The 285422-nt window shown below is 40.5% G+C and overlaps 19 protein-coding genes across 25 annotated transcripts; 7 read left to right on the plus strand and 12 right to left on the minus strand.

Annotated features, from left to right (window-relative positions):
- Nucleotides 1–3101: 3101 nt before the first annotated feature.
- Nucleotides 3102–17877, plus strand: scarb2a (scavenger receptor class B, member 2a). 2 transcript variants are annotated; one of them, XM_073466968.1, is made up of 13 exons: nt 3102–3603; nt 8279–8436; nt 8616–8763; nt 9041–9235; nt 10076–10167; nt 10899–11018; nt 11417–11595; nt 13192–13310; nt 14162–14235; nt 14363–14414; nt 14499–14651; nt 15839–15886; nt 16225–17876. In XM_073466968.1, the coding sequence occupies exons 1-13, from the start codon at nt 3481–3483 to the stop codon at nt 16354–16356; spliced, it is 1593 nt and encodes a 530-aa protein (XP_073323069.1). In that variant the 5' UTR covers nt 3102–3480; the 3' UTR covers nt 16357–17876. The 2 variants fall into 2 exon arrangements, with proteins under 2 accessions (XP_073323069.1, XP_073323068.1); XM_073466967.1 differs by lacking the exon at nt 15839–15886 and having other exon boundaries at nt 3154–3603; nt 16225–17877.
- Nucleotides 17878–26127: 8250 nt separating this feature from the next.
- Nucleotides 26128–27246, minus strand: LOC140995642 (zinc finger BED domain-containing protein 5-like). The gene has a single exon (XM_073465721.1). It carries the CDS (start codon nt 27244–27246, stop codon nt 26128–26130), a length of 1119 nt encoding a protein of 372 aa, XP_073321822.1.
- A 1746-nt stretch (nt 27247–28992) lies between these two features.
- ppef2a (protein phosphatase with EF-hand domain 2a) lies at nt 28993–43111 on the minus strand. The gene is made up of 18 exons (XM_073465307.1): nt 43049–43111; nt 42828–42887; nt 42668–42676; nt 41508–41635; nt 41354–41408; nt 41085–41260; nt 40397–40511; nt 40118–40164; nt 39308–39474; nt 39156–39192; nt 37827–37976; nt 36273–36605; nt 34696–34881; nt 34448–34590; nt 33548–33654; nt 32785–32951; nt 32579–32666; nt 28993–31279 (listed from the first exon to the last, which is right to left on the minus strand). Exons 1-18 carry the CDS (start codon nt 43050–43052, stop codon nt 31026–31028), a joined length of 2226 nt encoding a protein of 741 aa, XP_073321408.1. The 5' UTR covers nt 43053–43111; the 3' UTR covers nt 28993–31025.
- A 3918-nt stretch (nt 43112–47029) lies between these two features.
- Nucleotides 47030–49627, plus strand: LOC140995410 (flavin reductase (NADPH)-like). Its single transcript, XM_073465400.1, has 4 exons — nt 47030–47513; nt 47885–48086; nt 48209–48373; nt 48680–49627. Exons 1-4 carry the CDS (start codon nt 47379–47381, stop codon nt 48835–48837), a joined length of 660 nt encoding a protein of 219 aa, XP_073321501.1. The 5' UTR covers nt 47030–47378; the 3' UTR covers nt 48838–49627.
- A 2456-nt stretch (nt 49628–52083) lies between these two features.
- Nucleotides 52084–58620, plus strand: LOC140996157 (long-chain-fatty-acid--CoA ligase ACSBG2-like). The gene is made up of 12 exons (XM_073466443.1): nt 52084–52278; nt 53444–53532; nt 54187–54307; nt 54420–54500; nt 54681–54830; nt 55342–55509; nt 55600–55781; nt 56280–56513; nt 57201–57418; nt 57506–57645; nt 57733–57976; nt 58298–58620. The coding sequence occupies exons 1-12, from the start codon at nt 52099–52101 to the stop codon at nt 58381–58383; spliced, it is 1893 nt and encodes a 630-aa protein (XP_073322544.1). The 5' UTR covers nt 52084–52098; the 3' UTR covers nt 58384–58620.
- A 2780-nt stretch (nt 58621–61400) lies between these two features.
- Nucleotides 61401–72945, minus strand: LOC140996016 (long-chain-fatty-acid--CoA ligase ACSBG2-like). Of its 3 annotated transcripts, none has more exons than XM_073466218.1 (15): nt 72674–72945; nt 69439–69513; nt 69069–69280; nt 66937–67220; nt 66449–66537; nt 65546–65666; nt 65362–65442; nt 65032–65181; nt 64277–64444; nt 64010–64191; nt 63555–63788; nt 63112–63329; nt 62885–63024; nt 62556–62799; nt 61401–62247 (listed from the first exon to the last, which is right to left on the minus strand). In XM_073466218.1, exons 2-15 carry the CDS (start codon nt 69501–69503, stop codon nt 62162–62164), a joined length of 2274 nt encoding a protein of 757 aa, XP_073322319.1. In that variant the 5' UTR covers nt 69504–69513; nt 72674–72945; the 3' UTR covers nt 61401–62161. The 3 variants fall into 3 exon arrangements, with proteins under 3 accessions (XP_073322319.1, XP_073322321.1, XP_073322320.1); XM_073466220.1 differs by lacking the exon at nt 72674–72945 and adding an exon at nt 71080–71123; XM_073466219.1 differs by lacking the exon at nt 72674–72945 and adding an exon at nt 70902–70972.
- A 1202-nt stretch (nt 72946–74147) lies between these two features.
- hint2 (histidine triad nucleotide binding protein 2) lies at nt 74148–75547 on the minus strand. The gene is made up of 5 exons (XM_073466221.1): nt 75395–75547; nt 75016–75153; nt 74754–74858; nt 74544–74616; nt 74148–74449 (listed from the first exon to the last, which is right to left on the minus strand). Exons 1-5 carry the CDS (start codon nt 75479–75481, stop codon nt 74358–74360), a joined length of 495 nt encoding a protein of 164 aa, XP_073322322.1. The 5' UTR covers nt 75482–75547; the 3' UTR covers nt 74148–74357.
- A 535-nt stretch (nt 75548–76082) lies between these two features.
- Nucleotides 76083–79273, plus strand: mrps30 (mitochondrial ribosomal protein S30). The gene is made up of 5 exons (XM_073466279.1): nt 76083–76731; nt 77266–77411; nt 77745–77850; nt 78279–78455; nt 78707–79273. Exons 1-5 carry the CDS (start codon nt 76125–76127, stop codon nt 78964–78966), a joined length of 1296 nt encoding a protein of 431 aa, XP_073322380.1. The 5' UTR covers nt 76083–76124; the 3' UTR covers nt 78967–79273.
- A 462-nt stretch (nt 79274–79735) lies between these two features.
- emb (embigin) lies at nt 79736–86404 on the minus strand. 2 transcript variants are annotated; one of them, XM_073466514.1, is made up of 9 exons: nt 86264–86404; nt 84285–84362; nt 83983–84166; nt 83064–83146; nt 82759–82895; nt 81257–81418; nt 80718–80835; nt 80595–80625; nt 79736–80500 (listed from the first exon to the last, which is right to left on the minus strand). In XM_073466514.1, the coding sequence occupies exons 1-9, from the start codon at nt 86331–86333 to the stop codon at nt 80440–80442; spliced, it is 924 nt and encodes a 307-aa protein (XP_073322615.1). In that variant the 5' UTR covers nt 86334–86404; the 3' UTR covers nt 79736–80439. The 2 variants fall into 2 exon arrangements, with proteins under 2 accessions (XP_073322615.1, XP_073322616.1); XM_073466515.1 differs by having other exon boundaries at nt 81257–81412; nt 86264–86370.
- A 2299-nt stretch (nt 86405–88703) lies between these two features.
- On the minus strand, nt 88704–99531 carry malt1 (MALT paracaspase 1). Its single transcript, XM_073466470.1, has 17 exons — nt 99374–99531; nt 98066–98232; nt 97728–97849; nt 95960–96107; nt 95530–95708; nt 94989–95085; nt 94832–94879; nt 94039–94062; nt 93892–93942; nt 93056–93259; nt 92751–92928; nt 92179–92250; nt 91966–92093; nt 91155–91304; nt 90229–90386; nt 89903–90028; nt 88704–89628 (listed from the first exon to the last, which is right to left on the minus strand). Exons 1-17 carry the CDS (start codon nt 99520–99522, stop codon nt 89137–89139), a joined length of 2493 nt encoding a protein of 830 aa, XP_073322571.1. The 5' UTR covers nt 99523–99531; the 3' UTR covers nt 88704–89136.
- A 2747-nt stretch (nt 99532–102278) lies between these two features.
- Nucleotides 102279–110684, plus strand: prlrb (prolactin receptor b). The gene is made up of 9 exons (XM_073466019.1): nt 102279–102359; nt 103708–103796; nt 104908–105040; nt 105643–105812; nt 107218–107381; nt 107885–108026; nt 108112–108208; nt 108306–108375; nt 109072–110684. Exons 2-9 carry the CDS (start codon nt 103718–103720, stop codon nt 109846–109848), a joined length of 1632 nt encoding a protein of 543 aa, XP_073322120.1. The 5' UTR covers nt 102279–102359; nt 103708–103717; the 3' UTR covers nt 109849–110684.
- Nucleotides 110685–110971: 287 nt separating this feature from the next.
- secisbp2 (SECIS binding protein 2) lies at nt 110972–118991 on the minus strand. Its single transcript, XM_073466017.1, has 18 exons — nt 118762–118991; nt 118155–118282; nt 117260–117428; nt 117103–117178; nt 116789–116982; nt 116614–116698; nt 116434–116528; nt 116026–116166; nt 115833–115922; nt 115590–115691; nt 115361–115493; nt 115080–115246; nt 114857–114977; nt 114548–114725; nt 114231–114451; nt 113898–114052; nt 113578–113773; nt 110972–113419 (listed from the first exon to the last, which is right to left on the minus strand). Exons 1-18 carry the CDS (start codon nt 118768–118770, stop codon nt 113292–113294), a joined length of 2388 nt encoding a protein of 795 aa, XP_073322118.1. The 5' UTR covers nt 118771–118991; the 3' UTR covers nt 110972–113291.
- A 302-nt stretch (nt 118992–119293) lies between these two features.
- mfsd10 (major facilitator superfamily domain containing 10) lies at nt 119294–124944 on the minus strand. The gene is made up of 13 exons (XM_073466338.1): nt 124844–124944; nt 123625–123809; nt 123014–123110; nt 122808–122911; nt 122478–122636; nt 122166–122357; nt 121045–121147; nt 120817–120928; nt 120606–120714; nt 120415–120505; nt 120168–120215; nt 119984–120073; nt 119294–119835 (listed from the first exon to the last, which is right to left on the minus strand). Exons 2-13 carry the CDS (start codon nt 123775–123777, stop codon nt 119732–119734), a joined length of 1362 nt encoding a protein of 453 aa, XP_073322439.1. The 5' UTR covers nt 123778–123809; nt 124844–124944; the 3' UTR covers nt 119294–119731.
- Nucleotides 124945–125998: 1054 nt separating this feature from the next.
- Nucleotides 125999–139780, minus strand: LOC140996092 (zinc finger protein 462-like). 2 transcript variants are annotated; one of them, XM_073466336.1, is made up of 12 exons: nt 139721–139780; nt 138996–139154; nt 138542–138605; nt 133305–138448; nt 132923–133212; nt 132438–132556; nt 131538–131672; nt 131175–131415; nt 130273–130415; nt 129960–130183; nt 128008–129247; nt 125999–126853 (listed from the first exon to the last, which is right to left on the minus strand). In XM_073466336.1, the coding sequence occupies exons 3-12, from the start codon at nt 138549–138551 to the stop codon at nt 126732–126734; spliced, it is 7668 nt and encodes a 2555-aa protein (XP_073322437.1). In that variant the 5' UTR covers nt 138552–138605; nt 138996–139154; nt 139721–139780; the 3' UTR covers nt 125999–126731. The 2 variants fall into 2 exon arrangements, with proteins under 2 accessions (XP_073322437.1, XP_073322438.1); XM_073466337.1 differs by lacking the exon at nt 139721–139780 and adding an exon at nt 139611–139651.
- Nucleotides 139781–139843: 63 nt separating this feature from the next.
- coq2 (coenzyme Q2 4-hydroxybenzoate polyprenyltransferase) lies at nt 139844–145833 on the plus strand. The gene is made up of 8 exons (XM_073466500.1): nt 139844–139920; nt 140320–140698; nt 141598–141764; nt 142150–142271; nt 143801–143886; nt 143996–144129; nt 145178–145366; nt 145530–145833. Exons 2-8 carry the CDS (start codon nt 140374–140376, stop codon nt 145683–145685), a joined length of 1179 nt encoding a protein of 392 aa, XP_073322601.1. The 5' UTR covers nt 139844–139920; nt 140320–140373; the 3' UTR covers nt 145686–145833.
- Nucleotides 145834–146973: 1140 nt separating this feature from the next.
- mboat4 (membrane bound O-acyltransferase domain containing 4) lies at nt 146974–148749 on the minus strand. The gene is made up of 2 exons (XM_073467160.1): nt 148520–148749; nt 146974–148016 (listed from the first exon to the last, which is right to left on the minus strand). The coding sequence occupies exons 1-2, from the start codon at nt 148696–148698 to the stop codon at nt 147065–147067; spliced, it is 1131 nt and encodes a 376-aa protein (XP_073323261.1). The 5' UTR covers nt 148699–148749; the 3' UTR covers nt 146974–147064.
- Nucleotides 148750–152192: 3443 nt separating this feature from the next.
- On the plus strand, nt 152193–167281 carry gldc (glycine dehydrogenase (decarboxylating)). The gene is made up of 24 exons (XM_073465705.1): nt 152193–152592; nt 152721–152799; nt 156409–156544; nt 156906–157070; nt 157258–157335; nt 157464–157611; nt 157809–158005; nt 158253–158349; nt 158477–158582; nt 158927–159066; nt 159468–159548; nt 159633–159730; nt 160183–160309; nt 160414–160556; nt 161193–161268; nt 163277–163402; nt 163580–163729; nt 164245–164357; nt 164765–164903; nt 165046–165157; nt 165263–165358; nt 165554–165726; nt 165836–165916; nt 166352–167281. Exons 1-24 carry the CDS (start codon nt 152305–152307, stop codon nt 166490–166492), a joined length of 3090 nt encoding a protein of 1029 aa, XP_073321806.1. The 5' UTR covers nt 152193–152304; the 3' UTR covers nt 166493–167281.
- A 1557-nt stretch (nt 167282–168838) lies between these two features.
- Nucleotides 168839–173631, minus strand: LOC140996362 (monocarboxylate transporter 12). 2 transcript variants are annotated; one of them, XM_073466744.1, is made up of 5 exons: nt 173329–173631; nt 172127–172366; nt 171897–172040; nt 170951–171733; nt 168839–169960 (listed from the first exon to the last, which is right to left on the minus strand). In XM_073466744.1, exons 2-5 carry the CDS (start codon nt 172326–172328, stop codon nt 169779–169781), a joined length of 1311 nt encoding a protein of 436 aa, XP_073322845.1. In that variant the 5' UTR covers nt 172329–172366; nt 173329–173631; the 3' UTR covers nt 168839–169778. The 2 variants fall into 2 exon arrangements, with proteins under 2 accessions (XP_073322845.1, XP_073322846.1); XM_073466745.1 differs by lacking the exon at nt 173329–173631 and having other exon boundaries at nt 172127–172389.
- A 1315-nt stretch (nt 173632–174946) lies between these two features.
- On the minus strand, nt 174947–194803 carry jak2b (Janus kinase 2b). Its single transcript, XM_073466060.1, has 24 exons — nt 194326–194803; nt 192016–192246; nt 191232–191355; nt 191004–191121; nt 188391–188536; nt 187590–187881; nt 187358–187477; nt 186563–186720; nt 185921–186032; nt 185011–185197; nt 184331–184455; nt 184086–184220; nt 183275–183362; nt 181800–181927; nt 181433–181571; nt 180994–181145; nt 179988–180138; nt 179430–179566; nt 178744–178933; nt 178281–178405; nt 178024–178196; nt 177661–177778; nt 176428–176541; nt 174947–175838 (listed from the first exon to the last, which is right to left on the minus strand). Exons 2-24 carry the CDS (start codon nt 192239–192241, stop codon nt 175731–175733), a joined length of 3366 nt encoding a protein of 1121 aa, XP_073322161.1. The 5' UTR covers nt 192242–192246; nt 194326–194803; the 3' UTR covers nt 174947–175730.
- Nucleotides 194804–285422: the final 90619 nt, after the last annotated feature.

A 285422-nucleotide genomic window follows, 5' to 3' on the forward strand; every position in this document is an offset into this window, starting at 1 on the left:
GCTGCATTACTTGACTGTTATCCTTCCCCCCTGATGATTTTCTTTAACATTTTTTACTTCTCTTGTTTGAACAGATGCCGCCCCCCTCCTACAGCCCCCCATCCTCTGGGACTGCAATGAGACTTAGCACAATGCGGTAACACTCAATTACATTAATGTTAAGAGTCCAGCCCAGGCAGTTCCTTCCAGCAAGCAGCCTCAAACAATATGATGTATATCCCTTCCTGAGGACAATTTGTAGTCTTTTGTCCTACTTTATTCATGAATGGGTTATGAAAGAGGCGACTGCATGACCGTACTAACCTTTCAGTCCATCCATTACTGCACAGAATGTATTTTAAAGCAGGACGTATGCTAGCATGTCTGCCACCCAGAGACCAAACAAATCCCAGTCAATGAGCCGGGTGAATCACTGGTTCAGCCAACCTTCTCGTCTCATTAGGTGACCTGGTATCTGAACTGGCATCTTGTCCACTAGAATTCTGGGTAAACGCATGCTCTTCAGATAAGCAGCATGGTGTTTTCTGTAAATAAGGACAGCGGTGTCCCGTTTCAGCCTCACACCCTGGTTGGATGCTTCAAGTGCCACATTCAAAAGGTATCATAGAAGCCTGGAAAAATGTCACCTTTGACCTTTGGTGACATTGAAATGCGATCGTATTTCGACCCAAATTCTGGAGGCGCATTCATGAGCTTCCTTTAAAAATGTGAAACATTAACTTCAGCATGAATTAGACTGCACCAGTTGACATTCAAGTTATTTCTTCACTGCTTCTTCAACTGTTACAAGCCCGTTGGTGCAGCACTAGTTTTTGATCCCATTCAGACATTCATTACCAATGACCGTGTTTCTGTGTGAATTACTATTCATGTTTTGAGCCTTATCCTGTATTTTGAATCATATTTGGGATACGGTGTTTACATGCAACAAGAAACACCTGGTTATTCATCTCCCTGTTTACATGATCACAACAGTATTGAGGTTTCTGATCGTGTGCTTGCAGGTGTGTCTCGATTTCTTACCATCTCATCCACTGTTACCAGGAGACATGCCACAGTAACCCTGGTTTTCTACCGCGACGCACTCATATCACTGCACTAGTGTTCCTGCTGCTGCTCGGACCGAATCATAGTGAAAAAAATGAACACAGCTAAATTTGATCAAAAATCAATGTTCACTGGCCCAAACCTCTGAGAACAGTGTCCGACTATAGCAGCCAAATGCTGCATAGCTGCAATTGGCTGCTATATCTGTTTGCTGTGCTGAAACAAATTGATTTTTTTTAGTGTAGCTGCAAAGTTAATGTCACTGAATTTACACCATCTCTGTAACCACTGAAGTATTAGATTGTAACACGTGTGCATGGCAGCATGACTCAGAGTCCATGTTCAAACTTTGTATGTGCATATGATTGCTGCACATGGACAGATTATTAATGGGTATGGGTACAGATATATAAAAGGCCCCAAGTCTATCCTAGATAGGAAATAAATAGCCTTGGTTGTTATTCATTAATAGTTTAAATCAGCCAATTTGTTTGATCAGGGCGGTGCGGGTGTGGTTTGATCAGATTTGATCGCCCAGGGCAAAATTAGCAAACATCCCCACAATTCATCACATTTTCTCTTTAAACGTTCCCTTACACAGCCGACAAGAAGGCCTGAATGACATCACCTTTCTCCAACCAGTGGCAAAAGCTCGGACAAAACACAACATACAGAAAATCTTGTATAATCTAACCAAAACGATGAAGATTTTCTGTTAGTAAGGCGGTACTGCTCATCCGAAAAAGCTGAGAAAACAGGTCGTCAGGGCCTTTGATGAAATGTGACTGTGGTGTCAGTGTGCTGTCCAGCTGTAATATGAAAGAAGACATAAACAAAAGCAGATGTAATTGGCAGATACTCAACAATAAAAGTTCACGACGGAAAAAAAGGACAATCAGGCGATCCCATTTTTAACTGAGGTCTCACTTTCCAACAAGACTCTCGTCTGCAGAGTAGGATTCATCCACTGATTTAAATCTCTCTCAACACCTTGTCTCAAGGTTAAATGCAATGTTGTGAGAGGACTCTGGACGCTCCTGTGTATATAACTTATGTTTGTCAATATTTAGCGGTCGTGTGCCTGGTGATGACCATAATGCAGACCATTTATCATCCACTTTTTTCTCTGTTATTCCACTGAAGCATCTTCTTGTGGTTCGAGCGGGTTCCGCTGCAGCCTCTCAGCATCCACTTTCTGTCGGTGCACAGCATCACGCCGCCGGTTCCTCCTTTATAGGAGCCCCGCCCCGAAATCAGTCGATCAAATTCAACATCGCACTCACCAGTGTCTGACCAATCAGAGCGCCGAGGGGGTGGTCTTGAGATGGTGGTCCGGGAGGCCAGTAGCCAATGAGCGTGCCGTGTGGCCGGACAAAGAGCTCGCGTCAATGATCGTTGGTTGCCTGAATGGCACATTATTCATGTCCACGCTGAGCTTATTTAAGGAGACGCGAAGTGGTGAGATCGCGGCATCCCTTATAAAACGTGGCGGATGTCCTCCTCCTTCACATGTCCCGTGCGGTGGAGTGAGAGATGCAGACGATGTGAAAGTTTAAAATGTAACGTGAGAAAAATGAATCTCCCTTGAACACGAGCATCCACACGGCCCCGGTAAGCTCATTAGAGAGCTGCTGCAAACTACAACCCCCAAGCGCGTCCGTGTCGATGAGCACACTCCTGGCGCTTCATTCATAATCCTGACATGTTGAGTTACAAGCTCGAACAAGCCAGGAAGTTCAAAATACGATCACAACCCCAGGCCAGCATCAGTGTCAAACTCAAAATGAAGCACTTAAAGGTCATAAAAATTACAAATAAATGTGCGTAAAGGCGCGTAAAAATGGGAATTAGCGTAAAATATTTAGTTTTAGGTTTATAATAATAATAATAATTATGTTTGAAACGGTGACATCAGCCATCAGCCGTGTAAGCAAAGCTCCATAGATGCTTTTCCACTCGCTTTTACACACACCCACCGCCCATGCAGCCTCCCCAAAACGACGCTTTTCGCCTGACCGACTTCATTAATGCGTAGAGGAAGGGGAGGAGGTGGACAGCTCTTCTTCTACGACCCGATGTGCTGAGAGCTGCTGTTTCACTTCACCACCGCCTCCGAGCAGCGCAGTCCTTCCCTCTCCTCTGGTGTATCCCGTGTGTTTTGGACGAGAAGGTGCCAACATTTCATTTTTTTTATATATATATATAGATACTCGGTTTGTGTTTTCTATTTTTCTTGTTGTACCCGGAGAGAGAGCACTCCAGGGCGGCGAAGAGAGAAGTTTCAACCCGCAGCGGATCCTCCGGAGGTTTCACGACCCAACACACCTTCGCTATCAAGAGATCGTTTTGTGTGTGTGTGTGAGGGGACTTATCATCGACTTCAGTGAAGTTTTATCAAACACCGAGAGGACAACACATCCGCCATCCGGCACCATGACTCGGAGGTCCTGTGCCATTTACGCCACCGGTATCGTGTGCGCTCACCTCCTGATAGTGGGGATCGCCCTGGTCGTGGCTCAAGTCTTCCAAACAATGATTCACAGCCGGCTAAAAAAAGTGAGTTGAGTCATCCTCCTGTTAAATCTCTCCTTCTCCTGTCACATTTCTCTCCCATCTGTCACACACGAGGGGTTTAAACGTTTCATCTGCAGCGGCCGGTCATCCGCATTCAGCATCATTTCACCGGTAGCACGCGCAAGAGGGTCACAGGATCACCCGGCGTTGTTTTGTGTTATAATGTCTCATTCTGACCCATTTGTTTCATGTTCTGCCCCACATCCTGCACCCTCCAGCTCCAGCGGAGCTTTTCCACCCCTCCACGAATCCGCATGATCCGAGGATCGGGCAGCGTGTCAGTCCCGTTACACGGTTGTGCAGCTTGCATTGGGACTCACGAGTAACACCAGCGTGTGTGTTTTAACATTACACACAGGGCTGAGCAACGCTTCGCTGCATTGTAGGTAGAAACCCCCTGCAACTCCCCTAAGGGGAATAATGATTGTGTGACTTTATCATGACCGTGCCTCATTTCATCGTGTGTTTTTACTCCTTTGACACACCTTTTAACATTCCTTTACGGATGTGCAGCATTTCATATGAATCAGACAGTCATCACATGACTCAGTCAGGCTCTTGGTGAATTGAAAAATGGGATAAAGGCATGATATGTGATTTGTCCTGGCTCATACTGTAGGATTTTGATAAGCAGCACTGTGCGCATGACCTGGTGACACATTTTCTGTTGGTGCAGGCTTAATATATTGACTTCTTGATGGTTGGGTGTACAGAGACGGGTGGGCAGTAGTAGTAATAGTAGAAATCTTAGCCAGTGAGTGACATGGTGGGCAGGGGGGAGGTGGTCAGGTCTTGAGGAATGGGGGAAGGGAGCCTGGGTGAGTGGACAAGAGTCCCCTGACTTCCAGTGATGGAGCTGTGGCAAGTTTTTCATGATGGTGTGACAGCCATCCACCTTTGTGGCGTTCAAGCATCCAAGTTGTGTAAACGAGACTGACGCATTCTTCTGTTTGTTAAAAGATAAATGCTGGTTTAAAAGCTGTTTCGAGAGCTAAACGGCTGGGAATTTAAGGTGGAAGTCCTGTTAATGCAGATGTAGGCTATGAACAGGAATTCCCCCAGAACCCCGCTGATGCCCTTATATTAAATTGTAACACTGGTCTGTTTTGGGTCTTTGCTGCTTCACAAATCAATAAAGGCTGTCTTGAGATGAGTTCTGCATGAGTAACATAACCAATACCCTTCACTTAACTTTTTTTTGTATTGTTTTATGAAATACAGTCAAGTTAAAGGGGCACTATGTAGTTTTGGAGAAGAAATTCAAACTCAAAATTTTGATATTTATAAATATTAATCAGGTGTTAATACAAATACAAATGATACAAGCTGTTCTCAGAGGAAAATAAGGTCCCCAGAACACTGTTTGAAGCTAGAAAGGTGGCAGGGTCCGCCACATAGCAACAAAGTAAAACCGTTTGAAATTGTGTTGTCCTTTTTAAGGTTAGTTTTTGTTTATTCAGCTTATTCAGGCATAAAAACAAAGAGTTCATTCATTTAGTTTGTTTACGTATTTTTTTTTTTAAAAAGGTCAATGAAGATCTTTCTCTTCTGATTAAACGTTCTTCCCCAAAACTCCATAGTGCACCTTTTTAAACATTTATTTCTGACCTTAAATTAAAAATGCTCACAAAAATGACCACGACTTATGAAAAGTGGTTTGATCAGTGGACTTCTGCAGTGGCGCATGTGTATTTCTGACGACTCGTGGGCCATTAGTGTTGAAATTACAAGTGTCTGCTTGTTACTGTATTTTAGGGTCTGATGGGGTGGCAACCTGATGGGGTGTGGTTGGGGGGGGTGGGTAGCAGCTGACACCCTATCCCACCCTGCAGCCCCGCTTAAATACCTCACATTCCTCTTACCGGCATGAATCACTGTGTTGGATGCTGTGTGCTACTACTTTTAAAAACCTCTCTTTTTCTTCTTCTTCTTCTTAACCAAGTCTGCTCCCTCCCTCTACTTAAGAAGAGGAAAAAGCCAGGAAAATCTCAACACGCTATTTTACCAAGTCGGGGACTGGCAAACAGCTCCCTCACTGACACGGTTTCCCCCCCCTGGAGTTAAATTTAGGTCTGACTCTCATTTGTCTCTCATTCCCAATCCCAGCAGCATCCCAGGGGATCCAAATTAAAAGAGTCAGTCAAAGTTCATCAACGGGGGGACATAATTCTGATGTGGCTGGCGATTACATGAAATGACAGCATAGCTAATCCTCTTTGGCCACAGTCTTCCCATTGAATTAGGCGGGTACAGACATGCTGAATCGACTCCAAAAATCTACCTAATCTGATGTCCGACCGTGGCTGTGTTATAATGATGTAGCCTAGTTGTTTTGGGACAAGTCGAAAGATTCCTCCAGGACACAGACTCTTTATGTCTGCTGAGCTGGGTGTGGAGGGAGGCAAGCGTATAAGCCATGCAAGGAATTTGACAGACTTCTTTGCCTGGAGGGCATGATTTTTGCCTGTGAGCGACGTCGTAGTGCCTTGTTGTTGTTCCTGCCTCGGCCTATCCGAAGTCGTCGTGCTCAGACAAGGAAGCTTAGAAGAAAAACACCCACTCGTGCAACTCCTCCCAGCCCTGTTCGGGAGAGGAGACTTTTCAAGGTAGTTTGACTGATTGAGCTTAAAGAAGTCAAGAACAAGGTCATGCTGGTAAAACTCAGTGTGTACTGGCTCAAAATGTGCCAGTGACGCACAGGAGGAGGCAGCTGATAAACTTCTCTGGTTTTAATTATTTTATATCCTTAAATTGTTTTCCATACGCTGTTCCAAGCAGGATCTTGTCACGCCACACCTAACTGAGCGTCGCCTGAAGTTGTTTAACTAAGGCCCGGTTTAAACTGCCTTTTGTGTTTAGTTTGAGTCTTTCAAACTCATTCAACCTGCATTTTGGTTACACTGACAAACCTCTCCACTTTGTCCCTCACTTGTTTTTTTCCGTGCTAGTTGAGGGTTTTTCTGGCAGATAAATGATGACAGCATGATGGTCATATAACTTCGACGAAGGCCTTTTGAAAGACCTTTGCTCAAGGTTGGCAAACACAGAGATGTAGGCCACAGTCAAACCGTCAAACGCCACAGGAGAAAGGCCAGACGGGGCAGAAGCCTGTTTCAAAAGTGACAGAGTTTGCATTTTGCTTTCACAAATTAGGTCAGTACTGTTGGTTTGGGGTGATACTGGGTCATTATAGTCATACGCTTTCACTGCATCACCTATTTTCACTTCACTTCTTAATTAAGTTAGAAAAAGATCGAGACTCAGGAGGATCTCAATGCTTAAATACCTCAAGTTCATTTTAAGTGTGTCTTCTCCGATCCTGTAGACAATTTTTGAATCTGAGTAGCTGTGACGTCGACTGATTATTATAGATTGGGCGATGCAGCATTTGTAATTCTCGATTAGAAGAACTAAAAAGAAGACGCATAAAGGCCACTATATGCTCATGAAGACGAGAGCAACCCTTACTAGAGCTGCAACAATTGTATTGTACAATTGTAAGTGTATTTGTAAACAGGTTTTGGACGGGGTTTTTTTTTTGTATTTTTTGGCATTTTACAGACAAAACCATAAAAGACTACTGGAGAAAATAGTCAGCAGAGTAACTGAAAATGAAATTATCTTTATTTGCAGCCCTAACCACCCAGTTAATCCTTTTTTCCTTGGCTGCAGAATGTTTGAGTCTTACGTTTCCTCTCAGTTAGTTGATCCAGCTCACCTTTTTTTTATGAGGGCTATCAAAGCGGTATTTTAGTCAACTCCTCTTTAGATCTAACATGCAGCAAAATGCAACAAACCCAGGAAAACAATTCTATAGAGCAAAACACATTTGAAGTTGTAACCCAAACAGGAAGTGCCAGCCACACCCTAAGCTGTATTTTCTCAACGGCAATGTAAAGACGATGTAAAGCCTCTCTCAAGTGCACCTCGCTCTACTCAGGGGAAAGAGGGTTTTCAGGAACTCGACATGACAAACACACAAGTCATTTCTCCTTTCGAAACTTCAAAAATATCTTCCAAGAAAAGGAAAAAGTGAGCTTATTTTTCCTGAGTCACACCACACTGGTTGTTGTCTTATACAGTTAATAGTCTGTGTAAAGGTTACTGTTGCCCATGCTCAGACATGTGCGATCAGGCTTATGTCACACACTTTTTTTTCCCTCCACATGATCACTTTCAACACATCTGTGAAATCACAGCCATCCTCTACTCTTCATGGTTGCTATAGCTTGCATGGTTTGAATACAAAAACTCACCTGACATCCTGCATGGAGTTGGATCGCTTATGCTGCAGCGATGCTATAGTGTCTTTATTACTGCAACACATTTCTGGGTTGTGTGGGCTGACGATAGCCCACAGTCAGATTCTTGCCTAGGCTTGCTGAGGTCAGGGACAGGGTGCAGAAGATTTTCTGCCTGTCCTGATGCTTTTTTCAGCCATGACAGATTTTTCTCTGCCTCCCTCTGGGTTTCGAGGTCTTGGCCCGGCACCAGCTTCTCGCAGAAAAGTGCCTTGTGTGCTCTCAGAAGGCACTCATTCATAACAAGAGCTTTGAGTGGAAGAGCTCACATTTGGCACTTTTGAGGTATAAATTACAAGAGCTTTTTCTGCCATTTTTCCTCAATCTGATTTTGTATTTTCTTGTTTTGTCGATAGGAAATTACTTTGACAGAGAAGAGCCAAGTGTTCGAGGGATGGAAGAATCCACCTCCACCTGTTTATATGGAGTATTACTTCTTCAATGTGACCAATCCAGAGGTGTTCCTGGCAGGCGGGAAGGCAGCTGTTAAACAGATCGGACCCTATACTTACAGGTAGGTTAACAAGTAGTGATGGGGAAAGGAAACTGGCTATTATTTAAGTCATGTTTGTTAAAGTCCTCTTTAAGGAAGGCTATCTCGCATCTTGTCCATCTGGAAACACTTTGTTAGTGCAGTGTGAAATCAAAACAAAAGACATCTGGACCGACTGACCAATGTCCTTTCCACACCAGGGAATACAGGCCACGGGAAAACGTGACTTTCTTGGAGAACGGCACCAAGATTTACGCCCTGAACCCCAAAACCTTTGTGTTTGTGCCCGAGAAGTCAGCCGGTGACCCTGAGGTTGACATCATCAGGACTGTCAACATCCCATTTGTGGTAAGACATGGTGTCTGGACAGGATAAATGTGTGTTATTATGACCTGCAGCTGCTAGTTTAGGGAGTCATTTGATTGGCATGTGTGTTGTTTTTTGCTCAGGCCATTGTCCTCTTCGTTTTGTTGTGACATTTTGATATCCTGAACATACAGTCTTTGGTCACATGAGGCCAAGACAAACAAGCCATCATGTATTGCAAACGTGAATTGAATTGTGTCTTTCGCCATTGTCTGTTTTTTTTTTTTTTTATTTGACTCGCATTGTCTTTCGTCCTCAGGCGGTGATGGACGAGCTGAACTCCTACTCCTTTTTCCTGCGAACTGTAGTTTCCATGTACATGAACTCCCTGGGCATCGAGGTGTTCATGACCAAAACCGTCCACGAGGTTCTGTGGGGCTTCAAAGACCCTCTTCTCTCAAAGATCCACAACTTGAAACCCGAAGTGGACGAACATTTCGGGCTGATGTGGAAGGTAAGCATGATGGTGTTCATGATGACTCAAGCTTGTTGATATTATAGGGCAAATACCTTAAGAAAGCTCTTGCGTTTTGGTTGTTAGGGGTTACTAACACGACAGAGTGGAAACGTCCGTGGTTGCGTATCATAAGAGAAGTGAGACTGGCCGTGTGCTGATTGAAGATGCTTGTACTTCCTGTTTATACAGCAACGTAGGCATCTTGGTGACAACACCAGACTTGTGATGATGAGTGCAGCATTTTAAGTCACTGAAATAGAGCTATTAGTCGATTAATTGATCAGCTGATGAAAGGGAAATAAGCTCTTGGGGAACTATTTTAAGAAATTAAGTCAAAAAATCCATTTGGAGTAAGGTGCTTTTCATTGGTCTAGTACATATCTATGTGTAATATATATGATTTGGATGGTTAATGGGACAAAAACAAGCAATTTGAAGACATATGAATGTAGGAAGTAAAAGTAGAAAATAGGCTGGTTCCACTAGGTAATGATATTCTACAGACAAAGTCATAATGTGATTATTCTACACAATAATTGGCAGATTTATCAACAATGAAACTGCTTGTTAGTTGCAGTCGTGAAAAATAAAGAATGCTCTCTAAAATATACATTTTCAATCATCTATTACTGCCTTATGGTGTAGGAGTCTGGTTAGAAAACGACAAGGGGCATGCCAATGACCGACACAAAGCAGTATTTCTTTCACAATTCCCATGGTCCTTTGTTAACAAACATAAACACTGTTTCTGACTCAGTGCCTCCCCGCAGTATCCTCAACAGTCGTCCGTTCACAGCAGCTTTGTCTGAACCTCTTGTCTTGTCTTGTTTTCCACAGAAAAATGGCACCCATGAAGGAGAGTTTGTGTTCCACACCGGCGAGGAGAACTACTTGGATTTTGGCAAGATCGACACGTGGAACGGTCTGAGGTAAGGACCGATCTTTTCCTCGATGACAGGAAACATTTCTCAGCACATGGTTTCCACTTCCATAGTTATGTCATGAGTATCATATGGGATCATATTTACCTTGTTACACAACCTGTATTGTAAAGTCCAGAGGAGAAAGCCTTTGGTCCCTAGTTTGAGGGAGAACGCGATTGCAAAATGAATGTTTGGATATCCAAAGTGACTTTGTACTTTGAGTGTAGCCAGCATGTGTATTTCAGGAGTGGAAGAAGTATTCAGATCCCTTTACTTAAATTAAAGTACCAAAAGTGGAAAAAAGAGTTTAAACTACCCGTCAAGCCCCTTCAAAACTGACTGATGATTAATTTGGTACAAAATAAGAAAAAATAATTTCTTCTGCACAAAATTGCATTTATATTTTCGGACTTTGAGGCTAAAAGGGATTCATTTATCTAATATTTGTTGAATAAAGAAGAAATCACGCTTTGGAACTGCTAACTAGAGCTGTGGCGATTAGTCAATTAATTAGTTCATTTAAAATGGTAATAAATAAAATAATAATTAAATTGAATTAACAGCTACTCCTGTTTTAATCTTTAACAATGTGTATTTTATGAACTGGATGTCTTTCTTCATGGTGAAACAGGAATTAGTAGCTGTAGATGACAAATAAATGTAGTGGAGTAGAAGTATAAAACAGCATAAAATGAAAATAACCACTAATACGACCTTTTATTTTTCTTAATCAACAGGGAAATGTCGTGGTGGTCTTCCAATCAGAGCAACATGATCAACGGTACGGACGGAGCCGTCTTCCACCCTCTGATAAACAGGAACGAGCTGCTCTACATCTTCGCTGCTGATCTCTGCAGGTATGCATGTGTTGCTTATGTGGCTTTAAATGTTTACAGTCAAAGCATCCCGGCAGGGCGGGGTCGAGAACTTCCAGTGACTCGTTAGCTTGTCAGGAAATTACAGCTGAGTCGTACACAATATGCTTACAAATCCGCTGATAAGGAGATTGTAGTTCTTACAACTTCTGATAAGGCTTCTGATAAAGTTAAAACACACGTGGGATTGTCAAAGAGTGTGACCTGGACATACTTGGGAGGCTTTAAGCAATGATTATACAGGAAGTGATGTCACCGGTTTACTTTTATAGTTCTGATTGCCTGTGATTTTCTTCCTCTTGATAGCTCTGTGTTGACAGCTTCTTAACAATAGATAGTTCTGACTTTAATCAGGCTCTCTGCTTGTTTTCTTTCCTTAGGTCTATCCATCTGGCCTATGTGAAAGACGTGGAGGTCAAAGGCATCCAGGCGTACCGCTTCGCACCTCCCAGTGACGTCCTCATGAGCCCCAAAGACAACCCCACTAACGCGGGCTTCTGTGTGCCAGCTGGAGACTGTCTCGGCACCGGGGTGCTTAAAGTCAGCGTTTGTCGAGAAGGTAAGCAAATGCCCCATTTCCCTATCTTCTGTTGCCACAGAGTCTGACCCACTTCCTTTTGATGGCCCCAAACCAGCCCCGTGGCACAGTCCCAACCCCCCCCCTTCCTCTTTTTTTTTTTACCCCCCAAAAATGTCCTTTCACTCAGCGACCGTGTCCCCTGCCTGGTATCTGACATTCCCTCTGTTTGAGCTCGCTGGATTTTACTCAATACACGGTTCAATGATTAACTGTGCTGACTGTGTGTGGAGGCTATTGAAGTATTTTATGGTGCTCATTGAGTGGAGTGTGATTGCTCTGATAAGGTGATCGTCAATGGAATACAGGATCAGATTTGCTACCGTTTCTCTGCTGTTTGTTTATGTTAATACTTTTCTTTTTTACTTTTGTTCCAACATATGCGTCTTAGTGGAAGAAAACACTTCTTAACCAATATGTGTCTTAATCAGTGTTAGGAAAGGTTGGTGCTTATTGAACTCTTTCCTTGCTAAAACCTCATTGGCTGTCTACATCAGCTCCTCTGATTCACATGAGGCAAACACGCCTGATTGGACAGATTTATGTGATGCTAGTTGGAGAGCCAATCAAGAGCAAGCTCCGTTGTCATGTGCCAAGTGGTGTCATTCTGAAACAGCCTGTGTGGGTGAAACCACAAAAAAAAAAAAAATCATTCAGACATCGTCACAGCTCCATAATTTTTGGCCATAAACATCATATGAAGTAATTTAGTGCAGAACACAAAATGAAATCTTGGTTATAACCTGCTTCCAGTATTTTTAGTTTCAGTATGACTAGATGTGGCGTCTTTTAGGTCACAAAATAATAAATATGTAAAGGTTTCAGCATTTCTCCCCCAGCATTAAATATTACTGGCAGCCTGAAGAAGTATTTGAAACAGAATTATAAATATAACTTAAGGAAAGTATAATTGATTTGATGAATTAATTAATAAAATATAAAAAACTACAAATAATTAAAAAAGAAAGAGGGGGCATGTGGTTAAAAAATTAAAGAGTAGTACAGCCTAGTTGCAGCTCTAATGTTAAAGGCATTGCAGAAAGCATTGTGAATGTGTTTATGCTGATCTTGCTGTTGCTGCTGCTGAGGAGGAATTTCATGTTTTTATTTGATTGTACATTGACCGAAGGAGTATGCTATTTGAAAATCTGTTAACCGACCCTGAAAGTATAGGTTCCTTCCTACCATGTGTCCTTCGTAATCAACATTCATGTTATTTAAATTGGACCTTGTTGAAGTGAACCTCTTTGAATTTGTGGAGTGAATTTCAAAGAGAAAAGAAGAAGTTATGTAAATATACATACATATAGCTTTTTAGGAATGATCTAAGGACAGGTAAGGACAGGCTGTTATAGGCACTACAGGAGCGCTCTTGACTGTGTGAGCTAATCATTACAGCACAACCTGAAACACACACTTTATGCTATCTGCTGCATTATCAGCAATACCAGATAGTTTTTTTAATTTTTTTTTTATCTTATCTCACGTTTCCTCTTTCACCTTTTCTCAGCCGTTGTTGTTTAAACGGAGTCATCTCAGGATGCAAACACTCACTGACTCATGTGTTTGTCCTTCAAGGTGCTCCCATCGTCGTGTCTTTCCCCCACTTTTATCAAGCGGACCCGAAGTACATCAACGCGGTTGAGGGGCTCAGCCCAAACAAGGAGGAGCACGAGACGTACCTGGACCTGCAGCCGGTACGATTCATATTTATTATCGCAACTGATTACAGTCATGTGAAAGGAGTCTGTGTTCAACCTTGAGCCGTTGGTTTATGATATTTATGACCATTTTTATCTTGATTAGAATGGTTGTTTTGACTCACAGTAATGGCTCCTCTTGTTTTTTTTGCACTGACGGTTCTTCTGCATTATTTTGGTCAGATAGCGTCATTAAAGAGAAAAGGCTTCGGGAAATATTTATTTTAACATTAGTGCTGCTTAACGTAATTGCTATTATAGTTTTTTTTCTTTTTTCGAATACTTAATTGCAAAAGTGCATACCTTAGTTCTTCACCTGCTTACATTTGATTATTTTCTCAGTTCTAGCATTTTTAAAGTATTCATTTTTTTACTGGGGAAAAAAGCAGAAAAAGGCTAAAACAGTAGGGAAAAGAAAACCGATAAGAAGGAGAAAAAAAACACAAAAAAAAGCCATCACATTGAATGACTGTACATATTAAACAATCACCTGGGAAACTGTTACTTCTCAAGGCTGAATTTTATGAAATGGATAAAGAGATGATAGAAAAAACAAGTGAAATGTTGAACTTTAATAGTCTTAAAACACAACAGATAAAAGAAGGAAAAAAGGAAAATGAAACCACAGAAACAAAACCAAAAACATAAATACTTGTATGTAATTTAGTACACAATAAGTAAAGACAGCAATATGGATATAGAATATGGCGTGAGAGGGAAAAAGACATATTTTTATTGAGCAGTATGGCTGACGTGCAGATAACAGTGATCAGTTAACTGCAGGAAAGCTAAAAAGTTTCTAATCTGCAGTTCACTGAAACCTCTGTTTTCTTTTTTGTTTTATTTAGACCACAGGTGTTCCCATTCGTGCCTGCAAGAGAGCTCAGCTCAATATCATCCTGAAGAGAATCCCAGGCTTCCCGTAAGCGGAACTTTGTTGATCTCTGACCCACTTCGCTGTTGTAACACTCTGCCCCAATTTCGGCCACATGTTGAGCCAGATGTCCTCCCTGACCTCCGTGTCTCCTCTCTCTCTTTCTCCCCTGCAGCAAAACCAAATTCATCAACGAGACCATTTTCCCCATCATGTTCGTCAATGAGGTGAGCGTTTCCTTCAGTTCAGTCCGAGACACACCTGTTCTCATAAGTGAAACACAAATCAATAATCGTCTCTCTCGACTATAGACGGCGACTATTGACGATGATTCGGCGTCCCAGATGAGGACGATGCTCCTGATTGTGACTCTTGCATCAAACTTCCCTCTGCTCATCGTGGGCATGGGTATCATCCTGCTGTTGGTGCTTGTCGTCTTGTTCTGCCGAAATCGCCAGAAGAAGGTATGAGCTGCCCCTGTTGTTGTGGACTAGAGTGTAGTATTAATCCACAGTTACCCTGGTTTGACAAGTGTGTGCTACCCACTGACATTAGCTCACAGAGTAAATGAGAACTAGACTCATATATAATAATATACCACAATATATGCTGTAGCGTTTTTAAGAGTTTTACTGTTTTTCTTTGCATGGTTAAAAGTTTCCTGAGCTGCTGCAGGTTTTTAACCCCAAGCTACATGCATGTTAACTAACACACTGCATGATCCCTGCGCAGCAAAGTCAGCATGAGCAGTTTCCCACAATTCTGGATCAAATACTGTTTTTTTAATTTTTTTTGTCTTGCTGAATGTTTTCTAACAGTCGATGCATCTTTGATGTGTCGACGAATCCTTGTATCCCGGAAGGAAGCGTCTTAGTTTCCCTTCTGCTCAGTGTAGCTGTGAACTAGAGTAGCACTATAGATTAGCAAAGTGCGTTGAACTAGAATAGTCCTGTGAGTGAATGTATGTATGCACAGTGCATGTTCAGCTCTTATCTCTAGCAGTGCAGGATTGTTGATCTGAACCCTGGCCTCACCGCCCTCAGATTACAGATTAAGGATTATCGTAGTTCAGGTTATTCATTGCGGAGAGTGGCCTGCAAAATGAAAAAGGAATAGTTTGATATTTTGAGAAGTATTTGCGTTTTTTTCCTGAGCGTTAGATGAGAAGATTGACACCACTCATGTGTTTGTATGTTAAATATGAAGCTACAGCAAGTTTAGTTGACTGGAGCCTGTGGGGATTAGCTAGTTTAGTTCTGCCAGCAACAGAAGTGAATGAATTTACACTTTTTGTACAGATTAAATAAACAAAATTCAACATGCTAAATTAGTGAGCTTTAGAGGTGCTGATATTTGAACTCAGAGCTAGGCTAGCGGTTTCCTCTGGTTTCCAGTCTTTATGCTTTGCTAAGATAAGATAAGATAACTGACTGTAGCTTCATACTAAGTTTACAGAACTGAGAGTGTTATTGTTCTTCCCGTCCAACTCTCGGATAGAAAGCAGATAAAAGTATATTTCCTTAACATGCAAGTTTATCTTAGAATTGAGAAAATGTTAAAACATGCTTAATTGCAATGTGAAGAAATGTTGTATTAACCATGTTCTAATTTTAATTTTCTGTAACCCCCCTTTTTTCCTTTTCTGTTTTAGAACGAAGTAAAACGTATTGATTTTACTGAAGCTTTTCATTCTTTTACTGTAAGTCTTAATTTTTGCCTTGTTTGCTATTCTCCTTTTTAATTTATTATCATTTATCATCATTTCTGATTATCATTTTTAATTATCTTCATGGGACATGATATTCCTTCATAAGTTCTCACCTCACGGTGTAATGTTTCTTTATTTTTAAGTTAATGTTTTGTGTGGTGGTTGTTTTCATAACTGGTGCATATTTAGATTGATGTGGTTCACTGCAGACATTTCAGTCAAAACATTTAATCCCATTTTATTGTCTGTTAAGTATAAAACAACATTCTGATGTCTCGCCACTTCAGTGGTTTGTACTAACATCTCTCCTCCTGACTCTTCCCGCTCAGACGGCGAAAGATGACACAGCCTACACACAGGTCAGCGACAAACCCGATGAGCCGTCGGAACCGCAAGCCAACCAGCCAATGAGGAACGGCTCCTACATTGCCATGTCTCCAGTGGAGGCCCAGAAGTGTTGATTGAGGATCCCCTCCCCAAGTGTGGCGCTCAGGAAGGGGGGGGCTAAGGGAGCAGCACATGGGTGTTACATTACCACGGGTGGGGGTTTACGTACAGAATGGGCTCATTTTCACTTATTTTGGGGGGTTGGGGAGGATGGGGAAAGGTGTGGGACACGAGCCCTGGTAAAAGTTTAGTCAACAAAGACATTGCTCCTCTCACTGAGCCCTCTTATGACTGTCTATCCTCCTCTACTCTACCTGCTGAGCATGGCCCTCACTGCCTGCCGTACTGCAACACAAACTCCCACACTCTATTCCCCATTTCCGTCCCGGTTGGCCCGAAAGATGAAGGGACACTGAATGGGCTCGGCCGGGACAAGCCTTTTTTTCCGTAATTCTACTGAGGGAACACGGTAGCATAGGTGTCGCCGCCGTACGCGGATGCATGACGTTCGGAGCCGACTCTGCCGACTAATATGGCTTAAAGAGAGTCTTTAGTATTCACCTGAACAACAGTGGGTGTTGTCACCGTCGTATTCTTGCTCTTTCCTCTCCGTCAGTGTTGCGTGAGGAGAAAATTTCAAGCCAACAAGTTTAAAAAAGCCCCATAATCCATAGGACAAAACTCTCTGAGCTCCTGGACCCAGAGGATAAAATGGTTTTGCTAACAAAACTGAACTCAGCATATCCTTTTTAGTAAAGACAAAAAATAAGAAAAAACAGACTGAGCCAAACTATTTATAGCATTTTTGCCTTTTTTCCTAAGATGAATTAGTGCACCTACACACCTACAGACCGCACTTCCAGTATCAGTTAGTGAACATGTGTGTGCACCTTTATCTGACACTTCAGTGTCCTGTTTTGATGGACAATGGGCAACTATTTTTCTTGATGCGGGCACAGTGTAGTGTGACACCTGGAATACTTGTGATTTTGACCTTCCCCTCTTCGTTTTAGTCACCATTACCTTTTTTTTTTTTTTTCCCCAGAACACTAGTAAAGAAAAATATCCAGAGACCTCAGCTACATTTCCAGGTCATCATTAGTTGAGGTGATGACTCTTTAGCTGTGAAGTTGTTAGGAATGCAGTCAGTAGCTTGATAAAGTTGCACCTTTTTTAGGCTTCATCACGCATTCAAAACAAAATGAAAGAAAAAAAAATAACACCAACAATACTTACAAGGGAGACTTGAACCTGCTTTCTGCCTTACAACGGTTCAGTGTGTTCTTTATGTTCATACATTGTTCAAATAAGCTGGAAATCTCTTTTTGTCGTTATTGTACATATTTAAAGGGGAAATGTTGAGATACCTCTGACCAAAATCCAGCAAAGCAGTCCTCCTAGGTGTGCTGAAAGACACTAACTTTGCTCTGGTGTCGACCGCTCCTGCACGTCTACACTGTTACCTATTAGAGAAAGCACAATTTGGATTGCTAAAACCAGTCCTCACACAAGGCTACCAGGTTTTTTTGTCCTGTTATTATTATATATATTTACAGCTGATCTGTTAAAGACACTGACAAGTGCCGTGAATATTTGAATAAAAAAAAAAAAAAAAGTGGAATCATTGGGTTTTGAGGGAGCCCTGTGCGCCACTCACTCGCCGCTGTGCAGTCATTCAGTTTTGCCAAGGAGCTGTAGGCATTCAGGCAAAATCGCAGCACACAGCACTTGAATCACTGTTTGTCTTATGTTCTGTGTGGTGTTTTCATTTCTGTCCGCCACACTTGTCACGTCACATGTAAAAAAAACCCAGTGGTAGTCGCTAACGGGATGTGAATTTAAGGCCATAACACTGTCAACGTGGAAAATTCCCTGCACTTTGCCTGGAAATTGTGCCCTGTGTATTGTCATTGTTTTTTTTCTTTTCTTGTCCTGTTCATTTCAATGCAGGTGGTCCAAACGTTCAGAACATTTCAATGGTTTGTCCTCACTAGTATTGGTTTATTATGAAGGATGTTGTTGTGAAGGGACAACAGACATCCACGTCTCTGTGTTACTTGCTTTTCAGCACATGGAGTGTCTTCTTTTGATATACTTTTGTATTTGTTATTGCTGCTAAAAAAATGCCATAACCTATGGACTTGTACTTGTATATGTGGTATTTACCATATTGTGCTCATTTCAGGTTGGCCCACAGAGGCTCTTCTCTGTGCCGCCAAACCTTTTGTGACGCCTGAGCACAAGATACAAAGCCCAAAGCTTGCTGCCATTTACTGGAATTAGCAGTTACAGTTATCACTAGCAACACTTTTGTAAAGTTATCACATTTAACCACTCTATTAGCTGACGATCTGACCATATCGCATGTACCATAGGGGTTTTATTATAGGATTAGTAACAGTTCGCTGGAGGTGCACAAAAAGGGCGAGCCGCTTCAGCACCATCTAAGATTGGTGTCGGAAGTCTGATACTGGGGTTAATATCACTGTGGTGGAGAGTAAAGTAGTCCTTTTTTTTAAAAGTTAAATCAATTCACTAAAGGCCTTTTTACTACCACCTACATGCAAGCAACCATCGTCTCATGCAAACTCCATCCACCTTAAAAGAAAATCTTGACTTGAACTTGATAGACCTTAATCCCAAGTGTCGTAAGTGTGTCAGTTCAAACACACACCTGAGCCGTCATTCCTCCACCATCTGACTTCTACTACACTGACCTTTGAGTCCAATCATTCAAGCCCATTGGCTCGTCCCTGCTTGACCAAAGATAACCTACATAGATCTGCCCCAGCGCCGTGTTTACTCTCCTGTGCGATAACGGCCGTGCCGAAAAACCACCGCCTACCTTTTTTTTCTTTTTCTTTTTTTCTTTTTTTTAAGCGTGCCACCACTTACTTACAAGTATTTGCAGCAATGTTGTGTGAGCATGAACGGATGCGTGTATGCGCCTTTTTTACATCAAGGCGAACTAAAAGAAAAAAAAAATAAGAAAAAATTCACATGTTTGATGGGTATTGCTCTTTTGTCAAGTGCAAGAGCAAACGGAAGTAATCAATGCTCTTTGCGAGCAGATCTCAGTATTATGTAAAACAAAGCAATACATAACTGTATGAAATAAATTGTGGATGTTTTGTAAGGGGCCACACTATATTTATGTATCTTTTTTTTTTATTTTTTTTTTTTAGTTTCACTTGTGTAGAAGTATTTCCTTTTTTTTTCTGTAGTGTGATTTAGTCATTTTGTTTTTAAAAAAGTTCAGCACATTTCATTTGGGATCATTTCAACGTTTTTCACACTGAAAATACAAAAAAAAAGTGTAGAAGATGGACCAGTATGCCACACTGGGAGCTGCCAGAACCCTGTAAAGTGTCTGTAAAGAGTGTTCATGAGTGGTTTAAGATTGTTTGTGTTGGACGAGTATGAGATCGTGTGTGAGTAAATTTGTGTTTGTGGAGCCAATGCACCATTTCTGTCAAACTGGAGTGATTTTTACTGGAAGGCTGATTATCTTGATGACTGAGTAAAATAAAGCATTGATGCTGTGTAACCTATCTAGATGAATGAAGCCCTCCTTCAGGGATGAGCACTAGTGCCATACCATCCTTTTATTATTTTTTCCCCATTAATTTGCTGAAGTCACTAACAGACATTTCCTCTTGAGATATACTAATTTGTTTTGCTGCTGAAAATGACAATCCTGCTTGTCATGTTAGGTGCAAAATGAATTCAAAGTAATATCTATTTTTAGTTTTGATAATTTACACTGCACAGATGTTTCTAAAGTGCTTTTGTAAACATTTCTAGTGTATTTGCAAAAAAATAAAAGTTGCAGTCAAGTGCAAAGTTCAACGCGGTCGTCTTCTGTCTTTTGTATAAACTGTCAGAAAAATAAAAATAAATCAGTTTGTGGGAACAAAACTGATAATCTTACATTGTCAGCATATTTTGGTGTGAATTATAAGAAACTACACGTTTAACATTTTTAAATACTACTAATTATTTAACTTTGATAACCATCTATCTGAGTTGACGGTTTTATGCGGTGGTCTGTGTGTTAATTTAATGGATTAAACAAACGAGATATAACTTGTTCATTAGTTCACTTCAGAGGTGGTTGTAGTTGAGCAGGAAGGCTAGCTGTTTCCCAGTGTTTCCAGTGTTTATGCTAAGCTAAGCTAATCAACTGCTCCCAGTCATTCCCTTACAAACGTCAGAGTGATATTTGTCTTCTCAACTAACTCTGAAAGACTTCAAAATGTCCCATACTTTGTTATTCAGTTGCTTAAAAAAAATATTTTCATTATGGCCTTTCCTTACTGCCATACACGCGGAACAAGTTACCCATCTATTCATATTTTCTGCTCGACTAAGCATTTAGTAGAGGGTGAAACATTGAATAACTTAGTTTTTCTGTGAATAGCTGGAGGAAAGTGACTGAATACATTTACTCAGGGGTGGAAGTAACTACAGCTACTCAAATTACTGTAATTAAGTCCTTTTTTTCGGTACTTGTACTTTTAAGAAGATTTTTACAGGTCTTTAATTTTACTCGTACTTAAGTATGCATAACACCATGTAATCTACTCAGGTACTTTTAAAGTCACGATTGAGTTATGAGTACAGTTTGACATACGGACAGAAAACACAAACTCTGCAGCAGGCACAGGTTTGGAGAGGCGAGCACGACCAGAACAGAGCAGGAGGAGAACTAATACTCTGAGTAGTGTTTGAGAGGAATAGTTTGTACTTTTACAGGCATTGAAGTATTACTTCAATGCCTGTAGTTTTACTTGTAACTGAGCGATATTTCAGGAATGTAACTGTACTTGTACAGAGTACAGTACTCTTTCCACCGCTGCATTTAAACAAGTACTGTATGTGAGTACAAAACTGTAAAAAGTATTTTTAATTGTATCTAATTTCATACTTCTACTACTCCATTACAATTAGAAGGAAAATATTGTAGTTTTTGATTTTTTATATTTCTAAATAAATAAATAAAATAAAATACATTGTTAAACATTAAACCATGTGATTCCACAAATGTTTTGGCTCTTCAGCAGTGTTTGATTGGCCCTTGGGTTTTAAACATTTTCAACAAAAAGAGGTACAATTATATATGTTTTTGCTCATGAAAATTTTAAAAAATGAATGTAAATTTGTTTAATCTTTTTTTTTTTTTTTTTTTTTTTACCAAATTAAGATATATATAAAAATAAGTCGGTCACTGAGGCTATATTTACTTTTAATTCTAACACTTTAAGTACATTTAGCTATTAAAACTCATTAACTTTTACTTTTAATGATCTGAATCCTTCCTCGAACACTAGATTGAACCCGGTTGGTTTTCGGTGAAGAAATAGCTGAATAACTATGACCAAGCATTCAGTAACAGGCCTTGCTGCTCGGCCACAGTTGCTTGATTAAGCAGAGTTCCTGTAAAGAACTGCACAAACACGCAAAGATTAAAGAACAAGGACTTTTTTATCGCAGGACTCGCTTTTTTGCATAAACATTCAATAAATTCAAGGTAGCCAAAAAAGCTCTGACTCTTCCCTCGCTTTTTAGAAACACTTGACTGTTTTTATTGCATCACCCACGTGTCAAACCTGCAGCTGAATGGCAACAAGCTCAGGCAGGTTTTCCAGGAGCAGAGCAGGTCACACGTGTCTGTCATTCATCTCAAGCTGTAAAAGAGATAAATCCACAAATCCTCAAGGGCTTTAAATGTGTACGCAGCAGCAGCCTTCAGTGCATTATTCTAACTTGTGGCCTCGGGACAGCTACAGTCTCCCTGTCTGAACTCTTCTGAGAACTTGCATCATGTATCTCTGCCCTTGAGACGAACATTTCAGGGAACACAGACATCAACAAGTGCGCAGTCTCTGCTTCAGCTTGCATTAAGTGCTTATTATTCACTTTACATATTCGCTCAGACACAGAAAAAAAGGACGGAATAAACTTTAATACAGACTATTTACATTTGAAGTGAGTTTATTGCATCTTGATAATGTGTTTTTTGCATTGAAAACCTGTTATGTGAATAATTTACAGAGGGTTTCAAACTACTTAGTGCAGTGTAGTAAGTGTTGTGTTGGATTTGACTGTATATTAAGTTCAATCTAAAGGCCCTAAAGTAAGCGGATAGAGGACATTTTGTACTGTAAGTGTAAACTTTTGCCTTCTAGTTCAATTCTTGACCCCTTTTTGTATGACAACAGCAGTAAGTAACAAGCAGTCGAACCAAAGTGATGTTTCCTTTACACGCTATTTCTCTTAAATAGTTATCATCTGTGTTTTCAACATAAAACAAAAAAAGGGTTAGGATACATGCAGATGTAAAAAATACCAAGAAAACCCTGCGGCACTCTCTTTTAAACTATTAAAATGCCTTTATTGCCCCGGCACGGTCATGTTAGACCTCCAATACAACTGGGCATCATGCCTTCTGCAGGGAGTCCCTTGTTCTTTCAGGGCTTCCTGACGAAGGTTTGATGCCAAAATGCGTCAGAGTTTGTTTTTTTTAAGGTTGAACATGTCCGTGATGTGACAATAACAACATTTTAAGTGTTCAAGAGAGAGTTGTTTGGAGTTTTTCTTGGTATTTTTGTCTCATGACCTACTGGGAAGATCCTGACCACCAAGCTAGGAATCACTGCTTCATTAATAGGCTGCATTTGTATATGAAGCTGAAACGAGAAAATGTTTTGCATTTTTTTACAATTTCTGCCAAAAAACAATTGATCAGCTATGAAAATCATTGCAGATTATGAGTCTGTCGATCAATTACTTGTTTAATTTCTATATTCGATGCTGTCACATAGCGAGAAACAGCTGATTTCAAGCCAAACTTTGAAGCTTCAACCCTAAAGGCCTTTCGACTACACTCAAGTTAACGAGTTCCCCTTCTGCCTTTACCTCTCACCTGATTGGTGGTAACTCCTTTTAAAGTTTAAGCAGTTTCTTAATGATTTCTCCGGGCATGTACTGGAAAGAGCTATGTTGTTTGGTTTGGATTATAGCCAGAAACTGTGGACAGAGCAGTCAGTCATTTCTAATTTCTTGTGTAAACTAGTCTTCTAGTGACACGCAAGCTGGGAAATTTGTTTACAGGCAAACATATAAGTCAACATCGAAGCTTCCATTAATGAATTATTATTTTTATGTTATATTTGGGTGTAAATTGAACAGTTCTTTCAAGTAAATCCCTCTGGAAACCAACAACTGCTTCTAGAGTCAGCACAATAAACTAAATCATACAAGTGTTATAACTCAGAACTTGTTATACCAAAATATGTAGTTAATTATTGGAAACTTTGTAGGAAATCATTTATAAGTCACAGACCAGTAAAATAAACCTTTACCAACTGGGGCTGAAGATTGTATCATGATGAAAACGCTCAATTTCTGTACCTTTTTCATTCTTTGTCATATTTTGATCATGAAATAATTGATTATTTCAAGATTGAAATGTATATATATAATTTTTATATAAATAGCGTTCCCTTGCACGTCCCTTGCTTAAAGGTGCTATATGTAAGTTTACTCGCCAAGAGCTGTTTCCACCAACGTCACTCATCCGTCATGTCTTTCTTTGCTGATGGCAGTGGTTTCTTGCCCTCGAGGACTGAGGACAGACTGGAGGCAGCAGTAACTCATTATTGGCTCTGTTGAGGTACAAAGTCATCATGACACAGGACGGGTCAGGGCTAGCTGGTTAGCACACTAACTTCAGTACACAGACATCTTTGACGTGACGTCAGTGCTTCTTTACATTTTGCTCCTTTAAGTAAAATTAGCAGGTTCACGTGACAAAAATAAACATAAACACACCCCAGCTCCACAAATCATAATATCTACACGTGTGTGATTAATTATTCACTGTCAGACCTACAGTATGTAGCTTTTTAATGTTACTTGAAAGTGCAGTTTGTCCTTCAGTCGATGACTAATCTGTCGCCCCGAGAGCTTTGAGACGCTCCAGCTCATTAGGGCTGAGCTCCAGCAGCTTTACAACTGTAAGACCACCTGCAGACAGTGAACAATAGATGCCCCATCCTCCACTGCACTGGAAAAAATAGGTCTAACTGCCTCCTTCTTTTGTCCCGCTTATCACCAGCGTGAGTTTCTGTGTTGGGGGTGGTGGATGTGAGAAGCAGCAGAGGGCAGGCGGCGGCACGTCGGTCTCCACCTTTGGGGAGACACACACTGGGTCTGTTTTCACATGTTCTGAGTGTTGATGAGAAACACTCTGACGTTACGGGACATAATGTCAGAGTGTTTCACTTGTTTTGCTTTTTTTTGCTGAGAGTGACATGAGAAGATTCTTACCACCGTCATGTCATGACAGTTAAAAGTGAAGCAACAGCCAGGAGGCAAACACGGGGGAAAGAGCTAGCATGGATCTGTCTAAAGATAACAAAATGAAAGCCAACAGCCAGCAGTGTTGTGAGAAGCATTTTACTTTGAAGTACCTATACTACAATGTAAAAATACTCTGTTAAAAGTAAAAGTATTAGAAGTAAAATCATATGATTAAAATCATTTTATTGTTGTATTGTTGCATTAATGTGTAAATCACTTTAAAGCCGATAAAGATACATCATAAAGGTACTGCTGCTGTTTAATCTATGATAATATATCATCATTTATTAGTTGATCTATATTGTGCAAAGCAACTAAACTTATCAAATAATTGTATTGGAGTATAGAGTACAATATTGGCTTCAAACATGTAGTGGAGTAAAAGTACAAAGTAGCGTAAAATGGAAATAATCAAGTGAAGTACAGGTGTCTCAAAATTATACAGTAGCTGAGTAAATGTACTTAGTTACATTCTACCACATTTACTTAAGTACTGTGCTTAAGAACATGAGCATTCCTGTTTTATGCTATTTCATCATTTTACTCCCCCACATTTAACAGGAACATATTGTACTTTTTACTCTATTACATTACAGAGAAGTAAAATGTGATTTACACATGAATGCATCAGTAATAATAATAATCCAATAACACTCATATCGATATCTTTCTAAATAACTACGTTAAATCCTTTAAGTATAGTTTTCAATGCCAGATGGTCACCTGTAATGGAGTAGTTCCAGTGTGGTATTGCTACTTTTCTTAAGTAAATAATCTGAACACTTCTTCCCACACAATTATTTGGCTTATTCGCTTTTTTTTGTCAACAGTTGAGACTAGAAACACTTCGATTTTTACTGTTCTCATGTCTGTTTGTTGAAAAAGAAGCTACAGCCAGGAGACAATTAGCTTAGCTTAACATCGAGACTGGAAACAGGGGGAAACAGCTAGCCTGGTCTGTCCGAGACCAACAAAATCTGCCTCCCAGCCTGTCTAAAGCTCACTAATTAACATGTCTTGTTTAATCTGAACAAATGCTAAATGCATTTTTAATGAAGGACTATAACTTGTAACAGAGTATTTTTACAGAGTGGTTTACTTTGATTTGAATACCTCCTCTTCCACTGAATAAAAGTCCACAAGTCAAGATACTAGAGTAGTTGACTCTCGGGTGAACTGCCATAAACTGCAGTTTGTAATAAGTGTCAAACCTCAACCTCTTTTTTTTTTAAAAAATAAAAGTGAACTGCCATAAACTGCAGATTGTAATAAGTGTAACAGTTTTCAAGCACCTTAACTGTGTGATTATGTTCAGTGTAACAGGTTTCTTTTTTTATATATTTAACATTTAATGCATATTTGAAAAAATTGCCTCTGCAAAAAATGGGTTTTAAAACATGACCAACTCCCTGAGAGGAAAACAAAAACAAAAACCCAAAGGTTTGTTGTGCAAAAATGGCACCTTTAATCCTCGCATCTTTTCAGTGACTGATGTGGGCCTGCTTCATGCTGCAGATCTTGTCAAATCTGGGTTGCAATTTTGAGATTGCCACTCTGAGTTCATTCTCAACGTCCAGCTTTGATCTGTACTTGGTTTTGATGGAGGCCACAGCAGAAAACCCTATCTCGCATAGGTAGGATGTGGCAAAAGGAAGGAGTATGGCCAGGGCTCTCTTGCCAAAAAGTGGGTACTCTTTCTCCACTCCAATCCAAAATGCAGCCAGTGTCTTTGACTGAAACTGCAGTCTCATTGTTGAGTCAGAGGTGACATCAATGAACTGTTCCTCCTCTGATGTGCTTAAGTCGGCAGGTGGTGATGCACTGAAGGGATCACGGATCCAATCATATTTTTTTGGATCCTGCATCAGGAAATATCTCTGGAAATGTTTCTGAAGGGCAGAGATGTGTGCTTCCATGCATGGGATCACTGTGTTCTGCAGCTTGTTGTCTTCAATGAATGATTTCAGGTTCTCAAATGAGTCCACACGTCCAACCTTCCCTCGCTGCAGCCACATCTCAAGTTTTCTGATGAATGATGTGATTTTATCTGCCAGATGTGGGAGGTGTGTATTTGTGCCCTGCAACTGTAAATTCACTTCGTTGAGTTTCAGAAACATGTCACTGAGGTATGCAAGTTTCTTGACGAACTTGTTACAGTGAAAGTTGTGGGCAAGATCGCTGCCCTCTTCCTTCAAAAAGATGCGGATTTCATCTCCCTGTTTCCCAGCCATAGCCTGCGCCCCGTCTGTGCAGATCCCCACACAGTCCTCCCATTTCAGATTGGCCTCTTTCAAGTAAGTGTCAATGATTTTAAAGAGTTCTTCTGCTGTGGCTCTGCCAGGAATTTGTTTGCAGAAAAGCAATTCCTCCCTCATGTCATCTCCATCTATGAATCTGACATAAGTTATCAATAAACAGTCTTTGTTACTGTCAGTGGCTTCATCCATCTGCAGGGAAAAGCGGCCGTCTCGCACCTTATCATTAAGCTGCTCCTCGATGTCCTTTGACATGTCATAAATGCGCCTGCCGATGGTGTTGTTGGACAGAGGAATAGCCCTTAGTTTGCTGGCTGTAGAGTCATCAAACATAATTGAAACCATGTCCATAGCACAGGGAAGTATTAATTCCTCCGCTATTGTGTGCGGCTTTTTACACTGTGCCACTCGGTAGGCAACTTTATATGAGGCACGGATGCAGCTTTAGTAAAGAGAGACTGTTGAGCACGGCAGTTTACGAGTTTTTGTCTGAAAAAGTCAACTGGCTTGTCTTTGTGCTCTGGATGATTTGTCTCCAAGTGGCGTCTTAGCTTGTTCGGCTTCAAGCTGTCACAAGCTAGCACTTTAAGACAGACAACACACTGCGGTCTCTCCTCATTACCCACCGTTGTACAGGTGAAGCCAAAGGCAAGATATGTGTCGTCATATTTTCTTGTCTTTGCCTTGGAAGGAAATTGCTTTGGAAGCACATCTGGTGATGCTTCATCCTCTGCTTTGCGTTTACGTGGGAGCTGCGTCAAAAATGTGTCCATGTTATGCTAGCAGTGTTATTTAGCCTACTGTATTTATATTTTCATTCATTCGTTTTTCCCGCGCCCCCCCTGCAATTGCTCTGCGCCCCCCCTAGGGGGCGCGCCCCCCACTTTGGGAACCACTGAGGTAAACGATGACTGTGTGCAAACTTTGCGCAATGCTTTTTTTAATCCAACTGCGTTTAAACTGCAGGCAGCTCTGGACACGTTTTAATTCCCACCCACATGAAAGATTATCATTTGAAAGGAAAACTGATGTCCCCATCACAGATGCTTATAAGGAGACAATGCAATAAAATCCACAGGAATTTCCACAGCTGTTGCTGCAGCTCAGATTCAGGGTGTTGTGCGTTTAAGAAATCCCAGTTTGCTTTATTGCATTCATCCTTAACGCCTGGTACTCTTAGCCAACCTGAATGGCTAACTAATATCCTTTAAAATCAGAGTGTACTTATTTGTTAAACAGTCATCACTGATCGGTTGTACAAGCTGCTATCACACTAATGCTCAGTAATGCCAACACTGAGTTTGACTAAATGGTCTTTTTCGCCCTCTGCTGGTGATTCTGAAAAACTGACCTGGAAGGATAATAACCACATAACATTGTTAATTAGGTATAATAAGGTGATTTAATTAAATTAAATATGTTAAAAAACTTTTGTATATTCCACTAAATTATTTCTGAGGGAAATTAATTAAAATGTTATTTGACTTTGAATTAAGAAAATATTTTGGACCAAATGTGGAATATTTTGTTAAATATTACAGCTTTTAATTACTTTTTTGACTGTGACTTTTTTGTGTCAATTAATCAATTTGTTGCAAGTCAGAAAAATATTCTATTAATATATTATACAAATGTTCAGTTGTTCCAGCTTCTCAAATAAGAGAGGATTTCATGCTTTTCTTTGTCATAAAAGACGGCAGACACGTATCTAGTTTCAAGATCTGATTACTGAGTTATTTGAACTTTTATTTATTATTTACTTTTAATCGCTGAAGAGAAATTGATAGGAAATATTGTGTAATATTGGTGTTTTAAGGTAAATTCTCTATGTTCCCACTACTGGAGATTGTCTAAAGGCCTTCTGGGAACTTACATATGTAAATTATATTTTTCCCTAATATACGACTGTTTGATCCGTTCCTGTTCTTCAAATTGTAAATGTTAAACATTCCTTACCCAAGACACAAACAAATGCTACTAAATTGACTTTGAAATGTATTTACAGTAAATGTTTTACAAGTTCAAGATGCTCAAAAAAACATACAATAATATTTACATTTACAAACAACAAAATTTTACACATGTGCACACTGATTTTTTCATGTCTCGTTTAGTTCATTTGGGGTTCAACAGTGTTAAACAATGTGGGAGCTTAACTTATATATATATATTAAAAGAATAGTTTAACATTTTGGTTAAAATTTGCTTTCTTGTCAATAGACAAGAAAGAATGATCCCACTGTCATGTTTATAAATATGAAACTACAGCTAGGAGACAGTTAGCTTAGCTTAGCTTAGCATAAAGACCTTGCTCCACAAATTAAAATAACAACAGCTGGACAACAACCAACATCTTTAAAACTACAGACATAACATGTTAATTACTGAGTGTTAGTGCTGGTTGTCGGATTTTGTTACCGGCCAGGCTAGCTGTTTCCCCCTGTTTCCAGTCTTTGTGCTAAGCTAAGCTAACTCCAGCCTAACATTGCACAGACAAACACATAAAGCGAATAAGGATATTTTCCCAAAATATCATACTCTAGCTTGAAAATAGAGTGAATGTTCTGGGCAACAATTTCTAGGTAGACACATCGAAAAAGTCAAAAGTGTAACAGCTTGAGTTCTCTTGTTCTGGACGAGGTGAGGGATCGTATCCCACCAGAGATGAGGAGGGACTTCAGTACGATCTTCAGTCTCTAGAAGTTGAAACACCTAAGGCACCAGCAACATTCAATAGCAAATACGTGCAACTGAGCTGCACAATTATTCATTGTCGTATTATATATTTAAATGTTTTGATCAGTTTCTGGTATCTATCAAGTATTTAGGAGGAAAAGTAGGTATTCACACATCACATAAATAAAAGGATAAAAGGCTACTGGAAGTCATCATTGATAAACAGATAAACGCCTGCACACTGGCTCACAAAGAGCTTTAAAATACAGCTGGCCACAGAAGATGTAGTAGTGGCAGAATACCTTGCTAAATACAGCAACAGAGAGCAAGAAGAGGAGGGTCAGTTTTACTTCTTCACACTTCAAACTCTGAACTTTTCTTGTAATTTAAGATTTTGTCTTATTTATGTTTAAAGTTTTGATATAATGACGTATTGTCAGCAACTATGAATATCAATTAGTAATTCTTTCAAGAAGAAAAATGATGTATTCACTGTTTTCTGTGACGATTTGCTGATTTATTCTGTTTTGTATCACTGTTGGGTTTTGGACCTTTGGTCGAACAAGAAATTTTGAAGGGGCCTTAGGAATGTGTGATGAGCGTTTTCCCCAATTTTCCAACATTTTATGTGAGATAACTGTAATATTAGCAATTAATTTATCATTTGAAAACTAATGTCCATCTATATTAATGATCAGTTGATCATTTAAATCATTATTAAGTCCCAAAATCCAAACATTCTCTTGTTTAAGGCGCTTAAATGTGAACATTTGCGCTTTTTTTCCTGTCTTAACATTATAGTGAATTGAATATTCTTTGTCATCACAAATCCTGTCAGCCTATCAATATACCTGTGTGTGGTAACCATTTTTAAAATTCGACTGGGATCAAAACATCGTCTATTCAAAAACATGTGGAATCAGTGTGCAGGTGTTACTCTTTTTATCTTTAGTCTTTCACATATGTCAAAACATGTTGCGTTGTAAAAATAATGATGTATTGATATACAAAGGTCCTCATAATAAATGTGATCACAGTATCTAATATTATTTTTTTAATAATCATGCAGCTGAAACATGAAGCCTTTTCGTTTCTGTGTTTCTGGACCGTTTGTTCAAGTGGTTTCCAACTATTCTCACATAATAAAATAAAATCTGGTTATATATATATAAATCTGGTTCATGCAGTTGCATTTCACCCACGCTTCCTCAGTGGATAAAACAGCTTCAAAATGTAAAATGAGCATTCGCTGTCAAATACCCTGAACTCTAACCTCTTCCTAATCCCCTGTGATCCAGGCGGCTGTTGCTCAGCAGCCTCCTACGTCTTAACGTGCGTCATTAAAGCAGCTTGCGTTGGCTGTATCTCCCCGCCCTCCCCTCTGCTGCCTGTCTGCCTGGCGAGGAGTCTGAGTGGAGGTTGCTCTCTGTTTTCTTTGCTCTCTGAGCTCAAATGTTGGGGTCTCCCTCCAGCTTGGTGAGGTCGGTGGCTGTGCCCATGAACATGCTGCGTCCTCGCTCCAGACGGCTCTTCTTGTCTGTGAGGCGGAAGGCCTCCATGAACTCGTCGATGTCGATGCTGCCGTCCTGGTTGCTGTCGATGGTGACGGCCAGGTCGGAGATGGCCTCGTCCGTGATCTCCATCTTTAGGTAGACGCTCAGCAGCTTCCAGGTCTGCCGGAAGTCCTCTATGGTGATGAAGCCTGGGGGAGGTGAAAGGTTAAAGATGCAGGGTAGAAAATAAGAGATTAAAGACGCAGTAATAGTGCGGGGCCAAAAATAATAAAAAACGTAGAAACAGGCAGACACTGATTCAGGAAAAAGTATGTGTGACTCTGTTGAGAGGTGGGGGTGGGGATGAGGTGGAGGGACCAGTAGATCAGTGGGTTAATCCCCGTCTTAACTGGAAGGATTCAGATGGCAGAAGCATGCTGAGGCCTCTTTAGCACGCCACAGGTGGACTAACAGAGGCTGAACTCTGTAGACGTCTCTATCTGCACACATTTACACCTCCACTGCATCACGCTGTCTCTGGTTGGACTGTCTCTGTGAGTTACTACGGTAACATTTAATTCAAGATGTTTTATTAAAGCGACACAATAATGATGTAGTGTTGAACTTCCACTAAGTTGGGCAACTTGTAAGTGTCTGAATAAAAAAAAGAATCGTGAAACTGAAGCAGCAGAGATCAAGAGTAGTCCCTTGTATTGGCCAAGCGCCAAAAAGCTCCTACAATTCCCAAAATGCATCTTGATATTGTAGGGTATTTCATTCATCAGAGAATTAATTAATCAATCTGCAGCTGTTTTAAAAAATCAACTGATCATCAAAGTTATTTTTAAGGCAACAGATGCCAAACATCCTGCGGTTACAGAAAAAAACTGTCATCTTACGCTGTAATGAACAATCGCTCACTGTTTTCTGATACTTTGTAGACCAAATGATTGATTCATTAGTTAATTAAAGATGAATCTATAAAAGAAACTGACTGGCAGCAGTGCTTCTCCAGAGCCACAGAAGACATGATACAATTGTTTTCACACTCTGAAGTGCCTTTTTATTCTTCAAGACATCGAATTAATCTTTTTCCTTTGTTTCTTTCTTTTCTACACAATTTTTATGATCTTACTGGAGCTGTATTTGTCTCCTCTTTTTCTATGCATTCATGTGTATTTCCTTTGGATGATTCGTTCTTGATTTGACGTCCACAGTGTGTCCAACTTCTGTCATGATACTGTTTTTAAAGTGAAAAATAAACAAAACTTTAACACTAAACATGGACTTTTTCCCTGTATGATTATTAAATGTTCATGCAAAATGTTGAGTCTTAAAAAATGAATATTGATTTCTGAGGCACTGGTGAAAAAACCTGATATTTGTTGACATTTCTTTACCTGATGTCATGCCACACAGAGGGACATATACGCTGTCCATTAAAACGTGAAAGAAACCAGTGGTCTGTGATTACAGAACTTGTTTCAGGGGTGAATAAATTGTTTTACCTGAATTATCTGTGTCTACGATTCTGAAGATGGTCTCTAAGGTGGAGCGATGGCGATACAAAGTCTCAAGTAGACTCTGGTCGATGTGCTGCAAGAGGAAAAACGATGAAAACCAAGTGAGAAAAGCCCAGATAGAGAGCATTTATTTGTGCATCTCCTTAAATTGATTCTAAATGTGATAATAAAACATGTATGTGTGTCCTTACATCCGTGTTGGGTCCGTGAATGGCGAGCTCGGTGAACCACTCATAGTAGTTGACCATGCCGTCGCTGGTCTTGGAGGTGACCAGCTGATAGCGCAGCATCCTCCAGGGCACGCCGAGGTGCATCACGTTCTCCACCGCAGTCGCCCAGTCGTTCAGAGACACAACACCTGATTGAGGTGGAGATTTTACCAGTTATCTGATTTGTATTGTAACATTAGATTTTAGACCAATTCTCCTCCACTGCTTCCATATAGGCCAGTCACGTGAATAAATGATGACAAAAATCAACTCCATAAGTATCCAAGCACGTCCCATAGCACATAAGAAGCCAACATTTGTATTTGGTATTTATATTCAAATGATCGTTAATTGTATCATGTAACTAGTTTCTCCTACAAGCAAAAATGTAAATACATCAGTATGAAATAAAACAAAAGGACCTGATTGACAGAAAAATAATATACTTCCTTATTTACTTGTTATGACCTTAAGAAACAAAGATGTTGGCTGAATAATAAGTAATTTAGTTCCAGCTGAAGTTTCTGAGAAACTGGACTTCTTCTTTTTATCAGCCCTTGTGTTTTGTTTTTGAATGGCGATTAAATGTTCCACACAAACAAAAAACTATGAGCTCACATTTCTCCCTAGCCAGACATTGTCCTCTGAGAACCACAAGGGGAAGAACATGATAGATCCGTCATAAAAATTGAGGAACACCTGATCCGTCGTGGACTGAATGGTTCGTGAAAGTGACACTACACACCTTTGTTCTCGCTGTCGTACTTTTTGAAGGCACAGAGGAGGTCAGATTTGTGCACAAACAGCTGCTCCCGCAGGACTTTGAGGGCTGAGCGCTCTGTTCGCCCAACACTGCAGACAAGATTACAACAAACAGAACAGATAATAAACAGAATTAAAGGCAGAACAGTGAAGGAAACTGTTGTTTTACAACAGTTTGACCTGAAAAGGCAAAACTGTGATAACCTTCCTATTAAACAGAAAACATCTAAGAGCTTTTGACGAATCCAGTAAAAGTTGCAAAGGTAGAAAAATAATTCTGTATTCTTTATCTATGTAATATTTATGTACCTTTAATAGAGTAGCTATGTTGCGTGCATAATTGATCAATCGAAGAAGAAAGAGTTTTCTTTAGAATACATTTTTGGGATGTAGTCACATTTGCTTTTTTACGGCGAGTTACACGAGACGTCTGATTCAACTCTCATGTCTGTACGTTAGATATTACGCTATGGACAGCAGACGATTAGCTTAGCTTGGCATGAAGGCTCTGTCTAAAGGTAAACAAAACAGGTAATCAAACAAGATCAATGTGTTAAATAATGAGATTTAAAGATGCCGATAGGTGACTTTTGTTACCTTGCTGGCTAGCTGTTTTTCACTGTTTCCAGTCTTTATGTTCAGCTAAGCAATGCTAAGTGGCTATTTTCTGTTGCCCTACACTTAACTGACTTATATAAATATCAATCTTCTCATCTGTCTTTGTAAAAGAGAGATCACATTTATCAAAATGTCTGAATACAGTCTCTAGTCACAGTTACAGTCTCTCAGTCTGCTTTCACTGTTTTCGAGCTTTTTATAGAACTAAACTGTTTGCAGCCCTGAATGATTCATATTGTTGTATATTTTCTGGTAGTTTTTGTACCTTTGTCTCACGGTGAGCTCTCTGATCATGCTGCTTGCCTGGTACTGAACCACATAAGGCACAAGGTCTGGACCCAGCCTCACGTAGGCCCCCCTGTTGCTTCCAACATCATAGTAATTGGAGGCAGAGAACAGAGTGAGGACCTAAGCGAAAGGAAAGAAAATATTTATGTGTCAGTGCATTTTTAGCGGAAGCACTGACCTGAGAAATTATTAGAGCCTCTGTGGGTCATCGGTGTCTCAGCTCACCTTACGGTTGTGGCAAAACTCATAACCCTCCTGTTTACACTCATGGGAGCGGATGATGAGCTGCAGGTTGTGTTTGGTCAGGAAGTCCTCGGTGATGTCGGGGCCCCAGTAGCAGCCTCCGCCCCGCACCTCGTTGGGTGTGCAGCCGTCCTGGGTCATCGGATCGCTCCACAGCAGGTCCAGGATCTGGAGGAGGTCAGGAGTGACAAGAGGGAGAGATTTAACTTTGAAATGAAAAACAGAGCATACAGTATAAGGGGGAAAAACTTGGGAACAGCAGTTGGCAAAACAATCTCATCACAAGATCCATTAGTAGCTGTTCTGGAGATCAGACTGTCTTCTTGATAAGGAGAAAACTACTGTTTCCAGGTCAAGAATACACTTTAAATCTCAACTTTTAAACATGGACAAGAAATCCTTATAGTGCTTGGTTGGAAACTGGAAAAACATCTACAATTTCATGACAACTGGAAGAACTGTTGAATGGATTAACATTAAATTTGGTACAGACATTCATGGTGCCAAGCGGATAAATCCGACTGAATTTAATGATCTCCTCAATTCACCTGTAGAGTCACCACGAGGTTCACGTTTGTGACTTTGAGTGAAATGTATTAACTGCTGCTGGCCGTATAAAATTATGTTTTTTAATTTTGTGAGATATTTTAAGTGTTTTCTCAGGATCTGCTGTTACTTCAGTTTACTGTGGGTTAATGCATACAAACACCTGAAGTAGTACCTTGAGTTGTTTACAGAGATTGACCTGGATCTGAACCACCAACAAGTACCTGTGCCAAAGGAGCTCATTGCCTTCTACAGAGTTTAAGTCGGTGACGGCCAGTTTGAAAAGCAGATTTAACTCACAGCAGAGAGATTACTGACGTGGTGGATTACAGCATGTTACGGCCCACGCAGGCAACAATCCTCAGAGCGTTGATCACTGATTGAGCGTTTATCAGGCTGTGACTCAGGATTGATTTAGTCCACTGGAACACAGCTGAGGCACAAAGGCCATAAAGGGCAATGAACTCTTCTCAAATTAACTTCGTTTCCACATGACAACGTCACCAATTAAACATCTCATGTGAGACGCTTTAAGACATCAACAAAGAACAAACTTGCTCACAGAGCGCTTTTATTCCTAAATGGGATGTTAAAAAGCGTACTTATTTTTAATACAGGACATCGAACTGCATTCCATTGAGTTAGGCCTATCTAAAAAATAAGAGCATTTTAATGATTTATATTTATGAAAAACTGTGAGAGATTTAAAGGTGATCAATCTGTGACAGCAGGGCTGAATTTCTTTAAAAGCAGGGCAAAAAGAAGACATGTTTTTCTCCATGGTAATCTGACATTAATGTATGTGTATTTTTGTGTGTGTGTCTTGAGAACAAGGTAATAATGTAAGATAATGTAGAGAGATATGATAATGTGTTTCTCTTCTAGTTTTGCCTCTCTTCATAATTATATTATCTTTTTAGTATGTATACTTATTTACTACTATTTACTATTTATGTAAGACAAATGAAATGGCATAGAAATCTGTTCACATCTGTTCAGTATTCATTAATCACCTGTTTCCACTCGTCCGCAGCATTTTCGCTCTTGATAGAATCAGTGGACACAGCCGGAGAAATGTCTTTTTCTGATCTTGAGTTAAACAAGGACTGTCTCCTCCTGTTCATCTCCATCTCGTCCAACTCGCTCCCTTTGAGCCGGTCGGAGAAGTCCTGCAGTGAGCGGTTCTGGAAGCTCTCGCGTGTTCCGAGGGGTTTGGGATACATGAGGGAGACGCGACGCTGGAGGATCTTGTTGGTGGACCACACGTCCTCATCCAGATCCGAGTCAATGGACATCCCCGCTGAGCTTTGGTGTCTCTTCTTTGGAGGCCTCAGTGCTGAAACATACTGGGAATAACAGAGAAGAGCAGATAATTGATAGTGTTGCAGGCTCTGTACGAATGACACTTGACTCTACTGCCCCTCTAAAAAAGAAAACAAAACACAAGAGATTAACGCTGTGGTGCAACCCCCAAACTCATATATTAAAGCTGACATCCTCCGTAATGCCAGAGCAGCGTATTATTGATAGAGGAAAATAAGAACAACCGCAAGGTTTCTTTTCAGTACTGTAGCCAGGCTGACAGAGTCATACCTCTATTGATCCTTGTATTCCTGTAACACACAGCAGTAATGATTTTAAGGGCTCCTTTAATGATACAATTCTACTTATTAGAGACATCTGCTAGTCTTGTTAGATCTTAATGCAGCTTTTGACACTATTGACCATCATATCCTATTACAAAGACTGGAACATTTAATTGGTATTAAAGGAATTGTACTGAGTTACTCACGGAGCTCCACAAGGTTCTGTACTCGAATCAATACTATTCACTTCATATATGCTTCCTTTAGGGACTATCCTTAGAAAACACTTAATTAATTAGTGATTGTTATGCAGATGATACACAATTATACTTATCCATTAAGCCAGATAACACTAACCAGTAAGCTAAACTTCAGGCATGTATTAAGGGCATAAAAACCTGGATGACCTTCAATTTTCTTCTTCTAAACTCAAACAAAACAGAAGTTATTGTGCTGGGCCTGAAACATCTTACAGACAAATTATCTAATGATATAGCTACTTTTGATGACATTACTCTGGCCTCTAGCACCTCAGTAAGGAATCTGGGAGTTATTTTTGACCAGGCACCTGCATATCATAAAGATCTAAGAGTACCACCCACTCAAACACTGCGCTCTCAGGATGCAGGGTTACTTGTGGTTCCTCTAAAAGTAGAATGGGAGGCAGAGCATTCAGCCATCAAGCTCCTCTCCTGTGGAAACATCTTCCAGCGTTGGTTCGGGAGGCAGACCGCCTCTCTATGTTTAAGAGTAGGCTTAAAACTTTCCTTTTGATAAAGGGTCTGGCTCTTTGCTATGCTGCCATAGGTTTATACTGCCGGGGGATTTCCCATGATGCACTGAGCTCCTCTCTCTCTCTCTCTCTTTCCCCCAACCCAACCGGTTGAGGCAGATGACCGCCCACCATGGTTGTAGTTTTGTCCGTGTTTGATCGAGTATCTCTCAAAGAGTTTATCACAGCCACACATGTTGTCTCCTCACATTGTGTCTGTCCAGTCTGGCGAGAAGGCTGAGATCGGTGACATCGGAGATCCCTCCATGAAGTACCAGCACCTTCTGGTCGATCACCGTTGCTAACGGCAACCAACTGAAAATCTTCTGCAGCAGCTTCAGGATCCGTTTGCCGTGCATCTGAGGAGAACCACAATCAGGAAATGACTTTCTTCAACCGGCTCTTCTCTTGTTCTGTTTTCTGTGAAGGCGTAAGTTTTGTAATTTTGTAAATTTGTACATTTTTAGTTTTTATTCATATTTTTAGACTGATTTTATTCATTACTTTATTTTTAAATTTTTATTTTTTGAATTCCCTCACTAAATGTGAGCACTGACTTTACTGAAAACAGCATTTCCTGCCAGTTTAAGGATGACATGGGGAACATTTGTAACCATTTACTGATAAAATTAACTTTTTCTGCCATCCTAGACAAAACCAGTATATCATCTGGGTTTTTATTTAATTTATTTGATTTGTCTTTTATTCTTTCATACTTGCCATGTAACAATGAAGCTTTTCTTTCTCGCTCATGACCAAAATCCTTCCTTTTTGTTTGTTTTTTCAATTTTTCTTTAGCCTTCTGTTTTATAACTATTTAAAATCTCAAATTGCACATGGCGCACCACTTTTTCGAGTACATAAAGGGTAAAAAAGGGAAAATGAAATTACAACATCAACTCAGAATCTGAAACCACAACCAGAAGTTCGAGTAGTATTAATTGATGATAATAAAGTGGGACAAGTACTAGTCCAAGTCCCACATCCAAACTGGAGTTTTTAAATCACATTCAAGGAAAACTATTATACAGAAAATAACATTTTCTGAAACTCTAAAAAGTGAACTCTGTAAAACTGAAAGTTGAAATTCCTTTTTTTATTGCTTTCTATAGATCTGAGGATACATTTTGTTTTAAAGGGCTATTTTTTTTTTCATTTCTTGATGCTGTAAGTTGCTTTTATTTGACAGTAATGGCTTGTTTTTCCAGGATAAAGATGTTGTTCCAAAGTGTGAGTTTGATGCCTTTTTCAGACAAATTAGCATCTTTCCTTTGTGGGTCTTTGGACCACCTCAACCTCCCTGACGTATCAGAAGCCAACAGAGTAAGATGTCCTGCAGGCCTCTGGTTTAATGACCTCAAATCCTCTTAGCTGCAAGGAGGAGTGACCAGTGTTGTATTGGTCTGTATCACGCTTTACTAGGAATGTGAAGGGCAAGGTGACTGAAACTGTTTTGGTTTGCTACCAAATATAGTCAGGATTAGGACACGTTTTGGCAGAGATTTGATAAGCAGGGAATTTACATGATTTAAACCTACCTTGTATTTACTCAACACCTCCTTTGTGAAGCCGTACCTACAGGGAAACACAAGATAACAGAAATTGAGGTTTTTGAGTATACCTGGTGAATTTGGACAACAAGGACATGTGATTTCGGGCTTCACTGTCCAACAATTAGATTTAGTTTCACCTCAGGTTGACTATATGGTCTTCGTGGTTTCCTCTGTTGAGGTAGATGTCACTGGGATAGACGAGCAGGAATGAAAACAGGATCAGGAGGATCTCAATGGAGTCTTTGCCTCTGTCTACAAAGTCTCCGTTAAACAAATAGGGCTTCTCCAGGGAGGGCATGCCATTCTGAAAAGTAAACAGCAGCAAAATAAAGGGCCATTCTGTAATCTAAATATAAACAAAGGGTCGTTAACAGCACAAGCAGTGAAAACAGATCCTGTTTCACTCACTAATTGATGCAGCTACACATCTTTGTTTTAACCAAAACTAAAGTATAGAAGGCAAACTATTGGTTGATTTATCAATTAGTTGATCATCTGATTAGTCCACCAGCAACCATTTTGATAATCAGCTAATTATTGAATTTGTTTACACAAGAAAAAAGTCAAATATTCCCTAATTTTCGTGTCTCAACTGTAAGACTGTAAGACTTTCACATCATTTAAAATTGAATATCTTTTTAAATTTTTGAACTGGTCAGACAAAACAAGACATGTGAAGACCTCACCTTGGTGTTTTTCAATTATTTTTTACATTTTGTTGACTAAGCAATCAATTAATCACAATAAACAATGATCAGCAGATTAATGATCACAACAATTATTACTTTCAGCACTTGATTTTCTTTGGGGCCCCATTACTATTATTGTACTAGTATTACTATTTTGATTAAAATCAGATTATGTCTATCTGATGACACTACAAACTACCAGTTGTGGTTATTTCAGCAATTGTGAAATTTGAAGATTTTAGAGGATGAGGTCCAGACCTTGTAGAAAATCAGCAGCAGATCTTCTAGTTGCCCGTGCAAATCACCTGTAATAACGAGGATACATGTAAATTAACTAACACAGTTAATTGGCAACAAAAAACAGAAAGAAACTGTGTACATGTCTGTGCTTAAACCTTTGCAACAGAGAGTCCCTGGTTGCTGTGTATTATCTATGATGTTATTATTAGTTATTAATACCATCGCTGATTTCTCTAGTCTTTTGTCCAATCACCTCTCAACTGTCTCTTTAGAAAAAACAAGTTTCTTTCAGCTCACCACAAATTGTGATTTCTTTGCTTTGGCAGGTGGAGATGCGGTTGATATTTGGAAACATCCGGAGCTGTTTCCACGTCTCGAGGAGGAGCTGGAGGACGTAGCGTGAGTGCAGCTGCTACTGGGAGAGAGACTTGTTAGCAAGAAGGTTTTAGGCACAAACACAGAAACAGATGGTCATTCTGCAATGTTTGGTAACTGCTGTGATACTGTGATTTGTGCAGATATGCTTTTTGCCCTTATTTTCTTGCACAGAACTTGAAAAAACTAAACTTTTTTTGAAGTGTTGCTATTCAATATACTTGCATAACCTTGTTGAGTAGACTCAAGTCAGACTCCTTTTTAAGTTAATAAGCGATTATAATGGTCACGATCGTGCAGATAAGTAGGAATAATGTCTCTTGCAGGTAAAACATACAGTATACTGTACATTATATTTTATAGAGACAGCATAACTCTGCAAATAGCAGCCCTGTCAATTACAGGATTGATTTCAATGCTTACCTTTACATTTAAGAACTTCTCTGCCTATACTCCAACTCTTAGTCTGTTAGATCTACAGAACAGGTGTTTTACCTATTCCATAATAAAGGCTATAATAAAAATTCTTAGAATAAACATTTGTTTTTCTAAGAATTTGCAGTGACGGGCTTTGAAGAGACAAGACTGTAAAGCAGAGGTGTACACCTACTTTCTTGTTCCTGAAGGCCTCCACCAGCCCGACTGCCTGCTCCACCGTCAGAGGGAAGGTGAGGTGAGGTCCTGAGTAAATCTCCGGCACCTCAATGTTCTTGTAGCAGAAGTACCTCTCCCACTCTGCATCCCGACAAACCTCGTTCTCTCGAAAGATGTGCGAGATCAGATTTCCTGGAGGGGAAATCAAGACGACAGTTCAAACTCGGATATTTAGTTTTACAGAAAGAAAATACAGTTTGTCAGTCAAGAAGTCAGATATCTTACTTTCATTGCTTGATGGTGTGAAGTTGTCCATGAGGTAGCCGAGGAAATTATAAAGCTGCACAGGGAGGAGACGCAACAGATGAGCTTTTACATTTATTTTTTCTCCACAGCAAACATGCAGAAGTATACTGGATCGTCTCTGATAATTCCTCACCTTTATCTGAGCCTGTTCTCCAGAGTATTCGATGGACTGGAAGATGTGCCAGGTGTATCTCCGTCTCATCTCTGTACGGGCCACATACTGACGGTACCATTGTTGAATCAGTACAGCAGCTCTTATAGCTGAAACACGAGAGAGCAGAGGACAGGTGATCAGAAAATATCTCACTGCAGAGAGGACGTGCAGTGACGGAAAGTAACATTACAGAAAGAACGCTAGCCAATTTTAAGATACTTTGCTTGATGTAGTATTTCCATTTTCTGCTACTTTATAAAACATTGTATTTTTTACTCCACTATATTAGTTTAACACATTTAGTTACTAGCTACTGTAAAGATTCAGATTAATAGTATAAAATATTATCAAGAAATAAATTATGATGTATTGCTGTAGGTTAAGATCAGACTATATAAAGTAATTCAAATTAGCTTCACCTGCTGCAACATTAAAGTGATGTACACATGACTACATCAATAATACGGTTAAATATATATTATTCTGAATGGTCCATTCTGCATGATGAGTACTTTTATTTTTGTTACTTTAAGTATATTTTAAGGCTAATACTAGGTACAAAAATGTTTTGAATACATGACTTCAACATGTAACTGAACTACACTGTGGTGCTGCTACTTTTACTTCTAAAGTCTGAGTACATTTTCCACCAGTGGACACTCTAACGTACAGTAGAGGTGTAATTATTCTGTATTATTGTTTACAGACTTTGATGATGAAATGATCATATCATGCAAGTTATTCAAAATCTTGTAAGTATAACATTACTGAAAGTACACTCAACTACAATTTTAACTTTCCTCCGACATAGAAAGTCCAAAACCTTGTCTGATCGTAAAAATGTCAGAATCTGCACAATCATGATCTGACCAATTTTGGAAACCTTTGTTTTGTTTGCACACTTTGTTCTTATCATTTCAACGTATTTTGAATTCTATGCCCTGCACAACTACTACAAGAGACATTTCTCCCTCCCGCGTGTGACGGTATGTGGCTGAGGTAGATTTTTATGTCCAGTTTGTTTACTTCACTGGATTTGTCCTCCTCCTGCCCTGACCGAGGTTTGTGAGGTTTGAGCTTACATTCAACATCTAACAACACAACGACACAACAAACGAGGCAAGACAGATGTGGCTTACTTGTGACGGCTGCATGCAGCAGAGCAAAAAAAGAACCACAGATAGATTAAATTCAACACATATAATAGGGAGATTATAACTATAACGTAGGTACGCAAGAAGAGAAGCGTCAAACAGGTTAAGAGAAATAAACAGTTTCTGTCTAGATGATCGTTGTTACCTTTTCCGGAGTGTTTGTGAAAGTGGTCAGACTTTGTGACGCCACATCCCATGACTGTTCCTGTTCAAAGCACCAAACAATCATCACATCAGCTTAAAGCGATTCCAATATTTAAAAAAAAAAAAGACACTACATATAAAACATGAGAATGTATTTAACTGTATTGTTGATGAACTCCAAACTGTTGCAAACTTTCTGGAGTCACAAATCTGACTATTCACCCATTTTCAGGCTGAGATTCGGGTTCACAATTCTCCGCACACATTTTAAATAGCTCCACAACAGTCCCGGCCTGTAAGAAAACCGCCTTCATTCACAGAGAGAAAAGTTGCTTTGGTAGCAGCAGCAGCAGCAGCCGGAGAGCTGAAGCTGCAGGACGTTCAACTTTGTGCCCTTTTAATCTCATTATCCGCTGGTTCGCTCCCTAACCTCTATGATTGGCCTCAATCCTGCAACAGAGGACTGTTTTGGTCTGAATTCTACGAAGGCTTACATTAAAGAATCTAAAATCTAACTCAGGGAAATATTTTACCTGAAATTGTTTTGATGAAATGGAAAAATTGAGTCATGGAAACACTTTTAAATATCCTTCTGTTAAATTCAGTTAAACAATGATGCCTGAACTGTTTACAAGTTTAAAACCCAATAAAAGGCTGGGTGTTTACATCTGAACATGTTAGATTTCATAAAATTGAGTTTGCACATAACTTCCTTGTTTTGTTGTTCCTTCCTGTTTAGCTGGTTTTTTCCTACTGAAAGCAGCAGATGGGTGGCTTTCGTCACCTTTAAGTATATTCAGCAGCAGGCTAAAGTGATCCAATTAGGGTTTTCTGATCAAAATCTTGCTTATTATTACACAGAACTGTACTACAAGGCAAAACTGACATTTTAAATCAACTAAAAAAAGACTTGAAACTGTTATTTCAACCAGGTCTGGATCATGAAGACGCCACAGACCACGACTGAGACATAAATTTCTTTTTGTAAGAGCTCGTTTCAGGTGTTACACAACCTTTTTAACCGGTGCACGAATAGAAAAAAGCTCCTCTACTAACACATCTTTTAATCAGCAGTTAACTTACGTGGTCACCTCCTTTATCTAGTCACCAGTTCCCAAGTCCTATCGGCTCTCAGTTTCAATGAATAGTTAAACAGCATTTGCTCTGTTTCATCCTCCACCAGTCCAGGATCAGGTCAAGAATTGAAGGGTGTCCATCAGACAACTCACTATAGGTGGTTGAATGGCAGCAAGACTCAATAACTCACCACAGAGGCTTCATGTATGGAGCAATCCACACTGTTCAGCTCCCTCGGTTTAGTCTTTAGTTCCTCAGTGTGATCACATAATGAAGGCCCCGAGCCACAAGTGGATTACTTGAGCTAATGACTTCTTTATGCGGCTAGACTGGTCTTTATATAGCAAGATGGAAAAGTGCAGAGGTAAACATAGGTTGCAAGATGGAGGCCGGCATCTGTTTTTGGACTGGTTTTTGGAAGGGTTTTTGACTACACGTGCTGTTTTTGGAGTACAGGATTATGTGTGCGTGAGATGGTCAGGTGTCTTTGTACTGGACTCAATCGCATCATCCAACAGGAAGTTGTGACTTGTCTCTTATTCAATCTTACCTAAGGATGAGGGCACCTCCATGTTTCATTGCAGCAGTGTGTTATAATCGCTGTTCTCAGTACAGATCTGCTCATGTCAGGCTGAAAAAAAGCACAGCACCTCCACAAAAAAAGCGATACTGCCCTATGTCATTCGAGTATCATATTTATGATTGTCTATTATTTTTTTCCCCCTTGCATATTTTTTCCCAATGTAAACCAAATAAAACGTAGAATCAATCACCAAAAGTGATTAATTTAACTTTTGCTAGATCCCAGACTTAATAAAAACAATAGATCTGTATTTGAAACACATAATTTACCCAGAACTTTGATAAGTTGTTGTGCAAAGGTATTGTATAAGTCATCAGTGCTTATGAATTTCTAGATTTCTTTTAAATTAATTGCAAATGAATGAAAAATGCACATCAAAACATACCAATATCCAAAGTTTTGCCTTTATATTTGCATTTTATCTGACAAAACACAGAAATTAATATGAACTTGATATGAAACTTGGAAAAGCAAGCAAACATGACTATTGACAGGGTTTTTGATATTTTTCAAATGCTAGTTATCAAATTTTCACTTGTAATAATGCTAATTTCCTGACATCTGACAAAGCTAATAGATTAGCTACATTAGCTAGCTTAGCTGGGTACTAACTTCATATTAAATTGTACAGTTTGGGATGTCGTTCATCAGTAGAAAGTGTCACGTAATCTTTCATGACTAAAACATACATTTAATCTTTGTGAAATATATTAAACTCATACCTTTGTGAAAAGCGTTGATTTACAAACACATCTGAACGCTGCCGCTCTTGAACGCCTCGCTTGAGGAAAAGGCGAAGGTGAGTTAGCTAACGCTCATGTTGGTTTGTTATTCAGCGTCAGCTTGCGACCTCTTTAAGCTCTTACCCGCGTTAAAAAAAGCCAAACTGTACTTAATGATTAGGAGAAATGTGGCAAAAAGTATGTTGCTCCGCTTGTTGGATAATATTTTACATTTATGAAAGGGGGCGCATCGTTATTCAAGTCAGATCCGAGGCTGAATGTGTGGCAGCGTCTGTTTATTAGTTAAAAAGTGATGCCAAACAAATCCAATTCATGAAGTTACACTGTTCAAATGTGTCGAAACAGTTGTGGAGATGCTGATTTAACTAAACAGTAATGAATGAGGCTGTAGTTTGTGTAAGCTACACTATAACTTGACATAAGCACTAGTAGTAATGTGAGTGTTTGTAATTGACACACTTTCTAAACACATTGACCTTTGATTTAGTTGTTAGTCCCTGTAAATACAATTGATGTTTGAGTTTTTTGGCAGTGAGGCTGTCAGTTTGTCAGCACTGAGATCACAGATTGAGATTAACAGTATGATGTGAGCCACAGCAGCCTTACATTCACAGGAATGACCTGCTGTGCTCTGATTCATTTTCCATGCCGGTGGTTTACACATGTCTGAGTTTTCCTTATCTGAAGACTGTTATTTAATAATGGGATGAGCTTTCATAATCTAGGACAGATGTCAGACAGGCTGTTTTCAGAGAATTCATAAGCCAGTATCAGTTTGATTTTGATTGCATGACTCCGTTTGACTTCCAAGCGTCATTTGCAGCCAGATGACATGAAAGCAAACCACCAGATTCGTTTGAGGGATTGTACAGGACAGGCCTCTGGAAAACAGCAATAATCAAAACAGCAATAAAACACAAAATTAGACTTATTGTTGACCACACTGAAGGTCATATAACGTGTTTTCATCGCCTTTTTTTCTGGGAATTGCTGCATTTAAAGTGCGAGAGCAAAAGAAAAGCATCAGGTTGTTGTATATTACAGATTTAACCTTTGACCTATGGTTAGTTTAAAAGTCATGTAACGTTTCCTTAGTGTCTCAGTCTGAGTTTACAACCACATATCATTTTGAGTAATTGTGGTTGACGAGACAAGAGTATTAAATTGAAGTTATTAAACATTTTATACTGTATCAAAATCATTTAACTCCAATTGAATTGTTGATTTTATAACAGATTGACTCTTAACAGAATCAAATCACATGTTTATTTGTTGTCTATTTTTGAGTTTTAAGACAGTGGATTTAAGATCTAGGTTATTAAAAAGATGTAACATGTCTTCTTTCTACACCAAGGGCATGCAGTGTGCTTTACATAAGACATAAAAAGGCAATAACACATAAATTGAATTTTATTCAAAATAAAAGATAAAAATCGATTCAGTTGTCAGCTACTGTATCAACTACCAAGAAAAACATTCTCATATTGTTTTTCTAACCAAATCATTTGAGATTCATTCAACAGTATCTGCTTAGTATCTGTAGAGAGCATCTGATCAACAGGCTCGTCATCGTCCACTGCAGCAGTAATAATCCATTAATTTCAACAAAGACATGCAGTGTTTTTTCTTCCTGCCTCCTCAAATGAAAGTTTTCTGGGACAATCTTGAGAGGTTTTTCTCACAGGAAATCAGCATTTAAAAGCATTTTGATAGGCACCAAAAAATCAAGTTTTAACAAGTTTTTAATCTTGTGTAAGGTTTTTACACATATTAGAAGAAGTGTCAATCATTTTGAGACTGATAGCAGGTTTCAAATTATTGATTGGTGCCAAAGATTGTTTTCATTGTTCATGATTTACCTCTTTAGATGAGGGTTTCTTTTGGATCAGTGACTAATGTATATACAAAGATTCAGTGTATCATATACATCATCTGTATGTATCATCTACATTTTAAACACAAAATCTGTCACATGACAAACCTACATTTCTTATAGAGGGCCTCTTTATTGCACTGTAACAATCATTATTTACACTTGAACTTTCGAAACAGGGAGGGAACTTCCCGGCAGTAAGTTAGAGAGATCAGAGCACTCAACACTTCGTCTGTTAAGCAGCGTTGGTTGAGCTCTGTGTGTCGGAGGCTGAGGATGAAGATCGCCGTGCTGGGAGCCACTGGGCAGACCGGACAGTATCTGGTCAACCAGGCGCTGCAGCAGGGTCACACAGTCACTGCCATCGTCAGGAACCCGGGAAAACTCACCGTGCATCATGGCAATCTCAAGGTAAAGGGACACTGAGTCAGTCGTATTGTGCTGCTGCTTTCTGCATGTTGGGTTCAAAGTTCAGTCAGCGTGAAGTCACATGATAAGTGTTTTATTGTGACCAAAAGGGTTGTTTACACATACAAATCTTGTAGGTTCAACATCTGGGCGTGAAAGTGTGCACACAGCAGTGCAGATAACAATGTGGACCTAACTGCAACGCTGCAAAGATATATTGCATTAATCCGCAGCTGAAAATGGTTTCAAACAAAGGCACTGTTTATTCAAGGTTGAGTAACTTTTGATCATGCACTGATCTTTATCTGTGTTAACAAAAGTAAAAGGAGCTAAAATTCACACATTATTCATGTTTCCCTGTCGGCTGCTTCCAGGTGGTGGAGGCTGATATTTTCTCAGTAGACGCTCTGAAGACTCATTTCAAAGGACAGGATGTGATCATGTCGTGCCTCGGCTTCCCGGCCTCCATCTTCTCGGTGGTGACGGGCTACACGATGTCCATGAATGTTATGATCAGCGCCATGCGGCAGGCCCGAGTCAACAGGATCATCACCATGACCTCCTGGTACACTGAACGTAAGGACAGCACACACTACACTGACTTAAAAGATTTTAATCAGAATGAAAAGTACTATCCATGCATGCTGGGTGAAATCTGAGAGAATTGCGATTTCACTGTTTATCTCTTTTGTTGCTAGCCAACTCTGGGACGAAGTCATCTTATCTGATCCGGTTCCTCCTGCTGCCGATGATCCGAAGCGTCCTCACCAACATGCACGAGATGGAGCAGTTTCTTCTGAGGGTTGAGGACATCAACTGGACTGTGGTTCGCCCTCCTGGTCTCAAGAACCTGCCGGCCTCAGGTAACAGCAGACAAGCAGCGGCCAACAAGGGGCAGAAGCAAACCTATAAACAGACTCAAGAACATTATATAACCAGCAAACAGCTCATTCATTCATTCTGTCTTGAAGTGTTGATGTGTGAAGCCTTTCTGCCTCAAAGTTCAAGCGTATCAGCTTCGTGTTAATGAATGAATGGACCTCATTTTTTTGTAAATGCTTCTTCCTGTAGGGCATGTTCTCTGCCTTTCACTCCCTGAAGGAACAGATGAAAATGCTCTGGTTGTAATGCCTCTCATGCGCAGTTTTTCACTTTTGCGTCCTCTACAGCTCAAGAGTTTCTGACCCATGAGGGATACTTTGTGCCCGACAGCAGTGGTAACCCTGTGGGCAGCACAGTGGCGAGAGGAGACGTGGCTCGCTTCATGCTCTCTCTTCTCAACAGCAACGCCTGGATCAAGGGGGGAGTCGCCATCACTACCAAATGAGAAAGAAGAAGCCAATGATCAATTCACCAAAAGTACAGAATATATTTACTCACCAATCTTGAGTGGTATTTAGCCGTGCAGAAGTCCTCCACTTTACTCTTCTTATTAATCTTGTTTACAGCAGCAGCAGGACACTGTTTTCAGTGAAATAACAGATACATTAAGCTATGATAGATATGTTTTATTATTATTTATTTTTTTCTAATGTCTGAGGAAGAACAACAGAAAATACATAAATGGATCTCTTTAACCCAGTGCAAATAAAGCCCAAACTATCTTCATGGTTAGATATCACTGGTGCCAAGTCGCAAAAAGTGCTATGTTTTAATATGGGTGAACAAAATTAACAAAAAAAAATTAACAAAATGTCCTGTCTTGTTCCTGCCTTCACTACTACTGGATATAATGGCATAGCTACCATACAGCCTACTCTGTCTGATGAATGTCTTTTTAATTAACCATGTTTAACATGTTCTTGTTTTTATATGTTTAAAGAGCTTCATCAACAAGTGTACCATTTAATTATGTTGGTTTTACTATATACTCATAAGGCGAGTACAATTACACATCTTAGTTAATGACTTCAGCCACATGAGAGCAGTGTTGTGCCATATCTGACTGCAGTAAGAGGAAGTCAGCTGGAGTTACACATTTGCTTGTTACTCTAACGTTACTAGTTAATAAATCAGAATGAAAGAAGTTCCTTTTTTTGCACCATGTTTTCATGTGAGCACTTTATATTCAGCACTGTGTCAGTTCTGTAAAATAACCATACAGTAATGAAACTGAAGTAGAGTCATTTGTTCTGGACGTGCAGAATATATATATTTTTTTCATCGTTTTTAGGAAAGCACCCAACAAGTCAGACGATTTGGGGTTTTAGACTTTTTGGAAATCCCAGTTCAACAATCCCCTTGACTTCTGATTAATGTTTACATTTCTGTTGCACTGATGTGTAAAATGTTTTAGTGTTAAGTTTCAGACTACACTCAAAGCTCAGATTTAAATACAGGTTGTTTGACATCATCTGTCAGAGGTAATTAGGGTGTTGTCAGCAGTGCAACATAGAAATGATATGTTAGAAAAATGCCATTCATTGGAGTTTATTGCAAAAAGTGCCCTCTTGTTAACATTTCATACATAAACTAAAAAGGAAATTACTTTGCTATTCATGGCAAAGTGTGAGGAATATCAACTGTGGTTAACTGTTTTCCAGACACTAGAGACAGTGAGGGGATTGCACTAAACAGGATTACTCAGTCAGGTAAAGTCTCTTTTTTTTAACATGCTGCTTTACTGGGTCGTAATGAATGTGCAGCCATTAGCCCCACCCTGTGAAACCAGGTCTAATAGTAAAACAATGCGGGAGAAGATGATGTTAGGTCTCATTATCTCGAGCTGAACTGGGACATTTTTGAGTGAAATGCCATTGAAGGTCACCTGAAATGATGCTCTAAAATGACAAGAAGCACAACAAGTTGTCCAAGAATACAACCTGATATGTTAGTGTGCATAAAGGGCATTTTCGAGATGTTTCCTACACAATTTATGGTAAAGAAACAGAACGACATCACAAAAAATATGCCACGATTTCCAGCAAACAAATCAGAAATCAAAATAAAGAGCTTCCTGTGACCACGATACACTGCAATTACATGATGGTTGATGTAGTTTGCATGTTTTCTACATGTATGGTTTAAACTTGATCTTTTGGGTACTCTGGATTTCAGTAATTAAAGGGTTAAAATAAAGCCTATGGGATACTTTTTAAAAAAAAAACACTTCAAACTGTAGTGATTAAAACACACTTGTATCCTTGTGGTTTGTGACAATACATCACATTGTGTAGTTCTCTTGTATTTTATGTGCCAATCGTGGCTTCTTTTCATCATCAGTCGCTTCAGTGGTGATAACGACATTGCTACAGTCAAACAAAAGGGTTGGATGGTGAGAGTAAGAGTTACCTATCATGACTCTTCCTTTTGACGTTAAAACTGGAGCAAGGGTTCACGACAATAACTTTTTCATCTTCTGTCAAATGAAATCAGCTCTTAATCAAGGTCAAGTTGCTACCAGACATAACTTGTGACTGTGCCACATGCCAGACAACATTCCAGTGACAACATGACCAGTTGAAACTCTCGCTCTGATACATTTTTAAAGTTATAATGGACCAAATATTATCAGTAAGTAAGTTTACATGAACAAAATATCCAGTTTTTTGCCCTTGTTCCAAAAAAGACAATGTTTATACTAAGCTGGTTACATGGCTAATGAAAATGAAAAATCCACTAATATTTCTGTAAACCTAAATGTTAAATGCTAAACCTGTTAAATCTAAATCTAAATGTTATAACTAAATGTTAAATCTAAGTGTTAAATGCTAAACTTAAATGCAAATTCTGAATCTAAATGTTAAAGGTTAAACCTAAAGTAAATATAAATATAGATGTTATATCTAAATCTTAAATGTTAAACCTAAATATTGAATCTTAATGGCACATTGCTTGGTTAAACTTAGCTTATATGTAAAGTCACACTTCCAGTCAGCAGCAAAATACAGCCTGATGAATAGGTCCAGCTCTGAATAAAACATCTAAATCAGAGCCTTTCAGTTTAGTATCTGGTGAAAAGCACCAAAGCCAGAAAAACTGGAAACAAACTAAAGTAACCGAAGAATCAGTATCAGTCTCTAGTTTTGGTGAGATTCAGAAACAGGACAGAGTGATGGCAGGAATAGAAAATAACATTAAGTACAAAACAAAAAGAATAAAAGCAAATAACTGGGAGGAAATCAGGGCCTTTGTGTTGTTTATGTGCTGTGTGTTCTTTCGTGCTCTTAATCTAGTAACTCAGATCTATTGTACTGTATTGAAAGCATGTTACTCCCTCTAACCAAACCTGATTGGCTGGTAGGCATGGACATTCCTCAGCTTTCTGTAAGTCTCAGGTATCAAGATTGCCTTCCTTGTTTACTGCACAACCTGGAAATCCTGTTGTTCCAACTGCAGGTGTAATAAACTCACCTGGGTAATCCAGAGATGTCTTCAGTCCTCTCATACATCTGACTCTTCTGCTGTGTCTTGGTGTGGTGCAGTGTCTTCTGGATTTGACTAGTCAGTAATGGCAGGCAAACGCTGCTGCCCCTGTGGTTCCAGTACAGAAGAGCCCAAGCCAGTTCTCCTGTCTACTGCAGCACCAACTCTGGCCCCAGCTGACCAGCTATGGAGCACCAGCAGAGACAAGGCAGTCAGGCTGAGGATGGAGGGCTCAGGCCCGGCCTCAGAAACTCCGATGACCATCCATCAGATGTTCCTGGAGACGGTGCAAAAGTATGAAGACTTTCCAGCCATGGCTTACAAGGAAGAGGGCCGGTGGGTGACCGTGACATGGAGGCGATACTATGATCAGTGCCGGGCAGCTGCTAAAAGTTTCCTCAAGGTTTGTTTGTGTGCAATTTATGATTTGTTTTTATATGTAGAAAAATATACTATAACTGCAGTGCGATCAGGATATATTAAGCAGTGACACATTATTTGTTTGTATGTTGGCTCTTTATTGCAGCACATTGGATTTTGAATAATACATTAACTGTGAGATTAAACCACTTTTAGCTTTAAGGCGGTTGACAATGTAGGAATTGTAGCCTTTTTTGTGCAGACTAATACTGAAGGCAATGTCAAGTGATTTATGCAACATTTCAATCTAATATATTAATATTCTGGGTTTTTTTTTCATTATGTGTGTCAATTAAACAGTGATATGAGAATATTTTCGCCTTTTAATTACATATTACAAGGTGAAAAGGACGACCCCAAAACATTTATTTTAAGTAATAGGTTTTTAAATACATATCATTTTATATTATCAACGTATTATGAAATCATATAATCATATACATGCAATATATTGACATGTATCCTCAAATATATGCAGACTCCCTCCATATCTTAAAATGCATTTTTAATATATTACATTACATTTTTCAGTATATGTTGTATTATGCTTGTTCTGTATACACCTAAACTTTAAAAGCAGATAGGTTACAAGTTACCATAAGGTGATTATTTATAATAATCTGACCCACAGACATGAGCAGGTATTTGGTATCTTTCCTGGTAATGCTCTCCCAGACTTTTACTGCAACCATCTTCACTTCTTGCTTATTTCAGTCTGGTCTTAAGCAAATAGCAGCAAAGCTTAAAGTCAGAAATGTAAAGTCATAGTCACTGTTTCATTTAAATCCAGTGTTTAAAGAGGCAAAACAATGAAAAATGTCTGCACTGTGTGTAATATTCTACATTTACAGAGTGAACTACAGCAATGAACTACTTTATACTCCAGCATGAACAAACGACACAAAACCTTCAATTCCTGGCACCTGTTTTGTAAACAGTGAATTTACTCCCTCTCTCTGGTGTGAGAACGGGCTGCTGAAAACTAACACTTGGGTGTGTGAAATAGACAGCTTGTGTTACCTCTCCTGTTTCATGGACATGTTCGTGACTTTTTAAATGTAGGTCAAGAGTAATAGAGGCTCTGTGCCATTAAAAATACATGTTCTTTATAAAAAAAAAAAAAACCCACACAACTTGGTTTCTTGTAGTTGGGGCTGGAGCGTTACCATGGTGTGGGGATTCTGGGATTCAACTCCCCCGAGTGGTTCATCGCAGACATCGGCAGCATCCTCGCCGGGTAAGATCACATTTACAGATCTTCCACTCGAGATGCCTCAGCATTGTTTCACCAGACGCTGCACATTTATCTCTGTCCATGTTTATCTCAAAGTCCATCTATGTGTCTCTGCCCACATGTGTTTGTGTTGTACAAGTTTAAAGTCTCAGGAAACATAATGCAGATGTTAGGCTCACCATATCTGCAGTTTTTTTTGAAAACTATGGACACAGCAAAAAGTATTGTCTATATATTCAGTCACTGTTCTTGGATAGATGAGTGACACTGACCCTGCGTTGGTTATGCACCTATTCAAAGATTTTAAAATACCTTAAAATACCATAAAAAAAAGCATGCTCTATGTGACATGCAATAAATGAAATGTCAAACACCCTGTATTTAAATGTTTGAATCATTAATGCAGAAACTGTGTGCTCTCTCCTCTGGTTGTTGATGTTCATTACATTTTATATGTGTTGCTTTAGGTAGGTTGACTGACGCCATTTCGGTTGTTTCTAGGATAGACGAATAATTACTTAAAACACAGATTTTATTCTTTTCTGCTCAGTCCAAAGAAATTCTCTCTAAAAATAATAATAATGTGTATTCATGAACCAGTTTGTGATACAAACTGTAGGCAAATGAGCATCCTCCTGTATCTGATTTGTGCCGCAGTGGTCTAGGAACTGGAATTTACACGACCAACTCTCCTGAAGCTTGTCAGTATGTGGCCGCCAACTGTGAGGCCAACATCTTGGTTGTGGAGAACCAGAAACAGCTCGACAAAATCCTGCAGGTCAGGAGCTTCATTACATCACCAGCCCTCAGTGTGCCTCTAATAACTGTTTACAAAGATAGACAAAAGATCTGTCCTCACATGATTTCAGTGAATTTGTCGTTCCCAACAGATTAAAGATCATCTACCTCATCTGAAAGCCATTGTCCAGTATAAAGGGGAGCTGCAGAAGAAAGAACCGTTCCTGTATACAGTACGTTCACTCAGCAAACGTATTGATTACATAAATCACATCTGATAGTTTACTGTATGTGATGCCTACACTGCTATCCCTTTCAATGCAAAATTATCTTTCCTACTTGTGGTGTAAGAATTGCAATCAGATAAATGTGTCTGAACTTAAATGTTAAACATAATGTGTGTGTTTCTGTAGTGGGCAGAGTTCATGAAGCTGGGAGAGGACGTGCCTGAGGAGCGGCTGGATACAATGATTGACAGTCTTCGGGCCAACGAGTGCTGTTCTCTCATCTATACCTCTGGAACCACTGGCAACCCCAAAGGAGTCATGCTGAGCCATGACAATGTGAGTTATCGACACAAGGGTTTTCCCTTTTTTATATTTTATATCCCTATGGATATATTTCTGATTAATTGTTGAGTTTTTAAACAATGTGAATAATAACTTCCCAGAGTCTAAGATGACATCTTCAAATGTCTTGTTAAGATATTCAATTTACAATGATATGTGATGAAGAAAAGCAACAAATCCTCTCATTTCAGAAGCTGGGAACAGAGAATATTTGCCATTTTTTCACTAGTTTTGCTTCAAAAATGTATCGATTATCAAGCTGAAGTTATGGCTTCCTCTGCACTGCTTGTAAAGACACAGCTGAATCCTACTACAATTGGACTATTGGCTCATGAAATATGAAAGTTTTACAAGATCTGGCAACATTTTCAGCTCTATTTTCAAAATGTCATTGACATTGATGCTGATGTGTGTGTGTGAGTCTGTGTGAGCAGTTTGTTTGCTGATTTGTGTTGTGAGAGCTCGAGACATTTTTTAATAAAAAAAAAAAAAAACATTTTTACAGGTGACATGGACAGTCCGCATGGCTCTAGCTGTTGTAAATCTTAAACCTGCTGAGGAGGTGGTAGTCAGTTACCTGCCGCTCAGCCACGCAGCAGCCCAGATGTTTGACATGTGGATGTGTATTTGTTATGCTGTGACGACCTACTTTGCAGAGCCGGATGCCCTCAAGGTAAGGATACGTTTGTTGAATAAACATGGAATTAATATTGAAAGTTTTTCCACTTTTCACCATAATTCTCATTCATCTTTATCTTTACAGGGCTCTTTAGGAACCACACTGAAGGAGGCACGTCCAACTTGTTTCCTGGGGGTTCCTCGCGTTTGGGAGAAGATGCAGGAGAAGATGAGAGCTGTTGGTATGAAGGCACCCCCAACGAGGAAGAGAGTGGCGGACTGGGCCAAGTCTGTCGGCCTGCAGTACAACTACAGCGTCATGAACAAGTGAGACAATAACCATTTCCAGGCTAATAACTGCTCTGTTGAAGAGCCAAATTGACACTACCTTTGTTAAATAGTGAGGATGAAGACTGAGCTGTGTGTTTATGGAGCTCACTGAACTGTCACTGCAAGATCTCTAATGAGGAGACTGTCCAGACTAAGTGTAGCAGGCTGGGGCCGACATGGATTAATACATTTCTGGTATGAGGATGTTTATTCAGAAGAGACAGGATCTGTTTAACCATGTCCAAATCTTTTCTCGTAATAATGAGATCATGAGCCAGTGAGTCATAATTATAAGAAACAGCCTCCAGTCATGGTACATTTTCCTGGAAAAAAATAAAACAGTTGAGATTTTTTATTCAGGACCAAAGTGGTGCACAAACAGACAGACGCTGCCATGATCAATTTGGTCCCAGTTCTTAATTACTAACGAATCTTCACCTCCAAATGATAACCTGTGGCCTTGGTATAAATCTGACTGCTTCTTTTGTGTTACAGGGAGAATCGGGTGCCATGGGGCTTCACGGTTGCTAATAATCTGGTCTTTAAGAAGGTGCGTGCTGCGTTGGGCTTAGACCGCTGCAAGATCTGCTTCACAGGCGCTGCCCCCATCACCAAAGAAACTCTGGAGTACTTCATGAGCCTGAACATCCCTGTGATGGAGCTATATGGCATGAGCGAAAGCTCCGGTCCACACAGCATCTCCTCTAACGAAGAATACCGCATCACAAGGTCAGCAGGAAAACCTTATGGGAGAGTCACCATTAATTAAAATGTAGTGCTGATATGGATGTTTCTACAAGATGCTACAGCAACCTGTTGGTAATTTTCCCTTCAGTGAAAATTTCACTTAAAAAGGAAACTACACAGGTTTGAAACATTTCTGTCAACAAGTGGTGTTACTTGAAGGTGTTATTGATAACATTCACTCACTAAATATGGCAGACCATCTCCCCCCTACCATTGCATTCATGTTACAACACCACATTTGTTCAAATCATCTGCCCCCTCAAGTGGTTGCCAGTTTGTTGCACTCGCTAATGCTGCTAACGCCAGCTAACCGAAATCACTCACTACCCACTATGTAGTGGAATATACAGTGAGTTTGCCATTTTGTAGTGCCATCCGAATGTATCCTTGGAATTAATATACCCTATATAGTTGACACAAAATATTATTAGAATTAGAAATGTAATTCCTTCTGCATTTTAATCAATCAATATTGTACTTGTCCTGAGGGGTTGCTAGCAGACATTGATTTGTTAAGTATTTTTAACTGAAAATGTTTTGAAGTGTTTAGTGACATTATGTTATCTCATTTCTAAGTAGGAATGCAGCTGTAGTGCAACTTTCTGACAGCATCAGGTCACATGAGGTCTAACCGTTATCATGTTGTTGACTTATGACTGGTCTTTCCAGCTGTGGGAAGGTGATGCCAGGTTGCAAGACAAAACTGGACAACCCAGATAAAGACGGGAATGGAGAGATATGTTTCTGGGGTCGACACGTCTTCATGGGCTACCTGAACATGCCTGATAAAACAGCAGAGGCTCTTGACCAGGATGGCTGGCTGCACTCTGGAGATCTGGGTAAACACGACGAGCGCGACTTCCTGTACATCACAGGAAGGATCAAGGGTAAGATGCAAAAAGGCTTCTGTGTATGTTCTGAAATGTTCTGTCAAAAACTACAGAGGTCATTAAGTTTTTGACTTTTTTACACAGAGCTGATCATCACCGCCGGTGGAGAGAACATCCCTCCTGTGCCCATCGAGGATGCACTGAAGGCCGAGGTGCCCATCATCAGCAACGTCATGCTGCTCGGAGACAAGCTCAAGTTCCTCTCCATGCTGCTCACTCTCAAAGTAACAGGACCTCCATTCCTGCAGACACCCACAGCTACTAAACAAATAAAACAAACACATTAATGACCCTTCTCTCTGCTTCCTCAGTGTGTCGTGGACGACAACGGCGAGCCCACAGACGAGCTGAGCCCCGAGGCTTTGGACTTCTGCCAGCGGCACGGTGTCACCACGACCAAAGTGTCAGAGATCATAGCCAATAAGGAGCCAGCTATCTACACGGCCATTCAGGAGGGCTTGGAGCGCGTGAACGCCAGAGCAACGTCCAACGCCCAGAAGGTCCAGAAGTGGATCATACTGGAGCGAGACTTCTCTATCGGTGGAGGAGAACTGGGTGAGTCGCTGAGTTTGTTTTATGACTCTTCCTTTTGGCATTAAAACTGGAGCAAAGGTCAAATCAGGATACTATTATGAAGGAATGGGGAAGGTTTCACTACAGCTACTCTTAAACTTACTGTCATGTTTAATCAGCAGTCAATCAAGGTCGTGTTGTGAACACTGTGCAACACACCAGACAACATTCCAGTGACGTCTGAACAAAAGCGATTTCAAACCTTCCGTGGTTCAAATCTTGCAGGTGTTGCTCAGTAGAAACTGAATCTTTACGTTGAGATTAAATTTAATTAACCTGCTTTTCTTTTTTCTTTCTGTGCAGGACCCACCATGAAACTGAGGAGGCCCATTGTTGTGAAGATGTACCAGGAGAAAATAAACGAAATATACGCAGTGACAAAACAGTAGACTGAACTGCACAGAGATAAGACACTACTCAAGAGAGAAACTTCATCGACATTGTGTTGTATGCAGACGTCAAGCTGGGAAATGTATAAAACTTTTTTCACTTGAATGTTAAAAGTGCAAGAAAAAAAAGATTTAAGGGAAAAAAATCTGATTCTGATTGTGTTGTAATGGAATAGAGATTTGTGCTGCTATGTTTAAATCTGTGAGTGTAGCGCGACCAAGAAAAGACTTTGGGGTGTTGAGACCAAGTAAATAGCAAGACCAAGGCAGGACACACTAATGCTATAATGTCGAACATGCAAACCATAGTCAGTCCACAAATATACACATTCCCATAAAAACACACTGACAGAAAACACATGAAGATTCCTCTTTATTCACCTCTTTTATTACCATATACAGGATATATATATATATAAGTGTCTTGATTGCATACTGTGGGTGAATCTTATGTGTGGGAATTTGTTTGTATGTAGCACATACAAACAAACAAATAAACAAACAAACAGCTAAAATCCACTTAATCATCTTTATTCAACACTCCTTTAATAATGTGTTACCGTAAACCTAACCCAATGCAATTTTTTGTGCGTGCATCAGGTTTTCTAGGTGACTATTGCCTTCAAATAGAAACCATCATTATGTACAGTATAGAGCGAACAATTATTCAACACGGTGATATTCCTGTAGTTGTGGTTTTCTGGTTTTTGAAATAAAATCCAGTCCTCTTTGTTTGAGACCGGGTGAAAATGCAGTCGATTCAGAGACGAGATTGACAACTTCAAAAAAGTGTTCTTGAGACCAGTCTCGAGTACTGTGACACTAGTTTTAATATGTCAGGTTTCTGTTGTCTGTTCCAGATCGATATTTAAGCTGTTAAATGTGCATACGGCTTCACAGCAGCTGTGCACCTTTTGTACATAAAACATCCAAATCAGAGCCAAATATTGCCATTTACAGTGAGGCATCATATTCAATGGCCCACTGGAAACAATTTGGTGAATGGACTTCTTTACTGTTTTTCCAGTCTACTGACTGCTCAAAGCACTTTACAACTTTACAACACACGTCACATTCACATACTGATGGCAGAGGCTGCCATGCAAGGTGCGGACCTGCTCATCAGGCCTTGCTAAAGGATACTTTGACATGCAGCTGGTGGAGCCGGGGAATTGAACCAGCTAGTTTTACATTTTCACAGTTATGTTTGTTAACTATAATCCACTGTGACCTGGAAGATGAAACTCAAATGTATTTTATTTTTTGATGTTTGTAAGATTTTACAGCATTAATTGCCAGTTTCCTGTCTCATATTATGTGCACGAGATAATCCTCACCTGGCAGAGCTGCAGACAGTCCCTCTAAAGCCTGAGATGATGTTTGAATAAGTATTTTTATAATGTGATATGAATTTTAATAGCCTGAATTTCTCCAATCACAAGCATGTGCAAATTACAAAGCATACATTTTAATTTGTGCTACTCCATGTACAGCTTGACAAATAATGAAATGTTTATTTTGTGATAGATGTTTCCATGATTGTCAATAAAAAAAATCTGTGATGTGGGTAGATTGACCAAATTGAGTTCATAAAGGTTATTCTTTTTAAAAAATGTATCAGACTGTCTGAACAAAACACAAGACGTACTCCCAATGAAGATAAACTCGACCGTATCATTGTTTATTTTAGTCAGGGGGCGTGAATGGGAGAGAAACCTTATTCAGCCGGTGTATGACCTACAAGTACTATGAGTGATTTTTATGAGGATGATAAAGATAATCAATCCCCTGTGGCGAAATTTGTTCATGCAGACCAGAGCAAAGGGATAAAAGTTTAGTTGACTTTTTGTCTGTTCTAAAATGTAGCATGTTTGTAAAGATGTGAAGACATCCAGATTAATGCAGATGGTGCAGACGCACTGAACAGTCATCGATCGGGTTGTAGCCTCTGTTCATTACAGATACAGAATCAGAGGTCACAACTGGGCATTATCTGTATGAAATTCCTCGGCAAAGAGCAAAAAAAACAATTTTTTTTTATTGTGTTTATACCCAAGATCTGTACAAAAGATAGACCCACTCCTGTGCTGACACACTCAGAAATTAATCCATCAACCTTTTTGTAAAAATTCTACAAATGTTCAAACATACGTAATGGATTGACTCAGGACCCCACCTTCACATGGCGACAGTGGCTCGGGAGGTAGAGCGGGCCATCCACTAATCGGAGGGTTGGTGGTTCGATCCCCAGATCCCCAGCTGCACGATATAATATCCTTGAGCAAGACACTGAACCCCAAATTGCTCCTGATAAGCAGGTCGGCACCTTGCATGGCAGTCTCTGCCATCAGTGTATGAATGTGTGTGTGAATGGCTGAATGTGACAAGTGCTTTGAGTGGTCAGTAGACTGGAAAAGTGTTAAATAAATGCAAGTCTATTTACCGCCTTCTCCAAAAACAATTCAAGAAAAACATCTAATGACACAAAGAGGAGACGAAGGACTGAACTCTGTAGTTCAGGAGCCTTTGAATATAAAGAGAGCGATTTCACTTCATCATAGCATCGTTGTTATCTTACATATCGTCACATTGGACGGACAAAACAAACCAAAAAAGAAAGAAATTGTCTTAGCGACAGAAACATGGAAAGATGTCAGAAACACGATACCTTAGGGACCCATTAGGGATGAGCGAGTAAACCATTATCTGTATCTGTTCAACCGACTAAATGATCTGTGTCCGTATATATGAGTATGTTGGTCTGACAGGAAGTTGTTCATTTAGGCCTGAAATTGAAATAGGTTGGGCAGAAGTTGCTGTATCTATTATTTATTAGAAAACTATTTACAAAACAGCCTCAGAGTTCAGCTTCAGATCTTTTTTTGATGGTATCATACTCATAAAAAGTTACAGATACTCGTTTCAACGTGGCGTACTCACTCAACCCCTGTTCAGATCCCTCCTACAGTATATACATTGTCCACATTCAATACATAAAAAAAGGGTCATTAAAAAAATTCTAGACATCAAAGAATTCTTTATTAACAATCATGGAAACATCTATCACAAAATAAACCTTTTAAATATTTGTTAAACTGTACATGGAGTAGCACAAATTAAAAATGTATGCTTTACAGTTTGCACATGCTTGTGATTGGAGAAATTCAAGCTATTAATATTCATATCACATTATAAAAATACTTATTCAAACATCACCTCAAGTCTTAAGATGTCTGCAGCTCTGCCAGGTGAGGGTTATCTTGTACACAACATGAGACAGGAAACATCACAAAATAAAATACATGTGCTTCTGACCAAAATAAGAGTGTCATCCTTTAGGCCACAGTGGATTATAGTTCACAACATTTTCTTTGAAAACTGTGAAAATGTAAAACTTCTAAAGAGGAGTGCCACCCTTCATGTGGCTTTGGTGCTGAGTTATCATGCACAATTCACAACATATTAAACTGAAAGATTTTGGCTCTGATTTGGATGTTTTATTTACAAAGTGTGCACAGCTGCTGTGAATCCGTATGTACATTTAACAACTTAAATATCGATTTTAACAGACAACAGAAACTTGACACAATAAAACATAGCAGCACAAACCTCTATTCCATTACAACACAATCAGAATCAGATTTTTTTCCCTTAAATATCTTTTGCATTTTTAACATTCAGGTGAAAAAAGGTTCATACATTTCCCAGCTTGACGTCTGCATACAACACAATGTTGATGAAGTTTCTCTCTTCAGTAGTATCTTATCTCTGTGTAGTTCTACTGTTTCGTCACCTCGTACATTTCGTCTATTTTCTCCTGGTACATCTTCACAACAATGGGCCTCCTCAGTTTCATGGTGGGTCCTGCACAGAAAGAAATGAAAAGTAGGTTAATTCAATTATATCTCAACATAATTTGAACCACGGAAGGTTTGAAAATGTTTCTGAGGGAGAGATTAAATCGCTTTTGTTCAGACGTCACTGGAATGTTGTCTGGTGTGTTGCACAGTGTTCACAACACGACCTTGATTGACTGCTGATTAAACATGAACATATGTTTAAGAATAGCTGTAGTGAAACCTTCCTCATTCTTTATAATAGTATCCTGATTTGACCTTTGCTCCAGTTTTAATGCCAAAAGGAAGAGTCATAAAACAAACTCAGCGACTCACCCAGTTCTCCTCCACCGATAGAGAAGTCTCGCTCCAGTATGTCCCACTTCTGGACCTTCTGGGCGTTGGACGTTGCTCTGGCATTCACGCGCTCCAAGCCCTCCTGAATGGCTGTGTAGATAGCTGGCTCCTTATTGGCTATGATCTCTGACACTTTGGTCGCTGTGACGCCGTGCCGCTGGCAGAAGTCCAAAGCCTCGGGGCTCAGCTCGTCTGTGGGATCGCCGTTGTCGTCCACGACACACTGAGGAAGCAGAGAGAAGGGTCATTAACGTGTTTGTTTTATTTGTTTAGTAGCTGTGTGTCTGCAGGAATGGAGGTCCTGTTACTTTGAGAGTGAGCAGCATGGAGAGGAACTTGAGCTTGTCTCCGAGCAGCATGGCGTTGCTGATGATGGGCACCTCGGCCTTCAGTGCATCCTCGATGGGCACAGGAGGGATGTTCTCTCCACCGGCGGTGATGATCAGCTCTGTGTAAAAAAGTCAAAAACTTAATGACCTCTGTAGTTTTTGACAGAACATTTCAGAACATACACAGAAGCCTTTTTGCATCTTACCCTTGATCCTTCCTGTGATGTACAGGAAGTCGCGCTGGTCATGTTTACCCAGATCTCCAGAGTGCAGCCAGCCATCCTGGTCAAGAGCCTCTGCTGTTTTATCAGGCATGTTCAGGTAGCCCATGAAGACGTGTCGACCCCAGAAACATATCTCTCCATTCCCGTCTTTATCTGGGTTGTCCAGTTTCGTCTTGCAACCTGGCATCACCTTCCCACAGCTGGAAAGACCAGTCATAAGTCAACAACATGATAACGGTCAGACCTCATGTGACCTGATGCTGACCAGTTACAACTGCTCCTCTACTTAACATTTAGTACACAAAAATGACACATTTGTTAAAATTTAAACCAGTGAAAAGATTACCGACAGGTTGTCACAGCATGCTGTAGTAACATCCACATCACCAACGCATTTTAATTATAGCTGACGCTTTGCTATTGACCTTGTGATGCAGTAATCTTCAGTCCAGGAGATGGTGTGTGGACCCGAGCTTTCGCTCATGCCGTATAGCTCCATCACAGGGATGTTCAGGCTCATGAAGTACTCCAGAGTTTCTTTGGTGATGGGGGCAGCGCCTGTGAAGCAGATCTTGCAGCGGTCTAAGCCCAGGGCAGCACGCACCGTCTTAAAGACCAGATTATTAGCCAACATGAAGCCCCACGGCACCTGATTCTCCCTGTAACAAAAAAAAAACAGTAAAATTGAAACTTTTGTGAAGATTTTTTAGGAATTAGGAAAAAAATGAAGGCTGTATCTTATAATTATGACTCACTTTCTAATGATCTGTGCTACAGCATTACAGAATTTGGATAAAAAGATAAAAAAACATATCGTCATTAACAAATGGCACAAACAACCAACGTGCTGAGTCCTAACAACGGATCCCTTTTGTCTCACTTGTTCATGAAGCTGTAGTTGTACTGCAGGCCGATGGACTTGGCGAAGTCCGCCACTCTCTTCTTCATTGGGGATGCCTTGACAGCGGCAGCTCTCATCTTCTCCTGCATCTTCTCCCAAACACGAGGAACTCCGAGGAAACAAGTTGGACGCGCCTCCTTCAGTGTGGTTCCTAAAGAGCCCTGTAAAGATGAATGAGAATTATGGTCAAAAGTGGAAAAACTTTCATTATTAATTTCATGTTTATACAACAGAGGGCATCCTTACCTTGAGGGCATCTGGTTCTGCAAAGTAGGTCGTCACGGCATAACAAACACCCATCCACATGTCGAACATCTGGGCTGCTGCGTGGCTAAGCGGCAGGTAACTGACTACCACCTCCTCGGCAGGTTTAATATTTACCACGGAGACAGCGGTACGGGCTGTCCATGTCACCTGCAGGTTAAAAAGTGGGAGAGGAATTTTTTTAATTCAAAATGTTCTTGAATTTTTAAAATAGAGAGAAAAGCCTAATTAAGTGGTTAAGCAAACCTTAAAACCGGACAACAGTGGATAAAGGGAAAAAGGCATTAGCAGGATGAATGGGAGACCGGAAGGAATACCAACATTTCAAAAATAGTGCAGATAAGGTTGCCAGATCTTATAAAACTTTCTGGTTAAGCCAATAGTAGCATGGTTCTGCTGTTCAAGTTCCTTTTCAGGACAATCAGCCATTGATTAAGCAGTGTAGAGGAGGCCACAACTGCAGCTTAGTAATCCATTGATTGTTTGAATCGTTTTTCAAGCAAAAACGTTTTTAAAAATGAACAAACATCCCTCTTAATCATATGTCATCATACATTTATTATCTTCTGGTTTGGGACTTTTAGTGGAACAGAACAAGACATTTGGATTGAATTTTGGGCAGTTGTGATGGGCAATTTTTAAACAAAACGATTAATCTAAACAATATTTTGCAGATGAGTTGCAGCCCTGAGAAGGAATAACATTTCAAAGGGAAGTATCTTGTGTCGATAACTCACATTGTCATGGCTCAGCATGACTCCTTTGGGGTTGCCAGTGGTTCCAGAGGTATAGATGAGAGTACAGCACTCGTTGGCCCGAAGACTGTCAATCATTGTATCCAGCCGCTCCTCAGGCACGTCCTCTCCCAGCTTCATGAACTCTGCCCACTGCAGAAACACACACGTTATGTTTAACATTTAAGTTCAGACACATTAATCTTATTGCAATTCTTACACCACAAGTAGGAAAGATAATTTTGCATTAAAAGGGACAGCAGTGTAGGCATCACATACAGTAAACTATCAGATGTGATTTATGTAATCAATATGTTTGCTGAGTGAACGTACTGTATACAGGAACGGTTCTTTCTTCTGCAGCTCCCCTTTATACTGGACAATGGCTTTCAGATGAGGTAGATGATCTTTAACCTGTTGGGAACGACAAATTCACCGAAATCATGTGAGGACAGATCTTTTGTCTATCTTTGTAAACAGTTATTAGACACACACTGAGGGCTGGTGATGTCCTGACCTGCAGGATTTTGTCGAGCTGTTTCTGGTTCTCCACGACCAAGATGTTGGCCTCACAGTTGGCGGCCACATACTGACAAGCTTCAGGAGAGTTGGTCGTGTAAATTCCAGTTCCTAGACCACTGCGGCACAAATCAGATACAGGAAGATAAAAAAGTTGATTTGCTGTGGATTATCCCTACATGTTGTATCAACAATTGGCTCATAATTAGACACTATTTTAGATAAATACAGATCATTTCTTTTGACTGAGCAGAAATGACTTAAGTCTTTCTTTAATGTAATAATTCATTATTCTTTTAACCAGGAAATCCTCTTTGAGATGAAGAAAAACGATTTTTAAAGAGGTCAGCAGCATTCACAATGAGTTTACACACACAAGACAGATTACAGTTATTCCACAACATTGGAATTAAACAGAAATGTGATTATCAAATCAGATATTACGTTTCTAACACAAAAAGACTTTTATCCTATAAACAACCAAAGTAGTGTCACACACAGTTTCTGCATTGGAGTTTCAAACTGGTACATTTCATTTACTGCATATCAATACAAAAACTAAAGTTTCAGTGCGAAAGCAAAATGTTTTGGTATTTTAAAGCCTTTGAAAAGGTGCATAAACATCACATGTCCAGTGCCAGTCATCTATCTGAGAATGGTGACTGAATATACAGATATTGCTGTGTCCTTCCTTTTCTACAAAACATTGTAGGAGTTGTGAACCTAACACCTGCGCCATGTTTCCTGAGACTTTAAACTGTTACAACACAAACAGGTGTTGGCAGAGACACATGGATGGACTTTGAGATAAACATGGACAGAGATAAATGTGCAGCGTCTGGTGAAACAATGCTGAGGCATCTCGAGTGCAGAAGTGAAAGATCTGTAAATGTGATCTTACCCGGCGAGGATGCTGCCGATGTCTGCGATGAACCACTCGGGGGAGTTGAATCCCAGAATCCCCACACCATGGTAACGCTCCAGCCCCAACTACAAGAACACAAATTGTTTGTGTGTTGTTTTTAAAGAGTATTTATCTTTACTGACACTGTGGCACAGAGCCTCTATTACTCTTGACCTACATTTCATAAACCACGAACACGTTCATGAAACAGGAGAGGTAACACAAGCTGTGAATTTCACACACTCAAGTGTTAGTTTCCAACAGCCTGGTCTCACATCAGAGAAGGGAAGTAAATTCATGTCCAGTATTATATACAGTATTTCTTGCCATTCCAGTTCAGTTTAGGGGACAACCCGAAAACATAATGCCTCCAGGCACAGCTGTCGCAGAGAGGCTTAAAATCGTGTCACTGCCCAAATATTGACTTAATAGTAAGAGTATACTCTTGTGCAATACATGCAGAACAAGTCCATTTGCAAACAAACCTTGAGGAAACTTTTAGCAGCTGCCCGGCACTGATCATAGTATTGCCTCCATGTCATGGTCACCCACTGGCCGTCTTGTTTGGAAGCCAAGGCTGGATTATCCGCGTACTTCTTCACCGTCTCCAGGAACATCTGATGGATGGTGATGGGAGTTTCCGAGGCTGGGCCTGAGCCCTCCATCCTCAGCCTGACTGCCTTGTCTCTGCTGGTGCTCCATAGCTGATCGGCTGGGGTTAAAGTCGTTGCCACATTCGCCGTCGAAAGGGGAACCGCCTTGGGCTCTTCTGTATCGGGACAAAAGGGGCAGCTGCGTTTACCCGCCATTACTGACACGAGTTGCAAATTGTGCAGTGAACAGAGGAAGACTAAGCTGTTACCTGAGACAAAACAGGAAGCTGGGGGCTGTTCATGTCTACCTGCTGATCAGGTTCGGTTTGGTGAAGTTATATTATTCTAATTTAGTACAACAGACTTGAGTTAAGAAAGAACAAACAAAAAATATGCTGTAATTGTTTTTCAAAAATGCTTAAAGGCTTTGCTGAAATTCCCTTTTATTTTTTAATTCTTATTTGCTTTTATTATTTTTTATTTTATTTTATGTTCCCGCCATCACTCTGCTGCACTCCCGGATGGTATTGATCCTTTTGTTCCTTTCTTTAACTTTGTTTGTTCTTCTGCAAAAAGATAAAACATTGTGTTTTATCTTGCTGTCAGCTTGCTGTCAGCAACGCTTTAGCCCTCAAGCATTTTATCTATTGTTACAGCTCTTTGACCTTAGGTGCCTCTCCCTGTTCACAGTGATGCTTGTGGTGACGCTTACTTCTAAGTGTGTCACTTAGAGTTAAAGACTAATTTCCAAACTTCACAGAACTGCAGTTATTTTTGTGTTTTCAGGTCACACATTTCTGTCAATTTATGCACAAAGACGTGCAAACAACTTTAGGTGCATCATTTCCTGGTGGTGAATCATGTGAGTTTTACTCAACAGATCTTTACTGGATCTGAAAATGCCCACAGGGCTTTTTCCGAAGCACCATTAGACCGATTCAGATTTCATTTTTTAAACAGCACGCGCTCTTTCTTTACATGTTATCCCTTCGACCAACCCAATGTAATTATACTTTGACCTTTTTCATCTTCCTTGTTTACGTTATCAACAAATGCTTGCACAACACACACACTGTTCTTCCTCTAAATTTCAGTGACCAAAAACACTGTGACTGTTTGAGAGCCTCTCCTGGCTTAACCTGCAGCTCAGAGCGATGGACGTCCTCTCGTTCCATTTAAAGAACGGAAAGATTATCCAAAGTTGTTTTTCTGTCACTGAGAGCAATTTCAAAAGTCAAAACATTGCTATTTACAGCTAATTTCAAAATAGTCGTCTTTGTTTTTAAATGACTGCACTATCTGTGCTCTGGTGTCATTTGAGGCTCACACCACACCTGCAGCCCCTCCAGAATGCTGCTTCAGGGTTTGTGCTGGCACCAAGCGGATTATATCACGCCAGTCTTACCTTCTTCACGCTGGTTTCCTTTTAGTTCAAAGGAAGTGTGAACTTGTGGAAAATCTGCCAGAGGGTCTTATTAATCAGTTAGTTCCACAAAGATTTCCAGGAAACCCATTTTATAACCTTGTGTTATGTAACAATCATTACATTTAAACTCTTTACATTTCTGTATTTTATTGCTGCAACAGGCTTTCTGATTGTTCTTTTAGCTGATTTACTGTATTTTACAAACTCTACCATTCACTGTAGCAGCTTTTATGGGCTTTTTCATCTTTTAAAGCGACATAATGTCTACCGACAACCCTTTTATACAGGCAGCGTGTTTCTGCATGTGATGCTGCCTTCTAAGACTGTATCGTTATCGAGTATTTTTAGAAGCCTGAAGATGTAAAACTATGCAGAATTTCACAATAAAAGATTAAAAAGATAAATAAACTGAATTTGTGGAGCAGGAAAAAAAAATCTTAAGATTTCTTGTCTCACGAACCCTCAGATTTGTCTTACGGCCCTGGGAGCCGTTGATCTAGAGTCAGAAAACCAAAAAGCAAAGTAGAAGTTTGTATTGTTCAAAAGCTTTTTTTTCCAGATTTCCCCTCTCTCCTGACATTAAACTTCAGACTCTTACCTAGGGAAAGTTTGGCAACAGCTTCGTCCAGCTCTGGATATCTGTCACGTTCGGCCAGTGCCTCAGTATCACTTGAAGAATTAGTCTCCTGGTCCTCTGACGCTGAAACTGCACTGAGCTCAGCTGTAGTGGCTTCTCCATTTAGGATGACAGGGGAGTGGGTCTCTAAGTTTGTGGAGTCTGACAGGGTCTGTGGCTTTTGACTGGAGAGGCTGTGGAAGTCATTGACAGGGCACCAATGAGCTACTATCCAAAAACGGATGAAATCAAATGGCACAAAGCGGATAAAATCTGCACAATAATCACCTTGAAAATGGTAAAAAAAAAAAAAAAAAGAAGTCCACTTTGCGACATGCATCATTTTACATACCTGTCACAATTAACATCCATGACTTCAACACCGTTACTCTTAATCGAATCTTCTTGGAGGCTCATCTTGTATTACCTGGAAAAAACAGAGAAAATCTTAAATGGACGTGAAGTAAAACACTCCAGATGTCCTCCACAGAGGGTCCTACACAGAGATAAGATTATCTATTATGAAACAGCTCATTTATATGGGACTGACATTGACCAAAGACATTGCAACAGGTCAGAGCCAATGAGTGCCATCGCTAGTTATCACGTAGAGCTGCAGCCTCAATGTCGAAACTTTGAAAACTGTGCCAGAAAGCATTGGGACAGGATTTATTCTCTTTGCCCCACATTGTGAGAACCTCTGAGCCAAATGACCACACTAACAGACTAAATGGCAATTTAAGTCAGATATTAAATAATGTGTCCTCCTCATGTCTTGTACATGTACTACAGACAGTGAAATAATGCCATCTAGTGTGTGTGTTTCACATCACTAGAAAAATACTAAACTGTCTGTTATGGTGACAAGTTGCACCTTCAGATAACAACACTGCCAAAAGTAATCAATCAGTTCAACATATCTGTAGAGATACAAGGTGAAAGCATAAACTAGTGACACATTCACTGACATAAAATCGTATTAGATTAAGATCTGCTCGTCTAGCAGAGTCTCAGACTGACCTCTGATTTTTAAGATAACTTTGGTCAAGATTTCTGTGGAGCAAAGTTCACAAGACTTACAAAACTACAGTGTGGTAATATGAAGTGGCAAAGTCTTTGCTCTGGATTACGCAGTTTCAAATTCAAGCACCGCAAGAAGTACATTTCAGTCTATAAAACGGCCCAGAAAGGAGACATTACCTCTGAAAAAACAGTCTTAAGTTGTATGTTCTAGTAAAACATGAGAAGTCCTACAGTCCCACAAGAAAAACTGAAAATCCACAGTAAAGTCTCAGTATGTAAAGATGACATCCAGGAGACAACAATTCATGCTCGTAGCTGTTTGTTTAGCTTTTAGCTCGAGCCAATCATAGTGGAGGAGCAGATGACTGACTCTGATGACTCTGTTGACCAAACAATAAAAGTCGAGGAGCCTGCTCACATCAAATGGGGGCTACAGGCTAATCCATCTCTAAGTCATGTGTTTGTCTCAAACATATTCACCACACTGCACATCCCTGAAGGCTGGTGAATACAGCTCGCTTCTGTCAGCATGTAAATCCTCTCTAAGTGTCCGTGGTAAAGTATTTTAAATGAAACTGACATTCTTTCATGTTCAGTGATTATTTAACAGTCAGCTGACACAGAAGATGAGCTGTAACGAATCAAAGAACAAACAACCTTCTGTGTGCAAATCCTTCTACAACACATGCAGTCCTTATAGCAGTTTATGACAACAAAGGACACCCTACACAAGTCTGTTTACACTTTACACACTGCAACACAACATGAAAACATTTTGTAAATGATAGCTACCTTCTCCTGGGACAGAGCTGACGTGCATCAACTTGACAATAGATGTCAGGACAGACCTGAGTCAACCTTTGCCCGGTGCCTGTTGCCCCTGAAGAAACTATCAGCCTATAGGGGACTTGCATTAGTACATACCCAGCTCCCCTTCACTCACGCCTCATCAAGAGCAATAGAAACTTACGCAATCCCTGTGATCACAGGCTGCCTCGACCTGTTAAAGATCCACCGACAGTTCTGACCGAAGGTTAGGGCTGCCCGAGGTGAAGAGGACCTGGAACCTGACACACATACAAGACTGCAGCTGAACCTGTTTGTTTACAGTAATTAAAATAGCTAACAACTGTTGGCACTGGCGACAGTCCAAACATTTACAAGTATAAAGATCACAGGATCCTATAAAGCTTAAGTAGGCTGCAGGGGGGTTTATTATCTCACATCTCCATTCTTTATCAGAGACCAGCACAATGAGGCCTTAATGATAGAGGATTTAATGATAACACTAGATACGCTGTCTCAGGTTTATGGGCACAGATGAGACTTTGACCCATAAAAAAAGTTATTTAACAGCTGAACAAAACTTGTGCAACTCTCAAGAAATGATATTTTTTCTTACGTAGTGTTGGAGACACCTTTAACCTCAATTTTGCGTAAGAGAAATCAGTAAGGGACAATGATTACTGACCAAAAATCAAATTCTGTAATCATCTCAGTAAATCAATAAATAGACCTTGTTTCCACTTTTGTGCTGAGCAAAATATGTCTGACAGCTGCGTGTGATAGCCGTAATCATGGAGGTTAGCGTTGTTTTTTTTAAAGTAAATGCAGGGGAAAGCTCAACCACCTTCCTCAAATGACCTCTAGTTACCTTTTATTCATGAGTAATTCAGTGACCTCGAACCACGGTCAATGAATCACACCACCCAGTCACACCATATCTGTCCCCGTCACCCGACCCTCACTGATAATATCTGGGCACATGCCATCTGCGGTGCCATCGATGGATGTCAGCAATGCTAAGAGGTAGGTGGCAATAGCGTGATAAGGGCTGAGATAATGCCACTGATGTACAATAAAATAATTTTTATTTTGCTGTTACATTGTTGTATGATTTTAGGGTCTTCCCTTCAATATGGCAGCGAGCTCACTGATTAACAGACACTGAAAAACAGATCTACATGATTAAATCATTAGTTATATTGTGAGGACAGCCAAACACAGGTCACTGTGATTAAAACTTTTGTTAAAGCCCAGGCCCACCCTGTGAAGAGTCACACCTCAACAATCACAAATAAAAACTTGTTCCAGAATCTCAGCTGACTCGTCCTCTTGCTCTTTCATCATTACAATAGCAATCTAAATATTCAGTGTATTATTTTTACCCAGGAAGCCTGTATTCAACCAGCCTTTTGCCCGGAAACGATTGTGTAATGAGCCTGTGCAGATCTGCTCACACAGACCAGTGAGTGGGGCTTCCCCTTTTTTTTTTTCTTTCACACTGACAGCCTACAGTATAGAAAACATGTCACAAGTTATGTTTTAATATGCAGTGTTGGTAATGAAGAGATACAACTCAAGGACTTTTCAAGAGCAAAGTATTTCTAAACCACGTGCTGTAGGTAATAAATATCTTATTCCTTTGAGGTTCATTGAGAACCACGACCATTTCCCTCCCTTTTTCACAAATATTTTTCAATGTCATGTTTCTAAAGTAAATACATACTTTAAAAGGGACAGTTCACCCAAAATTTAAAAAAAAAACATTTTTATTCTCTTACCTTTAGTGCTGTTTATCCTTCTAGATTGTTAGATTGATGGTAGATTGATTGATAGATTGGTCTTAGTTGCCAAGTACTGGAAATGTGGCGCGCAGAGATTGTATCATCTCTCAAATAAAATGGAACCAGAAAAGTGCCAAAAAATACATTTGAAAAACTCAACAGCGGTGTCTCTTTACAGAAATCAAGACCCATTACATGTTACTCAAGGTCATACACAGACCTCGTTGAGAGCACACTCATGTAGGAACTATTCTTTTTCATATCACATTGCAGAAGGAAGCGTGCATCAGTATTCGTTCCGCATGCGTCTCTGTTGGTTTCAGTTTTGGTTCCTGTGCTGCTGCAAGTAATAGCAGTGCTACTTGTTATATTTAGTTGTTTGATCATGATTAAAGTGGTACTCCTATGCACTGGGCCTTGTGCTTGATTGTGTGTGTTCTTTATTTTGTTATCTAGATTATATTCCACTGTCCATTTCATTTTACCACTTCTGAATGAATGTGGAGGAAACACTGCAACACCTCATGGATGAGAGGCAACCTAACTCGTGTTACAGCTTAGCCGAGGAGGAAGCCATTAATGTTTACATCCTGCGCTGTCACTAACACACGCCTCCCGTCCATGAGTAAGATGCACGCTTCCTTCTGCACAGGGATATTGTGTAATTCGGTAGAGAGAAAATACTTTCTACATGAAGCTGCTCACAACAAACACTGTGGATTATTTCAAGTAACCGGGTCATGACTTCTAGAAAGAGACATGGCTGTTGAGTTTTTCAAATGTATTTTTAGTGCTATCTAGTTACGTTATATTAGAGAGAAGGCAGACAACTCACACTAAAACAATCTAGATGGATAAATAACACTACAGGAAAGATGAACAATATCCATTTTTGATTTTGGGGTGAACTGTCCCTTTAATCATTATCAGAAAAAAGAAGCATTTTCTTGCTTAATAATTATTAAAGTGGGATATAAAAGTGTATTGATAAAGAACAAACATACTTGTTACTAGTTTTAATGCTCCCACGTGGAGTTACTTGATATACATCTATGTTTTAATGTGTTTTTGTACATTTGTATGTACGTATGTTTGACATTTATTGTTTGTTTCATTTTCAGGATGTTTTAATTTGTTACTTATGTGGTAATTGTCTACGATGACTGATATTTATTTGGCTCAGGTGTTGTCCACGACAAAAACATTACGTCTCTAAACTTAGTGCCAATCATGTGTGTGAAATCATCCTTGTTTTCTACATTTTTTCATGGAACATGTGCATAAAAAAATGTATAATCTTTTTTTCTGAGAAGAATCACACTCATAAAAATTCCTCTCGTTGTCTAGATTAAGCTCCTCATTGTATTGTGTAACTGGTAGTTGTCTTATCCGCTGACAAGAATCAGATTAAAGAACTGAATTGAGTTTTCAGCTTTCCATATTAGAAATAGTGTCTTTATTTGAAGCTGTATCCAACATAAAGTCTTTACTCAAGATCAACATATTTACAAGTCATGTTCTGTGTGATGAAGCAAGTTTTTTTTTTAAGAATATGAACGTCTGGATGAACGACACCCATCATGTATCACGTCATGCTCGTGGGATTGAACACATGAAAGCAGCCTGAAAAGGCAAAGAGGCAGGAAAGACTAACAGACACATTAACACGAGGATGAAACCATTATCCTGGTGGCCACGTCATCTGTCTTCCTCCCAGAACGTGGATGTGAAGGTGGTAAACTGACTGAGCACCGTGCTTTCCATCGTTGATCACTGCAGAGGACAGAAACATACCCATAACTCAGTGTGTAAGTTAATGAACTAAGGAATTTGTGCCAATGATCATTAACTAAATCAAATAACTTACCCATTCTGTATCCCTCATTTAGAGATTCTTGCTTCGCCAAATTTTTGGCAACAACCAACAAATGTCCTAAGAGCTGTAAATTTAAAGAAAAGATTATAATTGAGCTGGTGGTGTAGCAGCTATTGCTTTTTTAATGATAAAATATTGAGTTAGACACGTCGATGGATGGACGTGGATCCGCGGGTGTAGATAATGGATGAGTGAATTTACCTCAGCATCATCATCTTTGGCCTCACTTATTCTGGGAATAGGGACCCTTGGAATGACCAGGAAATGAACCGGGGCCTGCGGGCTGATATCCCTGAAAGCCAAACACTGATAAACACACAAAAACAACATATATGAAGTGTTGATTTGCACGTATTCAATCTGAGTCCTCTTATCTAGAGCTCAACAAACATATGTTTCTTTATCTCTGGACAAGACTCCACGTGAAATGCCCCAACATGTTTTGAAGACGTTGTTTGTTTACCTTCTCATCTTCATAAATGATATCTGCTGGGATGCTTTTGTCAATCACTTTGGAGAAGATGGTTGGAGCCGGGGAGCCATACTTCTTGCTGGCCTCCTCTGCCAGCCTCACCTCGTCACTTTTGGTGCACAGGGGTCTCTGACACATGACACAGAGGATAAATAAAAGCTCTGAGCTGATATCTGCTGCTAGCATGTAAACAACACATGTCAAAACAACTCATGAGGGGCACAATAGACCAAACCTCTTGGTGGTGGGGCTCTGCAGGTTTCCCACAGCCACCACCAGGGCTGGTAGGATAATTGTTGTCTGCTGCAGCTAACGAAAGGGAAATGTTCACGAGAAAGAGAGCAAGACAGTTTATATTTAGAGCAGCTACCTCGGCTCGACAAACACGGTGCAAACGACTGAGGTGAGCCGTTCTGGTCCCGACCAACCGCGTCCGCAGAAGCTGTCGCAAATACATAGCTAGCTAGCTAACTAGCTATTTGTTTTACGTAGTAACTATATCAGGGTTGTCTGTCAGGTTTGACACACCAGTGGGCAGTCCGGCAAACTCGTTCACACGAAACTCTGTACAGTATGTTAACGCTGCCTTCGCGTAACCCCGTGTAACGTTTCTGTAATGAAAATAATGTGCAAAAAGTTGACACTTTTGCCATAGATTGTTTGATTTGACTCCATGGCTCATCGTCTCCTCACTTTACACCTACACGTGTACATTTAGGTTCCCAAAATCGTATTATTTACAGCATTAATGTTGTGTTAGTCTCAAATTTACGACATTTTTTAATGCACCCAAAGGCGGCATTTTCAACGGGCTCAAGGGTCGCTTCAAGAGCCTCAACGTTCTTCAATGCTAGCTATGATGCTAACATTAGCTACGTGATAGTAAATCACATTATTTATGGCCTTAAACTGAAATAAACTAGAATAATTCGTTTTTCGTGTCCCAGTTCATACATGGGGATATATATTTAGACAGAAACATGGTCGAAAAGGTAGTTAATTACTTTTTTGTTATGACTTTCCGCACAGTAGAGGGCGCTCACATGAGAGGCTGCTGGTTCATATGTCAACGGACCGGAAGTTGAAATCACACGAGAAACATGGCGGCCCGCACTCGGCTGCCCTTGCTGTTCCCCAAAAACCTGCCTCCTTTTAGAAACCAGAGGCTTGTCCACACCGACGCTGCGGCCAAGGAACCCGCGTATCCCCCCGTCGTCCCCTCTCTCACGGCTAAAAGCAAATCTGCCCTGCGGCGACAGGTGGAGGAACATGTGCAAAAGGTGTGTGCATCTCCAGTGGAGGAGAAGCTCGCCCTCATCACTCGTATCCAGCGGGAGAAATATGTGGTTTACCCCCAGACCTTTGCACGGAACGCAGACAGATGGTACCAGCACTTTACCAAGACCGCATATATCCCGGGCCTGCCTGAAAAATTCACCCTGGGCCAGGAGCACACCGGGGGGGAGGAGGGCTCGCCGCCAGCCGCAGCTCAAACCACAGTGCCCGGGATAGAAAATGATGCGTTCGCGGACATCCGCTCCCTGGTCAGTCGTGTGATTTTACAGGAGCGCTGGCACCTAAAGAAACGCAGACCTTTCCTGTACAGAGAGCAGGAGCACATGGTCGGACCTTTACTGAGAAACCTGGTGTCTGGTCTCACCTACAGCCTGGCCAAATACAACCCACTGCTCCCCCTCTCCAGTCTAGGTATGGTCACTCGTCCATTGACATCAGTGGTGTATTTAGCTGCCTTGTCATCCACTTTGGCTTTCCAGAGCCATAATTTCAAGACTTTTTGCTTATTGAAAACTGCATTTTAAGTAACATTGTGCAGGTGGCTGGTTAGTTAGCTATATGGACCATTAAACATATTTTTATGATTGTTTTCACTGAGTAATCACAGATCAAATAGAGTAGATTCAACACCTCTACATCAACAATGTGACATGATTACTGTTGGTTTAATTAACTCACAGCATTCATAGTTCATTTGAGTTTAGTGCTGAAGTGACAGGTCATATTAATCGTGTAGTGTATCAACAAAAAATAACATGGCAACAACTTGCTAATCGATTTACTACTGCAAGCTTCTGAAATGTGAGGATTTGCTTCTTTTCTGTGTGTTTATAATACTTTAAATTGAATCTGTATCACTGTGCATTGATATTTGGCTCAGCAAAATGTTTCACAGACATGACTGTTTCATCTCTGCAAGTCACATTGTTTGTGTCTCTCTGTCAGATTTTAATCCCCAGGTTAACTTCTACTGGAGGAGAGGACAGAGAATCATCCCAAAGGGGCACCGAAGACGCCATCTAGAGCCAACCAGGTTCCAGATCGATGACCGCCCGCACAGTCAGATCAGGATAACTCAACAGCTGCCACAGGTAGCACTCATTTTCAGACCATGGAGTAAATGTAGAAAAAAATCTCATGGTATTTTCATCCCTAAAACCCTTATGATTACGGGTTGCGCCAAGTGATCGATATATTTCATTCCTTGGTTTGGTTTTCGAGCAAAATCATAGCACATTATTTAAGGACACAAATAATTTAAACAAACACTTAGAAATGTTATGAATTGTTCCAGCACTTGATCATGACACACTTCTGTGATATATCTCATAGAAGAGAAAGAAAGTATTTATAACTGTTTGTGTTTATTGTCATTTATGTCAGTTTTGTTCTAATCACTTTTTGTCTTTTTTAATTTCTTGTAGTTTGCCCCGCTGGAGGCCTGCTATGATGCTGAAGTTCCAGAGATCACATTAGCTCCGAATGTGATGCCTATGTTCAGAAAACAGTATGACAACCATATCTTTACAGGTAATATAAGCTACAAGAGATCAGTCTCATCCACTGACTTCATCCTGACAAAGTTATTTTGGAGAAGCCAAAATAATCTGTAAATTTAGCATGTTGTGTTATGGCCACATGTTATGAGTTGATTTCTCATTGTTCAGGTACCTCTTGGTGTCACTAGGGGACGCCATCATGCAGATGTTGATTGTTCATTCATATGAATGAAAAACTCTTTACTTGACGTAATGTACTTTTCTCCAAGTCAGAGTGTATGAGATGGTTGTTTTCTCCGAGAACATTCCCACTTGGCTAACACACGTTTTTGTTTTCTTGTATACTGTATGTTCAAGGTTAAGTGATGTCCTGCTTAGATTAGTAACACGTCTCTTAATATGCAGCCGCTGCAAAAAAAAAAGTGTAAATTAACTCCATCCTCTTGGTCTCGTTGTCAGGTGCTAAGCTACCAGACCCAGCACGCTACGGTCACACCCAGTTCCACCTGGTGCCGGACCGATACCACAGAGACCGGATGGCACGGAAGCAGCAGTCAGATCAGGTGGAGGTCTTTCTCAGAGCCAACGGACTCGCCAGCCTCTTTGCCTGGACAGGAGCCCAGGCCATGTACCAAGGTGAGTCATCAACACAGAAACGAGATGCGTCTCTTCTACAGCTTTTTTTGTCTGTTTTATGTTTATCTGTCTATGTTTAAAATATGAGTTGATATCCTGGTTTGTAAATATTTGATTAAAAATCTGTGTTATCAAACTGTATTTCAGCAGTGCAGTGTTCAACATATCCTGATATCTCACTGTCCGCATGTGGCCAAATACATGTATATTTTAACAATGTTAAAGTGGACCTTCCTTCTCGCTTCTTGCAGGTTTCTGGAACCACGAGGACGTCACCAGGCCTTTCGTGTCCCAGGCTGTGATCACAGACGGCCAGTTCTTCTCCTTCTTCTGCTACCAGCTCAACACAGTGGCCCTCTCTGTGGAGACAGATGCCAACAACCCCAGAAAGAACCTCATGTGGGGCACTGAAAGCCTGCGACTGTACGAGAGTGTGCAGGACGGAGAGGTGGTGGGTCTGAACGATGGCGTCGTCAAGCTCCTGGTTCAGTTCCTCATGAACCAGCCTTAGAGTTCTTAGGAATCAGTATTTGCCTCTTTGAAGAAATGTCTTGAGGAAATAACTCCTTGAGTTTATGTTCTTCAAGGCATTGAACGATGCAAGAAATCAAGAGAAAGAGCAACATGGCAAAAATGAGGAAGCTTTGCCAGATTGTATAAAACGTAATGTGTAAAAAAGAAGAAACATTTGTGTTTAGCAGTGTGACAAAGTCCTGGAAAAATACTGTATGCACATCTCTCATTATTATTATTATTATTATTATTATTATTGTGCAGACTGTAGTTATGCAAAAATAAAACCATACTTTTCAAATTGATGCTCTAGTGTGTTTGTCGGTGCTTCCTACTAAAATTTTAACATTTTTACCATAACGTAAGACATCTTTTTACTCATGTGACCACTTTTTCACAAAGTGGCTCACAGATTTAGAGTTACATCCTTGTAACGTTTGTTAACAAGTAACATGGACTCGTGATGGAGTAAATAAAAATAGGACCCAAATCGATGCAGCAGAGCCATAGATATCTCTTTCATTTTCACATATTTTGAGTTGTCAAAACTACATTACCCATAATGCAGTTCTGGTGCATTATGCTAGTAGTGGCAAATATAGCCTCGAGCAGAGATTAATACAGTGGGAAAGAGGTCTCCAAAGTCCAAACCTCCAGATTTGTGAAAACTTTCAAACTTCAATCCAACCAATGCTGACTCAAGTGACATACATCTGTTTTCATATGTCCATACCTGCTAAGATGAAGTGTACTATGCAAGTTGGATGTAACTGAAACAAACACAGTAACAGTGACCTGTGTGGTTTTAATTTTGCTTGTTTACATATACAGTAACACCTTATATATTAAATTCAGGTTGACAACTAAAGACACAGTTGAAGTCATGATTAGTAGACAATATGATTTTTGTGACCATCTTCTGTTACATTAACATGAAAAAGACACTTAAGCATTTGCATTTATGATGATATATCTTGATATTACATGCTATTAAGGTAATATACAGCATGTTCAGCACATACTGCTGCAAGAACAAACTCTAAAATGTGATAAAAAGTTGTTGTAAGCACAGTGTAAGAGTGTAAGGCACTGCTAACAAACCATAATGCATAAAAACCAGAAGTAGAGGAGGAGTTGAGGTTGAAGGTGTTGCCAAAAAGAAGAAAATGCACTTCCGTTTTGACAGAAAGGCATACGGATGTGTATCGGTTTTGCCACAGGAAGTGAGGGGGTTCAAGACTTAAAAAAACGTAAAGGCTTTGTTCCCTTGGGGATCATGACAACACTGTCACATTGTGTGTTAGAAGCTGCATGTGAAATGATTATTAAGTGTTGGTTATTGCACTTGAAAATATTTTGATTGTATTAGATTTCATATTCACAAAAATAGTCGATGAGATATTGCTTTGAAGCTCTGTCATTTGAAAATAATCAAAACAGTTTTAAAGAAACTGGGATCTGTCGAAAGTATTCAAACTTTCCGTTGTCTCATTGAAGAACTTCCCTCTAATCCATTATTTTCTCCCTGCGTCCTGATGAAGACATAAACATATTTATCATGAAAAACAGCAAATACATGCATCAAACATAAAAAAGTAAAGCTAGCACATTGTCCGTAGTACTCACAGTGTGTTACTTTGGTCATTCGTCTCATTTCCTGAGAATAAGGCAGATCGTTTCAAGTTAGAAGACAACATAACTGCGACAAACACTGACATGAACAGGAGCATCCGTGTGCTGTCTGACTACCTGCTGCGTAGTTCTTCTTGGACCGACTCCTCTCGTAGAGCAGAATGGCGGCGACCAGGATGATCACCTCCACCACGATGGCTATGAAGGGCTTCAGAGGCTCGAAGAAGGTGATGACCTTCGAGTAACAGTAACAGTACCACACTGCATTCAAAACCTTATCATATCACCATTAGACATTGTATTATGACACCATTAGATCAATACTGATGCATCATTTCATAAGTAGCATTTTACTACTTTATGTAACGTGCAGGTACTTTAGTCTTGTGGTTCCCAACCTAGGTATTGGGCCCCTCAAGGGTCACAAGATAATCTTAAAATACAATACATTGTGCATTGTATTTTAAAAGCTTGTGGCATATCTTTAGTTAAAATCTTGAAAGGTATCACGCAATTATAGCTGTTCGATAGATAAAAAGGGGTAATACAATATTCTGCATTGATTTCTGAATCCCTCTGAAATGCTGAGTAGAAGTATACATGAACATGAACATGAACATGAACAAAGACTTCGCAAATGAATTGTATTTACTTACCTTCAGCTCCACATGGCCCATCGTGGTGCTGATGGGGTACACCGCAGCGCAGTAGTACAAGCCAGAGTCGGCCTCTGTCAGGTTGTGCACCAGCAGTTTGGTCTTCTCCGCTTGATTTTTGATTTCATACCTGTGAGGTTCTGCAGCAGGAAGAATCTGCTCCTGGGACAAACATCAGTGCTGCATGTCAGAAATGTGTTTAATGAAATACATTTCTCATCAGACTGTGGCCATCTTTATTGCGTTCTCAAGGGTTTAGGATTAAAGACCCCACGTTTTGCTCATTGCCAGGTTTATGTTTCTTATTTCATTTCGGGTGACTATAAGAAAATATTAACAAGCTTTAATGTTCAAAAATCACATTATTTTTCTCATATGGTTCATTGCCCAGTCTGCTCTGATTGGTCAGCTTTCACAAGCCTGAGCAGGCACTGCCAGTGCATACAATACACAGTACTTATGTAGCACTTAGACCTGTTTTTTTTTAATGAAAATGACATGGAAATCTCACTTACTACAATATGGGACCTTTAAGAAAATCATTTTACTGAGGTCTTTTACAGTAAAAAAAAAAAAAAAGCAGAATACAGCATGTGAGGGTTTTTAAAAAAGAAAAAAAGAAATTGAAAGTATTTTTAGACAGCATGTTACTGCGAGGACAAACATCCATTAAAAGCACAGCGTGAATGCTGAAGCACATTTCAAGAGTGAAAGCACTGCTCACAAATCATAATACCACCATAAATACCAGCAGTAAAGTTGAGGTTTATGTTGCTGCCAGAAAGAACAAAACAACACACTTCCTCTCTGACAGGTGTAAAAAAAGAAAAAAAAAGAAAAAAGAAAAGTACAGTGAGGTGAGGTGAGGTGAGAAGTCAACTGTATGATTTCAAATTTTCCACAGGAAGTGAGGGGGTTCAAGACTAACAAACAGGTTAATGCTTTGCTCTCTTAGCAGTGAAAGAAAATTACATTTTAAACTTAAAAATGACAACTTTCTCGTGGCACTTATTGCACTTTGTTTTGGTGAAAATATTCTGATTATTTTTGCCTTGTCATTGAACAACTTCCCTCTTTTTGAAAATTAATTGAATGTTAAGTATTCAAATATTGATCTAAATATCAATCGATATACTACATTTAAACATCGACACAGACATCAGGATTTTTAGCATGACAAGATTAGGACTGTAGTAGTGATATTGTCACTTTCGGGCTGATCTTTCAACTCTGCTCAGGTGTGGAAATATACATTAAGGGGGGGTCATCAAACTGTATGCATTAAAGATGCAATGTGTAAAATCTAATCGCAACTACAGGTGTGGTTACAGATTGCAACCAACTGACCACCGCTGATACAGGACCCACTCCCTCCTTAGATATAAAAGGCTCATTCTAAGGTAACAAACACTCAACAAATCTTAGTTTCAGGTGATTAGAAACTAATGAAAATGTAATAATTAATATTACATTCAATTTCTGTCTTTGAGCAGTTCACCCACCTTGTCTGTACCATTCATCCTGTACCAGTTCCAGGTGCTCGGTTTCGGTTTGCTTTCCTCCATTTTACATAGAATCACTGCAGTGTCCCCCACATAGCCGACTATTGGCTTGTCTCGCACCTCACCCATATGTGGAGCTGGTGTACAACACAGACAAAGAGAACAATAATGAGAGAAGGCTGCATTTTGTACCATTCAAACATAGTTACACAGTGTAAATACTGATACTTAATATGAACAGGCAGCAGACGCTTAGGAAGCTGACAGCAGTACAAATGTTAGCTCGGAAAGGATGTGATCTGTACCTGCCAAAACAAAATCTATTCTTGCTTCATTTCCAAACAAGCATGAGTAATTTCCAAGGTTTTCTTCGCTCACAATGTTGAACCTGTAAAGCAAAAATAGATGAATGTTGAATGTTAATTTTAAAAAAAGGTATATAACGTGATTCTTTCATCGAAACATGACAATTATTCAATAAAAATGTGTTCAGATGTTTTACAATTTCACAAAAATAGTAGTGTAGTAGCTCAGCGTGATTTACTTTCATGTAAATTAATTAGTCTTTATTGCTATTAAATTAAATGCAGATATCTTGACTGATAAAAGCCGGCTGCATATTTGAAATTAGGGATGCACGATATGGATTTTTTTCAGCCGATACCGATAACTGATCACATTTTTGTATTTAAAAAATAAGCTCATAACCTGTAGTTTATGCACTCCTTTAGGGTAAATAGGGTAAGACGTAGCGGGCAAAGATGGATGATTTATTATTAATAGCTCTAATAAGATTTATTGTGTTAAACTCATAGACTTTTTCCCTGTTCTACAAACACTTGCGGAACAGTTTCAAGGTACATTTTCAAGCTTTTCCAGCACCTTACAGTGGTGATATATTATATATTTATATACAAAAATAATCTCCTCACTTCATCACAATAATGAGATATTATTGTGTAACCATTATTGTGAAGGGTGACAAATTAAAAGAAAATACAAAAAAGTTTCATGCGTCAAAATGTGTCCTAATCTGGCTGAGCCGATATAAAACAATGTATTATGAAGGTAAGTATTAAAGCAAGTTATTTTACTTTACAGACCTTGAAAACACCACATTATAATTCTAACATTTTCAAGGATTTCAAGCACTGTACGAACCTTTCTATCAAGCTGACAAATAATTGTTGTTTTCTAGGAATAATGAACACATGGTGTACATACACTCGTTTGAGATTATACTGCTCATTCTCCAGCTGCACTGTTAGGAGACTGTTCTCAATCTCATCCCCGTCTTTTCTCCAGAGCCCAGTTATGTTTGGTTGTTTGTCGCGATTACCGGCCCAGGTACACTCCAGTGTCAGATTGACTTGGTTCACCACTTCAACTTTTTCAGTCTGACTTTCACCTGTGTGCAGAATCATAGAGGGGATTTTAAACACTCATAATGGCCTTAAAGAAGACAGGATATACCGACCAATCGATGTGACATACAGTCCAATGGACTGATGTTTGAAAACAGTTACCTTTCAGAACAACACTCCTGACATCTGTTGGCAGGGGGCCGGAGGGAGCCAGTGGTGGAGGTGTTGGACCAGGTGTCTCTGACAAGAAAAGAAAATCATTATATTAATACACACAAGCCTGTATGTGTAATTTGGTGTAATCTGTAGAATATAGCCAGAATTCAAAGGTAGCTAGGAAAACATAGGCAGCAGCATATCATCAGAGTAACCGACAACTAGTGCTCTTTGCTAGCTTTTGCTATTCTGGCTGTAGCTAGCTCCCTTTAGCTAATTAGCTCAGTTAGCCAAGGAGCCAGTGGCCCTAGAGTTTGTCTGGACCAGGACCAGTCAACTTAATCTGACAGCCAAAGAGTGAACAAGGCTGGACACCAAACTGGGACTGAACACAGTCTCCAAGACTGACGGAGGTCAGTTTGGCAACCGGGGCTGCAGTATGGAGGTGATTTACAGCGGCTCTCACCACGACTATGACAGGGTTAGGGTTAATTCATACGCTGTACGGTTGGTAAGGAAAAAAGAGGCAAGAGCATTTAATTTCCTGACATTTTCTGAGTTTATTTTGTTCATTTATTACGCTAACAGCTAGCATATCTCTCCCAGCTGAAACTGACACAGCTACTGGACTATCGCCTGCTGTTGCGGTGGTATAAGGAGATAGGACGGGCTGGGGTTAGCTGGTTAGCATGATAACTTCAGTAGACATCTCCACAATACAATATGGACATCTTTGACATAACTTCAACACTGTTGTCTCTTCTCAATAACATTCTCGATTCTTGATAATGTAATAATAAACAGAAATTCTGGCCATATCTTACAAATTGCTCCTTTAATGATTAAAATGTAACACTAGCTGACAGCATGAGTGGTAAAAACAGACACATTATGAAAAAAAGCAAGCAAAAGTTTACTTGAGTGCTGGCAGGGATCATGGTTGTAGGGGTGTTGTGAGGTGGTTCTTAGGGCATTGCTAAATGATTGTTAGGGCGTACTGGGAAGTTTCTATGCTAATCCTGTGATCTTGATATGAACTGATAATATTCATGTAGCACTTTCCATGTAAAGAGATGACGCTTAGCATCATTGTTTAAATATTTACAAGCTAAAACCAACATAAAAATTCTAATAAATACACACTATATACACTGTATGTGTATCTCAGGAAGTTTTTGCACATTGCACATTTACATGAACATTGCACAGGTATATGTAGGCCGACACAGATCCATCTACTGTATATAGCATTTCTATTTTCTTTATCTTATTTATTTCAATATATTTTTATTTTCTTCTTCTTTTTTTTTTTTTTTCTTCATGCTGGTACTTTTTGTTATTGTTTCCAAACTGTTTGTTCCCTTGTGCTGCTGTAACAATTGAATTTCTTCTACAATTAAGGACAGAATCAAACATAGAAGAAAGATGAAGTAAGTCCAAAAAAGGCCTCCTTCTGTTCCAAAATTGCAGTGGTATTATTGTATAAAAAATACATCATTCATTTTCTGAAGCCTGTAGAAATGAACAATGAACCTGTCCTTTTTTAATACTCCATGAAAAGACAAAAAATATTCTTGAGATATTAAATAAAAAGAACCGTAATGCTTTAAACTGAATTATCAGTTTGTCTACATTAAAGTACCTGTGATGTCCCTGATCACAGCAATATAAAAAACAGTTTTATCTTCCTCTTTTTCTTTTTCACAAGGGTTTTTATTTTTAAACCTTAAATAATTAACTGCTCTGACTTTCAGTGTCTGGATTTTCCATCCGGACAGGAACACTTTTGGGGGAGATTAAGAAGAAGACAAAATACGACAACAAACATCGACTAGCTGCAATTTTTTAACTAAAACGGTGAGGACATCCTGTGACACTTTTCTACTGCTCGTCACAAGGTTGCAGATCATTTAGTGGGAAAAAGAGAAGGTTTGAACACATACACACACACACACAGTCAAAATCAAACCCAAATGGTCATTTACTTGTATTGATGTGTCTGCAGAAGACGAGAAGCAGGATCTGAAAAAAGAGCTGCTTCCAGGAGGCTGTCATGATTATTATCCCTCTGTCCCCTCTGCAGGCACTCGTTCTCTACCCTCTCTCTGCCTGCTGCTGCAAAGTCTAACCAGCCCTCCTCCCCCTCGTCCTCCTCCTCCTCCACCCCCCTCGGCTGCACAAATGACGCAGCCATGATATCACCCTGCAGCCTGTGTGTGGCCGACTCCATCCATTATTCAACCAAACAGGGTTCATATCTCGGTGTTGTGCTGCAGTGTCCCGTCCTGCATTGGCAAGAAACAAATAATCCTGTGCTTTGAAGCAAAATGTTGATCTGTGTGTGTCCTTTGATTAAAAGGAGGACATTATTTCAGACCTGAGTGCTATGTTGGTGCTACTGTGGAGCTTTCTGCAAGGTGTCCCATCTCTGTTATGTGAGAGGACCTGACAGCTGAAGGTCACATGGCCTGCCTGCCCTCATGCAAATAACCGTGAGTGGAAACTACTAACATCATATTTTACTCAGTATATTTGTCAATTTCTAGTCAGTCATGTCTAATTGGACATAATCTTAAACCAGATGTTGTGTTTTAAGTGGATTTCAGATAGCGTTCTAAAAGAGTAAATTTCACGTGAGCAGATTACAGCAAAAGTCATCCACATTTGCTTGAGTAACTCCGTTAAGTGTCCTTTTGCTTGAGTGGTAGCTTTGGAAACAACCCCCATGAACAATATTTAGAGTTAAACAACCTCATGTATGGATGCACAGGCTAACAGGTGCAAAATGCTCCACTGATATTCACACGAGCACACACAGTTCTCACCATATCTCACACAATCCTTGGATCAATTCATCAAAAATAAGTAATCAGTTTCTTTTCTAGTGCTCATTATGTTTCTGTACCTCATTTGTTCTCCTTTCTTTCCACATTAGTACATTTTGTTATTGTCTTTAAAGTTATTTTCTTTTCATCTCTTTCCTCTAGCATTTCTTAATAAGTTGTTTCTTTCACATACAATCTTGATCTGATTAAAAAATAATAGGGTGTAAAAGCAAAAAAGGGCTCAAGAGTTTTCTCATCATACTGTATTCTGCAGTTGGCTGTCTCTGTCTCTGTCTCTGTGTGGGACATCCTGCCACAGGACTCCTGGTTTCTTATGTAAGGAGATTAATTCTGCATGTGCCACATTGTCACATGTAAAGATGAGGAGAAAGTAGGACGTGGAGCAGCACAGTTAACATCCTTATACAGGGTTCCCACACATGTTTCAAATCCAAGGACTTTTCAGGCCCATTTCCTCAAATTCAAGGACTGAGCGTGGCATAGTTTGAGACACGATTTACTGTTACAACAGAATTTTTAGAATGAGAACCAGCAGGCTTTACAGAAGCTCAGAGACAACAACTTAAAAGAGAAAAAGAGAGAAGAAATTTAAGCACATTCAATGATCCATTTACATTTTCAAAAACGTTCACACCCTTGATGTTTTCCCCTCAAGTTCACAGATTCAATAATTTCAAGGACCCGTGGGAACCCTGCTTATAGTAACCTCATGTTACACTAACTGCAATGAATAAAAGTGGCAGTGGACCTCAAACCACAGAAATAATATCGATCAAGTGTGCAGCGGACTGTGCCGTTTCTGAGTCTGTGATTTGTCACCATCTTTCAAAAGTAGCAGCATGGACCTGTGGAGGTTAATAAAGCAAACACACACAGCAGGAGCGTCACTGACTGTGACAGTCATAGTGGAACTCTTTTGGAAAGTTCAACAGTTCACTGAGGAGTGAATGAACTAAGTCCTCTGCCAAACAAGGATATAAGACACGGTGATGACACGGGTTACTGCAGGCAGCAAGTCCAGAGCTGGTGGAAGTCATAATAGAGAGGTTGTCATCCTGAGGAGACAGAAGAATAATAGATCTGTGGACAATTTCTCAGTCGGCTGAGGTTTTTAATCTGATCAATTGTCTATCAAAGTATTTAACCATGACTTTCTCTCCTCTGGTTAACTGCATTTTAAAGTCTCTAACTGTACAGCAGAGGGAGCTCTTGCAAATGTAGACTACTTACATGAACAAATGTTTACAATGCTTTTCTTGTGCAGATTGCTTCCTACTTTTAAATCCTGATCCTCCTTTAATGTGTCCTTATTTGGCTCATATTTTTAAATTTAGCCAAACGAGCACAATCATGGCTTTTAAAAAAGTTTTTTAACCGTCCAGTTTCTTTGCTTTTTTGTTTGGCAAAAGTCAGAATTCTTAAAAAATTCTGCCTCTGCAAAACATGCTTACAGCAATTAGACCTTATGATGCAAACGTGGCAGTTTAATGAAATGCACTTTTTCATTCTTCAAAATATTTATTTAAAAAACTATAAAAATCAAGTAAAACAGTCAGTATACAACTCGTTGAGACACATAATGCTTTCTAAATGAAGAATATAATATTCTAAAAAAATCTTGTTAAAGGGGCACTATGTAGTTTTGGAGAAGAAATTCAAACTCAGAATTTTAATATTTACAATATTAATGAGGTAATAATACAAACTCAGAAATATTTATTGTTCTCAGAGGAAAATAAGGTCCCCAGAACACTGTTTGAAGCTAGACAGGTGGCAGGGTCTGCCACATATAAACAAAGTATGAAATTGTGTTGTCCAGTTAATCAGTCATGAAACGAAGATAGTTTGTTTATTTAGATTGTTTAGGCATAAAAAAAATGTAGATCTTTCTCTTCTGATTAAAATTTCTTCCCCAAATCACAACATGTAACAGAAAGAGCAGCAGTAGTTCAGACAACATTAGACATTGAATGCTTCTCTTCTGAGAGGTATTAATGACATCCAGCAGAGTTTTACTGCTGCTGAAGCTGCAGACTGTTGATGAACACAGTCTGTAGCTCGGTGATGTCCTCAGTGGCCTCTATCGGGATGCTGTGCCGGCCTGGTGAGCTTGAAAGCCCGCCGGCTGAATCGTACGCCGCTTCATACCGAGGCTGGCTGAGGTTGTCGTAGTAGGAATCCCCACAGCCTCCCACTGCACCCTGCAGACGCTCGTACACGTCTAGATAGTGGTGCTGTGGCGACAGGCGGCTGTAGTCCTGGGCTTGGTGTAGCCCGTGATGGAGGTGGAGGCGGTGTTCAGGCCCGGGGCTGTGACAGGGGCTGTGGGACGGGCTGTGGGGCATCAGACACGTCTGCAGGCAGCTGTTTCGCCTCATGGCCCGGTGGAGGTCCAGTCTGGCGATCAGTGGCTTGCCAATGTTGATGCTTTTGGACCAGTGGACGGGATCGTCGACCATGGCACTGAAGGTGCCCTGAAGACACACAGTGAAGACCAGCTCCTCCTGATGTATGTGGGGTAAGAGAAGGAACAGTATTAAGAAACACAAAGGGATTCATTTTCATTTTTACTGCCTAGAATCACTGCTCCTGAGCTCGATTTAACCAAATACTTCCTTGAATGGCTACACAACTACAGAATAACAGATATTCTATGTTGAGTGAACACAAATGAAAGATGGAGAAGATATTTTTTTGCTCCTAACTTTTTTAATTTCATATATAGTAGCCACGTGGCTCTAGTAATACCCCTTTCCCAAGTCATTTCGAGTTTGTTACCCTGAGCTTCTGCAGTGAGCTGACTCTGGTGTAAAGACAGTGCTGCGGCAGGCTGCTGGACAGGAAGTAGATCCCCGTCTCCTCTGGTGTCTCCCTGTTCATCTCTTTAGGATCAACATCAAGGTCCTGCAGTAAGGAAACGAGACATGTGGCCGTGTAAAGTATGTACAAACACATATACAAACACCCACTGTCAAAAGAGTTGCATATTTGTGGATATTACAATTCTTTGTTCTGATTCTGATTAAGTTATCCTCTTTCTCCACAAGGTTCTGAGAAATTCTCTGCTTTTTCTTAATAACCAGCGTTCATGACAATGTGCTGACCTGTGAGAAGTCGGTGACGTGAGCCTGGCAGAAGGACATGTCCTCGGGCTTCTTAACGATGTGCGTGTAAATGACAAGCACGTTGGAAAACTCTGCAGCGAAGCCCAACTTGATCTGAGCCCCGCAGTCAAAGTTGAGACACATGCTCTCAGGAAGCTCTGCAATAACGCGCAGACAGACAGACAGACATTACAATTACCACACATTGCTGTATCTAAAAAACAGCTCATTGCTCCATTACTATGCCTGAAAGACTACCTTATATTCATTGATTTATCATGAGACACATCCACTTTGTGTGTGTTTATTTGTTTAATTTCAGTGTTTTGTCTTCGCCTGTGCATCCAGAAGCTTGTGACTGAATAAAAGATGATTAAAGGGATAAGAAAAACTTTTTTTCAATCTTTTCATGTGAATTAATGGATATATTCACCTTTAAAGGTCTCTAAAAACTCTGGAAATTAAATAATGTTATGGAAAAATGTGACTTTGGTTGTACTTCATAACTCATGTCAACACTGAGGCTGTAACCTGGGATAAGAGGATCACAAGAGGATGTTATTTCATTTATGGGGTCACAAGTCAAAAACACTGTGAACCACTGTGACAAGGAACAATCCTCTGTTAGTTTGGTTGTCTACCAGGTTGGAACAGCCACAACAAAACTACCACAAGTAATTTGCTTCCATTTTCCATGAGCAAATATTTATTATCTAATGATAGAGGAAGAGGTGATAACTGAGTGTTTTCCGCTCCTCCAACCTGGTGCAAAGCTCCAACAACAGTGTGGTTGCCCTGGGAAGCCACCATGTGTCTGAAGTGTATAATGCGAGTGAGTCAACATTCAGGCAAACAGGGACTTCCCAGTGCAGTAACAACAGGTGCAAACAAATATTTTAAAATGACATAGAGGGTTTTAAAATCACCGTGAGCCTTCGCCCACTGGCGGCTGTGAGCGTGAGCGAGATCAGCGCTGTCGCCGGGCAGAATAGGATCCGTCAGAGCTCTCCTCTCTGACAGACTGCTGCGGATCTCCAGAGCCTGCTTCCCCTTCGTAGCATCAAACTGACCCATGTCTGCACACAAGACATTATGAATTACACGGCAGCACTTCAACAACAGCCAGTCTTGACTGTAACAACTCACAAATTATCCAAAACTCCATCACATGAGCTGCTCCGACCAAAAGCATTTGTAACGCTGTGAGGGGCAATTACCTTTAAGTACAACTGATTTACCAACCCTAATCTAATGTTAAAGACGTATCTTGTTCAAATCCTAAACGTTGTTTAATATTAAGTGCATCTTAAAGCAACCTCAAGTCATTTTCCTTCATTAATAGTGTATTGGAAATGAAACTTCATTACCCTACAAGCAGACGGATACAATTTTGTCATTAATAATGCAAGACAAGCTACAGTTCATTAACTTTATTGCCTTTCTATTAAATTAAATTGAAACACATCATGTGGGAAACACAGCAACTGTAAGACAATCATATTTTGTAATCAAACACTGCAAAATGGTCTTTTAATTCTTTAAGAGAATAATTCTTCTAATAATTCTTCATGGTAACCTAATAATCTTCTCAGCCACAAACTCATTTTAAAATGTAAGATGTAAAAAAAAAATCAAGACTACAATACTCTTACCAGACAATAAGACTATATAAGACTATAATTTTCATTATTCATTTCAGTGCATTTTGCAGAGCTTGTGTTTCTACTGCTCTCTCACCCTCTGCGACTTTGTCCAGCACCACGGTAATCTTCTCATCATCCAGCAGTCGCTTCTTCAAAAACTTGACAAACACACCGTTGGTGAAGCCACTGGAGCTCAGCTCAAAGGCCTCGGCATCTTGGCACCTGAACAGCCAAACAAAGAATATAACACTTTATATATACAAGTGTATACGTTTAGTTTTGGATGATAGTTGATGGTGAAACTTACGTAGCATATCCAAAGACAATGTTGGCTGTGACCCTCAGGACGATGTTTGGAGTGCTGTCATCATGGATATTCCTGGAAAATTAAAATATCTATGAGACATCATAAATCGTGAATCCCTGAAAGCTCTGTGCGGTCGAGAAAATAATTCCCCAAAGGTCCTGTTGTGATATTACACGCAACAATAATCTCTGGATATAAAATTAGATCCAAAGGATGCACTGGTAGCCTAATGCTTCGACAACATCCCTGGTTTGATTGCAGCTGCAGACCTTCAGTCAAAGGAGGTATTTAGATGCTTTAATTGAGTAAAAGTACTAATACCACACTGTTAAAATACTGTAAAAAATAAGTCCTGCATAGAGAAAGACTAAAGTACAAGTACTTGTTTGGACAGTACTTAGATACAATATTATTATATTATAAGTAATATTTTGGGGGTAGCGTGGATCTGAACGTTACACTCATGGTTGATTTCATGTATTTTAAACTGCTCTATATGAGAGTGAAAATTAGTTAAATCACAGTTAAATAACTAAAAGTTAAAGGAATGACCCGCTGACTCAAGGATTCACCTCTTCCTGCACATGTCCAGCAGGAACACATTGAGGCCCGTCTCCTTCTCCTGCATCAGTTTAAGGATGCTCTGCACACACAGACAGTTGGCTGAGCGGTACGGATTTGGTGCGTCCACCGGCACCATGAAACTGTTGCCATAGTTCTCATATCCATGACCAGCGTAGTACAGCAGACCTGAAGAGGGACGTGTGTATTTAAATCGTTCCTTTATCTAACCTAAAATCATATGAGTCACGCTTTGGGATGTGAGTTTTTCTGGATTTATAACCATCCACAGCAGGTTTGTAAAATGTCAACATACCGTAGACTCCCTTGTGAAGCAGCAGCAGGAACTCATCGACAGCGTTTCTCATCTCGGACTCCGTGAGGTCCAGCAGCGAAACCACCTGGAAGTTGAGCTGCCGCAGGAGGTTGGTGAGTTCGTACACGTCCACCATGGGAGCTTTGAGCTGCGGGTGGTTCTGGTACGACAGATTGCCGATCAGCAGGGCCACTTTGTCAGTCGCTGGGACGGGACACGGGAGAGGGAGTAAACCGAACTGTTAAACTCATATACAATAATATGCAGCAATGAAGCATACAGCATACAGTATGTTATACTTTAAATGTTGTAGCAAAGAGAGAACTAAACTTTACATTAATGCACAACTTTTGTGACTGATACACCAGTAATTCAGGTAGCGGTGCAACAAATCAGAAAAACAAAGGTGATGGCAGGACAAAAGTGTAGACAGGAAGGAAGTGGATCCTTTTGTGTTGAATACAAAACACTATGATATTAATAGCTGTCTGATGTCATGTGATACATCAGCCCCACAACATAAAACAACCTTTGTGAAGCTGGGTACTTTTCCTTTTCTGATGACACAAGTGTTGGGTATACTCGCTGCTATTTGTAGACGTTGTTTGGTGTATCTGGGCGGCATTATGCTGTAAAGTGTTATTCTGTCTACATGTGTACATGGCAACAAGCTTCACATCTTTATTTTGGGTGTTCCTGGTGAGAAGGGAACTCATGACAAAGATCCTAATAGTGTCTACATAAAGTAGAACTCTTGCATCAGTCATATTAATCACTAGAGTTAGTAGAAACGTACGGTCGAGAACATCATATTTTAATAATTTACTAAAACTTACCATAAAGTTGATCTGGAATACTGTTAAGGAAAAATTCACTGGAACCTAAACCTACAATGTCACAGCAAACACACAACAAATGATCATATAGCACGAGCTGTGTGAGGAAAATATGTGTTTGAATGGATGTGTATAAATTACTCTTACCTCCTCCGATGGCGTAAACATCATCTAGGAAAAAACAAAAACACAAATGCTTCATGTAAGATGAACATTTTACATCAGTGTTAATATCCTATTCTTTTGATTCTGGAAGAAATGATTAGTCAAAGAGAAGGTCAGTAATAGTGGAAGAGATGTCTGATTTTCATGCAATCGAATCAACTAATCATAATCAGATTATGATAATGTGTGTTATTTTTCGTATTGTAACTGAATCCCATGAAAGCACCAACACCAACAATGTGTTAGTCTGTTCCTCAATACTTTCCAACCTCCAACACATTTACTTATAGCAGTGTTTGGGACTAATTCAAAATAAACTACAGTCGCTGTGTCGCTGCAATTGTAACAGTGGAACGTGTCACTCCTGGAGGCTCGATAATGTTTATTTTATAGTGAATAATGTCAACAGTTTGTGACATACGCTTACAGTATCTGGCTTTGATGCAGAGACGATACTACAGGATTAGTTCAGTAGGATCAGTTCATTGTAGTTGTGGTATTTTCATGGGATTTGTTGACAGACACATACAGAACACAGCCACCCTGTTAGGTATAATTGGTTGAGAGTAATGATGTTAGTTAAATCAGAATGAATGTGTTTGAACCTGGAGATCGAACCCTGTGCATTTTGTGCTGTTTAGTGTTAATGTGATGATAATACAGATCATGTCCCACATGCACTTACAGGAAAAATCGTTATGATTAATATTTCCATGCACCTAATCGTAACCCTAATGCTATTATGTACACCGTGCACCGGTCCTCTTAACTCTACCTTCAGAGCACTCCATTGCTCCTGAAATCTGGACAGATATCCTCGGTGCTTTCAGTCAAGAACAGAGCACATAGTCACTCAGACGTAATGACAAGAGAGCTGGTTTTACTGGGCTGTAATAACAGCGTCACAAATAATGCACTGAAGTGTGACGTACCGATCACAACGTCAACTTCACTGGTCCACAGTCGCTCACTGCTGCTGCTGATCTCACAGCGATACCTGCCGTGCTGATCCTGCATCACGTGAGGAATCTGAAACACACAAACACTTTTATATTAAGCCTTGTTTCCTGACAAATGTAAGGGATCAGAGAACAGTGGGAGCAATTTAGAGAAAATAGTCCAGCCGATATAACTTTAAAAAAGGCCAAGCCAGGAGAAATTACAACAATAATGTTTCAAGTTTTTTCTCCTGAGTCATATATTAAGTTTCAACATTGCAGAATTATGCAGTCTGGGTTAATATTGGAGGGTAAATGCACATCTTTCCAACATATTTGGGGTAACAGGGGAAGTTTCATATTGATATTTGTTAAAATTTTTACCTTATTCACCCGCCGTGTCTCTCCTCAAAGCAATACATACAGTATATTCACAAATTTCAACCCCTGTATTTAACTTAATCTACTAAGTATATAATGGTTTCGGTATTTGTGACAGTATATCATAAAACCTCTCTAACAACAATCTCCTCACCATGAGTTTCCTCTTATTGGCGCTGGGGATCGGGACTCCATTTCTGTGCCACTGGTATCGAGGGATCGGCCGTCCCACGGCTCCACACTCCAGCTGCAGGTTTTCCCCGACAGGTAGCCGCTGCGATTGAGGCTGGATCACCAACTTCAGCCGACCTTCTAAGGAATGATAACTCTGCCCTGGTGGGTGGAGGAGAGGAGACATCATAAGTATATTATCTACTACATCCAATATACAGATGCCTGCTGAGTTGAAGGTTCAATTCCCAGAGGAGTCACTTATTCTAAAGATGTAAACATGGCCTGTCCTGCAACTAATGCAGAAACCTCAAATATATGTAAAATCACAGAAGTGGTTCAAACGAAAAGAGAAAATAACAACAATCTTTTTACAAACACAGCAGACAGTGCAGGAGACTGTGATGTCTTACCGCAAAACATGTTGACATTCAGGACGTCCACCTGAGCCCACTGGCTGAATTCAACAGCATCTCCACAGTTGACCCTGCAGATGTAAAAGCCAGCGTCCTTCAGCTGGACTGGACTTATCATCAGGTCTGGAGAGAGGCCGTTTGGCACCTGAGGTTGTGAAAACGTGATCACACCTATCAGTATGGCAGGTGTAACATCACTCGAGCTGAGAGGAGAAACAGCAGTCCCCCATCTGCAGGTTGACATCTTGTCTCTTTACCCCACTTTATTTTCACTCTCCTTCCCTCATTCTGCGAGCTCTTTAAAAAGAAGGGATCCCAAACCTTCCTAAACACCGAATTAAAGGATTTTGTAAGGACTTTCCAGGCCCAGTACATTCAAATGAAAGGACCCAACACAACACACTCATCAACATAAATTACTGTTACAACTCAGAGAATCGAAAGGACTTTAATTTATTTTCTTGCATGAAATATGTAAATGTAAGCACTTTCAATGGTCCGTGTCTTTTTCGACAATTTTCAAAAATGTTCTTAAATTAAAACACTTTCAAGGATTTTAAGGACCCGTAGATAACCCTGAAATGGCATTTTGTTGTAAGTATATATATCCCAGTGTGTGTTACTGAGCTCAAGAGATGCAGTGCAGGGTTTCAGCATTGTAGCGTTGTTGCCAAAATACAAATTCAAAGTATAATTAAGAAACATTTTTCAGGGGAAAGTAATTTTGTCCTTAAAATGATCACATTTAAAGATATAGAATGCTGTCAAAACAGAGTGCTATCCTTAAAAACACATAGCAGTCAAACTCGCTACTTTCAGGCAAAAAGCAGAAGCATGTGGACGTACACATACTGTATGTAACTTTCCCCTTTTAAATTCAAGATGGTCAGCTCTAAAGTAAAATGGTTTCAGATTTTAGTGTAAAAGGGGAACAGTGAGTAGTCTCACAGGGTCATCAACATGTTGTAATGTGAGTACTATGTAATGTTTCGTTAAAGTCAGGGCCCGTGCAGGAAGAGAGAAAGCGTGAGAGTCAGAAATGTTTTTTGTCAAATACTAATCTACATTTATAGTAAACATTTTGAACTGCAGAGCTAAAATACTTTAAACTGATGTTTTCTTGCATTCAGGTTGCTTTCTCACACCGCAGTGGACAAGCTGCATGTCTGAAAGGGAATGAATTGCTTGCACAAGATGATTCAATGCAAAACTATGCCATGTATGTCGACAAAATGGACCAATCAAGAAATGATATAGACCTGTTTCTCAATCTAGGAATGCAGATCTGCCATCAGGGTGGCTCGTATGTTTGCTGTACATTCAGGAAAACACGAAATGGGACCATAAAGTTAAAAAATCTGCAGTATCACAGATACAGCGTTGAGCCATGAGGAAGCACTGCTTTTGACAGTGTTTTTGTGCATCGAGCCAGGAATTTTTTTTTAAAAAGTACTGGGGAAGAAGATTTCAAGCCTGAGCATGTTAATCTGGCATTTCCACTTAAGTTTGTGTCTCACTGTTTTCCCTGTAAAGTTCATTCAAGTCCTGAACAGAACTTTGATAGCAAATGCATTTTAGGGATGCTCAGCGTTAAAACTTAAAGGCAAAATACTTAAAAGAACAAAAGTATAAAAATTTAAAGCAGCAGATGCATGAAAACACCTCACATGAACTACAACAAAGAAAAACAACAGAAACAAAGTTGAAGTGGTATTGTGTGTCTGTGTGTCTGTGTGTGTGAATTGGGGAGGTGGTCGTAGCTCACCTCTTCCTTGGTCTTGAACCACTGGTACTGTACTGGAGATTTTCCCACAGCGTGGCAGCTGAGGCGCAGATTGTGGCCAGATATCAGAGCTACAGACTGGGGCTGAATGAGGATCTGCAAGGCTGTACATTGAGGAGACTTTAACTTTTGAATTCACACTTATGACACTGATTTCAGATAGGTTGTATACCCAGAGCAAAGAGGAACAACTCTGGAATAAACACTGGCAATATAATGTAACTATTACCCAAACACCATGAAGTGAGTCAAAATCCCCCTGAGCTAAAAATACAACAGGCAGAACAAACACCTGCCTGGTTGAGGTGGTTTTACTGTACCTGGTGGTTTCAGGCACTGCAGGGCCTCCGAGTTGCCCAGAATTTGCAGGTAGTCAACCAGGTGACCCATGGTGCAGCCTCGCTCTCCCATCAGCCTCAGCAGCATGCGGCTCGGGCTGCCCTCCACCTGCAGCACCTTCAGAGAGCACTCGTCCATGTCGTCCGAGCTGGAGGTACGAGGCAGGAGACAGACAGCACGTCATATTTTTGACATCGGAATAATCTTTATGGGCAAACGTTGTATATTCACAATAAAGACGGGACACGTTTACAAGAGGAGACACACAGCTTTACGAAAGACATGCAAATATAAGCATATTGTTATTATATACAGATAAGAGTTGGACAGCAATGAAACAGTATGCAGGTGACAGTGTGACAGTTTCTGCATGGTGACGGCTTTGATGAAAAAATAAGGGGATTTATTTTGAGCTTTAAATGCTCTTTTAGATCTTGTAATTACAATTAACAGGTAGAATTGAAATTATAATTCAAAACATAGGAAAGGAAACTGCTGTCAATCTAGGGTTGGAGCGGTACACTGGTTAAGGTAAACCGCAGTATTTAAACAGACCATGCACATTTGTTTATCTGAGGTACTGAATTTTACTACAGTGTTTTTTAATTTTAAATCTTAAAATGAATGACAGATTTAAAAAAACAAGGAATAACACCAAAAAATGTCTAAATCTAGTTTACTAATATGTTCTGGTGTGTTTACATCTAATGTTTGAAAAAAAAAATCTACAGATTGTAGGTATGTGAACGATCTCTCTCTGTCATTTCTGTCATTTACGTGACAATAAACCTTTTATTCATATAGTAAAAAAAATAACAGAATTTCTGTCATGTTGTGTAGGACTGAACTGTTGAAGCACAGCAAATAATTTCAGGTCAGGACAGGACTAATCTGGGCTGTGAAAACTCACTTGTCAGTGAACCTTTATAGTAAAACACATATTAATAATTAACTAGCTGATTATTAGCACGCATATTAGTAGCATATTGGCTCATTATTAGACACTTATTAAAACCTTATTCAACATGATCATATTCTACAACCATTATGTGAGTAGTTTCTCCAAATAACCACCTAATTGACTTGTGTTGATGGCTAATCACCATCATAATGTCCTTTGTACCTATTGTGTTCATGTCTCACACTCTTGTGTCCCACCTGTAAGTACTTACCGGGCATCATTATTCTAAAGCAGCATCACATGAAGCCTAACGCGTTGTGTGTCGCACACAATAGGACTGTTTGAACAATATGACTGTGGTATCCTGTGGTTTTTAACTGCAGCCTACCTGACTTTAAAGCGTCGGTCATTGCCGACTATGTCTCCAAGTTTTCGCCATCCTCTGCTGCTGGATCTGTCCAGCACCTCGCAGAGCCTCCTCACCACCGGCTCCTTGATCAGGTTGATCTTCGTGGACCGCTCCAAAGTGTCCGACATGGCGGCAAACAAGACAAGTTTACCATCGACGCGTTTCTCTCAGACTGCAGGCGCTGGCGTAACACTTGACATCGACACAGAAAAGTCCACTTCCTGGAAGAAAACTTGAAAGTGATACTGACACACCTACTGCGCTGTGGCTGCGCTGTGACTGCGCTCTGCCCGGTTTCCCCCCGCAGCGCCGCCGCGAGCTGCCTCTGCCAAAGATTGTACATGCGTCAAGATAAGACCCCGGAGGTAAACGTTCAGATTTACGTTACATTTTTGTTTGTAATTATAAACTGTGCTTTACTTTATTTATTATACAAACAAAGAACAGTGACAGACTTAATGCCGTACATTTACTTACACCAACAACAGAATCACATCTCCATTATTAGGCATCAGGAAGCAGTAGAAAACATACCAGCTTGAAAAATGTACGGAAGCATATTGCTGCCACACAAGAAAAACAAAACAAAAAAAAAAACACTATCATGTTATAACATGAAAACTTTATTGTACGCACTTGATAATTTATATTGTACAAACGTGATAATTTTATTGTATGAATATGATAAAATGTGATAAATTTCAAGTTATAACGTGATCATTATATATATATATTGTTACAATGATTACATTATTGATTAGAAATGCAATATTTGTGTTCTTTAAGATTAGCAACGCCCAAAAGAATCTTTTTATACCTTTTGCTTTATTGTACACTTGCCGCCTTTGCACAACAACAATACACCCTTGTTGTCTTTACATTCTGTAATTATATTTTTTGTCTCATGTACATACATGTATAGATATGAACCTTACCCCTGTTGAGCTATATTTTTATTCTGTATACCCTGTTTTTGTTTTTCTTTCTTTCTTTCTTTCTTTATTATTATTATTACTATTGTAGAGATTTTATTTACTAATAACTATTTACCATTTTTATTCTAATGAGAAAGGAGACCTGAAATTTGCAGGTTGCCAAAGATGCTCCCCTAAAACTGAAAAGCCACCACCTTGAGAATTTAAAGGATAAATTCACCCAAAAATTAAAATTCACTATCTACTGCATGCCAATGGAAAGTTGGATGAGATTTCTTGACATTTCTGAAAACAGTCTTGTAGCATTTTCCTAAACAACTTGTAGATGGGGACTAAAAGGAGTCCTGCTCACTGTCCCATGAGAACCATCTCAAACACACACCATCTCCACCAAGTGAGAGAAAGGTCAGTGCAATGCTAAGCTGATTAATTTTTATTATATATTCTTTGCATTTTGCTTTTATTCATCAGGTCACAACAGACATGCACTGACATGCAACCAGCCAGTGCATGTAGTGGGATGCAGGTGTGGACTGTCGAAGATGGTTAACTACAACAATAAAACAATGATGCATGCTGACTGTAAGAATATGCCCTCTTCACCGCACCCTCAGGCCAGACAGGCTAAGTCCATCCCTGGTAGAGGGTGGAGTGGAAAACTACCAGCCCTGTTGTTCACACGCCTGTGCTCAGTCAGCTGTGTACAAATCTTTGCTGCTGTGCAAGTCAACCTGTGTGACCCTCAACCCTGGCTTTAAAGCAAAATCACACTAGTGATTCTCACTAACAGCTTATATTCAGTCATTTTTAATTTGACCATTTTCAGGTTAAAAAGGATTTTGTGTTTTGGTGCAGACTTTTTATTCTTATCAAGGTAGAAAAAATGTTGCAGCTGCATTTATTTCCCACTTATTTATTTGTAACATTTTGCCACAAGTACTCTGTAAGTACAGCTTACATTCGCTAGCATGGCATCAGTCTTGTTTAGTCTTGTTGGCTCTGCACTGCATTTGTTACTGTACAATACGTCCCACTGGCTTTATCATGGACTGTATTCAACAAAATCAAACCAGAGCTGATTTCATTTTCCATGTTTTTCTTGTGGTCAACGTTTGCTGCCTATTGGTTGTTCAACATCAGATGAATAATGAAGCAAAAATGCATAAAAATGTTACAGAAAGAAGATACAGAATTAAATACGTTTGAGGAAATGAAGAGGGTGCAAAATGAGGTGGCAGTAGCTCAGGAGGTAGAGAGGGTTGTCCAGAAATCAGAAGGTCGCTGATTCGACTCCCCCTGGCTGCGCATCAAAGCATCCGTGAGCAAGATACTGAACCCCAAATTGCTCCTGATGAGCAGGTCGGTACCTTGCAGTGTGTGAATGGGTGAATGTGACAAGCGTTGTAAAGCACTTTGAGCGGTCAGTAGATGGGAAAAAGGATGAGAGCAATGCAAGATAGAAAATAACACAGAAATAAATAAATTCAGAAATATATGAATACATTTTAAAAAAGAATAGATAAATAAATAAAATGGAAAGATTGATTGGAAAGAAGATAAATAAGGTAAATAAATTAATGAATTACTTAACTTTAATACATTTATTTTAAACAGCAATTTACTTACTGAGTCATGTATTTACTTATTTTTTTATTATTAATTATTCTAATTTTGACAGTTTTGGTGCTCCATACAAGCTCGCTGTGGAAATATAACCTGCCAGTGGAGCAGCAGTTTCGTTTATAATAACATTAAATGAGGCAGCAGTGAGACATCTCGGTTATGCCACGCGCTCTCAGGTGGACAAGCTGTGACGACATCAAACCCCTCCCCTTCATGGCTCAGTTCACCTCTCTTCCTCGTTACATATCCCACCTGAGGTGACAGATACACGGGTTACCAGGTGTGAGAAGGTCGTCCACGACAATGTTGCGGCTGTAGGAGGCTTCCGTTCCCTCTGTGGTCGCGTCAACATCAGTAACATGGAGTTCATTGACTGAGTCGTGTAGGTCGACAGCCGTCCTCAGCTGGTGAGTTAACGTCAGAGATGCATTTACCTTTAATTGTGTTATGTTTAGGTTCTGCTATAAGATGCATACTCGTACTCTAACCTGTTGTGGTGAACTCGCCCGAGCTATTTTGCAGCAGCATATAAAATGGTACAACATGGAATAATACTAACAAAAGGGTCTTTATGTATCTTTACAGTAATCCTAATATATTTTTTCTGTTTTGGAACAAATCATAATAATGTCGAATGCCATTTTTCCCCAAGAAATTGTATAATAAGGACATTTTACTTAATACTTCACACTGTTTTCTTCTGATAACAGCTTGTTTATTCAGCCATGGGAATAATAAATATTTCTGAGTTTGTATTATTGCCTCATAGATATTGTAAAGTTTGAATTTCCTCTCCAAACTACAAAGTACACCTTTTACAGCCATTTAGAAGTTCATTAAACTACATATATTTCGAGATTAAATGTAGCATCAAGTATAAGTATCACCCCGGACACACTGCTTTGTCTGCGTGAAAATGTAGCTTTAAGTATTAATTTTGGCCAGAATCCACCTTACTCAAGCAATCATGTTCAAACTTGTCGAAGTAGGAGCAGCATGACCCCGAGCTTCTTGTGACAGTTTCCTGCACAAAACAAGAAAGTAATTAGAGAAAAGTGAAGTGAAGCTTTACCACACCTCCTCAGGTGACTATCTGGATAACACATTTCACTGTCGTTATGTGGCAGAGAGCTGGAGTCTGACACAGGGAGCATAAATCTGCCAGGTGCTCACTCTGAGCCAGTGAATCAACCTGTAAAATTCTAACATGACGTGCCAGATGGTTCCTTACAGGACCTAAGTACGTGCCAAACTAGTCCAAAGTCTGGACACTTTGTGGCCAAAAAGCATGTTATACAGTAGCTGAGTGTGTTATCTAAAACTGACTGTGCATTTTAGAGTTCCCAACACATTAATGCTGGTGTTTCAGAGGGCTGTGCGCTGTGTGGTAAGATCCCAGGAATAAGGAAGTACATAAAAAAATTGTCTAAAGTCCATTTGGATTATTTTAACCTGAAAGTTTTGTGAGTCAGATAAGACAAAAATGTCGATAATGTTGATAAATCTTGAATTTTTGGGTGACATCACAGATGAAAGGGTCATATGTTGTTCATATTTATGCTCAGATATTTTAGTGATACATTATAAAATGTTTTATCAGCATGTGATGTTGATGGCCCCCGTGTGTTGGCTACAATATGTATAAACAGTTATTGGTTGAGCTCATTGTTTTCCCTTAAAACAAGACACACAGCCAAACCACGGGTTTACACCACCTCATTAACAATAAGCTGGTGATGTCACTTCCTTTTTCAGGACACACTGCATGGCAGTTTGTGCCAGGATGTGGAGAGATCTTGGATTGGCAGTGCTTGTGCTGCTGTCTGCAGCTGTTGAGTCCAACAGTGAGTTAAAAGGCTTCAATTGCATTATCTTATCTTATAACAACAGTGGTATGTAGAGCTGGACATGCAGATAGTTTTGGTTTTATTTGTGCAGTTTTGGAGATTTGCCTCTGAGATTTCTTCAGTGAAAAAATACATTTTAAATATCTTTCCAGAAACACTGTCTCTGTTACTACATACAATATTGGTCTCATGTCTGAATAACTCACTATTATAACAATCACAAGGGCAATCTTACTAGTTCAGACCTTGCTACAGCCAGCAGCCTAAGCATAGCTCAGCACAAAGAGTAAAACAGGGGGAAACACTGAAACTGGATTTCCCTAAAGGTAACAAAATTCCCCTACTAGTATTTCTAAGTGCTCACTAATTAATACATTAGATCTGTGCAAAAACCTTAGTGTAAAAATGACGATTCACCTTTTTACAGAGGGTTATGTGCCTGACTATTTCTTGGCTTGGAGCAGTAACTTTCTGCGACCCCGCTGGTTGTCCGGCAGCTACTCACCTCAGGTGGATTACCCAGGATATCCACAAAATTGAATATGGAAAATTTTTGCAAGAATCTTTCAAGGGCAATTCTTCATTGTTGTGAGCACAAACAACATTAGCATTATGTAAAAACTGCCCTCAAGTGGACACCACTGTTGTAAATACAAATCTCAGGTCTGTTACAGTTTGTCAGATGTAATGTAGGCGCTGACTACAGACAAAGGTCATTACGTCACAACGTTATGTGTTGAAAACATGTATTGTGAAGTAAACATGTATGTAACGCTGTGATCCTACCCTCTCACTTTACTGAAGTTACATAATGGAGAAACAAGTGATAGAGACACCATTCACCCTATTACAAGACACTGGATCATAAAAATGATTTTGAAGCTTTTATGTGAAGGTGAGGTGACATAGTGTAGCTTCAGTGAACGGGGGTGAATGAAGAAATCTTAGATACACTTCTCTCAAAACGTGGCCAAATAAACCCCAAACTCTCTGCAAGGCTACATAGCATTAAAGGTAAGTGAGAAAAATTATATACCAAAAGTTTTTTTATTCTGTCAGTGCTGGATTGGGAATTAGGGTCTGACGGTTGTTTGTCACATGTTGCCAGGCTCGTCTCCACCAGGGAAACCAGTCCTGCTCAGCTGCAGGTCCCCTGAGAAGGAGACGTTTACCTGCTGGTGGGAGCCAGGCTCTGATGGAGGGCTGCCCACCGTGTACCGCCTCTATTATGAGAGAGAAAGGTCAGTCAATCACGAGGGCTTTTTAAATTTAGATTTTTTTTCCCACGTTCAACAGGTCACAGAAGAGATACAGGTATGGCGAGGGAGGGAGGGAATGACATTCAACAAAGGTCAGAATCAAACCAGGGCATCACCCACACTTAGAGTGAGTGAAAGTGAAGCTGTTGTTGTCGAGTGGTTAGCGCAGCGTTGCAGACAGGCGAGTGGAAAACCACCAGCTCACTTGTTCACACAATTGTGCACAGTCAACTCAGTGCAAATCCTTGTTGCAGTGCAGGTAAACCTGCAGACTTCAAACGCTTTACCTGTGTGACCCCCACTCGCCCTGGCCTGAGGGCAAAATGCCGATCCGGAAGGTTCTCCAACAACAACTCATAAAACCTGTCAGGAAATCTGATTATCCTCTGTAGTTTTTCAGATGATGACATTTGGGATGGTGTTGTCCGTGGTCAGACTCATATGTGATATACAGTCAAGCTATGTACTTTTTTATTGAGTGCAAACATGTATTTACTGCCCACCGGACAGTTTTACAAAGCTGAGCATATTGAAAAACATACATGCTTCGAACACCCTGAGCAGCTTGTTTTGCCAACGTACAGATTGGAGGGAGTGCACGAGTGTCCGGACTATCGGTCAGCAGGTAGGAACTCCTGTTTCTTCAACAAGAGCCACACCTCCATCTGGCTGGACTACTACCTGACAGTGGTGGCCTCCAATGCCCTCGGGAATGCCACCTCAGACATCTTTAAAATGGACGTGATGGAAATTGGTAAGTTGTTACTCCCAAAGAAGGAGGATTTAGATGAGATGAAATGCATCAGGAGAAAGATATTAAAGGTGCACTACATAACTTTTTCTAATAACAGTTTTGGTTATATAGGCCTATAGTCTTGAACTGAAGGACCTGGCTTTAAAGTGCATCTAAAACTCTAAAACTAGCTCTTGCAAACTGCTATTCCTGATATCAAGAGCTCTGTCTGTTTATAGGCCTTTCAAAATGTTGCAGAGTGAACCTTTAAGTCTGTTATTATACACACTGAGCACATAAAAACCCTCAAACAGAAAAGGAAGAAAAGGAAGAATATGCAAATCAACACGATCTGAGGATCTGAGGAGTAGAGCAAACTTTTGTAATTTGAAAATATTGTTATGATGAATATGTAATATATCATTCCTGTGGGTTTGTTTCTCTGCTGTACTACTTACTGTGCAAGTCTATAAAAAGTAGTGACCTTCCTTGGACTTTGTGGCCTATTGCTTTATAACCATAGTTGCTATAATCAGGATGTGACAAAATGGCTGTTTAATTAAAAAATGAAAACAAATCACAAGTAATTGTTAATATAATAACTAAGAGTAGCTCAGTCTGCTTAGCTCAACCGTGTATTGAGTCGGATTGGGAGTGACGAGCTCTGACCTATTGACGACTATAGATCTGTGTATTTGTGTAGTAAAAGTTAACACAGCAGAAAATTATCTGTAATGATTCGGCTAATGATTGGCACAGTCTTATTGGTCATGCAGCTTTCTTGGGCTTCATAAGGAATGGAAAAGTACTGAGTGACAGATATGAACCGGAGCAGAATGAGGTGGAACTGGTTTGTGACCGGTATGAAAAACTTGCGCGCAGTCTCGGATCAAATTTCACGTCTTTTGTTTGGTTACTCTTGGTTCACCTGGTGTTGGCTGACCCTAGTAAGACTACGTTTTACTAACTGCACAGGCCCGTGTCTGCTGCAAAGCCTCTCAGACCGAAATGGCTCTAGTGATGGCAGATTATGTCAGACGGTCAAATTAATCAAATGGATTGATATGGAATTTGATACAGACATTTGTGTCCCTTAAAATGTAGTCTGGGGGTATTGCAGTTAATAGTTCAGTGGTGAAATCACTTGAAACACAGTGTTCAAAGACATCTGCGACAAACCTTGGCAGGTAAGAGAGCCCAAACATGCAATTTGCATTACAGTGAACCACATGGAAAGCAGACAGTGTGTCTCGTGTGTACAATAATCCATTCTGCCTGTTGTTATAGCTTCTTCTTCTTCTTCTTGTTTTGTCATGTCAGTTGAGTAGGCGGTATTTAGAGCTGTCCACTTGTGATTGGATCACTCAGGACTCACGTTAATGCCTGGCATAAACAGGGCTTGAGTTTTGTTCTCTGTGCTCGACAGTGAAGCCCAATGTTCCTGAAAATGTAACGCTGCTGGTGGTGGAGACAGAGGACAGTCCATATCTCCATATCAGATGGGAACGTCCACATGACACAGACACCAAGTCCGGCTGGGTCACCATTAAATATCAACTAAGAGTCAAACAAGAAAACAACAAGTGGAAGGTGAGTTTTAATGAGTTTTAATCAACAGTATCTCCCACAGAAGGGTCTGCTAGTGCTAAAGCTGTCACGCTGATAGGTCATTTTACGACAGGGGCCAACACTAGACAATAGTTAAGTCCATGTTATAAATGTTTTATGAGTCTGTTACAGGTTTATTTTAGAGCTGAAACAATCAATTGACTCAGCAACAAACACAAAATTTAAACAAGGGACCGTCTGTATGCTATAGATGTAATTCACTTCAATATTAGAATAAAATTACTAAGAAATCTATCTTTGGTACGAACTGCAGCTGTCCAAACAGGAAGTAGTTAAACAACCTATAACTTCTCCTGAAAGTAAATGTTCAAGTTGTTACTTGGCCAGCCAGTAGAGGGCTGCCTCTAGGACTGTCAGCAGTCAAGTTGATTCGATTCCATACTTGACACTTTTTGTAAACCCACACACACATTTGACCCACATATGATTAAACCTGCGTACAATGTTTATTATTTGTTCTTTAGGAGTACATGTCAGGTACACAAACCCATTTCAGCCTGTACAGCGTCACTCCTGCAGTGGTGTACACAGTTCAGGTGCGCTGTAGACTGGACCACGGCTCCTGGAGTGAGTGGACCAACACTACCCACGTGAAGGTCCCGAACTGTAAGTGTCAAAAAGTCTTTTCCCCATCTTTGACTCTACAGTGAGGTGGCTGCTATTAATAATTGAAAATGGTCTTTTGTTTTAGATCTTCAGAATGAGAGATCGTTTTGGATCTTGGTTGCCGTCTTGTCTGCAATTCCATTTATGGCAGCAATGTGCATCTTGGTCATGAAGAGGGAAAAGTATGTATCTGCTGCAACAAAAGATAAATAACTTTTTATATAAAGCCGGGATGACGAGGATAATTTGACTCGTGACTTGGTTTCTTTTGTTCTCCAGTGTGAAGCAGTGTGTTCTGCCTCCTGTTCCTGGTCCAAAGATCAGAGGAGTAGATTTTCATCTTCTCATGGTAATACAACATCTCCATTGTATTTTTCAACAAATCCAAAAAGTTGCTTTGGGCATGATAACAATGATGAGGTCATAATGTACTGAATTAAAGGTACAATTTGTAAGAATTTCAGTTTGAAATGTTTGAAAATGAACTAAAATTATTCCTGAGGAACTGTGATTTAAGGACTGTATAGTAGATACTGATGAGTTACTAGAGAACAGACTGGGAGATACTGTATTAATGAACATTAGGTCGTGATTAGTTCATAAATATCTGTGAATCTAAATACTTGCCACCATGAACCAGCCGCTGAGTGGCACCTGCTAGTGACCACTCATTAAATGCTAATTACTTAATCATTAGTTACTCCTCACTAGTAACAAATGATTAGGTAATCAGTATTTAGTGAGTGTACTTGGTAACTACTCAGTATGGTGTTTCACTTTACTAAAGGGGGGCACAAAAAGGGCAACTAATCATTAAGTAATTAGTATTTAATGAGTCTACTTGGTAACTACTCAGGCCCGTTCTTTTTCAAAATACCAGCTAGCTGCATGGCTAACTGAGCTAACTAGCTAACAGCAGCTACAGATAACAGCAGTTAGCAGTTACTCTGATGATATGCTGCCCGCTGTTTGTTTGGAGCATGAGTTCGAGAGGTTGCCATTTTTTACATATTGAACCTTTAAACTTCATAACTAACCCTTTCAGAGTGGACAATCTGAAGACGCCATCAATGCCCTGATCATCAACCAGAACTTTCCTCTCATGGTGGGCTGGAAGGACCAGATGGAGGAATACCTCATTGTGACCGAGAATGACATCGGGCCTCTGTCGGATGCCTCCAATTGTCAAAAAAGGAAAAAGAGCTTGATTATTCCTGCTGGCTTCTGCTTAGACTGGGAAATCCAATGCAAGTCAACCCACATTCAGAATGACTGTGCAGGGGAAACAAAGAATGAAACGGATAACTTTCTCAAGAACAATAAGTCTCTCTCAGGGGAGAGTTTATCTAACATGGAGCCATCCAAGCTGCAGAAACAGCAGTGTTTAGGTCAAAACTTGGTAAACACAGAAGCGACAGAACCCAGTCCACTGAACCATGAGAATACCATCAAACCCTTCACAAACAGCGGCTATGTGGATATTCGGAGACATGTGGAGAACACACAGGAGGTGGATGTGAAACAGGTGGACTACAGCAGAGTGAATGAGGTGAACGGTGAACATGTGCTCATCCTCAACAACAAAAAACTCCCATTTAACAGCTCTGGCTACATGGATTTTCAGAGACGAGAGGAGGAAATATCAGAGGATTACAGCAGGGTGAAGGAGGTGGACAGTAACAATGTGGTTGTCCTGCAGAAACAAGACGTGTCATCTGACACAAAAAATCCTCATGTGACTGGAGCCCACAAAATGGGAGCGTGCACAGAACTCGTCGATAGCGGATATGTAGATACTATCCCTGCACCACCTTTAATGTGACGTTTTGTTAAAAATGCAGTATCCAAATACAAATGGCAGATGTCCCGTCTCATTTACTGTTCAGAGTCGAAGAAAAAGGCTGAAGGTATTGATAGTTACTAATTATCCAATGTTTGCATGCCAACAGACTGAACAGCAGATTAATTGAGATTAATAAATATATCACCAGACTTGCTGTATGTAAGAGTAGTTTGAGTTGTAATTATCACATAATAGGATACGTTGGCTCAGGCTAAGGTAACTTTTTACAAATCTGAAAAGAAAAAACTCTGCCGCTCCTTTTTAGATTCTTGCCACTACAGTGACACCTGATGTATTGTACAATGTTTTGATATATCAAAGCACAGGTTGAGTCTGGTGTGCAGACTACTCCACCTTGTGGTGGATGTTACCAGTTGCCCTTTAAAGAAACAGTGGTTGAAGTTTTTTTCTCCAGGCAGTGATGAAGTAAAACCATATGATTAGACAATTACTCTCAGACAGGAGTTCAACAGCAAAACAGCGTTGCAGCATTCTCTGAAACAACAGATGTCGATGGGGACTTGTTTTAAGGATCTGGTCATACTTGCTCATATAATTGTGCTGCCAGTTGTATACTTTTCTTTTTCTTGTTTTTGTTTAACAGAACCAAAGATCGCAAACACATGTACACGCCTGACTGGCAACTGCATGGTGAAGTTTAAACTGATTACTTTTGCTGCTTAAGGACAGAAGATTGAAGAGAAAACACTTTTTTTTTTGTCATTATTTTATTTGTGAAACATGGTTTTAAGTGTTTTAACATGTCTCTTCTTTTCTTTACTCCAAATGAAAATCAATGTATCAGATATCACCAAATATTTTCCTAGCTTATCATTTAAAATGACAAAAATATCTAATTTTTGTTGAATTTTTATTTTTTACTTCACGTTTATCTGAACAGATGGGTAGATTTAAGATCTGTAGTTTTGTAGACTCACGCCCTCTGTCTGTGATGCTGAAGTGCCACTGGGAAGCAAACTTGGTCCCCTTCATTTTCTCTTGTATATTCATCATCCAACCTCATTTACATTAAATACTGCATTTGTCGTCTTTATGCAAATTACGTTTTATATTTGAACAAGAAAACAAATCATTAATCCACTCCAATCTCTCATCTGATTTTAATTTCCTATTTAACATGCGACAACAGACACGTCAATTAATGCATTACAAAAATAATTTAGTGTTTGTATATCCATTCTCTAAGGAAAGTGGTTCATATTCAAGGATTTATAAAAAACTAAATGATCAAAAAATAGATGTTTACAACAACATTAGGCCTTTCATCATGGGTTTCCTATTTCCTATTGTTTCACAGTTTGGTCTCTCACTACCACAGAATTTACTGAACTACAAAGATTAGTTTGACGATTTTGGGAAATGAGCCTGTTTGCTTTTTTTGGTACCTAATACATTTCTGTATAGTAAAAGTAAGGCTACAACTAGAAGCTAGTTAGCTTAGCATAGAGACAGGAGCGCAGCCAATATCTGAGAGCTGTCATCTTCTCATCTCACTTGCAAACAGAAAGCAAATATGCATATTTACCAAAACATCAAACTTATGTTGTAAAATTCATATGACTGAGTGTGTAGGACTGTGTACTGTTTTTTTTTCCCACAACTGACATTTTGACTTAGCAGGAAAAGCACAAGTGTCACAGATACTATCAATAATATATCCAAGTCCTGGAACGGTCATTACTAAAAGGAAAGCAGCAACAATTAATGCCATTTGTTATACCTGTGCTTTCCCTGTTGTAACATGTCTGCCATGAAACTCTCTATTATCAACTTCCAAACATCTCTCCTCCATGTTGAACTGAACCAAGACATCATTCAGCAAGACCTCAGCTTGCTATTGAGTCCACATGACATGAGCCCAACATCTGTTTGGCATTAAACCACTTTTCCACAAGTTAAATGTTTCAATCAGCAGTTTCTACTCTTACATCTTCATATGCCATAACCCCAAGTCTTCTCTCCTGTACAGTATTCATCACAGTCCTCTGAAAACTGAATTCTGACCGTTGATTTTGTCCATTTCAGATTGTTTATTGCTTCCTTCAATTACTTTTACCAATCAATTTAGATTACTGTATATTGTCCTATTTTATCATTATGCCACTTTATAATATTTTTTCCTCATGATATAGGTAAACTCACGAAAATGAGTCAAGTTAACAGCTGGTAATGTTTCTCAACATAGTTTAGCTGTTTTTTCCTCTTGCATGAAAATCAAATGCTACCATTTACACCTAATCACAGGTAGTACAACAAACACTGCGTAGTACTTTGGTAGTCTAACACAAATAAAAAATACAGGCTCTACCACGTAGTGCAATCTGGATTACAAAAACAAACAAAAAAATTACAAGTTCTGACTTGTCAATCAAAACAATATTTCGATTCTTCGAGTCCTGGTGGCCTAGGGGTTTAAGACTGTGGGCTCAGATAAAGGTCAATACGATATGGAGCTTGTGAAATTATGTTCGGAGATGATTCAAAAGTCTCCTGTTGTGTGTCAACCTTTGTAAACCTTAGATTAACAATAAGGTAACACAAACATAGGAAAAAAAAAAAAAAAGAGTACAAACTGAAAACTGTGTGTGGAACTCGGTGCTCAAATTTCCCACACTGCGTCCAACACTGAAGTGACAAATTCAAGTACAAATATGAGTGCATGAGGAGCCATCAGTGTCGGGCAGTGTGGGAACTTCTACATTCACAAGCTCAGATTTCTCATGCAGTTTTTCTGACAGTTTAACAGACAGTGATCATTTCACAAGCTTAAAATCTAACGGCCTTTATCTGAGTCCATACAAGACACTGACCATGTTACTACAATGCCCACAGTGTGTGCCATCCTCTCTCTAACATTCATTTCCTGTCAGCTCACTGATGTCCCCGTCAAATAAAGCAAAAATGCCAGAAAGAAACTTTATACTGAACCTAATTGAGAACAGAAGGCCAAATGCTGCTCTGTGTAACTGGTTTGATGTTCAACAAACATTCAGTATATATACACCGGCATGTTCACAGACAACATGGTTGAAAATTCATATTGTGGGATCTCTTCAAGTGACTGGTTTGGTCCTATTAAGTGAGTGGTTTATCTTGCCTGTATATAACCCCGCCCACCCCACACACACACACACCTCACAGCTTTTCCCAATTATCTTCAACTCAAACAAAAATATGTCTTTTGCTTCTTAAAAAGACGACAAGGGAAATTATGATTGATTGCGAAATATTAGCGACATGATTCGTTTCCTGACAAATACCCCATGTTGGGAACCACAGCAGCAGGGCACCTTTCATTGCTCTTTTTTTTGCAGGTGTGACTAAGTCAATCGTAGTTTCTTCTGTGCTGGCGATGAGGACATGTGGGTTGGTTTTTAGAGGCACAAACGGCTTTGCCACTGTCAACTTTTCTCAACTTCATCAGTGTTTTCAGTACATTCACTTTCCAAGCACATGGCGCTCAGCTGCTCCTCAAAGTTCAGAAATTTGTGGTTGCAGTCCTTCTCCAGCATTTTCTTCCATATCTTTACTAGAAAAAGAAATACAAAAGGATAATTATTCGATTTTTATTTGACTTTCGACAGTGAAATCTGTGATTGCATCCTCCAACTCTGCATCTCTTGTAAAATAGGATTAATTCGCAGGTATCGCAGGTATCACAACCCTTGGCTCAGGACAGTAACTTACTGTATTCTGGTTCTTCTGGCTGTGTGGCGTCAGGACTGAGCTCAGCCTCCACAGCCAAGCTGCTGATCTGCAGCTGTTCCTCAGTGTTTTCTGCCTGCTCCGCATCTGCCTGGCCCGTCTGCTCCAGGCTCGACACCATCACCTCGTAGGCTCTCCTGGCCTCAGACGACAACTCGATCATCTTATGATAGATGTCCTGTGGGGACGAAGAACGTTTTCAGCTTGCTGACATCTTCAACGGTCAAAAAATAATTTATCGATATGCTCACTGGAATTACATCAAAGCTAAGAACTGTCTTTTTAGTGATGATAAACCTCACCTGTGCACCATCATAGTTGAAGATGCCCACCAGGCTTACAGGCACTGCCTTGTTGACGCAGCGACCCAGCGTTTTCCTGCAGAGGGCGAACACGAATGGCACCCCCTGTTCACGACAAGTGTCGATGATGGTGTAAAGAGCTTCATCTAGGCCTCCTGCGAAAGGTGATATTTTTATTATGAATGTCAGGATCACATGTACATGTCTACACCTTGTTGCTCCAAAGTTTAGATTAATAAATGAGTTTGACGCCAAGACATGCAAATACCGTCGTAGCCAAACTATGCACACATTCAGCTGGATAAATCTGAAAGCTGATGTAAGTACCAGTACCTTTGGACTGGATGCGTTCACAGTTGGGTGAGATGACGACACATTTGACCTTCCTGAGTTTAAGGTGCTTCAGGACCTCTCTGAGCCCCATGACGATGCGCCTCTTCATGCGGGCCTTCATCGGGTCCTTCTGGTACAGGCGGTCCTGGAAACGAACCAGCTCCTTTAGCAAGTTCGTCACACACTCGTCCACGTCTTTGCTCAGCATCTGGTTGCAATAGCTGACGCACGCACACACAGTGTACAGTCAGACAACCAACAAAGATTACAACTTGTAACTGTGTATAGAGTGAATCGTTATGATTTTACAGTCTTACTCTCTGAACTTTCTGCTGTGGATTTTGGGTCGGCTGACCGAGCAGGGAACAGGTGAGGTGGTTTGTTGATCTACTGTCTCGTTTTTCTCAGCTTCTTCATCATCCTCTTTCACCATCTGGTTCGTGCCATTTAACTCTGACTCGTCCTCAGGTTCCTCTGACGGACTTCTTACTTCATCTGAGCGTTATTAAGAACAAAATACAGATTAAATATCAGCTTTAATCAAAGATTTTCTTTGTCTACTTAAAGCTGTGATAACTTGGAGTCGGGAACTTTTGAATTCTATCGTCTCCCATGCTTTTTCTGACCTGTGGCATTAGTGTCACCCATCTCTTCTTCATCAGCGGGCTGGAGCTCATTTTCAGGCAGCAGCCCTCTCTCCTCCTGCAGTCGTCTTTGTTTCCTCTCCTCCCTTTCTTTCAAAATGACCTGCGGATCAGACAGAAACAAGTCTGTACAGCTGAGACACTTTCTTTAAAAAAATGCAGTGCGTCTGTATTTGTTCCAGAGTGAGTGAGTGAGTGGACATACCTTCTTAAGAGGAGTGGGTTTCTTTGCTTTTGGCACCTCTCTCTGCTTGCCTTTCTTTACCAAAGGGCTGGTGGAGTCCAGGGGATTATGGGCAATTTTATCCTGCTGCCAGGGCAGCTTCTTCTGGACTAATGGCTGCTTCTGGACGACAGGTAGTCCTCCACCAACTACAAAGAAATCATTTACAAAGACAGACAGACTTTTAAATAAAATGTATCATAAAAAGAGAGAGAAATTAGGAACCCAGTGTAGCAGAGGTCAAGAATGTGACCGTAACCCACCTGAGAGGATGACTGGCTTGGCGTCCTGCTTAGCTTTTTGAGACTGTTGCTTCTTTTCCAGGGCGGCCAACATGTTTCCGATGTCCAGCTGAACGGGAACTTTGCTCTTCTTCCCAGACACCTTTTCAGCTTTCTGGAAGTCAGGAGAACAAAAACAGATTCAGGTTCAATCCAAACTGTATTCTCCAGTATAATATCATGTATTTAAATTTAACAGGAAAATACAAACCTGTCCTTTTTTAGCTGTCTCAGTGGGCTGAGTTTTTGCTGCAGGTGATTTTTCCTTGGTTTGTTCAGCAGACTGATGCTGAACACTTTCTCTTTGGTGTTCCTGAGAAAGACACAAAAAATGACCTACTGTCAATCTCATTTTAATGACTCTCTACTTTGAAACATGTTAAATTATGCTAAAGACACAGAATTATAAATGAAAAGTAAAAAACATCTGGGAGGAGAAATAAGTGATATGTACCTCATTGCATAGTTTTGCTGCAGTGCTGCTCGTTATCAATCGATCAATCCCAGTCAAAGAAAGAGTCAGACCGGGAAACTCTTCTTCATCCTGTCGGGACAAAAAGACGACAAAAAATAATGATTTTTTAAAATGCTTTGAAATCAGTTTTGCTTTTGAATTGAAGGGAAATACAGTCAAAACTTTTATTTACCTCAAATTTTGGAGGCTCCTGATAATACGCTGGCTCTTCTGACTCAGCTTCTGCATCTTCACCTTTAGCTTTCTTCTTCTTTTTCTTCCTTTTCCTCTTCCCTGGGGCTCCATCTTCATGCTGTGCAGCAATTTCCTCCGTCTGACGTGAGGCAAAGTAAAGGGACCCAAAGCAATGTTAAACCATACAGAAGGTCATACTGGTCACATTTCTGTCAGTGTGATTTACATAATTAAATCCACTGTCACACTAATATAAATGATTTTGTAGATGTATAACGTATCTCAACAGCCTGTAATCACACACAAGAAGACCTGTATAATTAAGGTTAATTATAATTAAATGTAAGACTTTTCAACACCTGCAGATATCTCATATGCTGAGATTCAATCAAGCACGTCTCCTCACCTGCGTATGGTTGTAGCCGATTGTCGTCTCTTTAGGGACGAGTTTCTTTGGAGGTTGAGAGGCGACATTTGCCCATGAAGTGACCGCCGTCTGACCTTGTTAACAAAAAATAAATAAGAGGATTAATATCTTATATTTCACTTCTGTACAGTCATTGAAACTACAAGGACTTTCCCCTACCTGGTGAAGCAGCAGAGGAATCTGGCTTAGCATTTGTAGCCATTTGTTGGGGGTCGGGCTGCGTTGGGGATCGTCTTGTTCCAGACTACTCCATACAAAATTACAATAGCATTACATTTATTAGACGCATTAACCACCATAGCACAATATTATATGTGATGTTCAGTGGGCTCACCTTCAAGGAAAATGCTGATGTTTGCGTAAGAGGGCTCGCGGATGGAGGGGTTGGACCCCAGCACACTCTCTGAACAGAAGGAGGACCTGCTAACTCTGGGAAATCAGTCATCTTCACCTCAAACGGGGCCATGTCCGCCTGTGCTGGCTTTGTCTTCCCTGCAGAGTTCGGGGCAGACCGGGCACCTCGAGAGCCTGTCGTCCAATTACAAGCAAAAGTTGATTGTAGACAGATGAGTTATGTTCAGGAAAACACACGCTGAGGTGCCAGGGATCATTCAGGAAGGAGTTCACAATGCCAGGTGTGATATCTACCTTTTTTCTGTGAATTCAGTGAGTTCTGGCCCACAGTTCTGCCCTGTGCAGGAGAGTCATTGTTGCCTTTAGATGCCTGTGGAGAAATCACTGAAATTAATTTCATAGTAGAGAGTTTATTCCATCAAATATTTCTGTTTCTAAAGAGGAAACCAACCTTTGCTTGTGGATCCCGTGCGGACCTCTCTCTCTGCATAAAACCATCACTGGTCTCTCTAACACGACGGCTGCTGCTATAGCCGTGACTCCTCGGCACATCTCCTTTTCCTGCCGACACTCCATTTGTGTTTGATGGATTCTGCTTTGGGCCCACACCGGACCAGCTCCTTCACAAAGTTCAGACGTTCACACAAATAAGTGGCTTGACTACGAACAAACGGTCAAAACACAACAGTTTCTCAGAAAACATAGTGATCTTTCACAAAACACAACATTTCAAAATATGAAACGACATTTTACAAAACACAGCGACAATTTACAAAATGCTGCAAAATTTCACCAAACACTGCCACATTTCAGATTTGTTGTTGTGTTTTGTGAAATGTTGTCATGTTTTGTGAAATGTTGTCGTGTTTGATGCAATGTTGTCGTGTTTGATGTAATGTTGTTGTGTTTGATGCAATGTTTTTGTGTTTGATGAAATGTTGTCGTGTTTTGTGAAATGTTGTCGTGTTTGATGCAATGTTGTTGTGTTTTGTGAAATTTTGTCGTGTTTTGTGAAATGTTGTTGAGTTTGATGCAATGTTGTCGTGTTCTGTGAAATGGTGTATTTTGAAATGCTGTGTTTGTCAAAATGTCGTTTTTTAAGGAATGTTGGTGTGTTTTGTGCAAAATTTCACACAATCAACACAATAACATTTCAAAATACACAAAATTTCACCAAACACTACGACATTTCAGATTTGTTACTGTGTTTTGTGACACATCATCGTGTTTTCTGTAATGTTGTTGTGTTTTAACCCTCAGTTCGGCCTCACTTGACAGTGGTGACTCAGGCCATTGGTCAGGTGATTGATTACTTTGATTGAGACAAACTATGATTATCCTCCTACCCTCTCAAACTCTTGTCGGACACATAAGGATTTGGTAACATCAGAGGTGGTGATGGCTCAGGAGGCTCCTTCCTCTGTCTCCTCTGTTGTTTATGGTCCAAAGACTGCACAGATGACAGTTTGCTCTCCTGTGGAAAGTACAGATCGTCTGTCATCGTCTGTCTGCTGAAACACGACCTTTGACAGTTCAAGTGAACGCATGTGTTGCCACAGTTAGTTCAGTATTAGATTCACAATGCGATCGCTTTATTCACATTGTTGACTCACGCTTGACTCACTCAAACATCCCACTCAAACAACAAGTGTTAAACTCAACTCTTGTTTGGTTAGCCATTTAGCTATCTGTTAGCTGATAGCATATTTCACGTTACATAGTCTTAATTTGTACTAAACTCGTCAAAAATGTATGTTTTACAAAAGCCAACAGCTTATCGATGCGGTCCAACCAACTTTTAACTTTATAAATGCCATGTACACGTTTACAACAGCTACAGTTAGCTAAAAGTTAGCTTCGTTCAGCTACATGCATCAGCGTATGATAGCGTCACTAGCTATCAGTTAGCTTGCTAGCCAGCTTAACAAACTACTTTTACTTTTAGTGAATTACCTTGTCCATCTTCAGGTTTTCCTATATGTAATCACATGTCCGCATGTTCACTCGATGTTGCGGGTGTTGTCAAAGTCTCGGTTGCGACGGTGCTGCATTTATCCACCCTCGAGTGTGTTAGCTATGCAGGCTAAGAAACCTGTTTGATAGCATAGCAGTAGCGGCTAGCTGAACAGCCTGACACAGCTGATGTTTACAGTGTGCTGTGCAGAGAGCCTACAGCGACACCTACTGGCCGACAGCATGACAACTCAACTGTGAAAGCAGTATTTTAATGTTATAGGTGCTGTAGTTTTACTCATTTGTATATATTAAGTTATTTAGTTAAGCACCTTATTTTATGGTTGTATCATATATTTGTATTTGACATCTTAATGTGCATAAACATCTGTAGCAGTCAGATACATGTTGTGGAGTAAAATGTATGTTGTAGCAGCCTAAAATGGAAAAGCACCTCAACAATTAACTCAACTGCATTGAAAACCGTTTTGTAAACTCTTCAGTTAAAAGAATTACACCCCACAGACAGATGTTGACTTTCTCGTTTATTCTTTTTTACAAGAAAATAGAATATCCACACTTTTAAAAGAGAACTGAAATAAAATGCTCCTTTGTACAATACAAAATCTGAGTGATTAATAAAATATAGCAGTATAAAATGATATCCATGTTGCACAAGAACAAATGTGGTTTGTAATCCATCCTAACCCGTGCATTTCACTCAATGCACAGCTCCACATCTCCACTCATGTTCTCATTTGTACATTAACGTCCCTCTGTCTTGGAAGGTGCAGCGTCTTCTTGCGATATATTGCTTCATGTGATGATCCTTGGCGAACGGCGCAGGAAGTACACAGCTCTGTTTTTTTTTGTTCGTGTCACCGTATTAAGTAGTGCTTGTTCTCCAGGCCGATGTAAATATATAAAACATTCATTAAAACTACCGAACATCCAAAAGTCTTTGTGTCTCTCACTCCTCTTTTAGCCTCCCAGCTATCCTCAGGAGAGCCAGGGGGATAATGAAAGAGGCTGATGTGAGGAGGAAACAGGTCTGAGCTCCAGCTATCCAGTAAACTGTGAAGAAAACATGATCGTTATGAGTACAAATGCTCAATTCATCTCTTGAAAACGTCAGTGGCTTTTGTGTTCTGGCTAATACTCCATAAACTGTCCACAAGTTTCAGATGCATTTGGCGCCATTACTGCCATCTTTCTTCCTTACCGGAGGATGACAGCACTGGTCCCAGTGCTCTGGCCAGAGCGCCCAAACTACGCAGAATCCCCATCACTGTGCCCTTCTGACTGGCCGAGCCTGGAGAAATATCAACAGCAACAGTGTGCTAATTATACCATAAAATCCAAATGGTTTGTGAGTTTCCATAAATAGGAATGAATAAGAGGTTTACCATGGTCAGAAACAAGCGTAGACAAGCAGGGAACTACTACTGCAGCCGCTGTAACAAAGGCAATGACATAAAATGTGAGAAACAGAATACTTTTTTTAAACATAACACATAAATAGATGCTTCTTAAAGAGGGTATTTTGTAAAATAAGATTGGAAGTACTCAGGAAACTGTTTCCTCTGCTAATCATGCAACCACACGCACTTGCAAAGTCTTTAAAAACTGACAGAAAGGACAAACTGGACTCACCGAACGAGTATAACGCCAAGCCGACATAAAGTACCGTTACATCCCATGACAGCCCGATGAGAACAAACGCTGGGATTAACGCTATGATTGCCTGAAAACGAGAGACGTGGTTCGTTAAAGAAGACGAGTTTGCTGCGGTGCATCAGCAGCAGCATGAAGAGTTCATTGTTGTAAAGAGAAGGTGTTCCTACCATACGAACAGCCTTGATATGGTGCCCAGGCTTTATTCTGCGGGCATAACCGCCCTGGATCAAAGCCATGATGACACCAATGAAGAAGAACATCTTTCCTTGCTGCATACTAACGAGAGGAAAAAAATGCTTGTAACAAAAACACAAGGTTGTTGTTCAGACATGCTTACTGTAACTGACAGAGTACACAGTTTTATCTTTGAGTTCACACCTTGTAAACTGGAAGCGTTGGTGAGTCAGAAAACTCAGCGTAAACTCCAGACCGGAGAACAGGAAGAGGTAGCAGAAATAAACCAGGCCCAGCACTTGAAGCTTCAGCATTCCTGTAAAGACATTAATGACTTCTATCAGTGTGCCAAAGTTCACTCATGACTCACAAATGGGTCAAATGGGTGTAAGCTTCTGCCTCGCAGAGGAATCCTGTACGAGCGGTACTCACGTTTTTTTGCAGGCGGATCTTTCACCCTGGTAACAGCCGAAAAGTGGAACAGAGATAATGGATTCAAAAGGTCCCTGGAGTCCCCGAAGCCTGAAGATGAAGCCTGGGATGAAACAGGAAAAATTAGAAAAGTATTCAGATACAGAAGACGTTTTACAATATATGTATATTATATGTTTAGGGTTATGCATCCAAGACTCATTTTCATGGCTCTTACAATTGTGCATGTGGCATACGAGTCATTAGAAAATTAATGGTCCAGTGTGTAGGATTTATTTGCATCTAGCGGTGAGGCTGCATTTCCCACATTTCACCCCCCGGTTAAAACGCAAAAAATGCAAACGGCCCTCTCTGGGGCCAGCGTTTGATTTGTGTGTTCTGGGCTACTGTAGAAACATCGGCCCTGCTGGAGTCTAAGAACGACCCAGCCACTGGAATCAGGTGTGTTGGGGCAGGGAAACATCTAAAACATGCAGGACAAGGGGCCCGGAGGACAAAGAAATTTTTTTAATAAAACCAGTTAATCTAGGTGCTGTATCGTAGGCAACTGGACTTGTTTCAGTTTCTTGAAGATGTTTCACCTCTCATCCAAGAGGCTTCTTCAGTTCTAACTACCTGGAGGAGTTGCAGGCTTTTAAAAGCTCTGAGTTTCAGAGTCGTTAGGGCCACTTGTGGGTCGTTGACCCAACCGGCCTTCATGTGGGTTTCTAAGGCTAGGCGAGCCCAGGTGTGAATGGTTGTTAAGCCCTCTGAAGCTCAGAGCTCACACGTATAAAACCGGTACTATTACTAATAAATTGACCGAATGATCGACTGGTGATTGACCCCCCCTCCTCATTCTACCCCCCCATTCATTATATGTTTTAAAGCCCCTGCACACCCATAGTCCTTTGTGTACGGACCATTTTAGATGGACAGCTCCAACACTCATAGCTTTGTAGTGTCAATTTACAACATTATCATTATCAGCTCAGAGGGTCTGGTGACAGCATGGCTCCCACCCACCTTCAGCCCGACAAAGGGTCTAATTCAACACGTAATTAAAAACACCTGTGAACCCCTGTGGGAAAAAAAGCCCCCTCAGTTTGTCAGCTGGCCGTGTGAATGTTTCCGTAGCTAACCTTGACGTCCTTTGTGAGCGTCTCTGGCAGCATGAGCCAAATGAAAAGCAGATCAGCAACGCTAAAGGCCAGAGCGAGCAGAGCTGGAGTCTGGAAGAAGACATTCCCTGTTGCTTTGGAGCTGACAGCAAAGTAGGCGCCCATCAGGGGTCCCACAGTGAAGCCCAAGGAGAAGGCGATGCCGATCATGGCCTAGAGATGATAAAAAATGTACATTTTTCTTTTTTTAATCAAGTGTGACATAAACAGAATACACCCATTCACATCCTAGAGTTTTTTTTTAAATTATGGCCAAAGAAAACTTTTGCCTACCATCCCTCGGTTCCGTGCTTTTGGGCAAGGCAGGTCAGCCACGATGGCAGTGCAGAGGCTGACGTTGCCCTTAGAAACGCCCCCAATTACTCGAAACAAAAGGAACATGCTGAAGCTCCGGGAAACAGCCCAGACCGCGTAGGAGGACATCAGCCCTATCTGGGAAATTAGACCCGAATGAATCAACACTGGATGGATGACTCTACGTTTTACAAGCAATGATGATATTATTACACTGTTGCTCTCTCCTCCACGGCATGAGATGTGAAAGAACAGTGAGGTTTTATTTCTTGAGGTCATGAAAAAGTGGTAGTATGTCATGCCACTCACTGTAGTGAGAATGAGCAAGGGTCGTCTGCCGTGTCGGTCTGAGAGAGCGCCGGTTAAAGGCGACATCAGGAACTGCAGCAGAGAAAACAGCGACCCGATCAGACCTGAAATTGAGGAGCAAAAATTCTTTGTTTAATTGATTACAGTATGACGAAATGTAAAAGCTCCAAATAACCAATGTTGAAGGTGAAACCAATGCAACGTACCTCCAAACAGGACGGTGTTGTATTTCTTTTCCAGAGGAATCCCCACGGCCTCCCTGAACCAGTCCACAACACTCTGCAGAGACTGATACACGACATCCTGCACAAGGGACGAAACACAGGAAAATACAGCGTCACACGGGGAGAATCTAAACAAGAGTAAGGAGGTCAGTTCAGCATGAGTCAGCACACAGACACGGCCCGTGAATGCTAATCTAATCATCATGAGTCGGTTCTGTTTTTTTATGAAACAGATTCTTCACACAAAGCCTCCTTTGTTCTATAGATGTGACGGACAATGTGCATCAAATTCTGCACATTGTTCGATACATCCCATCCTTTTTTTTCTCCACTGCAGCAGGAGCAGCTGGAGAACATAAATGCTGATATACGACCGTCTTGCCAAGAACATTTCTGACTTCTAAACTATTGTGGTGATCAAAAATAGCCACAAGTGATATTAATTTCCCTAATTCAGAGGTAAAAAGAGGAAGTACTGCTGGATGAAGAAATCTCTTCTTTAAACAAGCTCTATCACTAACACCTAACCCTAACCCTGATTTTACCAGAGTTGTCTATTCTGATTTTGAAGAACAAAACAAAACAAAACCAACCCCTGTTTGTGCGTAGTGGTCCAAAATGGAAGGCAGCAGAGGCAGAATCAGTGTGAATCCCAGCAGGTCCAGCAGCAGGATGACGAACACGATGTTGATGACCTTTGAGGAGAAGGGGCCGTCATCCTCTGCAGATTTGTTTACGGTTGACATCCCTCCAGCAGAAGCTTGTGTCTCTTCTGTTCCTGTTAGAAAACACACAGTGGACGTATGTTAGCACTAAGAGATACCAGCGCCTTACATTTACAGCGTCAACTGGCACGACTTCTAATCTCAAGGAACAAGTTAGCCATTGAGGAAGTGCCACAGTTACAACAAACAGCTTCGTTTTACAGGTCTGCAACTTCCTTGAAGGTTTCCTGGAAAGAAATACGTTTCTTGGACCTAATTGTAGGGCAATCAAGGACCAAATTCAGACAGATAATTTCCTCAAATTCCTCCTGCTCTGTTCAAACTCCAGTAAATGTTCCATTCATTATTTTTAAACTTTAGTCTCCACATATGTTGAGTTGTATGTGCGATTGCAGACCGTTGTTCAGCAGGATATACCTCTAATAAATTTGATTTGACAGGAAGTGTTTCGACCTAACGGTCTCCCCCATTTTATCTGTGATTAATACCATGTATAGATCCTTCCAGGGAACATCAGTTAAGTTACTTTCTATGAAAAAACAAACAAACTACATGATAACATGAGACCTGTAAAGCAAAGCATTAATACAAATAATATGTCAGTAATCTGCAGACCTTACTAGACATTATTAGGATTGACAGATTAATTCAATGAGTGTGTTTACTTCCACATATTAAAAGTTATTGGCACAGCAATATGACTCTGGCATGAAAGCATCCACCACATGCCTCAGTAAATATGCCTGTGTGTTTACAAAGTGCATGTGTGCCAGTACAGGTGTAACCCTCTCCATTTAACACTTCACCACAGTAAGTCACCAGGAAAGATGGATAAAGGAATGAGGAAACAGCTGCACATGCTCAGATCAGAGTTGAACTCCTCAGTAAAAGCATTGACATTTTCTTACTGGCAGTAGTTTGAAAACTGTTAGTGTTGCTCTCCTTAAATAAAATAATAAATACACATTTCCTACAAGTTGTTCCTCGACCCACAGACTGACTGGTGTTAACAAGCGTCACCTCTCCTCGACCTGACTACTGTTAACCAAGCGAAAAGGAAAGAGCCTCTACCAGCTTCTGTACTCACACTGTTTCCGCAGACTCGTAAAATCAGAGCAGATCACACCGACTCGAGCAGCACTACCTTCTCCCTCTCTCATCAGTCCATCTGCACTGGCCCGCACCAGGAAGCGGTGTCCTCTTACATTTGGATGACATGAACACGTCGCAGCCAACGCACACAGAGCAGAATGCTGCCTTCAGGTGAATCTCGTAAACTCCCATTTCCGCGTTCCACAGTGGTTCAGGACTTGTTGAGCCCGTTACCGACCTCAGCTCAGCCTGCTGCTTCGTGGGTTTGTCACAAACAACTACCCGCGCAAACATTACATTAAAAAAATATATATATTTTTTTACTTTATATCTTTAAAGGTGCAATGTGTAAGAATTTTAGTTCAAAACTTTCATAAAAGTGTGAAGTTACAATAGTTTGGAGTTAAGTTAGAATGCTAACCAGCTAGCCTCTAGGGGAGCGTGCCTATGTTCCCACATTTCTAAGATTGCAGCTGTAACCCTAACCCCTCATTCATTCATTCGTTTACTATAAAGTGCTTCCAAAAAATCTTGTGGGAGGATAGGGCTTAAATTGAAGGGAAATGTAGGAACACAAGACTTAATTTTGAAAATGTCCTAGAAATGTGGGAACATAGGGCTGTGGGACCATTGGGCTGTGGGAACATAGGGATGACCCCGCCTCTAGCCACTTTGTACCTGAAGAGGCGATAGCGAGCAACACTCAGCCTAATACGACTGCTAGCTGCCAAGCTGACTAGCTAATGGTGCGACCCATTGCTCGGCCTGAGTTGGCCGACATAAACACAGATGACTTCACAGCAGTATGGCGGCACACAACGTGAACAACAGCTAGTTACAAAGTGTGAATTTAACGGGTGGCCAATTCTTACATATCGCAGCTTTAAACTAATTTTTTGTGCTCCAACAGAAGTCTACGAGGTTTATGTAAATTCACCGTTTCCACACACTCGTCTGTGCTTGCAAACCGGGAGATTTGAACGCTGGTTTTGCCTCGGTCAAGCATTGTAGCGTTTCGGACAGACCACAGACATCTGAGAAAGTAAAAATACCTTTGAAGATACAAAAACCTCTGGAGAACAGGTAGAAATGATGAAAATACGATGGAGTAATATACTCTCAACAGCAGAATGACACAGGGAAATGCATATCAGGTATGTAAATCAGACTTTAAGTTTATTTACAAAAACAGTAAGTTGTACCATTTGACAAAAATGTTATAAAGTAAACATACGTTTATTAACACAGAACATCAAATGTAATACAGCCATTATTGTACTCGGAAGCATTTTACTTCCCTGGAAAGCTATACAACAACTTGTGTTCAAATACCCAACGGCACCTGAAGGCAGCACAAGCATTTCCACAATCTGTGGAGCTGAGGTTGGTCCAGGTCTTGATACTGCACAGGGAGGTTCAATACCAGTTTATATGCAACAGTAGTTCACAGTGTAGAGATTTGTGTATGTTTTACAGTAATAACCTCTGATTAATATTTCCATTAACATAAAGAATAAGAATATTTTTCATAAAGAAAAAGATCTTCACATGAGTTATTCATGCATATCCATTAGTGTCTTAAAACGAAACAAATGTAAAAACAAGATCTTAATAACAACGTGCCACACTCCATACATTCACCACGTTGTTTTCTGAAGCTTGAATTTATTGAATCACAAAATTAAATTCTAGTCAAAAAGCTTTACCATAAAAACATTTAATTAGAAAAAGTTTAAAATCTACAAAACATGAAAAACCAGGCTGTTCAGACACACACAGTGCAGTGAGAGTGTAGAGGACATTTCTTGAAAATAAAATCTAGCTTCCCACGCAAAAATCACCAGACGAAACTCGCACTGCCGTCCTCAACGCAAAGACAAACGTTATATGCCATGTCGAATGACGTGACGCTCCAGTTCAGAGCTGGTTTTGAGGTTTCGTCCACAGAGTTCACAGGTAAACAGTTTCTCCTCTGTAGATGCTCCATCCATAACTGTGAGTGCACCTGAAGAACAAGAGAAATTAACTTAGGGTGGTGTCACATGTTATTTCCAAAAACCAAAGTAGCTGCGACCCATAATTACTTCCATGAAACATTTCATCATTAAGTCGAAACAATGTTGACTCTTGTCTAGGGGAAAGAAGCCGGTGTCCGCCTTCTTGACTTCCATTAAAATAAAGAATATTTTTCATAAAGAAAAAGATCTTCACGAGTTATTCATGCATATCAATTAGTGTCTTTAAACGAAACAAGGGTAAAACAAGATCTTAATGACAACGTGCCCCACTCCATACATTCACCACGTCTATCAAAAAAGCTTTACCATAAAATCATTTAATTAGAAAAGGTTTAAAAAGAAGTTACATTTTGTCTAGGGGAAAGACGCTGTGAAACTGCTGCTGAAAAGTCAGAAAGTAATTGTAAATCCAGTGTTTAGGCATTCTGTGAGGAGGGTTAGTTGAAATATTTAATCTTGTCTAGATACCTTTTGTGTAAATTCTTGTGAAACTGTTGATGCTGAGTGGTTATTAGCCAGTTTCGGCCAACTCAGCTGTGGTAAATAGGCTTGACTGCAGGGTGGAGCTAACCCTGCATAAAAAGGAGCAACCAGTTCTCTGCTGTATGTAAATGTAATGTCTGAAAATGGAGGGAAATGTCGAACACAACTTTCACGCAGCCCAAGATGACATCTTCAAGCTATTTATAAATAGTAGTCATGGTATCGTAGCCAGGATGTCGAATGAAAGGGAGGAAATGTGAGAAGTTGGTTCTTGTTCACAGAAGGTGAAAAGATTTGTTGAAAGAAAATTAGTCTGCAACTATTTAGATAAATTGCTTCGGTCTTTTTTCAAACACAAATGCAAAATATTAGCTATTTCCCCTCTTTCACTGTGATAGTTTGAAGCTTTTCCAGGGCTCCAGGCCAAACCTTTTCATTTAGCTGCACCAGGACATACTTTAGTTGCACCCAATAGCATTTTAAATTCACGTCTTGAATTATTTAAATGATTGTAAACAGAAATAAAAGGTGCAAGTAAATATTTTTCCTCATTTCAAAATCACAGGACATACAAGAAATTGTTCTGACGTGTTGGCCGTCACCGTGTATCAAAACTTTTCAAACATGTCCATTCATTGTGATCGATTTACCATCTTACCTTTGTGCACAGGTGGATTCTCAGCTTCCTTTGTCCCGTCACTCTCCTGATGTCCCCGATTTGTGCACTGGTCCTGATCGTCTTCAGTGATCATCTCGTCCTCTTTGTCCTGCTTTAGCTCATGCTCATCATTCTCATCCATTTCTTCTTCTAGATATTCATTCTCAAGTTCTGGCATTTCCTCATCATGGTCTCTTAACTTCTCACGGTTCTTCTGACTTTCCACTTGTTTCTTTTTGCAGTTTGTAAACAAGACACCTAAGCTCCCCTTTTGGCTCATCTTAATTAATCCACAGTTGGGCCCAAGAGTTAGCGGATGCCTTGGATTTGTATTTGCAGAAGCTGAAGCTGACTCTGTACTGACATGATTTTTTCGGTTGTGGGCCAAAGTGATGCTGCTCTCTCCATCCAGCAACTGGATCTCGTTCAGAATGTTATTTACAACCTCTTGCTCGATTTCCTTCTCTGTCTTAACCGTTTTATCCAGATCTGCCTTCTTGTGTATTGTGCATATACTGCTGCCATCCTCATCCAGCAAGAAGATTTGACGTAGCACGTCATCTTCTACCCTAGCCTCGATGTTTAACGTTCTACGATTTAACGCCTTTATACATGGCTTCTGGGCCTGTGCTTTTTCAGTTCTTTTCTCGTATGTTGTTGAGCTACCCTCTGCTGCCTCCTCTTTCTGTTGTGCTACCCTGCTGTCTTCACCATCTCTGACTTTAGTTTGGGCTTGGTTCTTTTTTGTCTGCCTCTCTTCACGATTCTCGTATTGGATATCCGCATTGATCCCTTCACAATCTTTCTGTCCTGCTATACTTTCTGTCTCCTGTCCTTTTGCAGTGTTTGGCAAGAGCACAGTTTTTGCTTGTTCTTGTGGGTCCTGCTCACAATTCTCTTGAATAGTGGGGTTTAGTTTTGTATTCTCATACTGAGGTTCCAAAACAGAGGTCTTAACAGGCCTTTCTTTATTTCCATTCTTTCCATCCTGCCCTTGCTTTTGACCTGCTTTGTTTAACTCTAGTGTAACATTGTTATCTTCCACTGGGTTCTCAGCTTGTGTGTCGTGTGGAACTTCATCGCAGTCTGTAACAAAATCCTCTGTTTTTACATCCTCACTATCGTTGTTGAGGCACTCCAAGTCAGACAAAGGCTCCTCTTCCTCTTCGGTCATTCTGCCAACCCTTGCCTCTAGCTGATCAAGGCTCATCTGACCCACAAGCTCGTGATTCCTCAAAACCTACACAAAAGAAAGCAAAAAAAGTCAAATGACACATTTGCAAGAACCCATATAGTCCATTTCCACCGCAGGAGCCTGAGTTTCAACCAGAGGAACCAATTTCTGAATTTAGTTTTTCAGTCACTGCAGTCTGCAGAGTTGCAAAATCACAAAGTGTGCCACGTTGTAGATGTTGAACAGATGGCTCAAAGCGTCATGTGCTGCTCAATCAGTGAACTTTATTGACAATTGACAAGATTTTCTGGGAATGCAGACACCTCTTTAAGGCAGGTGGATTTTGCCTAAGAAGTCAGGAGTAAGGTTGTTATCCTCCAACATATTTTACTCTGTGCACCACACATCAGTTCCTCCTGCCAAGGACAACAGGTGAGGCAAATCAAAACAACTGATAAGACAGCACTCGGAAGAAGAACTACTACTGCCTGAGATAAGCTTCTAACAGAGACGACCGCTGTGCCAGGAGGAGTCTTTCCTCGAGAAAAGTACTACTGTGTCATACCTGCAATACTCTCTGATCGCCTAAGTGTTCAGTGAATTATTCATTTTCTGGGATTCATTTCTACATCGGCTACTGAAAATGTGAAAGAGATGATGTCAATGGTTTCTTTTACTTTTTCCAAACTCCAGCACATTCAAAGAAGACACTTCATTATTAATTCAGGCACAAAGGAATTCCAGTGATGCAGAGAGCAGTTTAGCTACAAATCCTCACCTGATGCTTATCACTCAGGTGTGCCTCCAAGTCGCCCAGCTGAGTGCAGTCGAAGTAGCACAGCCGACACTTGTAGGGTTTGATGTCGTCGTGCCTCGTCATGTGGAGACGCAGGTTTTCAGGACTGCCGCTTGTGAAAGTGCATTTGTGACAGCGGAAGACAATGCCTTGAAGGTAACGTGACAGCTTCGGCCGACGCACCTCTATTGGCACAATGCGTTCCTCTGAAAACAAAAGAAACAAAAGAACTTAAAATGACAGATAAATGCATTAGTCGGTGGAAATGCTGAATCCTGTCGAGCACCTAACCCACCACGATGTAAGACGATGTGATCGATCATGTTGTTCTTGTTCTTGGTCTGGTAGAGGCAGAAAGGGCAGCGGAGGTCTCTCTGATGGGTAGGTTTTGACTGGCAGGTAGAGTGACCCTTCTCCACGTGCATCTCCAGGGTTTTCCTAATAATGGCAGAAATACAAAATGTGATGACTGTCTAGAGGTGACTTTTACTGTCAAAATATCAAAATTAAATCTTAATGACAAATGATCAAATCATCACTAAATGTAATGTAAATGTAATGTAAATGTATCACCTCAGCCACCAATACAGAAATGATGTTTCATTTTTAAATCTTGAGAAACAAAACTCAAATTCAACTGTTGACATTTTAAAAGTTAAGTACAAGTGATCTCCACACTCGTACCCCAGAACATGGATTTCGATATGGAGTCCTCATACTTCTACAACTTAGTGGCCTTGTCACTATTTTACTAACTTTACTGCCATCTACAGGATTTAAATATGTATTGCATGTATTTAACCAAGGCGTTTTGAGTTTTGATCATTTCCAAAATTGAATGTGTTTTTTCTTGGCACACCTATTGTATTGTTTTCTTAAGATGCAAAATGGTAGAATCCCTTAACTGACTTCCCGAGCAAAATGTTACGCTACCTACCATGCTCTGATTATGTAAAATAATAAAAACAGCATAAATATTTGTAATATTATAATAAATAATAATAAACGTCTTTGCTATAAACATCAGGCAGGCCAAAAGGACGGTATTAACAGCACATTTCTGTGTTGTAAAAGTTATGCACTGTATGTTGTGTAAAAGTGATTGACTTAAACTGAAAAGCAACTTAATTTTTGGCAACACACTATATGCATTTTAATCTTTTATAAAAAGAAAAGTACACGTTGGTCGTTACTTACCTTGAACCAGTGAAAAAGTCACAGTCCTTGCACCTGAAGATCTTCTTTCCATGGCGATTTAGGTAGTGCCGTCGCATACTAGACAGGTATCCAGTGTTGAAATCGCAAACTTCACAGTAAAGAAGCGTGTTATCCAACTGTTTTTCTTGCATGTTCGCTTTAGATGCAGCGCCTGCCTGCGCCATCAAGCTATAGTGGTTCAACTGTCGCTGCACATCTGGGGGCTCCAAGTACAGCGATCCTGTTAAAAGTACAAATAAATCACAGTCACTGTATAGCTACTAATGCAAAAGGTGTGTTATTTATATACATTTTGACAGTTATATACGCTCAGATTTATAAAACATAATACGGATGACTTGCTTTCAGTAATTTCAGGCTCTTCCTCAGGTTCAGACAAATTGTTCATTCCCTCTGATGAATTAGGGGACTCCTTGTCGGGCCTCTGAGCGCTCTCCTCATCTTGGTTGTCAGTCTCGGTAAAACTCATAATGACATCTGGGCATTCAGCAGCCGTACATGCATGGATTAGAGACAGAAAAACTTGCAATATCACAATACAAGTGCTGTGTAATTTGTGTTCTAAAGCCAATTATTGGCATACAGGTACATCATCTGTTAAACCCCAACATTTGGCTGCAATCTTTATAGTCAGAATAATTTTTAGACTTCTTTCCCTTTCTTGTAAGCTGGCATTTTTACAACCTAGACGGACCTTTAGAGTCGGACTAGTTATAATATTCAGAAGATTATAATGTTCAGTGTTGGTCGAAACTGTTTTGAAGAGGTATTGATTGACCTGTATGATTCTACTGGAGGATGGAGTTGACCTTTTGGGTTATAAGGAGAGATGTTTCTAATATTTAGCCTACACTTATTGATAAAAATATGGACATGATATGAAAAACACTTTCCAGCCTATTGCAATACAACTTCGCCTCCAATGACCAAAACAGTGTATTTATTGGATTATTTTAGCTCGTTGTACTGTACCTAATAGCAGCTGAGTATATACTAGTATAGTATATACTAGTAACCAATACCAGGAACAATTTTTTTCAAAAACCTGTAAAAACATGTATGTATGCACATCTGTCTTTGAATATGTCACAAATTGATCAAGAAAACCTACAAATTCACTGATATTTCAAAATATTCTTTGTGATCAAATATGGTCACAGGTTAACGAGATAATATATCATTCACATGAACAGGATACCGTTTGAATGTTGGGTAATGGTGGGTTATTTACAGGTTACTCACCTTGATGTTTTTTCATAAAATGACTCCTCCACAGGTCCATGACGGTCGTCCGAAAGGAACAGAAGCTACATAGGAAAGGCCTCATTGTGCCAGTTTTGTAGGTGACGTATTTGTTAATACTGTTGAGATAATGACAAAAATAATAATTACAATCATTATAATCACAGTTCTGGATATAGAGAATAGCAAATTTGTGTAATGCATTTTTGATTTAATACCTTAACATTGTAATAATAATGCAGAATTATCAATACTGTGATCAGATTTGTAAAGCCATCTGAATGTGTGTAACGGAAGTCAACTGGAGGTCTCATATATGTCAGTGTAAACCCAAATGTAGCAATAATAAACAATGCTTTTTTCATACATGAAGAAATTTGTGCCTTTTGTTTTGATTAGCTTGAACTGTGCAGGACAGTATTTAGCAAGGATGGACCTAGTTTTTTTTAACAATGCTGACTGACTGGGACTGAGTTTTCTCTTACTTTTGCTTTAACGCTGAGGTAGACAGATTGTTCTGTTTCTTGAGGGCCGCCACGGCAGCATGGCTGCGCTCATGCAAATGCAGACCTCTCATCGACATAAATGTTCGTCCACATTGTTTGCAAGTGAGTCCGTCTTTTCTCGAGTCCTGGCCTGATTGCTCTTGGTCGGTAGGTTTCATCGGTGACGACGGAGGACTTGGTGGCGCGGTGAAGGTCTGCACTGGCGTCACATTCCACTGAGCCAGGTCCTCCACGGTTTCCAACATGGGCAGTTCGTCTTGTCTGCTGGGCTGAAAATTAAACACAATCAACACATTTTAAATGTACAAGTGTGTGCAAAGGATCAACAGTGTTAATGACCATACTGCCAGAGTCAACTTACTTCAATGGATTTGGCCTCTGGTGTCATCTCAATGACAAGTGGCGCCTTTGTCTTTGCAGCCTCTGCCGCCTTTTTCTCCGTCTCTCTGTGACGATCCAGATGAAGACACAGCTTTCTAATTCCGTTCATTTGTTTGTTGCAGAGGGCACATTTGTAAAGCCCTGTGGTCTTCTTTGATGCTTGTGATAACACAATGAAGTCCAATATGCAATCTGAGCTATGAGACGTACTATAGTGGTCAATAAGCAGCTGAGATGAGTCAAACGTCAAGTCTGGACACACCTTACATTTGACTTGTGCACTTTTCTCAGGTTTAGCTTCGGGCAGTTTCCTGGGCTTGCGTTGGTTGTACCTCTCGAGCATCTTGCGTGTGGCTAATAAATCCAATCTGTGAGTGTTCTTGTAGTGACAGTACAGGTATTTTCGTACCAATCCCATATAGGGACAAAGGCGGCACTTGTACAGTGTTTTCTTGTCCTGTACTGACGTCGCGTTTGACTGACATGTCTCTGGAGTGCCCAACTCATGACTGGTGTCAATATCTGTGGTGCTCACTTCTGGTGTTCCGCTCTTTAGAGAGAAAGCCTCCAATACTGGACCCACAGAACTGTAATCAGGTTGTTCTTCAGTTTCAGATTCAACTGAATGTTCAGAAGCTGTTGCCTGAGCCGGATTGTGGTCCCTCTCACAGTGGATTTTCAGTTTCTTCAATGATACGTGAATTTGTGGACATATTTTACACACGTACCCTCTTTCATTAAAACCTTTTCCCTTTTTACATTCGACCATGTTGGTTACGAGTATCTCACAGGTTTGAAGTTCATCTGCCCTGGCTATGACGTCTGGATGCTTCATTTGGCAGTGAGTGAGCGTGCCATGGTAGCTAGCATTCACATAGGGACAACTTGGACACTCGTAGACAAATTTTTTGTTTTCGTCTTCTGCCGTCGTGCTGGATTTAGACGCCTCAGAAGTGTCTTCTGGTTGCAGAGGAAAAGGGCAGTCAGGAGCTGTTGGTGTCGACTTCTCGTGGACCTGCTTGTATACTGGTGCATAGTATTTTAAGAAGGCTTCCTTTCCATGTTTCTTAGCATAATGGCTTCCGAGTCGCTTTTTCTTGAAATAGAAATTGGAACACAGGACGCACTTGTAAAGACCATCCAAAACCTTTGAAGCAGATGCGTTCTTGTGGCGAATCTGCAAGTGTCGAGCAAGCCCGAGTTTCGTGGTGCATTGATAAGGGCAGTACTGGCACCTGAGCACTGCATATGCTTTCTTATTCAAAAAGGAAGCCTTTGATACTGAACCCTGATTGCTGTGGCTCTGATGTTGTTTCATTTTTCTCACAGCGGATGGTTTAGGAGCAGATTCGGGCTCGTTTGGGACTGTGTTTCCCGCAGTCTCATTATGGCCCTCTTCACAGTGCTTGTTCAGCTTCTCCAGCGATGCACAGATTTGTGGGCAGGTTTGACACATGTACCCACAAAGTCTGAAACCAGGACCTTTACTTTTCACACAGTCCTCCCAGTTGTTTAGATGTGCTTCATCCACGTAAAGACTGTCTGCCCTGGATACGAGGGCAGGATGCCTCATCTGGCAGTGAGTGAGAACTCCTTGATAATTGGTATTTACATAGGTACAATGTGGACACTTAAAGACATGCACACGTGTTTGGATTCCTTCTTGCTCCTCTTGCGGTTTATCGAAATTTTCGGATACAGGTTCATGGTGTTTCATTCCACAGTGAACGCTGAGACCATGCTGGGTAGGAAAACTTGCAGGGCAGTAAGGGCACTTGATCTTTTGCGCTTTTTTGTGGGACACTGCTTTATGAGGTGAAACAGGTGAGTTTTCAAACTCGAGAGGCGCTTGGTAGGTGTCAAATGAAACAGACTCCGCATTGTGATCTTCCACCTGCCTGTTTGCACTCTGCTTCTTACCGTCAATGACATCCAGGACTGAGCCATCTTCTTTCACTGACCAAGGGTGAACAGCACGGTAGTGGCAAGTGATACTTAACATTGAGCTACTTTTAAATGAACATGCTTTGCAAGAGTACGTCTTGGCTTCATTTTGTCCGGATCTTTGAGATGGAGAGCTTCCATCAGCGCCATTATCTTCACTTATACCATCGGATTTCTTTGTTTGAGGTTTCTTCCTTTTAGGAGAGCATGTTTCGGGGCTGACATATAACCGAGTTTTTACGTACTCAAGGCTTACTTTACGCACTGGGTGTTGTTCCTGGTAGTGTTTATAGATCTCCAATGCTTGTTCGTGAGAGAAAACACACAGGTCACAGTGGTGCCCTGTCTGTAAATTTCCTTGTCTAAAACACACTCTTAAAACTTCCATGACTGAGCGATTTGCCCTGTGGGTTTTCCACATATGCCTCCTCAAAACACTCACAGTTTGAGTGCTGTATGCACATCTATGGCACTGAAGGCTCCTCTGTGTTTGCGAGGCTATTATTAAAGGTGATGCTACACCTTTGCTAAGCTTCACTGGTTTTTTCTTTTTCTTTCGTTTTTTCTCAAGGGATGCATGATTGACTTCTTGGCTCGCAGTTGTTTGTAGGTGCGATTTCTGTGTCTGTGCGTGAACCATAGAAGTATACTGACAGATTTGTTCGCTCTGAGCTCCAAATTCACGATGTTGTTTCATGAAATGCGCCAAAACATAGTGGAGAGTACTATGTCTGTAGTTGCAAAAGTGGCAGAAAAACATATTTTCATCGCCTTCGTTCATGAGAGGAAGAGGTAGATAGCCAGAAAATGATAAATTCTTCGCTTGAGGTTTTGACTTTTCAATTTCACCACGAATCAAAGCTGTATATTCAATAACTTGTTCCATGTTGCCTTTTATGCTTTGGTGACCTTTGGCTTGATGGTTCAATACTCCCTGTGGAGTTGGATTTCCATAGTTGCACTTTTGGCAGTAAAACAAGTTTTCTGCACATGCATATGCATTATCTGCTGGCTCATCCTCTTCATGCCGACGTTCTTGTTCACTACACACCTCAACTTGTTTACTAGATTTAGATTTGGAGGGTTTAGTTCTGGCTGATGCCTTAGCCTTAGCCTCAAGTTTCTTTTTCCTCACCTGAGCACTATACCATAAGATCTCATCGTAAAATGTTGGATGTGCAGAATGTTTTGCGTTATGATGACCAGCAACACTTTTGATGTTGGTACTTGAATATGTGCAAAACTGGCAGTACAACAATTCATCTGTTGCACTGCTGGATGAATTGTCCATCCCAGGAGACATTTCTTCACCCCGTTTGGTAGGTGACTCCTTTTCTTCACTCGCAGATTCCATGTTCTTAGTTTTGTCAGACTCTGGAGGAGTCTTAGAAGCTTCCGGTGTGTGCTTAGGATTTATCGTAGACAGTGAAGTCTCCTTTTGCTGTGAAAGCTCAGCTTTGTTTCTTTTTCTCTTAGAACGATCCAAGATCATCTTTTGAGGTGTAGATTTTTCTATTATAGTCACAGACTTATCAGGACACTTATCAGGCGTGATCTGCGAAGATGTATGTAACGCGACCTGACCTGACTGTTTGATTTTGTCTATCGTGACTGCTTCATCTGGGTGGCTTTTTTGGTAATGGACATGCACAACAACAACTGACTTATGACTAAACTCGCATTTGTTGCAATGATACACTGCCACATCTGCTCCTTTGGAGGTGGGATTTACTTCCTTACATGGTGTTTGAGCACTCCCGTGAGAAATCCCTGGTGTTTTTTCCGGACTGGCAGCTTTTTCACATGTTTTCAACTCTGAATGTTCTTCTTCTTCTTGGCATCCAGGTGCAGAAAATCTGCAGTACATCAATGAATTATCCACGTTATGTGTTGGGTGCTCTTCCTTGTAGTGTTCTTTCAAGGCTTTCAAAGCATTTGTGGTAAATGGACACACATAACATTTGAAAAGCAAACAGAGTTCACTTGATTGCATCGTGAATACATTGGGGGCCTCTGGATGATTTTCCATGTAGTGACTCTTCAGGTCAGCTACACTTGAAAACTCAACTGGACACTCCAGGCAACGAAAGGTAGCACTCTGATCACCAGGATCCTGAATGTAAACGGTGGTATATCTAATGTAGGGGTGGTCATTCTGATAATGGGTAGACACACTTCTAATGCTCACGTCACTGTAGTCACAGTGCTTACAAAAATAGACTTCTGCACTTCCAGTGTCTCCATTAACAAGATTAACCTTCTTTTCTTCTTCATCTTCACTAAACTCAAATGCGAGCTCTGTGTTGCTTGTCGATTGTTGCTTACTGGCATTTGCGTCCTCTTGGAGCTCTGCCTCGTCTTTGTCTAACTTTGCTTTTTTAGCAGGAGGACAGTTTGAGCTTGTGTTACTAGACCTCTTGCAATTGTTGTCAGGTGTCGTTTCCTTTAATTGTTGCTTAGGCTTTGGTGCTCTAAGATCAGCAATTTGAAGGTGGTCATCTAACAAAAAACGGTAATTAGCCCTCCCGGCTATATCAATCGTGGGCTTTGCAGTGACTTTAAACACACCGCTACTGTTTGGACTGGAGTCTGAGGGAGATTCTTGCAAGAGCAGGGTTTCTTTGGAGCTATCAGCTAACTTCACAGGGGGATTCCTGTTTGATCCAGATGCCTTAAAGTACTTGGTGATGGTTTGCAATGGCCTCTTGTATGTTTTCACGTCCTTTGATGAGTTAAGCATGGATTTAGTTTTTGAGGTAGGCTTAACTGAAGAACCGGAGGAAATCGCTTTTGCTCCTGCAGCTTCCCTGGGCTGGTTTGTCAACTTATTTTTGGTCTCCTGGTTTTCAGAAATTACTGGATTCCCAATCATGTTCCGATTCTCTGATTTTTTCCGACAATGTTTCTCATGTTCGTTCAAAACGTCCTGACTACCAGCTTTAAAATCACACTGCTGGCATTCAAAATTATTTCCCAAACTGCTGTCGTCAGTGCTGGCGTTGGAAGTCCCAGGGTTTTTCAAACCAGCATCTATGAGAGCAGCATCTACATCAAAGCCATGCTCCTTGTTGAGGTGTTCAAAAAGGTAGACCTTGGATTTGAAGATGAGTGTACAGTGACTACACTGGTAAGACTTGTTCGGGGATTGATTGTGGCCAGAGGAAGAGAGGTGCATTGAATCTGAGGGGGGTAAACAACAGATAATATTGAATGCTCAATATGATGCACAACATTAAAACAACACATTGCCAGAAAAGTGACTGTAATGAATACCTTTTTGCATCTTGCATTCCTCTCTAAACCCAGAGCCTTAACTAAAGACACAGCTGTGACACACCTAGAGGATTAAAAGCATAATTTATTTGACTGTTCAAGGTGCAAAACAAGCAACATGCATCTGGTGGTTACTACTTTGTTACCACTGTTAAAGTTAACTACACTAATGAGGGTTTCTGCAGAGATTTTAAACGTGCAACACTGACAACAACATATATGCTGCTATTCTTAAGTAAATCGATTGGCCAGCAGTCAATCAAAGGCAGTAACTTAGAAAACAACTTCGGACCTCGATGTTTAGTTAACTATCAGTCAGGTACAATCAACAGGAAGGAGACGAAAAACGAGTTCAGGCCCTTTACTGGCTAAACAACTCTCTCAACAACACATTCAAAAGAAAAATCGGACAAACACAAGTCGCTAAAAATACTCGGTGAAATTATATACTCACGCATTGGATGAGGCTTATGGGTCAATGTTTTGAATCGCTGGTGTTGATAACGTGATAAGAGCACACATTTCCGCCATTTTTCCCGCGAGTGCACACTATTCTGGCTCGTGCTTCCGCTCCAACAGCAAGAGAACTTCACTTCCGTCGACCGTCACCAACCTTCAAAACAAAATTGATTAGCGGCGTGAGAGCACACTCGGTTTTAATGCATTAGAGGGGACGGTAACAATGAAACATAAAATCTTTAAATTCAAGCCAGTCACAAAAACACTCTGAGTAAAAAAAAAGTATTTCTAAAAAGCAAATAATCTAAAAATAAAAGCCTGTTTACACTCGAGCTTTATTTTGAAATCAATAACATATTTGACCGGAAGTTGGTCGCTTCCGCTTTTTGGCTAGTCCAAAGAAACACGAAAAAAAATCTAAGCTTTCTTCTTTTATGGTATGTGGAGGAATGTTTCATATTCTTCCAGGTTAAACATCATTTAGTAACATGTCTGAGCTATTAAATAACGCATCCCCCAGCATCCCTAGAGGACATTTTAGCAACACTTTAATAGAAGAGCAGACAAACTTCTAAGAAATCTCTAGAGAAAGCTTCACAATGTATTTTACCCTCGTTTCTGTTGTAGCCTTTCGCCCCAGTTCATCTTTTGAGGGCAGTTCTAAGATTTCTCTGTGTTAAAATTATTCATGAAAACGGAGAAAGGTTTAGAAATTCGCACCTGAAATAGACCGTTCCGGATGTTGGCCGTTCCCTCCGACGGCTGTCATTGGTTCCGAGTACTGACATGATTTCCTCCGGAACGATATACCAGACGTACCATAACAGGAAATCACAGCAGCAGCAGCGAACCAGTGACAGCCATCTGTGAAGTTTCCAGTCTCCTTTCAGAATTAAATTTTCTCTACTGTAACCTACTGTGTAAGTTTTACCATTACCCTATTCTGTTCAAGACAAGTTAACGCTGATATAAATCCTTTAAACTACAGTTAGCAGAGTTTGTCTGTGGCTAACAATCTTTATACCTTCTGTCCTTAGTGGATGACAATATTATCAGTGTGTGCGGGTGAATTAAATAATATTAGTGTGTGCTCTTTTTGAGTATGACTTTATCTACGTACAAGCTAACTTACGTTTATTAGCTAGTATAAGCAGACAGACTGCTACACGCACACAAACAGCTCTGACACATGAACATCTCAGTCTTTGTACACCTGATTCATGCTGGCACAAAGAAATGCCTGTTGCAGCAAATCAGTACTCCTTTGTGAGACAGACCATTGACAAAACCATTGTGTGTGTTCTTATTTGTGTGTTCAGGTTTCTGAGGGGGGGGAAACAAAGATAATGTCGGTCTGACCTCAGAGGAGCAGGATGCTTCCAGCCAAGCTGACCGGCCGGCTACTTCTGAATGCCCTGAGGAGGGTTCACCATGGAGCTAATTACCACTGTGTTTACTCCCTGTCAAACTGCTTCCTTAACACGGGAGGAGGAAGGACAAGAGATGCTCTCCACTCAGATTCCAGTGTGTTAAGGAGAGTGTTTCACAGCCACAGTGCAAACCGCCCATTGCTCAGACTACATGAAACACAGCACTATGGGAGAAGATCATTCAGTTTGTCAGCTGCTACAATTGTGAATTCAGCACCAGCACCTGTCCAGCCATACCTCCGACTGATGAGGCTGGACAAGCCTATTGGTTTGTACATTCATATGTAGTGTACATTACAGATTTTTATAGAGAAGCTGATACATTATATGGACATAATATAAATATCTGCCTACATTAGTTAAAAAAAAACAAAAAAAACAATTGAGATTGGTTCAGCATCACTCCCACTGCCAGTGCTTGGCCAGTCTGCATTTTTGGAAGTATTTTTCAGTACTTGCAGAGTAATTCACACAGTTATGTAATAACCAACTTTATAAAAAAATATAATGGTGTATTAAAAACTTTGACCCCTTAAAACCTCTAAATGATTAAGTAGTTTTTTATCTGCACTTTAAAAGTTGATCTCAAAGTTGAGTTCATGTTAAAGGTGGTGTTTTTTATTAAGGATCTTTGCATCAGCTTTGAAAGATTAATGCTTCCAAACCTTTATAATCTTACGACATACTGGCAAGTGATTCTGCAGAAAGGCAGGGGAGCTCCCATCCTCTTTTCACAAAGCAAGCTACTTCACACGCGCACAGCTGGACACATTGACCTAACACTGTCTGTTTTGGCAGCACCATGCAAACTGTAGGGCTGCAACTTACAATTATTTTCGTGTGATTTATTCGTCGATTATGTTCTTGCTTAATCAGTTAGTTGTTTGATCTATAAAATGTCCAGTCAGTCTTTTCCAAAGCCCACAATGGCATCCTCTAATGTCTTGTTTTGTCCTCAACCCAATAATATTAAGTTACATTAAGCGTCCCAGAGGAGTAAAGGAACCAGAAAATATTCCCATTTAAGAAGAAGAATTTTGCCTTATTTTTCTTTAAAAAATGACTCACCGTCTCTATCCGCTTGGCCTTCATTTCAATGTAGTTTTATTTGGATGCTAATCTCCTCTTAAGTTCACTTAAGTTACAGGGTGTTTGTGTGTATTGTAGGGACATGGCTGCTGTACCTCCCGTGTACATGGAGCATTGCTCTGGCTTCCGACCCCGGATGCCTCCCACATCTGGGTATGCTCACCCTGTTTGGTACAGGTGCTCTGCTGATGAGAGGAGCAGGCTGCACCATCAACGACATGTGGGATAAAGACTTTGACAAAAAGGTATATGAAACCTCTTGTCATGCAGATAGTTTGGTTGGTCTCACTATGATAACTCCTGAAAAGCTTAGCTCTTGTTTCATGCTTTGTGCTGTCAACTTGTTTTTGAATCTTTTAGATATTTTTCCTTAGCATTCACATTTTCTGCTGCTTACATTACATTTCTGTTATAAACATATAAAATATAACATTATAAGTATTTCTTTATGAAGAAATCTATTCTGATCATACATATTGGAAACTATAAATACAGTGTTCATAACAGTGTCCATAATACTCAATAAGATGCAGTGACTGGTTTATGGCTGTGCCTTCTACTGACCTGCGTCACCATTATTACTACTCGATTACAGCAGAAAGTATACGTTCCTCATATGTTGTCATACAGGTGGCCAGGACAGCCACTCGACCCATCGCGTCGGGAGAGATTTCTCGGATGCAGGCACTGGTCTTCCTGGGAGGGCAGCTTTCTCTGGCACTTGGGGTTCTCTTGTGTCTCAACTATTACAGGTACCCAGTAGTCTGTATTTGATCTGTTTGGAAAGAACAACAGAGAAGATGGAGCAAATAACCATAAGTGTAGGCCAGATAAAAACATTATCTTGAGACTTCATTTCTTGTCCCATCCCATAGTTTAGGCTTGTTGCCTTATTGTGGGGTTTAATACCTCCTGAGGTCACCCATTGCAAATAACATGCAATAATGGTACCGAAAGGATAGGCTCGTAATTTTTAGAGTCTGTCTTTAACAATTATCGGTTGCCCATGTGTACATTGAATGAGGTTTTGCTTGATGTAATTGTTTCTCCTATTCATACTGGACATAAAGAGATCCTGTCTTAATGTACTTTCAATGTAAGTGTTCGGCACAAAATCCACAGTCCTCCTTCCATGAAAAATACATTGTTTATATGAAGCTAATATGTAGAGCCCGGCCGACGTTATCTGCCAGTATTGGCCTATTCCAGATATATCGATATCGGCTCATAAGTTGCCCGATGTGCACCAACATGAAAAGTGCTTTTTTATTAGAATGCAGAAAAAGAGGTTGGGTTAACTTGGAAGCATTAAACTCCCAATGACGTTTTCCTGTTGCAGTGCTCTGATGTAATTTTAGACGGTAGAGTTAATTGTTTAACTGTAAAATGTCCTGCCACCATTACATATCTTTGTCACAAGTGTTTGATAACCATGATTGAGGGGTCATTACAATCAGCAGTCAGAGTTGGACAAATCATGTGTATTCTTCCAAAATTACAGTCTTTTTTTCACTTTGTTAGACTTTTTTGATGCAAAATTCTCTCTTTTTGTTACTGTCCCTCCACTGCAGCTCAGAGGGAATTTTAAACTGAAAAGAGATGTGGTTGTGGCTCACTTGATTCGCCTTCTAAGAAAATCTATGAATCCAGGGGGCGCCACAGTAGCTCAGTTGGTAGAGCGCACCCCACGTACAGAGGCTTTGTCCTCGCTGCAGCGGCCCAGGGTTCAAGTCTAACCTGTGGCCCTTTGCTGCATGTCAACCCCCTTTATTCTCATCCCGTTTCCTGTCATATCTCAGGCTGTCCTATCAAAATATACAAAAGAAGAATAAAGGACAGCGCTCCCATCAAACTGTTTATTCTTGCCACACGTTTCAGGCAAGACTCCCTTCTTCACCGTGTATTCTGGCAATCAAAATATCAAAATAAAGCCAGAAAAAGGCCAAAAAAAAAGATTTTTAAAAAAAGAAGAAAATTGATGAATCCTCATATTACATTCATATTCATAATACAATGACTTTGGATTTTGTCTGAAGCTGAACCTCTTTCAGTGTAATAATGGGCACCTGGATATTGTTTTCAGACAGACTTGAAAAGATGTAAACCTATTGTTTCAACAAACAATTGATCAAAACGTTCAACAGTTGTCTTTTATAGATGTGTTAATGCATAAGAGAAAGGAATATAATATAGAATGCAGACAATAAAACAATTCAGAGTTATTTATGTATTTAACTGATTGCCGCTGTTTAGCTCACAGTTTTCATAATGCTCTTCACAGCATAGCTTTGGGTGCTGCTTCATTATCTCTTGTCGTCACCTACCCGCTAATGAAGAGGATCACCTACTGGCCACAGTTTATGCTGGGTATGTGCTGTACACGATTACTCTGTGGTGTTCTACATCTAAAGGTAGTATTTATTTCTGTCAGCAAAGCTAAAGTTGGTCTCATGTTACTGCCATTGCTTCCGTGTAGGCCTCACTTTCAACTGGGGGGCACTGCTCGGCTGGTCCGCTGTCCAGGGCTCCTGTGATTGGTCCGTGTGCCTCCCGCTGTATTTCTCAGGAGTGATGTGGACGCTGATATATGACACAATATATGCACATCAGGTGAATTTGGGGCTCCCATGTATTTAACATGAACATTTTATGGACATTTTCACTCACATTTTGCACAGAAGTTCATATAATAGCTCATCAAATAAAAAGTTTTTAGCATTAAATTGAGGTCCTATTTCATATTCACCAAGTTATCCAGTCATCCATATTTTTTCTTCATACTCAATACACTGCCCCAGCATTCAGTCTCTAGTTCGTGGCAATAATGAGTGGTTATTTTAATCATTTACAATCGGTTTTATTATAATGATAAGATATCCATCCAGAAATTTGGATATGCATCAAATTTAGAGTGAATTTACAGTGAGTGGTTGTATTTTTATGATTCAATGATGCAGCGCTACACTTATGTAGATTTTTTGTTTAATTTGGCAATAGTAAGATTACATATTGAGTCAATTTGTGATGATAAGAAATTGAGAATATACATTCGTTTTCAAATCCCAGCATAACAGTCGGAAAGTAAAAGTATTTTATATATATGATCCAAATGCATATAAAGGTTTTAGCCCGCCAGACAAAATTAAAACTTAGGACTGGGTTGTCTCTCCCAAATTTTACGCACAAACAAAATGCTAGGCAACAGTTGATAAATATTTTCTGATGCTGCAAAACACTTCTTTATACTGGAAATACATTTTTTTGTCTTAAAGGCAAACTATCCTGCCACCTAACCAGTTTTCCTGGAGCAAAAATCTTATTATCTCATATACATTAGAGTGGAAATCAATAAAATATGTATTTCCTGCCTGTATGGCACAGCACTACTGCAGCATCATGTTAGCTGTGGATTAATTGTGCAGCCTGCAGGTGGAACATTAGAGCTAGACTTATGAAGAAGAGGAATGCAACAGTGTAACTCAACCGTGCCTCGTATTAAGATGTTTACTTGATTAGGTATAGTATTCAAAATGCAAACTATTCCTTTAACTCATATGATTCTAATCTAGGGCTCAAATATTACTGTAATAACTCACATTTTAAAGTAAAAGTAAAAAAGTAAAACTCACTGAGACCTTGTTCTTTATGTGATCACCAGGACAAGGAGGACGACGTCAAGGTAGGAGTCAAATCCACTGCACTGAGGTTCCAGGAGCAAACCAAACCCTGGCTGAGTGGCTTCGCGGTGGCCATGATGTCAGGACTGTTTGCAGCTGGGGTCAACGCTGAACAGACTCTGCCTTACTTTGCTGTACTGTCCACAGTGGCCATTCACCTCACACATCAGGTGAGAAACATAGTTTTCTATTGTGCCTACTAATGCTGGTGCCGAAGGGTTATTTATTACACAGTAAAGAGTGAGATATTCACTAAATTGGCACCGTGTGTAACAGGTGTTCTTATTGTCGGTGCAGGTTTACCATTAAATTGTCATCTTTGCTCTCTTTCAGATATACACACTGGACATTAACAAACCAGAGGACTGCTGGAAGAAATTCGTCTCAAACAGAAACCTTGGGCTGTTGTTATTTTTAGGAATTGTTGCTGGAAATTTGTGGAAAGAAAGAAGAGAGACTTTGCTGCAAAATGAGGAGGCATTCAGATAAGTGGGATAATCAGTACAAATATTATTTAATCACATACTACAACGTTGTACAGTTCCTGATGAGATTTCCCTCTGAAACAAAGCTACAAAAGATGTAGTGTGATTTTTAACCCACACAATAAACTTATTGCGTAATTGCAGGAATTCAACTGTAAGGTGTTGTAGTTATTGTTGCTTAATACTCTTCAAAGCTGCATTAAGCAATATATACCACTAGGGCGCAGAAAGATTCCACAATAATGGCCACCTTCCAATTTACTGGTCTTTTTTGTTTCATTCATGTCTGCCAGCTGTTGAGAAACCTACCTGTGGGTTTAGTTCAGCTTTGTTAATGAGTCAAATATTTACTCTATCTCCCACTCCAGCGTGTCTGAACTAGTGTGCAGGAAAGAGGTGCCATTCATGTGAGATATTTTGAGTGGTTGGTGAGAGAAGTCATCTTCCAATCATTCAGTAAATATGCAGGTTGCGCAAATAAAAATATGTGATTGCAAAAGTGATCTTTAGTTTGTGGGACCAGTTTATTAAGAAAGAGTGGTGGCCCAAACATACAGAAATAAAGTTCACATTCCAGTTACATCCTCTTCTAAGACTCAATATTATTAACAGTCCAACAACAAAAAAGAAGAGAAATACAGAATTAGAATATAGTTAGACAATAGCACAACCTTCACATGTTGAGAGAAATATGAAGTCCATTCATATAATTTAGTGACACAACAAGTCTGTTGGTAACACTTAACAATAACCATCATTAAGGGTGCAATATGTCAGATTTTAGTTAAAAACATTATCAACAGAATGTGAGGATATTACAGTTTTGATTGTGTTCCTGAGATATCTACTGAAGTTAGCATGCTAACCAGCTAACCCCGGCCTGTTTTGGTCCAATGCCCCTGAGCTGCCCATCTGGGCCGCTAGCTGCACGGCTAACTGAGCTAACTGGCTAATGAGAGCTACAGTTAACAGCATTTAGTGATTACTCCGTTTTATTTTGTGTATGAATTTGACAGGTGGCCAATTCTTACATATTGCACTGTTAATAAATGGTAAATGTTTAGTTAATTAAGCTTTAGTTAATCGTTAAATAAAAGTGATGAAATACTAAATGCTAATAAACCATTTACTAGGCAATTTTTTAATTGTAAAGTTGCTACTGATATTAATAATACTTTGTAAAAGGTTAATAAATACAGTATACATCATTTATAAACATTATGAAGTTGCAACCAATGTTTATTAACCAATACAATTGCTTGATAAATGGTTTATAAAGTAAAACAGTGAAATAACTTTTTACTAAAATTTTGCTTTTACCCTCTACCATGAACCCTTTATATCACAAAAGCATAGGTGTGGGAGTGTGTTCACATGACTACATTAGTAAACTGTGTTGAGTTTCAGTAAGATGAAGAGAATTATATTAAATAGTGGAAACAGACCTATGTATGTTAAAGACAAAAGTCTCAAAGCAAACAGATTTCTTAATTCTACTGCTATGACAACACATGCAACAATCATTTGAGTGTTTATCCAGCTGAAAAAAGTGTATATTTTCTTCAATGTTGAGGAAAGTTTGGGGTGCAGGTGCCTGTGTATATTATTATCTGCTTTCACCGTTGCTGCCCAGGTCCAAAACCCCACAAAGTGCCCTAAATGCAAGCCGTGCCACCACACTGAGAAACTAAAAGTCATGAACAACGGGAAGCGTTTGCACCTTGTGTAAACCAGTCTGCGCAGCCACGAAGCTGTTGTGGCGTTCCATCGACGGGCAAACTCTGAAATACGGCTTGATGCCTCGATTGTCCAGAAATCTCCATCAGATAGTCTGCTCCAGTCTGGGGACTCTTCTGGTGAATTTTCCCAAAAGCCGAACCCGGCTGCGTTATTGAGACATTCACTGATCCTCCAGTGAGAATAATACTGGATCCTCAAAACCACAGACAGACCCCAAACCCACAGGGCGCCATAGAGAATGATTGAACTGGAGGGATCGTAGATTTTATGTTTAAGAAAATAGACAAGCAAATACCGCAAACACTCCAGCAGTAACACTTGCATCAGCTTTAGGAAGACCACGCGAAGAGGATTAGGTGGAGGGCTGAGTCTGATATCTGCCATTAGGGACACAAATCGGCTGTAGGAGCACAAAGGGCCACCGAGCAGTGTGGTGAAATTAAGGATGTAGCTAATGAGAGGGAGAAGCATCACACAAGCCACCCTGCTGGATGAAGCATCAAATGTTAACACGACTCGTTTCTCCTGGAGATCCATGGACACTGAGGTGATTCTCTGAGTGAGCAGCATCAGAGAGGACACTGCCAAAAACAGTCTGAAAAGAGCAAAAATTGTTAATTTGATCACTCGAGTCAGAAAGAGAAATTAATGTTTAAATATCTGTACGCATTTTATGTTTTCTCCCCAATGAAAAGAGAAGAGTAGCATCCAAATTAGGTTCAAAGTTTCCTCCTTTAGGGTGGAAATAACACGTGAGAGAACAATCAAACCATAATGTCCATTCAGTAGCTGTTCTAGAGGTTTCGATCGCATTACAAAGTTGATTCTTCAAACAAAAGTTCAAATTTCTGACAAAAAGTCAGCATGAATGAGGAGTCTGAGAGGAAAGCTTAAACATCTCCAAAATTATATCAGGCGGTACCTGTTAGTAGGATCGATTAACAACAAGGAAAATAAAGAATATCGCCAAACCGATCCTTTAAATACATTAATTATTACCCAGACAGCTAATCTGATCATTCATAATTGATATTGGATTCTCTGGCAAAGCATAATGGTGTAGACTTACATACTGCTGAACTAATTTAACATTAGTACCTGATGCAGACCGGCTCATGCAGGTAGTATTCCCTGTACTGTATAAGCAAGTGCCAGAAGGTTTGCCACAACATTTGGATACCAAATGCCCAGACGTGGATACAGCTGGGATCCACAGAGCACACGAGCAGAATAAAGACAAAGGTGGAGGTGAACAGGAGCAGGCTGTAGATGCCCATTGTGACAAGAGCCAGGACACATCCTCCAACAGAAACAAACAGGTACCTGTAGATAAAAAAATCAAGTTGACAACCAGAGTTGTGGCAGTTAGACGATTAATGAATTAGTGGGTCAACAGAAAAATGTGCCTTTGAAAAATACGGTTGTGTATATGATAAAATCAATCAATTGATTTGTAATTACATACCTGTAGGTCAAGGACAGATATCCCCACTTAGCGAGACAATAAAACAAAAATGCGTATGGAAGCGAAAAACATTGGTGCATCAAAAACTGATGATGCTCCCACAACCATTTCACCAAACCCATAACTGAGTCTGAGAGTGCAGATCCCACAAGGAAGAACAAAGCAACTGATGGCCGTTGTTTGGTGCAGATTGTCCTAATAAAGAGGTGAAATGTGTTTGTTTAACCTGAACTGACTATCTTTGTCATTCCACCTGTGGCTTGCATTAAAGCCGTTCCTTTTGTTTACCATTATTACACAGTACTGATAATAGTTATGGCCGTTTTTAACATTGTCAGTAGGGAAGGGATACAAAAGCCTTTTGTTAGTCCATATTTCTGCAACCGCAGCAACCAAACCAACCAAACAAGTTTGCCTGAGTTTGCCTTTTTTATTTGCCAAAATCAAACATGTAGCAGCTTGATGTTAATTTGTATTACAGGCTGGTTTTGTACTTTCTGTGAGTATTTCATGATGCTGTATACTTCTATGCCACTACATTTCAGCAGGGAATGTCTCCCTTTTTACTTCACTACATTTATCTGAAATCTGTAATCACTGTTCAGATGAGGATTTTAAATGCAAGACATAGCTAAGCCTATAAAACACAAGACAATGGTAAAAAGTAACCTTTATTTGCTTTAAAAATCAGTGCGTAGTTGTGGCTCCTTGTCATGACAGATATTTTCCCCTTGAACTTCTCTTATGGTTTCATGTGAGTGATTGTTTATAGTCTGAATAGGTAAAATGAGTCCAATGTTTTACAAAAAAGAAAACAAATATCACATAAACGTTTAAAAAGAATATGATAATAATAATAATAAACTATATTTTTATAATGCCTTTCAAATCCAGAATTAAAAGGCACTTCAAAATACACAAGCATACAATATCAGTGCAAAGATAGCGACTCATAGAGAAATAAAACACAATATAATGCAGTAAAAACAGGGAATTCAAGAGTAATAAACAATGAATCACTGGACTAAACTAACTAGCTGTATATAAAGGAGTTAAATCCATCTCCATCTTGAGCAGCTTTAAAGTTTGTTGACATACTGGCGCTCAACTTGCGGTGCTGGCTTTAATTTGTATGAAGAAGCAGGTAAAGGAGTATGAAGAGTTGTTAAAGTGGGAAGGGGTCTAATTAGTAGAAGTTGGTAGAAAAGTTGAATAAATCTCATAATGTATGAAGGATGTGGAACATTATAAGGTTTACATGGAATTTCTAGCTTAAAGTATGAATCAGTAGATAAAAGTTGAAAGTATGAATGACGGATGCAAACCAAAGTAAAATCTGGCAGCTAAACCGTATTGCTTCACTAATCGCTTGGAGCTAAACTGAATAGCCGGCTTAATTTTGTATGACGAAGCAGTTGAAGTATGAATGATGGCTGGGAGCTAAACTGCATCGCTGGGACAAAATCTGTGTCACCAATTGAAAAAAAGCTGTTTTTTTTTTTTACATAAACATGAGACAAATAAACAAAACAACAATAGATGGGTCTCCTGAGGACACTTAAAAAATGTTGAACGTTGCTTGGAAATGCTTGTTGCCACAGTTCGTGACACACAAAGTTACTGAAGTTGGGGTCACAGGTCGCAGGGCCAATGTGTTTTATGTCCATAAAAAGCACTTCAGGGTGCAGTCAGTGGGGGAAGAAATCTGCAGATCCACCAAGTAAAAATACGAATACAACACTGTGAAAATACAAGTAAAAGTATGTATGAGGAGCAAAATATCAAAAGTAAAATGACTCACTATGCAAAAAAAGTTCCCCTATATCTGATGATTTTGGATTAATATTACTGGTGTATTGTTTGTGGCATGTTACTGCTGTAGATGTTTATGGTTGTGCTAATTTAACTGCATCATTTCCTGTATTGTGTATTAGCATTACTGAATGCATAGTGTATGGATATATTATCAAGACGAAATCCATGTTAAGCTCTCACTCTTGTTACGTCCTTTTCATTGGGACGTTTTGGTTTCATAAAGAGAAATAGGTGTGTGCCTAGATTACGTAACCAGGAAACGGATGTCTACCTGTAATCATATCATAAATGAACACAAATGAAACTCTTGTCTTGAAGAATACTTTCTCTACAACAACTGTTGGGTGGTTTAATATACAGCCGTACATCATATGCTGTAAGATCACCGTAGGTTTTCAGCATTGTCACAATGCATTTTCATTTCAGCTAAGCCAAGAGGGTTTTTAAATCAATAAATAAACGTCTCGTCAAGTCAGTTTGGGATCTCAGAGCTTCCAGATACATGAATAACACCGGACAAGCTTTTATTTGTTTCTGTTGTTGTTGTTTTTTTAACATTTTAAAACTAGTCGCCAGCTACTTCAGTTGTTTCGAACAGTGTTGCAAAACCTGTTCAGCTGTGAAGCTCCAGGATTGTTTTGCTTCACCCACCTTTTCATTGGCATGGGGATGAGAAGAGAATGACAGAAATTCATTTGTGGGTGAACTTTATTCCTTCAGTTTATCAGAAGAGTTCACACTCAATATCACAACATTTGTAAATACGTGGGATTTAACGAGACAAGAAGGGCATGGAAAATTGTGATCTGAAAAGTAACTGTAGCTGACAAATGTAGTGGAGTAAAAGGAATATTTGCATCAGATTTAATGCACCTTTAAGTAAAGTACGAGTCCCTCCAGTTTATACTTGTGTAAATGTACTTTGTTACATTCCACCATTGATCGTAGGCCTTGTATCTCCCCTCGCTGACTCCTTGCGGTCTACAAGGGCTCGGTCTCCATTGAAAGCAACATTCGCTTGAAGGCTTTCTGGCTTTATACCCACTTTTGCAGCAATTAAGAGTAATAGGATTCTTAGGAACAGTAAGAACATGTAATGACTCACCAGCAGTTATTAAGCTCTTGTTTCTCCCTCTATAACTATCTCAGGCGTGTTTCCACGTGATGCATTCGTGTTTTGTGTGAATATAATAGGAATTAACAGTGACCTATGTGTCTTTATTGTATCTTGGTGTTATAATGCAGCCTACTGTCCCGTTTTTCACCCACTATCTGCATCTGATAAAGCCTGTGAGGGCTCAGTGTTCAGGCTGGACTTTGACGACCCTCTCCTGCAAATATCTCACGTGAGAAAGTTAAGCAGCTGTTTGACCGGGGCTCATCACCGCGTCACGCAGCACGCCCCGCTCTGATTGGTCCGCTCTTGTGCAACTGTGCAGTTGTATAAACTCTGCAGTTTGAAGGAGTTGGCAGAGTCTCCTGCAGGGATCGCATCAGTCCGAGTGAAAGGGGGGAAAACTCTGCCGAAGCCAGGGGTGGACAAGGCGTCACCAGGTTTTTTTTTTTTTTTTTTTGCGGACTTGTCTTGCGGAGTGATTTAGAGATGCAGAGCTGCGCCAGGTCCTGGGGGATCTTCTTGGCCAAGTCGGTGAATCCAGGCGCACCGTGCAGGCATCTGAGCGACAAGAGCCGCGTGGTTTGGAAACTTCAGTGCAGGATCCGACACAGCGCGGCATCCCCGACAGCAGCAGCCCGGGGTCTGAGGACGTCTGCAGCCGCCTCCTCCAGACAGATAGAGAGGATACTGCCCAGGCACGATGATTTCGCGGAGAGGCACATCGGTCCAGGTGAGAGGGAGAAGAGAGAAATGCTGGATGCTCTGGGACTCGAGGTAAGAGACTTTTAAAAAATAAATCAGGCGCAAAAAAAAAAAAAAAGAAGAAGCTTTCTTTGTATTAAAACGATCAGTTGGTATTCACAGCCGTGTTTTAATCATTTTCATTTATTTTATTTGCACAGTCAGTCGACCAGTTGATCGAAAACACAGTCCCATCCTCCATCCGCATGCTGAAGAGTATGAAAATGGATGATCCAGTGTGTAAGTTGAACATATATATATATTTTCTTATTGATTTCAACAACCCCGTTATGTGACACTCACGCAGCGCTGAAGAGGCAGCCTCGATTCAAAGTGATAAATCTCACCAAAAATCGACGCGCAAACATTGTGTTCACCCCCTCCGACACTCCGTCTCCAGCTTATTCTTGCACGGCGAGGGGTTTTTATTCCTCCCCAGCATGAATGAAGGCAAGTGAGTGGCTGAAATGTAGGTTGCACCTCTATTGTGCGTCGTGGAAGCGCGCTCCCCTGGTAAGTCTTCCTTTGAACATATTTGGAGTTGTTTTTGCGAAACTCGGCGAGCGGCACCAATCTCCTGTTGGGAAGCCGATGCTCATAGGATGGCAACTGGAGTGTAAAGTTTAGCCTTGAGCTCCGGTCCCAAGTCCAGTTCAATCTGGTTACAGCGTTCACATTACATCACAGCCGAGGGGGTTCCTAATAAGGTGACTCCGGTATGATTTGCATGGGATCTGTTTTTTTTTTTCTTCCTCTTTTCTCCCATGCAATATGCCCACATTTCACCTCTAGATACACAGGATTTTCCCGTTAAATGAGTGTGTTTTGGCTTATTTCCTAGAAAGACTCAAACATTATGGTAAGGAGGCGGTTTTTATCAGAAGGGATGTGGTTTACAGCAAACAGTGTGAGAGATAAGGCAGTGGATTAGGTGAATTGAAGCACATAGAACCTCTGTAAAGCCTTCATAAATGATGTCTAACCACGTGAATAATGTTTCCTGATGCAAATATATTTTTAATGGTAATTTGTTGAATAGCAAGTCTGTGCAGCATGCATGAAATCTGCATAATAATGATAATAATAATACATTTTCTGTTATCAACATGTCAAGATATCCCAAATATACAGATGCATTTTTATTAGATGGGATACCAGTTTACAGTGGTGCCCTGCATATACGTAATCATGTGATACAATAAAAAGTGTAACATCAGAAATCTTCTACAAAACTGTACAAAGCACAACACATCCAAAAGACAGATGACTTGCAGAAAGACGGTGAACCAATATCGCATTCACAACAATCAAATTGATGATCAATCCGATGAAATCGTGAATCAAAATTCTTGAAGCGCAGCAAAACAAAGTCTTCAAAAACTTCATTTTTTCTTTCATTTTTAATCACAGTTGGCTTGAAATCAGCAGATTACTGTAAAGCAACAAAATAAATAGTGCTGCTGTATTCATGATCAGTGACTCTGATGAATGTTTTCTCAATTAGCCCCTATTTTTACATCAAAAACATTGAAAAATGCCGGTCACAATATCTTAAACTGACAGTGGACAGGTTTGCCATGTGATGGATGTAGAATAATGAAACCATCTGCGTTTATGACGGTTCCCTGTAAACCTCGCTGTCACTACAGTTTTGTTTGGTATGCGGTCACCAGGGAAAAGGAAGGTTAACTGGGGATCCATTTCTATAATAGACTAAAAGATTGAATAAACTCACATTTTGTCCTGTCTAATTATTTCCAACCTTGACGAAAACTGAAACGATCCAGTTGTAATTCATTATCATAATAATGGCCACATTTTGTGTGGATCTTGCATAAACTTTCCTACATACTCTAATTTAAGATCAACCTTGTGTGTGATTGTGCACAATAAATAAATGCTGACACAGCAGTACTGTATGACTCCTCAACCATAAACGGGAGTTGTTGATGTGACGGTAGAAATCATTTGTCTGAGACGGTCAGCCTTAACGCCGGAGATCCACTGTATGTAAGAAAGACTTCTGTCAGCAGTAACAGATCCTCAGGTACTGTTTTCATATCACCTAGTCATCCTGATCCACCCTCGTGTTGGCCCCTCCTCTGACTCTGTCAGGTTTCATAATGCGACAAGCCATGCTGAAGGAACAAACTGGAGGCCGTGCTGGTTTTCTGCTTGTTCAGCTCTGGAGGGCTTCAGTTTGCAAAGCCAGCGAGGGATTCTCTCTTCAACAATAGACCTCCTGGATGGTTCTGAATCAGGCTTTTTTGCTGCCCCGTAGAACTCCGGGACCATGGGAAAGCAGTCCTCTTACTGAAACAAACTCTCTCACACACACAAATACACACTAACAACTCACCCTGAACCTGCTGATAATCCCTAATCACTACATTTTTATTTTCTCCACTGAATTGGACCGATTCACCTCCTCTAAACATCGACATTTAGCCTCTGGAAGAAGCTGTAAATATCCACTTGCATACTGGCTATGATCCCTCTCACCACCGAGGATTTAAAGGTGTCTTTCTTTTCCAAAAACAGGAGAAGTTAGGGCTCTCGGTCGGGACGGGCGGTATTGTCCATTCCTTGGAGTTGCTAGGCAGCCAGGAAGGCCAGAGGAATCTCAGAGGCTGGTTTTGCACTGGCAGAGCTTCCTTACAGCACCGGGGAATGAGGCTAAATAACTGGCCATCGGAAAAGAAACCATGGGTGTAGTTCTTCAGTTAATGTTCGCCTGTGACATGGACAGACATGTCTTCATACATGCATTGTCTTCACATCTTAAGTTCAGTTGGAAGTTGTTTTCTTTGCATTGTTTTGTTTACAGCAGAGAGAGTATTTTTTTTATAATACGCTCTAACTAATACCCACGCCACACTGATCTCTTTTATCTTATTAGCTAAAAAAAGCCAGTTCATCACATGAGAGACGAGACGCTCTTCGTCAGGGCGAGTCTTGATTGAAGATTTCCTAATTTCATTCCTCTGAGTCATTCTTCAGAAATGCAAAAGCACCAATCGGACTTGTTCTCTCTCTCCTAAGCAAATATTGATTCCTGATCCCATTCTAGCTCTCGCTTTTCCGAACTGTACCTTGCTGCACTCACAATCATTTTTTCTAACGTACGTTAACACATGATCAGAGACTGCTGTGGGGTTAAAGCAGTCCATTTAATAAATATACTCAATTTTCCAATTACATTGACAGAAAAAACTGTATTTAATTGGAATTTGGTCAAATCTTTCCAACACCCTATCTGCTTGATATGTTCAGTATTGGCCAGGATCTAGTGTGATCGCTGTATATGTTCATTAATATTGTGATAATGTGGAAATTAAATTGAGAAACACTTAATACATTGAATAATCAGACAGGGATGTCTGTTAAATTTGAAGAATTCCAGCTGGAATAGGGCTGCAACTAACGACTATAACGTTATCCAATAATCTGCTGATCTTCTTTGGAGATTAATTGATTTAATTGCTAAGTCTACAAAATTTAAAAGGTGTGAAAAATGCTCATCCCAGTTCCCCAGAGCCCAAAGTGAATTCTTCAAATTGCTTAATTTGTCCGACCAATTCATTTTCTGTCACGAATGACAAAGAAAAGCTGCAAATCCTCACATTTCAGACGCTGAAGGCTGCACATTTTTTACTTGAAAAGTGACTCAAACTTTAATCGATGAATTCAGATGAAATTTCTTTCGACCAACTAATCGATAAATTGACTAATTGTTGCAACCCTCACCTGGTTACTTCACGTCATTGTGCCAAAAATCCTTTAAATCCAATATTACTTAAACTGAGATTCAAAAGACCAAATCTTAACCACAATTTCAATATCTTACAGGTGAGAATGAGATTCTTGACTCCCTCAAGAAGATTGCATCGAAGAACAAAGTGTGGAGGTCCTACATCGGCATGGGCTACTACAACTGCTCAGTGCCGCCGCCAATCCAGCGCAATCTCCTGGAGAACTCCGGCTGGTGAGTGACCTCAGATGATCCTCCGTCAGAAGAAACTCTCTGCTTAAGCCGGCTGTCACGCATAACTAATGATGTTTGGGTAATGTAATAATGCTACATAACGTGAGCCTAATAGGACACCTTATGCCTTAACATTACGAAGGCTTCACTCATGTGAGATCTGATGGTGCTTTCTGCTGAACAAGGTGTTCTTTCAAATCCCAAATCCAAATCGGCCATCCTCTCCAAAATCCTGGTGTCGGGGGAGGCGTACAATGCATTCCACAGTCCTGTCTCGGTTCCTTAAATGCCACCAACTTTGTGCTATTGTCCTTGTGTTCGAGCTCACACTGTTGAGTCATTGTGTCCCTCTTCTTCTCAGGGTGACTCAGTACACGCCCTACCAGCCCGAGGTCTCCCAGGGTCGCCTGGAGTCGCTCCTCAACTACCAAACCATGATCTGTGACATCACAGGCTTGCCTGTCGCCAACGCCTCCCTGCTTGATGAAGGCACGGCTGCTGCTGAGGCCATGCAGCTCTGTCACAGGTATTTTCTTGAAAAAAAAAAAAAAAAAAAAGTTGATTGAGTTTTGTGAGAACATACAATTGTGTCCTCTGAGCAATTATAAAAAGTATAAAAGGTGAATAAATCCTTCATAAAAAGAAAATAAAAAAAGTCCACAGTAGACGGCAATAGTCAGTACAGCCGTGCTGTTTGTGTTTACTTTCCACAGACAGAACAAAAGAAGAACCTTCTACATCGACCCACGCTGCCATCCCCAGACCATCGCTGTGGTGCAGACCAGAGCCAAGTATGTGTCACACACACACACACACACACCATCAACGTGTCAGATCTCCTCTCAAAACAAAGTATATGAAGAAATCAAATGGGTGAAGCTGAAATCAGCAATGTGTCTCTTTCACTGTCATGTTGCAGCTACATCGGGGTGAAGACGGTGCTGAAGCTGCCTCATGAGATGGATTTCAGTGGAAAGGATGTGAGCGGTGTGCTCTTCCAGTATCCAGACACTGATGGCAAAGTGGAAGACTTCACAGCTCTGGTGGACCGGGCACACAAGGGAGGGGTAAGGGTCCTTTAACAAAAACATGTAAAGGAAAACAAACATGCTTTCAGGCTACTCTCAAAGTTGTAGAATAATTGGCTTTGTGCATGAACCACTGAAGATTTGGATCATTGTTTTACAGGAAGTGCTCATTTCTGGTCTGAGTTGACCTCTCATGACCACTGACTTGATTATACACTGGTTCCTTCCCTGCCCAGGCACTGGCATGCTGCGCCACAGATCTGTTGGCCCTCTGCGTCCTGCGTCCCCCTGGGGAGTTTGGCGTTGACATCGCGCTGGGCAGCTCCCAGAGGTTTGGTGTTCCTCTCTGCTACGGCGGCCCTCATGCTGCCTTCTTCGCTGTCAAAGACAACCTGGTCCGGATGATGCCTGGCAGAATGGTTGGAGTCACCAGGTGAGACACGAGTTGACACTCAAGGGAAGAATCCTTCGGGTTCATGGATGTATTATTTAGAAGCGGGATACCAGACCCAAAGATGATAAGAAAATACTTAATTTGGCCACAGGGGAACTTTAAGTTGTAGTACCGCTAGTAGCCATTGGGCAAAATTGGAAGTAAATATGAGCGACACCACAGCCGTGTCCAGATCTATATAATACGTTCATGAACATTTTAAAATATATATATATTTGCTTTTCAGAGACGCAGCTGGTAAGGAGGTGTATCGGCTTGCTTTGCAGACCAGAGAGCAGCACATCCGCAGAGACAAAGCAACCAGCAACATCTGCACTGCGCAGGTAGGTTCAGGCTGATGTTTAGTTTTTAATCATTGTTTTTATTTCGATAATAAATGTCTTTTTAACTAACTATGTTTTTCACCAAATGATAAGTTCTCATCTCCGGTGTTCAACCTCTGACTCCCAGGCACTGCTGGCCAACATGGCTGCCATGTTCGCGCTGTATCATGGTCCTCAGGGACTCAAACACATCGCTGAGAGGACACACAATGCTGCTCTGATCCTTGCTGAAGGTACATTTGATTTTTTTGTTTTTTAAAATGGCCACCAATTTATTACATAACTGTGCTGTCTGATGTGTGATTTTCCCATATTTTTGAAAAATATCCCACCAGTCCAAGATGCTACACATGACCTGTAAAGGGATACATAAAAGAAATGTATTCATTGCTGTAATCTGTGCATTTTTTGACATTTCCATCAATTCCATGATTGTATCTGACACATTGCGGCTGAAGGATACATAAAACATCGATTATTTCCATTTTCTTATGTGGTTCCAACCTCTATGAAAAGAAACACACATTTATTAAATAAATTTTAGTTAAACAATGTACTAAATGTCACTTTGTGTCAGGCCTGAAGAGAGCAGGACACCGGCTGCACAGTGAGATGTTCTTCGACACTCTGAAGATCAACTGCAGCGTGGCAGCCAAAGACATCTTTGAGAGAGCCAGTCAGAGGGAGATCAATCTGAGAGTCTACACCGAGGGAGTGGTGAGGGCTTATCAAATTCCTATGAAGTGATCCTGTTTTGGTGGTTTGGCAACTATATACACACAAAAGCATCGTAGTCTCCGAGGCGTAACATTGGTGTACTTGCACGCAATGTTTTGCTGCCAATGCCACAGCACCTCAGGGTGACAGCACAAATAGATACATGAAAGGTAATGACAAATCACAGGATGTAGACAAATTGCTAATTACTTTAAAAAAAAAAAAAAAAATAAATAAAGGAGGATTTGTCAATTAATATACTGTACTTGATCTCCTTCAGTCAGTCTGAGATGATCTCCAGTGCTAGATGCACATACAGAGACGAGATTGAATAAATTTGCACGTTGTTGTGAAAAATATATATTTTTTTATTGTTTTCATCCCTGCTTCTCCATCAACAGTTGGGCGTCTCTCTGGATGAGACGGTGACCGAGAGGGACTTGGATGACTTGCTCTGGGTCTTTGGCTGTGAATCTTCAGCTGTATGTTGATTGTCATTCACTCATTGTTTATATTCCATCTCACTGCTTACAGCTTTAAAACTGCTTTAATATTAATATTTTCAGGAGTTAATCGCCGAGAAAATGGGCGAGCGGGTGAAGGGGATCGTGGGAAGTCCTTTCAAGAGGACGAGCAAGTACCTCACGCACCAGATCTTTAACAGGTTGGTGTTCTCAGCTCAGTTACAACACTTTAGCACATAGTGGAACAAAAGCTGTACTTGCCACCTACATTAGTTCACCACATTTGTTAATTTTAAAGCAATGGTTATGTAATAAACCCCTGCTGCCCTTTACAAACATAATGCTGCTGTTAGTCTTTATGCCCACTGCAATCCCTCACGATCTGGCTTTGTTTATTATCTAAAATAAAATGTGTTTTTCCTGAGAAAGCAAGAATTTAGTATGTTTTTAAGCATCGTAAGAGATTATTTTTGCAATGGAAATGAGTTTTCAACATTTTGAGCCTTAAGCTGCATTTCCACCAAAAGTACCCAGAACTTTTAGGCCCACTTCCAAGGAAGGAACTAAGCAGTGACTTTTCAAGGGTTATTCAGAGAATAATATGCCCTCAGTTAAGCCTTCAACTGTCTTTCTGGTCACTCTTTGCCTCTAGTTATCACTCTGAGACCAACATTGTTCGATACATGAAGCGTCTGGAGAACAAGGACATCTCCCTGGTGCACAGCATGATACCGCTGGGCTCCTGCACCATGAAGCTGAACAGCTCCTCAGAGCTCATGGTGAGTAATTCAGTAAATCTTGTGACTTAAGTATGTAAACAAGTCAAACATTTCCATGATAATAAGCTGCTTTCATTCTGGCTCACTGTTGTCCTCTCCTTTAGCCAATCACCTGGAATGAGTTTGCCAACATCCACCCCTTCGTGCCTCTGGATCAGGCTGATGGCTACCAGAAGCTCTTCAGACAGCTGGAGAGGGACCTCTGTGAGGTGACCGGCTATGACAACATCTCCTTCCAGCCAAACAGGTACGACCCACCTTTATTGCAGCACAAATGAGCATATACCGGTATACAGACCCGTACCTGACCGCTGCTACACATCATGAAACAACAAATGTTTTAAATGGATCAAGTTTGTAGACAGTCAACTGTTTTAGCCTTGTGACCTGTAGTTTATGTGATGATTAATAAATTAATGACTCACATGTGCGTCAATGTTTACTCAACTTTGACAAAATAGCGATTTTAAGATCTACTGTTCTGCATTTTACACTTTAGAGGTTAGAAAAGTGGAAACGAGACCTTATTTGGGTGAGAACTTTGACTTCAGACTTTAGTCAGTATCCAGGAGTCAAATGTTAGCAACTACATGTTTCACATTGCAGGTTTCAGCTGATAAAGCATGCTCCCTCTTCTGCTGTCTATCGCCACTTATCAGCCACAGGAGGTTTATGAATAGCACGCCACACTACATTGGCCTGGAGAGTTATCATGCTGCTAGCTTTTTATCCCACCTATCTCTCCCCATTTGGTAATGTGTGCAGGCTGCTCTTTGAACTATGCTGAAGTAAGGAGGATGTGTGTGTGTGTGTGTGTGTGTGTGTGTGTGTGTGTGTAGGTGTGTATAGTACATGACCACAGTGTGTTTGCCTTGTCTTCCAGCGGTGCTCAGGGTGAATACGCCGGCCTGGCTGCCATAAAAGCCTACCTGAACTCAAAGGGAGAGACCGGGAGAAGTGTAAGTGTGTTATGTGGATGTTAATGGGATTCAATAACACTTAAGGCTTATCTGTTTAGTTCCACAACACAAAATTGATTGATAAATCAAGCTTAAGTCCCCAGATTATCTGCACAAAAAACATATGACACTAAGGAATGTTACAATCCATATGCAGCCATGTGCCAGTGTCCAACAGCAATTCAGAGAAGAAAATATACACGTAGAAATGACAGAATGTGGTGTAATGGGGAGAGATTATTTCTTTGCCGGTCACAGTGACCTACTGCAGTCTCTGCTGTTTGTCTGTTAACCTCATGGTAATGACAGAGCTCCAGGAAGTCCCTGCTCCCATCCAAGATATAATCTCACACGTAACCCACTGCACACACCACAACCTGTCATTTCTACACCCTGGTTTTGGTAAAGATTAAACAAATAAGAAATAACTGTAATCAGTGATATTTAGAGAAGCTGGTTGGCAGAACAAATATCTTCGATGAAATAAAACCAATGAATGTAATATCACAGCCAGCAAAAACTGGAAAATTAGCTGATTCCAAATAATTATAAATGATAAAGGAGTAATATAAAATCTTTGAATTTTTTTTAAATACATATGCAATGATTATCAACACTTTCAAATACAAAGTTTCAAGGAAATTCCTCCCATAATACAGTCAAAATAACCTAAAAAGTGGGTTTTTCAGCTCTGAAGCTAGGTTTAACAAGATCTATGGCACTTTTTTTATGCAGGAACAAATAACTTCTAGATGTGACAGAACCAAAGCGCGTAAACCAGAAATGATCCTGAATGAAAATATATGAAGCCTCAGTTAGTGCACAAATTCAACTAAGAATAAAACTTTAAAGAAGATTAAAGTGCTTCTTAAGGCACCAGAGCAATCGTTTGTTGCTGTTCTTTGACACATGTTCTCACTTTATGACCACAGTTTCAGGGCAGATATCTAATAATGATGAGTCACCATTAGTTCCTTTGATTGTGCGGACTGACTGCCTGCTGGCAGAGGTTAATAAAGAGCATAGGTACATAAGCCCTATCAGCCTGGGCTCCTGACAGCCAGGTTTATTGTTCCCAGGCCTCAGCAGGTCCCTTTGACATGACATATTAACATGTTTGAGGAAAGTATCCGTCAGTATCCTGATTTGCTGATTGGCAGTAGCTCCAGGATGAGGCGAGATAAGGCATCCACTCAGATTAAAGACCGGCTGACTAAAGTGTTTTTTTTCCAGGACTGTAATTTGGCCTTTGTTTTTAATGGCCCCCTTATTAGTACATCTTAGATAGTGGCCTGATCCCTTGAAACAGTCAAGGTCCAAACTACCAACCGTTTGTGCAAACAAAGGGGCTGAAAACGCTGGGATCCCACTATAGGCTACCTGCTTCCAAGATTCCATATTTGGAGGTTTTAAGACTTTGAGAACAGCAAGTCACCGTTCTGACGAGCTCAGCCGTGCTGTCCCAGTCAGTGATTTATCAGAGTTACCCAAGCCCCAGATGTAAGTGTCCTAGTTTCCTTGTGTTACAAAATGTCCCCCTAATAAGGAATAAAATCAATTAGTGGCAGGTTACACATTACTGCTCGTGGTGGGTGTTGGCTGGATCAAAATTCAACCAAGAGGAGTCACAGTAACCTTTTAAAGCCCTGCTCTTTTTGTAAGGCAAGGCAAGTTTATTTGCATAGCACATTTCAGACCCAAGGCAATTTTAAAGTGCTTTATAGGTGCTTAAAATGACATTAAAAGACATTAAGAATTACATTTAAATACATTAAAAACAAGTAGGAAGATGTCAAGAAACAAAACATTAAAACAAGTTAAAATAGGCTAGGTTTAAAAGGAACGGGACTAAAGAATAAAAGTCACAGTGCAGTTCAAAGCCTTAAAATTGCTTCAACTTTAAAGCATCCAGGCCACGCATGTCACACCGTCTTTATACTCAATGTAATCTTCATTCCTCATCCAGGTGTCCGTCGTGCTATACTGATATTTTTTACTTTCACTCCAGGTCTGTCTGATCCCCAAGTCGGCTCACGGCACCAACCCAGCGAGCGCTCAGATGGCGGGCATGAAGGTTCAGGTGGTGGAGGTGGACAAGGACGGCAACATCGACCAGGCACACCTCAAGGCGCTGGTGAGAGCTGGACTTGTTTTCATTCACTGGCTTTACACATGAGGATGAATGTACACATTAAGTATGTCTCAACCCTTTGAAACAGCTGTATAGTGTTGTATAACGAGCTGATGATCAAACTGATGATACCACCATTATTATTATTATGACTATTACTGAAATCCTTCCCTCCTCCAGGTGGATAAACACAAGGCGAGTCTGGCAGCCATGATGCTCACCTACCCCTCCACCTTTGGCGTGTTCGAGGAGCATGTCAGAGACGTGTGCGATCTCATTCACGACAACGGCGGCCAGGTGTACCTGGATGGCGCCAACATGAACGCTCAGGTGAGAAAAGAAACGGCGGTGAAACATGACGCTCTGTGATGTTAAACCTCACGTGTCTGGCTGCTGTGCATGGAAAGTAAAATATGACTTGTCAAACTGAAGGCTAATAGGATAAAGGTTTATAGATGTGCGTTATCATGCTGTAAACGGATAACCTTTGGCCTCTGTAATATGCAGATGATGGTTTTTACACCAGTGCTACCTTCACCAATCCCTGACAGGCTTACAGACCCTGCCCTTTTAAGACGCAAAAAGGTGGTGCGAGTCCAGTCACATGACTCATAAATAAAGGGGCAGAGCAAATAAGGAAGAATCTGAGATTACTAAAATAATTTTCAGTACTTTAGAAGTAAAAACACAAAATACATGCAAAAATCTAAACAGCCAGGAACAATGAAGTGCTGTGGTGTAATAACAGTTTAGTTACAGATGACACTTAATGCTCAACATGTAAATAAATGTTTTTAAAAAGTTGATTTTTGAGCCCTCAGACAATTCATTTTCCTGTTTTCCAGGTGGGTCTGTGTCGTCCTGGAGATTATGGCTCTGACGTGTCTCATCTCAACCTGCACAAGACGTTCTGCATCCCTCATGGTGGAGGAGGTCCTGGCATGGGGCCGATTGGAGTGTAAGTCAGAATGTAGACTACGGACAGGGCTCCAGACTAACTTTTCATAATGGTTGAACTGGTTGCAGTTTTCACTTCAATTTCATTTCGCTTCACACAATATTTAAATGATTGTAAACAGGAATAAATGAATGTTTTTCTTCATTCAGCTGTTTAGAAAAATTATTAACTAAATTTCAGACGCAACGGTGCGAGCAATGAAATTGTTAAGTCGCCAATATTTTGGCCCATGTGCAAGCAAAATAGTTGCACCCTGGAGCCCTGATGGATTCACATGGCCAAATCATTTTCTTTCATGCGTTTCTGGCATGATCCAAGACAGGTCACAGTATATACACACTCCTGGTGAACACGATCAATCTGCATCTTTGGTTACGTTCTCATGACATTCATCTCCTCTTCAACAGGAAGGCCCACCTCGCCCCCTTCTTGCCGAGCCACCCGGTGGTCCCCATGTCAGTCAACACCGGCAGCTCGCTGGGCACCATCAGCGCCGCCCCCTGGGGCTCCAGCGCCATCCTGCCAATCTCCTGGGCTTACATTAAGGTCAGTAATTGTTGTTTTACCATCTAAATCCTTCCATCATTAATTATAATTTTCATCCGTGCGTCCAGTGGTAGTTTTGCTAGTCTGATTTTGATCGGTGGAAATGACCTCTAACGTCACGACTCCTGTGCTCTGTGTTTAGATGATGGGATCCAAAGGACTGCTTCATGCCACAGAGGTGGCCATTCTCAACGCCAACTACATGGCCAAGAGGCTGGAAGGTCACTATAAGGTCCTCTTCAAAGGCAGGAAAGGTATGTTGATGTACTCCTTCTACGTTCTGGAGATGTAACGGTATGATCAGCTTATATCAAAGTTCATTTTATGTTCTCATCATGTTCTTGTGTCGGTCTGAACAGGTTTTGTAGCCCACGAGTTCATTCTGGATGTGAGGCCTTTCAAGAAGACCGCTAACATTGAGGCTGTCGACGTGGCCAAGAGGCTGCAAGATTATGGTAGGCTGAATATATATATATATATATACATTTCTTGAACATACTGTATGTGCTGGGGTATTTGGCGGAAGTGCTCTGAAACTGTTGGGGCCTTCTACTAGACATTTAATAAACGTGATCTTAACTTTTTTTCAGGCATTTAAAACCAATAAAAGTAGATTCTGATATCTGTGTCTTTATTGTGCTGGTGACCAGGTTACCACGCACCCACCATGTCGTGGCCGGTGTCTGGCACGCTCATGATCGAGCCCACAGAGTCGGAGGACAAAGCTGAGATGGACCGGTTCTGCGACGCCCTGCTCGGTATCCGACAGGAGATCGCAGACATCGAGGAGGGAAGGATGGACTCCCGCGTCAACCCGCTCAAGGTACGCTACTGGCTTGATTTGTCTGTTTTGTATGAGGTGAAAAGATGCATTACAGTGGCTGATATATTACGCTGTGACATCTGAGGTCCTCACGTGTGTTTGTTTGCAGATGGCTCCCCACTCTCTGGCCTGCATCGCATCCTCCACCTGGGACAGACCCTACTCCAGGGAGCATGCTGCTTTCCCCTTGGTGAGTGTCCTCCTCTCTCTGACTTCGTTATACTCTCCCAGTTACAACTTTTCTGTAGCGATTGAGTCAAGAAATTCATTGTCTGTGTCGCCCTCTAGTGGTGAGATGTAAGAATCCCCAAACTTTTATTTATTTATTTATTTATTTATTCTCTTGTGAACTGATAACAAATGACTCTAAAGTGATTTAAAAGGCTAAACTAGGGTAGAGTGCATACCTGACAGTCCCCTTTAATTCAATCAGGCCTAATCCAATATAAAACCTGATAGCCCTGTATCACCTTAACTGCTTCACCTAGTTTAAACTCAGATCAAATTGTTCTCACCCGGATTTATGTATTTATTTCAAGATCGATGCATTATTCCCTAAGAATAAGAAAATGTCTAAATTCGATGACTTTGTTCTCACATGTATCCTCCCTTTCTTACTTTCCAGCCCTTCATTAGGCCCGAGACCAAATTCTGGCCGAGCATCTCCAGGATTGATGACATCTACGGCGACCAGCACCTCGTGTGCACCTGTCCACCCATGGAGGCTTACGAGTCCCCATACGAGGAGAAGAGAGCCTCCTCATAGATGCTCCCCGTGCTCCGCTCCAAGTTTCCGGCTTAAGCTCTAAAACCTCACAGACTTTACACCCATTTTCACAGTGAAGCAGAATAATTGTCTCTATATTTTATTATGATGGATCAAATTATGTAAAAAGAAATCCATGCTGTCAGGCTCTTCATGGGAGGGAAAACTGGACAGCACTTGCTGCGATTCATTTTCTTCCAGCTCTGTCCAAGTTTGTCTGTCTTTAAACATTAGCGCCCTACAAATTGTGGTTGATTACCTCAAAAAGTGAGCTCTAGCCGACTAATTGCCAATGGGTGTCAAAGTCTGTGAGGTGGACATTGGAACTAGGCTTTGTATAATCGCGCCCTTTTTACTGGGGTCATGGGGTTTTACCTTCTCGAACTCTTCCGATGGACCAAAGGTGCAACGTTTGCAAAATGTGTGCACCCTTCGACACCAAGGCCGCTCCGTAACACACTTCTGAAACACTGTACTTTAAGATGAGTACAGTTAATTTATAGACTCCCAACATCAATTAAAAAACGCCCTTGGTGCCTCAATTTCTGTTGTGTAAAATAGCTGCCTTGACTTTCCCCACCTTTTTTTTTCTTCCTCCAAATACCTGACAAAGTAGGTAGTTCGTTGTAGTCTTTTGTTAATATGCATCTGTTGTGTGAACATGTCTTAATGTGTGTTGTGACATTTGTTGACAGTAGTTGGGGATAGTCTTGATTTTAAATTCATTTTCTAATCTAAACTGTTTTGTCTGTAGAAAAAAAGATGTCGGTATTAAACATTTGTCTTTAAGTGTGTACTTGATTTCTATGAGGACAGGTCACAGCTAAGGCAACAGTGCCACCTAGTGGTTACTGGTGGAACACTTCAATGTATCACAATCTGATCTCATGACTGTAAAAATACTTTATACTGAAAAAATGGAGTAGCACTGTTTCCCCGATCTACATCAGGTCTTTAACCCAAATTTAACTGGATGTTTTAGTAAACTGCATTCCTTTACTCACACATTCTTATTTGTATCCATATACCAGTTTATCAATATCTGTATATTAGATATTTTCCAAAAATGCCCAACATTCCCCAGCCGCTACTTTGCAGGATTTTTCAGCTTCTTTGTCTATTATAACAACTTAATATCCGAGTCATTGAACAAAACAAGACATTTTATAAACATAAACATGAGCTGCAGAAAATTGTGATTTGCAGTATTCACTATTTCCTGACTAGACTGAATTGGTGGGGCCGATGCAGATACCTGTATTAGAAACCAAAACATTTCAATCGACATATTCAGTGTTGTAAAAAACACCCAAAAGTCTTGAGTAAAAGTATAAATAGTAAAAGATAGAGGTAAAATGTTACTTTAGTAAAAGTGAAAGTCATCCATATGATAGCACTTGTACTAATAATTAAGTCTCGAGTACATTTATTGCCAGAAAAATTACTTTTGGTATTTAAGTATCAAAAGTCAAGTAATATCTACATTTGTCTGATTTGTCGGTTTCTACCAAATATCCAATATTTTTCTGATTGCCAGAGTCAGCCTTTTTTAAAAAAATCTGATTGCCAATAAAATACAATAATTTAGAAATGCACTACTTTGGCTATATGTTGACTTCTAGTAACTAGAGTTTTCAAATAAATGTAGAGGAGTGAAAATTTGGTATTTGCCTCAAAACTGTAATGGAGTGAAAATATACAGCTGCAGAAAATGTACATACTTGAGTTAAGTACATCAAAATTGTACAGTACTTTGAGTACATTTCATCATAACATTTAATGTTAATATAACAAACTGTATATTGCCCTTGTAATGGCAATTATAACTGCAACAAATGATTAATTTCACTATTGACTTTTAGTTTCTCGACTAAACATTTGGTCCATAAAAGCAATTAAATAATCAAAATGTCCCTCACAATTTCCCAAAAGTTTCTTTTTTAAATCTGACCGACAATCCAAAACCCAAAGATATTCAACTAATTTTCACATTTGAGAGGATTCATCCAGTGTACTCTTGGCAGTTTTGCTTCACAGAATAAGACTTAATAAAATAGTCACAGATAAAACACTGAGCTGGTTCCCACATGTGTACTGAGGGGCTAAAGCTGATTTGATAATTGGCTTACGTAACTGTACTTTAACTCCGGAGCCATTCCTACAGTGCATACCACATTCCTAAAGGACTCTACAAAAATATCCTCTTCCTGGTTCCAGTTTCATGTTTTGGTGGGCAGCTCCTGAGAGCTTGACCAGGCTGTTTGGGATCTCCCTTTGAGAGAGTTACAAAGGCAGACAAGACAAACAATACAGAGGACGGGAAAAGTAAGACACGAGAGTCAGGCATTTAAAGCCATCAGTACAGGGTTTTATTCTTAAAGTGGTGCATTTTTTGCTGCTACAAAACATGAGACAAACCCTTTAACATCGAATATACAGACGTAAGGGAGGAATTGTGCGTATAAGAAGTGGTATTACAGTACTTCAGGAGCAACAAAAGTTCAAAAATCATTAAGTAAATTAATATTTCAAGTGGTTAAAAATTACCAAACCTTGTTTCCTTTCAAAGACTTCATCTTAGCCTCCATTGCATAGAAAGAGGAATCATTAAAGCTACACTGTGACCAAAAAATCCAGCCTTTAAGAGCAAGGCAACATACAAGTAACACAGAAAGACAACTTTTGACTCATCACAGACGGATTCCTTCAAAACTTCATCCATTTTTGGTCAGAAACTATTTAAAAAACAAACATTAAAAGAGACCACAAACAGGCCTCAGTCTTTTCATAAGAGTTATTGACAATAAAATATCACATAGCCTCACCAGCCTTATTCTTTTAACACTGTAATACGTGTCAGCTCAGCTTCTCTGCTGTTTAAGCCAATGAGGCAAGCATCTGAAACATTTCCCTAGAAATAAAAAAGGAAAATGTCCGGTGTGAAATTTAAGTTTTTGGTCCATTATGTTAAAAATGAAAACTGGAGTGTTTCCGTTTTCTATTGTCGTTATTTAAATCATAAAACATGTTTTAAAAATACCTCAAGGGTGCTAAAACAAAAAAATTAAAAACTCTGTCTGCACCCGTTCAGCACCAGGTCGAACACTGACAGACTGACAAATGGAAGAGGCTGGAAGACATTTACAGCCTCTAATAAGCACCAAGGTTATTGATGTGTTGATCAACCGGTTTTGTGTGCAAGCCTCACTTGAACCCTGGATGGATCCACCCAGCAGCTGACAAAGAGTCTTTCTGGCACCTTAAGCTCATCGAGGTAAAAAGAATCTCACTTGAGCTTTCCTTCTTCCCAGTCCTCCTGCCTGATCACCTGACAATCTTCGGCCTCCGCGGCTTTTCTCTTCTGAACGAGGTGGTCGACCAGGACGACAAACACCGCTGACAGGATGGGGCAGAGGCCCGAGAGGTAGAAGGCGGCGCTGTAGTCGCTGGTCTCGTCCACCAGCCAGCCTGCACGAGAAAACAGAAGAACACAGTGCGGCAGGGCTGATGAATAAATAAACAGACATATCCATTCCTTCAGGAGACTGTAGACCTGCATCAACAAGTCGGTGCCAATCAGTACCGACATACTATATCAGACTGAATGTTACTATTAAATGTGTTGCACCCATTCTGGGGAAATCAAGGAACTGTTATCTGAAGGAATTATTGTTTATTAATCACAGTACAGGTTATTCCTTTGTCTTGTGCTTCAAGTCATTTTATAAGAACAGAATACAGAGCTTTGGTTATTTCCATACCCTGAAAACAAACAGATTCTGATAAACAGAAACAGAATCTAATGATGAGAGTGATTAAAAAAAAACTCTTGAGCAACTACTTAAATGTCTCATGTCGCAGGGATTCAAATATCCAAATATGGGGAATTGTGAATAAAAAAAACATTGCATATAGAGTAGTTTCCTCTGGTAACCCATAGTAACCCTGTGTTTAACATAACAACACTATCAACTGTGGGTAATCTGCGAAGCCTGCAGAAATGTGGACTTATGGGGCTCAAAGTGACTGGGAGATGTCTGTCATGCACTTGATGATTTGACAGTGGGACAGCCCCAGCCCCCCACGGACTTACCCAGAATGCACCTCTCAGTCTGAGTTTGTGAGGGAAACGTCAATGTTTGCGCCGAATTTCACGACAGCCAATCAAATAGTTGTGTGACAAATGTCAACCTCATGGTGGCACTAAAGGAACCGTCAGGGAGTCATCAGCAAGACTCATCCTCTGGGGACCACGAAGTTTTACTTTACTTCATTACTGAATATTTACTTTGGCTTAAATGGAGCAGTTGTTGACTGAAATTCCTGTTTTTCCTATAATTAATGCCAAATTACAAGATTGGGAATTCTTCTGGTATTATAGGCCAATTAAAAAAAATGAAAGTAAAGCATTTTTAAGGGGAAAATATATTTTTTAAAACAGTGACACAGACTGCTCACCTGCAGCAGGTGGACCGATGAAGCCACCGATGCTCCTGAAAAGCATGAACAGCCCCAGTGCGTTGTCGAATCCCTCCAGGGTTACAATGTCCACAATGGAGGTGACGTGAATGGACACCACGCAGCCAAACAGGAAACCGTAGAGTGAGGTGAAGACCACGATGACCCAGTAGTTATGGCAGACGGGCAGCAGCAGGAGCACCACCCCGAGCAGAGTGACCACCATGGCGAGCAGCTGCAGGTTCCTCATCAGCCTCATGTTGGATACCCACCCACAGATCAGCCTCCCCGCCAGGTCCGATAGCGCTAGAATAGAGAGGATGAACGCTGGCCAGTAGTTATCCATCCCCAGACTGGTGGCGAAGGGCACGAGAAAGAGAGGTGGGATGAAAAACCCTGGCGCTGAAAAGATGGCGAACAGGATGTAGAGGAAAAGTTCAGGTTTTCTCATCAGTGAGCACTGGAAGATAACCTTCCTCTTTGGTGGGAGCGCAGTGGCATCGCCTTCTAGAGAGTCTTTGGTTTCCTGTAGCGGGCTCTGGACCGTCTCCAGGGGTGTCATGAGAGCGCCGCAGACACACAGGTTGAGCTGAAGGCCTCCGATGATGAGCAAGGCACCCTGCCAGCTGTACACCTCAATCAGCCACTGGAAGAAGGGGCTGAACATGACGGCGAAGACGCACTCTCCAGAGCTGGCGATGGCGTAGGCGATGGGACGCCACCGTACAAAGTAGTGGCTCACCATGCTGTTGGCAGGGATCCACGAGAGGGAAATGCCCAATCCTGGAAAAAGGACGATGGAAACCTTTGACAATGTCTGATGGCCAACACATGTCTCATCGGATGATAGATTTATTTGGCATTCATCGGACTAAAACTGACTAAACAAAGTGTGTGAGAACAGCAGCAATCCCTCTGAGTTTAGAGAATGTTCTGAGTGTGCTACCTTGCAGGACGCCCATAGTGAGGTAGAGCCAGGGCAGACCGAGGTCCAGAGATGCCAGAAACATCCCCGAGCCAGTCAGCAGGCCTCCGACTATGATGACCGCTCTCTGAGAAAACTGCACAACCAGCATACTGGCCACTGGAGCTGAGAAGAAAATGAAAAACACCAGTTAAAAAAAAATTGCTTAAGTTGAAAACGACCAAGAAGTTAAAGCTGAAAACTATCTGTACCTCCGAGGTGAAACATGGCAATCGTAGTGGAGGAGACCCAGGAAGTGGTGCTGGTCGGGACTCCAAAGTGACACTGGATGTCCAGGAAGAAGTGGCCAAAATTCTTGAAGACCCCAGTCGTGAGGCCCATGATGAAAAAGGCTGACATGACCACCACCCAGCCAGACCTCCTGGGAGGAGGTCCAGCTCTCCGGGACTTCATCCTCACCGGCTGCTCTGCAGGCTGCTCTCCTGCCTGCGCTGAGCGGTTGTCAAGCCATAAACTGATAAGCTCGAGTGTCGGCAGGGCTCATGAAAATGAGCAGGCAAAATGCACATACACACATGACCCAACAGCTGTGAGAAAGTGAGTCAAACTAATGAAACACTGCCGCTGGTAACCAGTCTTCTTCTGCTGGCAGTTTACCAAGGAGCAGTTATTTACACCTTCAATTAATCTGTTGATTATCATCATTGTTTGGCCAATAAAACGTCTTGTTTTGTGCACAACCCAAAAAGTATCCAGCTTACTGAGAAGTGGAGCAACCAGAAAGTATTGCATTTAAAAAAAAAAGCTGCACTATGCAGTTTTAGGACGAAGGAGAAAGATCTTCAACGAAATTATTTTTTATGCTTAAACAAACTCTTCATTTTTATAACTGAATAAACTGAAAAGACAAACTGACCTTAAAGGACAACACAACTTATACTGTTTTACTTTGTTTATATGTGGCGGACCCTGCCACCTTTCTAGCTTCAAACAGTGTTCTGGGGACCTTATTACCTTATTAATAATGTGCATGTTAAAATTCTGAGTTTGAATTTAGACTTTCTCTTCTTTAAAGCGATTAATCGGTTATCGAAATAGTTGTCAACTAATCTATTAATCGTCGCAGCTCTACTATCTTAAAAAAGTGATTTTCTGCTTTCTGAGTTTGGGACAATCAAACAAGCAGTTCAATGATAATTCCTATTTTTAAAAAGGAATATTTTTGATCTTCCATAAGTAAAAAAAAAAAAAAACAAAGAGTAAAGATTACAATCACCAGCCCAACAAAACAACACCATTAAGAAGAACATTTCCAGTGAGGAGGGGCATTTAAAGAGCATTACTGATGTTTCTGTTCATTCTCAGTACAATACATTTGAACGTACAATGGCTTCAGAGCAAACTCACCAAGTCTTAACTAGAAAGAAAACTAGAATTAAAATGTAAAGCTCACCTTTTCCCGCTACCGTCCTGCTCCTGGCGTCCTCAGCATGTCTGCCACAAACTCATCTCTCCTCGCCGCCGGGGCGCTTCTCCTTTTCTACTGCGCTCTTGGTCCGAAAGTTAAGGTAATGGGAATGACACAACGTAAAGCTAACAGCCGTTACCATGGATGTTACCATGGATGTTAGCGATATACAATCTCGCCTTTCCTTCACCTCTTTTAATCAAACCTCACAGCCAACAACCCTCGAGACTCGCTCCAACAGCTGTTAACTATCACCATCACCGGTGAGCCCGACGGTCACCGGTCAGACGTCCCCCCGGCTTCCATCAAGCTGCCGCTGAGCCACAGCGTGCGCAACTTCCGGATTTCAAAATAAAGCGTCGGTTTATTGCGTTTGAATTGCACTTCCGTAGATACCAGTGCACTTAAATAAAGCGTCTCACAAGGGAGGACAAGCGATGTCACAATTATGATTTACTGTTGGTCTCCGATATTTGATTTAGTTACAAAAAAGTACTTATCTCAAAAAAATTTTGTACTTTAAATGAAGAAAATGATCTGTTTTTCCCATTTTCCTGAATGAAAATCAGCCTCCATAAATATTTCTGAAGAATGCAAAAGTACAATTCTTTAAGTAACATTAGTACATTAAAGTAACATTAAACAAATGACCTCCAGATTGCACTTTGTACTCAAACAAAAGTGCCAGAGTTACTTTTAACCACTGGTGCTAGTAACATATAGTGAAGGAAACCCCCCATACCCCCCTTTCACCCATGTTCTCTCTTACTGCAGTTGCATAATGACGTCTATTTGGTACATATCAGCATCTGGAGGGGTTTAAAATGTTCAAACATTTCCTCCTGCAGTGCTCTCTTGTTTCGACTAACAGCTCAATCTACACACACCTGCAACGACATGAAAGGAATCAAATGAAATGACTGATGACAGTTGCCTGGAGTGTGTTTGCACAATTTTGAGGAAACCCAACTTAACTTACTGGTCAACATTCCTGAAATTAGCAAAGACACCGATATGCTTAAAGACATTTACGCAGGGTGGATGTCAAAACAGCGGTCATGACTCCGAAGCTGGCTAGTTTAATTTGTGTCATCTGTATGTGTAACTTCTCTTTTGCAGTTTGGACCATAAACATTACTCAGTGTAAACTTTTATCCTATAAAGATCACCAGCTGTAGTTTATATCATTCCCTTTAATCTGGTTTGCTCTAGAAAGAAAAGCTTTCATGGGGAAAGAGGCACACAATATGTCAACATTGTGGGTAATATGAAATATGTTACATTCAACCTGTCTGTATGTTTTACACCCTGTTGGCTTTTAAATCTTAATAGGCAAAATGAAACAGTCCAATATGGCGCAGATTTTAATGAGTTTGAGAAACTTGAAGAAAACATCTTTCTAGTTCACAAGAAAATACAGAGAATTCAAATTATTTGAGCCCTTCCCTCTCAAATTTGTATTTCAGAACTATTTTGTTCTTGAGCTTCTTGACTGGTTTTTGTCACAGTATACAATTCATTGTTTTAACTGCACATTTATTTACCGTATACTGTGGAAACAATGAGTAGTTTCACAGTGAGAGACAAGAATTCACTCAACAGATTTATTGTTGAATTAAACTTCTTTAATTTACACACCACCTCTCACAATGAAAACATAAAACAAGAACGGATTTTAAATCACCTTTGTATGTACTTCATTTACACTGACATTTTGCTGGCAGCTCAAATATAGTATTTTACTATATTTTCATTTTATAAAATTATAAAATTTTTCTGGACATATGTACACAATGATACTGTAGATATATACACACATACATAGAAAGTCAATTTTTCTTCAGGTGAGGGGGGAAAAGGGGATGGCAAGAGCCAGCCCTGCTAGCTGTATGTATGGACACAACACACACAAACAAACACACTGTCTCTCTCTCTCTCTCTCTGACACACAGACACACACTTAGACACACAACTTGTCTGACACAAGCATCACTAGCTTTAGGCCTGGTAATAGTCTACTCACAGTCTTCAAATGCTCTTCTTTTAAAACTTTATCCAGATGTTTGACCGAACACATCTGCTCTTTTTCAGCAACATCACCTTCAACAGTTCCTTGAATCCAAGCCTCCATTTCCATTCTGCTGCTGGCCACTAAGCCGCTCTACTATAGAAATGGGTGTGGAGTGCCTTGCTTAAAGGCACCTTGGCAGTAGTTTCTGAGCTGGTCCTGGTTTCTAACCACCGCTCTTCCAGTCACAATCTGCTTTGCCAAACGCTGCCACTCAGCAGCAGGAGGACCTCTTTTTGGCCTTTGTCCACAAACAGTGCGACAATGTTAAGAGCGACTCGGCTGACGATGAGCACGGCACTTGAGGTGATTTCTCTGTCTAAAACTCCTTACTGTCCCTGAACAGGTCGATGCGCAGAGCGAGCTCCTTGAAAGAAGGACGCAAACAGGGGTCGTTGTCCCAACACTCCTCCATGATTTCGTGTATCTGAGAGAAAAAGCAGGAAGAAAGACAATTATTTGTGGATGCTCGAGATAAGCAAACTCATTACAAGTCAGCCACACCCTTATTCTGACAGCCAGTGAGAGGCAGGTAGTGTGGGGACAGAGCAGGAATGACATGCAACAAGGAGTTTAACAAGGGAAGTAATGCCTTTAACCTTCTGGCTCCCCAGATGATTAATTGACAGCTGACAGCTTAAACATTTAGAAAATGCTTGATAAGATAACAGGTTGTGCTGCAAGCTGAAACTGTCAAAAAAACAAAACATGTTCACCTGGTACACAAGCTTAACCTGATTTAACGTTTGAGGCAAGCTATGCAATATCATCAGGCAAAGTGCTGAAATAGCCAATAAAATACGAACAAGCCGTCCAAAAACTGCTCAGTCCTGTACTAAAAAAGAATATGATTTATTTTATTTTGCAGTTAACTTAATGAAAATTGTGTGCAGAAAACAATGTTGCTATTAATTTGTATTTACTTATGAGTAAGACAATACAGGCAACCGTTTTGACATGGAGAGAAGCAATGCAACAAAGATAATGTCAACAAGGCATCTGACTAATGTTCTCACCTCCGCGGGACACCCCAGAGGTTGAGGCAGCCTGCTGCCTGACTTGAGGAGCTCGATGAGGTGATAGACAATTAACTGTCCCTGTTTGTCGTTTCCCATCATGGACATAAAAACCTGAGGAGGAGAACGGTGACAGATAAGACACAGACAGACTTCAAAATGGATTTGATTTACAGAAAACAAAAAGAAGATAGATCCTCACAGATACCAAATCTATACATGTAGATGTACAGTTCTTTAAGTCCTAACAACTTGAGCAACAAATCTGTCATGACTGAGGCAAAGCCAAACATGTGGAGCAACCTGAGCTCTGCAATATTATTAAAGTCAACAGTATACCTTCAGTAAGTGGCTCAGTGGCTCTACTTTGTCAGGTGTAGCGTGAGAAAGCTTGTTCATATAAGGCATATGTACATTGAGATTATGTTTAATTGCGTCTTCTTCTGGCTCAGTAGACTCTTCATGTATGAACAGTAAGACAAGTTGTTCAGCAAGGAAAAGGTGGCCTTATTTGAACGCACTTATGTACACACCTTGTGGTGCAAAGGCTCAGGTAGGAGGGTAAAGAAAAGCCTCTTCCCCTGGAGCAGTCAGACATCTATGACCGTTCGACTTGTTTGTTGTTCTTGCAGAGCACGAACCAGATGTCAAATCTATTAAATTGTCTGTACAAGCATTGACAGGTTGACAGGTCAGTTCCTCGCGGTAAACATATTTGTTCACTTTGCAGGTGTCCAGCACGTCGCTTGTCTTTAAAAGCGCTGCTTACCTTTCCAGAGAAAATTCCTGAGTTTTAAAAGAACCAAACCGACATGTTGCTTCCATATAATTGTCTTTTGTGAGCTCAGTTGCACTAGATTTCCTTCTTTGCCTTTAATTCATAGTACAAGTTGAGAGGCAAACAGGAAATGTGGGGAAAGAGTGGGGTGACAAAGAACAAAGATCCCTGGGCTGGATTCAAACTAGATGCACTGCAGCTTATATCCTGCATCTCGCCTGTAGCAAATCGGTTATGCTATTTTCTTAAATTAAAAATGGGATCTTTTGAGGTCAGAGTGATGAGAGCACACACCTACCGTTAATGAGTCATTCTGAAGAACTGGCTGATGCAATGTCAACACTTATTTTTGCTATTAAACAATGTTTGCTAAGTAAATGACTGGGAAATTCTTCTAAAGGTGCACCACAAATGTGCAGCTGAATGCATGTGTGTGAGTGTGTGTTATCACTTACTGCAGGAGGGCTGCTGTTCTTGTCACTGTGTGTGAAGAGCTCATACAGCACCACTCCAAAGCTCCAGACATCTGATGCCACGGAGAACTTGCTCTCAGTCAGTGACTCAGGGGCATACCTAGAAAAAAACAGCACACCGTAATTGTCTGTCGTCTTCTGCTCGGCTTCTCTAAACAAGGTAACTGAGTTTACAAATGGACCTCAGCTCTAGGACAGGTGTCATGTTTTAGATTGGGTAAAACCTGGGGTTAATATTCATGAATTATGTGTTAGCTTTTGTGTTAGCATTTTCTTACATAAAATCATACTGAGGATGGTGAAGAGATAAAAACACTAAAAAGGTAAAAATAAGAGAAGTCTGACCAGAAAATGGGACTTTCTCCCGGCTCTTTGACCATGTAGTACTCTTTGTCCTGAGGCAGGACTTTGGTGAGGCCGAAATCTCCGATCTTCACCCTCAGCTCGCTCTCCACAAGTATATTTCGCGTTGCCAGGTCTCTGTGGATATAACGCTTATTTGACAGATACTCCATACCCTGTGAACACACAAAGGAAAAACAATTAATTACAGCTGTAGCTCTAGTGGTCAGCATGTGACAAAACTGTACAGAGGGAAATACCTTGCAGATCTGAGAAGTGTAGTGCACAAGCTTCTTGTGGTCGATCCTCTCCTTGTTTTTCATTAGGTAATCTCGCAGACTTCCAAAGGGAAGATATTCCATAATGAGACGGAGATTTCGTCGTCCTGAAAGAAGCCAAAAAGAAACAGCCACAAAAGTCTTAAGTGTACTATCCTCATTTAACCAAGGCTGTTTCATATCACTTGTTTATCATTAAGCAGGGACGCATACAATGATACTTTGTTTTGTTTTCGTCAACAACCAGGATGCACTAACTATCATGTGGTGGTTAATTCATGAATTCCACTTTTGTGATAGACTGCACACAGTTTGACATTCACTGGCTCATGCAAACATACTGCATTTAGGGCTCAAAACAGCTGGTTTATAGTAAGTATTGTTACAGTATGTGGACTGACAACAGAGTGTCGAATTGAAGGTATTAGTTACAAGTCAGCTGTACCTGCACTGTAGCAAACTCCTTTGTACTTGACGATATTCTCGTGCTGCAGAGATTTTAGGATCTCGATCTCTCGCTCAAAGTCCCGTATGTGCTCTGCAGTGCTGTGCTGGAGTTTCTTCACAGCAACTACCTCTCCAGTGTTGTCCTGAAGTGGGTCATATCTACACATCTCGACGCTGCCAAAGTTTCCCTTGAAGAGAAGAACAACTGAAGTGAGCCGTCATTACTTTCATTTCATATTTTACTCTATTACTTCCAGAAAATGAGGGGACACAGGGCCAGATGCAGACCAGTGTGAGCTTCAATGCTAGTTTATCAAAATCAAAACACATCGCAAAACTCTTCTCCAGCACAACAGCAGAAAACATTTCGTGAATTGTTTTATTTTTGACTGATTTCTGCTACTATATCTGCAGATTAGTAAATGGAGGACAAACTGCTCACATGATCAACCACATTTGCCTCAAAACCTTAACAAATGACACAAACGCTTCCTGACTTTAGGATTGAGTCCCTTTTGAGGAAATGCATGCTAAAAATGTCTTAACCCAGGAAATTCAAATAAAAAGCATCTCGCAATGGAAGCACCATACTGGAAAAAGAGCACATTTCAAGTACGGTAAGCTAAGCTTATTAACATGAGATTGATTTGCACTTAAACTCACAGTTTCTACACAACTACAAACCTTGCCCAGCTGCTGTAAGAATATGAGGTGTCTCTCTTCAAACTGAGCTGGCTCCTGACTCTCAAAACCTCCCGTCGACCAGCCAGAGCCCACTGTCCTGTTTGGCAGGATGTCACTGTCCATGATCAGTTCATAGTCTGGGGACACAAAGACAAGAATTATTCAAGAGATAAAAGGATAGCTCAGAAATTATGCGAATCAACACCTACTGAGAGATTTAAAGTCACTTTAGACAAGCTAAAGTGGACCCTTAAGTCTCTCCAGCACTGGTTCGTCTTGTCCAAAAGCTAACTTAATCAAACTGGGACCAATCTAATCACAGAGAGATGAAATTGATATTGATTTTCTCCTCTACTCATTTCATATAACAGCAAATGTTGACCTAATGAAGACAGGAGCCGAGACGCCGTTTTCACTGGCATGTTCCTGAAGACACCATGATAAATGTGACTGAGGTCTGGAGACATTTGAGATTCTACACTGGTGTGACCTAGATTCCCTGTTGGGACACCAGGAGGGGCAGTGTGGCTGAGCAGCTGATCAGGGCTATAGACCGACCTGGTGTGAAGAGGCTGTGGAGGTCACGGATGACAGCACGAAATGTGGGCCTGAACGTGGGCTCATAGTCCATGCAGCTGGTTATCAGATTTGCCAGTTCAGTCCACTTTGGCGCAGGAAGCTGGTGGTGGTCCTCGTAGAACAGCGTTTTCTGCAAAACAACATCAAGGCTTAGTAAAGTGTATAGATGATCGGTGACGGATACAGTTAATGCTCATATACAACTGCTGATGATACAAAAAAAATCTAAATACATATTGGGAAGTCCTATATTGAACCGTCTTTTTGGATTTTCTGTCTTTGCAAAAGAGCACATTTTGAATTTTATTTTGTAGAGAAGTAAAGGGACAAGAATATGCCTCTGCAGATTCAAAAGCAGCGAACAATGTTGGAAAATAGAAACCACCTATTCATGCAGAAAACCTTACTACTACTAGGGTAGCAACCATATAAGATTATCAACATATTAACTAACAATTGTTTTTATTATCAAATAATCTGAAGATTATTTTCATGATCAATTAATCATAGGGAAGCAAAAAATCCTTACATCTAAGAGGCTGGAACCAGCAAATGTTTAACATTTTGTCTTGAAAAAGGACTGAATGATTAATTGATGATCAGAATTGTTGGCAACTAATTTTCTATCGTTTTAATACTCGATTATTTGACTAATCCTTGCAGCTCTAGAAAACAGAAGGTTTATTTTTTTGTTGAACTACAGCTTTATTTTTACAAAATATTATACCTGACAGATATGAATCTTGATATAAACTTGATTTTAAAAAAAAATAACACTAATATAGTATAATAATACTGTTCAATATCATCAGAAATCTATGCATCATCATACAGCATCTTATACTGCATTTAAAAACAAGTAGTAGTAGTTTTTAGTAAAATAAATAATCATCATATTCCATGATGAAGACAGCATCATTACCATCCAGTGTTAGATATATACCTTAATTCAGTATATATTTTAGGTCATAAGACCCAGCCCTACCTTAGAGTTGTCCAGTGTTGCTAATGGTTTCTCCCCACCACTGCAGATCTCCCATAGTGTTGTGCCAAAGCTCCACTTGTCTGCAGCCAGGCTCAGATTGGCAGGGTCCCCGATACACTCAGGGGGCACCCAAGGGATCCTCTCAATCAGGACTGATCAGAAACAAAAACATTTAATCCACCACTGTTAGTAAGTGAACTGTTAATTTTCAATTAAATCAAAGACATTTTCAGGCAAAATTTCAGTTTTATTCCGCTTCAAACCAATAAACCAGAATCTGATCTTCTTTAACAAAATTATTTTTCTCTATTTTAATAATATACCAGTGCCTTAACACTGCAATGCAATGTGGATTTAAGATCACATCGCTGTTGAAGAGCTGCCCCCTGCTGATTGAACACATGTATTACAGTTCGGCTGAGGATAGACATAAACTCACTTTCTTTGGGCAGGACGGTGATGCTGATGCCAGGGTCGCTTAGTTTGATGAAGGGGGGGTTCCCGGCCCTCCAGTCATCCTCTCTGATCAGAAGAACGTTTTTAGCGCAGACGTTTCCGTGGACAAGATGTTTTTCTTCCTGTAGGTTCAGAAAAGAAGAGATTGATCATTCTCTTACCAACACAAAGAAACCAATCACTCAATCACTTTTCTTATGTATTTATTTTTATTTTTTTTACAGTGTATTTCAGTATTTAAGTATGTGTTACACTTACACTAAAACTTTGTGTGGGATGCAGACAAACTGATATTCAACAATACTTTGAATGACTTGGAATCAAATCTTGTACTAAATGCAGATTCCTACCAGGAAGTTCATTGCCCAGGCCAGCTGTTTAGCCACCTCCAGCTTCCACAGGATGTTTATGGAGTTTTTGTTCTTCTTCAAGTAGGTGTCCAGTGAACCAAACTTCACATACTCCTGCACCATGATATCTGAAAGAAAACACATCTTTGTTTAGCTGAGGTTGGCCTACGTGAGCAGATTGTAATATGCCTTGAAGAATGAGACCTTCCCCGTCTCTCTTGGTTGCCTAAACAAGTCTGTGGATGATTTTTTTAAGTTGTTTAATGCTGCTGGACTGTAGATTTCTTTGTGAAGGACTCTGTTTTTCTACGACAGTCGAAAGGATGCGACTCTATGCAAATTCTCGAGTGCCTCGTCTCAGTGCCTCATCTCCGCTCTGCTAATAAAGAGCAACAGTGGCTAACGTTAGTATAGAAATGGAGTCTGTTAACATAAACTTACGACCAGCACAACACGGTTTCATAGAGCCCCTTTAAACATCAATAGGAGCCACTTTGCATGCAGTGAAAAGCCAACACTGATAATAAAGACAGGAAACACTTCAGACACGTGACTGGCTGCCTATAGTAGCATCAGAAGTCCTGTGAGGTAAAGGTCGAGCAGACAGGTCAAAGAGTTTCTGGGGAAGGGTATTGTAATCCTCCTAAGAATAGCCCACCATGCCTGTGGTTTAATCACTGCACTGAGCCTCAGGCTAATAGAGTCTTGTCAAGATTATGGTCAAGCATGGTAGACTTGACATCATTAGACCATAAGGACATAAGCTTGTAATGTCCATCGAATGAATGGCAATTGAGGGAGAGTTTTCTTTTTTTCCTTCTCACTGTAAGGTTGAATGAGGACAGACAGTTTGCTTACAAGATGACACTAGCTGTGTTTCCATAAAGCATTTTCATTTGCATTTTGAAGAATATTGCATGAGAAATTTTATGGAAATGGCAAAATTCAAAAAAAGGTTCCTCTATTTGACATAAAAATGGTATGCTCGCTTCAGGTGGTTTTTGTCCCTTGGGAATGAGAGATAATAGGCAAAATGTTTGATGGAAATGGATTTGCTATAAACTCTGGCATAGCGAACACTCAACTCACATGACGGATCAGCTGTTACCGCTGTCTGCATTATAATCACTGCATTTCTTTGTCGTCTCTGGACAGCATGCAACATGGCCACTGCTAGCTGACATGCAAGAACAATTACAACTTGCCCTATCGAAAGTGATTCCTGAAGACCTCTCTCCATTTTGTCTCCTGGTTTGTTTACTTTCACATTCACTCGTGACGTAGCCATGTAGCCTACACCACGTCATCCTCTGACGAAATTACGCTTTACGTAGCCCAGTTCATTCACTCAAAACAGTTTATGGAAAAGCACCAAAGTCGCATTTTGATTTTTTTTGCGAACTTTCAAAAGTTTGCTTAAAATTCGCTTCACATTTTATGGAAACATGGCTAGTGTGCCTCTAAGGCTGACTTACTCTCTTCTCCACAGACGCACACGCCATAGTTAAGGATCAGGTGCTTATGGGACAACTGGCTCATCATGCTGGCAGCTTCAAAGAATGACTGGAGGATGAGAGAAGACAGAGAACCCAAATTATTTTTGTGCACATGCTTACCAAAATGTACGTATCATTTTAATATTTAATTAAAAAAACAGGTCTGCAATTTTTCATGTCTGCCTAAGCACAATAGTCAGGTGCCCAAATTATTACTGGCTATTAAAAGACACCGTCTTCATGCTCTTTTAATGCAAGTGATCGGACACAAAATCAGGACTCTCAGAATCAAAAGTCTCAGACGAAACAAGTGGGTATCTTCCCAAGTTACAGTCTTGATGACAAAGAAAAGAAGCAAATCCTAAAATTTGAGGATTAGAAACCATTGAATATTTGACATTTTTGCCCGAAGATGACTGAAACGATTAACTGATTATCACCAGTAAAATTTCAGTTAATTTTAAGTCAACGGATAAACTAATTCATCGCCAAATCATTTTAGCTCCATGCTAATGTGATCCATAAGAGACTGCGTGATTAAAAAAAGTAAGATTTAAAAAAGGGTTAGAAATCCACCTAAGTAAAATAAATGATCAGCCACTGCCTTAATGAAGCTGCAGTTCCCCCTTCTCCGCCACTGTAAGTAGATCTGTTTCAGGTTCATGTTTACTTACAATGCAGCTACCTTCAATACCTTTTCATTGTGTTTTTAACAATAACAAACTTGTGTCTGTAAAATCAATGTGTCCCTAGAAAACAAAACATTTTGCAGATCTTTATGGCCACAGACCTCAGAATAATTCCTGTGGGCCTGATCCAGGACTTTCATGACCACTTCAGTTTGGTGCACGAGTCCATAGTCTCCCAGCTCCTTGCGAACCCCTTTGAAGATCTTGGTAAATGTCCCTTGACCCAGACTCTCCATCTGAAAGGAAGAACATTACTGTAGTTTTAACTCTAAACCCATTTAATTCTGTACATTTTTATGTGCAGGCAGGGGAATACGATAGACATGAACATGCAGACTCGACTTACAAATTCCAGATCTTCTTTCCTGATCTTGTGAAACACCATTTGACTGATGTTGTGTCGATGTAGTGATGGAGATAGAGGCACTTCAGAGCCCTTGTTGCTCCTGCACACGAGGAGGCAGGACTTTTCTGTTTGTGGAGAGAAAAGAAAACAATCTTTCAGACAAGAAAAGGGTTTATAGTTTACCGAGTTGAAAACGATAAAACTTGACGCCCAACTGACAGAGAAACTTCAGAAATGACAACGTGGGTTGGAGATAGAATATGTGACATACTGATACTTTCTTCATTTCTTCATACTTTCTTGCCTGACCAGCTCACTAAATGTGCTTGTAAATGGGTAGCAGATCCCAATATACACATGTGATTGAATAAGTGTTTAAACTAATTAACTACACTATGCTTATAAATCACTGGATAAGTGAAACAAGTTATGAAGAATCTCTTCCTCAACTCCTGTCCGCTCCACTCAGTCATTTTTGCTACCGTGTGTGCTGTGCATGCATCTCAAAATGACATCCTGTCTATATATAAAACATGTAGCCTCTTTAATTACAGTCATTAATCTACCAGCATATAAAAGTTTTGATGTGTGCAGTACACACTAGACAGTAGCAGTCACACAATATTGCAAATGTTTGCTTATTTCCTAAACTTAATAAATCCAGAGTCTGTTAGTTTTACCTTTGGATTTAGGCGGACAGCACTTGCTGAACTGGAAAATGATGCTGTCAGAACGCACAGTTTCCTTTTGGTAGCAGCTGAGTAGTTCCTGCAAGCTGCTGAAGTTTCTTTTGGTTCCACTGAGGTTAAACTCCCCGCTGGCAGACCTGGTTATCTGGCAGTGTTTGTATTCTACAGTCTCATAGACCTAGAAGACACGAAGAGAAGGGCAGACAGGTTGAAATGTGGGCTGCACGATATGGGGAAAAAAAATTATTGAGAATATTTTGACAGATGATACAATAGCGATATATTTCATGATAGGCGGAAATGATCATCTTTGCTTCATGAAGACTTTTTGACTACTGGTAATGTGACATTTGTTGGTCGGTACTGAACAAACATGTTTTCTTACATCTGGAAGAAAAGATTTGCAGGCCAGGACATCTCAGCATTACTACAGTACTTCATTATAATGTTGTTTTGTCATACATTTTCAATTATCAAAAATAAAAAAAAACCTGCAGTTTAGCCAGGATCAAGTGTTTCCTGTCAGAGCCCTTTGTTTTGGCACAATCAAAACGATGAGGCTTTGTTTTTGGACACAGTGCTATTATCAGTCTAAACCTAGTCTTTCTCCTGACTCTAAGATCAATTATATCCTGATGATTTAAAAGATAACTTCATCAAAATTTATTTTATTTAGCCAAAGTACTTCTGTTTGTCTCATATATTAATGATTGCATTGGAGAAGTTGAGAAGTTTGACCAATTTTGTTTTTGATGAAAGGTTTTGTTTAAAATGATCAAAGTAAGGTTCTCAGTCACACATAACAAAAGCAGGAGAATATTTACTGTATTGCTGTCTGTCCTCTGAATTATCAATACAAACGTTGAAAGGTGCAAAATTACCACGGATGAGTGTTACCTACCTCAACAGGGAAAGTCAGAAAATACTTGTTGAAGTCTTTAGGACTACATCTCAAAATGAACAATCCTTGCTTGTTTCCACTTTTCTGAAGCCGACTGATGGCAAACTCCATCCTGCAACAACAAAGAAAAAAATACAACACTCAGCAAGTTGTGCTAGTATAGGACATAAACACTAACCACCAAAATAAAGCTTGTCAATTTTGGCAGCAATTTTTTAATCCTGTACCTTCCTGTATAAGAATTTTGCACTAAAGAGTATGAAGTATTACATTTAATTTGTGGTTGTGCTTATCTGCACATCCTTTGGTGCCTGGTAAATCACTGTGTAAAGAGGATATGACTGTTGGTTTGTCAGTTTTAGAGAATTCTGAAAAACTGGAAGATGTGTCCACAAATCTAATGAGTCATCTGACAGCCTGTCAGACAAGTGAGTCCGTAGACGGCACCACAAATGAGCGTACCATGTCATTGCTATCACATAGTTGATGATTAGGCCACATGGCTTGCATTCAAATTAATTTATTAATTTAATAAATTTTTTAGTCGTTGAAACTTGTTTTTGTTTTCTTTTTAAATTAAGTGACAGCCCTTACTAATGCTGCTGTTAGAAAATAAGTAAAGCTTTGTTATTTTTCACTTACGAGATAGGGCCGTGGCAATGGGAAGCGATGGCCTCCACGAGTCTTGGAGGAGCCACTTCTTTACAAAGGTAGTGATGTGCGTCTGTAGTCAGCCGATAGTAACCATCAATGAGGGAAACAAAGGAGAGGGCTTCAGACAGGCTGGGGAACTCCAGCTCCTGAAATATATAAAAAAAAAAACACTGTTAGACATGATGTGTAAACTTTCATCATTCTCCAACTACCACTGAATGGTTCTCTCTATTTAACTTTTTGACTTTTACAGCCCACTTTGTTGTTGTAATCCAGTGTTACAGAAATTGACAACATACTGTAGTCAGAAAGGAGCTTCTTTGCATGCCGACGATCAAGTGACAACCTCTGGGGCGTAAAAATGACGCCAACACGGAAGTACCAAAAACTGCAGTTTCTCAAAGGCCCACTTGAGGGTGACACCCTTGACAGCAAAAATTAACTTGTACAGCTTGGTCCAAAAAGGGTTTTGGCTTCCATAGCCAATTTCCACATTTGTGACAACTGTATGGGCGAATTTTTATATAACTACCTTGTTTAAATTATATCAAGGCTTAAAGGTTTGATCAACAGCTAGCTGTGAGTAACCAGGCTTTGTTCGGCCTGCCTCAGCACCACCATGCTGCACTTCTTTGCCCATTTTGGCCACGCCTGAGGCCACCACACTGAGCTTCACAATGGCTCTTCAGAAACCTATGAATGACGTCATGGAGACCATGTCCATGTTTTATAAAGTCTATGATTACAACAGAGTACAGACAGACATCCCTAAAGTGAATTTACCAAATTTTTTCCATCTTGTTTGTTGATGGTGACCACTCGACTCTCTGCAGCACCCTCCTTGCTGGCCTGTTTGATGCTGATGTCAGTGACATCAGGGAAGTCACACAAGGTCTGCAGCTCCTGGACATATAGCACAGAAAACAACTCATGTCAACAAATTATCGACGCTGACTCCCAAAGGACCAAAGAAAGAAACAGAACAACGATTACTCACAGAGATCATGATACCAACCTGGTCAGAATCTTTCAATTTCTCTCGACACCACTGGATGCCACTGTCTGCTGCCACCAGGATGATGAGCTGTCCGCTGGACGGTTCCCTGACCTGGAAGGTCTCTGTGTAGAAGGTCTTCTCCAGGGACTCCATGCTGATGAGGTACTTGAGTTTGAGGTCGCGTGCTGTGGTCCGACACTGGCTGAACTGCTGGATGAAGCGCTTGAAGCGGAAGCGGATTCGCTTGCGTGTCAAGAAATTGCAGTCTTGGATCTGAGCTCGCATGTCCTTTGGCAAGAAGGACTTGTAGCTAGAAGTATGCAAGAGGGAACATTTTTTTTATCCATCAGTGTCTAAATGTTTTTATCACTTGTGCATTTAGAAAGAAAAACTGCTGCAGTATTATGCAGTAGTATTTTTATTGAAGTGACTAGCGTTACTCCTTGAAATATGTGATTCTAATTATTTTATTGCATTCTTATGCTGGTAATAAAGTAAGTCAATAAGACATGTGCAGATTACTGCAATCGATGATTGAATCCTCAGTCAGTTTCTTACTTATTAACTTACTTGGTCAGATATTTTTCTGATTTGAAGCATGACTTCTAATTCAAATTACTTTGGCAAAGTTTTTGTACACCTGCTTTTGAACCAAACAAACAAAAAGTTACGTAGAAAAATGCATTAATAATCCTCAAAGTAGGGTTTCAGAATAGCAGTTTTTGGGGGGCAAACCAGGTTTTGCATTGGCACCAAATACAACATTATCATTTTAGATAATTCCACAAGAATCAGAGTGAAAGCAGCCTGTTTTTGTACCTTATAGTGTGGTAAATGTCCAGCGGTGACAGCTGTCTCTCCTTGGCTGTTCTTGTCATGTCAAGTACAGCCATGCCCAGGCACTCTTCTTGAGTCTCATGGGAGTTGGGGATCTTCACCAAGCCACTGACAAAGTCATTTCTCCACTGCAAACAGAGGTAAGATGAGATGAGAGGCCCATTCACAGTCTCAGTCATGTACTTGGGTTGAGTTCTTATCAAAGGAACAGTGTCAGGCTAGGTTTATATTCACTCGGTTTCATTTTGTTTTATAATAACATTGCAAGGCTGAATTAAAAGGATCCTCCCTGGCGGCTTACAAGTTAATGGTGCTGCAGCTTGTTTACTGAATAAAATGAATTCCAGCGCTATGCAGATACATGTATCTACTGATCGTGATCCCGTTCTTCCTCTGTTTCTATGTATCTGTTTGTATTTAGGACAGATGCTCATATACAACTACTTCTTTATCTTTATCATGAGCTTTTAATGACAACAAGAGAAGATAAAGAGCATCTTGGAGAAAAGTAAGGTATAACATATCTTGCTGTCAGTTACTTGAACAGACTTTCCATGTGACGAAGATATAGGATGACAGCTAACCACAACTGACCAATGAATAAGCTTCCTGTCAGTTGGTTTGTTTGCAACTTTTTGCTTGGATTGCAATAAGTCAGTATGAGCAATAAACAGAACTGCAAGGATACATTTTTTCCTGAATCCAGAAAACCATACACTGGACTATAACCACATTGTATTATTCATCATTAACATTAATAGAAAACATTATGAAAAAGATGAGATGTATTGTTATATTATTTCATTTTCGACTGGTGAATGGAGAGATAGACAGGGGTTTGGCACTGAGAATTATTGGAATATCTGATATAGGAGGCGATGTGTCACTTTGCATGGCAGCCTCTGCCATCAGTGAATGAATGTGTGTGTGAATGGGTGAATGTGACAAGGGTTATACAGCATTTTGAGTAGCCGGCAGAAGTGATTAAAGGCCTATATAAATGCAAGACCATTTACCTAAAACGAAGGCTTTTTGTTGCTTTAGCTAGCCTCCAACTGGTGAATACAGAGACACACTTCCCTTTGCAAGTCATAATAGCCTTACTTTATCACAAACACAGGGGCTCAGCTCAAGATTAGACTGTGAGGAATTCATCGTATCCTTCACAAAGAAAAACTAAACATCTGTCTGGACTGAAGGAAGGCATGTGTAATGGCTTACTCGCTGCCAAACACACAGTGTGCTGCACCCTCAAATGACCCTCGCAGTGGTGCTTCCCTTCGCCCTTATAGGCTTTTCCCAGGCCAACAGCACAGGCATAATTCCACATAATCCTTCAGGTCACACTGAGTTCAGCTCCCGTCATATTACTGGCTCATGTTACCTGGATTCACCCATAATACACATTTACTTTCTATTGCAATGTGGTCTATACAAATCATTCCTTGACTGAGGGCATTCAGGAGTCAGGTGATATGTCTGAAGACGTCTCTATTAGACTTTTCTCTTCCTGGCCTACACATAGTTTATAGTTAGTGCTGTGTGCACAAAAAATAAAATAAAGCCTGATTACAACTCTGTTGACTTTGATCAAATACTAAAACAGCCAACAGAGAGGCCGAAAAATTGAAAATCTACTCCATTCAAAAACACACAAAACCAGAGGGAACTCTGCGGGGAAACGTTCCTCTTGTGACCACTAAGGTGTCATCTGGTGGATTTTAGGCTGTTGTATCCACTACAGATTGTTGTTCTACATTTTGTCTGTGCTCATCCACCGACACAAAGTATATAGTTGGATCAAGAGAGAGAGCAGTCCGTCTCTCTCTTGGATTGAGTGATGGGTGTCTCACCAAACTCCGATCAAACTGTAAAAACTGGGCAGTGCTGATCAAATATGAACCATGATCCTGTGCTTTGTCTATTCCTTTCCTACAATGCAACAACAGCCATATCCAATGACTGAAAAAACAAAAAAAATTCAAAAAAAAAATTAGAATAAAATTTCACAAAATCAATCAACATACTAACTTGGCAATCAACAAAGTCTTAACGGTCTGCGGCAGCTTCTTGCATTGAAGCGGCAGTAATCGAGCCTTACTGGCATGCTGACTCTAACCTTTCAAAAGGGCAGGAACTTCCCTACAAACAATTAGACATTCGGACAACAGCTCTGCTCTGAGTCTGCAGGGACCTGTCAAATCTTCACCATAGAAAAGCTTTGGTGTGCACACAAAAGAATGTGAATTTAATTTTGCTCTCATGTTCACTTTTTGTGAACACTGAGGTGTGGATCTTTGCATGCAAGTAGCAAAACTGTTCCCAAAGACTGAGTTCCCTCTCACATGAGGGCTATAACTGCACTCACTGTAAGTGTCAGCACTCTTGGTACCCCTTGCTTGTATGGGCAGCCCTGTTGTTTACGGCACAGACTGCAGTGTGTCAATTTTCTGAAATCCTTCTCACCAAAGCCATCCATAGACAAACAGATCTACAGTGCTGAACTGCAAGGTAATGTATGAACGAAAAACTACAATGTGCTGATTCGAACCAGTTTATGTAATAAAGAGGGTGGTTAAATACTGCAGTACTCACCTGAGAGAAAAGGTACAACATCACAAAGTCATCAAGGACAGGGCTTTCTGACCCCTTGGCGACCCCATATCGATATGCCCGGGATGCACCACCACTGTACCAGCCAGGGAAGTAGTACCTGCATACATGGTGGTGAAGAAAATGCAACAAATCACAAGGAGGATATTTCAATTCTAATCTGGAACAGATACTCAAAAGGCAATGCAGAAGCAAAACAATGCACGCTACCTTATCCTGAAAAACACATCTTCTGAAGCCAGTTCATCAAGCTGAAAGATGTGGTTGGGTGAAAACCACAAGCGGTCTCGTTCTCGGAAGAGACCAAAAAGGCTGCAGTACAGAGGTGATATACCTAAAGCAGACAAAGAAACAGACTCCACATTATGCTCTGTGAGGTCAGTGATGTTACATGTTCTTCAAAACAGTACACGTTAGCTGTGCTGTCTGTTACGAGCTTGATCCAAATCAATTTTACTTTGAACAAAAAAATATGGTACACTTGTAGAAACTGTGCTAATTTAGGGGCAACTCAGAGGACTACATACCAGAATATCCTTTAGAATACAATCTGTTTGTTTTGCCAACACAGGTGAGCAAAAGGGCAATAAAGATTAACAAAACGTCAGTTGTGTTTGGTTCATCATCAAACACATAACATGCGATCCCAACAACATGCAGGCTAGTCTAGACCCACCCTCAACCCCCGCATGTCCCTGCTCTGTGTATTAATTGCATCATACTTTTATTGGCTCTTAAATTGTACCTCAGCAAAGGAGAAAAAACACCAAGCAAAACAATGCTACCATATGTTATGCTTGTGCTTCAACAGAGTAAACAAGGTTAGACAGGCTGTAAACAAAGCACTGAGATGATTGAAAGGGACAACGCTTTTTCTGCCGATAGGTTTCACTGTGGCCTCTTGATAACCTTATCTTGGGACCTATGCCCCGAGTTACAGCAAAACACATGAATGGGGGTGCATTATGCTGGCTTGCACAGCTCGAGTACTCACTGCACGCCTTGGCTGCATCTATACAAAGCTCCTCAGCCACATAGTCCCCAGGAGGGTAGGTGAGGAAGTCGGCCACTCCCTGGCTGCTGTGGTAGAAATGAAGTCTCAGAACAGCAGCAGCCGGCCTTGTGTCGGCAGATTCCCGATGGGCTGTCCCATTCTGGTGCACCGCGGGGCATGTGTCAGTCAGAGTGTCCATGGCTGGCAGGGAGGCCATCGACGACATGCAACCTTCAATCAGTGAGAGGTGAAATGTCAGCAGACAGAACGATTTTTCTCTTTTTTTTCAGCAAATTGTGATGAATTAAAAAGCGCCATCAGCTAGTGTACATGGTCTCAGCTGTTGCATAAACTGTTATCAAGATTCAAGTATTGCATAAAGCTGCAGTGCAGAGGAGCCATTGTCTGGAGAGAGGTTATAAAATCTGTAAATCTAATTTAAAAATAAGGCTACTCTCAGTGAGCGTTATAAATTACAGCCAGAGTTGCGCTGTAAAAGGACTACTGAGATTTCAACCCCATTGCATGATATTTTTAATGCCAGTTTAGCCAGTTATCTAAGTTTCATATTTATAATATTCTCATTAATTACTTAAAATGGACAAAAATCTATATACAATTCTTACCGGGAGGTGTACACATTTTAAACCGAGCAGACGGAAAGCAGAATAATCAAATTCCCTCATTCAAACAGCTGCTATTCAGCCCCCCACCCCGACTCCCCTCGCCTCAAAGACAGTATTATATCACACTGTGGGCGGAAGTGGCTACGTCATTGCTAAGGTCCCGTCCTCGTTTTTATATGTAACCAGTCCACCAGGCATTCTCAGTTAAATAAAAAAATACTCAAGAGCCTGGTGACCGAATTTCCCGACATGTTTTTCTTTCGGCTGTAAAACTTTTAACACTGAAATGACTAAAATTAGTTCGGCAGATAAGAGATATATCGTATTAAGGAAGGGATGACATCAATTCAAACAAATTCATTCATTGTGTTATATAAGTAAAAAATATTTTTTTTCCTCTTTCATGTTTTATATCACCGAATCCCAGCGGGAACAATCAGCCTTTTTATCAACAGAAAACATACTACATAGAAAAAGGAACATGTTATTCAAAAGGTGCAAAATCACTAAAGGGATACAAGAGACCTCCCAAAGCACTAGAAATAAAAATACGACACAGTTCAAGTTCAAATGAGCATGAAGCAGGCCCTCGAAACGACAGGAATGAATCTTTTCTGTTCATAAAAGGTTAATGACATCCACCTTCATTCAAAGCTATAAAACATCTGCATGCAAGAAATGGCAAGAGTGAACATTACTGATCATTCATTTGATTTACCCACTGATGGCGTAGTATATGTCAAAAATAGTGACACATGCCCATGACACATTTCTCAGATCGGAAGACAAAGAGAGGTTTCATTCCAGCCGATTAAAACTGTAAAAAGTGTACATTTGAAGAACTGAAACTTAGTTCAAAGCTCAGCATTTTCACTTTGCAAGACACTGGATCAAAATGGTCGGCAGTAATTTTTCTGTCAAACAGCTACTGATTTAATCGATGAATGGATTCAGGACTCGTGTGTTGATCTGCGAGCAGAGAAACACTAACCTGAAACATTCAGCATGCAGTTTGATGTAATGACATTTCAAAACAATATGGGAAAAAGAGGGTATGGCACCTATTAGTGCATTTGGTTTACACTCTTAAATTAATTTCTGCAAGGATGCCTGGCAAAACAGGGACAGGACTTTACACGTAGACATTCCCATGAAGCTTCTGGTTTTCCTGAGCACGAGATAGTTACACAACTGCGTTTTAAGTCTTCACATAACCCACTTTATTAGCATTATATTTTGAGAATGGACACATGTCACCCGGCAAAGTCATGACTGAGTAAGAATGTCAGCACAACAGGAACTAATGCTATAGTCTTGGGTCTCTGTCAGTTGTTGGGTCACGTTCAGTGCTTACATAAAAGGTTGTTATGTCAAGTAGCACATTTCAAAGTGACCCAGAAACTGAACATTTCTAGTCAAAATATCATGAAACTCAGCTGCACAATAAATTCATCAAGGCACGGCCAGGCCCTCTTGCGTGCTACCGTTCGCGTTAGCTTCCATAGATTAACTTATAGCTAGCAGCCACACAGACCCACCTCTATACGAGTTAACTTAGCTGCCAAACATATATAGTGTGCAAATGTAATACAGCAATTTAAGGTCGGGAGTGTGGGGTCGTGCACGCTGATAAAATAAACCGAACCGAGTTGCCAGTGAATTATTAATGAGAGTAAACACTTACTTTGGTGTAGGAGCCAGACGTGCAGCTAGCTAGCTTGCTGCTAGCTTCCTAGGCCAGCGATGCAGCCAGGACGAGCGACAGTTTGACAGCTACGCCCTGCGACACCGCCGCTGTTATTTAAGTTCAGCGCTCAAACACTTGCCTGAATAAATGACAATTCACAAAATGGTCGAAATCCATTTGGAAATATTCTTATTTCCATGTCGCACTCAGCTGGCTAACCCGCTACACAAGCTACCTTCATTCAGCCTAGCGTTACCCATCTCACTCCGGAGGAACTTCAGCCGTCTATCTTGTCAATCTTGTAACTTAAGCTAATGTTAGCTACTTAAAACCACGCCGTGCTCCGTTATAACATGTCCCAAAAACGCGGAATTCCTCTCATTGTGCCGGAACCGGTGGCAGCAGCTGTACGACGAGAGTTACATTATTGACAACTTGTCAAATGAATAGCTGTAACTCTGACAAGGTGGCTAGCTAGTTCACCAGTGGCAGCTACAGCACAACCGAAGCCCCAAGTCAGTCAACAAACCAGCCTCTCCCACCATGCTAATGCTGCCTTCACGGGCTGTCGGAAATGTCACGATTACGAAACAGACACACAAAAAAAAGGCAGCTCCACAATTGACCAAATTTCAACAGCACAATATCAGCACCAGTATTGCTTTATAAGCTAATATTACCAAGCATCGACACCCTGAACATATATTAGTACATTTCAATCCATAAGACAGGGTGAAGATGCCTCTTTTGGCATATTTAATCAAAAGTACTCACAATTGTCTGTACAATTGTACTAATTTCTGTATCCAGTATTATATTGGTATGCACAGAAATCCAGGCAAAGTTAGATTTGATATCCTCACAATGTTTTTAAAGCTAGTGGTAAAACCAGTGTCTCCATAGTATAATATTACAGCTTAACATAATAGTCATATCATATGTTACAGTAGGCACTTGTGATTTTATCTAATCTCTGATCAATTCAAATCTATACATGAACACGCGTGGAAAAACTTCTCTACACAAAATGAATGAATTCATAAGTTATTATACAACTTTCAGTCTGGGAAGTTGAAGTTACGAGGAGCCATGAAGGCAACATCTTCACACTGAATCAGCCCCTTGTCTTGTCAATCAACCAACCAGCAACCTAACCAACACCCACCCACCAAAACTACTACTAACCACTAGTGGCACAGATTGCAGCACAGTGGGGAGCAGGCAGGACGTAGTATGGTTAACACTTTAAAATGAAAGGCAATGCAGAACAATGACACTGAAACAACTTACGTAAGAGAAGCTGATGACATTAAATTTGTCAGCGGGGTATGATTCAACTTTATTATATTATCAATAGGCTGCGAATTGTTATATGGCTATATTTTTTAACCTTTAATTCGTCACCCTTATGTGTTTTTAACAATGATGATAGGTTATCATTTCTTTTTTTTTTTTTTTTGACATCATTTTTTACTTTTTTAAAAAACTTCTTTGCATGAATCAAAACAAGCCAGGAGCTGTGAGCAGACATCATGTTTGTGACAGGTACGGAGACTAAATCAAACCTCTGCATGAACCTGCAGAACTCTCAAAGTGTGTTTTCACATAAAGCAATGAAAACACTGCATAAAGACGTCAAACAATGATTTGAAAGAGGGAACAACTGGGTATGGGTGGCATTGTGGTTAGAGTGTGTGTGAGGCTTTAAAGAGGAAGTATGCTGAGTCATGTGGCATCTTCATAGTGCTTTTCCAGGCATTGCTGTTCCCTCTCCCCTCCCTGAAAAGGCCAGCTCATCAGCTCCCACTGATTGTTGACCTGCTGGTCTCATTCATCTCCACTTGAAACACCCGCAGGGACTAATCAGAGGCAGATCCATTAGGGAATCCAAGCATCCTCTGAACCCCTGAGGTCTGTGAGGGGGGTTGACTTATTCTCACTCTCCTCAACATGGTCTGTAATCAGTTAAACCTTTGAGGCTGTCTTTAACTAATTTAGCCACTGTTGTGTTTCCTGCAGCACTATTTTGTCTAACTGGAGTAAGTGTGGATCTATTAATAATGCTTACACCTGAACTCATTTCAAAACCTTGGGAATTACAGTAATATGCTAAGCCACCAATCCTGAGGGAATATTTTCCACAAGATTTTGAAACCTGGCTGCATGGATTTGCTCCCATTCAGCCACAAGAGCATTAGTGAGGTTGGTCATGGTCACGGATGTTAGGTGATAAATCCTGACCGTTTGTGTTTTTTTAATATCCCGATGGTGGTGGATAGAGTTGAGGTGAGGGCTTTGTGCAGGTCACTCCCAACTGGTAAAACTGTGTCTTTACTGAGTTAATATTCAACATGAGGGCATTGTTTTCTTGAGACAGAAACAGAATTTCATACCAATCCATCCAATACGACGCCAGCAGCGACAGCATCGACTGGTTTTCACCTTGGAAGATTTTTGTGCGTGTCTGTGTGTCATCCTGGCAAGATGTGGTCCTGAAGGCATCTTTTGTAGCAGGAATTACCTCAAAGGCTTTTTGAGTACTTGCCAGGTGATTATATGTCAGTCTGATGTGGACTGATTTTGTCAGCACGATAGCGTCACAACCATGAAAGATGCCGTCACGAAACTTCACAGGCATGTAGTTAAGATTACAATGGAGGCCGAGTTCGAAGCTGGGTATGGTCCGACCCACGAGTACGGAGTACGGAGTACTAACATAATAATACAGGAATGACTACTGAGTACTCATGGGTCGGAACGTGAATCCCATTGCAAGATGGTCTTTAGTGTTGATATATTTTAGCCTGCGGGCTGACTGACATTGCCGTTAGCATGATCTGCAGTGGCCGCCTTGGTTTTGTTCCTGAAGATCATAATGAATGTTGCTCCAGGACGATAATTGCAACTGACCATACAAGTTTTTGTTACGGAATAGCTTGTGTCCAGATGTGGACTTTTTCATAAGTTGAAATGATGGTCCTGGAGCAACACCAACATGAGTTGCAAAGCTACGACATCACAACAATGTGATTAGTCAATTTCAATGATGGTCCTGCAACAACATTAATTATGATGTTATAAGTAACACTAACATGGCGATATTCAGCTAGTTAGCTAGATACATCAAAAGCTGCTGCTAGGCAAACACTTGTATCCCTTGGTGAAACCCATGGGCAAGCACCTGATTCACACACAACACACACTTTGACAAATAAAGGTATCAGGAGAGTCCTGGGGCATTCAGGTGACACTTGTCTTAACGGCTGCACATACACAGACACACTGAACACACACATACACACACACATGCTGTGAAAATATCTTAAGGATGTCCTCAGGTGTTCGGGTGATAGCATGCATGCATGCCCATACACATTCACACACACACATACAGGAGCAGCAGTCTGTTCTGCTCCAACACTTATCCCTCCAGTGGATCTAAAGCGGCATCGCAGCCGGGTTGCCCACGGCAGAGGGAGGAGGCTGAGGGAGAAAAACAAGGCAAAGAGAGCAGGAGGCACGGGAGGGAGGAAACGAAAGCAAGTCAGGGAGATAGAGGAAGAACAAGTGGAGGAACCGAGAGAGAGAAAACAAGGGTGGGCGTGCGGAAGAAAGGGAAGTTTGGAAAGAGGGAGGCAGAGAAACACCAGAAAAAGCTCTGATGTTGTTATCTTTAAGAAAGACATCACATGGCATGGCTTGTTTTTCTTCAGCTGCATATTTCCTCCCATAGCTGAAGCACAATTTATCTGTGACTTTTGTGAAAAATGATTATCCATTTCTTGGCCGAGAGTTCAATGAGAAAATGAATAGTCTGGAACTGGAGCCATGAAGCGTTTAGTTTAGCATATCATAAAGACCGGAGGCTGGAACGGCAATTTCCCTTAGCGATTAATAAAGTTCTGTCTTATCTTATCTATAAACTCCCTAAAATCCCTGCAAAATGTCACAACCTTGTTGTAAACATTGCACTAGTTAAACAATCATCAAATCAATAGTTAGACATCTTGGTAAATGTGCTTATTTGCTTTCTTGCCAAGAATTAAATGAGGAAATACCACTCTCAGGTCTGAAGGGTTAATGGGCTACAAAGCTACAGCTAACAGCCGGTTAATTTAGCTTTGGCACAAACACTGGAAACTGCTAGCACGGCTCTGTCTAAAGGTAACAAAATACACCACCTTCACGTCCATAGCTCTAAATAACATATTATATCTGGTTTATTTAATCTGTACATAAACCAAACTGTACAAACTACAAGTTTTGGTTTTAGCCCCCCACCTGTCTTTAGGCTAAGCTAATTGCCTCCCGGCTTTAACTCTATGCATAACACACGGACACGAGAGTGGCCTTGATCTTCTAGTTTCACTCTCAGGAAGGAAGAGAATAAGCCTATTTCCCAAAATGTTAAACTATCCCTTTATACAAATCATTTAATTCCTTTAAAATATTGTTATACAGGCTGTAAATGTCAGATTCTGGGTCAGTGGTTTTCTGGCTTCTGGCCTAATAACAAAAATCTACCTTTCAGATCATGATCCCCTACAGGCACCACTATGTGAACGTGGTGGAAAATTGCCACCCATTGGATTCACCACTAGATGGAGCTAAGTGTTCACGACTTGCATAGAGAAGGAAACTGAGAAGGAAGAGGTACTAAAAGAAAAAGTACGAGAAAAGGAGAGTGGAGATGAAAAATAGAAAGAAAAGAGTTAAAGTGTTTTTTCTTTTGGTCCCTGGTGGTTTGAACAGTCTCCAAAGGCTTTCCATGCCTGAAACTTACCACCTGCGCCTCTCTTTCTCTCTCAGCCAACACACACACACACACACACACACACACACACACACACACACACCTTTACATCAGACAAAGTGATAACCTGCAGTTCATCATTCAGTAAGACAAAGGAGAACAAAAGTTCCTCGAGGATGAACTTGTTTCTTTCTTTCTCATTTCATGTTTTCTAACAGCTCGGATTTAAAATAAAGAAATGTGACAGTGGTGCATCTGTCGAAAGTGTAGTTTGTGGAGAAAAGCTTTACCAAGTGATACCAAATGAAGCCTTTTACTGATTCTGGACATTTTTCAAGTGTGTATAATGGCGACATAAAACGATTCATCATAAATCATACTGTTGTAGGTAATTACAGTCGGTTCCGGGAGATAACAAAGTGGAGGGAAACTGCTGCTTGACCTTATTTTTCTCTGTTGCACTTTACATGACAATGACTTTATTCCTGCATATTGATGCAAACATTAACAGATGAAAATCGACTCTGTTTGCACAATGACAGTTGTGTACTGTAGTTTTTTTCCTTGTCCTAAAACTTGGGCTGGATCAAGAACTGTTGCTACTGTGGGCCTGTAAACTTAACATACATGGGCAGGACATATTGATACTCAGTGACACAAAGCTAAAAAATCATCATAATTTAATCACAAAAAACCCAAAGTGACGGGGAAATGACAGTTGGTGAACCCAGAGTTCACTTTGCAATAAGCTGCCAGGAAGATTTGACTTTGTAGTCAAAAATGCAGATTGAAAGATGGCGACCGGCCCAAAGAGACTTTAAAAGACGGAAATATCTATTTCAAAAGAATAAGCATGAGCAGTTACTTAAGTATGATCCAAAGATCACAGAGAAATATTTTTTTATGGAAATGTATAATTGATGAGAGAAGATCAAAAAAAATTTGCCTCACGCACTGATATGCTTTATTTTATCCACCATAATGTCACTACAGCTTAGTATGGAGTTGGACATGATCTCATCCCTCTATCCTCACCTGTCTCAAACATATTTAGACTTCAATACTTGTGGAGACCTTGCCTATCAACACAACTTGCCCAACTTATTCTTACATTAACTCTTAACTCAAACCTTAACCCTCAAACAAACATCCAAAATGTCCCCATTTTCTAAAATATGTCCTTGCTCTCAAGGTCTAACAATTCAAATGGGTCCTCACAGAGATAGAAGAACACACAAACACTCATATAGATGCACACGATACCCAACACCTGAAACGACTCAGTCGGACCGAGCTGGGAGGCACAATTATGATGAGGTGCCTTCTTGACCTTCTATCTGCCAACCGATCAAATTGAATGATGATTATCATATGAGCGATAAGCTCCTTAGAGCACTTTTATAAAACTTTCCCTTTTTTCTCTGACTGTTTGTCTTTCTCTTCCTTACACCGGAACCTTTCTTTTCTCTTTATCTCACTCACTCTCTCTCTCTTCCTCTCTCTCTCTCTCACACCCTTTTCGTCATCTCTCTTTTCATCTCTCTCTTTCTCGCCGTCTCCTTCCTTCCTGGAAAAGGGCTCCCAAACTTTTTCTTCATCTCGGATTTTACTTGGAAATGTCATATCGTAGTTGATCTTATCCATCACACTCATGCAAGGGCTGCATATAAACACTCAGATTCACTAAAAGTTGATTTGTGACTAGCGATTGATCGCAGCCGCGTGTTATGTTGCATTGCTGAGTCGTGCTGGAAATACATGATGCCTTTGTCTCGTCTTCAGGGTCGCAGCTACCACTGAGGACACTGACGTCATGTCCTTTGTATGTTTTCTGGTGCTTTAGCAACTTGAGGATGTTACACAATCATAAAAGTGTGCATGGTGTGTATTTGATTGGGTGATTTAAATATACAATACAATACATTTAAATACAATTAATACATTTTTCATGAAATCAAACCATATTATTTAAAGTATATATTTACATTCTGTTATTGTAGTTGTCATTGGTAGTGGCTGAGTCCGAGATTCCCACACTGGATTTCCTACCTAAGCATAAAAAATAATTGATAACCTCGTTTTTTACAGTTACCTCTCATTTAACAGCATGTCAAAGCTGTATTAAGTTCCTTTTAATACAAAGCCAACATTTCTTGCAGCTGCTTCACATTAAAAGCGTTTGATTGGATTGACTTTTAATGTGAAGCAGCCACAGAAGAACGTGATGTGTTTGTGCTAACTGTGATCGTTCGTCAAAAATGTGTGGACAAATCAAGACATGTGACTGTTTAGCTGGAAACAGTTGGTTTCTTTCAATGAAATATTTATACAGATGTAAAGAGGCACATTTTCAGCAGCTATCCCTCCTGTGGTCCAGTGGCACATTGTGTTAGCTAATCCAAGTTTGTCGTGTGCTAATTCATAATTAGAAAAGCCTTGTGTTAGCGCAGCTGAAAACTGTTGTGCTGATTAAAGACGTAATTGGCCTTCCTTAGGCTAGTTGAGTATCTGGAGCATCAGTGTTCAGGGTTTTAATTTTTTTTCTCCAAACTTTCTTTTGAAACTCGGCTGTCTATTCAGGTTCTGAGAAAGCAGAAAGTGTGAAGGACAAAATTACTATCATCAATCATCAAGTAAAAATCACTATTTCTAACCTTGTCAGTGTCTTAACTACATATTCTATTCATTTGACAACTCATTTGATTAATTTAAGGGTGAGTTTTCATGGAAAACATGATTTCTTTTCCGGGTGACCCCAAACTTTTGTGCAGTAGCTGGATTGTTGACTATACAAAAATACTGCGTCTTCAGTATTTCTGGAATCTTTGACACAGCCCCGACTGTGCCAAACATTTCAGGGTCCTACTTTTATAATAAGGCCGTAGTATAATTAATCTTTTTGCACCCTTAAATGTTTCAAGCTTTATAGCTTCAATTACATTAAAGTTAACAATTGTCAGATGCGAACATGTTTTGCAAAGCACTATAAACATATAATAAAACTTCATGAGTGACACATGGTTTATTTAGTTATTCAACAGTTGGCCAGCAGCATTTGTCAAAGCTCATCCTGCTGCTCTAAGTACTGAAAGGCTGTTTGACCAGACGGTTAATTTCACACACAAAGTGTAATAAAACTCAAAAACACTGAAGATCTGTCCCAAAGTTACCAGAGCACTAGCTTCTCCCATCTGCTCCGTGGAGTTTGACAAAGATACCATGAGAGTTTCAATAATGCAGTAGCATGGCAACCCAGACTTTCCAATTAATAGATATTATAAAAAAATATACAAGAGAAATACTGTGGCAAAGACTTTTCATACTGTATGCTGTGTGTGGATTTGTCATTTTGTGTGCTTACAAAATACAAAAAAAAAGCATTACAATTGTGTAAATTGTATTTTATTTGCATTAAAGTGGTGGCTGATAATGAATGAGAACTGTAATATTGGAATTTTTAAAACTCTGCAGATTTAATGCGATTAACATCAAAGTACAACCATTCACAGTATACGCACAAAACATGTTGTGATCACTGCATGAAGTAAGTCTTCACAGACGACCCCTCTGTCTTTATACGTCCCATTTTCTCCTGAAAGACGCACAACACCAGACTCATCAAAGTCACACAAAAGAAATGACACGCGCGTGTTCCTTGACAGCATGGCGAATATGTTAAAAGGTATTTGTCATCTGGAATGATCTTCATATTTTGTCTGGCTGGTGCATCTAAGAAGAGGCACCTCAGCATGAAAGATCACATTTACCCCGCTTCATTAGCTCTCAATGAAGCAAAATACAAAAATGGTTTGGGGGAGCCAGCCCACAGCAGAGTAGTCTGTGAGAAAGATGTGATTTCTGCCAGGATGAAATGCGTGTGTTTGTGTGCATGCTGCATATTTATTACATTGTGGGGACCGCAGTGTCACGTTTGGGGACTCATCTGACATATTGCGAGACAAATTTTGTCCCCACAAGGTTTACCATTAGTTTTACAAGTTAAGGCGAGTATTATCTGAAGGTTAAGGGTTAGAGTCCTCACAACAAGAGTAGAGCAAGTTTGTGTGTGTGTGTGTGTGTGTGTATGTGTGTGTTTGTGCGTGTATTGATATGTTTACATAACCACATTATGAGGACTCACACCCAGTTGGGGACCTTGTGGGGTCCCCACAGGGTAATCCATTAAATTTGAGGGTAATGACTTTGTTTTGGTTTGGAGTTGCAAATAAGCACACATAAATTATAGTTATGGTAAATCTCTAAGGGATGTAATAAATGTAAATGCAATGGCCTCTGTGTCAAATCAAGATTGAATATGCAAATTATATGTTCTCTATATTTTTGTGTGCCCTTTCATGTGTGTATATATCCAGCCACATCATTTTACACTTTACAAATAACATTTACAGGAATAGTAAATTAGTAATTTAGGTTTTTAAGACATCTCTCTGAGCCAAGTGCCAATTCACAACAAAGATCATCTCATGACACTTTCCAAATTAAGCAGGTCTAAACCATACTCCAAGGACCTGATCAGGACACATTATGATGTTTTTCCAAACCCTCACCAAATGGTTTCCGTGCCTAAACCTAACCACACCCTAAGTACAGTGTTGTCACAACATAAAATTGAAATTGAAACTGAAGAAACGTAAGGTTTTAACATATCTTTGGTTTGCAGAAACATACATTGTCATAATTTATTCTGGCAACTGGGTTGTACAATGATCTCAACATTTTCTCAACCCTAACCCTGCACAAGTGGTTTTAGTTGCCACTATTCAGACACACTGCCAATGTTTCCACATCCACATGGCCATGAGGGTATACATGGGTCCTGTTGGATCTGTAGGATATAGATTTGGTAATCTGTCACAAGAAACGTAAACAGGACAATAACTTTGTGCACTTTACGTACTGTATTAGCCAGCCTTTTCTTGTTGTCCTATTCTTGTTAAGCAGCAGGTGCATACACTGCTTTTTTTCTGACTTTTTCATGTTATTCAGCCAAACACAGCAAACAAAGAAGCTCTTCTCGCTGTCAGAAATTTGGCATCATGTTTTCTACTGCGCATCTGTGGAATATGTCTGCATACCCCAGATCATAGAGGACGTTGACGCGCATGCACGTCCATGTGCAAGTCCGCAGCTGTCTGCGTCCATCCTGGTATATGATCAAGGCTTAAGTTTTGAGATGTGTGTGAGTTTATTCAGGGGGTTAATGTGATCCTGAGCTTAGCATTTACTGTGATACTAAGCAGCATGTGAGGCAGCGTGTACATCTGTCAGTGCCAAGGCACGTCTCCCATGCAGGCTGTATGTTCACAGAGATTGCTAGAGGAGTAGAAGGACCAGTAGCATGTCAATTTCTCAGTCAAATCATCAAATATTCCCCTTAGGGACAGATATGAAAGATAAGAAAGAGTTAAACCAACCACCACCCCAGTTGCAGATAAGTTAACTTTGAGTAAAAATTGGCAACTATTTGTTGACTACAGCTTGTCAAAAATGCAATTTTTCTCGTATTTCTCCATGCCATTTAAGTTTTCTCATTTTTAATAATGCTTGTAGCTTGCTATTGGTGAACTTAGAGTACAGTTAAGTTAGCTCCAGCCAATTACACTTTCGAGGGTGTAGTTTAAGCTTTGATTTAATTGCCACACTGGCCACTGGAGATTGTTTCAGTTCAGCTAAAACATTACTTTGACATTTACAACAGAAACTACATAGCAATGGTGAACAGGAGCACATGGGACAGATTAAACTAAATGAATTAGTGAAAGAAAAGTCCATAGAGTCACATAAAGACTTAAGTCTTTAAAGGTATTTGCAACCATAAGAGAAAAGAATAAAACGGAGCCAGAGGTGAATGAAATAGATAAGAGGCCGTGATGGGTTTAAGTGTGTCACTCCCAAAGGTCTAAAGAAGGCACACAATCTCCATATGTAATGTTACTAGATCATTCTGCGTCAGTTTTGTCAATCTTTTATTCATAGAACTAAGAGAAGGAAAACAGAGGGGCATGTTGGCTGGTTATTTTTGTCCATACGCCTGTCATTTACATGTTCACACCATAACCACCCACACCCACTAAGTCTGTGTCTCATTTGTCCTTTCTGCTTACACATTTCTGCACTTATGAGTGTCTGTGTGTGTGTGTGCCGCTCGTGTTTGTCTGCCCATGTGCGTTGCGTGTATGTCTGGCTTGAACAGCTAATTCCCTCTGCCAGAAAATGTCCTGCAGCAAGAATTTGGACTTGAGAAAGTGTCCGCTGCTCTGTCGATATGTGACACGGTGCCAAATTGGGCACGCAGCCACTTTCGATTAGCATGGTCCAACACTGCCCATTCACAGCTACAGCGCTGCCAGAAACTGGTCGAGAGTGCTGAGAGAAACTGCATTTCGCCAAAAACAAGTTTGAGATGCCGCAAACAAAAACACATCACTGCCAAAAACTTGTCCAGAATGCTGCAAACAATGAAAACAATAGTAAGAAAATCATAATTGGATATGGTGCTGCTCATGCCAATCTCATAAAACTCCAAGTGTTGTTCGTTGTTTGTTTGTTTACTGTTGGCTGACAATTAGTGAGAATTAGAGTGAATTAGTGAGAATCAATGACACAGTCTCTTGGCTGCAATCTCAACAAACCAACAAACATACTATTGATTTGACATGTTTAGCAACTTAAAGCAGCTACAAGGATCTTAAATGTGTTGTTGATTCTGGCGGCCCCTGTGGACAAAAGCAGTATGAGCAGAAAAATCTTGATCTGGCTGGTATGTGCGTTTGTTTGGTAAGCTAGTGAAACGTAACTGAAACTGTTCGTTGCTATATAAGATCAATAGCTGTAATATGATGACCTTAGTCATTGTTTTAGTGCAGCATCGTACCACCAGAAGAAAGACCATCACAACCAGTCTGCAACAGACCTAAGGATAAGTAATCCAGATCCAAAATGTGGATGACTCAAACAGATCCAAATGAGCGTAACACTGGCAGCAGCATGATGCTCTGAAGAAGAGATTGAAAAGAGCAGCAATACACGTGGTGAAAATCAATGCAATACACTTGACAGTTCACAATCTTTATCTCGCCTCAAAATAATTTTCTCCTGGGATGATTACTGACACACAGACCTGAGACCTGGGGCATGAGGATTGGACATGACCCACATTTATAATGCTTTAGTGTATATATACTGTATATTATAATGGTTGGTACCGGACTGACTCAGGTAAACGTCTAATGTGATGGATTTCTTGTCTCAATCAAGTTTCAAGTCACTTCAACTTCATTGTGTACTGAAATGAAAGGAAACCAATGGCACCTAACATAACTCGACAGATGCTTTTGTCCATGTGTATTTAAATTCAGAAGAAGAAGAAGCTACATGTCATCAAAAACTGGAAGTGCCACCCTCCCAAACAAATAACTCAAAGTTTGTTTCGAGAGCTACAATTGTATAAAGAAATAAGATGGTATTAGAATATGAAGTAAGTTCTATTGTGGAGTTTTAAGGTATGAAAAAATATTAGTTTTTAATAGCTTGAAAAGGAAGATGGGCAGTGACTGCTCCCCTGACTTCATTGTGGAGTTCATTCACTGAGGGATCAGGCTAAAAAGGAGCCCTGACTGACATCGTCAATGCGACTGAATGGCCACTTCTCCAGAGGCAGAGAAGGGCAATGGTTGTACCGGAGCAAAGGGTTTGACTTTGGCTTGGGGATAGGAAAATGAATGGAGAACCTGAATGATGTAGGAAAACTTTTGGAGGTTGAACACCTGGTGGGTGGCACTAGCTTCAGAGCAGGGGCTGTGATAAGGAAAAAGGTTCAGTCATCCAGCCGGATCATGAGGTGCCTTCTTACTAAGGAAGGGGCGGATCATCCTGATGTCTTTTGTCCAGGTTGAGCTTTAGGCAGTGCCTTGACATCTGCTCTGAGGTGTCTATCAGACAAGTTGCCAGCGGAGCTTTGGTAGAAGAGGCCTTGGTAGTGATCAGGAGAAAAGGCCCATGAGTAGAGGAGCAAGGATGCATGTTGTCTTTTTTAAAAATGGTTCAGTCGCATTGTAAAAGTAGTGAAAGCAAAGCAATCTAATTGGTCCTTGGAAGGCCCGATGAGTGTCCCTCTCCAATGTTGGTTTTGGCTGCTTTTCTGATTTTCTCTGCTTTTATTCTTCTTTTGCTCTCTTCATTATTCGTCTGACTATATCATCTAATAAAGGATGAAGTCATCTTCCCTGCCCTTTACTTTCACTTATCTCTTTTGTATCCTCTAACTTTCTCCCTCCCTCCCTCGCTCTCAGCTCTCTTCTGTCAGTATTTTGGTGCCTCGCTCTCCTTCTCTGCTTCCTTTCCCCTGTTCCTTTCCATCGTGCTGCCAGTATTTAGGGGCCTGGTTAACAAGCCATTTAAGCCCCATCTTCTCTGCTCCCTAATCACACATGCAATATTCATACATGGCTGTCACTCACGCAGACACATTAAGGCTATCATTCCCTCTCCGCTCGGCTCTTCCCACTCCTTTTTCTGCTCTCCCTCCCTCATCTCCTCATCTCCGCCGCTCTCCTTCCTCCTCTCCTGCCCACTCTCATCTTTCTGTCTCCCGCTTCCATTTTCACCGACTTCCTCTCTGCCCTCCCTCGCTCTTACCCATTCAATCCCCTGCTCTATACCCATCTGCGCATATAGAAAGAGCGAGACATCTTCAGTCTTTTCATGCGATCGACTGAGAGGGACTGCGGTGAAAACTGTTTATCTTTTCATAGAGATGCTATGTGCAGGATCTGCTTATTAATAATAATTTGCTGTAATTCAGCCATGATGATTCATTCTAATAACAAGTGTGCCTCTCACATTCAAGTATAAACCCTGAGGACCTGCTTGGTGTTTTAATTTAGGGGAATATGGAAGTCTGCATGCTTGATTGCCTGCAAACTCTATTGTTGATACAACTGCCAAAAGAATCAGATGAAATGGGATTTTAAAAACAAATCACAGCTCTGCCAACATCTATCTATCTATCTATCTATCTATCTATCTATCTATCTATCTATCTATCTATCCATCTATCTATCTATCTACTCACATGACTTTACTTGAGTTACACTCAGGTCAGAGTCCAGTCGCAAATGTCAGGACTTGAGAGTTGCTTGACTAACACTGATAAAAGACTCGACCTTGCTTTGATTTGGTGTTCCCTACTTCAGACTCGTGTTAAGTATAAGGAGGGAGGGACAGTCGGGACCCAAATGCAAGACACACAGGCAGACAAGTAACTAAATGAAAAGCGAGCTTTAATAACAAAAGCGAAACAAGGTACAACCGAAAAAGCAAAGAACAAAACAAAAGCTAAGTACAAATCAAAAGGCAAAGTACGAACCAGGAATAATGCGAGGAATCAGGAATGAAAATCCAAAAACACAAGTTGGAACAGGGAGACACTGGAACATGAGGACAGAACAGACCAGAACAGATGAACTGACAAAGACAGAGGGGAAGACAAGGACCTAAAAAACAGGGGGTGATTACTATCAGAGCACAGGTGAGGAGCAAAAAGGGTGGGAAAACAGACAAAGGGAGGAAATGAAAAGCAAAACATGACAGACAGATGGGCAGAACTTAAAAATAAGTCAAACCATAAAAACTCGACTTAGAGACTTGAGACAGATGACTCTCAAGTACCGGATTTTTCTAGATAATGAGAAGTTATGCTTTATTTTTTTTAAACATGATGAGGCTGCGACCAGCGCAACATCCAACCTTCTCACAAAAAGGTACGTGAACATGTCTTTTTAGCTGACTTGCTGGTTGGTCAAATGTTAGCTAGAAGGTTAACATGAAGTTTAAGCTTCGTTAGACTTGGCTTCGATATCGATTACGCATTTGATCGAGAAGACGTATTGTTAACGTAAAAGACAATCGGGGGACTGATTCGGGAGAATACAACCAGTGAAACTATGCAGACATGTTACAAGCTAAATTGACATGTGACTTGCTTAAACAAGTTCAAAGCTTGCAATCGGTCAACGATCAAATTGTGAAAAGTTGAACTCGACCTGAAACATTTGCGCAGATTTATTTCACCCCTGCAAATAATCCACCCAATGAAATGAAGTGATTTCTCTGCAAAATGTTATCATTTTAAGTGCTGGTGTGTCTGTGCTTTTACGAGGGAACTAAGATAGAATGGAGGCGTCATTCATTTTGTTAGCAAAACATGCTCCAACTCAAGTCAAATCAAAATATCTGCTGAGAAAAAGGTCTACTGAGATTGCACAGCTGAATGCCTGATATTATGCAACTGCTGGCCACGTCCGTCTGCCTGTCTGTCTGTCTTGAAAGATGAGGTTTTCTAAAATAGCTTACAGAGTTGGAGCTTTGAGCTGTAAAATTGAAAACTGATATGGCAGCTGTGTTGCAGTTAATTTACCCTGTGCAGATATATTGGGCTGCTGTTTTGGGGGTTCAGGCTCACTTTAATTGGTGAAAATTTCTCATTAATAGCAATATGCGGACAACTGTGCGAGCTAATAAATCTCCCTCACTCACTCAGTGCTTCTCGCTCCCTTGTTCGGTCGGCAGTTCGTTCTCCGTTTACGCCACATTGTTAATCAGCATGAGTGTGGATGGGTATCCAAATGCAATCACAGACAATTATACTCCGTGCTGTGCTTGTGTGCGTGCGTTTCTGTGTGTGTGTGTGCATTTGCGTGTGCGTTTTAGCCCATTAGGAAGTGACGCACTGATTAGCCGTCAACTCTCATGCTGCCCGACTGCCAGTCACATAGACAACAAACAAAAAGACACACGCACACACACACACCAATTTACTTTATGCCCATTATGTACTCAGGATACTTGTCACAGTCATGGCCACAACAGTAGGATAAACTGCAGCTAATTCAGTTGAATTAAATAAGTGAATGAGTGGGGAAACATGTTCTGGCTGAACACCCTTCATCAGCTGAATATTTTTTAAGTTTCTGGGTAACTTTCTCAGGTTTTCTGCGCTTGCTTTGCCTACTTGTTTTTTATATTAGACTTTTCTAGTATTATCTTTTCTATTTCAGCAGGACTGTGTCTCATTCTGTTCACGCAAAAAAACTGTGCAGTGCGGCCCCTTCTCCAACACGCTGACCCAGTTGTGTGACATGCTTGGCCACCATCTGTCACAATCTTTTATTGTTATTATGGTGATTCTGCTACTTCAGGATACAGTGCAGATTTACGGTGAGGAGGGAGTTCCAACGCTGGTGTAGTTGGTGAGATGGTTTGAGGTCTCAAAATGGCAAGAAGCACAAAGGTTTGTGCTGCCACACAAGACAAAGCGACCATACTGAAATACTGAATGTCTGTGGGGGTTTGTTGGTGATCAGCGCCGATGAGTCAACAAAGAGAACTTGCTGAGATTTTTGGATTTCATAACTCATTTCCCAGCCTGTTTTGGACTGGAAACTCCCCGCCCACTGGCATTTCAAGAGCAACCAGACACACTCACACAAACACACACATACAGAGCTACTCCCTAATTGCTCAACCATGCAATGCTACAACACAATCTGACCTCTGGAGGTGGACACTTTTAATCCCAATGAGCAAATGACACACAGTTTTAGATCGTGTCATGTCACCTCTTCTTTTCTGCTCTATTAGCTGACCTGCTTCTATAGTATGTGACAGACATGCTTATCGGCCATTTGATTAGGTACATCTGTACAATCTAGTGCACTTCAAAACATATATTTGTCAGAAAGTCTACTTTAATGATGCCTTCAATGTCCATATTTTGTTTTTGGCACCGTTATTTTTTTCTTTTGCCAAACTAGCCAACAAGCCACTCTATTACTACTATACTAGTTTTGTTTGTAATGCTCACTTCATTTTCATCAGCAGTGGTGGTTGTTTAACAAAGTAAAAAACTCCCACGATGTCACCAAACGCCACAGAAATGACATACTGTGCGTTTAATTGAAACAAATGATTTAGCATTGGGGTCATAGTTAGTGGTGGTGTTATACTAGAGATGTGTTTTTTCTATTCTGCCCCCGACATGCATTTAAATGGGAAGGACAAAAAATAGAAATATCTCTCAATACAATGGAGTCCAGTACAAAATCACCTTTTACTATGACCTCAGTTATAACATAGGCTATAATTGAATTTCTGACCATGTAAAAAAGTGATAATTATAAACTTTGTAAAGGGAGAATTTATGGCAGGGGTGTCCTATTGAACTGCAATAGATTACGAACAGGTGTACCCGCAATGATAGTGCCCACTGGGTACATACTCTATGTGGTGCAATAGCTGTGTCATCACTCAGTTAAGGTCATACATCAATTAATTGGGTAGAGTTTATGTGATTATAGCCAGTAGGCGATTTGTTAATTTTTAGCAGGCGGGAAAAAAATTATGATCCAAGACGAAACTGACAGAACAGCAGGATTAAAAGAAAAATGTTATTTCCTCAAGTAAAGTTCCTGAAAATCTTAATTTCTAACAATGAAATTGGCGTGGTGATTGATTGACAGGTTGGAGGCAGCTCTCTAATCTACAAGCAAATGCTTCTTTAATGAAAATGGCGGTTTGAATTGAACTGCAAGACACCCAAAGCGCTTTCCAGTTGAAAGTTTGAATTGTAATAAATCCACCTAAATGGTGCAACATCCACTCCTCACAGGCTGCAGCACATCCATGTAAATTGGAGTTGATTGAAGTGCTTCATGCAGTCACAAATTAAAACGCACTGGGCGATTCCTTTTCACTAAAATACAGATTCAGCTCTAATGAGAAATAAAATGAAGAATAGATGCATTAATATAAAGAAAATTCAGTGTTTGGTAATCACATTAGGGAACAATTTGATGCCGATTAGAAATGAGATGGCAGTGACACTTCTGCGTCCCATTCAATAACTGCTAAGATGTGAGAGATTAGCTTTTATTGTTTAATCAAGAAAACAGCTCCAGCTTTCTCCTGAAGGTCCTAACAAATGTGCCACAATAACGTTTTTAACTTTCCTGCAGGAATCATTGTACCCAAGAAGGTGCCACTTTATTTCCTCTTGGTGGACGTCTTGTTTAGCAATGAAGGTCTGTGTTTCTAAAGTGGTACACATGTAGTACATTGTGATAATGAGTCTTAGCGAGCTCATTGGGCAGCTGTTGAGAGTAATTAGTATTTAATCTCGGAGAGGAGAGTGCTGTGAATATTCACGCTTTGATCAAGGCATCCAGCCCGTCATCTTCTGTCCTCTCATTTCATTTTCTCCTCTCTTCATATATTCACCTCCTCCTTCTCCTCCTCCTCCTCCTCCTCCTCCTCCTCTCTATGCCTCTCCCACTTCTGTGCACTCCCGAAGGAGCAGGAGCAGTTTGCATCTTAATGGAACAGAAATTCCCATCCTTTCCCCTTCTCTCTCTCGCCTGCCTGCCTGTCTGTTTGTTTGTTTCTCGCTCTCTTTGCTCTGTTTGTCTCTTAGGGATGATAACTGCTTTATTGCATTACTGTACAATCAGCATGATAATATCTTTACACACCAAAGGCCAAAATGTGCCACACAGTCGTAGCTGGTGCCTTGTGGAAACCGCCGGTCTCCAAGAAACAGCCTCTGTGCAACTCATGAATCGAACATAAAGTTGTTTTTCTCCCAAGTGCACCTTTGACATGTTTTTCTTGGCAGTGAATTATCTGTTGTTTGCGGTGATCCTTGGGTTATGAAGAACTTTGGATGTACTACAGAAAACTGCGGCAGCAGTCACTTAAAGTGGAAAACAACAACAGCAACAAAAAGCACTGGCTTTTTCATGTTGGAGACAGAGGTTACATCAAGTTAGATTGATGCTACAGACACAACTGAAGATGAAATAGCTAGATACTTGTGATTTGATAGTGTGGTGGTTTTAGGAACAAGGGATCCAACAGCTATTTGTGCCACAATGCTAATCAGTGGAAGCATGGGCATGTATTCAAATGCAATCACTGACAATTATAGCCTGCGCCATGTGTGTGTTGTTCGACGTATGAGTTTGTGCATGCGTGCAAATGTGTGTGTGTTTGATTAGCCAGTGTCGCGCTGATTAGTCATCAATCCTCATGGTGCCAAACTGACTGACAGTCAGACAACAAACAGAAGAACCACATCGATGACTGTGTGTCCATGTATCCAAACATAAAGAATTTTTATCGAAGACTTTTTGTCTGTAACTTGTGTTTTGGAGTGTGCTGCCATGCATGTTTGCACGTATGCTCGTGCCTGTGTGCACATTCAAGGAAGATGTGAAAAGCCAGACAGAAGCCAGCCAGCACTTTGTGCAAGGTGATGATGGTGGCTGGAAAATGAGAGCATCTGCATAACAATAATAATAAAAAAAAAACCCACAAGAATAATAATAATAATTAACATTTGCTGGCTTGTCCCCTGTAATTTTGTGCACCCTCTGTAATGATGATTACTATTTGTGCTGCTTCCACTCGTCCAGACTGCCTGTGATTAATTAATGTGCAAATGTTGCACTGCAGTGCTTTTAACAGTCACACCAGAATTCATCTTGGATTATTTTAGTACTTTGCATTCCTTTATTATGCCAGCCACAGTGTAGTTTTATTCAAAGTCAAAATGTTTTTCAGGTGAATTATGTACATAAGTAGCTGAAGCTCTGCTTGGTTAATCAAAGGGGTTCTGCATTGAATAATTTCAGCGGTCAGATGTAAAAAATGATGCCAACAAATCCTCATACCTGAATGACAGAATAGGTCATTTGCCAGTGACTTCCACAACATAAGTAATCATTGGAGAGTACTACTGACAGGCCTACTTGACAAATATGCATGTTTGTTCGACCTATCCATTCACCGCTGCCTCCTCCCAACGCAGAGTTTGTCTACGTCACCTGACTTCCTCCTTTGCTCCTGTCTTGGCCTACTACGGCCACTAGAGGTTGTTTCCAGCAAAAAATGTAAATAAAGGTTGTAATAAGCTTTTTGCACAGACAACCTATGCAAACGTTTTTGTTGGCTTTGTCCTACACATAAACTTTTTTACAAATGAGCGTGCGGTGACCTCCCGCGGACTTTAGACCAGGCGTCCACAGAGGTTTACAAGAGGTAGCTTTGGGAGTAATGATGAGGTGAGAGATAAACCCTTAAAGTAGAACAGTGTGTGTTTGCTAATTTCACAGATTGTGTTATTATTTCATGTACATGCGCCTATACACAATGACTGAGATTTATAGAACAGAATCAGGCGAATGCACGGCTTCGTCAAATATCTTGAAATCTCTGTCGTTGTAAGTACACACAGTTTCAGTTTGCCACCGGCCCCTGGTGGTTGATAAACTCCACATGGCGCTGCATTTCTGCTGTTTATTGTACGATGCGCTTGAGATGGAAAAAAACCTTTTGGTGGGTCTCGCAGACATCAGTCACTGTGACATTTTGCGATTGTTATTAATGGAAAGTGTAATTTGCACACTGAATAAATATTTATGCACTGTTGAGCTGCGGTTGCATTAATGACTGCAAAAATATGACAAACATAATTTCTGAGGACAAGAATGAACTTTCAGGCTCAACATCAAAATGATATTTTGCGAGCTGGTGTGTGAGCACGGCATCCATCTTTACTTCCATTCAGACACATCTATATATTTCCCACCAAGACAAATACACCAGCGCTTTCAAAAAACAAACTATTTTATAATTACCTTGAGGCTGATTTCACAACTTGGAAGGAGATTCAGTATTCACACCCCTTTCTGTATGACAGGAATGCAACATCAGTTTCTGTTCTTTAATTATGTCAATGTGATACATAGCATTTCCCTTTTTGGATATTAGTACTGTATGAATGCAGTCATATTAACTGAAATATGTAATCTGCATTTGATCTTAGAGATAAGATGTACACAAAGGCCATTTGGACTACTTGTGCTAAAGCTGCAGATCATCATACACTAAAGGAAAAGGAGCCAGACGGTTATGTAGATTTTTGTCTTTGTCTCTTCACATTTATTTGTCTGGTTGTCTGCTGCTCCATCTGCTTCCTTTTCTCTCTGCAGACTCCTCCTGTTGCTCACTCTCTTTGGCGTATGACAGTTCAGAAGCCAATTGTGACAATGCTGAATTTTTAATTGTCATGGGAGGTGACCCATTCTGTGATGTTTGCCACTGCACGAGGAATGAAGCGACAGGCAGGTAAAGCAGATAGGCAAGCAATGGGTAAAACAGATCCAAATACACAAACAAGACTGGCAGACAATTAATCAGGCAAACACAAAGACAAGTGATAATGAAGACTGGAGAAGCACAGAGAAAAGCAGATAGACAGGTAACCAAATTAGTTGTTTTTTTAATTTGTGCCACAGGATGTATAACCCACGGTCTCTGACTGTTTTTCTGGCGATCAAAGCTTTTTTTTATGCTGCTTCTGAACATCCTACCAAATGAAAGAAACAGGAAGTACAGCACAAAAAAAGCAAAAATGGGGATTTTCTGTCTGAAGTGGGAGGAAAAAAAAAAAAGAAGCCGATTATTCACCGCTGATGTTCATTAGTTTTAGTTTGACTTGTGTGTGGTGAGTGGAGCAGAACTGGTAGAGCCTTATAATTACCCAAAACTGCTTTCAGGAAGCGATAACACGAAGTGACATGAACTGTGAGCCACGCAGCTCACACATGTGACATTAAGCGATGCTCTGCCTGCTGATTTCAAAGTATGATTTTCTCTTCTTGTTTTTCTTTTTTTAAAGAGCTGCTTTACAAAGATTTTAAACTTATTTTTGGCAGAAAAAGAGGAGAGAATACCGGGATGTATGATAGAGAAAATACCAAATGTGTATGTATTCATTATGATGAAAAATGGACTGATCCTAAGTCATTTGATCAAGCGCACTGCCATTTTTGTGTCACATATTTTGTTTATATTTTCTTGTTTTGCACAATTCCCTCCTTCAATCCCACAATACTTAGTGAGTTGGAGTTGGTGGAGCGAGGTGTTACAGAAGGATCTCTCTCTCTCTCTCTCACACACACACACTCAAAAGACGAACACACATACACACTCAAAAGACGAACACACATACACACACCTTTAAGCTCTCCCTCTTCGCTCTGATTGTCAATGACGGCGCTTCGTGACGGTACATATCTCTTAGTTCTTAGAAGCAACATCAGATGCTTCATTTTGCTGATCGACTTAAAGTAAGGTGCGCTGCACGAAAAAATTCCACCTTAATAAGAAATAGGATTTTTAGTCAATAAGACGGGAATTGAAACAGTCAGCTGAACTCAATATGTTATGTCTGTTTATATATCTTCAGCTTAATATGGATTTGTGAGCAAAAGTGACAGCCTAAGGAAAAAAAAGTCAGCCTGTCAGTTTTTGATATCAGGTTTTCCCGTCCTTCATGTTTTATGATACCTGCTATAATACTTTATTGATATATAGGGTATACCTGCTTTAGCTTGCTCCTATCCACTGGGAGATAAAGCCACAAAACGCTGTTGTTGCTTGATACTGCAGCAGGAAGAGTTGCTGTCTAGACCTGCATGATTTAAGTGCAGTGTCACTACATCCCTACCATGCTCCATGCTACCATCAGAGGCAAAAGCAGAAACTGTTGAAATTTAATTTGAAGAAGGGGTCAACCAATAGTGGATTTTAAAAAGCTGGTATCATAATGATAGCTAGAAAACAAAAAAATAACAAAAATATATCACGTTGTCGGTATGCATAATCTTTTACTTCATTAGTCAAATTATCACACAGTATACACTGTACGTGCAGGTGTATATTTGTATAAACTTGGCACCACTCACACTAGTCAAGTTGTACCTCTTGACATTGTATGACGTTGTCTTGATAAAAGCTTCTTCCTTTTGAGACGACTTGATGTCGCTGAGTTAAACTGGATTTGTGCCATCTTTAAAGCATTTTTCAATTAATGTGACCTCAGCTTGAACACATCCAGCTGCCTCCACCACTTAAATCAAACAGACATACACGCATAATTACAAATACATATTAATAACATCCATGAGCACATGCTGACAAAAGGCCTGAGGGGGAAAGTCATGCTCTGACACATGTAATATTTGCCCAGTGGTTGTGAGGTCTTCTAACCCTTTTCAACCAGGAGTCATCTGTACGTATATACACACGCATAGCCTCAGGTAGCCCTTTGACTCACCAGTGCATGCCAAATCATACCTGAGGGAGCTGAAGCCCTCCACGAACACTCGTTGGGGGGTGTTATAAACAAAGCTGAGCCCTTTTTTCTCGCCTTTCTGCCTCTGTTTCCTTCAGGCGGATCTACTGCCCCCTCCTCCTCCTCCTTGTCTCCTTGGCTTTTCTTTCTTGAATTCTGTACCTTTCCTCTCTTTCAATTTTTCTCTACCACCTCACCGAACATCACATCGCTTTCTCTCTCCATTCTGTCTCTTCCCTCCCTCCCCTCTCTTCCATGGCTCTCCTGTTGCATTTTGGATCCATCTGTTGGGAAGAAAAGTAATAACGGCAAAGCTACACAACAACACAAAGAATCAGGCAGGAACACACTGCAGGGTTTAAACTGGATCCAGGTGTAATGCCCGACTACCTTGCCTTCAGGGTTTTACTTAATACCACCATAACAAACAAAAGAGCAAATAAACCAATGGGCTTGTTTGTTTCTCTTATCAACATCTGTGAGGGCCACTGAAAGGCATTAAACTTGACATTATGTGAGCAAACTATTGCAGCCGGCGGTGAGTTTTCATTTCCTGCTTTGTGGGTGTTGTTTAGTGATTTTCTGCCCTACTTCTCCTTGATGAGATGCGTGGAAGTTTTTAAAAAGAAGGGCACATGAAGTTGTTTTCAACCTTGAGTTATTCTGGAAGTGAGTGCACGCTCACCGTCAGTCAATGCATTGTCTCTAATCAGGTCACAACTCCTCCCTTGTCCGGTGACACAGCAGGAGATCTTGACGCCATGGCCTCGTTTTCACCGCGGCTTAATAATCGATTTAACTTCAACTTCGCTCGCGCAACAATCGGAATTGTTGACCCATTTTGGTGGTGAGTGTTGTAGTAAATGACTGCTGTTGAAAGTGCTGCACCTCTCAGGGATTTCAATACGATGTGGTCCCAGTGTAGGGTGCATTACGAGCGGTGACGCAGGGCTTCAAACAGGAGCATTATCCTCCTCTTTATTGCCATGACTGGAATTTAAGCAAAATCAGTAGTGCTACATCACTGTTACATTCTGTACAAAATATGAAGGGATGGACTGCATTTATACATCCCAAAAAAATTAAAAAATCTACAGTCTAGCAGCATTGAACAACTTAAACAAATCATCCGCAGGCCTGTATAGGCAAATGAGAGAGATGGAAAGGTCTAATCTTTCACGTCACATTACAATCCACTCAGATATGGCCAATAAAAAAGTGACGAATACATGTAAATTGCTACAAATTGCCCCTTTAATAACGAATAAAGTATAATAGAAATAACAAAAGGTAATGTTAGGTAAGAAGTACGTCATGCAGCTTTCATGTGCCACCACAGTCACCAGTGCAGCAGCCGTGTTGAATTGCCTTCAACTTAAGTGTGTCCTCATCCAGTTTAATCACCCAAATCTCTCCAGGATTTATAAAAGAGCGCCTTCTGCTCACCAGACTCCTGTAGTCTGCTTCTCCTCTAAACCTCTTAAAGCATGTGAGAAGGCAGAGCACCAGAGATTATACGTGCATACTGTTGGTGACATGTAGCTTTGGTGGTCCTTTTGTAGACACATTTTGCCAGGCCCACTTTATACTCCTGGTCCACATTTGTTTACAGAGGCGGATCACTTTATCCCAATTTTTAAATCATGCCCACGGTGGCTCAGTTGTTAAAACTGTTGCCTCACATAAAGAAGGTCCTTGGTTAGATTCCCAGCCAGGGCAGAGACTTTGTATGTTTTCCCAGTGCTTGTGTTTCCTCCGGTCAGTGCCCTTGACCAAGGCACTAGCCAAGATCTGGTCCTTGGGCTGCCGACTGCTCATCAGGGATGAATTAAATGCAGAGAAAAGTTTCACTTCTTTATGTGGTAAATAAAGATTCCTCATTTAGCTGGTATTATTGTCACCTTGCCTGTCTGTCTGTTGACAGATGTTGTTAACATGATAACATCACAACTGTGCAAGATGCAATCAGGAAACTTCACAGGCGGTGATTGAGATGAAAATTAAGTTTGCACAGTGTACTTGTAATGTAATAATATATAATATATGTGATAATGACTTCTGAGTACTTGGATCGTCAACATTTACAGGGTTACTGCCACTGTAATTATTTTTTTCTGACAACAGAAGAAAACCATTTCATCACAATGCTTGACTACAGGAAATCAGTGGTTACAACAAATTTAGGTTTATCAAGCTTATAAAGGAAGTGTTCACACGTTCTACAACTTACCTACTCATAAAACTGCTTTTATAAAGTTCTGCCTTAAACAAAACTCAGAGTCCAAACTCCTGTGCGAAGAAAGGCTTTTTGCTACAGATCACGACTGAACAATGAAAAGTATTTCTAATACTTTGTAAACTCAAACCAACATAAAAGGGGCGGACAAAATCACAAAGTTCAGCAGAAGTTTAATAGAAAAGTAAAGAGAAAAAGTACAACGCCATTCAGTTTGATATTTACTCGCTGAATCATTACTGTCCGCAGGAAAGCGAAGAAGTAAAATTGACTTTGCTTTTGTTAAAAGATGTCAGACTTTTACAAGAAGTCTCTATTTTGTTTTGTTGATTGTTTGACATGCAGTGTTTCCATGGCAACAGAGGGGCATTAGCTTTTTTTTTTTTTTTTCCATGATGCATTTTATTCCAGCGTTGGGAAAAACACAATATACAAAAAGAAGAGAGAGAATAAAGAAGGAGAAAAATGAATAGCGCCCAGAAAATAGAGGCAGCGGAGAAACATCCATTATGGTTACCTATCCCTCACGCTGACAAAGGATATTTTCTCCTTCGTTTCAGCCGTGATGGAGAAATAGACAGCTTGTGTTAGGTGACTCACAAAAAGCCCCACCACAATTAAACACAATGTCTGAGTGTGTGCGTGTGTGCGTGTTCGTGCCGAACAGGTACAGATGGTGATTTCAGTGGGGAAATCAAAACGGTGCTGAGCAGGACCTGATCTGAGACTAGTGACCCGCTAACACCCCCCTTTCACACACACACACACACACACACACACACACATACACCACGTACACACACTCACCTGATTGTAAAAGCCTTTGAAGACACTTTGGACACTCACCAGCTTTTGCCATGAGCTGCCACTTTGTCACAACACCTTTTCTGATGGTACCTGATGGAAAGATGGTCACAAAAGCTGTTTGTGTGTTTGCGTACGTCAATCATCTGCATAATATATAGCCTGATGCATGTGGACATCAATGCGTGGGCTTGAATTACTTTCCTATCATTTGTTGTTACTTGATGCTTTGTGTGTGTGTGTGTGTGTTGGGCTCTAATCATTTAATACGTCTGCGTGTCTACATTTCATGTGAGTGTGAATCACGTCTTGATTGCTTCCTTGGGCTTAATTCGCTCAAACCACTGTGTGCGCGTATGAGTGCGTGTGTTAGTGTGTGCAGGCCATACGCGCTGAACATATAACAGATCAAGCATTCTCTTGTTTATTCTGCACAGCTTTCAAATACATTGTTCCTTCAAGGCCTCCCACACATGTTGCTTGTGAGGACCCTGTCTGACATCGTGCAGTCCCAAGCGAGTGGCTGGAAACAAATGCCTTTTTGTTTCTGTTCGAAGAAGTAAGGACAAAATGTCCCTGCTTCCCACAAACTTCCTCACTTGGAAGGTGTAAAACTCCAAATTGGTCCTCACAGAGAGAGAAATGCCAGGTAGACACACACCACCTTCCTGCCTATTCATACTCTAAATGCCTTCTAGACACACACACACACACACACACACATGCAGACACACACAAGGCCCGACAGAATGTGCACGACACTATGAATGAAAATCGATAGAGCAAGTTTAGTGTAATTGAATGATTATGTGCATGTGCATGTGTGTGTGTGTGTGTGTGTGTGTGTGTGTGTGTGTGTGTGTGTGTGTGTGTGCATGTGTGTATGGACCTGGATAGTGAATAGATAGAGGTAATTGAATGTTAGAGAGGCTGCGTGTGTGTGTGTGTGAGCCTTTATAGTGAAGCGGTAGAGGTAATCTGTATAAGTGCTGCTACACTCTGAAACCTTTTAAAGCCTTGTCTGTATGAGATTTACCTAAGTGTGTGTGTGTGTGTGTGTGTGTGTGTGTGGGTGTGGGTGTTTGTGTGTGAGTGAGTATGCCTTCAACACTACAGATGCTATTAGAGAGATGCTAGAGATGCTATTTTAAACAGGCTTTACATCAGCGATTAAATCAGACACAAGAAAAATACACGTACACAAATTGCATTAACGGAGCCTTGAGAGGGAGGCTCGTCTCTCCATTTTTACACTTCAGATGAATAAATGTCACATTTGTGTGGAGCAAGATTCTGTTTTCTAACATGTAACATTTCCTACATGTTCATTTTATGTTACCCAGAAAGAAATTGATGCGTTCAAACGCATGTTGCATACAAACCAATCTCCTTCTGTACGAAAAAATGTTCCAATTATAAACTCGTGTAGGCTTGTGGAAAACCTCATGTGATTCTGACATTTCTTCATCGCAAGTCATACGACGTTTAGTTAGTTTGTTTCTCATGCATCTCCCACAGACTTCAATACAGCTGACACCACAGTCTGGCACCAAAGCATGATTCAGTGACGTCCTGACCCGTCCTTCTTTTTCAGGTTTCTTGATTTCGACCGGGAAACATACTGCAAGCACAGATACACTGGGTAGTTAGTGACTCACCTCTGTGGGCAGATTGCAGTCTTAGCAGTTTGCGGTTGGTCCTTTTTTAGAGATTTTAGGAAATCAAAATTGATTTCAAGGAGTAGATGCCTGTGGCTTTCACTTCTTGTTTTGTGCAAAGGTTGAGTTTGTTGTTGGAGCAGCTGATAACAGGACAGATCAGAACATTTTGGTGAAAGGTTTAAGGTTTGCAGATTACAACCTTTAGCTGATCACAATATTTTCAACATACAACAGGTTCTACAGTATCTTCTGGACAGGTTTCGTGGCAAAGGCACATTACAGTATTATAAGCTGATGTAAGCGTGAGGTGCCATTGCAGTCCTGGTGTCTTGTCTTCTTCCAACTACAACTCAGATTCATCTGTATCCTGGATATTCCTGTGAATGGAGCCATTGAAGGCCCCTTGTCATCTTTTCGGCTGTGCCGAGCACCCATAGGTCTGTGCAGCATGCTGAACGCTGGCTCAGTTAGCAGCCATTGCTAACACAATAAGCATCGTTTCTGGACCTGGAAACAAGGTTTGAAAGACATTATTTTTCCTTCTTGCACAAAGGAAATTACTTCACATCAGCTTGAGTTAATTTTTCATCACCGTGTGTTTACAGTGTATTATTGTCCAGAGTAACTGATGATTCTTCTGTCCTATATTATATCTTATCTACCATGTGACAACACATCCGACTACAAGGAGAATAACCAGGAGACAATAAACTGAATACGGGAACATAAACACTTGAATCCTGCTGAAAACGCCTGCGACCGAGCTCTGTACAAAATGGCTCCAGACATCACAGACACATCATGAAGGGCATTATTTATCTTTCCAGTGTAAACAGATCAATAGCATAAACAGATCAATGCTTGATGTCGACCAACCCTTAAATGTTTAGTATAGTCGTAATTACTTCGCCTGTTGCCGTGCGTCCGTATAGTTGAAAGCAAAGTTTCCTGTTGTGAGCTCTGCTCCGGCGTCTGGAGAGACAAATCAGGCGGACACAAACTTTTAATGCGTCTTAATATCAGAAATCTAATTATTTAAAATCGTGTTCCTTTAATCAGGTTTGTTTTCAGATCAGCAGAAATCAACCCGACTAAATGTTGCTGCTGTTAATTTCTGTCTCTTCAGTTTTTGGCTGCGTGTTTGTGTGTGTGTTCCAACCTGTTCACCACGCACTCTGTGTGTGTGTGTGTGTGTGTGTGTGTGTGTGTATGATACAGGTCACAGAGTGTCAACAATGGAGAGAGATGAGTTCCACATGAACGGTTCACCACCTCTGCTGCCTCTGTCTCTCTTTTCTCACTATATCCATCCATCCATCCATCTTTCCTCTCCCTCTTTCTGTTCTCTCCATCTCTCACTCAGTGTCACTGTTTATCTCCACCTCATCCTCTCTGTCTACGTTCTCTTGTTTTGGCCCACATCCTTCTCGTGCTTCTATTCTCTCCACCCACTTAACCTTTCTCCCATTTCATCCTCTTTTTCCGTCTCTCTCGCCTGTTTTCAATCGCTCACTCGCTCTTTCTATCTTTTATACCCATCTGTCCTTGCTACATTTGTCTATTTTCTACCCACTTTTCTTCTGCTCTCAGCCCCCTCTCTGTCTCCAATCTTTTTTTCCCATCTTTGTCCTGCCCTTTTTTGCATGACCTGCCATCTTTATCTTTCCATGCATGTTCTTGTCTTGATATATTGGCTTTTTGGCCGCACCTATACACAGACAAGTGGCTGCAATATGACTTACATACCTGTCTTCCTTTACCTGCAGTATTAAAATCTGCTACGGGGCAGAGCTGAATCAAACCTGGCTGACACTGGGACATCTGCCTTTGACTTCAGATTTTGTAATGGATGAGTTTAAATACCAAGTCCATGACAAAAGAATCTCATACAGCACTTCCTGCACAGACCGCCCTTATAAAAAAGATGTCTTTGTATGTCTTTGTGATCTCTGTATTGCGAACTTTAATCGGTGAAGGTTTCAGGATTTTTATGTCTTAATCAATTATTTTTTAATGATGAGACATGATGAGCTTATTTAATAGTTTAATTTGAAAAAACTTGGTCACAATAACATTTAATATACAGAACAAACTTTTTATGCATTTATAAGGGTAGGGGTCACTTTTCATTTCAACACCTCATGAAGCAGATTTTTTCCCCGCCGTAACAGCAGAGGGCGTTAAATCACAGTCAAATCTGATCGATGCAGTTTTACAGAATTACAATGAATATATGAACAAACCATTAACAACAAATTCAATTGAACTCAATGCTGTAGCCTTCCCTGAACACAAACCTTCCCCCTGGTCCATTTGGACTGGACTGGGTGCTCGATTGAACCTGTTTATATGCATCAAGGGAAAATGCTTCACTGGAGTCAAGAATTACCAACATTACTTCAGCCAGAGATTAGAAGTCAGTCGCGTAAGCGTCCACCCCACCTGGAGGAAATCCCGCAGCGTGTGCTCCTTCTGCACTGGTGCACTCCCCACACGTCGCCAGTGGCCTAGTGGTGACAGACATGCTCCAAGGCCTCCACTCTATAGCTCATCGACGCACTGTCAGCGCTGGATAGCGACGGGGGCTACTGGACGTGGTCTACGTGTGATTATAGAGCCTTTTCACGGCAGACATTTTGACTTGTCAAAGCATGAAAAGCACAGGTGTGAACAATGATGATGGCTCTGTTCTCTTAGGTGTCGCAGTAAGCCGTGTCAGTGAGTGAATATGCACAATACCAGAGTTTTTGAACTGGCTCACCTTAATGGAATGCAGCCAATGCAGTGCTTTTCCTGTCCAAATGATGGACAATCTTCAGATTTTCCCGTTGTTGTAATTAAAAAATTGGTCAAGATTTTTGGTGAACGTGACCTCTGGTGTGACGTCTTAACAGTATCAAATCTATGTGGCATGCTAGACGGAGCAGACGCGACAAGGGAGCGAAGCAAGCACAACTTTCCGCCATAGAGTCTGCTGCTGTGCTAACCTCACATACTGACATACTGCCCGCACGTACTGTATTTCAGCTTGTAGGCAATGTAGCTTTAATTTCTGAGGATGCACACAACCAGTGCTCCCAACAAACGCAGGATATGCAGTGGTGCCCATCATGTTCATGCATAATGCATTATTAAAGATCTCTCTCTCTCTCTGATCAGACAAACGACAGCCCCGTGTGAAAAACTGCAGCCCCTTCATTCATTTGAATGAGGGCGTTGATGGGATTCCTGTATAAAGAAACGGTGAATCTATTTTGTAATGTGGTCGCTGTGTTTCTGCTGTTTACTGTTTGAGAATGACTGCCGCCATGTCAACTCTCCAGAGTTTTTGAAATCCTCATAAATCTCTGTGCAGTGTTCGAGAATCCGTCAGAGTTATAGATCTGTTATTATAACTTCCTGAATCATATTGTCATATGGTGTGAAGCACCATGCCCGCACATACACAGCCCCTTGCAGTTTTTTTGAATTCTTGAACGGCCACTAACTAGTGCTTTTTCATTTACGCCTCATTCGTTCATTCCCTCGTTCCACACCTCAACCACTGCTCTCCACCACAGTGTTTGTATTTTTGTTCGTTTTGCTCTGCCGCTCCCCCCTCTATCCACTAATCTCTAGTTTAAATAAGAGGCATGGGCATGCATAGACACAAACACATGCACATACACAAATTCACACATAGACACACACACACACACACACACACACATGCAAGCAAGCGTGACGTACAAACACACAGCGGCACAGGAGTAAGACCCAAATACAAATAAAATATATACAGACATGCAAGTAAGCACAGCAAAGAGTAAACAAACACACACACGCACGCACACACACGCACACGATGTCATATTGCAAACGGCTTCTTGCAGGTAAGTCTCACCAGTTCTGCATTTTGACCACTTGAGGGTAGTGGAGGGCTTTGGCTCAGCGATATATTGGTATACATATTCACTCCCTCACTCACTCACACACACACACACACACACACACACACACACACACACACACACACACACACATACATGTACAAGAGTGATACTGGGAGGTGACAAAATTGCAGTCAAGTCCTGCAGCAGTGGCACTCACACTGTGTGACCAATCACAAGCCTTTTATGCGCTCAGGCTACTGTAAATGTATATGAAAGGCCCTGGCATTGTTTGGCTGTGAAATTTAGTCTCTGAGTCAAAACATGATGTGAAGTGAAGGGATGTGGATTTTTTATTTCGTTCAGCAGTCTCTTTTTCAAGTGCGGGCACGGGGAGGCTGGCTTTACAGAGGCCTTCCATAACCAAAACAGGTCAATTTCTTAAAGATTATTTCACGGTACCGGGGTTTACTTTTCAGTAGCATACAGCAAAGGGTGACAGGAATGAGAGTGGTGGGAAACATGCATGAGGTGGAGGAGTGCCGGTCTCAAACTTGTGACACTCAAAGTGTACTTTGTGCACACACAGACGTGAGACGCACACACTCACACAACCTTTTAAATCTTGATCAAGACAGAAAGCTCCATTCCTTCCCTGCCACTTGATCCTACAGCAAACACAGCAGAAACCAGAGTGCTTGATTTACTTTAATCTCACCAGTAATGTGTCTGCGTTGGCGGCTGTTCCAGTCTGCTGAAGTAAATCAAGTGCCCCTGAACTACTTCAAATATTTGAAGTTGAAGTGACATTGCTAATACAGAGAAACAGATTTATATCTGAAGTGGGTGTTCTCTTCCCCTTTCTTCGCTCAGAAGCCAAAATCTGTTTCTCTGTTTAACGTTTGAAGCTCAGCCAGTTCCCAGATTTCTCTTTTGTGGAAGAAACTCCTTGCTTGAAATCACACATGGACATTTCCTCATCAAAAACACATTGACATGAATCTGACCCTTCATTTCATTCACCAATTGCCACTCTTTGCTCCGTTTTAGTCCCAGGACGGCCCACAATTTGCAATTCCAGAGAAGCCACACATTAGTGCATCTGATTTTATTATTCATCACGGCTGTAATCTTTTAGCATCCAATCAGAAAACACATCACAGCCGTTCCTGTTTTAATAATGGCCTTGGTTGGACAATAAAACAAACACGACTATGCTGCATACAGAATCAATGTAAATTCCAGCTGGTCAGCAGGGACCTGCTACCCAGCAGAAATGAGAAATTGTAATGAAGCTAGAGTAATAGACAGCTACAGCATGTGAATCTGCTGAGATTTGTTGTTTTTTTAAAGCTCATCCATGGGTAAGTTTTATTAAATAGGGCTGCAGGATATGCAAGATGCAGGTGGTCGTTCAAAACAACCAAAACAGGCCCAGAAATGTGACTTTATGAAGCTGAAACGTAATTACAGTATGTTCCAGCTCTATGCAGGTACGAGACAGTGGCAGATTTTGTCTTACAGTAACTTTAATTGTTGCACTTTTTTTCAAAATTTTAATGACTAAATATCTGTTGATTACTAATTAAGTTGTGGGAGACTGCCTGACTCCAGCTGGGCTGCAATGATTAATATCTTGATTATAGTTTGGATTAATTGATTAATTATTTGGGCTATAAAAACAACAAACAGTAAAAACAACAACATAAAAAACAACTCAGACTGTTAATTTCCTGTCGAGCACCAAACAGCAGTTAAAGAGACAGATGTGTCACTTATTATATTCCTTTAGTGGCCACTGTACATGGGAGAGTGAGTGAGGGGTGTTCAGTTGGTTGCAGTCGGCCACTTCACAGTTGTGAACTAAATCCCACACACTGGTCTTTTAACTGTTTGCTAACATGTTTGCCACGACTTTACAAGATGTTAATATGTCAATGTTAGCAACAACAGCTAAAAAAAACAGTGAAGTTGCTGCTTATGTAAAAACAAAAAAAAAGCTTTGACGTCCTCCATTATATCGGATTTTCTGACATTGTTGGCATTTCATCACCTCTTTGAAGTCCCAGCTGTTCAGCTGACAGGCTGTTAATCCTCTAAAGAGGCTCAAATATATTCATAAATTCACTTATAACTGGGTAATGGCATGATGGTTAAAAATTTAAAAATATTTGAAACATTTTTACTAATTTTATTCAAAACATTAAAGATATTTGTAGCATGAACATCTTTGTAGCTACTGAAGTTAAACTCATTGGCAAAGGAAAAAAACATCAGCCCTCTTTCTTTCTTTCTTTCTTACCACTATCTGACATAGCCTCTCTTTACATGTGGTGAGTGTGTGTATTGGTGTGTGTATGTGTGTCTATACACATGCTAAGGGTGCCTTGTGCTGAAGTGCTAATGGACATAGGTGTGATTAACACCACACCACATGGTCTGATGGTGTGAGGCACACTGCTAACCACTCTGCTCTCTCTCTCTCTGTGTGTATGTGTGTGTGTGTTCATGAATTCAACAGAATGCATGAGAGTGTGACAGTGTGTGTGTGTGTGTGTGTGTGTGTGTGTGTTATCCAAGCTGTTATCCAGCCTCCAGACATCTCACAGTGAGAACTGACTCTGCTGAGAGAAATCCTTGACCCAGAACGCTTCATTCATCCCCAAACCTGTAAAGTTAAAGATCTAAGAAGTCATCGCTCCGTGTCGACAAATCAATATCATTGTTCTGTTACTGTGCTATTGCTCTGTAAAGCACTGTTTCAATGCATAATTTGGATCGAATTCACTCTTGGCCTCGGAAACAACAGCTAAGAAAATAAACACACTTGAACATCCATTTAATCCTGTAGCTGTTCTCGAGCTGTCAATTATGTCACATTTTCTCAGTGCATTTTAAGAAAAAAATTAAATAAAATCAAAAATGGAAATTCCATCCACTGATAAATACCAAGTGATATGACAGAAAGTCTTAGACAAGTGTAGACAAATTCAGTGTATTCTACATGTTTCATTTTGTGTGTATTTGTTGATTAATATTTTTTAACTTAGACCGCATATTTTTTCCTTACAACCTAAACTTTTGGCCAAAATCTTGTTATTAATGCATTTTCTTTCTTTCAAGCCTTATCCAATATGTGAGATAACACATATTTAAATCTGCTAGACCCTGATTTTTATTTGCATCCGCATCGAATTGTACTCACACATAGATACCAGCCACCTAATAGATGGACTGTTTTCATAAAGATCAATGCATTACTCTGAGAAATGAATGAAAATGGTGAAAAACACACTATCTCGCAATATTAAAGAAAGTGTGAAAACATTCGCTATCTGGATCCAGACCAAAAGTTAATGGGGTCCATTCTTCTGCTGCGACCCATCCTCATGTCAAGTTTAATGGAAATTTGTTCAGTAGTTTTTGTGTAATCCTGCTGACAAACCAACCAACCAAACAATTAACCAGCAAACGGACATGGGTGTAACCTACCATAACCTCCTTGGTGGAGGAAGTGAATAAATAAATACATAAATAAATAAATAAACCTCTAATGAGCCTGCGTTAGCCTGAAGGTTGTCTCATCCTAGAATAAACTCAATCTTATACTATTTATACACTCAACATAATAAATACGCCCAAATTACAGTAAACATCCACAAACTAATACCGCCACTGTTTATATACTGTAGTTACCTACATACAAATTTTAGCCATGGTAAGATTTGAATTATTCTATAAGTCACACACTGTATGAAGATGCAATGCTTTTTGCCCCCTTTTTTAAGCCTTTTCTTTATTCCTTCAAGAAGTGTGTAGACTTGCTTGGTTAAATTAAGTTTAAAAACAAACAAACAAGCAAGCAAGCATGCAAATAAATAAGTAGTAAACAAACAAACAAACAAACAAATAAATAAATACAACCTTACAAAAAAAGCCCTAACCCACCATCACATGTGCTGTTACTTGAGACTAACTACATGGATGACACTGATGATTACACTGCACCAGAATACATTTTAAAAGTTACCTCCTCAGCTCACATCACATCAATCTTAAACGCCCAAGGCTCCAAACTCATTAAGCCCTGGGAAAGTTCTCTCATCGAAGCAGAAAGACATGCGGAGAAGACATAAAACAGTCGGGTAAACACAACTTTGAATCTCTCTCGCTGCATAACTAACTGTCAGTTGCTCTCCATCATCATAACTGCTTACTAATTCACCCATTTTTTCCCCCCTACTCCCTGTAGCAATGTGCAACTTGCGAGTGATTAGTTCATTTGCAACTAATCTCTTTCGCGAATGGGGTCATTAGGAGTATTGTGAGTGATGTCATGTTATCCGGGCACCACTAGATGCCAGGATGTGGTGAATTGCTGCTTGAGTTTGGACATTAAGTTGCTAAAGAGGCAATGATTCGTTTGTGTCTCATTTATTGGTCAAAGAAGTTGAACCCCTGATCCAATCATGTGTTAAGCCACTGGGTGAAGTAAATAGTTCCATTCTCACAACTCCTAAGAGAGTTTTTTTCTTGTTTTTACTAAAAAAGTCCATAAAAGTGACTTTAAAGGAATAAATCATCTTTCCGCCACCACAATTAATACTTTCTTTACAGTGACATTAACTGTGATGTGTCTATCCACCAATCACGGAGCCAATGTTCCGCGTCCTGGCACCCGGGCTCCAACCAGAGCCCACAATCAGTCAGTCACTGAGCTGCAACACTGGTGTGACAAGTAGGAAAGAGATGCACACACTCACAAACACATTAACACTCGCTACAAGTGTAATCTGAGCTTCAGTTGGTGTAAGAGAGAGTTGATAAACAGTATATCACTCCTTTAATTTCTCATCCCAAATTCAATTACACATTGCATCCCAAATGTGTGATCTATTTAAATTAACATATTTTGAAGCCCAAGTTTATTTTCGGTTGAGCCTATGTTGGACATTTCTCCAAGTCCAGTGATGGTTTGGTGCAAAACAGAATTATTGAAATAATTTAAAATGGTTTCCATATTTCACATCCTGGTGAAGAGGCTGACATTTCAGTAATGAGATAAGGAATGAATTTACTTGATTTATTTTGGAGTTGCTTGAAGCATTCAGTTTCAAAATGACTTCTGAGGAAAACTTAAAATGAAGTTGGAGCTAAACTCGTTTAAGATTAGACAATTAGTGCAGTCCTGTGATGTTGGATGGAAGTTCACTCTTTTTCCAAAGAAGGAAATATCTTGAACATTAATGAGTTGTTTTTACGTGTTGTTTTGATCAAAAGAACAACATCGTGAAGTTTGAGAAGGAATTACTTGCTTTTCAGGGATTTCTCTAATGGCTGCTATTTTAAAAAAAAACATAACAGATAAGATTAACGTAATCTGCTCAATCAATGCCTAATTAATAACCTGACCCCATTTATCACTATAGTTAAAAAAACGTCTATCCCAATCTCGGTTCCTTTCATTTCAAAATTCAAAGCTGTTGTTGAACCATTTGAACTTAATTTTTTTCCCAAATAATGCAAAACAAACAAACAAACAAACAACAAAAAAATATTGCAAAGAAGGGATGGAACAAGTTTAATAATTAATTTGCTAATTTGCTCTTGTAGGCCACAGGGCAGGCATAGAAAATAGTCAAATAGGTTTTTTTTGACAGATAAAAGTACAAAAAAGCATTGTGTCACCATACTTACATGAATGGTAATTGACAATTATAAAAAAAACAGTTGTCCGATCTCAGCTGGATCTCTATCATATGGCTCTGCCATCTGATGGTACTTGCTGTTGTTTTAGGCTGTCTGCAGGTTGGACTCTGACAGGGCAGGAGAACTGTAGCCTGCTGAAACTCTTCAGTCTCATCATTATCATTATTACAAGGGACAAGGCAGCGGCCGTTACATTGCTCAGATTTCTGAGATATTCTAATGTCCAGGACGGGCTTTCTACTATGCCACTAATATTTCATAATCAGAATTAACTTTAATGTGGTCACAAAATATGTGTGCACACAAAACGCACTTCCAACTGTGATACAATGGGTTAAATTATAAATAAACACTTTAAACACTTTTACAATATAGTTCTGAGCAAATGTGGCAGTCTGGCGTTCTGTTTACTTGTATTATTATTGTGGCCTTATTGGCAGGGCATAGATGCAGGTCACTGGAAATTCTCCCAGCTGGTGCTGCCACCAATGTGTACAAGTCTGTATTGAAAAATATTTTTTTATCTTAATTAGAAAAACTTTTGAAAGTGGAAACAGAAAACTTTTCAACTCTAAGAGAGGGATCTCTTAGCATTTCCAAGTGGTATTATTGTTTGCGCTGCTGTCGCATAAGACAGCCAGATTAGCGCATCTGTGTTTCTCAGAGCCTCGCAACTTCCAACAAAAATACAAGAATCAACACCACTTTGGAAAATAAGGGAGAAGAAAGAATCATGTTCACTGAAAAGATACAGTTAAATTGTTGTTATTTTATATGGAGTAGTAAGAGAGCTTGAGTATTGTTTGCGCAAGAACAGCAGGAGTTGATGTTGGGTTCATTTAGTCCATAATGGAGACATTAAAGTATATAAATCAGGCCTTCATTTTCACAGTAGATTTCATACCTGGTGGCAGACATAATTGCATAGTGAAAGCTAAACACTAATGTTGACATTATTCTAAAGCCATTACATTGTGCAATCAATATTTTCTTCATAATGATAAATTAAAGGAAAGTTGTTTATTAACAGTTTAAATATGTAATTAAATCAAAGAGCCAAATAATTATTTTACTTGCTGCATGAAAAGCCAACCTGGAGTACCTTCAAGTAGGTGTGGGTGTTCAATTATGGGCAGGACTGGTTCCCATAGTGGTGCAGAACATTATTTGGAATAAGTGTCATCAGGCTTTGAGAAAGTTGGCCACAACCACATCTGAAGCAAGTCCCAGTATCAAACTTGGAAGATTTATGCGACAGGATACAGATTGTGTTGCTCTGGCCAATTACATTTCACCATTATATTTCACCTGAACCCTGGCATCTGTATTGAATAAAGTTAAATGACTTATGTAAAGTTAAGCCTCGGTTTGGTTTCACTTTTTCTCTCGCCCACTCTCCTGCATGACTCTTTTTTCTCTTGCCTTTCCTGGCTCTCCCATTCCTAGTTTGAGTAATTATGGCAACATGCTTTTTAATGTTTTTAGTAGGGGAAGAGATAAAACAGAGAGAGAACAAGAGCATGCATAGCTTTAAAACAAGCATAGTTATTTGTGCTCGTATTGGTCCCAGTGTTCTGGATTCAAGCAATGGGACACATATTCTGATATAATGTTGGCTAAAGAGCACAAGCATAAGGCTAAAGACCCACTGAAAACTGTGATAGGAAGTTTTTCTCCATACATTTCTCATGGAGCATGAATCACTTCACAAGGCATTGTGGGGTTCACGTTAAAAACAAAGGGCTGTTTGGCACAACGTTAAATAAATAGTGGAAGTGCAGGTTCTTTATTTACACAATATTTGCTAATGAGCAAGCTACTTGCTAGCCTGTTAGCACTCATGAGATTTGATTTGTTTGCTTTCATGGGTCTTCTCCGTAAGACCCTCAATCCCAACATGCTGCCACTGCTTTTCACCTGAACCCAATTTCTGTTACTTACATAAAAGCTAAAAAAGGAATAAACTTTTGTGTGATTGAGCAGAAAAAACAGTCGGCCTAAAATAAACAAAGCCTTTGTCTTTGACGGTCACAGTGCACACAGACTGGCCAGTGGAACATCTTCAGATGATCTCAACAAGTCCTCCAAACCTAATGATGTAATAGGCATGGGCGTAGGTTTCTATATAGATGGTCGTGACATGTCACAACCAATGTTCGAGGATTGCAAAATAGTCACTACCAATATTTGTCTGCTGCGGAGCCAGTAGTAACGTTAGTGAGTGGTAGTAGTGAGCATCTTCCAAACTGTGTCCGCTACTTGAAATGGATAAGAGGAAGAAACAGCTGAGAAACAGCGATTAAAAAGTTGAAGTCTCTGGAGGTGGAGGCTGCTAAATGTGCGAAGTTGACGGAGCTTTTTGGTGCCGGGACCAGTGACACCGACCCGCCAGCAGCCACAGGTGCTGCTGCGCCGGGAGGAGGACCTGACGATGATGAGCGAGTGGAGGCAGACAGGGTCAGTACCGTCAGCCTGGGGCTGGCTCGGCTAAATGTTTGAGACATGTCCAAAACAAAGTAAAAAAACGTTTTTACATTGAATGTGATGCGACCTCACTAACTGCATACTGATGAACGCAGCTGCCGCTAATGCTAACGCAGCTGCCGCTAATGCTAACGTAGCTGCCGCTAATGCTAACGTAGCTCCTCAGGGACTGAAGTCGTTATTTTCTAACTTTGACAATCTAACATGTGGCAGCACATCAGCCCAGAGTTAAAGGGCTGTGACTGTTGGTAGTTGTGGTTGATTTTGTTCAAATACGCCGAATTGTGATATTATGGGTTATTATTGTTCAGATGATTTAGCTAAGCTAGCTAACAGATGCTAACGTCAGCGGTCTCTTGTTGCCATAGCAACAGTAAACATTCACGTGGCCTGATGAGCTGTAAACAGAGATACAAAACACAAGTAAACCTATAGCAAATAATAAATTTAATTTGCAATATTTACCATTGAATTTATTGTAATCTTTCAATTCATTTATTGTTTACTTTGGTGATAACTATCTAATAGGTATAATTTGTGTGTAAATGTGTTACTTTTACTGTAGTTTTCAAATGGCTGTGTATAGTGTTAGTGTATAGTCTTGAGCATTTTCAGGTCACAAAGATCTGGCTTTTTTGCATTGGGAAACACTAGTAAAGTGTCCTAATGAAAACACGACAAAGCCATTTGACTACCTTGTTCATAAATGATGGTGTCAGGACTTTTTTTTATGACACACACACTTTCATTGATAGGAATACTTGGTTTTGAGGAATGACCTCTATTTTGAGCATGTGACATGCTTTTGCAGGTTATCAACAAGGTTTTGCAGTTTGTACTAATTGTTTTGAGAAATGCACCAACTGTTGTGCAAATGTAAGTAATGATGTGAGAAAAACTCCACCCCGTCTCTGGTTTTGGGTTCTTCCCGTTAGTCTCGTCCCACCCCTGGTCATAACATAACTTCTGTTGTGATTTGACACTATAATGAACAAAGATTGATTGGTTGATTGCTATAGCTGTCAGTTTTAGTCCTTGAGTTCATAGCTACGTGCTTTATTTGTTAACTGCTATCAAGGAATATGACTCTCCTTTGTAGTATGTGTGAGAAAGGACGCCACGAGATTTGTGGACTTCTTCGTGGTGTCCGCTGATAATATAGTGGGCTGGTCTGGACAGAAAATGCCAGAGCTGAATTTTTGTCCCAGTCCACCCCTGGTAATGTCACTACCAAAGCTGAGACCAAACCTACGCCCTTGGTAATAGGTCATTTGTTAGGGCCGTCTAGAGCAACCCACGAGAGCATTTTTTGATCTAGTGCCCCAGTTGTCGGATTGAGAACCTAAGAGGTTTTGCAGGGTTATAATAGTGTCATGTTAAATCTGCTTTTGCTCCCTGGGCACATAAGAGACGATCTGCATGACCGCAAGAGGTTAATGTTTTTCCCATTTAGACTTGACACTCACCTGTGCCACCAACTCTAGCTGGGAATTTTTTAAATGTGGCCCTCTAGTCGTGTGTTTCTGTTTGACTTTTTCTTTTTTCATCCAGCATAAAGGCCATTAAGGAAACAAATCTCAGTCACAGGCATTTGCACACAGTGCCCCATTTGATTTGAACACTACAAATTTGATTTGTTTGGAGTATACTGCCAGCCGTACTGTTTTACGATGCAATTTCTCTCTCCGTCTCTTTCTTTCTTTCTTTCTTTCTTTCTTTCTTTCTTTCTTTCTTTCACATCTATTTCTTCTCTCCCTCACAATGAGCTGAAGTGACTCTATAGTAGCATTGTTTTAATTCCTTAGTTGGACAGGCTTATAATGACTCATAACCAGAAGCTGGCAGGTTGTTGTTTGCCTCATATCTTTTGATGGGAAATCCATAATTCTGTACAAAAGGGTCAACAGTAAACGATAAACTTCAGTACTTGGTGGTGGTGTTTAGACAGGATACTTCAGTATCCTTCAGTATCCTGTGTAAACACCACTGTAGCCTCCCGGCTATCTAACTGTTGGCTTGACTGCTAAGCGCATGCCGCCATCCTGTAGTAGGGATAAAGAAGGAACTGTCCATTGAAGCAAAATTTTCATATGCTATCTTTTATAGATATCATAGATGTAAAGTCTCACTTTATCACAGCATGTTTATGTCCTTCTGTTGCATAACTGCTCCAGCTAAAAGAGATATTACCTACAATTTGAACTTTTGCTGTTTCAAGTTAAAAGAAAATGTCTGACAGTCATAAAAGTCACAGCTAAGTCTTTAATCTGCCTTTTTATAAATATATATTGAATAAAATGGTGTCTAATACAGGGGCCAGCAGGTCCTTGACTGGCTAGCTTGTTAGCTGGACAGGGTGGGATAATAGGGTGAATGGTGTCTCTGTCTCAGCCACTCAGCCCCCCTATCACTTGTTTCTGAACTATGTAGCTTCAGTGAGAGGGCAGGATCACAGCTTTACATACATGTTTGCAAGTATTCAACACATAACATTGTTCTGACCTAATGAGTGTTGAGTTAGCACCTACATTACGTCTGACAAATTGTTACAGACCTGGGATTTTTATTTACAACAGTGGTGTTGCACTCAGAAACTGTGGGGGGTGCCAAATTGCACAAGATGCCGATTTCTACATAATGTTGCTTTACATGTTCAATATTCAAAAAGGGAATTATTGCTGAACAAAAGCAGAATAAGTATCTAAAAGGGGACTTTTAACATGACTGTTAAAAAAATGTGATGATACTGTCATGATTTGGTGTTTTTGGGTAGATTTTCTCTGCTCTGCGTGTTTTTCCTTCTGCCTGTGTGTTTCAGAGGTGCAGTGGAGGCTGGGAGTGTCTTTCCTGGAGGGCTGGAGTTTTCTATCTGCAGCGAATCTCATCAACTCCAGCTTAAATGCTCTGGGCTGCTCTGCATTCATTGCCAGATTGTTTTGTATCACCTACGTGGTAGATCAGACCTTCGAGCCTCTAGAGATTTTATATACTCGATATATATATGTTTTGCTCTCCCACAAACCTAACATCAACTTCTCCAGTGTGGACATCCTCCTCAAGCTCCAGCCTCACAAGCCACCAGCTTCCAGCCTGCGCACCTCTGCCACTCGTCTCAGTCCTCCCCGCTTACTCTCCGAGCCTGCCTACCTGAGCTCCACTCTGCACAGAAGGCCACAGCTCTGCCAGTAAGCCGGCAACCCACCTGTCCAACGCTCACCCGAGCTCGACCTCAAGTAACCCCTCTGCTCACGAAGCCTCCCTGCACTCAGCTCCAGCCAGCTATTCACCTGCACTATTACCTGACCCTTTTGTCAAGAAATTCCTTTATACCTACCCCAGTCTGTTGTCTGCTCTTGGGTCCTGCAAAACACCCACGAACTGTCACAGATACTTATAATATCATCAAATAGAAGGGTCAAAGCAACTCTTGATGACACTAAACGGTTTAGACGTTCAGCATATGTGCTATGTAGGCTCCGCAATACAAGATGCACATATCATAATGTATAATGATGGTTCAGAGGGAGAAAGAGAGAGAGCGAGGGAGAAAGGAAGAGGAGCTGAGATGCTATCAAAATGCATGAGGCTTCCAGACTGATGCAGCCCTGCAATCTGACAGTCACACAGCAATCGCTGCAATCACACACTCGAGCGAGGGAGACTAAAGTGTGTTTATGTGTGGCTGTTTGTGAGAGTGTCTGTGCGTGTTTGTGTGAGTGGGGGTATGTATTTGTGTCCATATCCCAGCTGGAAGGCTTGTTCCCATTCAGTGGTTTGTCATTATGTCAACACATAACAGTACATGCATGTCCAAATCAATGCTGAAGTCACAGCGGTGATTTAACTTCGGCTGCCTCTCCTCGTCCCATCTCTTTTCCTTGCACAGAAATACTGTAGTATCTCATCGCTCGCTCTCTCTCTCTCTCTCTTTAGGGTGTCATGCAGCATTTTTTTCCTTGCATTGCATTGTATCCTTTTCATTGGATGGTAAAAGTAAAAACAGATAAGACAGGTTGAGGGGGACATGCCTGTTTAGAATCCAGGATATGTGTACAAAGTTGGTGCTTGAGACCAGTATGTAGGACTATTATTTCTCCCTGGTGCCAAAAGGACCCTAAGACCTGTTGCTTCCCTGATGCCTGACAATCTATCCATCTACGTGTTGTGTTGAAGCTGCAGCCTGTCAACTGCATTAAATGGAAATGGTAACAGAAACACGTCTTAGACAGGAATGGACAGATCGGTATGTGTGCGCATGCTTTTGTGTGTGTGTGTGCGTGCATGTGTTTGTGCTGGTTGTACACACCTGCCAGGCAGACAGAACAGATTGAAACGCTATTGAAGCCACATAACCAAAATGGACGCCCCGGGCCTGTCCACAGTACCTAAACACATACGCAGACTCCCATAGAGAGAGGGAAGGAAACAAACAGAGGAGGGGAATCTCTATCTATCTATCTATCTATCTATCTATCTATCTATCTATCTATCTATCTATCTATCTATCTATCTATCTATCTATCTATCTATCTCATAATCAACTTTGTTGTTAACAAGAAAGTTTACAGATTGTTTGGATTTTCTTCACAGACTCTACTTAGGGGCCATGTTTTCACCTCATTTTAAATTTCACAAGCATTTGATGAACTTTCAAGGGCAGTTTCTTCCCAGAGAACTCATTAATTTCTACCCTGGTGTGTGCCTATTTGTGTGTTTTTCATTTTCGCCATTTTCAGTAAAGTGCGAAAGGCGCAGGCCTATTTGATATTTAGATGATGAAACAGTAGAGGGAGGGATAACAAGCTCTATTAAGCTTCATCTGGGCCTTAAGAGCTTCAGGAGGATCTGAACTTCAGATCAGAAGAGCAGATCAGTGAAGAACAAGACAAAGAGAAGACAAATAGTGGCCCGTTTAATCCACAGGGCTCCAGACTAGGGCCAACTGTCTGTTTAGAGAACCATCTGAATTAACCCTGAAATTCGCAGTGCTTATTTTAGCAATGGCATAAATTTGGAAATGAAAGGACAAGTATTTGTGCCACCAGTATCATCGCTTGTCAAGAGTTTCTTAAATTCAGACCACATTTTGCTGTTACTTAGAGTGAAATGGATGATCAGTCAGTCAACTCACTCAGCACAGCATGGACTGGGGAGTGACAACACAAACTCCTCTCTAAGGGGGAGCCAGGAAGTGAGAAATCAGTGAGAAGGCAAAGTCAGATAGATCTTCTAAAAAGTCTCCTTACCAATGCTTTCAATCGAATGACATTATTTTAAGAATGGTGTGGTCCCACAGTAGGAATCCACACTGTTCACAGGTTCACAATGACATCGCCACATCTAATTTGGTTGTATCAGCAACATCACATCAATGGTCTGTCCCTCCAGAAACCTTTACAATTACTATTGAAAAATGAATCTGTTTTATGACGTGACAATGCTACGCTTAAAGGTCCCATATTATGCTCATTTGCAGGTTCATACTTTTATTATAGGTGTCTACAAAAAAATGTTTACATGCTTTAAAAAAAACTCCTTACTGAATGCTCCGTTTGAGTGACTGTCCCTTTAAGGCCCCACACTTGAAAAGCCCAGTCTGCTCTGATTGGTCAGCTTTCACATGCCTGAGCAGACACCACGTTTTCACCATGTTTTCACATCAGTTCTTGTAAACATGGACGTGCTGGGGGCGTGGCTGAGGTTTTGACTATATAGTTGTGACATCACAACCTGGCTGTGTGCATTCCTCCATGGATTGAGTGTTTTGACACTTTCACAGCATTTATGTAGCACGTTGACCTGCTTTATAATCCAAAAGAACACATGGACATTGAAATTTCACCCTCTACAATATGGGACCTTTTTAAGGTTTGGTTTGGTTTAGGCTCAAAAACAATTTAGGTTGAGGGAAAGTTCATGATTTTGGTTAAAATGACTACTTTGTTAAAGTCAGGTCTGCTATGTAAAAGTCTGATCTTTTGTTGACCAGTTCATCCACCCCCAAGTCCAGACTTCACTCATCTCGACATAAAAAGCCACTGCATTCATTTGAGGGGGCACATATGGGGTCCAGGCTTGATGTAGCAGGGGCATTTTCCCCTACTGGACTTATTCCTAAACACCCAATGAAGACAAGACTATAAAATGTGACTTCCCATAATAAAATGGGTATTGGGATCCATTTCTTCCTTTTTCCATTGTTGGTTTCATTTCATCTGTAGTGAATTAGCTGTCAGAGGACCACTACACCAGCAATGCGTGATGAATTCACTGAGCTGAGCTCAGTGTTTGATTGCATATTAGCGCAGGATAAATTGCTTGGCATGTGTGTTTGATTGTTGTGTTGCATATGTGATGTTTCATGTGTGGCTATGAATGAGTAAACAGGTTCATATGGTTCCATGTTGTCTGTGTTGGTGTTCAGTCGATGAGTGTGTTTTCTAATTTGTATCTTAATGCACGTGTGTGCGACGGGCTAATTAAGAAAATGTGCAACGCCTGACTCAGCTGCAGCTCAAGGCCACAAGCACCCCATCACTCCGGGAGCTGAAGGCAGAGAGAGGAGGTGGCATGGAGAAATCATCATTTTTTCTGTCTTTCATTAATTCAGCCTAACTTCTTCTGTTCACCCTTTTTATTTGTCCTCGCCTCACTTTCTGTCAGACTCACTTTTTTCTTCTTTTTCATTTTCCTCTTTGTGCTTCTCTACTTTTCAAACATCTCCTACAAGAACTTCTCAGCCTTTCCAGACACCATTTCCCCCTGCAGGCACAAGCTGAAACCCTTGGATCTATTTAGATGCACACTTAATGACAATTTCCTCAAACACTCGAGGTATCTTGATTCTACTGGAATGCAGATTTGTCAAAAGTGTGTTTCAAAGTGAAACGATGCTCCCTGCTGTGCCTGGTAATTACACTCTGGTGACTTGGCAGCCGCACAGCCACTGAGCGACAACTGCCTCATTTAAACTACAGCTTAAATGAAAACCTTGCTCGTTGCTATAGTTGCTGAACAAATATGAAAAAATGACCCCACGAGAAATAAGGAAAAGAGGACATTTAATAGTTCAGGGACACACAAACAAAAACCTTAAATAAAAGAGACCAACTTAAATCTCATCGCAGTTGATATTGTCTGAGGAACAATACATTTTAGTGAAGAAGGATTTACGCTTGACGCAGGGGAGTCCTGCTGTAGAGACCTATGACACATGTAGTTTTCCATTCTAATGTCAGCTTCGGTTTCTCCATTTCCTGCAATATTAACCCCATCAGTGCCAAGAGACCACCAGCATCCCGCCCAATGTTTAAGTGACACAAAACGAATGGTCTGTCTCACTGTCAGTCAATACATCAGTTGCCGTTATGAATATAAAGAGCTGTCATTTGTCATTTGAACAAGTGACATTTGAACATGGTTTTCATTCTCTCTTATTGGAAACGAGGCTGTACGGAGTTAACTAAATAATTGTTAGTCATTGGTTATGATGCTTTAGTGAGCTATTCACATTCTACGTATTGAGCCTCGACCCCGTGATGTAGGAAAATTAGTAACATGGTTTGATTTGAGTAAAACTTGAGTGAAAGTTACTTTGAATAAATCTTCGGTGGTTTACTTTGACATTTCTCGACAGTTTTATTTATAAGTCATGAAGCTGTTCACAGGCTGTAAGTTCACAGGTTGTCAGTTTTACCAAAAAGTTGCAGATGCACCAATTAGTAATTTTATTGTTTTATAATGAGCTCTCATACGTACAACTTCTAATAACCTTTGGTTTTATAACTTTTTTTTATTACATCGTCCATAAAACTTTTCACATCATATACTAAATCTTCAATTTCAAACAATCTTGGATCTTGTGAAAAACAAAATGTGCAATCGACTATATTTTAAGCCAATAAGAGTCTAAATGTAAAATACATGCTCAGGGTCCCACTGAGCAGGCAACGTCTGTGGACGTCCAAAACAGGTTGATATCATGTCCGTCGGGCCAGGCCATGATCTGGACGTCCATTGACAGCCAGAATTAGTCAATAAATGACGTTGAGAAAAGACGTCCAGTCAGGCCACAATCTGGACATCCACTGACATCCAGAATTAGTTGAGAATAGACGTTCATACTGGCTATGATCTGGACATCCACTGACATCCAGAATTAGTTGAGAATAGACGTTCATACTGGCTATGATCTGGATGCACTGACATCCAGAATTAGTTGAGAATAGACGTTCATACTGGCTATGATCTGGACGTCCACTGACATCCAGAATTAGTTGAGAATAGACGTTCATACTGGCTATGATCTGGACGTCCACGGACAGCCAGAATTAGTCGACAAACGCCATATAAACGTCTATACAACGTCCAGAAAAGACGTATAAAAAACTTTCATTCTGGCTCCCCAGAGGACGTCTTTTAGACGTCTTGGATGTCCATAAATGACGTCTAAAAGACGTGATCTAGACCACTTTTTGCTCACTGGGGTGTGTCCTGCAGTAACTGTGTCACTTCACTAGCTCCTTTTAGTGAAGATGGCTGGGCAACATGTATGCCACCAAAAAAATACAACATTATCACGCCTTCCTTCAACCTTTTTACCTCCACCAAAGAGGTCATGTTTTCACGTGTCTGTTTGTTGGTTGGTTGGTTTGTCAGCAGGATTACACAAAAACTACTGTTCGGATTTAGATGAAACTTGGATGGAGGATGGGTCTCAGCCCAGAATAGACCCCATTAACTTTTGGTGTGGTTCTGGATTCAGGAATTGTTTTCTCACTTTCTTTGACATTGGCATTTTTTGACGTCTTTGATGATTTCTCGGAGTAATTCATGGATGTTGATGACAAAAATCAGGCATATTTAGGTCGCTGTATCTATGAATGAGAACAATTTGATGAGGATCCTAAATCTGGTGAACTTAAAGTATCTTAAAGCAGTCATGGGTGTATGTGTAATTATTGGAGGTATGCACTTTACTGAGTGCATTCTAGTTAACGCTATTTTCATTGGATAGTTGTCACAGAAAAAACAAGCAGCCAATCCCAATCCATACATGTATCCCTATAGCCGCTGTAACTCAAACGTGCAGTTACATGTAGCCTATGATGTACCAGTGTCGAGTTGGTCAGGGTGGATGGTGGACATACAAAACTGAGGACAAAGTTGTATCCTGAGTCTTGCTTGTGGTTAGGCAACCAAGGCACGTTGGTTGAGATTTGGGAAAGACTGTTAAATGTTCAAGTCACGTCCCCATGCTTCAAGCTACTGTCAAATTTTTCAATATTTCACCAAGACATAAATATAGAAAAATGTTTTTTATAATTTGGTTGGTATGAGCAGCTATTCAATTGCAAAAAGCAGACAGGAAAACGCATTAAATCAATTAATGTTTTGCTGATAAATGCAGGAATAACATTTTGTGAATTGGCAGATATGTTCAATATAAAGGTTTTGTCAGTATGTTGATTCAAATGGGAGCCAGTGTTACATTTCCCTCAAAATGTATTGCTGTTCCTGATACACAGTATAATATTATACCCTTAGAAGAATCATTTTGCTCAAATATGACAGTTCACTATATTTTGTTTTTCATGTTTACATTCACATACACATACAACACAATGCACACTGCTTTTTTAAAATTATGTAAGCATAATAATATGTAATATATATATTACATAAGCATAATATAATATGTAGGCATATTCTGGTTTAGTATTTTACTTTCTTACATTTTCAATGTTACAACAACTACGTATTTCTTTTAATTTCAGCTGGGGTCATATTTTTTAAATGGCTCTGTGGCATTTTGGAATGCGACCCTTTATGTGACTCTTTCATTTTCATAACATTTTCAGACATGATTGTGAAAAAGGGGGCCCCTCAGCTACTCAAAGTCTGACTCCTCTTTTAAAATATTATTCTTTTAAATGAAAACTGGTGTGTGTGTGTGTGTGTTTTTTTTTTCTCTACAGTCATTGTATTGTCAAAAGCACAGAGGAAAGCTGTGAGTAGCTGACGCTGGTTGCAATAGGGCGGTTGGATAAAAGTGATGAGGCCTTTTGTATAAAATCTGCTACTGAACGTACAACAGAAGCAGCGTCTCATTCTGTCCTCACTGCATTTAGATTGCCTAATTTACACATGAAATGAAGTAGCATCTTATCCCTGTGTAAGTACTGTGTATGTTGCACTGATAAGTGACTTTATATTGCACCATGTTGAACTATTACCTGCTGATGAGTGTGTATGGCTTGTAATATCTAAGTAAGTGTTTTTTTTGTGTACTTTGTGGCCTGTTATTGTATTTAGTTGTTTTTGCACACAGTGTACTCCGAATGGAAATCTCCCTTTTATGACAAAATTTGACAAAAATAATTCACTGATGATACACAGGATATACACAGGGACTCATAAGAAAAACAATACTTTTAACGTGTTTTATCTCGTATATCAAATGAACATCAGGTAAGTAAAATAAACCAATTAGAGACCACCACTCCCTCCGGCTTTCTCTTCCTATTTGTCCACGACACTGACCTTCTATTCTGGTGTCTCCATGGTAACCAATCAAGCATGCGATCCAGCTCCCACACCTCTTCAAAAGCTGGGGACTCTTGACAGTAATTGGCATCATATGTATGTGAATGTTAACGTTTTACATTAGGACCCAACTTAATGAGCGAAAAGAGAGGAGATGGTACATCTTAAGAGGCCTGCCGGGTGAACCAGTGTAGCCAGTAATTGAACCGGTGACCTTTTTAAGTGCTATCTTAAGGGGGTTGCTCTGTCAAAGCCTAGTGGCTCAGGGCTAGAGGCTGGGCGGACTCTGTGCAGCGCTGTGACCAAAACAACATCAATAGAGGGGCAATCAAAACCAGTGAGGGGACTACACCATCATCATTACCACTATGCTTTTTGGAAAAACCAAGTTGAAATACAAACCTAAATATCATTTAAACCTAACTACAATTAAAAAATAAACACATTGGGCTCCAGGCAGTGCAAACAGCTCATACGTTCACATTTGTATGTCATACGTACTCTATCATATTTACATTTCTACAATACGTGTGATATAACGTTCACATTACATGACCTGACTTTCACATCTGGAGGTGAATTTCAATGGGTGACAAGGCAGTGACCACAGTTCGACTGTTTTCAACATATGTGCAATACTACTGGATATTTTTAAGACGACGTCCAGCCTCGTTGGTGGTAACAAAAACAGCCAAAACATGATCTGAACCCTAACAAAGTGGTTTTGTACCTAAACCTAACCAGATCATAAGCACGGCTTTGTTACAGTTTGCCGAAACTTACGTTACCAACATTTAATCTGTCAATTGGGTTGCTCACAAAGCAATGCAGAGCGTGGTACAAGTGTCACAAGTTTCTCTAGTGTGTTCTGGGCCTACCCACGGGTCTCCTACCAACTGAGCATGTCCTGAAAACCTCCAAAGAAAGGCCCGGTAGGCATCCAGATCTGATGCCGTCATCACCATGACTGGCTCCTTTTAACACAAAGCAGCAGCGGTAGGTGTCAGCGAGTCCAGGCATACAATGGAGGAAAGTCAATTTGGCTGCTTGTAACCGCACTCTCGTTCTTTCCAGCTCATGACCATCAACAAGGGTTGGAATGTAGACCGCCTGATAGATGAAAAGCTTTTTCTTCCGTCTCAGTTCCTTTTTTTCACAAGAACGATCTACAGCTGCTGAGGCTACAATCCGCTCATCGACCTCATGCTCCATTTCACCCTCACTCATGAACAAGACAAGTCCATTTTATTTGTATAGCACATTTAATACACAGGTAAACTCAATGTGCTTTACAGTAAAACATGGAAAATATTAAACAAATAAACACGTATAAATACTCCACATAAATAACGAACTCTTCAGTCACCCATACGATGCACACACATACTGTACCCAGAGATACTTGAACTCCTTCACTCCCCTTCAACTCACTGCCCAGTCCATTGTTTTCCCGCAGAGAAGCTGAGCGACTAAACGACTATCATAACGATAGCCATGAATTTCAGTAACGATATTCCTGCTTCCTGGAGGATAAAACCTACTGTCTCTGGTGATCTCCTGATTTTTCATGCAGCACCAGCCCTGACTTTTCCGCCAGCAGCACCACGAGGTTCACATTTGTGCTTTTGAGGCAAATGTCACCACAAGTATTGGATACCTTTCCTGGTACATCTTTTTTTTGTTTTGTTTTTATGAACTGATGTGTATATGTGAAAAAGAAATTGTATATACTATGTATTTCACCTCTAAAATGGAAACATTTCAAAGGAACAGAACACTGATTGAAGCGTCAGGTTTCGTTGCCACTCAGCCCATTCACATGTGAACAAATCCCTCAGAGACAATTTGACTAATATGCTCTAATCCGTTTCACTAATATGATTTTGATTTTGTACAGCCTCTGGAAAAGCTCCTCTTCATGCATCAATCCAGCGTCTACCCAGCAGAAGAAATAAGGGAAATTCTTTCTTGAATAACATAAAATGCAAACAACTATCCAGGAAACATTTGACCCACTAGTTGCTGGGCTATATAACTTAACTTTTTTGAGTACTTTCATAGAAAATTGTAAATGTAAATCAGTAAGCATGCAGCCCAGGGTGGAATAATGGCTTCATCTGTATGAAAGACCAGTAAAACACACTCAAACTGAACACTTCCAACACTGTTTCAATTCCAATTTATGCCCTTTTGAACTTTATCGCAGCGCATTGGGAGCCAGGGGGTAAACAAAGTGTAGACACAAAGAAAACTGGCAACCTGTAACGGCGAACACCAGAGATTTCTATAAGGCAAACAGGTGAAGAGGAAAGAAAACACCACTTATTCACTTTCACAACATCAGAACAGCAGGAGGTCAAAAATGCAAATAAAAAAAATCTTTTGCAAACAAAATGTATTCGCATGATATAAATAAATTAGTCTCAGTGGCTTATAAAAATAAAAATAAGGAAAATATTGACCTCCAGAATGTGTAAATCACACACTCCAGCTTCTAATTCATCCCTCAGACCCCTCTGTGTATATCTCTGCATGCGCTCTCTGTGTGTGCACGGCTACCGCAGTGTGATTATATTAAGGATCTAACACGCACACACTCGCACTAACACACACATTTTTAGAAGCAATGCCTGCTGTGGTTGTTTGTATTATCCATAAATGAAGAATATTGTCCACGTACCCCCAAGCTACCATCTCATGTACATCCACACACTTAAACACTCGCTTCTTCTAAACCCGCTCACATGTCAACGCTTCCCTGCATGTTAACCTATGAGGTAAATCTGGTTGTAAATCAAGTGCAGCACACACACACACACACACACACACACGCACACGCTCACACCTCTGCCTCTCTCTCTCCCTGCTTGACTTTCTCTCTCAGTGTGACAGTATTAGCAGTCCAGGACTCCCACCGCTAATGTTATGAGCGGTCCAGACCAGCTCGTATACAACTCAACATGCCTCTGAGAGGAGGCAGCCTCTAAAGCCCTCTTACCTACAGAGAGCCTCATATCCAAGGCACTTATGACCTGGCCTCTTCATGGCACTTCAAACGATGAGGGGAGAGATGAAAGAGGCTCGCGGAAGGTATGTAGAAAGGCCGGCGCTCATACAGGAACAGAAAATCAGATGTTAATCGAGGTTTTTTTAGGGTGCTGTTAAGAAAATGTCTAGAGGACAAGAAATAGTGTATGACCAGGATTGGAGTTGCGTGCCTGCACTCCCATTGTTTCCAAACACAGGTGTTTTCACTTATTTTCCCTTTTTAACCATTTTCTCAGGCCTGTGTGAGTGTGTATGATTAGCATCTCTCCGACCCTCCTTGTAGTTTTGGTCAACTGGTTTAGGTCCAGTCATGCATACAGATATTTTTGAAAGCAAGTATTCTCCTCCATGTTTTGGCCTCAAAGTTTTCACAAGTCATCACTAAAATGGATATTTTTTAAAAAGGTGCAGATACTTGAAAAACATGGGTCCCATATTACGTGTTTTGGTGTGTAACTGATTCATACTTTGCAAAAGTTTTGTAATTCATCCAGTAGATTGCCTTAACTGGCAGCTGTGACAATGTAATCCTTTGGGGCAACTGTCAAAGTTTCATCCACTAAAAGAGCTTGTTTTTGCCAGGCACAGGCTGAGGATGCTCTTTTAAGTCTCTGACAACATTATGGAAATGATTCCTACACAGAGAGACCTTTTTATGGAGTATGATCCGTTTTTGTAACCAGAAACTCAAGGCTCGCTCAAGGAGAAGTCTTGTTCTGGGAGTTGTTAAAGTTGCCTCATCTAGATTGTCAAAATCAGTTGAATAGTCAGCTATGACTTTGGAAATAAATTTGGCTAACGACTCCAAACCAGCAACACAAGTCTTGCTCACAGAGAAATCTCGATCAGAAATCTCAAGAGAGGTGAGTTGTTGGATGGTAGAAATGCGAGTCAGAGAGAGGAGTTTCTACTGGACTCTGAATATTTACACACACATGTAAATATAGGACCCAAGTCAAAAAATACAGTAAATCCACTTTAAATAAACAAAGGTTAAGCAATAGGTGACAAATAAAGAATGAACTTCTACTGTTTGTGTTTCTACACCCCTCAGAATGTTCTTGTCTGGCATGTTTATGTTGATTTTTTGCCACCTACTGGCCTGGCACGTTGTTCGAGGCAACTTTTTTTATATTTACTCTGTATCCTGTATGCTACATCGCTAAACTTATATAATTCCAAGACAGCTCCCGCAAACTTCAGCCTGAACAGAAGCCACCTACGTGAGTCTACATACTGTAGTCTTCAAAATCTGCCTAGTTACAGTGACAATGGAAAACTGTAGAAAACAGGATTGAAAAAATGTCAGTAGTCAGTAGTGAATTTCCTGTTTCCTTTCCCTGGTCGCTGTAGAATGGACGTGCTTGTGTTTCATTTTTTTCTGAATGCGTTTCATAAATTGGTCTAAAATGGCACATAAGTACTTTCTGGGAACATATCTTTGAATCTTTCATGGCTTTAATGATAGTCAGTCCCTGCTTTACTCTCATGCCGGAAATCATTTTGTCACAGCGGATGCCAGGTTATTCACACAATGAACCTTTTTATTTTAAAAATGAAAGGACAAGTCCAGTGCAGGGCTAGCTCGAGGAGCTGCAATCTGACTTTCTGAAGGGAGGGCTACATTTTATTTTTAAGATTTTATTCCATACAGCTACTTAGAATTTCTGAAGTGCAAAACATCCACAAGGTGCGACCAGCAGAGTGTAAGTAGTTAACATAATTAACATGTATACACAGAAAACAAAGTGGCAGCAGTGTTACACAAAGCAACACAGACCGATCATTCACAGAAAGAAGAAAAAAAAAAGCTAAATCTAAAGATGGAGATTAAAATATATACACTTGCTCATTTCCAACCTTGTCTTCTAGACTTGCCCCAACTTTAATGATAGTCTTTAATGATGATGAGCTTCAGCACCACGGACAGAGATGATCAGCGGAGCTCGGCTGTTCAGCATCACGGCTGGCTCACCTCACCGCCAAAACTACACTTCCAGCAGCTGTGCACTCGCACACACCTGAGCATAATCCCCAGAAGCAGCACACGTGCCAAGAAAAAGAGACAGGGCTCACCAGTTTCCTTTGAGCTACGCCTCAAAATCCCTTCTCTCTCTTTTCTTCTGTTATGTTCCTGAGATGTGTGTGTGTCACCGAAGATATTGCATGGAAAAAAGGAGACAATGCCCGATGACTGGATTCACTGGGAAAGACAGGGATTACTAGCCTGTAAGCATTCATTTCCGAATGAAAAAGGTCAAATATTTTAAACTTGAGGGGAAAGTAAATGCCAGCGTCCCTTTTTGGTGAAATTTTCTAGCACCAAACTTATTTCATCTCTTTTTTCTCGACGCGATGGCTCAACAAGCATTTCTTTCTTTGCTAAGCTGTTGAGCAAAATGGATTGTTTTTATAAAATGATTTCATGTGGTACAGAAAACCACAAACTTCTGTAGAAAAACAGCATCGTATAGAGTAACGGTTAGTTCCTCTTGGCCTCCTTTCACCTGGTCCAGTAATAGCACTGGACTTAAACAGATTTGATGCCTGACCCTCCACATTCCCTCTCCTTTGTACATACACTTTTATTTTCTTTACTCCGAGATCCTTCCGCTCTCCTCTGAGTAATTCTCTCCATCTGCTCCACTCTGCCATTCTCCGTCTCTTACAGTATGTCGTCTTGACTGCTTCTTTCTCCATCTGCTGTCGTCTGTCATTTATGAACATATCGATGCCATCTGGTGGACGCTGCAGTCCGGAGTGATTCATGGTACTGTTGCACAAGAGCGTTCAGTCTGAGCACGGCTGGGCCCAGCAGGAGTTAAAGGCTCTAATCCAGAGATTGTTTGTTCATTACTTTGCTCATTAAGGTGTACTGATTATTGCTGTCATTATCCCGCCTAGGGGGACACGGTGCTGCAGTGTCTCACAGCAAGAAGGGTCTCGGGCTTTATTCTGTCTGTGTGGAGTTTGCACGTTCTTCTCGTGTCTGTGTGGATTCCTTTAGGGTACTGCTTCCTCCCACAGTCCAAATACATGCAGTGTAGGTTGATCGGTGACTTTAAATTGCCTGTAGGTGTGAACGTGAATGTCAGGCCTATGCTGAACGGGAGACCTGTGAATCTGTCACTCACACAACGTTAGCTGGGATCAGCTCCAACCCCCTGTCACCATGCAGAGAACATGTGATTATAGAAATTGGATGAATGGAATTAGCCTTTTCATTAGTATGTGTAGAAATGACTTGTTTTCACTTTTTGGACTTCTCCTAAACAGCAGATGCTTTATTGTTCTGAGACTTCAAACCTCCACATAGTTATTATAAGAACCTCATTAAAAAGATCTCTCAGGATGTTTCTTTTGACTTGATCACAATTATGTTTTTACATTATCTGTACACTACTAATCAAGGGTGATTAAAGCTGCACACACACACACACACTCATATTGAGTCTCTAAATACTCATATTGAGTCTATATATATTCTCTGCAATGGCCCTACATACCTGTGTAAGGTTCAGAAGTAAAGCTAATTTATGTGTTTCAGAAATGACGTTAATTCATAGGTTTGAGTTAATTTGCTAAAAATACATTTACAATGTGTACACAACTGGCTATTTGTAGATTTATGATTACACAGTTATTATTTGCATATTTACATGCAGTTACAGTGACCTGTTGAATCTGCCCCTCTTCTTGCATTTACCTTGGTAGGAGATCAGAGCAGTGTTGGAGTGTTGGTGTTACTTACCATCAGACTATCATGTCTTAATGTGCAGAGTGGCTGGGGGCTAGCTGGTTAGCATGCTAACTTCAGTGAATACCTCTGCAACACAAAGCACAGACGTCTTTGACATTATGTCAAAACCTAATATTATGTTAATGATTGCTGCAAATTTTTGAATGCTTTCATGAATCTTGCATACTGCACCTTTAATGTAGCAAATATGAATACTTTCATGATAACAATATTTCAAATAACAATGCGAAAGGGGTTACTCGTGATGAACCAACGAGCATTATCACCTGAATTTGCAGACACAAGTGGTGTTTGTGTGGAGACTCAAATATTCCACTCACTCACAAAACACAACAAAGTTATAACTGAACTAAATTTGAACTCATGAACTGCAGATGAAAACCCGCTCGAGCTCTACAAACCTGAAAGAAAAGCATGTAGCTGTTAAACAATTATCTCTCACCCTCACTTCAACAGTCAGACCATTCACGAAGTAATTTGTTGGTTTAATCTTTCTCGCAGTGTTCAAATTTTGCACCACTGCATAAAATTCAAGACAGACCTCTCTCCAGCAATCGTGTCAGATAGATCTGATAAATGCTTCAAGGTGGACAAAAATGGCTGCTGCTGCACAACTAAGCAATTAAGTAATCTTACATGTCTGCGAGCCCAGTATGTTCTTAACATTTTAATTAGAACGCGCATTAACTTGCTGAGAAGTGCAGCATTTCTTATCCCTTTCTGAGAGAGCAAGGACACGGAGCCGCTCCGAAATAACACAGAATGGGAGCTGCGCTGAAATAAACATCAGATAAATCACTCATCTCGCAGGTCTGTCTACAAGTCCTGCAAGTTTTAATGAATTAACTTTTTTAATTGGGCCCTGTTTTGACAACCTCACATCCAATCTGAGCTGATGCAGTTTTTACCCTTGCTCGTAACTCTGGCACGTCGATGGCCTTGCGAAGATCTGAAAAGCTACTTAATCAGCCCGCTCAATTAGATTCAGTTTTTATACAAAAGTTTTAATTAGTGCTGTTTTTTTCTTAATCTGCCTGCCTTTTGACAAAGTCATGAGAGAGATCGGACGAGATAGAGTGAGAAGCCGATGATTTGGTCCTGCCCTCCGCTTCCTCTTCCTTCTCGACTCTGCATGTGTTTCGATGAGTCATCATCATGTGACTGTGCCAGATTCTAATCAGCTCCCTGCACCTGCTGCTGGTTTCCACAATGTTACTCTGACAAACACCAAAGATAATCAAGGTTGAAAGGTAGACGCTGCCTCCCCTCGCCCAAAATAACAACAGTGCCCAGTGCCATGGTGCATTGGTAGTGATGATATGTAGTCTTCATTAATTATCAGTTTATTTGAATGAGTGATAACAGCTCCCGAGCTCCCTATTGATCGGCTGCCTTACTTCACTACGTGCCACAGTGATTAGTACAAGTTGTATATGTTGCTGTAAATAAACACAGTGCTTGTAACTGTAGGCAAACTGCGATAATGCAGCTTTTAGAGGTAACAGATGTGGAAGATGAGGGAATATCCAGTTGTTAGTAGGTGAAAAGTACCTTTACTCATGTACCAGACTAAAGTACAACTTTGAGTAACAGTATTTTCATTTTATGACACTTTATAAAGCCTTTAGTGTTTACCCCACATTAATTTCACTTTTCGGATTAAGATCTCACATAAAATATCTGGAAATTCTAATCCACATGTGAAAATAAAATCAGTGTAAATGTATGTAATTCACCTGAGAAAATGTAAATTTCTTGTGTGGAAATTTTCAGCATCCTTTTTTAATTGTTTCTTGTGGGGTTCTTTTGTGGGAGTGATTACTGTTTATAATTCTGTTTATAATTATGCTTTTATCACCTTATTGTCACCTGTACACTTATGCTCAGCCCTCTGCTACCAGTGTTAGCAGATGTCAATCAAAAGCAACATTTTCTCTCAGCACACAAGCGCTTCATCCCAGTACTGAAAAGCACATCACCAGCTCTTCTCTGTCTGAAATAAAAAGGAAAGAAAAACACTGTCCCGACCACATAGTGTTTTTTCAGACCCTAAGATGTATCTTTTGACCTGGTGGGGACCTAATCCTCCTTTTTGGGAGCCAGTGCACTAAACTACCCAACTTTATATAAAGTGGTTAAAATAAGTAATCTAATAATGTCATATAATAATGTTTCAGTCAAAGGAGCAGTTTTAACTGCAGGAGGACCTTCTCTTTGAATACTTTAAGTTCATTTTGTTGATTCTACTTCTGCTCTTTTGCTTGAATGGGAGTTAGGATGTGTGAAACATGCTGTTGTTGTCCTGAATAATGCATGCACCTCTTTCACTACTGGTGAATTTTAATTATTCACCTGGAGGTGTAAGAAGTTGGATGCATATTGTTCTTCATTTTTCATTTCTTTCATTTATCCTGAGGTTTTGGTTTGTCATTTTCAGGCTATTTAATTTTGAATGATGGCCCACACGTACATGTTGTTGTGTTGACCCGTTAGCTTGATGTCCACAGTAAAGTAAGCTAGATTTCACAGTTACATTTCACTCCTTTCTAACCTATATTTAATCAGTGCAGGTAAGCATTTAGCAAGCTAATTATACTCAATCAGTTGTCCCTGCCCCTCCTTCCAGACTCAACAACAGGTTTGTCAGCAGCCCTCTCTCCCCATACCCCTCCCCAAGCCAATGGGCTGAAAAACAACTGGGAGGTTGCTCGGCTGTTTTTCTAAAATCATGATTACATTTGTACATTTTTGTGTGTCAGAGATTTTCTCTAACTACTTACTGTTAATGCACAGGGTGGCACATCTGAATGAGGTCAGAGTAAAATGGGACCAAACCCGCTATTACCACCCAAACAGTAACGAGAAAGAGCAATCAGAGGGAGTGAGCTGGGAACATTTTTTTTTTAAAATAGTTTCTCTCTCTTTTTGTTGATGATGAGCAGGTCTTATCACATAGGCTGCAAGTCCATTTTAATTCTACATTCCAGCACAAAGGAAAACCTTCACCAAACGGTCTGCGACTCTCATTCGGACCGAGAGCGGCGCGGTAATTGGAAAGCTTAATTGGGGAGATGGCATCTTGTTAATTGAATTAGCAGCGAGAGAAGGAAAAAGGAAACTGCCAATTCATGACAATGTCATAAAGTGACATTGAGAGATTGAGACGAAGGGAAAAAAAAAGCAAAGAGGGAGAATCAGAGAGGTGTGATAGAGGCTGACGGACAAAGGGTAACACATGGAGAAGAAAAGATGTACACAGGCAGATATGAGTGTCAACAGCAGGAGAGATGGACAAGAGGACTCCTCGAATGAGAGAATGACTTATTTAAGAGGAGGAGAGGGGAGCTGGATTGGAAATGTGAAGCAGTGACTGGAAAGAGAAGAATGGAGGAGGGACGCTGAAAGAAAAGGATGTACTGGCATTGAATACACCTGTATAAAATGATCATGTCAGAGCGATTTCAAGGACAGCATGCATGCTGCACATATGCAGATAAATAGGAGAAACACACACACACACACATATATATATATATACAGTATATACTGTATAAGCTGCCCGCACTCACACTCACTTGGAGTTCAGCCCCTGAATCTCACGGTGGGTGGGGAGGACCACAGGGAGAAAAGCTCATGGCTGATTACTGTTACAGCTAAGTGAACTGTGTCCTATTTCAGAGACATCAATGTCAAGATGTGTGTGTGTGTGAGAGTGTGTGTGTCTGATTTTGTGTGACAGGATACAATAATCATTTTTTTCCTTGTACGAGCTCACTGACTGGCGCTTGTATCCATATGTGTGTGTTGGAATGGTCACATCGATCTGTCAGAAAACAGAGAGTTTGAACAGCAGAGTACAGCACAGTTGGGAGAAAATACTGAAACACCAGATTTGTTTTGGATAGAGACAGGGAGAAAAGGAAATGGAAAGAGCGCAAGAGAGAGTTTTGATGTTAAAATAATGGCTTTGGGCTTTGAGTTTGGTCTGAAAACTTTTTTAAGCTGTCAGTCCAGGGCAAAATGTCAGGCCCATACATGACTGTAAAGCCCCCCTCCAGTCAGTATTTCTTCCTGTCTAACGGTAAAACTCTTTCTCCAACAGTGAATGGGTTAATAGTCACATGTGCCGTTTACCGTCGCGACCAGACGGCCGTTCCAGCATCAACAGAAGTTCTTCTTGGCTATTGAGGAGTGACCTGTAACCTCTCTTCACCCATTCAAGGCATAAAAATGAACTTGCAATGAATTTAATGCAACCATTTCACCTGTTCTTTACACCAGAGAGGGCAGTCAATCCCTACTATTGAGCCTGTTTCAGCCCTTGGCCACACTAATATTTGGTAAATTGAGTGTGAGTGAACAATATGTGTCTTTTACTCTGAAAATCTCTTGAATTACCACACAGACACACAGGTGAAACCTTGCTATACATTTTGATTGAATGTATGCGGTTTCTCTTGTGCTTGTGTTAGAATCTAACTTTGAATTTTGTCCTGAACGGCTCATCATACAATTCACCTTTGCGCTTCATTTGTTCGTTTTTAACTTTCTAATGATTTATTCCTTGTATGAGCTGCATGTTAATTTGAACAGTACATACAAGATGCTGTACTGGGTGTGTGCATTGTGTGTACTCTGCAGTTAAACTTCCTTTGACACTACTTGTTAAAGAAAATGAATGACCGTCTCTCTCACGATAATTTGAAACAGAAAGGATCATCTGGACAAATTTCATTTAATGATTTTACTCTCTGTTTAACCTCATCTTTATGAAAATTACATTCATCTTTTCTTCGTCTGATGGACTCTTTTATTGACCTGTGTTTAACTAGCAAGGCCCGTCGTTTTCTGATAATGACAGAGCGAGGGGACATTATTAGACAAAGCTTTTACAAGGCTCCACCAAATATTAGACAGTAAAAAAGGTACCGGGGGGATTTCATTCAATTTGAAGTTCAGTTTAATACAGTGAAGAAGACTACATGTTCATTTCTGTAACTGCTGCAGCTGGTAGATATTCATTCTTTCATTGTATTGTTTGTTTATTCAGCATAAAGATCTTTTCTCGAATAGTGTTCCCTAAACCCTCATTTTTGTCTTTAATAACGCAAACTATTTGTTACCCGAAAATGTCTGTTTTGCTTGTAGTTTTACATTTTTAATCAAAAGTCTCTTTTAAAAGCTTTTCTTCTCTCAAGTTTTGCTTTCTCTGGAAATGAACCCCAAGGAAATTCTACACATCAGTGACTGTGTGATTGTCATAATGACAGATGAGTCACAAAAATGAGAAATTGCATCTCTGGAGAGGGCCTTCGGTACGATTGGTCTTCTCTTATCCCCCTCATTCTTCTCCCCATTGTTTCCTCACTCATCTCTGATCCTTCACTCTTCCGCTGTTCTTGCTTTTTCTCACCATTTCCTCTTTGACTTCCCTGTGCTTGTCCTCATCCTTTATCCATACATACGTTCCCCTCTCCTGTTAACCCAACTGTGCTACCTCTCCCTATCCCTCCATCCTCTCTTCTCCTTTCCTGTCCCCACATCGCTCCAGCTTCCTTTTGTCCCTGTCCATCCCTGAGTGCTTCAATAACAGGATGCTGCTGCATTACAGTGGCCATTACGCAAATCTCTCTTTTATTCCTCATATCAAGAAAATGCTTTCTTTGTCAGGGTCAGAATAAATTTCCATGGGGTGATATTCATAAAGAAAGGGAAGACGACACGAGTAGATACATTTAATTCTTTAAATATGTTTAAGTAAGTGTGGCATTTTCATAAAATCAAATGTTATTTGTTACTTTCTACCATCCCATATGATGTGAATATATTCAGCTGTATTATACCATACATCATGCTTAGCTATGAAAGCTTTGACATTTCTGCTGATTTTCCGGGGTAAATCATCTGACACACAGGAGGCGATGCGTTTACAGCATGTGTCTGACATGTGCTTTTTTATTTTTTTTTTTATGAAAAACTACAATCCACTCCTTAAAGATTTTTTGATCTTTACATTTGCAAGTATTTTTGTTCATTATAATTGGTCACATCTCTTCAGGATAAAAACAGGAATAAGACTTCAAGTTGTCACTCCTCGCCTCATGAGTACAGTCATTTTGCTTCATCTTCATTGTGCTTCACTCTGTGGTTATAACATTTAAATGCCAGCTGATGATCCGTGAGTTTCTCCTCCTGCTGTAGGTATGCTTCACTGCAGTTACAATGAAAAAAAAAAAGCCTTTTATCTCCAGTCACTGGTGGATGTGGGGGGATTGATGGAATTGCCCTCTAGGGTGCAGTTCCATGTGGAGAAGACGTGGTGAAGTGCCCTGTCTTCACTATAAATATATAACTCTGCATGGTGGTGCCCCCCCTGCATGTAGTACACGTGATACCGTGATGTTTTTTTGCCTCTGCCGGTCAAAAACACATAAGATGACTTTTGTATTCAACAGTAACATGATGAGGTCGGGCAAAGTTTTGCACACGTATCGTAAGTCCTTATACCCAAATGACAAAATAGGTGGTGTTACATCCACAAATGGCCAGCAATGAGGGGAGTAACAAATTTAAAAAATAGCCAGGGTAAAAGAAGAAGAAAACTATTTACAATTTAAAACAAAGAGTAAACTGTGTTAATGAAAAACCAATCTCTTCAGAAAGGAAGAGGCCGGCCTGCCTGTAACAGAAAAAGGATAGTCGAAGTTAAATTAAACTCAAGGCAAAACTCAAAACTGAAGAAAATATAAGCACCTACCGATCAAGAGTATATAAGTACTCAAGGTTGCAACCACTCTCACAGCACACTGCTGCCATCTGGCCCACTAGCACCTGTGTGATTCTCTCCTCTGGTTTTAAAAGCCCAGGCTTTGATTGTGAAGGGGGATCAGGTGTGAGCCGCCACTCACAATAGGCAAGGAGGGGGGAAAAGGGCGGAACCGACAGGGAGGAAACACACATCCACAACACGGTGGGCGTAAGAGGTGGCTTGTCAGTGTTTTTCTAGGTCTGGCTAAGTTTTTTGAAACTAAGGGGTGTCACGGTGCCCTAGAGATCCAAGATGCTGACTATATAATTACAATGTCCGTGGTTTGTGTCCAATCCTTGTTGCTTTGTCCTATCGCCTCTCTGTCACCCTCTGTTTCCGGTCAACATGCCATTGAAAATACACAATACATAAAAAAGTGTAGCTGTCTAACCAGACTGGGTTGATGTAAGAGGAGGAATATGGTCATGGTTAAGCGAAGGAGAAACCATGCTTCAGTGAACCCAAACATCCATCCCGGCATAGCAGAAACCTATTGGTGAGGTCACAGTGGCTCTGTCCCGTATTTTATACAGTCAGCGGTCATAACCTTACATTCATTGCATGTTGTAGTTGCCACACTCAGACAGAAACCCATCCATTATTAAAGTTCTTGTCTGGAATAGGATTGCATCCCCCTTATCTAAGATGTTGTATCATACATCCTTTTCTCTTTGCCATCATCGAAACAAAAGCTTTTCACTGTGTTCTGTAAGAACATCTCCATGTGGCAGGTTACAATCAACACGTCCTTACACCTAAACCGCTGAATAGGCGACGGTTCTCGAAAGTTACCTTATATGACCGTATAACAGGCGTACCGGACCATTTGTCATACCCGACCTTCACTGGTTCTGAAGATAATGTTTACTTTGTGCTACTGAATAATTCAAACCATAGTCAAAGAAAAAGAGAGTAAGTGCACAGAGACACAAGTGTGAGTAGATAGACAGTGGCTGTTGCTAATTTCTTTGGGTGAGGGAGGAAATTGGAAATTATGCAAAAATGAGAAAAAGAGGCTGGAGGGAGAAGAAAGGGGGATGTGGAGGAAAGAGGAGTCAGGGGAGAGAAGTGGAAGAGGAGAGTTATGATGAGTGTGTTTGCTCTATGAAATGCTCCAAAGCAATCAACTGAAGCAAATTAATGCCTCTTACTCTGGAGAGAGAGAGAGGGAGGGAGAGGATATAATGATAAAACAGAGAGACAAAGTAGACGAGAGGGTGGAAATAAGAAAAATGAGAGAAATAAGGGAGAGAAGAGGAAGAGAAATCCCTTGTTTTCTATCTGGTGAGGACGTCGTGGCTGACACAGATGTGCAGATTGCCTATCAATCACTGTGGAGTGCGTTTTTTTCCTCTTCACATCCTCTTCACCTTCTGCTCAGATCCTTTCCTCTCTTCACTCCCCTCTTATCCTACTTCCCCTTGCTTTCTCCTCCTCTTTCTCTTGTCTTCGTCCTTTGTTTCTCTTTTCTCTCTAATCTTCCTCTTCACCTCTGTCTCCCTTCTCTCCTCTCCTCTTTACCTCCAAGTTTCTTCCTCTTCTAAAAATGTATACCCTCTCGTCTTCCTCTCTTCCTCAGTCGTGCGTGTGCATACAGTATGCTCGTAACTGTGTCTGTAAGTGTGTGACAGCAGAGATGGATTGGTCTGTATTTAGGGAAGCAGCATATCAATACAGCGAAGGCTGTATTGCGTCTCGTGCCTGTCGTCTCTCTCCTTCTTTCATGCCCGCGCGCGCGCACACACACACACACACACACACACACACACACACACACACACACACACACGCTCGTTGTGGTTGGTGGTGGGTGGAGGGGTTGCTCAGGAACGCAGTGTGTTGTGTTCCACTGTGTAGCTCCACAGGTTGCTAAACGAGGGGTTGAAAAATGGGCCGCTCCTGTTAGCAGGTGAGGATTGATCACCCGAATAGTCCCTGTGTTTTCATTCTTCTCTTCTCTCCATCTTGCCTTTCCTCTCCTCATTGCCTGTATTCTCTCTTTTTTTAATATTCTTAATCTTCTTCTTCCTCGTCTTTCCTGTATTTCTTTTTCTCTGTCTCCTTTCTGTCTGCTTGCCACGTTTTTTCCCCCCACTGGTTCCTTTACTCCTCTCTTAATCCCTTCGCTTCCCCTTCTTTCCTTTTACCACCATTTCCGAGTATTTTGCCTCCTCCACTCACGTCTCTCCTTATACATCTTTCTTCTTCGGACACTCTTTCGATCTCTTCCTTCCTTCCTTCCTCTCTATTCCTTTCCTTTCCTTCATCCTCTTATGTCTCCTCTTTTCCTTTTGTTACGACCCATTTCTTTCCTTTCCTTTCCTTTCCTTCATCCTCTCATGTCTCCTCTTTCCTCTTTACCCGCTCCTGACAGCAATAGAGGCTGTCCAATAAAATAGGCATAAAAACACAAGCCCTGTCTGGGCTCAGTTTATACACACACACATGCAGCAGCAACATAAATCAGACATAAAAAGCCAATCCCTGTCTGCAGTCAATTTCCATAAAGATACAAGGGGGATGCTGCAGGATGGGATGGGATGAGATGGGATTGGATGTATGTTATGTGTAATGTAATATGTGTGTGTATGTGTGTAAGCCTGATTTTGTTTACCTGCAATGTTCGCGATTTTCCAGGTGCGTACATTAATGCACATTTCTCTCGTGAGCGCGTGTGTGTATTTATCAACTCCCAGGTGGTGCAGACACAGTGTGAATGCTAGCGGCTGTCGCTATGCTAATGATCCCTGTTTACATCACACATCACACCACAGGCTTCGTCACATTATCCCCATGGGGCACCTACACGCACACACACAAACAGATTTTGACACACAAACATCTTTCTTAAGTTAACATTACCACATACACACACATCTTCAATACATTGACACACTGCAGGACTGCCATACTTAAACACAAATGCTAACATATGCGTAGGTAACTAGAAGCACAAACACACACACACACACACACACACACACACACACACTCTGAAGTTGCCCCTCCCAGTGAGGTAGAGATGTTTGCAGTGCTGTCACAAGCCACGGAGTTTGATCATTAGGCCTCTACGGTGTGTGTAAATGTGTGTGTTTGTGTAAGACAGCATGTCACTGCATATTGACATACACATACAGACAAATCTATGCTTCCTACAGATATGCAGCATCTTCCATAGAGTGTGTGTGTGTGTGTACATGATTAACATGGCACAAAGAAACATGTTTCACAGTTATTACATCTTTCATCTGAGTGTATGTGTGTACTGTAGCAGTACAACCTGTGGTCTTGGTGTATTGCCGTATTGACTGTTCTTTATACTTTGCAATATTGTGGAATAATGAGAATCGCTATTTTGAGCAGGATCTGATCATTTTACTGTTTTTTAATTTTAACAACTTGTCGTAGCCTGTAAGGAGCAACTAAAACGTAGCAAGTAAGCATACCAGCCGAGTTGAGTTTGAAGCACCAGCTACACTTGAAGAAGCCTGTTCTGCAAATGATGTGTTCTCTCAGTCCTGAAGAGAAGGTAGGAAAGGTGGGGCAACCGCTGCAACACTCACTGAAGCCCTGAACACACGTTGACCCTTGAGCTTTTGCTTCTTTTGAGGATAATGCAGTGATCTTGAATTGCTAGCCGTCACTGTCGACAGCAACACCCCCAAAATAATGCTCAATTCAATAATTTGATAAATTCTAACATAGAGTGCTTTTTAAGGCCATTGATCTCCTCATTAACCGTATAAGAGACCATAGCGACCATCTCGTTATCTCTAAATGTGGTGAAATTACAGACTACATCAAAGAGAAGACAGCCATCATCAGCTTTAATATCTGCCAGCTACATAATACCATAACAGCTGAAGCATCTTGCACACTATGTGAAGCTGCTAGACAGTTTTAGCCTGATTGAAATACTGAAATACTCCTCCACATGCACCTTTGACCCAATCCTAACCTCTTTCTGAATAAACATTTCTAATTTAGTGTCTGAAGAGGTTCACTTGACACAACAAAGCATATTTCCGACGCCATTCAAGGCTGCACTTGTGAAGCCTCTTTCTTTTTAAAAAAAGTAGCCTTGAATGCTCAATCAACTACCGACAAATCTCCAATCATCCATTTTTAAGTTCACCCATTTCTGTTAGCTGTTCCAGAGTACAGGACCACAACCTGCCTTTTCTACCTTGTATCACAAGTACAACGGACCACAATAGTACAGCCCGTAAGACATTAATTTGCTTTGTAGGTGAAAAACAGCTGCTATGACTGACCACAGAAATCAGGCTTGCAGAACACAAATCTACATGCGCACGGACTTTACTTATTACAGTCAGAAGCATTCAAACTTGCACAAGGACATAATGTGCAATGCACACAGCATGCAGACTTCAGGGACGCACACCCCTGTAAGCACCCTACACACACAACATGTCAATGAGGACAGCGCGACCTGTGAGGAGCTAAGAACTACACACCACTTTCCTGTAATAACTAGTGCAACATCTAATCCTATTTCCATTAGGTGTCGACTCCAGAAGAGAGTGTGTGTGTGTGCGTGCGTGTGTGTGTGTGTGTGTGCACGCGTGTGTATGTGCAGTTTATTTAATCATTTGTGTCTAGGTGTGTGTGAGGACTGAGATAGTGTCCATATGAGCATGCACGCTTTAGGGTGAGTTGGCAGTTGAAGGTGTGTGTGTGTGTGTGTGTGTGTGCGTACGTGCGTGTGAATGTGAATGTGTCCAGTCCTTAATTCTCTTTCTGTGCTGTGGAGTGCTGAATCAGCCAAGCCCTGATAGACCCGCTCAGCCTTGGCCAGTACTCGGGCAATCACAGTACACACACAAACACACACACACACACACACACACGTTCTTGCATGCTGAGTCATACATAAGGGCACACATGTATGCACACTTATACTGAAAATCAAGCAGAAGCTGAAACTCAGTCTCACAGAAACACATTTAAGTATGCATATTCAATCAAATGTACCTGCAGACGTAATGAATACCACAACGGGTATACACACATGCACCCTGCAGCACTCTCTAATGTATGGTTTCGGTCCCAAGTCCCCGTACTGTATGTACTCTGCTAATAAGAGTCAAGATTAGAATTTTGCATCTTAAATTTGCAATTTAAATTCCCTGCGGCATTCTTGAAGTAATTCTTTATAGTGTGGCTAAAGCAATGACAGGTCTAGGGTACTCAGGCTGAAAATGCTTATATCATCGAGGAGAGGAAGTGCTTTTGTGGGCCTGCGGATATTCAAAATGCTCATCATACCACCGCTCTGCAGACTGAAGAGCACTAACTGTGTGAGCATCGGGAATGACAGAAGTGGCTTCAAAGTTCAGCGCCCGCAGTGTCGAGTGTTGTCCTTCCGGAGACACAGACAGGACATCATTAGCTGCATTCAAGGGTTTGATTTGATTTGCTTAATCTAAAATGGAAAATCTTGGAAGAAGTCAGTTTAGTGGGGTCCAAGGGAAAGTGAACAGACTACTCGTCTTTTCATAATGGGGAAAAAGAGTTTTTTAAAACCATTTTCATTGTTGTAATGCTGAAGAGTGCAGCAGACTTTCGGTGAGTATTTAGACTCACATGTAACTTTTCATAGTTGGCAGTATTGACAACATGAACATGAAATTATTTGTCACCTTCAGTTTATAAAGAAATGGGTGTGGGAATAATGACAGTGATTTATATTGCTGGTCAAAAAATCTGTACCTAGCACAGTACTACGTCACATGTTGCATTGCTCTGATTGGTTCTAGCCTATTGTGAAATCAAAAATGAACTGAGCAGTGCCAGACTTCCTTAGACTACTTACATTTCTTTGGGAAAGAAGATACTATTCTTTTGGCCTCAAAGGGCTGCACATTCTTCCACTCAGCTCTCCCTCTCCTTTTTTCTCTCCGCGGGAGCAATGCTGGTGAGGTCCCGTCAGCCAATTATCCAATCAGTGCACTCGCTGTTGGGTGTATCACCCACTATACACGCCTCGTCATATCACTCACTCACCTTCACAGTCAATTTACTGCACATGCCTTTAATATCCTGTCTCCTTCCCACTCTCCTCCCAAGTCACATCACAATAACCTCTTCATTCTCCTCTGTAGTATCAAGTACAATGCTGGGCATATGGTGCCCAGAATTCCCCCACAATTCACCTCTGCCCTCAAAGTTGTTCCAACTTTATGTAGTATCACCGACTTGCTATTATTGCAAACATAATTGCCATAAATGGCTAACTTTTCTGCAGAAAAATTCACTCCTAATTATTAAATAGTTGAAACCTGTTACTGAATTGTGATTTAAAACTCACTGCAGTAGCCGGGGGGCGTCATTTTAATTTTCAACTTCAGGAGAGACATCTACTGGGGATTCGAGTCACTATGGATAAGTGTGTTTTGCTGATGAACACGATCAAACAGAGAGAAGAATAAGAGCAGACTGAAGGAAACATTTGCAGAGAATTCACCTTAATATTTGTTCTTGTTATGTGCCACATATATCGGAAAGTTTGTCTTATGATTCTTATTTTTCCTGGCCAGTTGTCAGAGTTTTTAAGCCTTGACTTTACTGTAGTTTGTCATATTGACAGGTCATAGGGCTTTTAGGCAGCTTTTAGGCAGCTTTTAGTGCGTAAGTCTCCAAAGCTTTGATTTAAAACTTTTGACTGCGTGTTATTGTGTGACAACATGTATGGCGTCATGTAAATAGGAATTGGACATCAAGTCAGAATGGACCCATGTGAGATATAATTAAATCACCTTCTCTGAGGTAAAGTAGCATGTTTTTGTTGAGCAACATACTTTGCAGTCTGAGTGGCCAGGGAACTATGTTTTGTCATTTCAAACGAGTCACATGTGACTGACCCAGTTGTTGCTCGCTGTCTTGCGACTACAAGCACAAGATATTCTGGCTGTTTGTTGCAAATAAACAAATAAATCAATAAATCAAGCTCTACTGAAGCTTGATTGACCCATTCATTTGGATCAAGTGTGTTGGGGCAGGGAAACATCTAAAACATGCAGGGCAGGGGGCCTGAGGACGAGGATTTAAAAACACTGATCTAATATTATGATAGCTTGTGCATGTGTGTATACTTGTGTAAGTGTGTATAACTGTGTATTTTTCATCACAGGGAAAACAAGCATAAACTGCAGATTCTCAGCATTTTCTCTGCAATGTGTCTGCATCCTTATTCAGATTCCTGCAGGAACCCTACATGTGTGTGTGTGTGTGTGTGTGTGTGTGTGTGTTATAAATCAGCCTCAGTTGAATGTTGCTTGAGGAAACATCTTGTATGTGTGAAGCTATTATGTGGTGTGCTTGTGTGTGTGTGTGTGTGTGTGTCTTCAGCCTTAATTTGATGTCTAAATAAGTGGTTCCTGCCCTCAGGGGTTTCCTGGCAATATATCACAGTGGCAACAATGGAACTGCCGTTGTCATCGTCCCCGGGGACCAGCCGCTTGCTCGCTCATGCGTGGCCTTGTGGGAAATGCGGACCTGGCGAACAACGCGCCGACGCTAAATGATGCGTGCACGCACACACACAACCACACACGCACACACACACAGGCTGCACACTCTCTGATATGTGCTCACATAGAACCTGCAACCTGCTCATTTATTTCTCTTTTCATCTCCTGATATGTTCACTATTTTTCCTTGCACTTTTTTTTGCTCCCTCTCTATTTCTTTACATCTTCCTCACCGTTTTCTCTGCTACACTTGCCTCTTCCCAAGGTGAGATGTTTGACAGTTGCTTTAAGTAAATTGGTTTATAGTGAAGTGTCCGAAACAGCACAAAGGGTATATTGAGAAGACCTTGGAGAGATCCACTTAGTGAGGAGAGACAGACAGAAAGGGGAAACAAGGAAGAAAAACAGAGGACTACAGTGGTCTGTAGAATGAAAAATTGGGCTGCAAGTTGGACAGTCTTTAGCTGTCACAATTCCTGCAGGTGCACAGTTAAGCAGTGAAGAAAACAATAAAGGTTGAAGACATGAATTGGCTTTTACTGAAAGCCATCTGTAAAACTGAAATCATTATTGGACAACAAATTCATGAGAATAATAACAAATCAGTGTTAAACAAGATGTAGACCAAACACTGTGTATTGCAAAGTAAAATTAGAACATGGTATGTAGTGGTGAGCAACGTTTTCCTACCAACGAATAAGCTTGTGACAATAGTAGCACCCGGTACAAAAGGCTTTTGACAAGAAAAGACAATCACTATCTGAAGAGCGCTGTGCTAATTTACTAATGCAAAGCAACATTTCCTACAGCTGCAGCTTCACGTTAAACGCACTTAACTGGCAAAATGTGAGTTGACTTAAGTAAATGCGAAGATGTGTCCCGTGAGTTTAGCACTTATCATCATTGTTCATCAAAAATGCGTCTAAAGAGCAAATCAACCGTCGTATTCAGCATTTGTTGACAGCGGATTTACTTTACTTTAAATATGTAATTCAGTCTGTGGGAGTGATGGAACGAGGAGCAGCTGTTAGATGAAGAGCTGCAGTCAACAGACTGCACAGCTCCCACTTCTCAGTGAGGTAACCAACTACTTTTCCGTCATTAACGTTTTCGGGTTCCCCGTTAGCATTGGTTTTCAATCTGAAAAACTGTCATATAAGCACTTCTATCTTTTGCTTTGGCAACAAATTCTCTGTCATCATCTTGGCTGTAAACTCTTCTTACTGTTGTCATGTGATGAGTGAACTGTGACTCTGCTGCTGGCGCTGCGGCTACACGGTGACAACACTTTCAGTTTATAAATGTTGCCTTGTTGTCTGACTAAGTATTGATTAAAAATAAAACAAAACGACGGTGTTAGCAGTGAGCAAGTAATGCAATCCACGTATGCCCAACCATGCCTGAACACTAGTAGCACTGACTACCACGGTAAGCTCAAACCAATAGACTGGACAAACATATAAAGATTGTTTCCACCAGCTGTTTGAAAGGCAGTGTAGCCTGGTGAAATTGGAATAACACAGGACACAAGACTATATTCAGGGCTCTTTATTTCTCTAATACTACTCTCCCGAAAAGCATTAGCATTGCCCTCCTCTCATTAAGTACTCAGCGACGGAGCACATATACCAAAAATCTGTAAACATCTGACCAACTTCATCACCATCTGTGGCAAACATTACATTTTATACTTCTATACAATCTCATAAGTGCACACCTGTCGATCGTTTTGTACAGAAATAACATTTTAAGCATATTTACCCACTTGGAAAACAGCAGACATCCACAGGCAAACAGGTGAGTCAGTCAAACAGACAAAGCTCTTCACTTCCTGTTTTGGTCCGCAATCCTCGCCCTCATAGTCTGGGGCACAGTGCCATCCAGTGGCATGATAAACTTTTTACTTTCCACCTGGCTACATCAGGAATGAGCAAAAAGAGCGCAAATACACTAGACAACACACTGGTCAGTTGCTTGGGGTTCTGGTCGAACATGACCCTGAAAATCCTGTGAGAAAACAGAAGATTTTAGTGGGTTCTTGTAGCAATAGACATACGGATGGCAGCCGATGGCTCTGAAAAGTACAGATAGAGAGAAAAAAAACCACACACAGTGTTGGTGAGATCTTGGATGGAGAGGTAACTTTACAGCCTAGAGATAATTGGAGGTGAGCGAATTTGAAGTATAGCTGTTTATTTATAGTTGTGTCCCCATCAATAACACAGAGGCGATGTCAGTGTTCACCGATGTCAGTCGTCAATATCAAACATGTTTAAAAAATCTTTATGAGCATGACTTGCAGTGGATGGGTCTCAATGTCTTGGGCCCTGTTGGTTGCATATTGCTTATAGACCTTTGTTCAGGTAAATTAAAGTAGAATAACTCAGGATCAGAAGACTATCAGGTACTTCAGTGGATTTAACAAGGTCGCAGAGAGCACTTAAAGTCATTGTAAGATGCACCGAAGATAGGATGTCGCTCTGAAGGAATGACCACCTTGTTATGGGTGTCTTACATTTTCACACTCGCAATATCCTTATAATCTGCTTTAATCAAATCATGGCTATATTCTAATGACTACATTTGCACCATTTGCATGATGACAAGCTAGTTTACAGCCATTTATTTAATAATCACAATTATGAGGCATGATAATTATGTCACTGTGGATGCTGGTGAACGATAATAATGAATGAGTAAATGCGATCTGTAGCATTCACTCCGACAGCTTGTGTAGCCGAATCCACTGTGTTTCATTTAATATATTTGCATATCATTTGCAATAAATTTCTCTTGTTGTAATGGTAATAGAAATCTGCATGATGGAGACTAAACAAACAAACTGACAGTATTCCCGCAGGCAGCATTAGGAATTAAGCATTATATTCCCAGTGTGGATTTAATCGAGCAGTACTTAAAAAGCAATACTTAACGCGACGATTGGGATGGGAAGATAGTCAGCTGTCCATGTGATCAACCAGTGCTTCATTTGTAAGACGAGGCATTGTTGTATTGTGTTTTCATGAGACCGATTCCTGAATACAGACTAGACAAAACCAGGCTGTGTTCCCTTTCAATCATAAAACTCCTCCTCTACGCTGCTTAGACAAGATAATTAAAGTTCTAATCAATCATTGTTAACTGGAGGTCAGGTTACAGTATGTCTGAGTTATACATGTTTCTCACACTGCCAGACGAATAAACAGATAAACAAATATGCAGATTACATTGTTTTTTAAAAGAAGTTTATTAAAAAGTAAATTTGGTAAACATACAATACCACACGGCTCTATTCCAAACTAAACTTGTAATTAGTCACTGTTAGCAGAGGTCAGGCTCTCAGTCTAAATTAGCCGTGCGACTAAGATGTCATCTCTCATCGTCTCTCGCTCTCTCTTTGTCAGTTTCTAAACTCTCAGCTCAATTCACCCTCCAAAACAAACCTCCCTCTAGCCGTGTAGTCAATTAGTGCACTAGGAAATCAATTAAGCCCACAGCTAAACAAGCTATTAATAGAAAGCTTACAAACAATAGGGTGTCATATATCACGACGAGGGCTGATGTTTTTAATTAGTGCAACATTTAACATGTGCAATTATGAAGACATAATGAAGAGATATTACTGCAAAGTAGTTCCATCTGTTATTGAGCTCCTTGGGTCTTTGGAGTGTGTGTGTATGTTAAAGGTGTACCAGCTTTAGATGAAAGTGGAACATATGTGAAGGTATTAAAATAACAAATTTTAAGTCATTCAGGATGAATTGATGGATTCTATTGATTTCAGGTCTTTCAGTGTGCACGTGCTGTACTTCTGCACTTTAGTTCAATGAGTGCAATTAGTACTTGAAGGAAAACACATGTTGTTTTCTGTCTTTTGATCTGATTGAACTTTACAAGGTTTGATGCTGAGTTGGGTAGTAACATTTATAAGTTCTCTTAACTTTTACAAGTTAAAAATGTATTTTTTTATGTCAGTCATTGACAAACACACCGTCGTGATTTATTCTAAACCTTAGGGTGTTAATGTTGGCTTAGCCTTAAGATATATATTCAGTGCAATTGAATGCCTTGTAGTTAGAGACACAGATCAATATTTGAAATTGGTGTATATTTATTGTACTTGAGTTATTCTTAAGCTTATGAAAGTCTGCAGTGAGCTCGACTGTGAGAGGTGTGTTGTTGTGCAGACATGACATATGACAGCATTTTGCTCTCTCTGTGGATTTTAACAGGAATAAACCTGAGTTCAACACGATGTGCCAGTGTCCAGCGTCTGATTGTGCACCAGAACGCACCGCAGTGTTCTACCCTGCAGTTCTGCCCTGTGCGGCTGCTGTGTGTTGTGTTGTAGCGGGTGACTGATTGAGAGAGGGAGAGACTGGTAGAGATAGAAGAGCAAAGCGAGAAAAAAAGAGCAAAGACACGGAGCGGGTGGCGATAGCGGTGTAAATATGTCAGTGTGGCCGAGCTAGGAAGCAGGGGAGTTGACCTTGGTCATAGTTTAAGACCTGTCTGTTATCGAGCCAGCTAGCAGCTCTGAGAGCAATTTGTCTGCACACCGACACGTCTTTCTCTTTCCTTCTCTTTCATTGTGTCTCTTTCTGTCTTTTTGTCTCCTCAGCCCTCCTTTTATCTGTCTAATTCCTTTTCCCTCTTTTATCGCTCACTTCAGAATTCAATTCAAAATCCTTGTTATCACTTTGAAAAGCTTTGCATGGTCAAGCTCCCTCTTACATTACAGAGTTACTACAGCCCAGGGCGTGTTAGTTGTACCTCGCTCCAGACTTAAAATCAAAGGCACTTGATTTTATGCTTTTGAAGTTTTGGCTCTCAGACTTTGCAAATCACTCCCACAGGAACTGATGTGTGTGGACACCTTGAAAAAGCAGCTCCACACCCACCTGGTTAGACTTTCCTGTGTTGAGGCTTTTGGTTACTTTTTCATTATGTCTCTAGCTTGAAGTACTTGGTTTCAATGTCTTCTTATCTCATTACTTTTCCAACAAATGTTATATAAACACGTATAAACGAATATTGGTTGATTCACTTTCTCCTTGCCTTGCCTCTTATATTATTCAAGTTATCCATATGTCCACATGTGGAGACACACACCGGCATGCATTATTATGCCACTGACATTCACATGTACACACTTACTGATTATATCCTTTATATTTTGTCTACTTGCGACTGCCTTACATTTGTCTGACTGCCTTACATGTATTGTTACAGCACACGTCAAAGCGTGTCTCTCAACTTTAACGCACATATCTGTGCACTATGCACCAGCATAACTACATACTGTAGCTATATGCTTTTCTTGTACTCAAGGCTACCTTTCGGTTAGCAGTTGATTTTACACTGTGACGTACAGTAGCACCCACACATACAGCGACACACACACACACACACAGCAGTCGCACTCACAGAAGTCGCTACATGCATCTGTTACAGAGACAGTATGAGGGCTTTCGGGACTATGTAAAATTGATGCTTTGTCAACAGATGGAAAGTTGACCAGTGTTTACTTACTGAGAGGGCTTGGCCGCGTCACTGTGGTGAATAAAGTCATGCTCGATAGCCAGCACAAATTACAGTCACAGTTTTTAAAATAATAAATACACTCTTTGTTTTCTTAAATGCGGTACATTTCCTCGGAAAAGGAGAGAGATGGGGGGATAGCATTGATGGCAATATGTGGCAGTTTGGTCTAAAACCAGAAATGAGAGGGCTGGAGCGTAGTTAATGGAGTTGCTCTGTGGCCAAGTTTTTCAGACTACAGAGCACTGAGCAGCCTCACCAGGGCAGCTATCGTTGTACCTTTGAGCATTGACTTAATTAGCAGCTGAGCTCCCAGAGTCATTATCAAGGTGTAAAGAGAGCTCTCACACTCACTCTCCCTGCAGATTCTCCTCAGTTTGTCCAGGATTTGTGTCGGCTGCCCTCTGGTCACGATCACGCCGCTAACTCGGCCGCCTCCTAAATATCATTTTTTACTTCAGAGTCAAAGAATACTGCTGCCTCTCAGCCCCGGTCCTCACAAGGGCATAATAGATTAAAGAAACAGCCAGTCAGTAATTGAATAGAAACATTATAATGAGAATACATGTGAATATAGATTTTATTTTGGCATGAAGGCTCTGTTTCATATCACTCCCTGTGAAAGCTAATTTAAAGACAGAAAAAAGCGGGAGCGGGGAGAGATCAATGCAAGCCCCAAGGGGGAACCAGGAGGAAACAGCAGCATTTTAAATAGACCGCTCAGCTGGTGATAGTGATATGGAAACTAAGCTGACACATCAGCTGATCCAGAGCACTCCAGTTGTCTGGTTTAAGTAGCTTGGATTTATGATATTTATGCACATTTCTTTCAGCTGGTAGAGGAGAGCAAGTGAATTAGCTCTTGAGTTTCTATGAAGGCAGATTAAATCCATGATTTTATACAAATTAGATTGTGGGTGGCCCAAAAAAGTGAAGTTGTTTACAAGATTTTCTGAGCACTGGTTGTTAATATGTGTTGATGTTTTACATTATGAACAGTACATACTTGTGACATATAGCAGTTGTTTCCTGATGTCTCTTCCTGTGTCTGATTATGGTTTTAAAGTAAAGCCAGAAGCTTGAAACACCAAATATGCCTCCTTGTCTCGCCTCTATGTGTTTGTTTCGTTGGAGCAACTTTATTCTTAAACAGTAAAGGGCCCTCTAGTTGTTACGGAACAAACAAAAGTCCTGACAGTCTACTAACTGGATGTTGAAAACTGACACAATGCAGGACCAGGTTTAAACCGTTGGCTTCATGTCTTTCCATTCTCTGTTTAAATATGAAAAGATAAAACATCTGTGTTCTCTATGCATTTCTTAGCTAATTATCTTTGGCTAGGATATATCTACCTTGTTTGTAAAAAAAAACAAACAAAAAAAAAACAACTATTTGTTAGCACTGAGAACCCGCAGCACCCGACCATGGCTTCAATGACTTATTTACTGTCCGCTTGTAGCCAACATGTATGTCTGTATTGGCTTCAGCCTCTGATCACGGTAGTTGCAGCTTGCCTAGCAATGGCTGCATGAATCTTTTAAACTGAATGTGTTCTATATGATGATGTACGAGGCCGTTTGTAGCACTTTGCACTATCTATTGATCGTGTTACCTTTCATTGCTGCACTGAAGTTTGCGTAATGTTGTAAATGTCGGGGCTGTTTTTCATTTTACATCTTTCACTCCGCCGGCCGGACCGTGTGGCAATAAAATGAACATGAAGAGGGATTGAATCTCTTTCCACATCTGTCATCAATATCCAGGTTCTGTGCTTATAACCATGCAATCGCGTGTGCATTTATATTCAGGAGTAGGGGCACGCTAGGCGCATGCACGTCTGTGTGTTCATGTAAATACATATCTGTATTTTTGCACGTGTGTATGTGTGGCTATATTGTGTGTGGGCAGTACGTTCACATCGTGTGTTTGGGTGTAGTGTGCATGTGCGTGTGTGAGAGGGGCCAGGATTAATGCCTTGCTGTCACAGGGCCCAAGATGATGAAGTAGTCAAACCACAGGAAGATGGAAAGAAGAAAAAAAAAGTCAGAGAGAGGAAGAGGGAGAGAAAACGTAGATAGATAAAAAGAGCAAAAGATCAGGGAGAAGATATTTTTCTTTCTTTCACAGAAAAACCTCCGTTCACCATGAACAATCTCTCCACCAGGTGAATAGCACAAATACATTTTTCTTTTTTTTTTTCTTTTTAAACCAATATGATGACAAAACAAACACTGTTTGGGATACAATGAGCTGTACTTCTGAATTACCAACAAGGCAAATGATCAAAAATTCTAAACATTCTAAAGAGTTTCAGAGGCTGCGAAAATACTCATGTAATGACAAAGAAGAAGAAAAGAAAAAAGGCTATTTAGAGATCAGATAAACAAACACTAATATAAGGAGAGATGAAATAATGGAGCCAACGAACTAATGGGAAAAATGCCTATTTGGATTAGGATATGGATGATTTAGCCATTCAGAGGGCTGGAGATGGAGGTAATTTGCCAGAATATATGTACTGGTTTGATTAAAACTAATGCCAAGTTGCATATAAGTAATACATGGAAGTTCCCATAAGCTCTGTTTGGGTCTCTGATCTCCCCTGAGGCAGCAGTGCTAATGACAGTAGAGATAAAACATTACATATATTTAGTATACATACACTCCATATTGAATAACTTTGCTTTGCTTACTTTTGCTCTGTGTCACTCCCAAATGTATAACTCTTGCCATAATTGTTGACATTAACCTGACTGAGTTAAGTTTCAGTCCTCTGCCAGTCCTCACAGACCTCTGACAGTATGTGATGTGGAAATTACTTAGTTGTAAGAGAAGGTGAGCAAAGAAATGGCAGAGCAGCAGAGGCTGTCGTGAGGTCCAATTCACTGGTGGCTAATGAGCGAGAAAGTGTGAGTGTCAGTCTGTGAACATGCCTTAGAGAGAGAGAGAGTGTGTGTGTGTGTGTGTGTGTCAGCATGTGTGTGTTGGGGAGAGATAGATAGTCAGAGAGGGATAAAGAGCGAGCGGAGTCAACAGTTACAGGAAGCGTATCATCGGTACAGCTGGTGAACCTCTGGGTTGCCGGCAGAAACTCCAATCAGACCAGCTGAAGCCACCCCACTTCCTGATGCGAGTCCAGATTAAAACCCCCAGGAGTGACCTCAGCTGTCATTGAGACGCGCGCACACATACACACACACACACACACACACACACACACGCACACACACCCTCCCTCCACACACAGAGACACACCTTGGCATGCACGTACACATACACAGACTTTGATGCTAATTAAAGTCCACGCAAACGTGACACCCACACATATAACACATGTGCAGGTGCTAAAATGTATGCGACCAAAAAAGCAAATTACAGGCACATTACATCCACTGTACAAATTCATCCATACACACACATGAATGAGCACACACAGGCTTGGAGATAACGTGCACACGCACACACTCCAAGGTGTTAATTAAACATTGTGACAGGTGATGTCACTTCCCCATGCCAACTCTGACAGAATACCCATCCTAATGCCCACTGTGTCCGCCAGCTGCCTCGTCTGTCGCTGTCGCACACGCATGCGGACACACAAATTACCCCATAAAAATCCCAAAAAGATATTTTTTTTATAAGAACTTCATGAATTTCATTGAGTGCAGTTTTTGCACACCTTCAGATCGACAGGTGCATAGGAGAAGACTGAAGACTGACAAAATCACGAAAAAGACACTCAAATCAAATCAGTTTTATTTATATAGCCCAAAATCACAATCACATTGCCTCAGTGGGCTTAACAGACTGTACAGTGAACAACATCCTCTGTCCTTGGACCCTTGATTCGAGTGAGGAAAAACTTGCCATTTTGAGAAAAAAAACACCTTTTAAAACGGAAAAAAAATGATGGAAGAAACCAGCAACTAAAACCCACAAATGTCAGCCTTGTAGTGGCACAAGCAGAAGAGTGAGAGGATCAAGTGGGATTCACTGTTTGGTGAAGATTAATGTTTCTACCAAAATCTAATGGCAATGCATCTCGTTTCTTTCAGTCTGACCAAAAGTTGTGTACGGACTGACTGACTAAGTTTTAGAGCTATGCCTGTATTGGGCTAAAGAGTACATGTGAGTAAGGTTTTTACCAATCAAAGAGCTTTCACTTACAACAATAAACTCACACTAAGAAAAACCTTCAGCATTTGTGTTAGTAGGTAGCAGTCAAATGAAGCGGGTACAGGCTGAAACTGTAGATATAAATGCCTTCAGAGTTAACAGTAAATACAACCACAAACAAGGCTGACTGAACTCATCTTTGCAGATATCACTCTAAAACAGATAAAAGGAATAAAAGAGAATTAACCTATCAACAGAGAAAGCTGCACAGGTTATGGACAGATGTCCTGATGGTGGTAACCATTACAGACAGAAATAAGTAGCAGGGACAGCCCTCTTTTTGCCAACAGCAGCAGGATCAGGACCAAGGACAGCACCACAATATGCAGTCCAGACATACAGTAAGTATCATTTTCATACTTTCTTTTTTTTTCATCATGTTTAAACCTAATGCGCCTAAAAATATGATCATTCCAACTGACAAATGCACAGTGCTGTCTTTCCTTTTTCCTTCCTTATTTACCTGTTTGTTTATGAATTTGTTTTTCTTTTATTGTTCTCCTCTGAATATCTTGGAAGGCCATCAGAATTGGGTTGGGTTTGTGTTTGTGTGTGTGTGTGTGTGTTGGAGGTGGTCTATCAAAACATCTGCTGAGGGATATAAATGAAGCACCTGGATATCTAATCCCTCACATTTACAGATGCCTGCCAATAACCCCCCCACCCGCCCGCCTCTACACACACACACACACACGCACACACACACACACACACAAATACACAAGCTTGGGAATTTTGGCTACATCTCAAAATTAAGTTAAATTAATTTCATGTGGCCTGCAAACCTCTGCTTACATATTCCTGGAAGTTTACTCAGTGTCTAATGTGTGTGTGTGTGAGTGTGTGTGTGTGTGTGTGTGTGTTTGTGCATGGCCATGTGTGTGCACGCATGGGTTTGTGCCTCTCCATGTTAATAAAGCCTACAGATATAGCTGTCAGCTTGCTGTGTTGATTCAGGCTCAAGGCCAAATGCTCCAATATCCTCCCTCACTTGCTGTCTCCATCTATCTACATCTTTCCATCTGTCCCCCTCTTCTCTCATCATCCCTATCTGTCCGCATCTGTCTCTCTGTCTGGCTATATGTGCATCTGGTCATCTGTCTGCCTGTCTGGGTGTCTCTCTGTTCTGATGCAACTAATTCAAGAGTGAAATTAATAAGAAAACCCTTCTCAGAGGATGTTTTCCTGTTTTTACAAAGAAGGTTGGTGGGAGAACATAAAGAAAATCCACCTGCAAATACTTCACTGTTAATTATTTTTAACAACCCTCAGAGATCGGGTGCAATGCTTTTTTGCATGCAACTGCGGTTTGCAAGTCTAGTTCAAAAAGTGGTTGTGACATTGGCACCATAGTAGCAGCAAGAAAGACAAAAAAAAAAGAGAGAAGTAACAGATTTAAAAACACAACATGTTCTGTTTCTGCACTGCATCCTGGTCTGGCCTGAGAAATCAGCTATCACTGATTTTTCTATGACACATTCTCCCCTGCATAATTGTTGGTCATCTGTGGAGTCACTTACCATCAATATCTGTTCTGCCAGCATCACTACATGATACCACATTATGTATATGTGGACAGTTATTGACAGTAACAAGACAAGTACACCCCCAATCAAGAAAATGATGTAGAAAATTGGAACAGTGGGCATGGGAGAAGTGAATAACGTACAAAGACTTGGGATGGAAGTTTTTTCCAGCTATTGAGGAAGAAGTTCAATCAAGAAGCAACATTTTGAAAGCTCGAAACAACACAAAAGACTTTTGGCTCCTTCCCACTTACACCTAAGTGTGATTTGCTTCGATGTATGTATAATTTTTGCTTGTATAAATTAAGAGCTGTCTTGGACCGAAGTCCTAGACTAAACTCTATGAAGTAGAGACTTGACTTTTTTTTTTTTTGAACCGTTGAACCAAGTGGTATCCTTTGATAACGTACAGGCAGCTAGAGACAGCAGTATCGGGTGTGATGACCAGCAAGTTATATCAAAACTGTAGAGTAACTTTCATTGAAAGAAGAGCAAAGAACAGCACAGAAGTCTTTCTACTTTGGAAAGAATGATTTCGATCCCCTCAGGACTGGCTTTGGTAAGTGATAGATGGTGATAGACAGATGGTTCATCCAATCATCTGCCAAGTATTTTCTGAAAGTGCCTTTCCTTTTACAAATAGTCTTCTCGCAGCGCCTTCCCAGTTGGTTCTGTGCAACAAACCATCTGGCACGTCAGGATAGACCGAAGAGAGGTTGTGACCTCAGTAATAATACCTTGTGAGGCTTGTACCTTGGAACTCTGAGTCAACAGGAAGTCAAGAACCCAATGATGGTGCTAACTCATACTCATTGTTTCTCTGTGACTGGTTAGCTGAAGACTTAGCATGCTCAAGAACAGAAAATATGGAGCTTGGGAACCTGAGAAACTGGGGTTTCAACATGGAACAGGACTGCAGGGGCTGAGGACACCAGCTAGCCAGCAATGAAGCAGATGGAGCTCTCCAAGCGGTAGTATGGCCAGAGGACTAGTAAGGGGTGATTGAGGCAAATAACTAGCTGAAGGAGCTAGAGCAACTATTCCCCACCAACCCAGATAGGCTTGCGTACCCGCATGACTAACTGGTGTAGCTGAGCCGCCTTCTCTGGGAGCTATGGCAGGTATCTCTCCAATAATCAGATACTTCTGGACTCACTTCAAGGTCACAACTAAAAGTAATTACAAAGGGAAAGAAGGTCTGACGGAGGGATACAGATCAGACTGAGAAGGGGCGGCAAACTATCTTTACCCACCATCACCCTGACAAACATCTGATCACTACAGAACAAGACTAAGCAACTTTCTACACTCATGAGTTTTGACTTGGACCACTGGCAACAAACCATTCTGAGGATGTATTTTCTTCATCCACGGGGTCTTCATTTGCAGAGCAGCTCAAAAGCTCCTTCAGCTGCTTTAAGAGCTACAGGACACCAACCAACTGGACCCCCCTCAGCCCCATCATGTCCTAAGATGCTCTGACCATAGAGGAACAGTTGGTGACTTCCATCCTGAGCAGAGTCAATACACACAAAGCCTCTGGCCCTGACTGGGTCAGAGGCAGGATGCTAAGTGGGTTTTCAACAAGATGTTTTTAGTGCCTTCTGGATTACATGGGAACCATGGTGTTGGAAGGAATCCACCATAATCCCAATCCCTAAAAAAACATAAGGACCTGAATGACTCCATGCCAGTTGCCCTAGCATTGGTGCTGTGTAACTGTATGGAGAGAGCAATGTGTGACCACTTCTCTGGCATGGTGGCAACGAGACAGGATCCACTGTAGGTCGCCTATAAGGCAAAATGCAGGGTAAGGACAGGCCACTGATTGTAAAAGGTTTTAAGGTTGATTTTAAGCACATGGCTCCCCCAAAGTTGTCTTTTAACCCCTAATTATCTTCTCTTTTTGCACCAACATCTTCTGCAGCAGTAAATGAATGACACTTTTAAAGTATTTGGATGGCCCTAGTGGTCCACTTGACTGGATTGATACCATCAGGCAGTTAACAACCTGGCTTGGACTTTTTCCGAAAAGCTCCCTCAAGTTTAACACCACCAAGCTGTGGGAGCAGAGAGAAACCTGGCTCACAACAACCATCTATTTCCAACCCCTCAGTATCAAAGTCCAGCTGGTCAGTAGTCAGGAAAAGCCACTCTGATCCAGCAGGACCCTTCCCACTCCCTCCACTAATCCTTCCAGTTACTGCCATCTGGTTAACGCTACAAAGTCCTACTGGCCAGGAAAAACTTGTCAGTTTTTTCAGCTTCAGTCTTATTCTTCACTTGTGTGGTTTTAAATGTGTTTTGAATTGCATTATTTATTGTTGAGCCTTGTCAAGGAAAAGTCTGTTACTTCGCGGCAGACAATAAAGTTACCTTGAATCCTTGAATACAACAAAATCCTATAGACAAAGAGTCTGAGGCTGAAGACAACAGAAGAGGAGTCAAGGCAGGTGCCTCAAACGTGACATTGCAACACTGGTGTATGACTTTATATTCATTTTGAGGACATTTACATAAACATGAGAAACCAGGATACTGGGAGGAAGCAGGTGACACAGGAAATGGATAACACATTTACATTCAATGTAGTAACCCGTTTCCTCTAAAATCCATTTTTACATGCATGCATTCTCTTAACTCAGTGCTGTATTTTGAAAGCATTGCTTTATATTTTAGGTTTATTACTAATAAAAAAGGCCTCCTGGTTTACATTGAGCATTTTGAATGAGTGCAGTGAGAGGACAGGCTCGGGTGAGAGGGTGCACATTTTTTTCCCTTTCATTACAAATTTCATTGAATTTCACAAATCTGCAACTGTTCAGCTTGGGTTAGGGTTAGTTGGTACATTGTTTTCATTAGTTTCAGTTTTTGTAACAATCTTTTTTTTCATTATGCTGCATTGCCATAACACTACACCTGTTTAAAGTTTTGTCCTGCACATGTTTACTTTCTCCGGCAGAAGTCTATCCGGGTTGCTCTAATGGAAACTGTGTGTCTCATTTATATAACATTAAAAGCTTTTAAGGCATTCATATCTTCCCTCAAAGATAGAACTATCCCCTGACTCTGCAATTCCACTCAAGCTTTTCACAGCGTTTTACCATCTTTCAGCTCATTATTTTGGTTTAACAGCCGCAGCTTCACTGTTTTGCTCCAATCTCGCTGCTCTCATCAACTTCGTTTCCAGCTGTAGCAGACAGCTGTTCTCTGGGAAGAAGTGAAGTGGAGCATTTAGCAGCTAAAGCGCCGGATATTTCCCCTAGGAGATGGTTGAGACCAAATCGGAGATAACAGGAAAGTGAATATACTGAAGGACAAGCTTTCCGTAACAACATAAAAAAAAACCATCAATCAATTAATGTGGCTTTTAAAAGTCAAGTCACTGCAGAAAGCTCGCAATAACTCAATGATGATGATGAATCCCTGTGATGTGTAATCTGTAATCTGTTTGATCTGTATCTGGTATATCTCACGGATCACAGGCTTGGTAATAAAACAGCAAACCCACACTCCTGATGACAGGAGGATGGAGGAAGCAGCGGTTTGTGGTCTTCACCCCCTCCAGTAAAAATCCGACTCCCCTGACCACAGCTTTCTTATCGACTTTCAGCTCAGCCTTTAATACCTTCGAGTGGCACCAGAGGATCAAGAAACTTCACCATCTCAGTCTGTCTTCATCTACTCTGCGCTCGGATTTACTTCTTAGTGTGTGAGTGTGACAGACTTCATATAAAAGCTGCGCCCTTCCCTTGTCTCCCTGCCTTCCTAAAGTTGTGCCTCTATGCGTCTGTCCCCGTCTTCTTAATCGCCCTCATGTACTTCTTTCATCATCTCAACATTCTTCTGTCATACTGTAGCCAGACTTTCCCTTTCCTCGTCTCTCACCTTGCCCTCATCTTTGCCATCTCTCTCTCTCTGTCTGTCCCTCTCAGTTTTCCAATTTTACCACCCCCCCTCCTCCACGCGCTGTGTAAATCCCCTCTTATCCACTCCCAGTAACAACTCCCGCATCCGGCCCTCTTGTTCTGTCACTATGGATATTTGTTCTAGATTAACCTCTCACGCTCCTCTCTCTGTTGCATTTTCACTCATCTCTAGCCATTTTCTTTTTTTTTTGGCAACACCCCCTCTCATCTCCCTCCTTTTTCCTTTTTTTTTCTCTCTCTTTGCTCTTCCTCTACCCTCTCTCCCTCCTCTGGAGAGCTGCAACATCAGTTTAACTGGCATCGCGGTGTCTGGTCCAATGAAATATAAATGTCTGTCTCTCTCTCCGGCTCATTCTCTTTCTCCATCTCTCTCCCATTTGCACAGAAAAAGAAAGAAGGACCCTGATGAGCCACCAACCGCCGAGCAATTCCCTGGGATGACACGCATGTTTGTGCCGCACCGATTGCCGTTTGCTTTTCATCTAAGGGATAGATTGAGCTCTTGACCCCCATCCCCACTCCTCCTTCTCCTCCTCCTGCCTTTTTTCCTTTTTCAACATCTTCCTTCCTCCTCTATTCTTCCCTAATGCCTGGAGATGGATTTTAGACAGAGAAAGAAAAGAATGAAATTTTCTTCCTCTACCTTTCCCCCTTTCTTTGTCAGTGCATGTGTTCAGTGGCAGATTGGCTGCAGGTTTTGACCCCAGTATGGAGAGCAGTTGTTTTTAAGTTGAGTAAATAATAAATGTTTTATTCAAATCAACAATCTAAGGAGCATTGTTTGAAACCACTGGCAATAAAATAGCAGAGTTTCTGTACCAACACCAAAATGAAAAAAAAAGAGGATATATTAAAATACAGTGTGATTAAACTGTGTGCTAAAAGAAAAAGCAGACATGAGAGTAAATCTGACAGCAGGCATTTGATGCCAACTTTCAGTACTTGGGAGTTTTTGATACTTGGTGCCACACACGCATTTGAGTTGGTACCAAAAAAATAGTGATGTTTGATATCCAGCCCCACTGCCAGTTTTTTAAAATTTTTATTATCATTAAATGGAATAATAATCCACTGATTTGTTTCCTGTTACAATGCAAAATTAGTCCCTCCATCATGTTGTTTGTCGAATCTCAATGTATGTGTCTACAGAGCAAATACAATTTTGATAAAGTTTTATGATCTAAATAATCTAATATAAAGTGTTCTGAGTGAGAGAACAAAAGAATGACACAAAATGTAAACAGCACACATTAGTTCCAATCAAGCTGTTTACATCGTGAGCGCAGCATTTTGAAGATGTATGATGGATCTGGCTGCATAACAAATGTAGAGAACATTTTTGAGATTGCATTAGGATTCAATGAGTTGGAACTTTATGATGAAAAACTTTACAGAAGAGTTCATGTGATTTTGATTTACTGAGTCATTCTCCACAAACAAAGGCTTGTTGTATGTGTACCAAAGCACAAGGAGGATCCTGACTCATTGTGAATTCACTCACAATCTGAGAAACTCCATATTACTATGTTCATATACTGAACATAGGGGTTAGTGCCTTGCTCAACATGAGACAGGAGGGCCAAACCACAGACCTCACAATGTCACATGAAAAAGTTACTTTCAGGAACAGTGAGGCGTTTCACATCTAACAAGGGGAAAAAAAATAGAAATAAAAATACTGCAAAGTCACAAAAAGGTCACCTTTAGAGCTGATTGGTTGTTATTTTGAACCTGAGCAACAAGTTCCAGTGTTTTTTAAAAGGACCTCATTACGCAGCCTAGTCACCAGGATAAAATGTTGACACACGTTTCTCCAAACCACATATATATTTACATTTGTACATTTCATAGTTCTGTATTGTCTTTAAACTGGTCATATCACATTCACAACACTTGTTTATGACCTGGACCTGACGAGAGGTGAGAAGACTGCGTTTCAACAACAGCTCGACACAGCTTGATATTTTTAAGGGGACCTCGGGACAGTTTCCAGCGTTTGTGCCGACCAAAACAGGCATTTTAAGCCAATTGATGATCTTTTCCTAACCCAATCCAAGTGGTTTCTATGCCTAAACCCAACTGGCCATAAGCAAATTGTTGTCACAACATAAAATAGAAAATTGAAGCTAAAGAGAAATAAACCCGCAACATAAAGAAGTGTTAAATTTCAACATATGGAGAAACTAACATGGCAAACATTTATTATGGCAACTGACTTGTATTAATCTGCAAGAAAAAGTTGCTCCTGGTGGCTGTGATGGACTGGCTACTTTGAAATCGGCTTTCGGTATAACTTAATTTTGGTTATCGTGTCTTATGGGTCATCATCTGTATATTGTGAATATACGTCTTTATGCATGGATGTACTTCATTGCATCGTCTAGTATTTGTATGAAGTTGTGTTTCAGTGTCTGTTTGTGTAAATATGTGTGTATCTAGGGAGGTCTTTGTGTGTTTGCTGTGCCTGGTAATTAAAGCAGTGTGTGCCAACCCAGTGACAATGTAATACCACTCTAATCATCCTCTGCTCTCCCATCTGTGTGCCCAACAGGACTCTCTCTCTCTCTTACATGCACGCGCACACGCACGCACGCACGCACGCACACACACACACACGCACACACACACACACACACACACACACACACACACTCAACAACACTCATATCTTTTGTACATTCGAATTCTCACTTGAGAAAGAGAGACATGGAGGGACAAAGAGAAAAGGCGTGCTTCTCAATTAGCGAGAAACAGAGAGACATCCTGTATATGTTGACAGCCAATTAGAGTAGAAAGTAAGACATATACAAATGTATATATTTTGTATGGTGCTAATATGAGGACTGAGGTTTAGTATAGAGGAGTAAAAGCATTGGTTATTTTGTTTCGCCCGCAAATTATAATAATTTTGACTTTTAACACCAGTTCTCTGCGTCTCCCTCCATGTTTGAATCCTTCTCTTTCACGTTTGTCAATAATCACTCCACCTTTCTCAGAGGAAAAGGAAGCAATAGAGGTAACTACACACACACACACACACACACACACACACACACACACACACACACACACACACACACACACACACCTGGATAATAACAGCAAGAAAGTCTTTTTGGCTGCATTGTGGATGGTAATTCATGGAGAATAAAAAGAGTTTAACATGAAGGGAGAACAGTTGCCAATATGTCACGATCTGTTTCTTGTGGATTGGGTGGGTTGGCAAAGATTTGGGGAACATTTTGTCATTTTTTATCAGGAAGAAATTCTGAGGTTTCATTAAATTAGATATCACTTGCACACTGGCTAATGGTGACGATTGTTTTATGGTTTGGTTACAGGCTATTCACAATGATCAAGTGGAGAGAGCAGCTGACTAGACCAAGTCTTTACTGCACTGTTGAGCCGGACACACATTTTAGACTTTGAGTCTTTTTCCAGAAAGTGTGTCAACATGATATCCAAGTTGGTCTTCTGTTTCTTTAACAAAAATCACCAGTTAGTTGTCGCACAGTGTTTGGACACTTTCATCCAGGCCGTCGTCATAAGAAAAACATCCACGTAGGTCAACTGTGAAAGCAGTGGCCGTAGTAATTTTTACAGTAGCAAAGGAGGAAGTCAGTAGCATTAAGAGTGACAAAGGAAGAAATTACTGGAGAGGGATGGTCAGGCAAGCACACGACTTTCATCCAGGAGACTGCTGTTCATGTCGAGAGGGAAAGGGAAAGTGAGCGAAAAGTTATCTTCATTTACGAACGTAGGTATGTTACATAACGTAAATTATGTGACTTAAGTAATGTGCGTAACATAGGTTTGTTCATATTTGAAGTTACATATGTGAAGTGGTTATTTTAAGCAAAACCAGGTTTTCTACACCTGATCAAGTAGTTGATATCTAGCTTGGGAAAGGTATTTCTAGCTACAATAACTAGTTCTTCAAAGGCACAGAGTGGTCAAAGTATTACTGGAATGTCCTTTTTTGCCCAAAAAACTTTTGGAATTTTTTTCTTCATGCAAGACATATTTTATTTGAAAAGAAGCAACAGGGAGCCGAGAGGCCAGATAGACAAGAAGTCCACATTTTTAAAATTCACTCCACTCATTGCTCCTGCCCCCTCTGTCCTCTTGTACCTTCCTTCTGCTCCCCTTGCCTCCACTCATCTCTAACACTTGGAAATTGGATGGTCTAATTTCTAACCGCCCACTCTTGACTGCTGTGTCCAACAGGCTGACAGTGTGGTGTTCAGCCTGTTGGACACAGCCTGTCAGTAGTATGTAACATTTTTAAGTGGGAAAGCTTAATTTACAGCCCTGGAGGCGAACTTGCTTGGCTCTCTCTGCCAATGCTACCACTGAGTCGCCTCGTGTTGAAAATTCATTTTGACTGGTGAAATTCTCAGCGATGTACAGGATTCTATTAATTGTCTGTGGCTGCTGGAAGGTCATGGCCTTAAGTTCTTTCGAGGGATCTCAGGTGGGACAGGACAGGAATAGATAATGGTTACTGGTGGAACCTATTGAATTCAAATGTACTAGT

This window comes from Pagrus major, chromosome 5, assembly GCF_040436345.1.
Source record: "Pagrus major chromosome 5, Pma_NU_1.0".
Taxonomy (NCBI): domain Eukaryota; kingdom Metazoa; phylum Chordata; class Actinopteri; order Spariformes; family Sparidae; genus Pagrus; species Pagrus major.

Excerpts from the sequence above, each read along its gene's own strand:
- scarb2a (XM_073466968.1), top strand. The coding sequence starts at position 3,481 with ATGACTCGGAGGTCCTGTGCCATTTACGCCACCGGTATCGTGTGCGCT. Across the intron at positions 9,236-10,075 it reads ATTTCGGGCTGATGTGGAAG|AAAAATGGCACCCATGAAGG; the intron begins GTAAGCATGATG and ends TGTTTTCCACAG. Across the intron at positions 10,168-10,898 it reads GACACGTGGAACGGTCTGAG|GGAAATGTCGTGGTGGTCTT; the intron begins GTAAGGACCGAT and ends CTTAATCAACAG.
- LOC140995642 (XM_073465721.1), bottom strand. The coding sequence starts at position 27,246 with ATGGTTTCAATTATGTTTGATGACTCTACAGCCAGCAAACTAAGGGCT.
- ppef2a (XM_073465307.1), bottom strand. Across the intron at positions 40,165-40,396 it reads CAAAGAAATCACAATTTGTG|GTGATTTGCACGGGCAACTA; the intron begins GTGAGCTGAAAG and ends TCGTTATTACAG. Across the intron at positions 34,591-34,695 it reads AGTTTTGCCACAACCGTAAG|GTCCTCACTCTGTTCTCTGC; the intron begins GTGAGCTGAGAC and ends CCTTTCGCTTAG.
- LOC140995410 (XM_073465400.1), top strand. The coding sequence starts at position 47,379 with ATGAAGATCGCCGTGCTGGGAGCCACTGGGCAGACCGGACAGTATCTG. Across the intron at positions 48,087-48,208 it reads GACCTCCTGGTACACTGAAC|CCAACTCTGGGACGAAGTCA; the intron begins GTAAGGACAGCA and ends TTTTGTTGCTAG. Across the intron at positions 48,374-48,679 it reads CAAGAACCTGCCGGCCTCAG|CTCAAGAGTTTCTGACCCAT; the intron begins GTAACAGCAGAC and ends CGTCCTCTACAG.
- LOC140996157 (XM_073466443.1), top strand. The coding sequence starts at position 52,099 with ATGGAGGGCTCAGGCCCGGCCTCAGAAACTCCGATGACCATCCATCAG. Across the intron at positions 53,533-54,186 it reads ATCGGCAGCATCCTCGCCGG|TGGTCTAGGAACTGGAATTT; the intron begins GTAAGATCACAT and ends TTTGTGCCGCAG. Across the intron at positions 54,831-55,341 it reads TCATGCTGAGCCATGACAAT|GTGACATGGACAGTCCGCAT; the intron begins GTGAGTTATCGA and ends ACATTTTTACAG.
- LOC140996016 (XM_073466218.1), bottom strand. The coding sequence starts at position 69,503 with ATGAGCCTCCAAGAAGATTCGATTAAGAGTAACGGTGTTGAAGTCATG. Across the intron at positions 65,443-65,545 it reads AGCTCGACAAAATCCTGCAG|GTTAAAGATCATCTACCTCA; the intron begins GTCAGGACATCA and ends CGTTCCCAACAG. Across the intron at positions 63,789-64,009 it reads AACTACAGCTTCATGAACAA|GGAGAATCAGGTGCCGTGGG; the intron begins GTGAGACAAAAG and ends TTTTTGTTACAG.
- hint2 (XM_073466221.1), bottom strand. The coding sequence starts at position 75,481 with ATGTATTTGCGACAGCTTCTGCGGACGCGGTTGGTCGGGACCAGAACG. Across the intron at positions 75,154-75,394 it reads ACCGTGTTTGTCGAGCCGAG|AGACCCCTGTGCACCAAAAG; the intron begins GTAGCTGCTCTA and ends GTCATGTGTCAG. Across the intron at positions 74,617-74,753 it reads CCAAAGATGATGATGCTGAG|CTCTTAGGACATTTGTTGGT; the intron begins GTAAATTCACTC and ends TTAAATTTACAG.
- mrps30 (XM_073466279.1), top strand. The coding sequence starts at position 76,125 with ATGGCGGCCCGCACTCGGCTGCCCTTGCTGTTCCCCAAAAACCTGCCT. Across the intron at positions 76,732-77,265 it reads GCTCCCCCTCTCCAGTCTAG|ATTTTAATCCCCAGGTTAAC; the intron begins GTATGGTCACTC and ends TCTCTCTGTCAG. Across the intron at positions 77,851-78,278 it reads TGACAACCATATCTTTACAG|GTGCTAAGCTACCAGACCCA; the intron begins GTAATATAAGCT and ends TCTCGTTGTCAG.
- emb (XM_073466514.1), bottom strand. The coding sequence starts at position 86,333 with ATGACAGCCTCCTGGAAGCAGCTCTTTTTTCAGATCCTGCTTCTCGTC. Across the intron at positions 84,363-86,263 it reads CTGCAGACACATCAATACAA|AGACACCTGGTCCAACACCT; the intron begins GTAAATGACCAT and ends TTTTCTTGTCAG. Across the intron at positions 80,626-80,717 it reads CAAGAAGAACTACGCAGCAG|GAAATGAGACGAATGACCAA; the intron begins GTAGTCAGACAG and ends CCTTATTCTCAG.
- malt1 (XM_073466470.1), bottom strand. The coding sequence starts at position 99,522 with ATGTCGGACACTTTGGAGCGGTCCACGAAGATCAACCTGATCAAGGAG. Across the intron at positions 95,086-95,529 it reads CCAATAAGAGGAAACTCATG|ATTCCTCACGTGATGCAGGA; the intron begins GTGAGGAGATTG and ends TGTGTGTTTCAG. Across the intron at positions 93,943-94,038 it reads TGTTTACGCCATCGGAGGAG|GTTTAGGTTCCAGTGAATTT; the intron begins GTAAGAGTAATT and ends GTGACATTGTAG.
- prlrb (XM_073466019.1), top strand. The coding sequence starts at position 103,718 with ATGGCAGTTTGTGCCAGGATGTGGAGAGATCTTGGATTGGCAGTGCTT. Across the intron at positions 108,027-108,111 it reads CCACGTGAAGGTCCCGAACT|ATCTTCAGAATGAGAGATCG; the intron begins GTAAGTGTCAAA and ends CTTTTGTTTTAG. Across the intron at positions 108,209-108,305 it reads TTGGTCATGAAGAGGGAAAA|TGTGAAGCAGTGTGTTCTGC; the intron begins GTATGTATCTGC and ends TTTGTTCTCCAG.
- secisbp2 (XM_073466017.1), bottom strand. Across the intron at positions 117,179-117,259 it reads CACGGGATCCACAAGCAAAG|GCATCTAAAGGCAACAATGA; the intron begins GTTGGTTTCCTC and ends ATTTCTCCACAG. Across the intron at positions 116,529-116,613 it reads TTCCTCTGCTGCTTCACCAG|GTCAGACGGCGGTCACTTCA; the intron begins GTAGGGGAAAGT and ends TTTGTTAACAAG.
- mfsd10 (XM_073466338.1), bottom strand. The coding sequence starts at position 123,777 with ATGTCAACCGTAAACAAATCTGCAGAGGATGACGGCCCCTTCTCCTCA. Across the intron at positions 122,912-123,013 it reads CAACACCGTCCTGTTTGGAG|GTCTGATCGGGTCGCTGTTT; the intron begins GTACGTTGCATT and ends CCTCAATTTCAG. Across the intron at positions 121,148-122,165 it reads CGCTCACAAAGGACGTCAAG|GCTTCATCTTCAGGCTTCGG; the intron begins GTTAGCTACGGA and ends GTTTCATCCCAG.
- LOC140996092 (XM_073466336.1), bottom strand. Across the intron at positions 132,557-132,922 it reads ACCTCAGCGTTAAAGCAAAA|TATTAACAAATACGTCACCT; the intron begins GTAAGAGAAAAC and ends TTATCTCAACAG. Across the intron at positions 130,416-131,174 it reads GACTTTTTCACTGGTTCAAG|GAAAACCCTGGAGATGCACG; the intron begins GTAAGTAACGAC and ends TGCCATTATTAG.
- coq2 (XM_073466500.1), top strand. The coding sequence starts at position 140,374 with ATGCTTCCAGCCAAGCTGACCGGCCGGCTACTTCTGAATGCCCTGAGG. Across the intron at positions 142,272-143,800 it reads TTGTGTCTCAACTATTACAG|CATAGCTTTGGGTGCTGCTT; the intron begins GTACCCAGTAGT and ends TGCTCTTCACAG. Across the intron at positions 144,130-145,177 it reads ACACAATATATGCACATCAG|GACAAGGAGGACGACGTCAA; the intron begins GTGAATTTGGGG and ends TGTGATCACCAG.
- mboat4 (XM_073467160.1), bottom strand. The coding sequence starts at position 148,698 with ATGGGCATCTACAGCCTGCTCCTGTTCACCTCCACCTTTGTCTTTATT. Across the intron at positions 148,017-148,519 it reads CATGAGCCGGTCTGCATCAG|ACTGTTTTTGGCAGTGTCCT; the intron begins GTACTAATGTTA and ends TGCTCTTTTCAG.
- gldc (XM_073465705.1), top strand. The coding sequence starts at position 152,305 with ATGCAGAGCTGCGCCAGGTCCTGGGGGATCTTCTTGGCCAAGTCGGTG. Across the intron at positions 161,269-163,276 it reads AGGGAGAGACCGGGAGAAGT|GTCTGTCTGATCCCCAAGTC; the intron begins GTAAGTGTGTTA and ends CTTTCACTCCAG. Across the intron at positions 164,904-165,045 it reads TCTCCTGGGCTTACATTAAG|ATGATGGGATCCAAAGGACT; the intron begins GTCAGTAATTGT and ends CTCTGTGTTTAG.
- LOC140996362 (XM_073466744.1), bottom strand. The coding sequence starts at position 172,328 with ATGAAGTCCCGGAGAGCTGGACCTCCTCCCAGGAGGTCTGGCTGGGTG. Across the intron at positions 172,041-172,126 it reads TGCCATGTTTCACCTCGGAG|CTCCAGTGGCCAGTATGCTG; the intron begins GTACAGATAGTT and ends TTTTCTTCTCAG. Across the intron at positions 169,961-170,950 it reads CATCGGTCCACCTGCTGCAG|GCTGGCTGGTGGACGAGACC; the intron begins GTGAGCAGTCTG and ends TTTCTCGTGCAG.
- jak2b (XM_073466060.1), bottom strand. The coding sequence starts at position 192,241 with ATGTCGTCGATGGCCTCCCTGCCAGCCATGGACACTCTGACTGACACA. Across the intron at positions 184,456-185,010 it reads CTGTCCGCCTAAATCCAAAG|AAAAGTCCTGCCTCCTCGTG; the intron begins GTAAAACTAACA and ends CTCCACAAACAG. Across the intron at positions 175,839-176,427 it reads CTCTGGGGTGTCCCGCGGAG|ATACACGAAATCATGGAGGA; the intron begins GTGAGAACATTA and ends TTTTTCTCTCAG.